The following is a 288,358-nucleotide window of genomic DNA, read 5'->3' as shown; positions in this document are numbered from 1 at the left end:
TTTTAAAATTCTGCATATTTTTATTTGTCAAAATAACACAATATAATCATGCTACTTTCCATTATTTTGGTAATTTATTTCAAAATACCTGTCAGCAAGTATGTCTGTAATGATACAGACCAAAAAAAAGATTCAGGAAATGGTTGGGTTTTTTTGACAAATACATTCCTTACTAGGCAAATTAATATAGAACTTTGAGTAATTCATTTAAACTACAATACAGAAATGAATTTCCCATACCCTTCAGAAGCAGTGCAAATGCTTGGGGGGAGTCAGGGGCAATGGAGGAGCTAAGGGAGAGGGAAGGAGCCTGGGAGTGAACCTGGAGGGTTGTTGCGTATCAGTGGAAGAAGTATGGAACAGGGTTTTTGGGGGGAGGGGATTGTTAATGAGTTGGGAAGCCTCCCCCATACAGACCCTGACTGACCCTTGAGCCTCTCCCATTCAGTCAGGCACATCAGCTCCTGTCCCTGTGTGTTCCTGCACCCCCCGACCTTACATGTCCCTGCATATCTCCATATGTCCCTGAAGCCCCCCTACCCTGTCCCCGTGTGGCCCTGCCCCTGGCTCAATGCTGTCACCTCACTAGCTCCTGAGCCCCCACCCCCATCTGTCTCCCCCACTAGCTCTTCTGAACTCCAGTCTATGACCCCCCCAGCAGCCTCATGTGCTCCACTCTGTTTATCCCCCTCCCATATCCCATGCTTCCTAACCTGGCTCCTCGGGCAGGGTGTTTTGATGACTGCAGCCAGCTGCTGTGTTTCTGCTGATCAACTGCTGCTCTCTGTTCTGGCACCACAGCAGCTTCTAGTGGGAGAAAGGCAGAACTGCACCACTTCTCATGTAAAATATTTTTTTCTGCACAGAAAAATAATTCTGAACCAGACATGAATTCTGCGCTTGCACAGTGGCGCAGCATTCCCCCAGGAGTAACATAAATATGGAGAGTTAATTCCACTGTTATTCATGGAGTTATATTGTTTGTGAGTGTTTGAATGACTAGTTTATTCATGATAAAGTTTGCAAATCCAAAAAGTTTCATGAATTTTAACCCATGTGGGAATTCATCTGAAAATTCATACCACATACAACATTTGTTGTTATTCTCTTGCTTAAAATGTTTCAATCATCCAGTCAAGAAAGAGGGGGGAAATTCACACCATAAATAATGAATAAAAAAGTGCAAAACTGAACAATTCTCAAACAACCCATAGGATGAAAAATATTCATCCAAGATATTTGGTGATTTTTATGAATACCAAATACAATTGTACAAATCAGGATGGGTTCACAAAGCATTGAAAAACAGGAAAGAGAGGTAAATTTAACAATGTAAATCTTCCTCTTTCTCCCACTCTCCCACTCCTACTCCTGACAGCTAAATTCCAGTGCTGGATTGTGCTTTGCCAGTTACTGTAGGTCCTGCCAGCTGGCACTGCTCAGAGGTTCTTTGTCACATGTATGACCATTGGCCAGGCAACACAGAAAGTGGTGTCTTTTTTTAAAAAGTACCATTCCTTGGCTGATGTCATCAAAGAGCATCTCAGTAGCATGAGCTTGCAAGGTGCTTCCTCATGTTCAGACATATCTTAAAAGCTGAAAAGGTAAATGTGACATTTATTTAAATTTATAAACATTAGTCTGGCAATCTGGGACAGTGAGCTCACTTATCCCAGACATGGCATTTGCTCTTCATTATGTCCCATTACTCACACAAATGTGACTCAGATGTTTTCAGAGGGAATCACAGAAGTGATACTGTATCCTTCAGCCTGCAAAAGAAACCTTTTCAAAGAGAAAAACTTGGATCCCTTTTAGGGATTCATTTATTTGGAAAGGAAGCAATGATGATTAATTCCTTATAATAAGGGGAAAATCTGGCAAAGCAAAATCATGAAAATCAATGCTGTAAACAGACAATGCAAGTCTGAGGTAAGAGATACCCCTTCAGAAAATCTGATTGCTCACACTGAATGAGTATCTTGAAATAAATTATACAATACCTCTAATGAACAACACTGCAGTCTCCACAACATGAGGCCATTTCCTCCTGGGAGAGCTCATAAAAGCCAGTTCCCCAGGGTATGGAATCCCAAGTGTATCCGGACTTCTCTGGAACCCAATCAAAACCAGCCAACAGAAAAAGGGTTTCCCACAGCCAGAGGTTTAAATGGAGAGTTCAACAAGGTTTTCCTTCAATCCTGTTGTATGATAAAAATCAAAAGCCAGAATAATGCAGCCAGAACTCAATTATATCTAAAACATTTGGAGTTGTGGGGGAGTTAGGGGCTTTTTCCAACTACTGTTTCCCTAGCACTGACTACAGCGGCCCAGAGGGCTGCTCTAATTTGCATCCAGTCCCACCACTGAAGACCAAAGGACAGCTCTGACCAAGCCTCTTCTTGCCCTTGGTAAGCACCCTCCCCCGATAGCCTTCCCCAAGACACTCCCAGCGCACCACAGAATCCACCCTGCACTGGGGCCTCTACAGAGACCACACAGAAGAGATGGAATCTGCTCTGCACCACCTGCCTTAGAGCTATTCACCTTGGGACCTTATGTCTCTCCTATGCCCCTCTGAACTGGTATCACCACTGAACTATGTTGAATGGAGCTCATAATGTCCTGGGGAAATACTGTTTGTCCCCAGCCCTGGGTCCTAGCACACCTCCCCCATGGACAATCCCTGCAAGAAACAAGGATTTGCAGCTAGCATTTTTTGTCTACACAAGGGCATTGTGCATTGGAAGACAATAGACTGGAGTCTTATACACCTGGTCACACAGGCATTCCACTTCAATTCAAGACCCAAAGAGGGCAAAAAGAGAGCAAGCAAAAAGGAGTGAAATGTTCGATGAAAAACTGTAAGCTGATTAAAAATTTACAGAGTAGGGGATCCAAGTGCAGAAATGATGCATTGCACTAAGGCAATAGAGTACTTAGTGCTAAAATCCATTCTACAAGCTATCTGGTTACCGCCCTTATCAACATGACACCCATTAGTGTCTGATAATAGTAACCAATCAGTTGTTCTCTCTTCCTTTATTTTCCTTCAAGAAATATCTCCCTTTGGTGCTCAATCCCTCCCCCACGACAATATAATACACTAAATAATGGATACAATATAAAGCCTTGTCAGTCTGAAGTGATGTCACTTCCTGTCAAAGTAATATGATGTATTAGGTGACATTTAAAGGACATATGCATGCATGTTGCTGCCATTACAGACCTCAACTGATGATCATAATCACTAGCGACAATTACCACTTTCCATTATAATGGAGCTGTTTAAGTTTTGGGCAATGTCTGCGTTACCGTTACAAGACGCTTTGCGGAGGCAATAATGAGCATGCTATCAAAGGAATACTGCACCCATTTTCTTCAGCCCCATGCTGTGAGAGTCGTCAGGGTAACAGGCAGTTCTCACTATGAATGAACTGCATAAGTATGCCATTCACATTGCAATTGGTGTTTCGAAGCCTTGTGCTAGCAAGGCTATCACTTTTGACACCAGTCGTGTGTGAACCCAAGCTAGTTCTTGACATACTGTAATGATGCTTCCTTACGCTCACCCCTGGTTTTGTCTACTTAGACTGTAAGCGCTTCAGGGCAGGGACCACCTCTTCCTATATTTATCTTCAAGCCCTACCACAAGGGGTGAGGGATTTCAATTGGGGCCTGTATTAACAACTTATTATTTCTCATTAATCAATGAAGCGTTTAATTTTAAAATAGTGAACAGTTGTTCTGGAATTTAAAGCAATATTAAAACAAGTTATGAGCTGGTTTGCATTCCCTTCTATTGGGCTTTGACATTGCCAGCATCCCAATTAAATCACTTTTTTCAGCATGTGAGGACAGACTTAGAAGTGCCAAATGTCATTTAACATCTTTTTTTTAAAAAAATACTTTGCACACTTATGCTCAGATGGGACTAGATTCTGCAAGGTGCCGAGCACTCCTGGGGGTGGTGAGAGCTCTCAATCCCCTTTGGCTCAACAGCAGTTCAGGATGATCAACATGCATCAGCAAAAAACCCACGCTCACTGACTAAACAATGACCTCTATGCATGGTCTCATTTCCTCCTGCGTAGCTAATTCCTAATTTTAATAGGAATAGGAATCTGGCCATGGTACTGGTCCCAGACAAAATTATATTGTATATTAATGCTGCTTTTGCAGCATACTTATGTTGCACACAAAGAGCTTCAGCCTGTGGGTCCCTGAACAGGCATTAACTCAGTGTTTGTTGCTGGATTCTTCCATTAAAATAATTTTATGGCAGTTATATACATGGGATACCCAGACGTAACATTATGTTATGTCTCAGGCACCAATGCAGTGGTATTATGGTATTATTATGGTATTATGATGTGGGTAACAGTATTGCGTTAAAACTGTTTTTCAAAAAATCATAAAAGGGAAATGAGAGATTATGTTAAAATTTAGGCACTTCCAGTTAATGGCATTGGGAAAGTCTGAGAATGTAGTTTTACTGCCTTCATCTCTTTTGAATGGAGAAGGGTGCATTTTATGCCAAGCCAAATATTGTCACAGAAAGACAGAGTGCCAAAATGACGTTGCAGCACCCAGAAACGTTACCCGATCAATTGAGATAGGAAGCACAGCCTTCCTCCAACTTCAAATGATTCTCTGCTTTACTTTCCCCCTCTCTAAACTGAATGTATAAACAGGGGTGTGTGAGGGTTAATTCATGTTTGTGCCATGCTCTGAACATATCAAGTGCTACAGAAGTGGTTCGTACAGTAGTATTCTTTAGATGGTACTTCCAGAAATGATGTCACACAATAAGGCTGTTAGGCATGCCCCAGGGCTACTGGAGGGTAGCAGAACTTCAACACAGACTCAAAAGATTCCTGTATTAACTATATAAAACTCAGAGCAAGAGAGAGTGGGACTCCAGGTGAGTGCAGAGTCCACACTGGTAGATCAAGATGCAGGATTGGAGCCTAAGTGAGTACAAGGAGAGTGACAAACTGAAAAAACCTTTACAAATAAAATCTAGGTATCATGTCTTGAGAATCCATCTTTTAGTTTTATAGCTTAGCCATTTTCACAATAGACAAATGTTCTGCAAAATAAATTATGGATACTACATAATAGGAATCAAATGTCAAAAATGCCACCTCGATTATGCAGTAATATCTATTATTATATTAAAGTGCAACTTGGTTTCAGAAGGAGAAAATAATAACCATGAATCAAAAGATATAGGTAAGCTGGTGTTTAAATCACAGTTAAGGGAAAAATGAATTTAAAATCAATTAGCAAGTCACATTTCCATCCTCTGATAATTTAGTCAGTAAAAAATAATGTCTGCATTTATACTGTACTCATGTATTTACAGATATAATTTTCTAGCACTTCAGTTCAGGCTTTTAAGATTTACCACATGAATTACTTCATAATAAAACTACTATATACTCTGTCAAGGAGGAAGGTTAGGAAATGTTGGGCTGTCAGTTCTGTAACTCGCATTTCTTTTGTGTAAATATACGTCTGATAATGAGAAAAACCAACAAGGCTAATCCAAGTTTCAGAAGCCATCAGCTGGGACCAGTGCATACACAATACATTCAAGTGGCCTTTACCCAATGAAATTTTAATTTAGCAATAAACTTTAATCTCCACTAGGAGATTTTGTTTTATTTAGCTAATCTGCTAAAGTGCTTTCCCAGCCTAATCCAACTAAAACTCTGTGAACTGAAACAGGCAACTTTATACCTTTCACATATCCTATTGTGTGTCATCCCAGCCAGAACCCCACAAAAATAGCAATGTGACACATATCAGCCATCAAGCCAAATCTAACACCTCAGATTTAAGAATAGCTTCTAGCCATAGGAATGCTGAGTACACCTTAATGGCAAGTAGCACAAAGTCACTTATTTTATTATCATTCCTATAATAGTTATAATGTAGACTAAATCCACAGATAGCCTATATTAATTTAGCAAAGTTGAATCTGAGAAAGACAGACTCTGCTTATAATTTCATGAATTAATCACATGTGCCTAAAAAGATTGCAGTTCTATGGATTTAAAGACTTTGGAAACATTTTCACAACACTTGATTTGTAAAACATTAATTTCCAAGAAGATGAAAATACTTTAGGAAACCTATAATCAGTTTAGCAAGATGGAAACACCCCTTCGGAAACTTTTACATGACATGGCCATTACTAATGTTTTATTTTAGTGACACTCCATTTTCATGCCAGTAAATTTCTTTTAAAAAAAAGAAAAACTCAGGCTGTTCTTATACTACAAAGATGAGTTAATAATTATTGACAATGGGCCAGATCCTCAGATGATGTAAATTGACATAACTTCACTGACTTCAATGGAGTTATGCTAATTTACACCAGCTAAGAATCTGACCCTCTTGTCCCTTGTGTGCTCCGGGTACTTATCAGGCACTCCTCATATTTGTCCATTTCACAGCCTCTTTCCCTGTTTTGGGAGTTGTCTGCAAACAGATCAGGATTTTCTTGAATTTATTTGTTGTTTGAAAGTATTTGCCAAACAATTTGTGCAAATATTTCTTGGCCTGTAGATTGTTCACAGGCCATTCGTTGCAAGTATTTGGTTGTCTAAACATGAACTGTTTTAATTGGACTTGAGGGCCACATGGTATTGTTCTCTTACCTGACTGGGTGAGCACAACTCTTAGAAGCATGTTTCTGGGGTGGGTATGAATATTAAATATGCTTTCTCAAAAAATTCTCTAATATTCACTTCAGATCACTCTTTTGACAAAGTTTCCTTCCAATAAACATGTCTGCTAGAATATTCATGGACAGGGAACCCAAAAGCAATGTGAATGCTGTCAAAGTTCAATTTGCATATAAATAGACATTTCCTTTGCTGATATTGGCCCTGTTCAACTCAATGCATCTCGACACATGTCCAGATAATCACATGACTGCTCAGCCATGATTCCTGATCATGACTTCAGTCATCTCAGGCCCCACTTCAGGAAAGCACTTAAAGTCATGGTTAACTCCATCCATGTTGCACAAAGCATGCGTTGAGTAGAGATACTTTCTTGTCCTGGGACCAGATAGAGCCCTCCACATGCAAATCTCCCCATACCAGAGCTAGTGTGTGTCTGTCAGCTTGCAGTGGGAAGCACGCTCCCAGCTGTCATGTAGTGTTCCCTTAGAGAAGAAAGGAGGGGTTGGTTGATGGTAGCCAGAGAAGGGGGGGTCAACCTTGAAAACCTGAGCAAGGAGAAGTTAGAAGTGGAGCTGAGACCTCAGAGACCTAGAAAGGGAATGAGAGATCCAGCCTTGAAAGAGAACAGGGACCCTGAGAGGAAAGAAAGCAATGCCAAGAAATCCCATCCATCCTCGGAGGATGTGTCCAGCCACGTAGGTATTAAGTCTGAGATTTTTTTCTGTCTTTATTTTGTGATGCCAAAAATTAAAACTATTTAGAAAACATTTTATAGCATTTTAAGTAATTTCCCTTGAAAAAGAGGAGTTGTTTTAAATCTAAAAGCTCTAAAGTGTTTTTTCCCTTTTTAAAGGTCTCATCACAGTTCTGTTGGTTGATGTATTTTGTAAACTTAAATATATATCAGGGCACAGACTGCTAATGTTAGTCAATCCAGTCCTTCCTATGCTACTTCATATTCGTGACAATGTTAATTAGGTGTGTGAATAAACTACCGACTGCCATACCAGAGGCATATGGAAAACATTACATATTTCTCATACATCTGTCACATGCCTAAATCTGTTCTAACACTTTTCTGCATGTAAGACTGTATAAGAAATTCCAGATTGTTTTTATTATAGACTCCATTTTTAAAAAGTCATTGTCATTTTAAAGTTAAGATTGCTGGAACATAGCTTTTACCAATGCAAACCATAAAAATTAAGGAAATAAGCAGTTAAGTAATTCAGAGCCCCACCTTCACATCCGGCCCCTCTTCTCAATCTCAACTACTTCCCACCCTCCCCCCACAGCCCACATTTCTCCATCTTCATCCTAGGCAGCCAATAGGCACCCTGGAACTCTAGTCATCTTTACAGGCTATAAGTCTGAGAGCGCTGGTTATTAATAATGGATGGGTGTGGATTTCCATAAGCTACACTGTATGTGGTGCTGCATCTGGTTTTGAATTGGTATGTGTAAGTGAGGTGTGGTATCAGACAGCAAACGGTGGGCATGAGATACATCTTCATAAAAAGTTTAAGCAGATGTACATGAAAGAGTGGTCTGTGATCTGTATTGTCCTAGATTGTTCTACATTTTCAAAAACACTTTCAGAATTTTTTTTTTTTAATTTACACCAAAAGCGCCTCGGCCAGGGAGTCTCTCTCAACATTTTTTACTGTCAGTTTCCACTGTTATCTTTACAAATGAGCTCAGGCCCCAACAGCACATATCCAAGAGACAACAGCCACAGATAGAAAATCAATTATTGATGAAATACTAGAAGAGTGAAGTATATGCAGTTATACTGATCTTCACCTCAGTGAAATGGTCCGAGCTTGGATGTGTGTACAGAGCTTAACTAACTGTGCAAAGATCAACCCAAGGGGAAATGGAGAATGACCTGGGAAGCAGGCTGGGGGGATAAGGGAACAAGGAGGACCAGAATGGAGGGAAACATGGGCTCAAAGGGAGCTCTATCCTCACCACAGGTTGTTTCCCTTTGAGTCCCTGCTCCTCTATCCTAGCCTCCTTATCTCCCTCCCTCCAAGCAAGGCTGTGACACCAGTAGGTGCTGCTGGTGGTGGTGGTCAGGTCCCCACTCTCTCTTCCCTCTAGAAGCTACATCCTGGCAGGGCACTGGCAGGAACAGCACTGAGAGCAGAGGACAGATAGACAGTCTCCTTTCTGTCTGTTCAGGCATCGCAGCAGCCCCCACTGGCCAGGAGAGAAACCCTGAGCGAGAAACCCTGCTCTATCCCTGCAAGACACATGAGAGAGATTTTCTGTGGAGCTGGACTAAGCACACAGGAAAGCCACAAGGAAATCCCAAGCAACAATTTGCAATTCCTTATTTTCAAGATTTTAATTAAAAATGACATCTGTTTTCGTACACACCCAGACACTGTCTAGGCTCCACTGAAGCTACATCTACACTGAGAATGCTACAGTGGCACAGCTGCACCACTATAGCACTTTAGTGTAGACACTCATTGCAGCGATAGGTGGGCTTCTCCCACCACTGTAGGTAATCAACCTCCCCAAAAGACGGTAGTTAGGTCGATGGAGTCTTCACCAGGGGTTAGATCAGCTTACCCACCTCTGTCACAGTGTGGATTTCGCATGCCCCTAAGAGACGGAGCTTTGCAGATGTAATTTTTCAGCATAGACCAGGCCTGAGAGAACCTGACCTAGTGTGTTGGAGAGGTGATTTTTTTATATATTTTTAGAAGTTGAAATAAATATGAGACAATGCTGCTGGGCCTTTTCCAGTGAAAGACTTCTCAGCTGCTAAGGTGCCACTAGACTAGCCTCACTAACAAAGGTTTTCCTGGTGCCACATGGGCACCCTTTGGAGAATGCTCTTTTCAGATTTATATAAATGGGGAGAGTAGATGATATTACCTTAAACATGACCACTTTTTGACAGGCTGATACCATGCGTCCGTTAATTATGGTAAGTGTAACCCAAAACGGTAATGGCAGTTGAAATTGATCTACCATGATTCCCACCAATTTGAATGGTTACGCTAAATGCTATTAAAAAGTATGGAATCTTTTTGTCTTCAATTATTAAATGGAGTAATTTATGTAACCTAATCTCAATAACCTCACTGTCCTACTGACCACCTCTCATGAAAGGAAGAGCAAATGTACAGAGCAGCGGTATTGATCGAGAATTATAAAGAACGAAAAGGCGAGGATCAGGCCTATTAACCCTTCATTACAGGAGAAAGTGGCTTGTTCATGGTTTCTTTTTCCCCCAGAGGTCATGTCCTTCTTTCATTTCTTGGGTCAGGTTTCAGTCTGACAAGTGGTAATTGATTCCGCTGCTGGTTAGGCTGGGGAAAGTGGGAGATGAAGTTTCAGTGAAAACAAATAGCACTTCGCAGGTCTGACCTTTCCTCTTAAAGCTTTTGTTGTGGTTTACTTGGGATGTGCAGTTTAAAGACTCTAAACCAGAGTGGTCTATCTGTGCAGTTTTGAATAATCTCCTTCACAAGCTTTAGACTTAACAGTTAAAAGAAAAGTTCTTTCTTCTGATGGCACCCTAGAAGTGTGTGTGTTTTCTTCATCTACTTTCCTTTGCATAAAATTTTACCATATGATCCAGCAGCCATTTTTACCAATGCAATGAGACTCAGAAATCAGTGTTTGAATGTTCTGTGATACCAATATTTTGCGGTTACGAACAATGCACTAAAATATAACAGCAGCTCTCTAAGCTCATAATTTCTCCTTTGAAGCCACCTTTCTAAGATAGGACACCTTTACCATCTGTTGGTGGTTGTTTTTCCTGCTACAGCCCTACCCTTCTTCCACCTCAGCAGTAATTTACACCATTTTACACTCACATTTACTTATGCCAATTTACAGATGTGTAATTTACATTATTTAAGTCAGTTCTGAATTTGCCCCAGATTTCTTAAACTATTCTGGTTCAGTATAAACAAATCTTTTTTCTGAGTCTCATTTTGATATCAGAAATTGATTGTAATATAGTTATTTCAACTGACAATGAAAAACATATGAATGCAAAAAACAAAAATATCATGATCTGCTTGTGACTCTTTATGCTGTAGATAGAGTAAAGGAAAATAGCCACAGGGGCTCTATGCAAATATTTTCAGTTAAGAACATCTCTCAAAAATATTTTATTTACAAGCATGTTGTTATTGCCAAAGTGAATCTTTATTTTAAGGTGTTCTCAGAAGAGTGCACAGTGCTAATATTTTAGCTAAAGCAACCAAAATGTTGCAACCTCTACATTTTGCCAACAACAATCTGTTTTTAAGTGGAAAGGTTTACTTCATTTTCTCTCATCCAGAGTCCTCAGACTCTGTCAGAGCCCTGGTGTTCCTCCTCCTCCACTTTCTCTTGTGTACTTTACAGACCCACAATTCCCGAAAGCCCAGGCACAGTCCCCTGGCAGAATACAGGCCTGGGTGGGACTCCATTTGGAGTTCATTGACACTTCTGCCAACCCTTGGGTTCTTGCTGAGTGACAACAAAGCCAATCCAAAAAAATCTGGGGCTACCTGCAATCTGAACTCCCCAGCCACAATGCCAAAGTGTACAGCCTTCTCCACCAACTCCATCTGCCACAAACCTGCTTGTTAGAGAGGGTCACGCCCATGAGGAAGGAGAAGTCAGGGAATGGGTCATGTGTACAGACCTGGAGGGTGTATGTGTGAAGAGATTTGGGGGAGAGAGCACTTTGAAGATTTTCTTTTAAACAGGAGCTGGGGGAACTGGTGAAATGCCACTGCCAGAGCTGTGATAAACAGGAAGGCACCCTGATTCACCAGGGAGTTCACGCTATCACCACAGAGCTCAGTCAACATGAATCAGCTCACACTCTGCACCAATACACCAGAGTAATATCACCATGCAGTGATTATCACACAGGTATTTCAAGCTGTCCTGGGTGGAGTGAGGCCCGAACTTCTAATCTGCCCCTCACCCCTGGTTAAAGAGATGGGTTTCCATCGCATTGTCTGAACCAGCCCTGCATGGCCCGAACCAGCCCTGCATGGCCCACTCTCGCTGTCCCAACACTGAGTTCTCAGTTCCTGCCCCCTAAGGAGAGAGGCCGCAGAAATAGCTAGATGTGACACTGACAAGTACTGTTCTGAGGCTATCGGGCCAGCACCACCCCCTTTTTCCTCCCTTGACTCCTCCCCCACAACTGCATTTTTGGGGAATTTTATTGATAACTGGCAGTTGGTTACATATGATAAATAGCCCTCTGGTTAGCCTCCCTTCTTTTGTTCCAAGTCTGGAAGGTTTCCAAAAGGACCCCCATATTTTGGATACATATTTTAGATTGTGTCAGTTAGGATTTCAACATTTTCTTAATTTTCCTATTACTTTATTGTCCAGTCACTGTGACGGGTTTGGTCACAGAGACCCCCTTGGTACTGTCACCTGACATGCTGAAACTACCTCTGAGCCTGTTTTCTCTGCCAGCTTGGGACTCCAGAACCCTGCCTTGTTGAGCCAGAAACACTACTCCACTGCAATACAGACCCAGGGTCTGAACCTCGTCCCCAAAGCTGCAGGCTTTAATGGAAAACCACTCAGCAGATACTCCAGTCTCCAGCACCCAGACACCCAGTTCCCAATGGGATCCAAACCCAAAATAAATCCATTTTACTCTGTATAAAGCTTATACAGGGTAAACTCATAAATTGTCCACCCTCTATAACGCTGAGAGAGAGAGAGATGCACAGCTGTTTGCTCCCCTAGGTATTAATCACTTACTCTGGGTTCAATAATAAACAAAAGTGATTTTATTAAGAATAAAAAGCAGGATTTAAGTGGCTCCAAGTAATAGCAGACAGAACAAAGTAAATCACCAAGTAAAATAAAGCAAAAACACACAAGTCTAAGCCTAATACATTAAGAAACTGAATACAGGAAAATCTCACCCTCAGAGATGTTCCAATAAGCTTCTTTCTCAGACTAGACTCCTTCTTCGTCTGGGCCCAATCCTTTCCCCGGTACAGTTCTTGATAGTTCCAGCTCAGGTGGTAACAAAGGGGATTTCTCATGACTACAGCCCCCTTTGTTCTGTTCTACCCCCTTTTATAGCTTTGACACAAGGCGGGAATCCTTTGTCTCCCTCTGGGTTCCCCACCCCCTTCTAAATGGAAAAGCACCAGGTTAAAGATGGATTCCTGTTCAGGTGACATGATCACATGTCATTACCCACTCGCTGGGACACACGTATACAAGAAGTCTTACAAGTAAACAAAGCCAACCAATTGTCCTGGTTGATGGGAGCCATCAAGATTCCAAACCACCATTAATGGTCAACACTTTGCAGAATTACATTAGGACCCCAGAGTTATATTTCATATTTCCAGTTTCAGATACAAGAATGATACATTCATACAAATAGGATGACCACGCTTAGTAGATTATAAGCTTTGTAATGATTCCTTACAAGAGACCTTTTTCATAAAGCATATTCCAGTTACAGCATATCCACACTTATAAACATATTTTTACAAAAATATGGAGTGCAACGTCACACCAGTCAAAAGAAAAATCTTTGTTTTCTTTTTTGATATTACCTTTCGATTAATTTAGATGATAGGATGCGAGTCATACAGACAGCATTTTCCTCTACCATCGTTTGGAAAACTCTGAACTATCTAAGTAAACAGCATGTTATATTTCTTAACCATGTCTCAAAGAAGGCCTGAGTATGCACCATTCTTGTCTCATCTACAACAGAACAAAAAACAAACAAAATGAAAGTGTCATTCAATTCTAGTATAATTCTCTGTCAGGAAGGCAGCATGCTGTGAGCCAGAGTACATCGTGAGCATGTTGACACTGCACCTGAGAGCAAGCCTCGCAACCCCGGTCCACAGACTTGTGCCCGTGAGGGTCACACCAACACTCTAAAAATAGTTGTGTAGGCATGGGGTTTGCATTGGCGCTTTTGGGCTTTGAAGTCGGGGGTGGGGCTTGAGAGCCTGAACTGCAAGATCTACACAGCTATTTTTAGAGCACTAGTACAAGCCCAACTAACACAAGTGTGGACCCAGGCTGGGAGACTCACTCCCAGATGCAATGTACACATACCCTAAGTGACAAATCTTGCATTCGCCTCCAAACTTAGCCCTGCAGCCATGGAAGGTCCTTTCAGTGACTGTTCTTCTGTCGGGGGAAACAGACCCTACAGCAGTCGTTCAGGGCTCTGCAGTCCCTGTGTTCCACTTCAGCTCCCTCTATACAAACCTAGGGATGTTGAGGGAAGGCAGAGGAATAGCCAGGAATGATGTGCTTCACCCCAGATCCATTGTGCAAAACTCCCACAAAGCTAAAGTGAAATGCCTATTCCTACAGACCATGAACCTCTAGCAGGAGCTGCACTGGTGCTCTGCACATAGACAGAAGCAAACCACCACTGCTAAGGCCCAAAGAACAAAGCATATTTACTGTGCTTTGCACTGCAGTCCTTGGTTTGGCCCAGAATGTTTATATTACAGTAGGGTTCAAATTGATTCGAAGGAGTGCACAGTGGTTAAAGAAGAAAAGATTAAAATCTTTACATGTTCAAATAACTCCTAAGCAATAAAATGAAAAGAACATAAATCTCTATCATTTAGCCTGGACTGGACTGTTTCATAAATACTGGAATATTTCTAAATTGTGAGATTAGTCCAATAATTTTGAAGGCTTATATTTAAAATGTTTCAGGGCAAATGTGCTGGCTCATGTATATACAGTAAAAACATTAAATGAAGGAAAATGACAAAGACCTTAAATCATAAACAGCACCAAACTGTGAATCCAGATGTGCTATGGATCTTCAATCTAATAAAATCTGTGATATTACACAACACATCTCATATAAAGCTTTTATAGTTGAAGAAAGAGGGAAGCAAAGAACATATGGAAAGGGACAGTCACATTTTTCAAGCTGAAACTTGACATACCTTAAAATTATAAGACAGTGGTAAGATTTAGAAGATTAGATATTTGCTACAGCACTCTGTATAGTATAAAATCTATTTTTTAAAAGCAGTAATACCAAATTTTCCATGTTGATGAAAGAGGAATTTAATTAGGTCACTAAAAAAAAGGAACAGTTGTAATATAAAACATTTCTGAAAAGGAAATTCACTCTGCAAAACCTTTGACTAATCATAAAGTGATGCAGATTTGAAAGGAAATACTCTGATTATATTTTTACCCATCTGGGAAGTCAGATGTTTGGAAATACCCAGAATTTTTCTAAATATTTCCTGCTGTTCATATAAAAACTCCTCATGTACTTAGAAACCATGGCCTGATTCTGATCTCTCACCAGTTTTACACAAGGATAAGCCCATTGACTTTGTTGGAGAGACTTTTAATTTCCCTCGTATAACTGATACCAAGATTGGGCTCAAAGTGCATATAATGAGCCTCATTATACACTGTGTTACTTCTTTGTTACCCAAGTGCAACTTCCGTTAAATCAATGCACTTACATAGGCGTAAAACTGGAGCAACACAGTGGTGCTAATTATGGCACCTATTTGCAGCTGCTGCACTAATTATTTTTAAAAATTTGCCCTTAAAAAAATCAAGATTGGAAAAGTTGAAAATTATGTGCTAAAATCTGCTCTCAGTGACATGAATAGAAATCCAAAGTAACATCAATTGTATGAAGGAGTAACCTTGGATTTACATCAATGTAACAGAACAAAATTTGTCCTTTCGTGTTAAGAGTAAGTACAAAAAATCAAGGAGGAAAAAAAATGAGGCATCAGTGTTTTCTATTTGTTTTCTCTTAACATTTGTGAGTGACTCTCATGAATGCATAGGCCAGGAAAATAGTACCATCACTTTGAGTCAGGTGTACTTAGGATCAAGCACATTGTAATTGCTTCAGAACAGGGGAAATGCAACATTATTTTCCAAGAATGAATGCCGTAGGTATACTTTGCCCCAGACATCAAATACATTAAAAAGAAACGTCTGGTCATCTTAACCCAATACCTTTTTGTGCAAAATGGCACATTCTATAAGTAAATTCACAACAAGCCATGTTTGCCACTCTCCTGGGTATGAAGAGAGGATTTACCAGGTCAGGCAAAGTGCTAGATCTGTCTTTTTGAAATAGTTGGATTTAGGTACTGCTTTTTTATTTTTAAGGTCCACTTTTAATGAAAATTTTAAACACAAATAAGCAGGAGCAGCAGCATTTGCCAAACAAATCTTTTAGGGCTTTTTTTCCTCTTTGGAAAAAAAAACCATAACAATAAAATATATGGAGTAAGCAATTATAGGGGACACCATTTGTGTTCTGCATCAGCACACCAGAGACATGAACAGTTTGATCAATGAACCACACCATAGAGTGTTACTTTGTTCAGTTTTAGAAAGAAATGGCTAGATTCTTAAATCTAGTCCAGGCTCTTTACTCCTCTCAAGTGGTACAAAATAGCTGGATTCTGAGTGTAACTGGCCAACTAGGAATTCCCCTGCCACTCAGGGCTACTGTCTTATTCCCCTTGGTCCCAGAAAGCAGAAAATAGCCACAGTGCTGTGCACTCTAACCATGCTTCTGACATGCCCCGGGTTTTACACTGTAGAACCCTGACATCAGTTCTGCATAGTCAGGATGCCATCTGCCTAGGGTGATGGTAGGGGAGGTAATTTTGCCCATTTAAAAGCCCTTATGCACCATGAAATTGGCGACAAGGGGTCAGAGTGTAACTGAGGCCTGGTTTATACCTAAACCTTACATCGGCAGCTACGTCGCTCAGGGGGGTGAAAAATTCATGCCACCTGAGAAATGTAGTTACGTCGACCTAAACCCCAGTATTGATGTCACTAGGTCAATGGGAGAATTCTGCCATCTACCTCGCCATTGCCTCTTGAGGGGGTGGATTACCTACAGCAACAGAAAAACCCTTGCAAGTGTCATTACAAGCAGGACAGCAGTGTAGTTACAGCTGGGCCAGCATAGCACTTGTAGAGTAGACACAGCCTGAGAATCACAGCTAATGGATTATTGCTCAAGGGAAAATGAAGGCCAAAAATATGCTAGGGTGGGGTTTTTTAGGGGGGGCGGGTGTTTGTTTGTTTTTTTAAATGAACTACTTGAGGGGATGTTCGCCTAAGTTCAAAACTCTAACAAAGTTCACCGGTCCTTCTCCCTCCCTCTCTCCGTGTTTCTTTTGTTCATTCCATGGGCTCACTCTTCCCTACAGCCTGCCCCTTTAAATTCTGGGATGAAAGCCTGTCCACCTTGAATAGCCAAAGGCAAACCCCACACTGACTGCAGTGGGGCCAGGATTCCACTTTCTGGTGTAAAGGGCAGACCTTCACAAAACCCCCATGAAAACATGTGCCAATGAGGTAGCTGGGAAATCGAAGTCTGTCAAATGCACAGGTCGATGAGGTGAATGAAAATGTTCAGAACGAGGGCTTCCTGCACCCGGGCCTCATTCTGCACATAAAACTGGCGTGTCAGAAAGAAAGGGAGGAAAACACCACGCATCCTGGGGAGGCTTTGGTGCAGAGGCCAGCCAACCCATGGCTAAATGAGATGTCCCCACTTCTAAACAGATATGTCCATCCCCTCTTCAAATAGCCACATGGCCAAGAGGCTGTGCAGATAACTGCTTGTGGCCAGGGAATGGGGATAAAAGCTGAAAAGAGCTCCTCTGGGCAGCATATACTCCCTTCTACTTTACACTTAGTCAAAGGTTCCCCATTGGCACAATGCTAGAGAGCAGGAGCTGGGGAGAAGACAGTGCAGCCAAGCTGAGAGCAGTGTGTGCTGACAAGACTAGAGCAGAGCAGTTTGGTGAAGGATGGAAGAAATTTCCTGAGGATCCATTATTTCAGGGGCTTTTTCTGTCCCTTTCCCCTTGAATATCCCTCAACACACTGTATCTTAACGTGTTCCCACAATGACTTGTGGGAACACAAGGTACACTGTATCTTAACGTGTTCCCACAATGACTTTCAGCAGTAAGTAACAAAGAAAGAAGTGCGCCATTAAACAATGTTTTAAAACAGGTGACATCTGAGGCAATTTGAGTCAAGAAAATCACCTGCTCATCCGACGCATTATGGGCCAGATTATCAAAATGTTCAGCTCTCAATCAGGCTTTAAAAGAAGGAGCCAGATTTTCAAAGGGGATCAGCACATCCAGTGATGAAAAACTCTGAAAATCTGGCCTTATTTGGGCTCCTATATGTGAACTGAGATCCTTTAAAAAACTGTGTCAGCCTACCCAGACAATATTATCTTTCCAACTAACAAAATCTCAGGGGTAGACGCCAGGGCTCCCTTTAAAGTTTGCGCAGCGCTGATAAAAACCTCAAAGACTTTTTATTTTTATTATTTTGTTCCCTTCTGTTCGTTTATAAACTAGAGGGGAATATAGGTCCCGAGATTAGTAGGACAGAAAGAAAAAGGAAAGAGAGAAAACATCAAAGGAGTCTGTAATGGGCAGGAGGAATCCAAGAGTCTGAAATGGAGCATCCCAAACAATCTGTTCCAACTGTCTTTCAAAGTGAACCTCCCATCTGCACCCTCTCCTTCTGTACTCCAAAGGGAGATAGTCTGAGATAAGGTACCTTAGAAAGAAATAAAGACATTCAGAACACAGGATAATGTTCAGTGACTTTAAAATTGGTAGATGTGTTTCATTTTTAAAGATATTTAGATCTGGTCAAAACCAATTCCGGGCGTTGGTGGACCACAATTATTTTCCCACATACAAATATCTTTGCCACTTAGAACAAATGGTAATGTCTGTGTATTACAACAATCCCTTTAGTGGAGAGATTGTCTTTTTTTCCTATCTTTATTAAGCACAATGGAGCATCAATCTCAACTGAGCCACTGATGCCACAACAACAATAGTAATCCTAGAAATGTAAGGCTGGAAGGGCCTCAAGAGGTCATCTTCTAGTCCAGCTCCCCATAACAAGGCAGGATCAAGTACAATAACAATAGAAGCCCTTATGTCCCATACAATAGCCTCTAGTGATTTTTTTTGTTTAGATACATGAGGCTTTTGAGAGAACTAAAGCAAAAAGTGAAACAGCACTTAGGTAATTTTATTTTTTGTTTGTGATGACTAATTATGTTTATTGTATCTGACACCAGTCAGGGGCACACAAGTCTTTTCTTTTCTTTTTTTTCTTTTGCCTACTACAATAGTAAAAAAGCAACACTTGCAAAAGATTTGTTTTGTTTTATTATATCTGACACAAGTCAAAGAGAAACAGCACTAAAAGCTCCATCTGTGCACATTAGCATTTTAAAAGCTCTGAAAAAAACGAGCTTTGTATTTGAACCACACAGATGTATATATACACATATAGTGAGTATGTAGCTGTATCACACAATAACATGACTTATCTGAAGGTTTCAGGGGACATAAAACACTTAGATACACAAGGAAAAAGAGGGAAGTTTGCCTTTCCAATTCTACTACGCTCCAGGTTCTCAGGTCTGCTTCTCATGACTTAATAAATTCTGAAGTTACAGGTGTGACGTTGCACTCCATATGATTTTATGAAAATATGCTAATGAGTGTGAATATCATGTAACTGGAATATGTTTCATGAAAAAGATCTCTTGTAAGGTATCATTACAAAGCTTATAATCTACTGAGTGTGGTCATCCTATTTGTATAAATGTATCATTCTTATATCTGAAACTAGAAATATGAAATAAACTCTGAGGTCCTATTGTAATTATGCAAAGTGCGGGCCATTAATGGGGGTTTGGAATCTTGATGGCTCCCATTAACCAGGACAATTGACTGTAGATGGCTCTGTTTACTTGCAAGCCTTCCTGTGAGTCAGGCCAGAACGAATGAAGGCTTGGGGTCTCACAGGACATGTAAACATGTCACCTGGTACTGGAATCCATCTTAAACCTGGGGCTTTTCCATTTAAAAGGAGGGGTGGGGACCCAGAGATACAAAAGATTCCTGCCTTGTGCCAAAGCTATATAAGGGAGTGGAACAGAACAAAGGGGGATGCAGTCATGAGAAATCCCCTTTGTTTCCACCTGAGCTGGAACAAGGACTGTACCAGGGGAAAGGATTGGACCCAGACTAGGAAGGATTCCAGTCTGTGAAAGAAGCTTATTAGAATATCTCTGAGGGTGAGATTTTATCTGTAATCAGTTTCTTAATGTATTAAGCTTAAACTTGCTTTATTTTTCTTGGTAACTTACTTTGTTCTGTTATTACTTAGAACCACTTAAATCCTACTTTTTATTCTCAATAAAATCACTTTTATTATTGAACCCAGACTAAGTGATTAATACCTAGGGGAACAAATAGCTGTGCATCTCTCTCTCTCAGTGTATAGAGGGAGGACAATTTATGAGTTTACCCTGTATAAGCTTTATACAGAGTAAAATGGATTTATTTAGGATTTGGACCGCATTGGGAACTGGGTATCTGGGTGCTAGAGACAGGAGCACTTTCTATGCTGTTTTCAGTTAAATCTGCAGTTTTGGGGGACGTGATTCAACATTGGTCTGTGTTTGCAGCAAGCTAGCGTGTCTGGCTTGACAAGACAGGATACTGGAGTCCCAAGCTGGCAGGGAAAACAGTCTCAGAGGTAATCTCAGCACATCAGGTGGCAGTCCCAAGGGGGTCCCTGTGACCCAACCCACCACAACTGGTGACTGACAGTTCATCATGTGTGTGTGTCCACCTGCGCAGGGGCATGTACAAGGGAGGGCAAACCAGGCACGGGGCCCCCCAATAATCGGCAGAGTCCCAGAGCTCCTCTGCCCTCACCGCAGGGAGAAAGAGAGAGAGCTCCTTGGGCCCTGGGGGCTGGGGCCAGAAGAGCTGCTCTTCCTCCCCCCTTTTATTAATACAAACCCCTCACTATAATGGCCAAATGGCTTGGAATGGAAGTGAAGAGGGAACAACAGGAAAAAGACTTACCGGTCCTTTTCCCCAGTCCAGGAAAAAGGGAAGGAGGAAAGAGAAGGAATATCTATCCCTTGACAGCAGGAGATCTTCCATCAGTGCTACTAAAACTGTTTCCATTCCACATCCTGGCCCAAATCCAGATACTGCCGGTCTAGACTATTAGCTTCAGTTAGATGAGCTCCTCTGAGCTTACTCAGAAGTGAAAGGTTGATACTGGGCAGTAGTTTGCTAGAACACATGCATAAGACATGCACAACTATGGGCTTGTCTATGCAGGGACACAAAATTGAATATGAATTAGCTAAAGGTGTGAATTTAAACTGCATTTAAAATCTCAGTGTGGATGCTTTTAGTCAGAATTAAAGTAGCCTTAATTTGATTTTATTGTAATTTAAAGTGAATTAATACTAAAATCAAATTAAGGCCACTTTAATTCTGACTAACAGCATCCACACAGAGATTTAATGCAGTTTGTTTAATCCTCTTTAAATTCACACCTTTAATTCATTCAGCCTGATTTTTCTGAGTGTGTCTACACAGCAACTAGACACACACGGCTGGCCCATGCCAGCCAACTGAGACTTGCAGGGCTCCAGCTTCAGAGCTGTTTCATTGGTGTGTAGACCTCAAAGGATCGCAGCCCAGGCTCTAGAACCCTGGGAGGGTCCCAGAGCTCAGGCTCCAACCTGATCCTGGAAGTCTACAGGATCTGTGAGCCTGAGTCGGCTGGTATGGGCCAGCCATGGGTTTTTCTTTGTTGTGTAGACATATCCCATGGGTCCCTGCATACAGGAGCCCCAAGGGTTCTACAGTGTAGAGCACAGGGTTACTTTATATATATGAGTGGGATTATTCACATGAATAAAGTTACTCTCCTGCTAAGTGTTTGGAGGATTAGGGCCTATAGTTGCAACAAATATGGGAGATCCCATCATAATGAAAATAATATTGGAAGGGCTACAAACAAGAGCCCTTAAATAATAAGAGACTAAAAAAAAGTTAATATATAGTAAGGGGCTGCCATAAATATAAAGGGAAGGATAACCACCTTTCTGTATACAGTGCGATAAAATCCCTCCTCACCAGAGGCAAAACCCTTCCACCTGTAAAGGGTTAAGAAGCTAAGATAACCTTGCTGACACCTGACCCAAAATGACCAATGAGGGGACAAGATACTTTCAAATCTGGAGTGGGGGGAACAAAGGGTTTGTCTGTCTGTGTGATGCTTTTGCTGGGAACAGAGATTTAATGCAGTTTGTTTAATCCTCTTTAAATTCACACCTTTAATTCATTCAGCCTGATTTTTCTGAGTGTGTCTACACAGCAACTAGACACACACGGCTGGCCCATGCCAGCCAACTGAGACTTGCAGGGCTCCAGCTTCAGAGCTGTTTCATTGGTGTGTAGACCTCAAAGGATCGCAGCCCAGGCTCTAGAACCCTGGGAGGGTCCCAGAGCTCAGGCTCCAACCTGATCCTGGAAGTCTACAGGATCTGTGAGCCTGAGTCGGCTGGTATGGGCCAGCCATGGGTTTTTCTTTGTTGTGTAGACATATCCCATGGGTCCCTGCATACAGGAGCCCCAAGGGTTCTACAGTGTAGAGCACAGGGTTACTTTATATATATGAGTGGGATTATTCACATGAATAAAGTTACTCTCCTGCTAAGTGTTTGGAGGATTAGGGCCTATAGTTGCAACAAATATGGGAGATCCCATCATAATGAAAATAATATTGGAAGGGCTACAAACAAGAGCCCTTAAATAATAAGAGACTAAAAAAAAGTTAATATATAGTAAGGGGCTGCCATAAATATAAAGGGAAGGATAACCACCTTTCTGTATACAGTGCGATAAAATCCCTCCTCACCAGAGGCAAAACCCTTCCACCTGTAAAGGGTTAAGAAGCTAAGATAACCTTGCTGACACCTGACCCAAAATGACCAATGAGGGGACAAGATACTTTCAAATCTGGAGTGGGGGGAACAAAGGGTTTGTCTGTCTGTGTGATGCTTTTGCTGGGAACAGATCAGGAATGCAGCCTTACAACTCCTGTTAAGTTAGTAAGTAATCTAGCTAGAAACGTATTCATTTCTTTTTGTTTAATGGCTGATAAAATTAAGCTGTGCTGGATGGAATGTATATTCCTGTTTTTATGTCTTTTTGTAACTTAAGGTTTTGCCTAGAGGGATTCTCTAGGTTTTGAATCTGATTACCCTGTAAGGTATTTACCATCCTGATTTTCCAGAGGTGATTCTTTTACCTTTTCTTTCATTAACATTCTTCTTCTAAGAACCTGATTGATTTTTCATTGTTCTTAAGATCCAAGGGTTTGGGTCTGTGTTCACCTGTACAAATTGGTGAGGATTCTTATGAAGCCTTCCCCAGGAAAGGGGCTTGGAGGTTTGGGGGGATATTTTGGGGGGAAGACATCTCCAAGTGGGCTCTTTCCCTGTTCTTTGTTTAAAACACTTGGTGGTGGCAGCATACAGTTCAAGGACAAGGCAAAGTTTGTACCTTGGGGAAGTTTTAACCTAAGCTGGTAAGAATAAGTTTAGGGGTCTTTCATGAATGTCCCCACATCTGTACCGTAGAGTTCAGAATGGGGAAGGAACCTTGACAGGGGCAAACCTCTAAATGTTTAGATACGCCTATCTTAATCCCTTGCATGTACAGGGATGGACTGAAGATCTGATGAGAACACTCCTTGTGAGATTTCCAGTACCTCTTTGTCACAGATGGTCCAGAAACACCATGAGAGATGACTTTCTTTCAGTATTACATTTGTTTCTAGTCACAGACAGAAGCCAAGGGTGCAAGAAAATGGGGAAAAATGGGAAGGGGAGAGGGAATTAAGTGAACTGCAAAAAAGATATAGGGTTTATTTGAAGTTTTGGGAGAAATAGGACAGGCTCATTGTATTGGGGAGAATATATGAAAAGTTCATTTTATATGAACTGGTTTATCCATACAGGAAAAACAAGTCACTTTGCCCTGTGCTGTTTCACATACTTTTCTCTGAATGACAAACAACTTTCAATGGCAAAAACTTATTTTCTCTCACACAAAAAATTAAGCTTGTGCACCATGATCAGAAGGATGAAATTCACGTTTAGAATTGGCTAATCTAGCTATTAGACAGGCCTGGCATTTATTTATACTAAGAACATTTAAAGAGTCTTCAGTCCTTACTTAGGTAATACTATCAATAATGAGAGTTTTGTTTAAATAAGGACTGCAAGTTCAGGTCTCACCAATACTTGGAACTCTTTGTCAGAGGATGTTGTGAAGGCCAAGACTATAACAGGGTTCAAAAAAGAACTAGATAAATTCATGGAGGACAGGTCCATCAATGGCCATTAGCCAGGATGTGCAGGGATAGTGTCCCTAGTCCGTTTGCCAGAAGCTGGGAATGGGTGACATGGGATGGATCACTTGATGATGACCTGTTCTGTTCATTCCCTCTGAAGCACCTGGTATTAACTGCTGTCCGAAGACAGGATACTGGGCTAGATGGACCTTTGCTCTGACCCAGTATGGCCGTTCTTCTTATGTTCTTATACTTCATTAATCCCTAGATAAATTTAAAAGGCCAAATTCATGCCTGATGTAACTTTCTTGAAGTCAGTGGAGTTACAACAATAGAGTGAGTTGACTTCAGTGGAAGGGCTGAGTTTAGCCCAGGGTAACAAATTGTTTGTTTTATCCCTGTTTTCCCCCACAAAGACTGATACTTCTACTGACACTCAAGCTATTCCTTTAAAAAGGTTCAATCTGTGTGCAATATAGTGCCTGTAAATAGGTTCCTTTTGTCATGTGCCTAAGATCAAGAATGTGAAAGAGAGGGTTCTCCTGCTAGCTGTGCTTTCTAACTACGAAGGAAAACTGCTGAGCATAGGGACCATTTCAGCTGAGAGGTTTCAGCTTTAATTGGCTCCTTGCTATCATACCTCTGCCAAGATTGTGGCTATCATCTCATGTAGCAACATTATCTCCAAAAAGGAATTTTCCACCTTCACTGTAGGCAAAGCACAGCAAGCACGATTAGCAAAAAAATAAAACAAAATAATAATAATAAATAATAATAATAATGAGGGTTATTATTACAAAGTGCTTATTTAGAAAGTAGGAGTCCCAGTAAATATCCCACTGTTTTCACATGGGCACAAGGGACTAGAGAACACTCGGGCATTATGCCATCATTCTGCAGGAGTAAGGCTGATGCCAACAGAACACAAAACTAATATTGCTTTGTGTGTGTTTATGGCATTGAAGTCAATCTGAAAAGTTAGTACCAAGTATAGATGGAAGATATTTGTAGATATTTGTGCTAAGGAAGGTAAGTAAATCCCTCTACTTCCTTTGAAAAAAAGCCTCCAAGGTCCATTTATGCCCTTCTGGGTGCTCACAGATTTTTCCACTTTACAGTCTGTCCTATTCCACACTAAATCCCATTACCATCCTATCCCATTCCTGATTAATGTTTCTCCTTTGTCTTTTTTAGATGTGCTGGAAGTGCTCAAAACTCTTAGACTGCCAACAAAATCATTCAAAATACAACAGATGTAGCAGGTCACTTTGAAATAAATGTAGTAATTGTCACCCCTTAAAAAACAAACATACATATCTTCAGCTGCTCAGATGATGTGCAAATGTTCAAGACAGCAACGCATTGGGTTGCAATATGTTACACTCCCAGCTTCTGTCTTTGTTCTCAGATTTGAGCTCAATGTGCAAGAGCTAGACCACCAGAAAGGAGGCAGCCTGAGTAACACTGAACTCTGTCCATTTCTAGAGTGGATCAGCAGAGGATGATTTATTCCATGCATAATATTTAACATGCAGAGGACTCTGTTTTCCAAGAGATATTAGCTCAAGCTGTAGGATGCTGGTGTGCCAATTAAAGCTGCTGTACATTCATTTGCTGCACAGCAGACTCCTCCACAAGACACTGGCTGATGAGCAAGAAATTAGCATGGTTTCTTTACTCCCCTTCCTGTCTGCCGATGGCATGTCTCAGAGCTGGAGTAGGTCATCCAGCTCTGTGCTCCAACTCTCCCCTTCAGATGGTTGCAACTGCATAATGTTGCTGGCAGCATTTCCCTAGCATCCTCCACAGTTCTGGGTATTCCTTTCTTTTCCCTCCCCCCAACAGAAAAGGTTAATTCAGCTCTGACACACATTCTCTTCAACTGGTTGTGGTCTCCTTTGGCTCTTTCCCTGCTCTGCTGACACCGCACAGTATCTTGCAAAGTTCCTTCCTTTCAGTGCTTCAGAACATTCAAATATTCTATATTAGCATGAAAATGCTATAAGGGAGATAGAGTAGAAGGAGTTGTGCTCCCCTACAGATGCCAGCAGAGCAGAAGGTCTCCTCTTCTTCCCCCTAGAGTGGGGAAACACTGCTTCCTTACTTCTCCCCCTCTTCCCAGGCTAGTGAGGGAAGGACTCACTGGGTATAAGTGAAAGCATTAGGACCATCAGATGCCTAGCTGAGCGGTTTCTGGGTTTCCCAGCCTTTCCTCCAGCAGCAGCAACCCCTAGCAGGAGATGGAAGAGGTGTCCCAGATTCATCCTCTTCAAGAAAGGTCCATAGAAATTAAAATTGGACATACACACGCAAGCGCAGAAAAGCACTTTTTGAGGCCACCTATGACAGAGCCTGAGACACACAAGAAAATACTGTCCTGAAGACCATCTTTTACATGCTTCTCTTGATCACCTGCATCATCTCTTCTGTTTTGGGATGGGCTTGTTGCCCCTACAGAACTGATTCATTCCATTTCATGCCAATTCAGTGAGAAGGTCTTCAGTGTTGTCTCTTAACATCAAGTGTAGCATCGTGGTGCTAAAGGACAAGATTCTGTTCATTGACAGGGATTAGAATTTTAGCCAAACTAAGGTGAGTAGAACACATTTAAAATTTTGACATGTGTTTTACTAGTCCAGCAATATCACTTCTGGTTTTGGCAGAAAACTCATTCAATGCCATTTGTAGGCCTTCCAGGTTCTTGGCAAATAATAAATAATAATAAATAATAAGGCACACAATCAATACATACAGCCCACCACATACCAGACATTGAATGGGGGTGAATCAGGAATGTTTTCCTTCAAATTTTCCTATTTCTGTGGATCTGAGCTGAAGATATTGCACAATGACTGAAGACATCCAAAGAACATAGTACAATTGACTACTCAGCTGAATCAATAACAACCCAAGTTCAGTGTATGCGATGCACATGTGGGAAAAAGTGCCTGAGGATTCTGTCAGAGAAGCACCACCTGAGCTCCATGATACTCTCCATCCATATTGCCATCATCATCATAAGTTTGTCCACAGCAGAATCTGAGATTTAACTTATGTTTCGCTAGGATATTGCATATTATTTCAGCTATTTCCTTGCCAGGCTTCTTGGTAAAGCACAAAACACATTCTGAATCAAAGTTACCAGCTGATATTTGATTCACATATCTGATCAACAGGGTTTGTTCCTGTGAGCTGTCTGATGTTGCATCAAATTATTGAAAAGGAGTTGGCCTCTTTAACTTAACCTGGGATTGTTTTCATGACTTTCCCTGCACATTCTTGAATAAATTCATTTTAGCTCTCAGGTGATAAGGAGTGTACTTAAACTCTGAGATTGCACTTGTGCCTTTTTCACCTGGTCAACATGGTTACCCAAAATCTAATCGTACTTGGCCAATAAATCAATAATACCCAAAAACTGCCATTGGATTTATCACCCAGCTTGCAACTTGTGCCATGGAAGGCTAATCCTCATTCTCCAAGAAACAAAAGAAAATATTGTTCAGAATTCCATATCACTTCTTTTTCATTTCCAAAATTTATCTCCAATATTGAGTGGATGATTTTACCACCTTTCATTTATCTTCTTGCATCCATCCATTTTATATAGCATGTTCTCTGTGTGTTGCTTTTTTCATGGTCAGGGATTTGCTTATACAGCCAGTGCCAGCTGTGATGTTCAGTCCATCCAGTGAGTATGGCTAAGGTTGGAAGAACACCTTGACTTGTTGCATCCTGAGGGAAAAGTTGACGTGGACTGCAACAAGCAGTATGCTGTGTCACTGCTTTCAAGTTCAACTTTTACACATTTAGGAAGAGTGTAGGTCAGAAGTGCATAAGGAAACAGCTTTCCTTTGGTATCCCATTCTGGATGGATTTTTATCTTACCAGTTAAGAAGCACAAATTTATTTATGTTAACCTGTGTTACAGGTCCTGCACTTAAAAGAATGTTCTCAACAGAAAAATTAGGTGTTCATCCTTATCCTCTAGATGTTCTTCCTCCGCCTCCTCCAAATGTGCTTCTGCTACAGCAGAACTCAGAGGTTTAACATCAACTTTCTCTCTTTCCCCAGTCCTTGGTTTCCATCCAAAATATTCTAGAGCTCTTTTCCCTGCTCCTTGTACTGAAAATTTTCTCTGCCTTTCCTTTCTTTTTTTGGGCACCTGGCTTGTATACACACTTCACATCTGACTGTCTGAGGATAAGTGGAGTTCACGGCAGCATTGCCAGTATCGTGGAAGTTTCCCTAGCTCTAAGGCCATGCTTCCCAATCAGAGCTGCTGCAGGAAGCAGCCAAACAACCTCCTCCCACCCACCTCCACCCAATTCTGACAGGAGGGGAGTGGGAGTAGGGAGCAGAAGAAGCCCAGCAGCTCAGAGCAGCTCCACTCCCTCCTCCCCATTTCCCTCCAGTGGGTGGGGACAGCTCCTCTGCTCTTTACCCTCTCCCGCCCCCAGCAGCACATGGCCCTGGAAGGGAGAAGGAAGGGGGACCCCTGGATCTGTCCCTCTCCACCTGGAAGGGGGACAGGAGACTGGGGACCCTGCAGCAGGCCCCTCCCCAGTCTAGGAGGGGTTGAAGAACCTCAGGAACAGCTGAATTGATGGAAATAAACCAATTTATTAGGGAGAAAGAGAAATTGTCTGAGACTGAGTCTCACACTTTTCCTAACCTGTTGGAACTGACAATTAATTATGCCATCCATTAGCTTTTGACAACTGAGTTTATTTCAATAATATCTTTTCGTTAAAGTTTCTGTCTTAGATAATAATGTTATTGAACTCATCAGCAGTAAAGCTGGATATATACTGTGGGAGAAGCAGGATGGAGTGTGGCCCCAGGAAACACGATGTAGTGGGGCCCCAAATTTCTCTTGACAGGCCTGCATGTGTAGGAAGCAACATATATACCAGATCTCTCATCACCTGACTTCTCTCTTCCAATTACATCCTTTCCACATCTCTAGTACATTTTATGTAGAAAGGAAATGCTTGTCTGTAAATTACAGTTCCCACACCAGTGTGCGTGTCTAGCTCTCAGGCCCTCCGGATACAAGTTTCTTTTCATTTTTAGCTGACTGAAGCTCTGCCTAAAATCTCAACCCCAGATTGCCAAAGCCCATAAAAGTCAAACAAATGGGTTCCATGCAAATAGGCTCTTTGGTTTTATTATTCATCTGGTTGTTACCACAGCCCATGGCACCCTCATTCCTTAGCTGCATTGGAAAACTGTCTTTTGCAGCAACCTTTGGGCTCATTTTTATTCATTTGGCTCCTAGACAGTATAAATATCTAGAGAGATAAATAAATTAAGTATCTGCTTATTGTCACATGACTTCAATAACTCTTTACGTTTGCCATTTACACAAGAACAAAGCATCTGTTTTCAATAAAGATTTAATTTTCCAATTAAAGTAACTAAACAAGAACAAATATAAAATCTACATAACAGAGAAAGCAGAATGACTTTTACATTAAGATCCTCCATCTTGAATCCCCTAACAATCCTGCCCCCCATCACTCAGGCAGGACTAGAATATTTGAAGTTCCAAACAAGAAATTATAGAATCATTGCTACATATGTCAATCTGCCATATAGACCCAAACTGCAGGTTTCACTCTTCCTATTTTTTTCGCACAGAATCTCACTATTCTCTCACCCTCTATTATCCTCTCTCCCAGCATATATGAAAGGAAAGAAATAGAGAAGGATGGTGTGTAGTTTGTACCAAACACTTGTTTTTTTTCAATGATTTTAGAACATAATATTCCTTTGTCTCTTTTCTACCCACTTTCTCACCAGCATCCCAGCTTAATTTGTTTAGTCACTTTTAATGGGTTTCATTCTCTCCCACACTGCTTTTTCTGCATCCTGCTTCTCAGCCTCCACTAATGAGAGCAGAAGCAGGCCCATAAATTCAGCAGCAAAACTTCTGTTGACCTCAATGGGAGCAGGATTGGGCCCTTTGTGAACCAATACTTTTCTTGTCTACACTTCCTATCAGAGGGCATAAGCCACTGCTTCTACAAGTGTTGATTTATCTTAGAGGTGATCTACCGTGGGCCTATTTCTGCTCTGCCTTCCCTGATGTTTAAGACACACCTGTGGAAAGTGAGTGTGAAACTGTATCAAATGCAAACAATAGTTTCATACCCTTTTTGCACAGGTGTAGTGTCTGTACTGTGCAGGGCCCAGTTGGAGAATCAGACCCAATTTCTGCAGTGAAAAACAGAAACTGAAAGTAGGAGGAGGGAAACATATTACAGCATCATCTAGAGGCATCAAACTGAGGTCAGGTGCTGTGTTATACAACACATAAGAGGCAATCCCTACCCTGAGGGGGTTATAATCACAGCAGCAAGACGACAGACAAAGGGTGAGAGATCAAGCATAGAACTCACCCAAGGTAACAAGGCCGGTCAACAGCAGAGAGGGAAATAGAATGTGGGTTTCTTACCTCCTACGCAGTGCCCTGCTACCTAGGCCATATTGCTAGTTTATATACCATATAAAAGGACCTCTGCTTATGCCTCCTTAGCTTTTGGGGTGTTTTAGGTCTAGTAGAGAACAAGAACCTTAAATCTTCCTTGGGAGAAGAGTGTTTCCCTGAGTGATTTTAGCCTGCCAAAACAGTTGAGGTTTACAAACCAAAACTATGAGATTCATCTATCCCTATTCTCAAGCAATTAACTTGTCTTGAAGTATTTTAGTTATTCTAAATTAACTTTTAGGTTAAAGGTCAAGGCCTGGATTTAGAGTAAGGAATATTAAACAATTATAAGCCTATGTACATGTATTTGAGCAGGTATATTCTCAATGAAAAAAGCAGTTGTCTTTAACACTAGGAGGCCATTAGGCAAAGAAAGTTTCCTGATGGGAATACAAATTAAAAAGTTCTGAATCATGGCACTGTCTTATGAAGGATGAGTGCATATATATTTTTTAAAAACACTTTCCCTTTTCATATAAAAGGACTGTTTATTTCATCAATGCTTTATTTATGAATGCCCACACTTAGCTTTACAAAACATCTATTCAAACATCAGTGACTCAGAATTTTGGGACTTTCCTGCTTGTCTGGGAATAATGTTTATAATACAAACGTCTAGCTAATGAAATGCTATTTTCCATGCGTCAGAGATCTGTGTGTCTGTTGTAAGCAAACAAGAAAGTAGAATCATTCCTTTCCCTTTGTTCTTGGAAACAAAGAATGAAAGTTGCAGTACTTCATTTTTAGACGATAGTGACAGATCCTGTTTTGAGTAGGCAGAAGTATTTTCCCACATGCTTTTGCAGAACCAGGGAAGTTAGCATAGCATTTTCAAAGTTAGCACAGCACTTGCCCTCAAGTCCCTAGACATTCTAGGCTTCTTAAATTGATTTTAAAACTGTGCTCTTTGATGCAGGGTGGCACCATCTTTTTGGTCTGTGTTTGTCCTGGTTAAATTTTTACTTTAATTACAAACAGTATCAGTCATCTGGATTAGGAAGGGTACTTCACAGCTGGAGCCCAAATGGTTTTACTGAGATATACAAAGAGAAATGTTCAACTTAGCAGAGTGCATCTCCTGACTTGGACTTAAGAAGCTCATTTTGGAGAGCTTCTGCATAGGGATCATAAGTATTTCATTTCCAACCATAGAGTCATAGGACTGGAAGGGACCTCGAGAGGTCATCTAGTCAGGTCTCCTGCAGAACCAGAAATGTTGCAGGATGTGCAAGACTCCAAGTCCCATCGCTAAGGGGGAAACCCCATTGATTGGCTACGCCCTCTCTGTGTTTGGCCATCAGAGAGCATTTGTTACATGGCACGAGTAGGAAAGGTAGATCACTTGGAGAAGGCTTCACCATTCCTGCTGTGGCCCAAGGGTATGAAATAGTGAGTATAAGTTTTATGATTTAGCGAGTTAATGAGGAAAAGCTGATGTGCCCAAGTAGAGAGGTGGCAAAACTTTTTGAGTGCAAACACCAAAAATAAGGTGGGCGCTTGTTGAGTGAGTTACTTAGCGAGGCTTCTTTTGTCCCTGCCTTCTCTTTCATGCTTTTTTCTGTCCTCACTGCTAATTTCAAATCCCCGAGATGCAAAGCTCTACTCTGGGCACATACCAATGGAGGCTCCATTTTTAAAAGGAGCCTAAAGCAATGAGATGCCCAACTCCTATTTTGAGGCTCAGACACCGAATCCTCTTTGGCTACCTTTGAAAATCACAACCGTAAGTGGCATTGCATGCTATGGGTTCACTGCTCTTGCTTCACAGCATAGCCCTGCTCATTCTCATGCTACAGCAGACCGTGATATGGGTAAATGAGGAGTATGGCAGCAAGGTGGAAGACAAATCCTCCTTCATAAACAGGACTAGGAGCAACCCAGAAACAAGAGGGCACACCCTCCAATACCTCTCCTATTGCCCCAGGTTACGTTTCACACCCCTTATTCCTGACTGCAGGAGCAGTGCTAGTCCCACCACTTTGGCATCATCACAAACAACTGTCTTGCCCCTGGAGGGGTAGAATTTGGATGACATTCAGTGTCAGGAATCCCTTCTTTAAAAAAAGAAATCTCTACAACAGAGGCTAATACAAAGGATGCAACAGGTGCATCAGAGAGACAGTATATTAGCATCCACTTTATTCCTTGGAGATTCCTTTTGTTTGATTTACATCTCGGACCCTTCAGGGAAACTGGAGTTATTTTCAGCAACAGAAAATGAGTGGAAAAGAAAAAAAAACACAAAAGAAAGACTCAGCCACCCATTTAAGCCTTAAATCCGTACAGGTTCATTAGCATCAGTCTACCCTGAGGTAGAGGGACACATCACCACCTCTGCTGCTTTATAAAACATTTTTCAATAAACCCTAAACGTGAAGGCTACATTATTTTATAGTACTCCAGTGTCCAGCCTAAGAGTCTAACTTACTTGGAGAAGTTATTTTATTCATCATCAGCCAAAGCAGATTTTTACTTTGTTTTCATTTATTTAAAAACGAAAGGAAATGGTGTATTGACCACAGATTCCGTTCTCTTGGCTGAGTTAGCATACTGAAGACCCAAGGAAGTTAAAGCACCCTATAAGGTTCTATTAAAAAATCATTGGCCCTATCCTGAAGGTGTCTACTTTCAACTCCCACTGATTTCATTTGGAGCTGATGCACATAGCAGTTCTCAAAGTGCTAGACACCTTTCAGCATCAACTTTAGCCAATAGATATTTGAATTTTGCTTTCACTTGCTCTCATGAGTATTAACACTCATACCTCTCACACACTCCTCATCTCAGCAACTACATTCATCTTCTTTCCAGGACTTCATCCTCTTTGAAACAATTATATCAATTTCACTTTCTTTATTCATTTCTAGTTATTTCCCCTACTTAAATTCTCACTTGTTTTGATCTCTCAACTACATCCCGCATTCTGTACCTGAGGCAGAGCCTCCATGGTGGAGCCACAAACACAGAAGGTAACATTCGATTTTCTGGAGGACAATGGCTCAAAAAAGGTTTTTCTGAAGACCCAAGGAAAGTGATCTTAAAATTCCAGTGTAAAAGGACACTGTCTCCAGAAGACAAAGGACTGATTTGAACGTAACTTGTCACATTCAAGATCCAGTTTGATCCATTGCTACAATAGACAGATATGTTAGTGCCCTGTATCCTGGGGCTCATCCAACATGCAGTAAAAATCAGAAGTGGTTTGGCCATTGAATTTGTGGGGATCCGAATCTGGCCCTCTAAATTGAGAAGCTGGGAGGGAAACGTGATTTGTTGTAAATGCCACAAGGAATCAAATTAAAGGAATTATAATAATTGATTTAGTGTCAGACAATACCTTGAATGTGAAGCCAATAAATTCTGATGAACTGCAGTAGATACCTTACCGAGAAGGCTTAATAGCATACCCTCATAGCTTCCATTAACCATTTCAATGCTAAGTGGCCATGTGTCCTGAAGATGGTTTAATCGGCTGTTGGGGGAAGAGGGGTTTCATTTCCTAGGCATCCTATAGTAGTTTAGTAGTGCAGCAGCTTTCAAGACCTAAATCTACTGCCTAAATAGAATCAGTCATAAAATATATCAAGTATTCACTGTGGGAGAGACATTATGGTCTAGTAGTCTAAGGACATGACAAGGAAGCAGGATTCTTGAGCTCTAATCCTGGATCTGCTGCTAGGTTATTTTGTGACCTTGGGCATGTCCCTTCTCTTCTCTGCTTCTATTTCTCCTTTTGTAAAAGGGGGGGAAACACTATTTACCAGACTACCTCATGGAGTGTTCTTAGGATTAGTTAAAAAGACCTTACCTTTTTTTTTTTAAACTGATGTCAGATAGATAAGTTAAAAGTAGATACTACTCCTGCTTCTAAACCTCCTGCCAAATTTTGTGGGTTTACAATCATATTTTTAAAAAAACATATTTCTCTCTGCTATTGTCTTTTGAAAGACTCCCAGACAAGGGGGGAAACTAATTGCCTTCTTAGCTCGATATGAAGGGGTTATCACACCACAAGAGTGCCTCCTTATGGCCAGGCATGGTGTAACAGCTGCCTTTCACTCTGGTGCCCCCTACTGATAGTCACTGTAGTGGTCTCTCATGTAACTTGGCCCTCCGGCCAGGTCACAGTATTTCTTACCCCAAAAGGGGCAGACAAAGATCAACAAGCAAGAGTCCAAATAATAATTCAAAGACCTCATGTCAGGTCTCTGGCCCCCAATTCTAGGCTCATGCCACATTGCGAGTGGCTGCTAAAGAACTCAGGCACCCCCTCTACACTGGATTCTGTAGCTGACAGCCAAGGTTCACACAATCCCACTCCTTGCTGCTGTTTCCCTAGGCTTCTTCCTACCCAGCCTCCCTCAAGCTCTCTTTCCCACAACTTCTCTGGGTTGACCCTTCTTTCAGAACTAGGATCTCAGCCACTCTTCTCCCACTGGGTTTCCTCCTCACCTCTTCTCCGTTCCCAGAGAATGACTGCAGACTCCCTCCCTGCATCCCCTTTCTGCTACAAACTTATGCTAACCATAAGTCCTGCCCACCTGGGTTTCATGATCAATTGAGCCCGGCTCTCCTTCCACGTGGACTCAGGCCCACATTAACCCATGCAGTGCCCGTGTGGGGTACACACCCAATCACACCCGGGCAAAAAGTAAAACAGATGATGCACAAATTACTGTTGACTACACAATGCAAACAAACTGAAAAAAGAAACTCGTTTTGTTTCTAATCTCTCAGTTAAAAGTAACACTAAACACTACTATAACAAAAGGAAAATAAATTAATTCAGAAATGTAATTAAGTGGATGGTCCTTTTAACATTTTACAGTGCCTTGAAAACATTGTTATATTTTGCTCATGTTCCTTGAGTGAACGGGACATGGTACTAAAACTTTTGCTGAGACATGTCTATAGGTCTATAGCAGTGAAGAGGTTAAAGAAGATGTGCTTCACCAAACCCTTACGCTATTGGTGCATGGGATCTTTGGGGATATGGTCCCAGACAGTATGCTTAGTTTAATTAGAGTGGTTTAGTTTTACAGTTCTTCCAATGTATTATAAAATTCATAATTTGCTGTCAAGCCTTCTGTAACATATGGAATAAAAATAGACATTAAAACCATTAATAAGTGAGGGCTCATCTCTGTAACTCGTTTGGACAGCCAGTTTACCATGGACAGTATGGTATATGCATTCTTTTTATTGGGCAGAAGAATACTTGCTAGTGCTTAAACAAGGTGATAAATATTTAACATAAATGTAATAGATGAACTGCTGGATATAATCATTGCTTCATTATCTGTTAGGGCCCATGTAGTGCTAAAATCTGTAATGTCATCTAAGATACAAATCTACTGTGTGGAACATTATTGGAATTGGAGTCATCATAAGAAACTCCTGGTCCTGGAAGACTCTCTGAAATTGTTTAGGGAGCAGTAGGAGAACAACGTGCACTCATGTCTGCCAACATTCCTTGTTTCCATCGGTTTGTCTTCTGTTGTTTATTATCCAATACCATTCAGCCTTATAAAAATCTGAACAAAAAGTGCATTGGGCACAGCAGTTGTTACAATTGGTGATTAATGGCTGACCTGTCTGGCACCTCCAACTAAGTGGGAGAAGGAACTCAGGTGAATTTCTCTGATTCGTTTGAACTTTATGGGTTTGAAATATACAACTGCTGCCGTAACTTCCAAGTACAGCTCCGCAAGCAAGGTTCTTTGTAATGACTCTGGGCTGATGTGGACTCAGGTGGTGTTGCAAGGCTTTGTTGAAGCCTTCCCATATTTTTCTATTAAAAAGGATTTCTGAACGCTTTTTTGATATTCGTTTGGATGCCTCCAGCTCCATCAAGGTCAAGTTCACCCTTGTAAATGGTGCCTCAGCCTCGTGCTGGCTCTGTTTAAGCACCTAAGCAGTGCACAGGATTTGGCCAGGCTCTCTCCTCCTGGAGTGTGAAATTCCTTCCTACACATACTCCCATTAGCATTAATTAGGGGTGGGATTCATGCTCATGCACCAGAGCAAGACTATACTTAATGGTATTTCAAAATGAGTGATTTTTTTCAAAGATGACAATCCATTCTAAATAAAAAGTTAACCGCTAAATGAAGTTAGTCATTTCTTCCCTATAAGAAAGCCCTTTCATACCTGAAGTTTGTGTTGTCCATCTCCTACGGAGCTAAAATCTTGGCCGATAATGGTCATTCTGTATCGCCTGCAGAAAGAGATAACTTCTAAAGAGACAAGTGGCAACGAGAGAGAGAGAACTTCACAGAACAGCACAAGACTTAAGTGTTTCCTTTCCTGTTGGGACCATAGCCATTTTCAGAATGAAATGGACACCTTAATCCAAATCCTTGTCTAATAAAATTTTGCCATTGATTTTAATGAATTCTGGATTTGGTCCCTTTTAATACTCAGTACAGGTTTTTTTGTATCTCAGGAACAGGACTATGAGATAAATATCTAATACTGAGACAGTCAGCTTCAGAAAGATGGATAATGTTTGTTACATCTGTAAATTTTAAGGAGTTCCATAAGTTTGTGTTTAATGTTGAAGAAATTGTCATTTCAGGCCAGCGCAAAAGTTACAAACTAGATTGAAATATAGATTTTTAATTAATGAGATGGCTTTTTTGAAGCTGCAGCACTTCCATATAATACAGTGTAAAATTCCTTGTAAAAAAAAAATGATTCATAGAGAACATGGTCTAAGATAGATTATCTTTTTAAATGGAGTCAGAATGGCTGGGCATTGGCCTAACATTGTAGTTATTTGGTGCCAACACTTAGATCCATACACGTGAACTGGATATAGACATAAGAGCTTACTAAACAAACTGGACAGAGTCCCAGTGGGAACACTCAAAAGTGTATTAATCAAAGTCAAACGGCACAGCAAATTGAACCGGTTCATTAATTATGAAAATTCTCTCACAAAGTGACATGTTGTTAACTGTGTGGAGGCTTAACACATTTTCATCACTAAAGCTTTTTTACTCTGCTCTGAAATACAGTATTTAGTTATGAATGGAGGTTCTCTTTTTTCTGCCTCTTCTTTGGAATTCAAAGACATACATGCTATATTAATATCTTATGTACATGGTTATCCACAACATATTTACACAAGAAAAGTTTATTTGCAAAGATAATATAAGTATACACACACACAATGAGAGAAACAAAAAAAGTTCAACTCAGCAACTTGGAAGAGTGAACTTTGGAAAGGAAAATTCTATATGTGAAGCCAGTTACAATATATGAAAACCCTGTTAACCTGAAAATGTAGGAGAAAGACGTGTTCCTGTCCCAGAAAAATCCATTTTATCAGGATTATTCAACTCACCCAGGTACATAGTGTTCCAGCCAAGATCTTTTGTGCTACTTAAGCTGTGCAGTGCAGTTATATAGTAGATGGGCTGCAGATAGAACACCCACCGAAAGGCCTCCACATCCCTTGCGTACTACAGAGTAGTCCCCACACCAGTTCCTCATAGGTCACTGTAGACAGGTACCATCCCAGGATGCCCCCACATGGCCTGGGGTATCCTTGCAGGCATCTTTCCTCGGTTTCCCTCTGAGCTCCCACAAGAATCCAGTCATGGTCATGGTCTTTGAAACAATATTCTGCCTCTTCTGGGGTCTATATTGTTAAATATAATTTATCTCCCAAAAGGCCCTTTTCCACTCTCCCCTCAGGTTTAGAGTTCCCAGTCCTTTTCCTTGGGACTGTGGCTTCAAGTCCTGGCCTTTCCATCCCATAGCTCACCCTTCAAGTTTAGGGTCATAGCCCTTATGGGGACTGAGTTTCCAGTCCTAGCCTCCCTGGCCCATAGACTCTCCCCTTGGGTTCAGAGGTTGCATAGCCATCTTTCCTGGGGCTGAGTCCTGGTTGAGTTCCTTCTCTTCAGCAGCTCCTCTCACAACTATCCACCTCATTGGACTTGTAGCATCCTTTTGAGCCACCTGCCCCAGAGGCGCCAACTTCCCCAGGTCCCATGGGGGGTGCTTGGCCCCCCGCTCTGTCCCAGACCCTACCCCCACTCCACCTCTTCCCTTCCCCGCTCCATTCTGCCCCCTCCCCTGCCTCTTCCTGCCACCGCTCCTCCCCCACCCCCAGCGTCTCCTGCCCACCACTGAAGAGCTGATTGCGGCAGACAGGAGGCACTGATCGGTGGGGCTGGCCAGTGGGTGGGACAGCTGGCCGCGAAGAGCTGATCTTTGGGGCTGCCAATGGGTGCTGAGCTGGAGCACCCATGGAGCACCTGCCCAGTCAACAAGTCAGTCTTTTGATCCTTCTAATAACCCTAAACGCTTGTCTGTGCTGGGAGAGAGATGGAAGCCTTGCCCCCACCCATTCTACAAGGCTCCTCATCCCAGACCCTTAAAGAAACAGTGGGCTGGGATAGCCCCATACCTTTCCTCTTCTACCTGACACCAACTGCTCCTCGGAGCCATCTTTCTCTCTTCCAAGAATGACTTCATTTGCTTCCCCAGACACATGGAACAGGTAACTCCTCTGGCTTTAAATGGCCAGTATGCCATTAAGTCATAATGAGGGGTGAACAATACTGGGGACAGGTGAAGATAGAGAACCACAGGAATTGCAATTACTCAGTTCCTGTAGCTGCACTCCCCTGTGGAAGTGGTGCAAGGGGCTGCACCACCTTATAGTAGGTTGGAGCAGCAGCCACAGTAAGAAACATGTTCTGTGCCTATGCCTGGACCCAAGTATGGGAGGTGGACTTTGCCTCACAAACCTAACCTTGTATTCACATAACACCTGATACAGGTGAAGTGAATCTCACCCATGGCGAACAGACCATATAAAGCTTCTCACGCAGAAGCATTTTCAAGTTGTGAAGTGGATGGCAAGGGCCTGGACTGCATTTGTTTGTGAGACTCTGAAAATTTGGTGGACAGAATAATGGTGATGACTTTGTCATCCCAAAACCAAACCTTTTTTTGTTCACACACACGCCTCCTACCTATGAGAATTGCCACTGAATTCTTGTTTATCTCAAGTAGTTTATGTTAATTTAATATTGATAGAAATGCCAGAGCATTCTGGAAACTGAATTCTTCAATGTATCCATAGAACAGATCAGGTTTTCAGCTGTCAGGATCAGCAGTGCCCAGCTACTTGATAGCACTGGGACTAGCTCCTTAACAACGTGCAGCTGACATAGCTCTTCCACTAAGCAATGAGTGTGACCTCTGACCACAATAGTACGAGAGGTCAATAGCATAAAAGGTAGCATGATCGAGTGAACTCAGAGACTAATCCTAGCTCTCACAGTCACTCCATCTGTGGCCTTTGTTGAGTCACAGATGCCAAAACTTGGGTGCCTAATTGATTTTCAGATCTGGATGCCTAAATTTATAAATCCAGAGATGGAGTTTGAGGTGCCTAATTTTATACATCCAGAGCTGAACATTTTGGCTTTAACTAAGGCCAGTCAAAAGTTTTGCACCAAAGTAGTTTTCTGAAGGAAAATTGAGTTTTAGACTAAATGAAAATGTGTAGAAAGTGCCTGCTTTCCACAGCAAAATTTCACTTTTGATTTAAATTTCCTGTAGGAAAAAAAATTGTTTTCCTAGCTCTAGCTTTAACATTTCTGTGCCTCTGTTGCCACATCTGTAAAATGGGGATCATACTTTTTATCTTGCTGATGTGGGGTTGGGATAAAGAAGTAGTTAGTGTTTATAAAGTTCTATGTACATGTAACCCTTCTACCTGTCAGAGTTGGCAGCCACAAGGGCTGGGTTCAGGATCTAGGGGTTCCATTCCAATAACACAATGCAAAACTGGCTAGAGCCCCCACCCAGTGACCTGGGACAAAATATGGACCATCCCCCGTGGGCACCTCTAAGAGGCAATGCTTCCCCTCTCGCAAGCACAGAGTCTGAGTGTAGCAAAAGCCTTTTAATAACAGAGAGAAACAAGGACAGGTTTCAGAGTAGCAGCCGTGTTAGGGGGGAGGAAAGGAGGGGAACCTTTTGTAGTGATAATCAAGGCGGGCCATTTCCAGCACTTTACAAGAACAGTAGGAGGGGAAATAAAAAAGAGGAAATAGTTTTACTTTGTGTAATGACACATCCACTCCCAGTCTTTATTCAAGCCTAAGTTAATTGTATCCAGTTTGCAAATTAATTCCAATTCAGCAATCTCTTGTTGGAGTCTGTTTCTGAAGGTTGGTTTTTTTGAAGAATTGCCACTTTTAGGTCTGTAATCGAGTGACCAAAGAGACTGAAGTGTTCTCCGACTGGTTTTTGAATGTCATTTCACATTTGGGGACAATGTATACCTTCAAATCAGTGGCACTGCTATGGGTACCTGCATGGCCCCACAGTATGCCAACATTTTTATGGCTGACTTAGAACAACGCTTCCTCAGCTCTCGTCCCCTCATGCCCCTACTCTACTTGTGCTACATTGATGACATCATCATCTGGACCCATGGAAAAGAAGCCCTTGAGGAATTCCACCATGATTTCAACAATTTCCATGCCACCATCAACCTCAGCCTGGACCAGTCCACACAAGAGATCCACTTCCTGGACACTGCGGTGCTAATAAGTGATGGTCACATAAACACCACCCTAGACCGGAAACCTACTGACCGCTATACTTACCTACATGCCTCCAGTTTCATCCAGACCACACCACACGATCCATCGTCTACAGCCAAGCTCTACGATACATATGCATTTGCTCCAACCCCTCAGACAGAGACAAACACCTACAAGATCTCTATCAAGTGTTCTTACAACTACAATACCCACCAATATCCATCACTCACAGATCTTGGGAGACAGGCCAGTCCTTGCTTACAGACAGCCCCCCAACCTGAAGCAAATACTCACCAGCAACCACACACCACACAACAAAAACACTAACCCAGGAACCTATCCTTGCAACAAAGCCTGTTGCCAACTTTGTCCACGTATCTATTCAGGGGACACATCATAGGGCCTAATCACATCAGCCACACTATCAGAGGCTCGTTCACCTGCGCATCTACCAATGTGATATATGCCATCATGTGCCAGCAATGCCCCTCTGCCATGTACATTGGCCAAACTGGACAGTCTCTACGTAAAAGAATAAATGGACACAAATCAGACATCAAGAATTATAACATTCAAAAACCAGTTGGAGAACACTTCAATCTCTTTGGTCACTCGATTACAGACCTAGAAGTGGCAATTCTTCAAAAAAAAAAAAAAAACTTCAAAAACAGACTCTAACGAGAGACTGCTGAATTGGAATTAATTTGCGAACTGGATACAATTAACTTAGGCTTGAATAAAGACTGGGAGTGGATGTGTAATTACACAAAGTAAAACTATTTCCCCTTGTTTATTTCCCCTTCTACTGTTCTTGTAAAGTGCTGGAAATGGCCCACCTTGATCATCACTACAAAAGGTCCCCCCGCCCCCTCCGCTCTCCTTCTGGTAATAGCTCACCTTTCCTGATCACTGTTGTTACAGTCTGTATGGTAACACCCGTTGTTTCATGTTCTCTGTGTATATAAAATCTCCCCACTATATTTTCCACTGTATGCATCCGATGAAGTGAGCTGTAGCTCACAAAAGCTTATGCTCAAATAAATTTGTTAGTCTCTAAAGTGCCACAAGTACTCCTCTCCTTTTTTTTTAGAGAGAGAAACAATGTGGCATTATGTTGGGGAAACACCACCAACAGGACTCATAACACAACCCATGAACAAAAACCCACCCCAAGCAAATTGGGCCATGTCCTTTCCCTTTGGTTCTTGAGTCCAGCAACCCAAAAGTCAATCAAAGTCCCAAAAGTCCAACAACCCAAAAGTCTTTGTCCCTGATCAGTGCAGCCCCAGAGTTCAACAGTTTATCTGCAGAGTTTTACCTCCCAGCCTGGGTGGAAATGAAAGGGTTAAGGGGCACCTTACGTGGTCCAAAGCTGACTGTCCTGCCTCTCCGTGGGGCTCCAGTCCACTCTGTTCCACCAGCCATCCCACGAATCACTCTGCTCCACCAGCCACTCCGCTCCACTCCATCAGCCATCCCGTGAGCCGCTCCAGCCATCCTGCAAACTGCTCCGCTCTGCCAGCTGCTCTGCTCTGCCAGCCGTCCCAAGAACTGCTCCACAATATATCTTCAGGGCCCCTCCCCACACTACTTAACACAGCACTCAGTGATTTCAGCCTTTAGTAGAGGAGCATCAGTGCTGGTGCACCATTGACCCAAAGTGAATTCAGCTCAGCAGCCTGTAACTAGACTCCTAATGGAACAGGAACTAGCTCTGATAGTAGACAAGACACCCATACCACCAGATATTAATACCTGTCCCCAACCTCTCTCAATTCACTGGGTTTTGGAACCCATGACCCTTGAGTGCTGCTTAGTTGATGGCGAGTCCCTCCATCATAACAAAAGGCCAAGTACAGTTCCACTGTCCTTGATTCACATATTCAGGATAATAACAGTTTATTCTTCCTGTCCCAGTAACAGAGAAACTGGGGCTCCTTCAGCAGCCAAAGTGACCACTTAGGCAGGATGGGTGTACATATGCAAATGAGATCATTTCCACACCAAGTTCTTTTCCACAACCCGCCACAGCTCGCCACCAGATGTCAGGGTAGAGCTCATCCTGACTCTGCTTACATACGTGGTTTTAGTAGGTGTCAGAAAGGGGTACATACACAGGAGGTGTTGGCAGCTAGGAAGAGAGAGCAAGAGAAAAAAAAGCTGTTCATTCTTCCCTCATTTTTTATGCTTTTGTCTTTCCTTTGGCCTTTGCTTCACTTTCTCCTCTGATCCTTTTTCTCTTTCCCTTTGCATCCAGGTTCTCACCCTTTCTTTATACTTATATTGTTCTCCCCCTCTTTCTCAGCTTCATTTATTCAATATCTATAACATTATTCTTGGCCTTTGTCTCCCCCGTTGGTCCCTTTGATTGCCTCATCACCACCCCAATACCCTACCCAGTGCTTGCCGGTAGTATGAGAAGGGTAGCAGAAACATGGGCTCTGGCATCACCCCTTCCCCAAACCCCCACACCCCAGTTGGCAGCTTCCTCCATATAGTGATAAGACAACTGCAGTGCCTGTATGGCCCTCATTCATAGCAACAACCAGAGCACTGCAGTCACCATATTGGGGAAAAGCCTTGCCATTCAACACGAGGGCTCTGAGTTTTAATTCTCTTCTCTGGAGTTGTGTGTTCTGCGCACATTAGTGCTCTTGCCCTGCCTTTCGCTTGGTGATCCTCTGCATGGCTCTGTTTTTATGTTGGGGAGGGCTGACTTGAGGACTCCTCGGAGGGCAAGGTAATAACATTATTGTTTAACAGACCCATGAGTAGCCTCAGGAGCATATACATTCTCACCCAGCCTGCTGTCAGTTTCTCCAGTTCAGTTGGCTGACAGCTCCTTCAGGTGACCAGACTGCCAGGGCTTACCAAAACCAGCACAATAGAAAGTGGCCATGACTGTTAGAGCATTTCCCTAGTTTTTAGGGACCCTAGAGTTGCCCTGTTTGTTTATAATACCTGCTATTGTGTGGATCATTTACATTCAAGCAGAGTGTGGTGGACAAGAGCCAGTTAATTTATTGTTGAATGTGACAAACTTTTTTGGAAGCTTAGAACACAAGGTTAAGGCCAGTCCTGGCTGAGACTGCAAATAAGTAGGCCAGTTAGTACTAACTGTGCTGTTGGGTTTTGTCACACAGAGGTCTTTTACTATGGTCTAGACTGAAACTATTACTTAACATAAGCTGCTCTACAACTGTCACACCTGATTAGGACTTATGGTCACTACTGAACTGGGTCAGATTCTCAGACAATCCTAAAGCAGGTGGTGTGACTTAATAGAAAAAACACTAAACTAGGACTCAGGAAACCTGGGTTCTATTCCCAGCTCTGCCATCCTTCTGGGTGACCTTGGGTAAGTCACTGCACTACTGTGGCTCAGTTTCCCCATATGGAAGTATGGCCCTCCTTTGCCAAACAATTTGAAATATACTCCTATATGGGAGTTAGGTATTATTAATAAATACATTTAAGTGTCCCTTAAAGATCTGGGAAGGATGAAATAAGAGAAAAATCTCTTTATTTTAGTCTATAAAACACTAATTTAGTAGGCATTATCACTTCCCCTTAAACCAATATCAGGACAAGAAGGATTACCCTAAGATAAACTATATGAGCAAAATGGACATTTTTCAGAGGTATGTTTGAGTATGATCTCATAACCCATAAAACTATTCTGGAATTTCTGGGAGGGATACAAAGCTTAGTTATTACAGACTGCAACCCCACTGATGAAGATACTATACTTTCCGTTCTCTTTAAAAAGGCCTAATGAAGGATGATATAACTCCATATAAGCTAGTGATTGATACTGCCTTCATCTTACCATATTTTGTAAAAGAAGTGATAGCCTTTGGCAGCTGCGATGACCCATCCCACAAAAACCTTGAACCTAGGCTAGTGTGTGTAACTGATTTATTATAATATTTTTTAGCAACTAGAGAACATGGCTCCAGATTTCATCTGCATTCCAAGGTGATTGGTGCATGTGTGTGAAATTGTTTTACTAAGGCAGTTCCAGAAAGAACAAAACAAGAATCAAGAATTGTAATCGGTTAAAATATATAGATGGCCTGATTCTGCAGACCCTTTCTAATGTGAATAGTCCTTGCTCACGCAAGCACTCCCATTGATTTCAGAGTTTGACAGCAGGGGAAGTGTTCTGGTCTCAGAGTAGAAGATAATTCAACAGTTGGAAATGTATAATTTGTAGCGAGTCCAATGGATTTTAGGTTAATAAGCCTCAACAACATTTTCAGAATTCTAAACCCGGCACTGGCTTCTTGTGACAGGATGTATTACCTGTCTGGCACCAACAGGACTCCAAACCCAGAGACTGGGGTCACCAAAGCAGAGGTAAACTATAGAATCCCTCTCATTCAGGCTAGGCATCTGAAAGAGAGCTATATAGTTCATATCTTCTTAGATAATTCCAACTCCTGAGTCTGGAGTCCTCCGACACCTAGACACATAATACGGCTGGTCACAGTTCCCATCATAAAATGCTAATGTGTAGGAAATAAGAGAAGTTACATATTTTGCCTGTCTAATTTGTGTGGAGTGTGTTTGGTTTAAAACACACACACACACACATCACCAAACCTACTGTAAATTCACTTCCAGCTTTAAACTCCACTAGAGAAACTGCAGAAGACAAGTTGAACATAATGACCAGGAAGGTCCCTTCCAATCCTGAGTCCAGTCCCCTGATATTGCAGGAATCCCATTCATAAATTTATCATAAGCTCATTTAAAGCTAGAGATGAGTAGAGAAAGTTGACTTATCTTCATCAATGTGCTGCACTAACAAGGTATCAAGCAGCAGCTGGATTTTCCTTTCCCCACATACATAATAAAGTAGGAAGAATCATAAATTGATTAAAATGGAAAACACTTGCCTGGTCAAATAGCATAAAACATGGATATCCCATTTTCAGTTAACCAATAGGCCTGGGAGGAATAAAAAAAAAGTTTAGTGACACACAAGTTAGGGTAGCATGAAAAGAGTCATTCATGGGCATAAAATTACAAGGTTCATTGATCAGGCTCAGGGTTTATTATAAACTGAAATTCATCCCTTTATCTAAGACTTGCACTCTGTATGAGGCAAATCCTGCCACCTCCACCCTGCCCCCTAGAGCAGATAGCTCTGAGGTCAGTAGACCCAATACAGTTCTTCTACAAAGATAAGGCAGGGTTTCAGGACCCCACACAGAGGTGTAGTCTGAATGCTATGGAACAGACTCTTCCGAGGTTCCTACCATGCTGTGGTGAGAAAGGGAGGAACAGGATTATGCAGATCCACCAGCCATCCCACTGTGGAGGGAATTGCAGCAGGATTCGAGGCTAGGCGCTAATGATACCATGACAGGCATGGAGCTGCCTGATACTACTCCAAGTCCTTAGTCCTGGTGCTCTCCTGCCATCCCCTCCTTCCATCCCTGCAAAGAACCCCAGCACAGACCCTGTATATTCCAGTGGTGAAACAGAGTTATAGGTACCATACAGCTCCAATTTCTGCTTTACTTCTGTAGGACACCATAGATTTTTCAACATGTGTAACCTGTCATTCATGGCCCATATCATGCAAACAAACACTTAGGCATATGTGTAACTTTAGATCTGGTCTCCGCTAAAAAGTTAGGTCGACGTAAGCCACCTTCCTCCACCTAGTTGTGCATGTGTCTACACTTAAATTTGTCTCCCACTGATGTAAGCACCCCATTACAGCGATGCAGTAACACCACCTCCCTGAGCAGCATTGAGCTAGTCAATGTACTGAGGTTGACACAGCATGAGTATCAACACTGAGTTACTTAGGTCTACCCTACCAGTTCTCCAGCAGCCGTCCCCCAATGCCCAGACACTGAGCACTCTAGTCACAATTGTGAACTCCCCTGCCCAGGAGCACAGAAATCTGAATCCCCACCCCCTCCGCCTCTTTAAAGCTCCACGAATTTTTGTAATGCCATTTCCTGATTGCCCAGCTTGGCGAGCACACCTAGCAACTCTCCATCGTTGTGTGCACCTGCCCAGCTGAGCATGCTGGCTACGCACTCCAGACACACTGCTGCCGGGAGTGGGCAGGAGATATATTGGATCTCCTCAGCCTGTGGGGAGAAGAGGCTGTGCGGGCACAGCTACAGACCAGCCATAGAAACGTCAGCATCAACAAGCAGATGGCTCGGGTGATGCAAGCGAGGAGTATGACAGGGATCAGCAGCAGTGGCACAAGAAACCAAAGGAACTGCATCGGGCATACCCGAAGGCCAGGGAGGCTAACAGTCGATCCAGTGCTGAGCTGCAGACCTGCTATTTTTACAAAGAGGCTCATGCCAGACTTGACAGAGACCTACCATCACCCCCAGTACTTCTGAGGAGTCCAGACCACAGGGTCCTGGTGTGAACAGTGAGGACAGGAGGAAGAAAAGGTGCAGGATGGAGGACATGTGACTGAGGGGACGGACCCAGGTTTGCCATGATCCAGGACCTGTTTGAGACTCCACAGTCGTCCAGTCAGTTCCAACAGTTGAGCACAGGCAAGCCCAATGCAGGGAAAGGATTCTAGGGTAAGTGTGTAAATGTATTTCCCATTACAATGATATACCAATGGCACCCCCAACTTAACAGGGCACAGCTATTGACTTTTCATAAATTTACTCATACCAGAAGAGGTAGTGGTACAACCACAAGGAGGTAGCATTATCATCTGCTTTCATTTCCCCCGTAGAGTTAAGCAAAGGGGCCCACGCGGAGTACTTTGATTATGTACACAGGGATGTCCCTTGAATCCGCCTCAGAGATTGCAATGAAATTTCTGCAAAGCTCTCCTCTCTAGAAACCTTCCAGCTTGCCTTATTTCTTCCTTCACAGCCAGACACATTCCCGCTCCAGTCAGTAAGAACTTCAACAGGCACCATTGCAGTGCACAGGCGATCAGCATTCGGACCCGGGCAACTTTGGAACACTAACAAATCACCACTGCCTCTGGAAAATGGTGTCACCAGTGGGTGCCGTTATCGTAGGCCAGTGGTTCCCAGACTTGTTCCGCCGCTTGTGCAGGGAAAGCCCCTGGCGGGCCGGTTTGTTTACCTGCCGTGTCCGCAGGTTCGGCCGATCATGCGGGCCGAGGGACGTACTGGCCGCCGCTTCCAGCAGCTCCCATTGGCCTGGAGCAGCGAACCCTGCGGCCAGTGGGAGCCGCGATCGGACGAACCTGCGGAGGCGGCAGGTAAACAAACCAGCCTGGCCTGCCAGGGGCTTTCTCTGCACAAGCGGAGGAACAAGTTTGGGAACCACTGGTCTAGACTCATAATTTCCTGTAACTGAGCAATTCCCTCCTTATTTCCCTCACCCCTGGTGGGCCATACTCACTATGGCTGGTACTGTGAGTGGCCCTGTGAAAGCCATGGTTGCTATACGTGTAGGTAAAATGGAGATGAATGCTCTTGCCCCTTGTTAAGTTCTGCTGCCAGGAATTCATTAAGCTTTTAATATATTTGCTTTTAGATTGCACCTTTTTGTGTGCTGGTTTTGTTACTGAATAAAATTCTATTATTTGGAAAATAATTCATCTTCATTAGTTCACAACATATGCTGCAAAGTGCAGTTCTGAAAACACCCGCTTGTTATTGTAGAGTGTGAAAATTCATAGGATCACAATAATTATCATAAATGCACAGCAAAATTAATAGGTGCATTGACAGTGTTATGTTCACAGATGTGCACCACGCACCACACAATTCCTAACAGGCCCTACCAGCCCATGCTCATTTCTCAGGCCCAGAAGCAGCGCCCCACCATCTGCAGCTGCTCAGCGAATGCCAACAAGTTTGAATTGGTTCTCACTGTGTCCCACAGCAACCTGTCCTCCATGAAATCATCACATTGCCTGCTAATTCAGTTCTTCTTCCGGCTCTGCAAATACCGGAGGATCGTGTGTCCTGTGCTTGCAACACTTACAACAATAGTGCAGAGTTATGCAGGCTCCATGCTTCTGTCAGAGATGGAGGACAGCAAAGGGGGGTCACGCAGCCACATGGGATTTTTAAAAGAGGCATGAAATTTATGGGATAGAGATGACATTATGGGATGGAGACGGTTGTACACTGGGAGGTTGACCCCTTGCTCCCTGTCACCCCAGCACAACTCGTTTCTGCCTCACCTTGCATTGCCAAAATTTCCCAGAAGTCAGTGTGCTGGACAGTGGTGAGTTGCACACTGGGATGCCTACCCACGGTGCACCACACTGAGCATCGACAAGCACTCCTGGTGAGTGTACACAATGTGGATGCAAGGAGCTAAGTATGCACGCACAAGCAATATACTAAGGTCATGTCTACACTAGAGACCTTACAACGGCCCAGCTGTACTGATGCAGCTGCACCACTGTAAGATCTCCCGTGTAGCTGCTCTATGCAGAGGGAAGAGAGCTCTCCCGTTGACATAATTACACCACGCCCAACGATCGGCGATAGCTATGTCGGCAGGAGAGCGTCTCCCACCAACATAGTGCTGTCCACACTGGCACTTCTGTCGGCGTAACTTATGTCGCTCAGGGGGATGTTTTTTTCACACCCCTGAGCACCATAAATTATACCGACAAATGCTAGTGTAGACATAGCCTAACTGCAGCAGCTTTTTGCCACTGTAACTCCGGTCAACCAAAGGTTGTAGTGTAGACATGGCCTTACTCAAGTGAGAAGTCCCATTGAAACTAGAAGGAAAACTTATGCGAGTAAAGCTGTTCACATGCTTAAGTGTTTGCAGGATAAAGGCCACAGTAACTAAAGCTTGATTTCATATACCATTACACTTATGACACAAATCAATAAACAGCAACAAAATTTAAAACTAAGGATGACACCGATCAACTCCCTGATTTGTGAGGCGAGAAAAGAGATTTGACGCATTTTCATTCAGAATTTCTGGTTTTGAGTTGATTTAATCCCAAATTCCACCATATTTAGATTTCCTGGGCCAAATTTTGCTCTTACTGATCCCGTTATAGGAATGTGTCTTTCTGACCCACCAGGATCTGTAATCTAAGTTCATATTGTATCCAGCTGATCTCTAGGTCAGTTTGAGGTTAATGCATGTCAAAGCTCTTCAGAAAAAAATGCATACATACTCATTGATTTTAGAGGTTAGTAGTTCAGCTTTTCTCAATATGTCAAATTAGTCTTTTTTTTTTTTTTTTTTAAGGAATTTGCACTGGAGCTGGTCAAAAATCTTCCATCTGAACACTTTTTGACAGAAAATGGCTTTTCAACTAAACAGATATTCATGGGGAAAATGCATTTTGGTAAAAAAGATTGGGTTGTGTTGAAAAACAAAAACCAGAAAGCTGTTCTTTTGGAGAGGCAGAGGGGATTCAGCAACCTTCGGTATAGCTGCTCTTCTCCCAGTTTTCCCCACTTCTCCAAAGCCTTATAGTTCAACTACAAGTATTGGCCTAAAACGAGGTCAAGACAATATTAAGTTTCTCCTTGTATTTTCAGCTGTGGGACGTACAAGGCTGTGGAAATGTCTTCCACGGGAAGTAGTAGAGGCCCCATTACTTGGGACATTTAAATCTAGACTGGACAAAACATTAAATGCAATACAAGGAATAATCCTGCAGTGACCCCAGGAGATTGCTCAAATGGCCTAACAGTATCCCAGCTCACTTTGAGCCACATTAATGACATACAACTGATCCCTGATGGGACATGCAGGTAAAAATTCAGTGGAGCTTAGCTCCTCTCATTGGTGATAAGAGCTATGGGCCTAATCTCCTACATATGCAGTGCAAGTGAACCCCAGTGTTGGGGGCATTGGTTCCAGGACACCTAAAGGGTTAAACTAATTCAAGATTTCTGGGGTGGTATAGCCTACAATGCACAACTGGATTCATTGTGAAACATGAGGTTCCTTCTTACGAAAGGCTTTCAGCATGGGGATAAAGGGAGCTTTCTACTTGTTAAACATACAGCCTATTTCTGAATTGTATACTTAAATCACATGTATAAAATCAGAGAATAGATTTAAACTTGCTACTGATATTAATTCTCTCTCACACACACAAATATCATACAGCCCAGTCACTTGAAACAACTGTTAGCGCAGATAACTGGTGACATCTAGCGACCAGTTCACTTAATGCAGGAAAACATTATAGTCCAAATTCTGGACTCAGTAACACCTGTGCAGCCTAACTCATGAAAACCCATTCATCTCAACAGGGTCCCAACCATGTAACTGAAGGCAAAATATGGTCCCCTGGCTTTAGTCCAGGGATTTATAACAGTATAATTTTCTCCCAGCTAGAAATCATACTGCCCTCATGCTAAACGTATTAGTTCTAAAATAGAATGCTATTTGCTTAAATAAAAATCACCATTCTAAATCATTAGGGAAGAGCCATGGTATTCACTTTCCTATTTAAAAATTTACCAAATTCAGTTCTAAACATCTCCTCAAAACAAAGATCATATGCAAAATTATTTTTGCTACATTTGTCAAAATGCTACAAATCCAGATTTTAAACAACAGTGTGGTCAAACATCAAGTTAATAATGGTCATGGATCATGCTTCATCTCTAATTAAGTATTCAGAGCATGAAATGTAATTTATGCAAATACATTAATAAAACACCTTTTCAAAAAAAACATTTTAACATGTGATCAGTGGAACTCATCACCAGAGCACCCTTGAGCCAAGACACTGCATTGCAGGGGGGTTTTCTATGCCAGCACCTTTAATTTTTGCCATGGTGGTTCTACAGAAGTCTGCAGCTTCCATGGCCCAGCCCATAGGTGCTGGAACTATGGTGCTGCCGCACCCCCTGGCTTGAAGGGGTTTCCATCAGATGCAGTTTACAGTTTAGTTCAATGGCTTTTACCATGCCAACTATACAAATTGTCCCATCACCCCAGCCCAGCCTTCCAGCCAGTCACCTTTCAAGTTCGGTCTCCATCCAGGATAACAGAAGTCTGACTCAAATTCCAAACAAACACAAACATTGATCTGTCCACCTTCTAGGCTCAGTTCTCAGCCCCTCCTGGACTACCTTTAAATCTTTCCCAGTTTGGTTGTAGAGAAGAGCACTGACTACCAAGTTTCTTTCCCAGAAGTCCCTCTCACACTCTACCACTCACTGAAGTTCCCTGCTTTTCACCTCTAGTCCCAGGCCCTGCAGAGTTCTTCCCTGTTCTTTTAGCTGAGCACGACCTCCCAGGTGGCCCCTTTTCAATGGCAGGTCCCTACTATTTTCCCTCCTAAAAGACTCTCTACTAACCCTCCTACAGCACCTCAGCCCTTTCTCTGAGGCCCTGATGTTCATCAGGCTAACATCTGACCCCAGTAGTTCCTCCCCCTCAGGCTGGTAGGCAGTTAATTATGGCCCAGCTGGGGCTATCACCATTTCCGCTAACAGGGGCCAGTCACTCTGTGACATATATTGTGACAAATTGGTAAATGCATTCTGGCATCTAACTCCCATTGAAATCAAATTCCATTAAAAATCTGGCCCATTGTGGCTACAACGAGTTTGTATTTGGGGCATCAAAGTTAAATCTGAACAGCAGATCTAGACGCATTTTTTTAATTTTTAAAATGTTTACGTTTTGTGGACATTTTTTTTTTAAATTATGAAAATTTATTTTTAAAAATCAGATCCTATGAGTAGTTGTTTTCAGTATTAACATTACAAAAGCTTGCAGAGGCGGCAGGGGGAGGTGCATGCGACTCTTCATCCAACAAAATTACGAGTAAAGTAAGGGCAAATCTGCAATCTCAGTAGTTTCAGATGTTATTCTCTGGGGCCTAGCCCTTCATTCCTCACACACTCAAAATGCTAAGGGGCAGAACTACGGGAAGGCGCTCCGGGGAGTAAAACTATAAGCTTCCCCTTGCACAATTTCTGCCTGATTCTTCCTTTAAGGGGTGCTCCTTTGCACACATAGAAGCTGGAGGTTTGACAACACATACCGTGGATCCCCCAAGATCTGTAGGAAGCCAATGAAGCTGTGTTGCCATGGCTCTTTCCACCACCAGCTATCCCTGGAAATCCCCCTGAAGTGGGTCTCTACTGGGCAGAGCAGGCTACATTTCAGCTGATTTCCTTTGGGTGGCAGAACAGACAATGAATGTTTCAACCTCCAACTCCCCCTGCCAGGCTCAGCCCCTCCAGAGAATATGGCTTCAACACTGGTCTTTCAACATTTTAATTACAAGAATACAGGCTTGTGTGCAGTGCCTGATTGCTACTTCTTTTCTGATTGAAGCCCACATTGAAGGGATGGGGGGAGAACCTATACAGCTGTATTACTAACCAAACAAACCATAGTGCTGGCATGCCAGTGAGGGATTTGCTTCTTTGGGATAAAATAGATGAAAAAATGGGGGGGTTATTTAAACACATTGAGCAGAGGAGCTTCATAGAACAAACAACTGACCATCAGTGAGCAGTAGAGCAAGTAAGTTGTACATACGGTATCTGCCCACACTATTCTCATTACTAGGGTGACCAGATAGAAAGTGTAAAAAGTGGGACAGAAGGTGAGGGGTAATAGGCACTTATATAAGAAAAAGCCCCAAATATCAGGACTGTCCTTATAAAATCGGGACATCTGGTCACCCTACACATCACCCTCTTTGGTTAGGTCTTCTGTAGAGGTGCACTTACTTGCTACCCATGTAATTTCACTTTCAGCCTATTCTACCATTTGTTGTTTTACCTGTGCCTTTGGTGTTAGAAGTGTTGCCTTTGGTGATATGCAAGGATGGTTATAGACAAAAACAGTACCACTGGCTTTTCCACAGTAGAAACACAGTTGGGGACTGCCAGAGAGTGGACTCACCCCTGCCACATCCCCTCATGGTCAGGCATGGGATAGCAGGTACTCCTCTTCCAGTACCCTCTCTTGAGAACCACTCCAACCCTGTGGTGGTCTGCCGCTTCTCATGACTCAGCCCCAAGCCAGGACACTTATAGCCCCTCCCACTCTTTCCAGAGTATCAATGCCCCCAACAGATAGAATCCTTCACACTAGTCATCAGTCAGGCATCTTCTGCCTCTCTAGAGCTCCTCTTCCATTCTACTCTTCTATCAGAGTAGTTACTGCAGGGCTTTGCCCTCGACTCGCTCACCCAAACTCAAAAGAAAAGCAAAACTTCCCCCCATCCACCTAGTTAGAACTTTTAATGCATCCTCAGCCCTCCCCAGTTCTTCATTCTTCTTCAGGACAGTGACCATCAGGGGTTATCTCCCTGCAGTCTTGCCCCTTAATCTGGATCCTCAACTCCAGTCTACCCCTACAGCCTTCTGCTTGTGGGTTAGCCTTTTCTCAAGCCCACTTCTGGAGTCTCTTCCTGTCCTATCCCATAAGAACCACTCCCCAGGACATAAAACCTCTTCTGAGCCTCCTCTCACCAACTGATTCAGCCTTTTGTACAAACCCTCCCACTCTTTCAGCAGAGTCCAGTCACTACCCAAGGCCACCACATTCTAAGCCAATTCCAATCAGCAGGCAGGCTACCATTAAAGGGCTGGCCAGCCTGTAACAGGGCCACAAGTAGCTGCCTATTCTAAATAAGTTTTTCCTTTAATTTAGGAATCGAGGTGATGAAGAGGACACTCTTATATTCAAGTTTAAAAAGTGACTCAGCCTTTGAGTAGTTCATTAATGTTATTTAATGGTTAGGTAGCACCTGTACATGAGGAAGCAGGGCAAAGCTGCATCACCCATGAAGTACATTGGGGAAATTCTGCCCTGGCATCATCCTTATGCCCTGTTGCCAACTCTCCCAATTTTATCACAAGTCTGGCAAGTGTTTAGTGTTTTTGTTAGAGGCCCAGCTGCTGGAATCAGGTTATTACCTGAGAATATCAGCTTCTTTTTTTAAAAGGAAGTTTCTGGCCCTCATGGCTGAAGAGAAAGCTTGAAGATGTGAACCTTAAACAGTCTAGCACTGGCAAATAAAAAGAACTCAACATTTTTTAAAACTCATGACATTTCAGCCAGTCATGATTTTGGGTGCCTGACTCATGACTCTGGAATGCCTAGGGTTGGTGGTACTGCAATGGATGGAATCGGTTGCTCACTACTAGGGCGCGAGCCCTATTGGGTGAGCCAGTGCATGGGTAGACATGATTTCCTTACCCATCCCTAACCCCTCTTGGGAGTTTTGCTCCCTGATGAGAACAGGAACAAGCAGTTCTTGCACTCCCCAGAGCACAGTGACTGCCATTGTGAGTGGCACCAGGGATGGAGAGAGGTTTCCTGTCCACCCTCTAACCCTACCTAGCCAAACCAGGGCTATCCACAATCCAATCTGAGGCTTCCAAAACCATTAGGAACTTCCAGTTCATTCACAGAAATGATCCACACACACAAACAGACCACACATGAAGCAAACCGATATATGGCTACCCAGCATAGCTTCTGCTAGCTGACCAACAGCCTGTCTTTGCTACTGGAAATGTATCCTGTAATCATTCATGTCACCTTTTCTTTATCTATGTTTATAAAATGACTACCTAGGAGAAAAATACAGTTGTAAAAAGCTAGGGTCAAATTACTGACGTTCTATGTGAGAATAGATGTCAAAGTTACCTTATTACAGAGCATCACTAGTACGAAAGAATTGTTACATATATTCCAGCATCATTGTGACAATATTAAGATAGTAAAAGAGCATAGGGCCTGATCCAAAGCCTACAGTAACTCACATTGCCTTCAGTTTTCTTTGAATCAGATCCTGTGTTTTCAAAACTGTGTGTCTCTTGTATACTTATAAAAGCAAAGGCAAAGTTTGATTATTACCATACGTCTAAATTTTAAAGAGATATGGCGTGGGCAGATTTTATTCTTCCTGGGAAAATATAGGCAATGACTACATAATTCCTGATCATTTATTTCCTCCTGAGCTGGATGAATACTGTAGAAAATTTCTCATGAAAATTTGTTGGAATGTTTAAATGAGTTTCCGTTGACTGTTCACGCTGATATTCTGGCAAGTGATTTTACTGGCAGGAATGTTCACTGAAATAATAAATCTTTAGTAAATACTGAAGAATATACCAGAAAGCAAAATTTTAATTTGTAATCATGAGTATCTTGGAGGAGAAACCTGATTCTAAGCAGTACCCTTATCCAGCCAGGGAACAGAATTACCCTCAGTGCCCTATGCACTCAGTCAAAACAGCTTACATTTCATATCCTCACAACAAACTGTTCATGGGCAAGTTACAAACCATGAATTATTTGTGCCCTCTGAAACATTTCAGAGCCCATTCCTACATAATCAGCTGCAGTTGGGGATTTGATGTGCCCCAGCTCTACCATATAGCAAAGTATGTAAAGATTCAAAGACATCATACAGGGACCCTAGCCCAGCAGAGGCAGCTAGGAGTACATGGAGCTAAACACAGAAGTCTGGGAGGGCTCTATAGGACTAGAGAAGGCTGGAGGCCTGGCATAGGACTGGTGGGGGAGTGGTCACTCTAGTCTACATGAATTTGAAGGTATGTTGATTAGGCATCCCAGTGATTACCTCCACCAGTAATAGCTGCTCAACTCATCCTGTGTAAAGCCTCTCTCCACCCTTGCCCTGACCTGAACCAACCTGTCTTCCCATCAACAAATGCTCCAACCCTGTCCCAGCTTGACACTCAGTGATGACAAAAGGCCTTACAGTTCCTTCTGCCGAAATTCTCACACAACCCTCTCCAGTAACAAGTGTCTCAGCCCAACGAGGTATCAAAGCCCATCCACACTTCCAGATTGTTCTGTGTGCATGTGAGGGAAGTCTGCCTGAGGTCATCCTATAATACTTTGGCGGAGCTCCCAGAAAACCGAAGCCTGGCTCTTTCCACAGAGAGGACAAAAGTCCAAAGTAAAACAATTTTTGCAGGGTGGGAGAGCCCAATTATACAGTTCATCCAAAAAAATACTTCAGTTAGCTGAGCCCTGTACAATCTGGCCACAGAATGGCACAATCTAAAAGAAAAGAAGTGAAGTGAGGCTATTAAATCATCATAATTCTGAGAGTAGGAAGGTTGACACATCTCATCAGACAGTCCCAGACAGATATGCAGGCACACTACAGAAAAGTCTCATGAATTCTGAGCTCTTCTGGTTCCTGACACACCCTGTAATGTGAGGCTACTCAAACTTGCTTGCAAACACTGCACAGTACCTACATGCACTAACTTCCCATTCCTTTAAAGGCTTCAAAAGTCAAGCTTAGCGGATGTGAATGCAGATGATGCCTTTGATTGAGGATATTGTTATTACTGAATGCACTTCTGTCACATTTTCTCATCTGAATGCAACTCTAAGGAGTTATCTGTAGACAAACTGCTTTGGAGAGCAGTACAGACACTTTCTTTTTGATATTACATGTGTTTGTTCTCTTGAAAGGCTTTTAGCCCTGAGGTAAGGATTAGACAACAATTTAGCAGCCTGAAAAGACATAGTAAAAAAATCTGTCAGCTGTAGAAGAAAGAGGCCTGATTTGTTCTTCAAAGGTGTAGCATTGTTTTCCACACTAGCTTTGTTGCTGCCAACAGCAAATGTAAAGCAGAGACATTTTTGCAAATGAAGTAAAACTATTTATTACTGTAACATCTGTGTAATAGTTACTCTCTTCTTTTCACTACTACTGCCCAAGAAAAAACCACCAAATATTTTAATATGTAGTTTACCAGAAGAAACAACACAAACCAGCTTCCAACAGAAATATGCTGAAGTTAATTCCATCAGCAACCACTGAATGGAACCTATTTTGTCACCACTCTAGAAGTTGTTATATTTGCGTCAACAACAATTTGAAGAAAATTCCCCTCTCATTGATCTGGATACAATTCCCACTTTTGCAGAAATCCAGTGTGCCAACAGCCAGTGCTGTTCAGTGTCAGCATTTCCTTTGTGGGGTGTTCACTCAGTCCTAGGGCACAGAGAACAGCTCAAGTCAGAGGGCTGTGCGTCTGTCAATTCCAGGGAAAATGGAGGACAGAATCCTAAGCCGCAAAATGATTGGAAAGACCAGGGCTCACACAGAGCCAGGTTGTTTCCAACTACTCTCCTACGCCCAGCAGAATTATGGACGGGACCCACTATGCTACTCCTGTTCCAGTGTGGATCTTTGTCAGTTAATGTTGTATTGATCTCAAGAGCCAAAAGAGTTAAAAGTGTTTATCTCATGTGGCAACACTCCATCCTGAATTATAGTACCCAGTCCTACAGCAAGATTGATTCCACCAGTCCATATAGCAGCTTTGGTTCTAGCATGTGCAACATGACCAACTACAGATCAGATCCATCGTCTGAATAAAGTAATTTCCTCCCCTCTAGCTTTTGAATCTAAACAAACTTCTAGTTGGGTGACAATCTCATGAAGTTTAATAGTTGTTTCATTGGCATAACCTAGACACCATTTCTGAAAATTGTCATATCTGATTTTGCTTAAATCTTTTGCCAGTAAAGTCTACGTATCAATGGAGATGTAAATCACTGAATCAGTATTCTGGTGTGAGTAATCAAAGTTTCTGGTTTTTCCATCCGAGTAAGTCTGGAAACTGGTCCTGGAATCACAGCTTCTTCATCTTTGCAGATAATGTGGTGCAGGCATAAGTAAAGGAGAAAAAATTTCTAGAATTAAATTAAAATTAGTTTATTTGAACATGAATAAAAATTGAGCATTTACAACTCATTTCACTCACAAACCAAGAAAAGAATTCTTTGCCAATGGGTGTTACCGTTCATTTGCAAACATAGAAGTTCTTATCTTTGCCTTGGCAGAACACCCAGAATTAATTATCACATTCCCTTTTTACAAAAGCAAAACGATGAAAGAAAGAAAAAACAAGTTTTTTCTTGCGTTAACTTCTGGTTCCCCAAGGGAACTGATCCACTACTGTGGGTGCTCATACCCATATTTCCCCCACTGCAGTGTATTGTGGGGACCTACCATGGAGGTCTCCTCAGCAGCATAGAAGTGTATGCAGCAGTACCCTTTTAAAAGTTCTCTATGGCTTCAGCCACCAACATTGTGGAAACAGCATTTTTAGCATTCTTAGCCCTACTGCATCTTCAAAAATGGACTCAGGATTTGGTCTATGTGAAATACTGATACAAATGACTTACCCAACAGTATATACTATAAATAGTAACTAATACAAGAGAACCTTCAGCATCTCTTAAATCAGTGATGTGCCAATGTATGAGAACAATATATTCTCACAAGCATGAGGTGCCTTCTTCAGAGCAGGATTTTTCAGAGCCACATGGTTTTGGAGGTTACACCAGTCTAAGAGTGATCATATGAAGTTTAAGGTAGTAACCAGGTGCAACTGCCCTTTATCTAATACAATATTGTAACATGGAAAGTTGAATTAAGCTTGAAAATCAGAAAATGCATTGTTTCTGCACCAGAATCAAAGTGTATGTCAATTACAGGCATGAAAATAGGTTGCTATTTCCAACATTATCTATGGAAGCAATAAACTTTAGGAACCAGATACTTGGCTCCACTAGGTCTGCTCCTTGCTGCTCAGGTGGAGCAAAGAAGCACTAAAGTCAGCTTATCTGGCCAGTGGAGGATTGTTCCTATGTGGGGAAACCAGAGGTAGTGTAGAACCTCTGTAGCAGTTCATAGGAAGGCCACTTCTGTCCCATACAATCACACCACAGCCTGTTTAGATATAGCCCAGGATCAGGACCTAAATATGAAAAGTACATGGTTTCAAACTTCTAGCAAGGTTGCATTTTATCAGAAAGGTACCCCCTATCTCCTTATAGCCACGGGTAACCTTAACCTTGTACCTCTTATGTTGGAGAATTCACTCAGTGCCATCCTGGACCTTCATTCACTGGCTGCGACTCCTTTATGTGTAGAGACTACTGATCCTCCCATGTCCTTTTTTACTGACCTTAGGTGTTTGCAAACCATTTACCCCACCAGATTCCTCGTCCTCTCCCAAAGGTGCATGACCCTTTATTTGCAATATTTTGCTGTAAGGGTGTATTATCTCAGGCTTTGTTTTGACTAGGAAAAATGGTTGTATTTGGTTAGCTTAACAAGAGCCAACTAAGCCCAACCTAAACTTGACCTCTTTCCTGGTGTAGTCACAGGGGAGCACCTCAGCTGCTGGCTACAGCTCAGTCAGCTAAATCAAACTACAAAGTATCACCCTGGTTCTAGAGTCAGAATAGATAACATTTTATTCATGAGTAAATAGTGGTGAGTTTCACCCATTTGCACCAGCAAAGAATTTAGTCCAGAATGTTCACGTTACTATACCAAAAATGTTTACAGTTTTACTTGTTATTTGAGCCTATTGATAATAAAAGGCATTTGTAATTTCATTCTTTTCTTGCTAAAGAGTGAGTGGAGCTACAGTGCAAAAGTTGTCCGTGTTTCCTAATAGTCAGCATTTAAAATTTGTGAGCAATTGACTATGCAAACAATATTGCCACCCACATATGTAACTCTGAGACCTACAGTAAGATAATGATGTGTTTGGTGATGCTGCACAATTCTATAGTTAACAATGCTATAAAATACGTTCTGGGGTAACAATGTGGGGGATATCACTCCCTTGATCTGATGATTTTATCAATCTGTGATTTTAAAATTGGTGATTTTATAAATACCATCATTTTCTTCCCTGACCTACACCCAGACTGACCATAGTCATGAAGTAGCTCTATGTACAAAAGATGGGAGTGGATCAAATCATCAAAGTTCAGCACCAGAATGTGACGATATTAGGGGACATAATACTTAAAGAAAATAGAATCATTCCCCCACACTGTGTCAAATTACAAAGACACTTTCTGTACAAAGTTTGTTATTAAATTTTAAAAACTTGCAACCAGTGAACAAGAAGAAAAGATCAACAGCCTAATCCCAGACCACCGAACTCAATACGAGTCTTTCCTCCCTAGTCAGTGGACTTTGGATCAGGCCCTAAATGCTTGGCCCTTACAAATCCAAATGTAATATAAAACATGAGGGCAGATTAACAGCTAAACCTTCCCAGAGAGAACCAGGATAGTAAAGAGGACTTTGTTGTTTACATGTCTGTAGTACAGCATGAGAAAACAAACTTGGAACTGCGTGGTTGAGAGAAGCCACGGCAAATTCAGGTTGAATAGAGGGTGGAGAATGATTCAGTAAAACTCCATCTTACTGAAAGATAAGGCATGTGATTGTGAAAAGTGCTAAATAAAATGGATTATCTAGTAATGCATTTTGGCATGAGCTAATGTGGCATTAATATAAATACAGACATTCATGCCAATAGCTGTATGTAGTGATGCTAATAATTTTGTAGCTATGGAAAGTACCCTGGATTTCCTGAACAGTAAAGAATCAGTGCAATACCATTTTCCAAGAGGAAGGCTTCAGGTCATTTTAATCTTTAGTTGTGACATCACTAGTAGACAAATGATATTATTTACAAGGTATTAGAAAATTGATCCCATCATGAAAGAGCAACATTGAAAGGACATGACAGTGACTTTGGACCTGACCTACAGCCCACTGAAGTCATAGGCTAACTACCAAAATCCATCAGGCCCCTTTATAATGTCATGGGCCTGACCTAGTATTAGTGAAGTCACAGGAGTTTTGCCACTGATTCAGTAGGTGCAAGATCATGCCCTACATGATCCGTTTATTCAGACACAGTATGTAATGTATAACACTTGTAAAATGCACCAAAGTAAAATTATTGTTATGGCATTATAGGTTTGGGAACTTGGTTTTGTTTGAGGGGGGTTGTTTGATTGTCTTTTGTTTTCATTTTAAAGCCCACAATATGCTTGTTTAAATGATTCATTTACCATTACATCCCCAAAAGATCTTTCAACCAAAATAAAACAGAGTCAGCCCCTGACACCCGATTGTGTCTGGTAATAAATAGAAATAGAAACAGAAATATTTTTTTTTAATGAAGTTGGTTAGAGACCTCCACCACCTTCACATGGGCTATTGATGTAGGAGTTTACACTGCTGGGGTCAGCAGGGAAGAATACCATACTTAAAAATTAAGGAACTTTTTCCATACCACCTCTGAGGCCCACAGCACCTGTTTAAAAGACATTAACAAATGCTAATATGTAATGTGAACCTCAATGTTTCGCTAGAGGGAGTTTTAGGAGTCAATTGTGTTACAATAGCTTTATATAATGGCCTTCTGGCTCTCATTTCATGAGGCTAGCATAGCCCTTCTCACGACACTCAAAGGAATTACTTCACCTAGGGATGGAATAAATTACATACTGAGGTAATCTTACATGCTGTGTGTGGCCATACCACCACTTACTTAGAAGTCTATTGAAAGGCTCCCATTGACTTCAGTGAGCTTTGAATCAGTCCCAGTCTGCTGTGGGTGAGAGTTTGAGCTGTGGCATATGCCTGAATCATATATTTGATGATTCACATGCTTTCACAACAGGAAGCCAGAATTTGGCCCATAAAGTACGTTTATCTGATAAAACAGTGGTCTGTTTTCTTTTTGTGGTAGTAGTTTGTTTTCACTTCTGACCCCAAATCAGCAAACAAACTCAAGTATCCAGAGGATAAAGGCCAGCGTATGAGCTCACTGTGCCATCTAGCACCAGGTCACTGTCTATTAATATTTTAGAGCCAAATTCCATGATCCTTAAATGAGCAAAATTACCATCTAAATCAATGGGAATTTTGCTCAGTTAAGGACTCGGAATTTTGGCCCTCAATCGATTATTTGATCCTTGATAGGGCACTGAGCTCAGAGTCAGGAAGCCTGGGTTCTGTTCCTGATTCTGCAACGGACCTGCTGCATGACCGTGGGCAAATACTGCACCTTTCTGTGCCTCTTTTTCACCTGCTACCCTTTGTCTGTCTTCTCTGTTCAAACTGTAAACTCATCAGGGCAAGTACTGTCTCTCTCAATGTGTCTGCATAACACCTAGCACAATGGGGACCCAATCTCAGCTGAGACCACTGAGCACCACTGTAGTACAGATTACAATAATAATGCCCAGGTGTGAGCATGGCATTGTCTTTTCTATGATGCAGGAGGGCTCAGGACATAGTTTGTAGAGGTACGGTGTCTGAATCTGGTAAATGTTTCGGTCAAAATGTGTTAATATTTATTTACATTTTAAAACACAGTAAATATTATAAGTAATCTGTATTTAAAGTGTACCAGCACAGTTTGGAAAACCTGCTTGAAACTAAGAGGAAACAATTCAGCCTTCAAACAAGGTGACCTGAACCCCATAATAATTATTGTAGTTCAGGGTATGAGGTTTTTTATTTGCCCATTCATTTGACAGCTCAAGTCAATACACACACAATACTTCGTATAGAACATTTAATTTGCACACCTGCGCTGTTCATTCTGTCCTAAGCAAAAAATATCCATTCAGCCATACAATAAATGGACATAAATCTTCATTGAAATCTAGGAGTTAGCGCAAAGAGGCAAAGCCACTGGTATCAGACACATCAATACCAAAATGGAAAATGCATTTACATTTTGATTTTAACTAGTATTACGGTGAATTTTCTGTGATTATAAAGCTTCCCTGATACAAAGTGTCCCAGACAGTGTCATATTATCATACTTGTTCTTCTGTCTTTCATTCAGTACACTATACATCTAAGTGGGGTTTCATCTTAATACACGTTCAGGGCAGATATTACATTATGATGGCACTTAGGTAATGGCCTTTGTTTAGTTATAATCTCATGAGATTTACCATATGTTCCAGCTGTCTTTAGACAGCATGACTTGCTGTGCCTTGTTTATTTTAACCTTTCAGGATTTCAAAAGCATATCAAAGGTAAGATTTACAGTACTGAAAGAAAAACACACAGAATAGTTCCAAGGAGCACAATGAAAGTCCCTGTATACTCTGCTGCTACTACATCAACCCTAATCTGGAAATATGTCAAACATTTATTTCAGCCATTAGGTGACTCTTCAAATTAATTTGACAAGAACCACTGATCGGATACAGTTCATCTGGTAGCCAGCTAATTTAGACCTGCAGTAAAGTCTGAATCCTATGAATGAACTCAGTGATTCCCCCCCTCAATGGCTTGTAAACAATGACAAAATACAAGGTCTTACATCTAGCAATAAAACATATAGGTCCTGCTTACAGGATTGGGGACTGTGATGGGGTGTTTACCCGACACATGCCCTGAAAGGATCAATATTAGCCAGAGAGGACAATTAACCCCCCTGAGCACACTTGGAGGTGGGCCAGGCCTATTTAGAGATAAAGCCCAGCTGGGGCAGAGCTGGGGATTTTGTTTTTTTCCCCACTCCTTCCAATGGGCTGCATGAGCCCAGTTGGAAAGAGGAAACAAGGAGTGCGCTTTCTCTGGAAAGCAGTTTAAAGGAAGGCTGAGAAGCAGAAAGAGAAAATCACATAGGTTACTCCCAGGGTGAGCTGGAGGCTGGAAACTTGAGGAGCTGAAGCCTGTGAACATCTGAGTGGGAGGAGGCGTGTGACAGCCCCTAGACAGAAGGGAAGCTGGAGGCACTAGAATCTGGGGTGAGGTCTGAGTAAGGTGACCATATTTCCCTATGCTGAATACGGGACACCTGGTAAAATTATTCGTATTCAAGCGACTTTAACGGCAATCAATCGGAACTCTGCATTACAAACAAACATCAGGTTGACTGAGCCCCCATTAAAAAGAAATACTCCATAGTTGGATTATTTTTATTTACCTTCTTATCTTTAAGGCTTTGGGGGTCACACGGGGAGGGGTGACTCACATACCCCTACCCCCCACACACACACACGAGGACAGGTGACACACACATTACCATACACCTCTCTCACACAGGAAGGGTGACCAACCAACACAACCCTCCCTGCCCAGCGCTCTCAGCCCTCCATGCTTGGCTGGGCCCCCGGGACGGACCTGCCTCTCCTGGTACCTGGCGCCATGTCTTCCCACAGCAACACGTGGGAGGGGCACACAGGATCTCATGCCCTTCCTCCCCAGACTTCTGCCAGGGTTCACACCACAATGTGGCCAGCAGCAGCCTTTCGACACTGTGTGGGAGGGAAGGGATGGGAGCTGCTTCTAGCCACAGGGCGTGTAGCAGGGGGGAGGGATGATCTGTCCCATGTATTTGCAGAGCTCATCTCTTCTTCTCCCCATCTCCTCCCCTGTGGCTGGAAGCAGCTTGTCCCTTCCTGCCTGCATAGTGCTGAAAGGCAGCTAACACCTTCAGGCTGCTGCTGGCCACCAACATAACACAGATGCCTCCTCTCCCCCAGCTACAGCATGGGAAGGAAGGAGTTCAGCCCTAAGGATGCATTGTGCACCAGGACCCAGGGAACCTGACTGCAGGGGCTTCAGTGAACCCAGCCAGAGAGGTAGCTCAGCAGGGGAGGGTGCCTAGAGGATGGAGCAGCAGCACGCTCCCTGGGGGCAGGGCCCAGGGTGGGTGCAGGGGTGAAGATGGTGCTAACCCCCTGCCCTGGGGGCTGCTGTGGAGCTTGCAGATTTGGGGCGTGAACAGGCGGGAAATCACTTGCCCCCCACACACACTCCAGAACTTAGCTGAGGGGCAGAGAGGCTTCCCCATGCCAGCACTGTGTGGGGATTTGGTACATGCAGGGCTCAGCTCCTTCTGGCCAGCACCCTGGGCCAGAGTGTCTTGGGCTTTCCCGGGACACTGGCCCAGTCAGAGGCAGTGGGGGAAGGAAGGAGCCTGCTGGCCAGGCTGTTGGTGAGCTGAGTGCTACAACCAGGGGCTGCTTCTCCACATAGCGCTGGGAGTGGGTTGCACCTTGCCGGGGGGATATGGAGGAGCAGCAGGGCTGGGGGGGAAGGTGAAGGGGCAAAGCAGGGAGAGGACAGAGGAGGACATAAAGGGCCGATGGGTGGGCAAGAGAGGCGACACGTAACCAGCCACTGCCTGGCACCTACCAGCACTCACCAGCCACGGCAGCACGAAGCCAAAGCCAACCAGACATGGACAGGGGACGGGGCCCTGCTGGCCGAGAGCCGGTATGCAGTACGGGTTGCGCTGACGGACCAGCAGGGGGAGCGGCCAGCCCCATGCACTGCATCTTCACCCCGCCACCAGCCTTGCATAACCCCCCCATCATCAGCTCCTGGACCTCCCCCCCACTCACTGCTGGTGGACGGGCAGCTGGCGAGCAGGGATCTGGCCACCAGTACTGATGGGGGGGAGACAGAAAATATGGGACAATTTGCCCATTTTTAAGAAAAAGTCAGGACACCTGACAGGAGGGCTTAAATATGGGACAGTCCCTTTAAAAACAGGACATTTGGTCACCCTAAGTCTGAGGAAAAGACTTCAGAAGTTGAGGTGTGCCTGTGAGGAAAAGACAGCCTGCTAAGCCTGGCTGGGCTGATGGTTTGGTTGTGTTCGTGTTTTTGTTAAACATTGTTAAAAGTCCTTCCAGGGCCTCAGAGACAGACTATGTAAAGTGGTCTGGCTGAAAGACCAGATCACTCCTGTGGCCAGAGCAGGCCAAAAGAAGATGGGCGGCGAGGGGACTGAGGCAAAAGGTTGCTGCAAGGCCAATCCAACTAGGAAGGGGCATGCTGGTGTGGCAGCTCTGCTACAGGGACTGTATTCTGAAAAGCGGTGGCTTAGAACAGGGTTTGAGGGTCATGGTGGATAACCAACTGAACGTGAGTCACCAGTGTGATGCTGTGGCCAAAAAGGGCTACTACAATACTTGGAAATAGAGATATATGAAATAGAAGTAGGGAGGTGATAGTAAGCCTGTAAATTGCACTAGTGAGAGCATTACTGAACCATGTTTCCAGTTCCAGTGTCCACACTTCAAAAGGGATATTAAAAAATTGGAGAGGGTTCAGGGAAGTGCCACAAGAATTATTTGAGATCTGGAAAACCTGCCTTATACTGAGGGATTTAAGGAGCTCAATTTATTTTACTTCTCAAAGAGAAGGTTAAGAGGCATCTTGATCCCAGTTAAGTACCTACACAGGGAGGAGGTCTCTGATAGCAGAGGACTCTCTAATGTAGCAGACAAAGGCATAACAAGATTCCTGGCTGGAAGCTGAAACTAAAATTCAAACTAGAAATCAGTCATTACAAATCATTCTTATGGTTCTCCTGTTTATGTGCACTACGTGTCAGGATGTTTAATCCATGTACATGTGCACACCCTTCCTGATGAGCCGGCAGCCTGTAGTACTGTCTCCCTTGAATCAGATATCCAAGTCAACATTGACCACAATTTGGAAAGAAGGCCCCTTTATACAGTTTACTCCCACATTAAGGCCCCTTTGTTCTGTCAAAGTGCTGGAAAGGGGCATTAGTATACAAGAAAATTGTTTATAGTATTTTCGGGGAGGGGGAACAATACTGATAGGTCTGCTCACCTATTACTAAGCCTCTGAGCATGGACTTCAAATCATTTGAGAGGAGAAAATACACAAAGGGCCTCTTGGCCACAGCTAACCCCTAAAAGTTGACTTTGGCACTTGTGGTGATACAATGCCCAACCATTTACTTGGCTGCAGCTAATCCAAATAGGGCTGTGTTTAAATCATTAAAGAATTATTGAATTTTCCTCCCTTTTTGATGAAGGCAGCCTGCTTTTAAAATACTTTGCCATTATCACTGGTGTTCTCTGTACAGACACACACATCTCCCCTTCCACTCTAGAGCCCAATGTGGTTCTCTTCATGTGCTGCCCTTTCACACACACACATACACACATACACATTATTTTCAGATCTTTCAATTTTCTCTTGCTCCCTTTCTACCAGAGAGGCTGAAGAGAAGGATGAGGCAAGGGGTGAGAATACAGTCAAGGGAGGTTATGAGGCAGAAGAGGATTGAAGTATGAGGAGTAGAGCTGGACTGGAAGAGGGTCAGGCTTCAGGAGGGCCTTAGTTTGGCTTGAGAGAAGAGAGAGAGCCAGGAAAAGAGGAACTGTGAAGCTATGGGCAATGATAGACTGAAGATCATGAAAGGGTCAAGTGGAGGGACAATACAAAAGGGGCAGGTGGGTGATGCTGAAGGAAATGAAGTTGTGATCAGAGTGGAACATCCCAGTTACAGAAAATTAAGGAGAGAAAAGGAGCCAGCAGCACTGAGTAAGACAAGGTCAAATAAGTGGCCATTTTAGTGAGTGGGCATATTGATCCAGGGTAGAAAATTAAAGTGTATCTGTAGCAATACAGGCAAAAAATGGTTTTGTTAGGAGTTCATATTTATGCCATTTCTGACCAAGTAATTTAGCTGTTATAATTATTATTTATGTATTTATTATGGATCTAGTTATTAATCAGCTTTCAACTTTACAGGCTTCCAAAATAAAGAAAGGTAAGTGAGCATCCCCAGCATGGAATATGAGTCTCTTTTATAATCCAGTTAAACAAATATCACAGATCCCCTGAATATCTGTTCAAATGAAATGGACAATACATCTGCATGTGGTATGTTATGAGTATCCAAAGTTATAATCATAAATGCTACCAAATTTGGGAAAAGATATAGAACCTCATGCTTAAGAGTTTTTAAACCAATCTCTGACTAGCGTGAGACCTACATGGGGGGAAGATTATCACCCATCTACCTGCTATGAAGACTTTTCCTATGGCGATATGTCCTGGAGGGGCCTCTTGGAGATTCTGGAAACAATTCTCTCCTACCCCCTATAAGATCTGATGTTATTTTATATTGTGCACAGAACCGATTTTGAATCTCAACTAATAGGAATAAGTAATGGCAAAACACCCTCTCTTTTTGTTCTCTCCAAAAAAATTTTAAAATGTATTGGTGGATATAACATTTACATGCTAAGCAGGTCATTAAATACTTCATTTAGAAACTGACAGGTCTCATATCATGCTTTATAGTGTTTTTCAAACTGTCACACCCACACTCTGCCTAAAAGCTGTTGAATATAAACTTCATCATTTATAATGCAAAAAGGGTATAATTGATTATGTTCTGATTATTCATCATAATACTTTCTTTCATGTGTACTTAATCATTGTGGTTTCTTGGAATATGCAAACCTTTCAGGCAAATCTTTCTATAGAGCAATCTAAATAGCATTCTGAACTGACAACAGCTGGGTAAATAGTTCCAGTGAATTTCTGAAAGATGCAGTGTCACAGACCACACCTACAGACCCAGTAAATCAGTTTCACCGAGGAGTGCCTGGAAAAGAAATATAGAGGGTCCTTAGAAGTTTATATTTTCATTTCTGAAAAGAAGCATGGAGTGTACTCGATCTAGAAGCTACATGGAGTCTGCTGTGGTGCCTGTATTATTCTGTGTAATGTCTGTTTCATCTCTATTTCAACATATGTTTGACAAAATTCACTCTGGACCCAACAGTGACTGCCGATAGTTGAGCAGATAGGCACAACAATAGTGTCAAGCAATGATTTATAGTGAAACAGATTACTTTGTCATGAGTTTTAATCTAAGATTCCCTAATCCCTGTACTACCTTAGAGCTGCAATTGGTTTAAAATATTATAATACTAATTTATCCTGTCATCCTTACTTGAATCCTTACATCTTCAGATTGGAAGCTCTTTGAGACATCTTTTTTCTTCTGTGTTTGTACAGCATCTAGCACAATGGGGTCCTGGTCCCTGAGTGGGGCTCTAAGGTGCTATTGCAATATAAATAATACTGATCCATCCCAAAGTATTTTACAGCTTTAAACCATACACAGGGATCACCTGCATTCACTGCAGAAATGCAGCTGCCTGTGGAATACAGTACAACAAAGCCTATCTTAAAACAGGAAGTAAACATTCCCATATCCAAATGCTGCTGCTGTGAATTGTAGGTATTGTTGTATGGGGAATGTGATTACCCAGGTTACAATTTAGACAGGACACTAGGGTTAATATCACTTGCCAAAAAAAAAAAAAAAGTCATGGGATCATTAATGAACATGGGGGCACCTTATTTGTGTCTCCTTTGAACAACAACTCCATCCTGGGACACTGGTTTATTATTAACTTAGAGCAAAGAATACCACCCACTGTATTACTAACACCACTTCCTGAAGTGCCCAAGTCTAGAATTCTCCAGTCCAAGTACTGATCAGGCCCAAAGCAGTTTGGCATCTGAAATGCACAAGATGGTAGAAGTCAATAAGCCCCTTGTGACTAGTGCACATACCAAAAAAAGATTTATAAAGAAAATCCCTCAATAAACCACTATTGTGGCTGCAGTGATGAATAGATGCATGTTTTTCAGGTAAAAGCTAAAGAAAGAAGCAAAATCTGTAATAGTTCTATGCCTATACTTGGCATCTGAAGAAGATAGACTTGGGACCATTCACTAGTGGCAGTTACAAATTCACCTCAGAACTTGTGTGGAATTCCCTTTTCTGATAGAACCTCATGTCCCCATCATCTCCAGGACTCAACATTGTCAAAGATAAAATAGGTAAGTGCTCATGGTCACTGTGTCTGTACACAGCAATATTAACACTAATGATACATGTATACATCTGATCACCAAGACAGCAATAACTAATAACTAAAGGCTACAAAGGATATTTAACTATGGAGTAAAAAAAATTATAAACTCTTCAGAGAAGGGACTATCTCTTGCTGTGTGTTTGTTCAGCCGCCAGTACAATGGTGATCAAATCTTGATTGAGACCTCTGGGAGCTACTGTAATAATAATACATAGTGGACTTATGTGATGCGAGAATGAAAAGCGAGTAGAAAAAGGCAGAAAATAGCACAGAAGCTGTTGAGGCATCAGAATTCCATTAGATTGTATGCGGAAATCCTCATTGCCAAGGATATTGGGCCTTATCTTGAAAGGAGCTTCAACCCAGACTCATTTAAAATATTTATCAGCTGGACTTGAAGACCCCCTACAGTCCTGCGGGCTTTCAGCCTGGACTGCCTAGAAGAAGTAGACTTTTGCAGTCTAAAAAAGAGAGAGAGAGAAATTTTGAATATTAGTTCTCCAAGTTCTCCAACCCTGGGGGTCCACAAAAGACTTAGATTGAAAACTGACTGAACAGAATTCAATTATATATACAGACAATAGATTTCCAAAGGGGTTCACACCTGCATCTGAAATGTTTTAGGGGTCTGCAAAGAAAAAAAGGTTGAGAACCACTGCTCCAACCAACATACAGATGAAGTTATCTTCATAAGATATATATTTCTCTAATTCAAAAATCTGCTTTTCACATGTATTAGCATGAAGTTCTGGCTACTAGTCAGATATATAACAGAGAGACAAGATGGGTGAGTTAATATCTTTTATTGGACCAACTTCTGTTGCTGGAGGTGACAAACTTTTGAATTTAACAGAGTTCTTCCTCAGATCTGGAGGAGGTAAACAGAGCTAAATACAAGCTGGGACAGATTGTTAATCATAAGGGGTTTGTACAGGTTGTAGGAGACTACTTAAAATGAAGCGGCACTTAACATCTCTGCAGTATTAGGGACAAAGGAGGGATAGCAGGCAGCAGAGTGGGTTACAAATTGTTGTAATAAAATAATAATAATAATAATAATGACTGTCACTTGGATTCGAGTAGGACTATGACTGGAAATCAGTTTCCACATGTAGGGCTCAGGAAATGTGCCAAGGCAAGTTGGTGTCCACATTCCCTCCTACTCCTGGCCAAGGCGGCGCGACAATATTCTGTTGCATGTTCTGCTTCCTTCATAGCAGAGTGCCATGCTCACCTGTCATGGGCCGTATCCTCCCAGATCACTAAGTCCAGCCCGGCCAACTGTATGTGCCACTTGATAAATCCTTGTAGCAGAGTTTGGGGTTGGCTAACCTTGTTACTGCCTTTTTCGAATTCGCTGTACAGAACTCTCTTAGGCAGTCAATTATTATCCATATGTACAACGTGGCCAACCCAAGTCATATGCCTCCATCCTAGCAAAGCTTCCACACTTAGCATGGCTACCAGCCCTTGTACATTGTAATAAGCCATAAAACCAGTACCTCTGTTAAGTCCACGATTTTTAGTGTCCAGCAGAATTATGAATTTAAGTTCCTGGTCTTGTCTTTTGCATATATTGTGCAAAGACAAAGGACCTGTTGCATTATCGTGGATCAGAATCTTTATAAGCCTCTGTAAATGGTTATTCCTTTCTCTCTAGGTGAGCACAGAGAAGCAATTGTTTTTAATCACTCTGACATGTTTTGGGATATCATTAGGAAGGCAGTTATTGGGAATTTACAGCCTATTATGTGATTCATTCATTCCTTTCTATAACTGAAGTGAATGAGAGTTTTGCCATTGACTTTACTGAGAGCACAGTTGGACCCTGTAAATCAATTGGACTACTCACATGTTTAAAGTTTAAGATTAGCTGGATGAAGGACAGATTTCTCAGCACTTTCTCATCTACCTAGGCAATTAGCCCTGTATCTGAGCACCTCACAAGTATTAATAGATTTTATCCTCACTAGACCCCTGTGAGGTAGACTAGTGCTATTATCCCTTGTAATAGTCCGGCTGCCTCCCATGCACCGCCTCGTGGCCTAGGGTCTGATACAAGCCACCTGCCTCAGCTTTCCCTCTTAGAGTGTTCAAATAAAACTTCAGTCTCGCTTTTTCTTGGTCAAAAATACCTCTCCTTGGGATTGGGTTTATTCATATAAAATAAACTCAAAATCCCAAACAAAGTCCATTCAGAAGTTCACACAACATAAGGTTTCTCTTTCTTCTCCCAGACCTTCTTGCCTGGGGAGCTTTGCAATCTTTCCCAGACCTCCCTGCCTGGGCTCTTTGCAGTCTCTCCCCTGCTTGGTCAGGGCCTATCCCAGGCTTCCCTGCCTGGAGCAAATCCACTGAGCTCAGGGTCTTCCCAGCATGAGCCTTCCCTCACTCTCTGCAGTCTCTGTGGCCGTTTCCTGAGCTTTGCCCCTTCCTATGGCTCTTTTTAGGGCAATCACCTTCATCTATCCTGGGTCTGGCTCATTCTGTACTCAGGATTGGCTAACCCCAACCCTAGGGGGTAAGCCACCCTGTGACAGCCCCATTTTTGAAAATCAATTCTGTAGCGTTCAGGACTCAAAAGTTGCTTGACTCACCAAGCATTTTGTCGTGCCAAGGCATTTCAAGTTGCTTCACAGACTATGAACAGTAATGTAATCACCCCATGGAAAATGAGGCACAGAGAGACTACGGCCTGGTCTACACTTAATATTTAGATCAACACAGCTCCTTCTCTCAGAAGGTATGGAAAATTCACATCCCTGAAGACCATAATTAAGCTGACCACACCCCCTGGTGTAGACATGGCTAGGTCAATGGAAGAAAGCTTCTGTCAGTGGAAAACCCCTTCTATCGCTGTTGAAAGCATCTATACTACAGTGGCTACAATGTCATAGGCACGGTGCCATAGCTGTGCTGCTGTAATGCCAGTAGCGTAGTCGTGGCCTGTGAGACTTGCCTATGGTCACACAGGAAGGCTGTGGCTGAGACAGGAATTGAAGCCAAGTCTCCTTAGTCCTCAATCATTGCCTTATAGATTACCCTTCCTACCTTGCCGAATTGGGCCTAGAGTGTATAATTTGAAATATTTGATATTGGTTGGCCACAAAAGGACAATAAATTGAGGTCACTAAGGAGTCTTCAAAACATGCAGACAAAATTCAACACCTTCAAACGCCAACATTACTCAGAAAGAATCTTATTTGAGGTTGAAGCTGTAGAACAAACATTAATAGTTCATAACAGTTGAAACAGTAATACTGATAATACTATCTGTAAGGTTAACTAATGCATAATCATTCCTTGCAAGCCTCTGTTTTTTTTTCTGTTTGTTCTGAATCAAGCTGTTTTCTTGGAAAAAACCAATAGACGTGTGAACCGCCAACAGCAAATGTTGATACAATGAAAGTTTCATAAGTGACTGGTGATATTTGTTCAGGTATTATTTTCAGCCACCTGCACTGAGTTTACAAAGCGGGTGTGCAGTTCTCCTCTCTTTTATGTTTCCAGCTTTCGTTGCTGAGATACCACGACTCATGCTTAACAGTGAAAATAAATCTAATTGTTTTCTTCCTTTCCTTTAAGCACTGGGGTTTCCAATCAGATCATGTAGCTGAAACGTGCTAATGAACTCTGCCCATTTGAACTCTTTTGTGTGGCTTGTCAGAACAGCCTTTTGAAACCCAAGTAATGTATTGTGGTCTGAAGGATGTTTTGCAGAAGAACCAGATAAATGTTAGAAGTGGACCAGACACAAAACTGTACCTGTGGTCAGTTGTTCTCGCACTTGCTCTGGTAGTATTAAGGGTCTGATCTCCAATAAGTCAGTTGGATGCATAGAATAACTATGCCATTTCTATGTGTGACATTTATTTTGGAATACCCTATTGTATTTCAATCTCCATTTTGAAGATGACATTCAGTGTGGCTTAAAGCATCCATTTTCTAGCAAGGACTTGACACCAAGTAGACAGACAATGTCTGGGAAGTTGTGACAGAACCATCAGCATTGAATGGCTCTACCTTATTGGTACAATGGGTTTTCTACCAGCAGGTAGACTTTGAATGACTCTGTATACAGAAGCCAGGGATGGAGGGGCTGAAGCCTAGAAATTCCCCCAAGGAAGCAATGGGCAGAAAAGGTGACAGTCTAGTTTTAAAAGAGGAATGCTTTCTGAGAAGGAGAGCCATTCCAACACCACATGTAGAAGACCACCCAAGCAGGCAGGAGCAAACCTAGGACTCTCACAGGTGGTGATTTCAGACTGAGAGGGATTGCGTTCAGGAGTTTGTTGTTTTCCTAAGATTTGTTAACTGTAGTGGTGTTTAAAAGTGTCTGTGTTTCTTGCTTTATTGCCATGTTGTCTCTGAATGGTGTTACTCAGAAACCAAAGCTCCCACAGCCAGGTGTGCTCTGGGAGAACATGTCTAAGCATTTGGGACTCAGGAAAGCTGAGGCACTGGTTCTGAGATCCAGGCAGTTGGACTTGGGGTCCCACTGCCCACGAAAAGGGTGTCAGACATGGGTTGTGCCCATGGGGGAGAGCACCTGAGTTGTAGAGCTAGGAGCATTGCCCTGTCACTGTGTGCACCAGGGGGCTTACAAGCATGTGGGATCCAATGGCTGGATCCAATCACAACAGACTGGGGTTTGTCCCATGAGTGGGACAGAGACAGGTTGTGATGCTATGCACAAAATTTGCTCATGTAGTCACCTACTTTGCAAAGAACTGTGATCCCTGCTGTTAATAACTCTCTGCGAGGTGCAGCATCCTAGAGTTACAGAGGGAACTAGCACTGGCTGAACTGGTAACAGAGGACCCTTGAAGCTTCAAAAACAAAGAAACCTGATTAGGATGGATGGCACATATGCACACATCCTGGGGTCTCTTGCAGCAGCAGGTTTAGCCCCCACTGCAAACACACCCACAGAAGAGCGGGTTTATTATTATTTCATGTTATGGTCTTTCAAATCAGGGAGTTTGGCATGTATTCCCTTGTTACGTCTCAAGTATCTAGCAATGCCCTATTACTATCTTCTATATGGGCAGTCCTGCCCAGCATCACTTCTAAGAGCAAAACTTGGAAGGAAACTTTTTTTTTTAAATGACCAAAACAATGTGGCTGATAACTTTGCTACCAGTCCTGGATATGGGGCTGCAAATTGGTTCCTTCCCATGCTACAACACTCTAAGTTTACAAACCATTTCATAGACATTAGTTAATCCTCACTACAGACCTGTGAAGTAGGCAATTGTAAGTATTATCCCCACTTTACAGGGTGGGGAGACTGAGGCAGATTCAAAATATAATGCATGCAAGGAGAGTGCCAATCTATCCCTTGCAGTTGTATAAATTAGGGGGAACAGGAGATGATCAGAGAATCACAGATGAAGTTCTGTGGGGTTTGAAATGATGTAGTTATTAATACACAATCAAAATGTCCTTAGAACCAACAAGATAAACTGTATCTTCTATACCTTTCTATGGGATTCACCCTACATGCAATAGAAATCCCTCCCCCCCCCCCCACCCAAATGTTGTATTTGTAATTCCACACACAGAAATTCCCTTTAATGGATAACTACTTCTGAATAGCAGACCTTTTCTCTCCAATTTGTCCTGTAAAAAACATGAATTGCTTACTGTTGTCAGAGTGCAACTGATCATTGTTCTGTCATTTATATACAAGCTTTTGCTGTCCTGTTTTGGATGGATTGTTCATATCACTGAGAGAGAAGTGGCTAAAGAATAACGAATCCAACGGATCCTGCATATAAGCAGGGCTTGGCCTAAAGACAAAGAGTCCCATGGTGCTGCCTTTCCTATCAACTAATTACTTAAAGTGCCTCCTGTTTATATTGAAACCCTCTCCCACCATTCTGCAATAAGTCACTTACACAAAAAACCTATAGTGTTATTAGCTACGCTACTAAAAATTTCACACCCAGAAATATGAAAGAAAATTAAAAGAGAGTTGATTTTTCACTGTGATGACTTCCCACAGCAGGGGATGGTAGGCAGACAAACAAGTGTCGTGAGAGACAAAAATCAAGGAAAATTTTGCATCCATGTCAATTCTTTCATTCCCATCACAGACTAAGGTAGAAACTATCCTCACCAGTTTTGTTGCTTGTGTAGTCAAGTAGTCCTGTGCAAAGTGAGTGGAAAACACTCCCATCCTCATTAAGTAGTTCTACACCTGCCTCTTTGCAGAGATGTAAGTGGTAATAGAAGGTGCAGAATCATGCCCAGAGTCTCTCAGTAGTGCAGCACAGAGTGCCTTGTTTCCCTGAGGTACAGTAGTCTGTCCATCATAAAACTTACAAACAATTATTACACTCAGAAACACTGTAAAGTTGTAGCCCTTAACTCTTGTTGCCCCAACATGTATGTTAAAAGAATAAACCCTAGTGTTTGCCTTTGGCTAGGACTTTTAAAGGAGCCTAAAGGAGTAATGACCTTCCTATTGACCGTCCATGAGACCTTAGGCTCCTTTGAAAATTCCAGCCTTCATGCTTTGCTGAGCATTACATTTGCCAGAGGGTAAACTTGCTGGGAAATACGCTAGCATAGAACAGGGACTTATACCTGTTTCACTTTGCATTTACACACTCACACACTTACAGATGCATTTAATACATTCAGTTATAGTCAATATTGATGATGCATTCAATTATTTTCTACGTATTACTGCCCTTTTGCAGTGTATACACATCACTATATCACTACTGAGGTTTTCGTGGTAAGCCAGGAGAGGCATTCCTTGAATTATACTAGCACTATCTAACCTCAGTTGTTTTATCACAACATGGCTGTGGTTTGGTCTTCAAACAAGCCCAAAGATAAGCAAATACCCTCCTATCTTATTTGACCCCCTTGCATCATGTATATGTTATAAAAGCAAATAAAATAAGGAGGAATAAAAGAGCTACAATACCAGTTCTAAATAAGGGATTCTTCAGCTCAGCATTCTATGGTTAGATGAAAATCACAGCTTTACACAGCACTGTACAAGTGCTGTGTAAAGCTGTGATTTTCATCTAACCATAGAATGCTGAGCTGAAGAATCCCTTATTTAGAACAGGTATTGTAGCTCTTTTATTCCTCCCCAAAATGAATAATAATAAGTAGGACTGAAAGTGAAAGAACAACACACAAATATTCCAAATCTCCCTCTTTGTCAGCTGAGATAGTTTTATGGAGGATGAAAGCTAAAACAAATGAAAGGGGAAAAAATCTTGAGTCTCAGAAGTGTTTTATGTTAAAGGAAAAAGTGTGCAAAGATACACAAACCAGCCAAAAAACAAAACAAAAATGTTGTTCCCCTGCCATTCGCATTCAATTTTTTCCACTTTTTTCCCTTGTTCTCTCCTTTGCTACCCTTGAAAGGATGAAAAACTTGTTTAACTGGCCAGCTGGGATTACTTGTGCAGAAGGGAATCCCTGGGCATGAGACCTTCGAGCAGCGGGGTATTGGCATCATGGAGATCTGCTCCATCATGTTCCCAGTGCACACATGACGTGCCCTCACCAAACCAGGGTGAGGAGGGCAACTGGTGTAGGAGATGCCTCTGCTGCGCAGGACAGAGCCCCCACAGGGTTGGAGAATCTTGCCCCGTGGGTTATCAGTAAACTCTTTTACTTTACTGTTGTCAATTCGATAAACAAAACGCTATCTACCTTCACTCAGAAAGTAGTTTTATGCTGAGATCAACAACAAAAGTTTCTCCATTGAATAATTCTCCCTATTTTACATTAATATAAATAATACCTGCCATTCATATAGCGTTAGTTTGGTACATAAATCTCAAAATGTGGATAATCATCATCTTTTCGGATTTTCACAAATGGCAAAACTGGGACACATAGAAGTTAAGTGACTTACCCCAGGGCAAACAGTGAGTCAGTGGCAGAACTGGGAGTAGACGCCAACTCCACTGATTCCCTGTCTAATGGATCGCGCTACCTGCCCTATACACATACAGTATTTGTCAGATTTGGTTCCTTGCCTTATGTTTCCTGGGCCCATTTTCATTTTCATTGTCAGTGCAGAGTTACCAATGCACAATTTTGGAAATGTATTTCTTTATTTAAAATTATGCAAACAGGAAGATCTTATTTTGATGAAGAATTTCATTTGCAAAGGCATCCTGCGCAGAAAAGAAAAAGAAGCAAGATATGTTCATATCATTATAACAATCATGCAAGTCAAATACTAAAAACAGTTACACGTAGCTTTCAACTCTAGAACACAGTCATTTAAATCCTGCATAACTAGTAGCCAGTGTTACAGTTAGTAGGAGAGGCTCTCAAAATGATGACTGCAGCTAAATGAGAAAATACCAAACCTAAACATACGCCTGGGGAATCTTAAAAACAATTATTAATATTTACTATTCTAAATAATTCTATCTGGAGAGATGAAAATAAGAGCAAGGAATGCACTGAGTCAATGTTATTGACCTGAACTCTGAAAGAAATGCCAGGACTATTATTTAGATGTCAAAATATCTCCAAGAAGACTATGAGGTTGAAACTAAATGCCTGTCTATTTTAAGATGGGCTTTCAGGCATACAGGCTGCTCAAATGCCACTGGAATACACTAAAACAGGTCATATTTCTACTTTAAAGGTTACACTATGTTAAATTATATGCAATTTAAGAAAGAAGATGATGTTATATAGCTAATCCTTTTCCCTTAAAAGCATGTCCTGACTAAAATGAATGTATCATTCAGGGAGGATTCAGTAAAGGATGGCTCTTTAAGATTTAAAGTAATAAACATGTCAAATATTTCTTAAATCTATTCTTAAATCACAAAATTCAGTATCGTTTGCACAAAGGAACGAGACGTGTACATCTCAACAAGTACAATGGGCTATTTAAAGAAGAATCTGGTAGGTACTGCAAGATTCCATAATACACTTGTGTCACATGCTAATGTATGTAGAGACTACATTGTGAACTGGGTCTTCTAAAAGCTTTTGCAGTCCTATGTCAGATCCTTCTTTTGTTTTAATGGCCTTTTTATGCAGCACTACTATTTAATAGATTTTGGACAAGTTAAAATGTTATGACTTCCTTGTCATTAAGAGCTTGTTCATGGATTTTGGTTTTGTTAGGTTTCCTGAGCAAATGCCAGCACACTCTCTGTCCTTAATAATCCAACCCATAGGCTGCTTCTAAGGCTTTTCTCTAGAGCTGATCCTTTGTAGGATCAGAAACGATCTTGCTAATACACTCCTCTTGGTCAATATGCTCCCCACCCCCAGCATTCTGCTTGTCCAATTCACTGAACATCTTTTAGCAACTCATCTAGGTGAATCAAGTGATTGGCTGGTGAAATATAGTCACATGCAGCTGCACACTTAGATTTTTATCTGTTTTGAGTATGATTTGAGCACTTAAATATTTGTGTAGAAGTTAGAAAGCAGCTTGTGGACCCAATTGGTAGTCCAGAGGCATGTCACACTCACCTACTACTTTTCAATTTATGGACTTGGAAGAGAGATGGCAACAGAACATCTACTGGTGCTGATTAGTGAAGCTGCTGCCTGTCAATTGTTGGAGGATCTGCAACTCATCAGTTACAAACTGGTACCAGTACAATGAAGAGAATCAAATCCTACAGTCTGTATTCAGGTTAAATACAGCATAGACTTTGAAGTGAAATAGATTTTTACATGCACACTGACCACCAAATAGACCCCTAAATATACAAGGGGTGAAATTCCCTCCCATGCACAAGGCCAGCACGAGTCTTATGCACCACTTAAGTCCCACGTAAATCCCTTTAAATAAATTGTAGGTGGGACTGAAGTGGTAGATAGGCACTGTGCAAACCCTCCACAGAGGGATGAACTTCACCCAAGATGGTTAGAATTGCGGAACACCTATTTGGCATCACTTTAGGGTTGCCAATTTCAGTTGGACATATTCCATCATATAACACATCTTTAATTAAAGATTGAGCTTTAATTCCTGGAGACTCCAGAATAATCCTGGAGGGTTGGCAACCATAACAGTGAGAGAGGCTCTCTTTCTTCTATTTTTGGTTAAAAGGTGAGAAACACAATGCACACATGACAGATTTAAGTGCTTTTTTGTTTATTCTGACAATAAACAAACACTTTTAGGTGGGGAGGGAATACTGTACATTTTCAATGCTGTTGTTTCTCCTGCTGACTTTGTAGATCTTAAGAGATTCTTGACTAGAGAAATGACCCTGAACCATATCACAGAACCATAAAAGATAATTTCCAGTAAGCACGCTAGGTGGAATTAATGATTTCTTTTTCTTATTCAGCAGAGATTTACATGCATTATGTTAGGATGATTAACATTTGAGATTTGACCTTGAAACAATCTTTACATTGTAAATTCTTAATGATGAAAACAATATTCTCAGTGATTAAAACATGTTGGTAATTAATTATTAAAGCAGAATAATTGCAAATACATATTCCTAGAATTTCTAGGCTTAGAAACCATTTGTGTAAGTTTCATTTTCAATCAAAAAATGCAATACTGTTTCTGGACATTAATCTTTCCACCAATTCCACTGACAAAAACATGGAATTAACATGACATTTGCCATCCACCACTCTGATTCTATACTGTATGTCTTTCGCCCACCGTTTATCTATCTTGTCTATTTAGAATGTAACCTCTTCAGAACAGGGACATCTCTTACTATGTGATTGTTTATGTCCTAGCACAATGGAGCCCTGATCCTGATTGGAGCCTTTATGCATTGTTGTAATGTGAATAATAAGAAATAACAGATCCCATCTATGCTGTAGGTATGTAAGCTAGCCTTCTGTATAAAAACATATTCAAGGCATTATACTGGATGCCAAACACTTATAGTAAATTGCGCCATAGCATCCTATCACATCTGCCCCAAAAAGTTTGTCCAAAAAACAGTGGGTATACTCAAAAAGGATCATATTCTCCAGAAATCCAACACAGCAGTCAAAAGTAACTCCTGTGACTATAAAATGCACCTTCCTGTATGTCTTCTGGTCACATATGCCTCTTTTGTGGTCTTATTATAGAGCAGGGGTAGGCAACCTATGGTACACGTGCCAAAGGCGGCACACAAGCTGATTTTCAGCGGCACTCACACTGCCTGGGTCCTGGCCACCAGTCCCGGGGGCTCTGCTGCCGGCCTGGGGTACCATCTGCCAGCCCTCTGCCATCCAGGGTTCCATCCACTGGCCCCGCTCAGTCCGCTGCCGGGTCCAGGTCCTGGCCACCTGTCTGGGGGGCTCTGCTGCTGGCCTGGACTTCCGGCCGCTGGCCCCGCTCAGCCCGCTGCAGCCCCAGGTCCCAGCCACCGGTCTGGGGGGCTCTGCTGCCGGCCCGGGGTCCTGGCCCCCGGCCCGGGTCTCTGCAGTCGTCCCCAGCCTGGGGCAGTGAGGGGTGCAGACAGGGCCAAAAGGGGGCTCAGCTCAGCATGGATCGCATGGATTATTATAACTGGCACACGAAACCTTAAATTAGAGTGAATAAATGAAGACGCGGCACACCACTTCTGAAAGGTTGCCAACCCCTGTTAACAGAGAGACTGTCAGTGCAATTGTCCCATAGTTCTTTTTCCTCTATTGCTACTTCCTGTAACATACCAGAAGTGTCTCAACATTTCTGGGCTCATTGGTGGGGCCATCTAATATGTGTGTTGCCATTTCAAGTTTTGTCTACTTACATCAATCTAAACATGCAAACTTGCCTCCTCTTCTAGAGATGGCCCGGAACCACAAAATTCTGATCCAGCCTGACTTGAAGCTTCCCAAGATTTGAAAGATTTTAGATCCAGTGTTCTCGTATGGATCCAGCCCTACTATTTTCAACTGTTTTAAAGGATATTCTAAAATACTTGTGTTTTTTCATTTGATTCCTCTCATCTTTCCACAAATCACACCCCCATGTGCATATTGGGCGTGAAAACAGACGATGTTGTACATTAAGCACCGAAATAAATTGCCCAGGGAGGCTGTGGAATCTCCATCATTGGAGATTTTAAGAGCAGGTTAGACAAACACCTGTCAAGGATGGTCTAGATAATACTTAGTCCTGCCATGAGTGCAGGGGACTGAACTAGATGACCTCTTGAGGTCCCTTCCAGTCCTATAACTCAAAATTTGTGCAATGCAGTTCTTTTTCACTGGGTCTGGCGTCATGCCATTTAGGACTATCTTTATGATGGAAAACCTTGCTTGGTACTCTTTGTAAAAGATTATGGTAATTTTCTTTGTGCCACATCACACAGCACATGGGAGCATATGACCTGGCTAAGAAAAAGAGTAAATGGTTCTTTCTGCATTTATTGATCTGTTGATTGGTGACATGAGTAACATACAAAACACAGCTGAAAATGCTCATACACTGAGAATAACTACTAAATAAGGCTTCCAAAAATTTTAGTGACATAAGGACATCAAAGATCGGGTTTAGTTTTGCCCAAGATGTTCTGCAATTTGTATTAACTCAAAATTGATAGCCCGCAATGGGAATAGTAATGGTGTAACAATCATAACTCCACTATTAAACACAGTAAATGTAGCTGAATAGTTAAAGACACAAGCCTCAAATCAAGTTTCCTATTGAACTTGACAAAACAAGTGTGGGAATATTTTAGTGATCCCTGCTCAGAAACATACAGGATTTTTCCATGGGAGAATGCTTTCAAGAATTAGATCTCACAGGTGAATTATAAAAAATGCCAAGTCTTGTGTGTTTAAAGACACAGAGCAACAATTAATACAGGTGTCCATGTTCCAGCAAAACTCCACATAGTAGGCTGAGACTTCCATTTGGGACTTAAACTGTTTTTGCTTTTTTGTTTGTTTAAGTTAAGTGCTGTTCTCCCCAGAGCTATTGCTTTGAACACTAAACAAGGGAACAGAGCTAGCCTTCTATAACAGCATCCATAAAAATGACTAAAAACACGTGCAAAAGACCCTGTGAACAAGAAAAGGGGCAATGCAGTTGCAAAATAAATAAAATCAAGCAAGACCAGTTTGAATTTGCTACTGGACAGTCTCTGCTCTGGAGTTAGAGCAGTGGTCCCCAAACTGTGGGGCACATCCCCCTAAAGGGGCATGGAGAAAAGTTTGGGGGAGTGTGTGGCGGGGCCTAGGCCAGCCCCCACGGGGGCACTGAGGGAACACCACCCAGCTCCCTCCACTCCATCCCCTGCTCTGCCCCCAGCCCAGCTCCATCCCGAGCTGCAACTCCACTCTGCAGCCTAGGGTGACCAGGTGTCTGGTTTTCAACTGGAACACCCGGTTGAAAAGGGAACCACAACCAATGGAAGCTGCAGGGGCGGTGCCTGCAGGCAACAGCAGTGCCCAGAGCCGCCTGCACACCTCCACCTAAGAACTGGACCTGCTGGCTTCTTCCAGGGCACAGTGTGGAATCAGGACAGGCAGGATGCCTGCCTTAGCCACCGGCCCCCACCCACTGTGCCTCTGACCAGGAGCCACCTAAGGTAAGACCCAACCCCCTGTCCCAGTCCTGAACCCCCCCCAAACCTGGAGCCCCCGCCTGCATCCCAAACCCCGCATCCCTGACCCCACCCCAGAGCCTGCACCCCCAGATAGTGCCCTGACCCCACCTGCCCCAGCCCAGAGCCCTCTCCCACACTCTGAACCCCTCTGCCCCACCTCCCAACCTGGAGCCTGCTCCTGCACCCCAAGCCCCTCATCCCTGGCCCCACCCCAGAGCCTGCATCCCCAGCCGAAGCCCTCACTCCTTCCCACACCCCAACCCTCTGCCCCAGCCTGGCACCCCCTCCCACACCATGAACCCCTCATTTCTGGCCCCACCCTGGAGCCTGCACCTCCCGTTAGAGCCCTCACCCCCTCCCCACCCCAACCCCCCATCCAAGCCCAGTGAAAGCAAGTGAGGGTGGGGGAGAGCGAGCCACAGAGGGAGGGGGACCATAGTGAGCGGGGGCCAGGGCCTCGGGGAAGGGGTGGGACTAGGGTGTTCAGTTTTGTGGGATTACGAAGTTGGCAACCCTAACTCTGCCCTCTGCCCTGCCCCCAGCCCAGCTCTGTCCTCATTCCCTTTCTGCCCCCAGGCCAGCTCTACTTCTAGCCCCAGTTCCTCCCCCATCCCCAGCTCTGCCCCCAGCTCTGCCATCAGCCCGAGCTCCTCTGCTGAGTCAACTGTGCTGTAGTGGAGGGAGGGGCGCAGACAGATTCCGTTATTGGTAAGAAGGGGGGCGTGACAGAAAAAGTTTGGGCACCACTGGTTAGAAGTGCACTGACAGCTAGAAGCTTTGCTGAGACTTAATGTAGATCTTAGCAAACTGTCACTTAAAAGCAAACGTTCAATTATTCTGATAGCTTCTAACTTTTTATTTATTTAGAGCTTTTACTTGCTTGTGATACTCGCCGTACCCTCTCAGAAGTTTGAAAATATTTTCCCTTTAGAGTGTTAGTAGTCATCTAATCGGTGTGTGATGGGGTCTGTGGGCAGGGTAGCCACAGATGCATCTCCAGAATGCTGGCCATTCGGGTATTTCTGGGAACAGCGTGGGCCCATCCCCGCCTGTATCGCCCCACTCCCACTGGCATGAGATTGCACCACATAGTGCACGTAAGGTTATGCCACATGATGATATTTTAGCGAGTGCCCCCCCCCCCGGTGTGACCTCGCATGCCCGGTGCACATAAGGTCACCCAGCGCAGATGGAGTGGCACACTCTTGATATTGGACAAAACCACATCCAGTTTTGTCTCAGTACTGGATGCAAAAGTCTCAAGCTTAAGTTAAGTGGGTGCTTTAAGAGCTCAAGCTACACAACCTGGCAGGAGGAGGGGTGGTGGCTGGAGCTCACGTGATGCTGATGCTCAAACTAATAATGCAGTGGTGATATACAACGGTTAATCAACGGCTAATCCAATCATTCTGTGTAACTCCAGAGTTGTTTTGCATGGTGGTAGCTCTCACTCAAGTTAGGCTAGCTTGAGTAATTTCAGTGTGCTAACTCAAGCTAGCTGTTGCAGTGAAGACAGGCCCTAGCCCCCTTTCTGGAAATGCTGTGCGCGCACCCAGGAGCAACGCAAACACCTTTTGAACTGCCATTTGTAAGCCTGCAGGCTTTTTTAGACATTTTTGATGTACACGACGTGGCTCCTGGTCACACAGTGAGTCAGTGGCAAAACCTTCAACCCTTTAGAAAGGTGTAAAATTACTCATGTCAAGCAATTTTCTATAAAGAACAAAACAAACACAGCATTGTTTCCAGATAACCTCACCCTTCCCTCCCTAGGGATTACACATTGCTTGTGAGTGTGTGTTGAAGAAAGAACAAACAAACAATCATTAGCAATATTGTTTCTCAGTGTATTTTTCAACTGAATGGAGGGATTTAGTATAATTATGGCAAATGTACTGACACAATTGGCAATTTTCTCTCAGGAGACCAGCAACATTTTAATATTTGATGTGTCATAATAACTGAGGTAAGTCTGCAGAACTGTCTCAGTGATGCCAACTCCCACTATTGTATTGCAAGTCTCACAATATGTTTCTTAAAGCCCCAGCTCTGGAGTTAAGCGATTACATGAGAATCTCATTTTCATTTATTTTTTTAGAAGTAAGTTTCTGGTACTGATGCTTGCAGAGATAATGTGAACTGAGTGAAGCCCAGTGACTCAGAAACAAGAAATCTCATTATTTTCAAGCCAACTTCAAGACTTGTGACTCCTGGGTGTTGGCAATATTGCTCTTTAGAGAACTTTGCAGAAAGCTTGTCTTTGTTATGGCTGGCTGAAATCGGTGCTATATTCCCCTAGCCCATGAGCTTCCAATCAGTAGCGGAGGAGGAGACTGTGACAGGAGAGAGACCTAGCTGAAGCCTTACCTGACCACACAGACCCAAATCTCAGCACTTGAGGTTTTTCCCTAAAATAGGAAGATCCACTAACCTCCAGACCCCTTCTTTTGGCCAATGCCAACAGTGGGGTTATCAGGCTCTGTAGGAAGTTAGGACCCCATCCCCACATCCTCAGCTACAGAAGTTGGCAGAAAGAAGGAAATGGAGAAGATCCCCAGCCAAAATGAAAATAAACATCAAAAAGGTAATTGGTATTTCATGGTGCATAACACCCAGCTCACAATGATTACTGAAACTTGTCTAACACTGGACAGTAAGCAGAGTTACCACACATTTTAATATTATGATGATTTAAAATGGCTGAGAACATTAGTGGAACTCCATTCATATTTCAACACTGATAAATCATTTTGGACCAGGTCCACAAGTTGGGCTTACAGCCCCTTTGTGCCACTTGAGTGACTCAAAGGAGCCACAACCCAGGCACAAATGCCCAGCTGAGAACACCCCTGTTGGGCCCTGCCCTTTTATGCCTCCTCCCCTGGTGTAGGGGACAGGGAGAGGGGGCACCATTGGCACAACTTAAAGCAGCTTTAAATTGCATTCAGACTGGGCCTTGCTCTGAGAATCAGAGATCTAGAACCTAAACTCCCACCATCCCTCCCTGCACTGATCTGCTGTCAGCCCGAAAGAGGATCTAGCCTTCAGAATTCATACTGTGGTGTTAATCTACCATGCTATCTACCCTTTGTCATTATCATTGGAAAGCACTGAGGCAGAATTGAGAAAAGCAATAATATATCTATATGACTCCACTAAGGAAAAGGTGATTTACTGCAAGACAATCTTTAAGTGAGACTCATTACTCAGAGGAAACACATTGGAAGAAATATTTTTCCAAATACAAGTGTAGATGAAATGTAGTCAGAGTCGTCATTCAAAGTATTACAACTTGCCAACAAGCAAAACCACAGTAAATGGCTAATAAAAATGAATCTTTGTAAAGAGTAAAAAAAAAATTACATTATTGTATAGAGTAGTTATTTCTCAGACAATACTGTCAATTAATAGTGAAGTTTTACTTCCTGTCAGTTAAAAAGAACAAGAATTCTTCAAGCTAAAGAATGCAGACATACATCGTCTGTGAGAATCATAAAAAGATCAAATGTAATATTTTCTTTCAACCCAGACAACTGCCTTGAGATTTTCCATTCAGACAGCCTTGAAAACTGCCTCCAGCATTTGACAATTACTTCTGACAAATACCATTTGGCACTGAGTGATGTTTTAAGTGAAATAAAACAGTGAAGAAAACTTTACATGATGAAAGGATTTTTTTTTATTCTTAAGAAGTGACTGTAAGTTATATATTCACAAGATAAAGTTTATACTTCCTGTCAGTGACAAATTCCATGTGATATTCAGGGCTGAGGTAAAGTTTGTTTGACAGTAATAGGAAAGGAAGACAAAACTCATTCTCATGTCTTTTAAAGCAGCCAGAGTTTTCTTTTTTAGTTATAAACAAAGGGAGATCTGCAAATACCTCTGTTCTACATCATTCTTTACAATGTAAGTGGTCTAATGGAGAAAATTATTCCTTAAAATTAAAATGGTCAAAATGCATGTAGCGTGTACAGAGGATCTCTCTCTCACAGACTCTTGATGGTCATCCAAGTTGTAACCTGTAACAACTATAGAATATCGGCATTTGTTTTAAAATGTTTGTCACTCATGGGGACCCTTAAGGATAGGTTAAAAGTATTCAAGGAGCATAAACTGATGGGAAGTGGGTGTCACACTGTCTGGATTGGCTCACGACCATGAGTGCCTGCCTCAGGACAGACTGACTGTGTTCTACAATTAGGTTTCACCAACCCAGTAACAAATGTGAACTCCTGGATCACTGTAACAGTCTTACAATGGAGTCATAGACAGTACCCTTAGACTCTCCAGTATATCTTGCCACCCAGGCAAGCTGGCCTTAATGATAAATGGTCACTTACACCAAAAAATCACAAAATATTCAGGTTGTTTCCAGTCCCAAGAGACTAGTTACTAACCCCAGATCAGTTGGTACCCTCAATCTTACACCACAGACAATGCCTGTAGCCAATCCTGTAATAAACTATGTATTAACTAGGAAAAAGAAACAAGAGAGTTAAATACAGGTTAAAGCAAGCAAATATATACACACAAATGAGTTACCCTTTATGGTTCCTAAAGATGACAGAGATGTGATGATCTGTCAATTCAAGAGGTCTTTCAGGGCAGTCCCAGAGGATAAACCCTGGGGATCTTGGCCTCAGTTTAGCATTTCTGTCCCTGTGAGATGTTCAAACAGCAGAGATGGAAAATTTGTTTGTATCTTTGTTTTATTTCCTAGATTCAGCCTCCAAGTCCATAGGACAAGCTTCCTTGCACGTATCATTTCCAAGATGCAACAGGGCCATTCGCCAATCCTTTGTATTGCGACATTCCTTGATGGTCCATCTGATTTTGATAGTTTTTCTGGATGGCTGGGGAGAAACACTCTTCCCATCTGAGTTCACAAGTTTAGAGCAAACATTTTCAAAGTTATAAATCAAAAGTTACATATTTCTTTATAGCATGGAATACAAGCATTACAAATACGATTAATGCATGCAGCACAAATAGACACTCTATAAATAGAGTCTGATCACTAAATACATTCTTGTAAGACTAATACCTATTTTGAGCAAAACTAACACAAAAATAAACAGGTCTGGTCTCCAGCTATGAGTTTGTCAGTTCTTAGCTAATGCCTGCAGCCTTGGCGAGAGCTGGCACCTGGCCTGCTAGTGTCACAGTGGGTTTTCAGCATTTTGATTTTAACAATGATTAAAACAGCCAGGTATTAGAACTTTCTTTGGCATTTTGCAGACCAAAAGTTGCAGTGTTTGTGGCACTGCACTTCTCTCTATATCTAATGATATGGCTACACTTTGAGCTGGAGGTATAATTCCCAATTTGAGGAGACATACTTGTGCTAGCTCTGATTGAGGTAATGCACTAAAAATGGAATGTAGCTGCAGGTGACATGAGGCTGGCAGCCCCAAGTATGTACATGTCCAATCAGTGACAATGGAGCTACATCAGTGTAAATAAGAGGAGAATTCAGGACCCGAATCTGTGAAAAAGAAGAGTGGACAGTACTCAATTACACCAGGGCAACCTCATTAAGGGCATGTCTATACTACAAAATTATGGCAACCTCAGTCAGGTCGGCATACAGCCACTGCAATAATTAAATCACTTTCACGTGTCTACACTACACTTCTTGTGTCAGCAGTGCACATCCTAACTAGGAGTGCTTGTCCCAATTATATTGTCAGTGTAGGGCATTCTGGGATGCCTTCTGAAAGTCAATGTAAGCAACAGAGTCTACACTGACATTGTGTTGACCTAACTACATCGACATTGACTCTATGCCTCTCATGGAGGTGGAGTTATTATCATAGCAGGGCAGTTATGTTGGCAGGAGTGTAATGTTAGTATAGACACAGAATTAGGTCAACTTTTGCTGCACTGTGTTGAGCGAATTCTGTAGCATAGACTAGACCTCAGTCAATGGGATTGAACCAGAATAGCATCAGACCAGAATTCACCCAAGGTCTGTGTCCATGTCTTGGACTGGAGTTTCAGACATGCTCTAAATTTGGGGAGGCTACTACAAAAAAGATAGATAAAACATAAAAAGATGGAAGCATGACGAATAAGAGATAATGTTCCTTCAAAACATTTTGCTTCTGTTGTGTCCTAAATGCAGAGGACTAAAATGACAAGGTGGTTGAGGTGACAACTTCTATTGGTGGAAGAGACAAGCTTCTTCTGTGTACCTCGCACCCATGTTTCTTAGTATCCTGGAACCAAAATTGAAGCAGACTAGAATATAAGCTTTGTAACTTGATCCTAACAGCAACTAAACAAATGGATATTTTTCTTGACTATGGAAATCAAGTAACAGCCCACTGAAAAAATGATACTCTCCCCCTAATATTAAAATATAAAATACAGCAAATATAATTATTTCTTGATAGAATGTAGTTTCCTCTCTTTCTGCAGTACATTTGCATCATCTAGTGGACATCTACAGAAATTACACTAATTTCATGCAGTTTGATCAGTATTGTGTTTTTGAACACCTTTGTGTTTGTTCTGAACTTAGCACATTGTGTGGTTAGCAGAAACAATAAATGAGAAATTGTTTCACATTAATTCTTTGCTTACTGGTATATTATGACTAATGGCAAAGTAGAAACCTCTGGGCATTCCAGTCAAAATGAGAATGTTCTCTAATTCTGTGTCCTGTGCTGATTGGCTGTTCACTCTAACCCTCCCCTTCCCCTCTGCAGGTCTCTCCACCTCAGCCTCTCAACACCTGCCCCTTCTACTCTCTCCTTCCCTTCTTTCCATTTAGCTGATCCCCTCCAAACTAAATCCACCAACCTGTCTCCCTCCAAAAACTTATGGAAATAACTAACATATGCCATTTGCTGCCATCACACTGTTCACTCTGCTTGTGTGTTCTACCTCTTCCCCCACCATGACTATGTTGTCTATTTGCACAGTATTGCCTCAGTTTCCTTGTATTACCTCATCTGCTTGTATCTAGCTGTCAGCTCATGTTCTATATGCAGATTGTAAGGTCCTTGGGGTAGGGATGTCTCTTTGTTCTGTGTGTGCAGCATCTAGCACAATGGGGTCCTGGTCTGTGACTGGGGCTCCTAGGCGTTATGGCAATATATAATATAAATGAATAATAATAATACAGAACTTCATTGCAGTGTTTTAGACATCCTAAAGAATATTAAAATATAAAACTCAAGAGAATTATGTGATTTCTTTCCATTTCAGTGTGTGAATTAACATTGTATGAGTTTGGGTTTTAGATATAACTAAAACCAGTCACGAATGCCAAGATTCTCTTGGTTTCATGTTGAAATGATGAAACACTATGAATTCCACATGATTTTGCTGCAAAAATGAACACAAGGGTAGGTTTGCAAAGTGTTCAGCAAACTTAGTCTAGGTGTACTGTATAATTAAACAAACCAGGCAGCTGGTGCAGCAAACCTTTCCCAGCATTCTGTTTATCATCTTCATCTATAATTATAGATGCACTAAGTGCCTGCAACCACTTCAGATTAATTCCCAAGGACCGTCTTCAAAAAGATTTTATATTTGCAGGGAGCGTTCAACCTCAGAGGGGCAATGTATCCTTCATTTAAAGATTTCTTCCTTAGGGAGTGTCATTTTTTAAACATTTTCATCGTGTACGTAAAGTTTTAATTAACAGGGCTTGAGAGCTGATGCTATCTTATCTTGTTCTGAACAGTTAGATCTAAAAACATTAAGAAATTATGAATGATCTCTACCCTATCGCTAAAGAAATGTGAAAACCAGAAGCCACTCGCCAGAAGAGATCAAAGAAAATCCACAGGATGTTCACTTTAGAGTGAGTTTCTATTCTAAGTGACTCAGGGAAGATAGCATTGTAGGGTGCCATGTTTATAATTTTTCAGTGAATCCAGATTTCATTTGTTCAGCTCTCATATACACACGCACACACACACACAAACAAAAAAACCCACTTTTCCCCTGCTAAATGCCAGCAGCACACCTTAGGATCTGAGAGTCAAGCTGAGTTATTTCTTGCCTCAAGTATTGTCACCAGCCATGAAAATTTTGCTCCTGCTGCTGTTACACCTATGTAGTCCTATTGTCTTCTCTGTAGTTGCACAAGTATAACTGAAGGCAGAATGTAGCTCTGTATTTGGGACTCTAAGCCCTGGTCTACACTAGGACGTTAGGTCGAATTTAGCAGCGTTAAATCGATGTAAACCTGCACCCGTACACACAATGAAGCCCTTTATTTCGACTTAAAGGGCTCTTAAAATCGATTTCCTTACTCCACCCCTGACAAGTGGATTAGCGCTTAAATCGACGTTGCCGGCTCAAATTTGGGGTACTGTGGACACAATTCGATGGTATTGGCCTCCGGGAGCTATCCCAGAGTGCTCCATTATGACCGCTCTGGACAGCACTCTCAACTCAGATGCACTGGCCAGGTAGACAGGAAAAGAACCGCGAACTTTTGAATCTCATTTCCTGTTTGGCCAGCGTGGCAAGCTGCAGGTGACCATGCAGAGCTCATCAGCACAGGTGACCATGATGGAGTCCCAGAATCGCAAAAGAGCCCCAGCATGGACCGAACGGGAGGTACAGGATCTGATCGCTGTTTGGGGAGAGGAATCCGTGCTATCAGAACTCCGTTCCAGTTTTCGAAATGCCAAAACCTTTGTGAAAATCTCCCAGGGCATGAAGGACAGAGGCCATAACAGGGACCCGAAGCAGTGCCGCGTGAAACTGAAGGAGCTGAGGCAAGCCTACCAGAAAACCAGAGAGGCGAACAGCCGCTCTGGGTCAGAGCCCCAAACATGCCGCTTTTATGATGAGCTGCATGCCATTTTAGGGGGTTCAGCCACCACTACCCCAGCCGTGTTGTTTGACTCCTTCAATGGAGATGGAGGCAATACGGAAGCAGGTTTTGGGGACGAAGAAGATGATGATGACGAGGAGGTTGTAGATAGCTCACAGCAAGCAAGCGGAGAAACCGGTTTTCCCGACAGCCAGGAACTGTTTCTCACCCTAGACCTGGAGCCAGTACCCCCCGAACCCACCCAAGGCTGCCTCCTGGACCCAGCAGGCGGAGAAGGGACCTCTGGTGAGTGTACCTTTTAAAATACTATACATGGTTTAAAAGCAAGCATGTGAAAGGATTACTTTGCCCTGGCATTTGCGGTTCTCCTAGATGTAGTCCTAAAGCCTTTGCAAAAGGTTTCTGGGGAGGGCAGCCTTATTTCGTCCTTCATGGTAGGACACTTTACCACTCCAGGCCAGTAACACGTACTCGGGAATCATTGTAGAACAAAGCATTGCAGTGTATGTTTGCTGGCATTCAAACAACATCCGTTCTTTATCTCTCTGTGTTATCCTCAGGAGAGTGAGATATAATTCATGGTCACCTGGTTGAAATAGAGTGCTTTTCTTCAGGGGACACTCAGAGGAGCCCATTCCTGCTGGGCTGTTTGCCTGTGGCTAAACAGAAATGTTCCCCGCTGTTAGCCACAGGGAGGGGGGAAGGTTGAGGGGGTAGTCACGCGGTGGGAGGAGGCAAAATGCGACCTTGTAACGAAAGCACATGTGCTATGTATGTAATGTTAACAGCAAGATTTACAAGATTTAAATACCGCTGTCCCTTTTTTTTTCTCCACCAGCTGCATGTGTTTCAATGATCACAGGATCTTCTCCTTCCCAGAGGCTAGTGAAGCTTAGAAAGAAAAAAAAAACGCACTCGCGATGAAATGTTCTCCGAGCTCATGCTGTCCTCCCACACTGACAGAGCACAGACGAATGCGTGGAGGCAAATAATGTCAGAGTGCAGGAAAGCACAAAATGACCGGGAGGAGAGGTGGCGGGCTGAAGAGAGTAAGTGGCGGGCTGAAGACAGGGCTGAAGCTCAAATGTGGCGGCAGCGTGATGAGAGGAGGCAGGATTCAATGCTGAGGCTGCTGCAGGACCAAACCAGTATGCTCCAGTGTATGGTTGAGCTGCAGCAAAGGCAGCTGGAGCACAGACTGCCACTGCTGCCCCTCTGTAACCGACCGCCCTCCTCCCCAAGTTCCATAGCCTCCACACCCAGACGCCCAAGAACGCGGTGGGGGGGCCTCCGGCCAACCAGCCACTCCACCACAGAGGATTGCCCAAAAAAAAGAAGGCTGTCATTCAATAAATTTTAAAGTTGTAAACTTTTAAAGTGCTGTGCTTAAAGTGCTGTGTGGCATTTTCCTTCCCTCCTCCACCACCCCTCCTGGGCTACCTTGGTAGTCATCCCCCTATTTGTGTGATGAATGAATAAAGAATGCATGAATGTGAAGCAACAATGACTTTATTGCCTCTGCAAGCGGTGATTGAAGGGAGGAGGGGCGGGTGGTTAGCTTACAGGGAAGTAGAGTGAACCAAGGGGCGGGGGGTTTCATCAAGGAGAAACAAACAGAACTTTCACACCGTAGCCTGGCCAGTCATGAAACTGGTTTTCAAAGCTTCTCTGATGCGTACCGCACCCTCCTGTGCTCTTCTAACCGCCCTGGTGTCTGGCTGCACGTAACCAGCAGCCAGGCGATTTGCCTCAACCTCCCACCCCGCCATAAACGTCTCCCCCTTACTCTCACAGGTATTGTGGAGCACACAGCAAGCAGTAATAACAGTAAGAATATTGGTTTTGCTGAGGTCTAAGCGAGTCAGTAAACTGCGCCAGCGCGCCTTTAAACGTCCAAATGCACATTCTACCACCATTCTGCACTTGCTCAGCCTGTAGTTGAACAGCTCCTGACTACTGTCCAGGCTGCCTGTGTACGGCTTCATGAGCCATGGCATTAAGGGGTAGGCTGGGTCCCCAAGGATACATATAGGCATTTCAACATCCCCAACAGTTATTTTCTGCTCTGGGAATAAAGTCCCTTCCTGCAGCTTTTGAAACAGACCAGAGTTCCTGAAGATGCGAGCATCATGCACCTTTCCCGGCCATCCCACGTGGATGTTGGTGAAACGTCCCTTGTGATCCACCAGAGCTTGCAGCACTATCAAAAAGTACCCCTTGCGGTTTATGTACTCGGCGGCTTGGTGCTCCGGTGCCAAGATAGGGATATGGGGTCCGTCTATAGCCCCACCACAGTTAGGGAATCCCATTGCAGCAAAGCCATCCACTATGACCTGCACATTTCCCAGGGTCACTACCCTTGATATCAGCAGATCTTTGATTGCGTGGGCTACTTGCATCACAGCAGCCCCCACAGTAGATTTGCCCACTCCAAATTGATTCCCAACTGACCGGTAGCTGTCTGGCGTTGCAAGCTTCCACAGGGCTATCGCCACTCGCTTCTCAACTGTGAGGGCTGCTCTCATCTTGGTATTCATGCGCCTCAGGGCAGGGGAAAGCAAGTCACAAAGTTCCATGAAAGTGCCCTTACGCATGCGAAAGTTTCGCAGCCACTGGGAATCGTCCCAGACCTGCAACACTATGCGGTCCCACCAGTCTGTGCTTGTTTCCCGAGCCCAGAATCGGCGTTCCACAGCATGAACCAGCCCCATTAGCACCATGATGCATGCATTGGCAGGGCCCATGCTTTCAGAGAAATCTGTGTCCATGTCCTGATCACTCACGTGACCGCGCTGACGTCGCCTCCTCGCCCGGTATCGCTTTGCCAGGTTCTGGTGCTGCATATACTGCTGGATAATGCGTGTGGTGTTTAATGTGCTCCTAATTGCCAAAGTGAGCTGAGCGGCCTCCATGCTTGCCTTGGTATGGCGTCTGCACAGAAAAAAGGCGCGGAACGATTGTCTGCCGTTGCTCTGACAGAGGGAGGGGCGACTGACGACACGGCTTTCAGGGTTGGCTTCAGGGAGCTAAAATCAACAAAGTGGGTGTCTTTACATCAAGGAGTTCACGGAAGGAACTCAGGCAGGACTTCACGGAGGGTTCCAATAAGAAATGGTGCACCTAAGTTATCGTTCTTATTGGAACAAGGAAGTTAGCCTGGCCTCTGATTGATACATGGCTAGATTTACCTCGCTGCACCTTCTCTGTGAGTGACTGCAGTGTGACCTAGAGGAATGAGTCCCCTAGACAGGGGAGGAGGCAAATGAGTACAAAACAAATCTGGTCTATTTCTTGTTTTGACCTACTCCATCTATCTTTTACATCTTTGGCTGGCAGCAGACGGTGCAGAAGGACTGCATGCCATCCACATCTCATGGCTGCTCGGCAGAAGATGGTACAATACGACTACTAGCAATCCTCATCTCTTGCCTGCCTGGCAGAAGATGGTACAGTACGACTGCTAGCAGTCCGTATCGCCTGCCCGCTCACCATAAGACGGTTCAATAGGATTGACTGCAGGACTAAAGAGAATGACCTGGTCAAGTCACTCCAAATTTAGTCCCTGCGCCCATGTCTGCCCAGGCGCTCCTGATCGACCTCACAGAGGCGACCAGGAGCACCTCGGACATGACGATGACGGCTACCAGTCGTACTGTACCGTCTGCTGCCACAAGGCAAGGGGTTGCTGCTACTGTGTAGCAGTGCCGTACCGCGTCTGCCAGCACCCAGGAGACATAGGGTGACGGTTACCTGAGCGGGCTCCATGCTTGCAGTGGTATGGCGTCTGCACAGGTAACTCAGGAAAAAAGGCGAAAAATGATTGTCTGCCCTTGCTTTCACGGAGGGAGGGAGGGAACGGGGGCCTGATGATATGTACCCAGAACCACCCGCGACAATGTTTTAGCCCCATCAGGCATTGGGATCTCAACCCAGAATTCCAATGGGCAGCGGAGACTGCGGGAACTGTGGGATAGCTACCCACAGTGCAACGCTCCGGAAGTCGACTCTAGCCTCGGTACTGTGGAAGCGCTCCGCCGAGTTAATGCACTTAATGCATTTAGAGCATTTTCTGTGGGGACACACACACTCGAATATATAAAACCGATTTCTAAAAAACCGACTTCTATAAATTCGACCTTATTCCGTAGTGTAGACATACCCTAACAGTTCTGCTGCTGATGTGCAAGTCAGATCTGAATATAGCTTGCTTCCCCCATATCTATAGTGGTGCTGCATCACTGACAGGAGTAAAATGTAGTAAAAACCATAGTGGTGGTACTGAAGTTTGCAGATCTGCCTTGGACACCCACAGGGAGTAGATCTGTGGAATGAATGAGAATGGGCTATTTTTACAGTGTCTCTTTTCATAATAGAGCTACGTTTAAATGACAGACTGATTAAACTCTTTGAGCCAAATGTTAACTAACAGCAAGTTACTAAAACTAAGCTACTAAGATAACAAGAGTCCTTTTGAGCTTCTAGAATGAGAGCTAGAGAAGCTAAGAATGTACAAAAGTGGTTAGGTAAACCATCTTAGGATGCCTTAGCTCAGATGTATTTTACACCCTGATTCAGCAAACCACTTAAGCCCCATTGAAGTCTTACACATGTGCCTAAGACTGCAATTCAGCAAAGCTGATGTTGAAGCATACTACACAGGCACTGGTTGTGACTTCATACTTAAGGGTGGGGCAGGATTTTGCCTTTGACGTTAGTCTACTAATGTCAAACGGTAGTGTATTCCTGCAAGTCCAAGGCCACCTAGCATACCTAGAGAAATGGAAATAGCTCTAAGCAATCTCCCCCCCCCAAAAAAAATCTTAATTATAGCCCCATATCACCTCAAACTAATTTCTAAACCCCTCTCTTTCTAACTCTGTAAAACACTGCTATTAACTATTCAACATACACAAGGCCAGATCTTCAGCTGGTATACATTGGCCTAGTTCCATTAACTACACAGAAATATGCAGATTGATAGCAACTCAGGGTCACACCTACGTTCTCTAGGGATAATTTTATTAAATGAAACTAAGCGGAAAATCAGTTCCTGGCATTAGTCACAGCTAACGGCCTGAAGTCCTCAGGCCAGCTCCTCAGCACCGAAGTTCTCTTTGAACCGCCTCAGTGCTACAAAAAGGATCCACATGAGCTACTGAGAATTCCCCTGACCTAGGAGAATTTTCAGCTGGAGCAGAGTTAGCATAGCCAGCTTCACACCACCCCTTCTCAACACTCCGGGGACAGCGGTCACGTCAGAGCAGGCAAAAGCATGGCTGGAACTCGCAACACTCTGGCCCTTCCCCAGCTGCTGCAAGGGCCCCTAGGACATGTTACACGATGGTACAACCGAGAGTGTAAAATGCTGGGAGTGATTTGTAGAGACTCTTGCCACCACTTCAAAGAGATTAAGTTATTTTAGAAGTGTTTAATAGATGGGCTTTGCGGATGTAACTAAAAATGTATGTATGTATGTTCGTTCAGTTTTTTATTACCTTATTATTTGTATTACCGTAACATATATGAGCCCTAGTCATGGCCCAGGCTCCTATTAGGTATGCTAGGAGCTGTTCAAACACACAATAAAAATACAGCCTTATGTTATTTTTGTATAGTTCATTTTACGTATGACTAACATTATAGTAAGACTTCCTTACAAGATGCAGTGTGAGGCCATGAGCTGCTGTAACATAGCAAGCAAAGAGCAATTGGGTACCGTAAAAAGAGCAATAAAGTAGCAATCAGCCCCTTCCCAGAGTAGTCGTCTCTTCTATTCACATCATCTAGGCTTTTCATCCCATTTCAGTAATTATCTGACAAAAATAAAATTCTCTCTCCACCCATCTTTCCAAATGCCCAAGCGAACAGAAGAGTCTTGCAGCATGATGGAAAAGTTAATAAATTCAGGCATTGGTAGACCAAGGGTGGGTAGGGGGAAATTACAGAGGAGAGAGACCTGCTATGAGAAAGTCCTCCTGCTTAAAATGAAAGAACTCTAGCTCCGGTACCTCCGCTGATCTGAACTGTGGCAGTGTAACACTTAAGGTATGTCTACATGCTGCCATAAAAGTAGAGACACCGCACGCCCAGCTAGCACACATATAAACAGCAGTGTAAATGAGGAGGAACTGCTTAGGTGAGCAGAGTATCCTACACACTTGAACCACGTGGTATATACACCCAGCACAGGCTCTCTACACACCCACATCTATGCTTCTATTATTAACAGTTTCACGTCCCACTGCCCGAGCCTTTTCCCTCCACAGTGAGAGGCTCCGGCACCAAGGAGTCAATGATCTGGAAGTAAATAAATATAAAAAAAAAATCACTGCTGATAAAATTTGCACATGACACAAAAAGATTGGCATAATAATGAGGACAGGGCAGTCATTCAAAGTGATCTGGATTGCTTGGTAAAGCTGGCCCCATTCAGACAAAATGCATTTTAATCCAGACAAATACAAAGTTACTAGTAGGAATAGGGGGAGGATAGTACCTCTGTACACAGCATTAGTGAAACCGATACTAGAATTCTGCCCCTACAGTCCTGGTATCCAAAATTTAAAAACAATGTAGAAAATTTGGAGAGGGTGCAGAAAAGAGCTCCCTAAAATGATTCAAGGGCTGGAGAAAATGCCTCACAATGAGATACTTATAGAGCTCAATATCAAAAACATTGAGAGGTGACTTGATTACAGCGCACAAGTTCTTTCCTGGGGAGAAAAGACTGGGTACTAAAAGGGTCTTTAAACTAGAAGAGAAAGGCAGAGCAAGAACCAATGGCTTGAAGCAGAAGCCAGACAAATTCAAACTGGAAATAAGGCACAAATCTCTAGCAGTGACGGTGGTTAACCACTGGAACCATGAAAAGTGGTGGATTCTCCATCTTTACTGATTTCAAGTCAAGACTGGATGCCAAAGTGGAAGATAGGCTTTAGTCAAACAAGTTATTAGGCTCAATACAGGGGTAACTGGGTGAAATGTAGTGGCTCATGATATACAGTAGGTCAGACTAGATACTCTAAGTGTCCCTTTTTGCCTCTAACTCTGTAAGTCAGCCAGCTCCCCAGCTGTACAGGCCCTGTGCACATGACAGTTTTCAACCGACTTTGTAGCCATTTATCTATGTCCTTATACCAAGCCCATAGCCATGGAACCTAAGATATCCCCTTTCCTTCCCTCTTCAAGCTTTGCCCATCACCTGCACATATCTCCCTTGACCAAGACTTTATCCCACATTAGCTTTTCCAAAGCTACCAGGGTATTAGTAAATGGATGACATGCAGCAGATCCATACTAGAAAACACAAAAGTCAGAGACCAAGGGCCTGCAGGAAAGCACACAAAAAAGTAGTAAGATGCAAGATCATTCACACAGGTATGGTCCTAATGTCAATACTTACCCTAACCCTCCAACAATTATGATGTCCAGCCAGATTGATCAGGAAAGGCAAAAAGGGGACAGGCGAAGGAAGTTTCTCCATGTGACAATCAGGACTGACAGGCGAAGGAAGTTTCTCCATGTGACAATCAGGACTGGTGGAAAGTATCAGAGTGGATTTCCTGAATAGCCAACATGCAAACTGTTACAACATCACAGCTCAAAATAACTCAAGCACATCTGTTTGTTGTTCAGAAGAGGAGCAATAATCACATAGATTAGCAACAATCTGGAGGAGATTTTTAAAATGGAGGAGGGAAATCCAAACTTCTGCATGATGGCCACCACCCGAGCCTCCAGCATCAGTGTACTATACATGCATTTGGGTGGGCACTGGATGATTGTTTTTCAGTCATTCTGGGGCTGACTTGGCGGGGATGATTATATAAGGTCTGGAGCATAGGCCAAGTCCAGGGACCATAAATGAGATAGAAAAGGGTCAGCAGAGGATGACGCTGGCACACAAATAACATAGGGTGAGGCAAGTAGCTCTGCACTGCCCTCCCTTGTAAGCCACAAAAGTAGGGACATACCAGGGAGTAGCTGCTTGGCACTGTGGAGATTATGGACTGCAGCCCCTGGGACTGCTCTGATTATGCCAGAACCTGTTTTGGTCCCCACAGCAGCCCAGAATCCAGATGACACAAAGGTGACAAAGCTACTCTTGCCCCCTGCATTTTCTAGGCTGCGCCTCTCAGGAGAGGAGGCACAGAATATGGCCCTATGGCTGATGCCAACACCCATAAATGAAACTGGACAGCTTTTCCACCATAATTTTACATTATTCCTTGATGCTACTGGTCATCAAAAATGTTTGGGTCAAGCAGGCCTCTAGCTCCTGGTAAGTAAACGCCACTGTGTTGTGACAGTCATGGTCTGCTTTCTGAACAGGTCAAGTTATTGCAGTGTGCAAGTTGTACAGAATCGCTGCTGATGTTTGCAGGATTGTCAGATCTTCCAGGCGCAGTACTTCTACCAAAGCCAGCTGGTTTTCAAGGTTCACCTTGTCCTTTTTCATTTGGGAAATCTGAAGTGAATAAAAACCAAGAGGATATTTAAACTCAGTAATAAAAATAGATGTAGCCCATAAACAGACATTTACGACTAGTTAATTTGTGCCAGAGGTAAGTGACATCAAAATGCGTACTAGTTACATTTTATGACTTATCAAGAAAACAGAATTAGTGGCAAAATGAAAAAGCGTTCATTCAAAATCCACAACACAGACAGAAAACACAGACTAAACCCAACGTTAAGAAAATATCAGGTTCCTCATTAAGTAGCCCAGTGTTCATAGGAACATAGGAGTTGCCAGACTGGATGAGACCTAAGGTCCATCTAGTCCAGTATTCTGTTCGCACCGGTGGCCAGCACCGCAAGGTTCAGAAGAACCTTACAGACGGTAAGCAGATGTTCAGCAATCTGCCTCCTACAGTAGGTCAGAGATGGTAAGCCTAGTTATATTGTAGTCACCAATACTACTCAAGCTACTCATAATTTCCACCACAACTTCCATAACCACCCCGCATCCACTCAACGCTCTCTAGAACACTGCCACACCAGCATCTACTTTCTGGACACCACAATCAACTTCAATAATGGACTCGGCTAGTTACTTCATGAATTAGCTCCCTTGCTTGAGTTAAGACAAAGTCAAGAATAGCCTCTAGAACTAGCTTTTGTTAGAAGCAAACTCTTAACGGGTCAAAGTTTTGACACAAGTACTCAACACTGTCCCATTGTGCCTTTTGAACAGTTTATATCTGAACTTATAGAACTGAAATCTCCACTGTCATCATTTCATTATACTTGTCTGCCTCGGATTTCTCTCAACATTGTGTATTCAGTTTCCTTTTCCTGATCCAGAGGACAATAGCATAGCCCTACTAATACATTTACATTCTTACAATTTGGAATTTGTATCCATATAGATTCAACTATGTAGTCCTCTCCTCTCTTAATTTTTTCTAGCTATGTTCAATGGAATCCTTTATATACAGCGCTATTCCCCCACTTCTTCAGTCTAGTCTGTCTTTCCTGCATAGATTGTAACCATATCCGATTGGTTTTTAATCATTCCACCACATTTCTATAATGCCTACTACATCAAGGTCCTCTTCCACTGCCAGGCACTCTAGTTCACTCTTTTTGTTTTTAAAATTATTGCATCCCCTCTGTACAGGTTCCCACTTCCCAAAAATGTTCCCCAGAAACTAAGATGAAACCCCTCTTCTATGCACCATATTCTCAACCCCACACGGATACTGGAAGGACTTCAGGGAATGCTCCCCTCCCCCAGATCTGGACCTAAGCCTTCTACCTAGCAGTCTAAATTTAGCTTCCTGGACTTCTCTCCTACAGCTCCCAATGTCATTGGTATCAACATGTACCACCATCATAGGCTCCTCCCCAGCATTCACCAGAAGTCCATCTAGGGTCTTGTAATATCCACCACCTTTGCAACGGGCAGGCAAGTCACTACACTGTTCTCTCAGTAACGACATACCTAGCTGTCTATTCCTGATGATCTAATCCCATGCCGCTGCCTGTAATTCCATCCCCTGACACAACCTCTTTGGTGTCTGAGGAATTGTTCATCTCCATTATCGCAGTGGGAAGGAAATCCCATCTAAGAAGGTGTATCCTTCCATTTCAGCTAGGTGCACTTCCATCATAAGATTGGCTTCCTCAACTGGAAGACCAGGGAAGTCAGCTCTGAGGTGGGCTTGCTCTACAATGTCCCTATATGCCACATCTATAAACGATTCTGTCTCTGCTCCTCCAGTTCAGGCCTAAATAAGCTGTACCTAGGCTCTGAGGGCCATGAGCTGCTTGAACTGTGTGCATACATGTTTTCTTTGCTGAGGATGTATTTTTATAACATTCTTAACAGAGGTGCATTTTGTTCTCAGGGAAATAGTAATTTAATTTTACTGTAGGCAATTATATATGGCACATTGGTCTATAGTAGAGTCGACACTGAGTAGGTGTTTTGATCTGTTGTATTTTTAAATGACATTTATATTAACAAGAGCTCAAAAGCAGCTTTGTCCACAGGACATTGGTAGCGCAAGACGCCCTTTCATACATTTGCCCAGTCTAGCCACAGGGTGACAGTTCGGTCATTTCTTTCTGTGTGTTGTGAGGCCCTAAGCAACGCTGAGGAAGTGCGCACATGAGATGCATGAATGAGTCTGGGCACTGACAATGTTATCTGTCAAAGGGCAATGGGCTACCAGTCATATCCAGGGAAATGACTGGGCCTTAACTGCCTGAGAACCTCTGTGACCCACTGACTGTTAACCCAGATAAGGTTTTTGGGGGAAGTACGTGGACTCGCAGTTTAAGATAGATGTGGTGATAAAACTGCTTGCAGGAAGGAAGGCCCCAAAAGTGAACCAAAGGTTAAGCCTGACCACCCTCAACAAGGATTGGACAACGCACTAGTCGGGGTCACCAGTGTGGTTAAATGTTGGGCTGCATATGTGTGTGTTTTCTGTGTGTTGCCCCAGCTCTGTGCAGACAGCTGGCACAGCAGACCTCGAGCGAACTGCCCAATGACCACAAGATCTGTTAGGGTCCAAAAGCACCAGGCCAGATTTATTGTCTACAAAGCTCGGTACTAGTATCCCGCAGACTCTACCGGACCACGGATACACATATGCCCGTAACAATGGACCAGCTCAGTGAACGGTGGGACTTTCTGTTCCTCCCTAGGCCAAAGATATTCCCTCTGAGATACATCTTTATACCCTGATACAAACAAGTTATTACTGTCCCATAGTTAGTTACTGCCCCCTGACGTGGCTAGTTATCACCCATCACCTTGTATATGTTAATTCAATCAAAACATCTCTATTACGTACTGTCATCCTGACCTTATCTTTTAGGATGCGTTGCTGTTATTCTTAGGGGATGTTTTTGTACCATCCTTGATATGGGAATGTTCTGGTACCACTTAATATCGGGATGTGTTTGTGTGAGTAGTCTGGGCTTAGCACTTCTTAGAAACGTGTATTTTTTGCAATACTAGCCCTGTTCTTGCCAGATGCTGTAAGCAGGTCCCGCCCCATACCAGGCCTCTAATACAAGAGCTTTTTTGTCTCAAGCTCTCTTCCTACTACAAGAGATATGGAACCTGTGATCTCTCATTTGCTTGGAAAAATCTCTGGGCGGTACTGGGAGAATTACCAACTCTTATTACAACCTTAAAAAGCTAAGCGTGCTGCTTCATGTGTCACCACAAAGACAGCCAGATGGCTGATACCCTACTTTTCCTGGGCCAGTCCCCAGGAAAGAGGAGAGAGATTCTCTTAGACCAGCCAGCTGACCAGAGGATGACACATATTAGCATAAGATATCATAGAATCATAGAATATCAGGGTTGGAAGGGACCTTAGGAGGTCATCTAGTCCAACCCCCTGCTCAAAGCAGGACCAATCCCCAATCTGAGCCAAAAGACATCATCTGGTTCCCCAAACTGCAGTTCCCGACTGACTCTGAGGCTCCACGGGACTAAGCAAGCCGAAGAGTAGATCCTTTAAGTATTTTTCTCTTTTGAATTCTTTTCTAAGATAACTGCGGGGATGCCTGCAACTAATAGACTTTTCCTAACCATTTGTTTGGGAGGAGGTAGTAGTAACAGTAGAATCACATACTGGTTAATCCATATAAGAAAACAATAACTGGACTCAGACTAACCTAAATTCTTAGCAAATCCTACCCTAGATCGAAAGGGGTCATCCTGTGTCTGTAGAGGTGTTAGCACAAACCGCTCTGCTGGAGAGAGGAATCTTGAACTCCTGATTCCAGTGTACTGAAGGTAGAGAGGTGGGAATGGGGGTGGGAAGGGGCACAGACACGTCCCCGCGACAGTGGCACGGCACCGCAGCTGTACCACCATACCGTAGCCACTTCCTGCAGCAACAGGAGGGTTTTTTCTGCGGATTAGGTAACCATCCTCTCCAAGAAGCGGTAGCTAGCTCAACAGAATTCTTCCATTGGCCTAGCCACATGTATATCAGAGATTAGGTTGACCAAATTACGTGGCTCAAGATGCAAACATTTTTCACAGCCCTGAGTGACATCAATCTAAATTTTAAGTGTAGACCAGTCCTGAATAAGCCATTCAATGACAGGCTCTCCAAAAGGATGTATCAATACCTGTAGGGCTAAGGAGGAGCTGGGGAAAGGGGAACGGCGGGGGGGGGGGGGGTGAAAGGATTCACTCTGTTATATTGGTTTCATGATTTGACTACAGATCATGTTCCTACAATGATCTGATCAGTTAAACATAAGAACGGCCATACTGGGGGAGACCAATGGTCCTGCTAGCCTGCCATCCTGTCTTCAGAGGGAATGAACAGAACGGGGCAATCATCGAGTGATGCATCCCGTTGTTCAATCCCAGCTTCTGCCAGCCAGAGCATGGAGTTGCATCCCTGACTATCCTGACTAATAGCCATTGATGCACCTGTCCTCCATGAATTTATCTAGTTCTTTTTTTAATCCAGTTATAATTTTGGCCTCCACAACATCCCCGACAAAGAGTTCCACAGGTTGACAGTGCGTTGTGTGAAGAAATACTTCCTTATGTTTGTTTTAAACCTGCTGCCTGTTAATTTCATTGTGTGACCCTGGTTCTTGTGTTATGTGAAGGATTAAGTAACACTTCCTTATTCACTTTCTCCACACAACTCATAATTTTATAGAGCTCTCCCATATCCCCCCCTTAGTCATCTCTTTTCCAAGCTGAACAGTCCCTGTCTTTTTTTTCTTTTTTTGGGGGGGGGCTCTGATTCTCAATCTATTTTCTTGTCAAGTTATTGATGTCAATTTACGCTATTGTTAATCCCTTAATTAATTCATCTGATCTCCAGTGTAACCTCAATTTTATTATCGCATTGTTTTAGGGAAATGCACTACGTTAACTAGCTTTGTATTTGCTTATTTATTTTCTTACTTAATTCATAAAAAGTACACCTACTTGGTTTTCTCTCTTCACATCAGATGGCCGTGAGGTACACAACACCAGATAAAGGAATATGATGGCCACTACACTCCTCCTGAGTTAAAGCCTATCACCACTGCAAGAAGATTACTGCATGCATTTTTTAAAGAAAATCATTGTAACCCGTTGGACCATTTTCTGATCTCAGTTATACTGATGTAAATCCAGAATCACTTCAGTGCGGTCAATAGCAAGGGGCTTTTTTCATTTGCCACCTTTTTATGCTTTACCAAGTGTTCCTAATCAAAAACCCACTTGAATTAAATGGAAATAATCCCATTGATTTAAGGTCCATATGCATAATGTACACCAAGATATTCCAAAAAGAGTGACAGTCCCCTCCAACTCCCCCAAAGCAGGGTAAATCCTAAACTAAGGCACCCTTACTGTACCAGAAGCCAATCTCAGTTATATTGGTGTAAATCTGGAGTATATTATGCCTGAAGCACACTTTGAATAGAAAAACAAATAGGCACCTTGCCCACAAAAATAAGCACTTAGCTAACGCCGGAAATAAACTGATAATTGTAAGTCAAACCATTGCCTGTAAAACACACAGAGCCAGATGCTACCCTCATTTACATCACTGAAGTTAATGGTGTTACTACCAATTTATGCTGGGTTGTCTACACAATACTGTAGTCTGCACTAGAGGGGTGCAAATTTTAGTCCACACTAGCGTGTTGCAAACTAACTTATCTGTGCTGGTGCACACTAAAAGTTCCCTAACATGCATTAATGTAGTCCTGTTTCAAACAGCAGTATGTTAACATACAAAGGAACTTTTAGTGCACACCAGCAAAGTTCACATGGGCCTGTTAGTGCGCAACGTGCTAGTGGGGACTAAAATGTATACCCCTCTGTTCCAGACTACAGCACCACATAGGCAAGCCCCTTGGTGGCGTCTGCCCCATTGTATTCTTCTAGCCAAGTTACCTGGTGAAGGATGTGCTGTGTCTCCTCTATTAAAGAAAAGCATATTTTTGCTGCTATGTTCAAACTGCTCTCTTCATTTCTGGCTGAAATTTTATCACCAAGCAGCACTTTCTTCCAGTAGGTACTAAAGCAAAAAATATGTTTGATAAGTGATTATTTGTTGCATTCCTGAGCCAGAAGTTAAACTGAAGTTATACCCCAAAATAAATAAATAAAAACCCAGATAGATAACTAAGTCAAAGTTAGACCCACCGCACTCAGATACCACAATGATGTGCATGGTTTAAGCCGCTGAGTAGAACAGAACACATATTGCATGGTATGAAAGACAGATGGGTCTCAGTATCTTTCAGCTACTTTAACATGTTCTATCGAGGACTAAACCCTCACAGCGTAGAGGAGTGTAAATATTTTTCCTTTTAATTTTAAAACATATTTGATAACTGACAAAGCTCACCTACCCATCTGCAAACAATACCAAGATTTTGAAGGCCAAATTCACTGCTGAAATAAGCAAGATTAATTTTGTGACATTGGTGCTGAACCTTTGTACTTCAGTGATGAACTTGGCCCTGAAATTTCAAAAGTAGTCCCTGAAATATACTTTTCAGAGAAATCAGACTGATGTCTGAGTTCATGGGACCCATCAAAGTGACAAATGTAAGAAACAGAAACCTAACATTAAAGCAATATACAGTTCTTGGAGTAGGAAGGGAACAACAACAGAATGCTTGGTGTTTAACTGAATACAGTTGTCATAGATGCAACAAGCAGACAACAACTTTTAAATTATAGATTGTTCCAAATCCTTCTTGCACCTCAGTTAGTTAGTGTGAGAAGACACAGATTAGAAAATAATGCCTCTCCTAGCCCTCTAAATAAATGACCACATTTCTATAAGTGTATTTGAAACTTACAATTCATCTGCTCCAAGACATAACAACTTGAGAGCCGTGAGGAGTCTCCATGATGGCCCATCCCTTCCAAACGTCAAATTTCTAAAAGTGTCAAAAATTACCAAAAGGTAGAAAGCAGGAGTTCATTACACAGTTTGTGATCTTCACACTAACACTAACTGTGGCAACAAAACGTCTGCCTAGTGGCAGCCTCCTCCCACCCTAGAACATAGTTAAGGAGAAGCCGATCCACAGTCCATGTGGGAACTACACTGTAGCATCCAGGGCAAAAGGATTCTCCCCAGCTCCCTTTCCTCTGCTGCTTCCCACAGCCTTGAAACAGGATGGTATAGATTGTCTTGTGCTGACCCCTAACCTTGATCTTTAGCTTTCATATTGCCTTTTATCCACTTAAATTCTCTTCCACTATCAAGGAGTGAAACAGAAAACCTATATATTTTTATAAACCAATTTTTTTGCAAGTTTAAAAAAAAAAAACATCTGAACTTTTATTTCAGTTTTGTTGTAACTATTTTCTCAAATGGAAACCAGAGTTTTAAAGAGATACCTACTCTAACAAGTTATGATCCTTTAGAATGGAAAGCTTCATATTTCTCTGCTTGTCTGCCGAAAGGAGATGCTTAAGAAGGATATCTGCAAAATATATATTTAAAGATCCTTAAGCAACCAGTTAACATTGAAAACAAGCTAACTTGAACTGTAAAGTATTTTCTTATATTTTAACTATAATCAATCTTCCAACTGAACAGTACACAAAAACCAACTCAGATAATGTCAAAACTTTAATGAATTTTACCTTGAGTTGAAGAACCCCTCTGAAGAGCACTCAGAAACTTGCAGGATTGAACCCAGAGAGAGAGTTAATTCTGGCATTTCCTAACTTTTGAGTACTTGACCTGGCAACCTTAATAATGTTATTTTAACACAATTTTTGACATATAGTCAGTTCTAAAGCACCAAGAGCCAGATGCTCAGCTGGTAAATCCACATAACTCCACTGAAGTAAATGGAGCTAATTTATACAAGCTGCAAATCTTACTTTAAACAACCTCAATGCTTTATAATAAAAATGTAACTTGTCTACTGCATACTCATTTCCAAACAGCTGTCTCTCTCTCTTCACATGCCTGCATAAGCAACCAAGGCTCACTGACAAAAAACAAAAAAATTCACTTCCCAAGCTACTTTTTGGCTCTCCAATCAGCTTGTTGGCCAACTCATAACCAAGTCTTCACCACATAATTATTAATTTTCTATAACAATGACTTGGCTGCCTAATAGCATGGGTTTCTCTTATTGTGGTCTCAGTTCAGCAAAGCACTTAAGCACATGCTTAAAACCAACTTTTGCAGAACTGGGGCTTCTAAGACATGCGAGCATCCTATGAAAAGGCTCTATCAATATTTAATCTGATACAGATGCATGCACACACACACTTGAGGGTAGTTTGCAAAGATCTCCCAGCATTTCCAGTTCCATCCTTAAATTATTCTCTAAAGCCACAATCCTGCAAACACTTAAGCACATGCCTAACTTTTACTCGCACTAGCAGTCCCATTGAAGCTAGTGTTGCTACTCCTGCGCTTAAGGTTAACCAAACACGTAAGAGTTTTCAGAATAAAGCTAACTAAGTTTCACAGCGTAACAAATAAAACCTGAGCAAATCCACAAAAATGATAGCCACTTAACACAAACACACAGTCACACTCTTTTAGTTAAAAATTCCTATTGGGTGTAGTTCAAAAAGACAAAAATGGAACCAACCCAACCCTATATTTCACTTTAATGCTGCTAACAATCCCAAAATTGATCATACTGGCTACAGCCTAATGCAGAGTGAAACTATGTAAGCTTCCTCACTGCCCCTCAATTACCACATTTATCCAGATGAAGAGATAAAGCTGCCTGGCTCACTAGTACTTCACATTTTAATATCAAGATCAAGCTACCAACCTGCTGAGACATAAACTCCACTCTGTGGGTTGTTGATGGCAACGAACCCATATTCTAGCAGAAGTCGCTGGTTATCATGAGGGCCGTAAGAGATAAACAGTTCTTCATGTCTTCTGCAATGTGAATCTGTCCTGATTTCATAACATCTCGTCTGCTCATTAAATGCAGCTTTTACCTTTGAGAAATTTTAAAAAGACAATATTTCCTCTATAGCAGTGAGGGGGAAAAAAAACCCATCAGACCTAGACTGATAAAGACCAGTAATATTTTCTTACTGTGACAAAAGGCTATAAACGTCTAGAACTCAATGATGAAATATTTGAAGTGATTTTGAAGACTGGGGATTGTCTTTGTTGCACTTAGGATCTTATCTGAAGAAGAGGAAAAATTCTCTAAAATACTAAAACAGAACAAACATAAAATCCTTGGGTTCAAGGCTGTGCTGCCTCCAGGAGGCAGAGCATAGAAGGTCCAGCTCAGGGGAAGCGGGAACAAAGCTAGCTTTAAGCCACCTTTGTGCTACCCTGATTCTGCGCGGTCATGTGAGTCACTGTGGTCCCTGGCATAAATCAGAGTAACTTTATAGGCAGTCCTGATGAGGTTGCCATAGGCTGCTTTCAAGCCTAGTGCCAGGCACTATAGAAACCACATGCCCCCTGCACTGTGCCTTGTGAGGGGGATAATACAGAGCTGCTTACAGGGCCCCTCTGCTGGGGAAATTCTCCCCAAGCCATTTCTGGAGACATGGGCCAAAATAATGGCATTTGGCGCAGGCATAAACATGTGACTCATTGGTCGGCATACCACCTGGTGGCTGGGTGTAAAGACGTTCCTCATGGTGTAAAGACGTTCCTCCTTTAGCGCCCCCTGCTGACAGCCATTCCACCCCTACTGCGGTCTGATTCTTCATGCAACTCAGCCCCCCTCCTTCCAGCTCACGTAGAGTCCCACCCCTACCAGGGTAAACCAGCTAGTGGTCCTTCGACTCACGTTGGACAGTCAGTCTGAGTACGGACTCACCAGTCCTCCTCTCTAGTATCAGGGGAGTTCAGCAGTCCTTACTCCTCAGGGAGAGAGGGGGACACCCCCTCTTCCTTGGTGGGCTGGTAGAACTCAGGCCCTCCGACTCCACTGGGTCCAGACCAAGGACCCTCATTACGTAGTCAAGGCCCTTGCGGTCTCCTGGTCCACGTCTTACCTTATCCTGTCTTGGGCATTTATCTCAGCCTCTTCCCAGGCTCCCAGTATATCAGCTCCACTCTAAGCCGCTTTCCAAAGGGTCATTGCAGGCCTTCTTAGCATTTTCTGCTACCCAGCTGGGTCTGTTGCAGAGGGGTTTTCTTCCACTCCCCTGGCAGGGCAATCCCTGACTTGGCAGAAGTCTTCCTGCTCCTTGCAGGACCCTCCACCACTGGGGAGAAACCTGGGTGGATTCACCTCCTGCCACTTTCTTTCCTAATTGCCTGAGTGTCTCCATTGCAGAGGTACCTTCCTTCAGGGAGGCTTTGTCTGCCAGCAACCCTACCCAGCTCCCTGACTCCAGCCAGGCTTCTCTCACTGAGCGAGAGCCAGAAATCTGCTCTCCTTCCTGGTCAGCCCCTAACTGAGCCAGGGTCAGCCCTTTTAACTTCTCCTTCACGTCTGACACATACTGCAAGTGTAGTGGGGTGACGCTGATTGTGCCCACAGGCTTTCATTAATCCCTTCAGGTTGAGTGTGGGTTTGCTACACCTCATCACACCAGGGTACTGGGGGTGGGCAGAGGCGTGGAATCCTTTCCCCCATCTTTATTTTGCCACTTGATTCATAAAATCAATTCTATTTGTGAATTCACTCTGGGTTACATGATACGTTTTAGTGGTGTATCTACTGAGCCTACAGCTGTTCTACAAACACTACACTATACACACCAGTCATGACCCTTCAGTGGTATGCTGTGTTCCGAATTCATCAGAGACAAGAATGTGGGTTCTGCACAGAGTCAGTGAACTGTACATCACAAAAACTATGGTTCTGTTTTTCCAGCTTCTTACCTGAACATTTGGACTGTGGTTTAGCAGATCTAAATAAGGCGCTAGTGCATAAACATCTGGCTCTCTAGAGAAACATTCCCTCTGTAAATGCTTCATGTACACTGTTCTAGTATTAATGGTGCACCAAGCCCACCGCAGGGCATCGTAGTTAAAAACAGTTTCTACATTCTCAGTAAACAAAGACTGCAGAGAAAAGAAAAAAGTCTTGGAAGAGGTATACAGTTCCTGGACCACTGTTCTTTGCTCCTCAGCCTTTCTTCTTAAGGGCTCAGGAAGAAGTCTCACTACTTCTTGCTCCAGACAAACAGGGCACGTATAGGTCTTTGGTAAAACATCTAGATAAGGCTTCCACACAGATTGCTCACCAGCATATTTCTCTGCTATTAAAAATGTGCACAGTGCTATCAAAGGAGATATGGGAGGCTTCCACCTATCAAAAACATAACAGATACACAGAAGTGAGATGGATAAAATACAACCACACATATCCTTTTAATACTTTGAGATTTTAAATAAATATTTTAAACTTCTTTGTAGTTTACCTGCAAACGTTTTTTCATTATTTCAAAGTGATTTTAAATTTATTTTACTGACAAGCTCTTAAAATACTGTACCTAGTAAAACGTTGGATTTTGTTTAAACAAAAATATAAAATAGTCTTCTATACTCTATATCACCTTTTGTTATGAATTTGCTGAAAGGGTGCATTCATATAGCACTTCGTAGTCTCATATTTGAATTCCTTTCTTTTAGGACATGCACATTTAATAATTTGAAACAAATCATTTACAATTCCATTTAAGAAGGGCCCCATCCTGCAAAACCTTACTCATTGAGCAATCCGCATGTATGCAAGTAGTCTTGTTGAGACCAATGGGAATATGTTGTGATGCTTCTTGGGTCACCCAGAGCTATGAGTCACCTTGTTACCACCTGCCGCCAGTACGAAGGAGTCCTGCCTGTGCTCAACTGGATGTCAGCTTTCTAACACAACCAGCCCATCATAATAGCACTCTCCTCTGACTATATTAGCCCTTCATTTGCCCTGCAGGTTGACAATAGATGCACCCCAGGCCTTGCGTCCCTTCAAAGTGTCACCCTGTGCTAACCAGCCCCTGATCACTGGACACCCACAGAAATACCAAATCCTCTGTTCCCAAAGAAACAGTGTACCAGTGTTCTAAACAGTAATAAATCACCAGGACCAGATGATATTCACCCAAGAGTTCTGCAGGAACTCAAATATGAAACTGCAGAACTACTAATTGTAGTCTGTAACCTATCATTTAAATCAGCTTTTGTACCAAATGACTGGAGGATAGCTAATGTGACGCCAATTTTTTTTTAAAAGGGCTCCATACGTTACCCCAGCAATTACAAGCCCGTAAGCCTGACTTCAGTACCAGGCAAACTGGATGAAACTATAGAAAAGAACAAAATTGTCTGACACATAGATGAACATAATTTGTTGGGGAAGAGTCAACATGGTTTTTGTAAAGGGAAGTCATGCCTCATCAATCTACCAGAATTCTTTGAGGGGGTCAACAAGCATGTGGACAAGGAGGAACCAGTGGATATAGCGTACTTAGATTTTCAGAAAGCCTTTGACACTCACCAAAGGCTCTTAAGCAAAGTAAGCTATCATGGGATAAGAGGGAAGGTCCTCTCATGGATTCGTAACTGTTAAAAAGATAGGAAACAAAGGGTAGGACTAAATGGTTAGTTTTCAGAAAGGAGAAAGGTAAATAGTGGTGTCCCCCAAGGGTCTGTACTGGGACGAGTCCTATTCAAAGTATTCATAAATGATCTGGAAAAAGGGGTAAACAGTGAGGTGGCAAAAATTGCTGAGGATACAAAACTACTCAAGGTAATTTAGTCCCAGGCAGACTGTAAAGAGCAACAAAAGGATCTCACGAAACTGGGTGATTGGGCAACAAAATAGCAGATGAAATTCAAATGTTGATAAATGCGAAGTAATGTACTTTGGAAAACATAATCCCAACTATACATATAAAATGATGGGGTCTAAATTAGCTGTTACCACTCAAGAAACATCTTGGAGTCATTGTAGATAGTTCTCTGAGAACATCCACTCAATGTGCAGCAGGAGTCAAAAAAGCAAACAGAATGTTGGGAATCATTAAGAAAGGGATAGATAAGAAGACAGAAAATACCATATTGCCTTTATATAAATCCATGGTATGCCCACATCTTGAGTACTGCGTGCAGTATCTGAGTGGTCGCCCCATCTCAAAAAAGATAAATTGGAACTGGAAAAGGTTCAGAAAAGGGCAACAAAAATTATTAGGGGTATGGAACGGCTTCCGTATGAAGAGAGATTAATAAGACTGGGACTTTTCAGCTTGGAAAAGAGACGACAGAGAGGATATGATAGAGGTCTATAAAATCATGACTGGTGTGGAGAAAGTAAAGAAGGAAGTGTTATTTACTCCTTCTCAAAACACAAGAGCCAGAGGTCACCAAATGAAATTAATAGGCAGCAGGTTTAAAACAAATCAAAGGAAATATTTTTTCACACAACACAGTCAGTCTGTGAAACTCTTTGCCAGAGGATGTTGTGAAGGCCAAGACTATAACAGGGTTCAAAAAAGAACTAGATAAGTTCATGGAGGACAGGTCCATCAATTACTATTAGCCAGGATGGACAGGGATGGTGTCCCTAGCCTCTGTTTGCCAAAAGCTGGGAATGGGCGACAGGGATGGACCACTTGATGATTACCTGTTCTGTTCATTCTTTCTGAAGCACCTGGAATTGGCCACTGTCGGAAGAGGAGATACTGAGCTAGATGGACCTTTGGTCTGACCCAGTATGGCTGTTCTCATGTTCTTACCATGGTTTAGCAGTTTTACCTTAGACTATCGCTCCCCTCTATTATACACAGCACTTGAGGTCAATTATAAACAAAAGGAAAATTTATTTAAGAGGAGATTCAAATAAAAACCAGTGTGAGAAATGGGAATAAATGGTTACATTTACAACAAAATCATAACATGCATTCTAAACCCTAAACTTAACAAGTAATCCTTCTGTCTAAAGCAGGACATCTTACCCAAATTTATTTCAAGAGTTTTCAACCAACCCTGGCAGAAATCCCTTTTTCATGAAGCAAACCCTCTGTCAGTTTACTTCCTAGATGAAGGATGAGGGTGTACCTCCAAACCCCTTAGTTATACACCCAAACTAAGATCCTTCTAAGCTGTATGCTCACACAGCAGCTCATTAAGCTCAGGGCTCTGGCGGGGAGAGATACCTCTCCCCAGACCCAACCTAGCCACGGACCTGCCATGGCTGCGGGAGAGGCACCCCAGCCCCAACCCAGCCCAGCCGAGACTTGCCGTGGGAGAGGCGCCCCTCCTCTGGCCCTAACCCAGCCCAGGCCTGACCTGTTGCGGCCGTGGGAGAGGGAGAGGCGCCCCTCCCCCAATTCCAGCCCCGGCAGGGAAAGTCACCCCTCCTTCCCTGCAGCAGCACCTGGGCTGAGCGGGAGAGCTGGGCAGAGTCCTCTCTCCCCACCATAGCCCCAGGGCAGCCTGCACCTCAAACCCCTCATCCCCGGCCCCACCTCAGGGCCCGCACTCCAACCTCCTTCCCCAGCCCTGAGCCCCCCCCACACTCTGTCACACACTACCGCCATATTGGTGCACATAACAGAATTCATTCTGCACATGGGTGGGAAAAATTAGAGGGAACACTGCCCCAAAGTTCATTGTCCTTACTTAGGAAACAGAGCTCTCCTCTGCTCATATACTTCTTCCTGTAAATTTCCTGTCTTTGAAGATTCCACAATCCTTCATTAGCACTCAGCTCAGACTATAAATGGATACCCATTTTGAACCAAACATTTCTTGCCAGAAAGAAAACCTGCTTTTCACCTTTCCGGTTATCAGTCCCTGAATTTTCAGTGTATCTATACATCCATTTTGCAATTATTATGACACAAGTTTCCATTAGAGACCTTACATGACATTATTTGGTGATAGGGTGACCAGATGTCCCGATTTTATAGGGACAGTCCCTATATTTGGGGCTTTTTTAATATGGCTCCTATTACCTCCCACCCCCGTCCCGATTTTTCACACTTGCTGTCTGGTCACCCTATTTGGTGAACCCAGAGGATCCCTGTACCTGTTGCCATTTGGCATCCAGAGTTTCTTGGGTCACATACATGTGTAAATTAGGCTTTACAGATTGAGGCCCTAACACAAATGAATAATCTACCAGTGTGTGAGCACCCTATAAATACCAACAGAAATCTTAAGAGATTTTCTTTCCCTCCTCCACACTTACTTTGCAATGTTTTCCCCAAGGTAGCTACTTAGGACAGTACGAGTGGTGAGCAAGCATTTCTCCGGCAACGAAATAATCAGTTCCCCTGCCTTTGAGAAAAATCAAACAGACTAAAAGTCAGATCGAAAATGAGCCATGGATGCACAATTCATAAGTGTAGAGAAATGTCCCAGAGCACATCAGAGCCAGGAGGCAAACAGATATGACCACAACTTCAGCGGAGATCATTGTAGTTGTAAAATTCTGGTGGTCCAGCAATGTAGGAAGTTTGTGCAGTGTGTGGTAGGATGTCCTGACAGAGGATAAACAGTTTCTGTGTAGGCTGGTGACTGGCTGAGAAGCATCACCTTTCCCCTTGAACAGAATACACCATACTTGGAGCGAGACCCCTTTGATAGGGGAATTTTCTACTGAGCATTTACACCCAGGTTATGGCTCCTTTGTGTCCCTTTCAAACAGGACTACATTAACACAAACTAGGTACCTTTTAGTTCATGCCTGCAGTGTCCACACAGGATAGTTAAAGCACAACATTTTGGTGCCCTTTGCAATTCACACCCCCGTAGTCCACACTGCCGTGCAGAGTACATGTAGCCTTATATTAGCATGGGGGATTCCAGCTCCTGATTATAAACTATATCATCTTAGACTCCCCTCTAGACTTTTAGGCTCTCCCAGAAGCAATTTTGAGTAGGGCCCAGAAAGTCTCCAGCTGCTCCTGCAGTACATGTAATAAAAGCCATAACAAAGAAAATACTAACCTGAAAGGCTTTTGTGGTCATTAGGCCTCTTCCCGTATCTGAAATAGCAGGAACAAAAAGAATGATTACAATACAGTATACAATCTTCAGACTTTTCCATAAGACTACAACAAAACACTATGAATTAAAACTAGTCTGAAAAAGGAAACGTCATGAAAATGAACATATTTCTTATATAACATAAAAACCGTTTTTAAAAGTCCCCCATGGACTAGTTGAAGCTTATGTATGGATCTTGGTTCAGATTTACTCAAAGGTATTTAGACACTTAACACCTACTGATTTAAATGAGAGGCACCTAATTACCTTTGAAGATATGGGCTCTTATTTCTCTCTCTCTCCTTCTTCCTCTAGCTTCAATCTCTTCTCTGCTGTCTCCCACATTCTTATCACTTATGAAAGAAAGCCTTCGGCTCTGCAACTCCTGCCATCTGAACAATCTTCCTGTGTCCCTCAGCTTCACTCATTTTTTCCCAAAATCTTGGCTTAAAAACCACTTTTTTTTCTCCCCTGCTTCTAGCTTTTCTTGCTAGTTATTTTACACTCAGTGTTTTAGTTTCAGAGTAGCAGCCGTGTTAGTCTGTATTCGCAAAAAGAAAAGGAGTACTTGTGCCACCTTAGAGACTAACAGTCTCTAAGGTGCCACCTTAGAGACTAACAGTCTCTAAGGTGCCACCTTAGAGACTAACAGTCTCTAAGGTGCCACCTTAGAGACTAACAGTCTCTAAGGTGCCACCTTAGAGACTAACAGTCTCTAAGGTGCCACAAGTACTCCTTTTCTTTTAGTGTTTTAGTTGTCACCCTGCAATATCTCTGCAGTTGTTTCTCAATTTATACTACGTACTATCTGCTGCCTTCTAATTTAATTTTCTAAAGATTTTTGAAGATTATTATTATTAAAGACACACACAGTAAACAATCCACTCAAATTTGAACTATTTATTATTGTTGCTATCTGCATTCCATCTCTAAATGCTGATAGGTTTATTTAGTTAGTCTGCCAGAACAAATGAGGAAATGGTTACAAGCTTAGGCCCTCAACCGGTAAACACTTAAGCAACAGTATTTTTCAAATGTGACTAGCTTCTTTAATGCCTATGACAACAATCCTACAAGAAGTACTACCTGAGTGTACCCCGCTGCCCACGCAGAGCCCCTTTGGCTTCCGTAGCAATTTGCAATAGCATAAGAACCCCCTCATGAGGAACAGCGGGCAGTATGTGGGCCAGAGTCTACTTGTGTGCATGAAATTACTCATGCATGCATTTGAAGGATTTGGGTCTGTAATGTCTGTATGCTGAAGACTCATTCCTGAAGAAAACCAGCCAGATGGGGATAAAACCACAGTGAGAACCGGACAACCTAGGATCAATAAGCAATTAAAGTATTACCCGAAAACTGTGCTGGTCTTAAATTTCGGTCATCAAACCCCCTCTCTTTCAGCCACTTCCTAAGTTGTATATATTCCAGTTTGTGACTCTGGTTTACTAAATGAAGAGACGAGTGATTAACTTATAGCATATAGTTTAATTAAAAACACAGTGCACTTGTACCGTAGTACAGTGGCTCTCAACCTTTCCAGACTACTGCACCCCTTTCAGGAATCTGATTTGTCTAGCGTATCCCCAAGTTTCACCTCATTTAAAAACTACTTGCTTACAAAATCAGACATCAAAATACAAAAGTGGCACAGCACACTAAATTGTAAATGTAAATTCCTTACATTCTCATTTTTACCATATAATTCTAAAATAAATCAACTGGACTATAAATATTGTACTTACATTTCAGGGTATAGTATATAAAGCAGTACAAACAAGTCATTGTCTGTAGGAAATTTTAGTTTGTACAAACTTCACTAGTGCTTTTTACATAGCCTGTTGTAAAACTAGGCAAATATCTAGATTAGTTGATGTATCCCCTGGAAGACTTCTGAGTACCCCTGGTTGAGAAGTACTGCCGTAGTAGACTTTTACCTTATACATAGAATGGTATTTTATAACATGACACAACATAAGATAGTGAAAAAAAGGCATCAGTTCTGTTAGGTACTGAATACCCTTAATGTCACTGATTTCACTGGAAATTGAGGGTATTTAGCATGACCAGGAATCACTCAGCATGTTACTAGATAAAACTCAAGAGTAATACAGTATCATCCTTCAACCAGAGAACAGAACTCTCAAAGCTAAACATGGACAAAGAAAGACTGCAAGTTAAAGCATATTAAAACCAAAAAATAAAATGGTTGTTCACACATAACAACTGATATCCATGATTACTCTTGTAATAGCTCAGTGGTTTGAGCATTAGCCTGTTAAACCCAGGGTTAGGAGTTCAATCCTTGAGGGGGCCCATTTAGGGATCTGAAGCAAAAACTGGGGATTGGTCCTGCTTTGAGCAGGGGGTTGGACTAGATGACCTCCCTGAGGTCCCTTCCAACCCTAATATTCTATGAAGACATGTAGGAGTTCTAACATGCACAGACTGTAGAAAGATCCCTTGCCAAGTAGTTAATTATTCTGTTCCTTCCCTGAATGCAAGTGAAGACTAGATGAAAACATACAGTACCTCCATTTGAAGGCAAACTGCTGTATTGTTTTCTTCTTCTCTTTCTACCAGTCCGACCTTTATTTTTCCTCATGGTAAGAAAAGACTTCACCTTAGGTATACAACCTGAATGAAAAATGGGAAAACAGCCAAGTTCTTTTTTGATATTTCTTTCAGTTCCTGCATACATACAGAAGATGACTCACTCCAAACTTTTACAAATATGCACAAAAGAAATTAAAGCTCTTCATATTCAACATGCTTCAGCTTTTCATCTCAGAAAACATAGGACATATAAGCACTTGAATGAGCAATGCAAGGAGAGGAGTGGGAAGCAAAAAGCTTCCATCCCATGCTGCCCTCCTTACCTAAGGACTGGGCATAATCCCCTTGGGAAACAGATATGCTCCCATTTCTACATTTAAAAATAAAGTGTCCACTCAGAAACATTATTAATTTACAGTTATGTTGATACAGTGAATAATATAACCCACAGATAAAATTCACAGCAAGAACACTTAAAATAACTATCTTCAATTAAAAAGTATGAGAGAAATAAGGTGAGTGAGGAAGTACCCTTTTACTGGACCAACTTCTGTGGGTGAACCAGGCCTTCACGCTACAGTATCATCCTTCAACCAGAAAACAGAACTCTCAAAGCTAAACATGGACAAAGAAAGACTGCAAGTTAAAGCATATTAAAACCAGAAAATAAAATTTACTGGACCAACTTCTGTGGGTGAACCAGGCCTTCAAGCTACAACAGAAGTTGGTTCAATAAAAAAAAATATTACCTCACCCACGTGGTCTCTTTAATATCCAGGGACTGACACAGCTACACCACCACTGCATTTAAAAGTCTGAACATAACACACGTAATTTACATAAATATTCCACTACCTTTGCAGTCCATTTATTCAATGAATGACAATACTGGCATGGAAAAAATTAACATGTTATTCCAATAACAACCCTAACTCTAACCCACAACATACAAAATATTTCATAATATACCTACAGAGTTATGGAGTACTTGTGGCACCCTAGAGACTAACGAATTTATAAATTTCAAGTAGGCAAGTTACACATATTCCTTTGATATATTTGACTAAATTACTTGTAAGCACATCTTACAGGTGAGCGCGTGGTTGCTACTGCAATGTGGACCGTGCCACGTGACCCTCCTGTCATTCTCGGAACTGAACCATAGCTTAACTCGAAGGGAGAGAAACGCGGCGCCAATTCGGCGGCGCCTGCTGGGGGCGGCAAAATTGGTAGAGCCGCCCCTGAGCCCCGGTTGCATTATCAACTGCATGCCGAATGGAGTAACCATAATAAATACTACTGTGCCCTTGTACTCCTTCCGGCGCCTTGGATTTTCAGAGCCCTGCGCAAGAGATTCAATAACTCACGAACACGTCTCTAGCAGCCCGGGAGAGAGCTACACCAACCCACCGCGCTCCCAGCTCCGATCGCTGGCTGGAGCACCCCTGGCTGCATTTTCTGGCTCGTTCCCGAGCTGCAATCCGAAAAAGAGCTTTAAAAAAAAAAAAAAAAGCCAGCCCGCTAATGCCTGCCAATAATCCTATTTAAAATACGGCCTTTCGGTTCCAGCTTCAGGTCTCGCACAGCGAGCACATGGTAAAGCAAAAGCCTCACGTACACCCAAGCCAGGCCCCGGGGGCCAGACTGCTTGCGCCCACCCCGCCTCCGCCACCGCGCAGCCACGTGTTTCCTGCCGCCTCTCCCCCAGTGACCCTCCCAGCGCGGAGCTGCAGGCCGCCAGCAAAGCCATCCATCTAACACTCGCTCCGCCTCCAGCTCTCTGCTGTCTCGCTGTGCTCTGATCAGGCGGGAGCAGCGTCCCTATCTGCGGAAAGAGCTCCCCGCCCTCTCCGATCAACCCTTCCAGGCTGATGCATAAACACCATTGGCTCTTAGAGCAGGAGCCTGAAGCAGCTAAAGAGGCTGAGCTACGAATTGCCAGAGGCTAAGCTACGTATTGCTAGAGGTGAGTTTGCAAATTGCTTTCTTCCCCCCCTAGCAGCCCCTTCCCCAACCAACCCACCCACCCGCCTACGGGAGTGGGGGGCAGCTTGCATAAAGCGTTCCTTGCAGCCTGCCTTTACTTGTCACGGAGATCAGACCTCATTTCTTTTGCAGGACCTGCCTTAAGGAAAATGGTGGCCTGGGTGAATTTGTATTTTGGTGCCCCTGGTCCCCATGGGCATGGTGCCACCCCCCCCCAATTGCTCATGGCCCCGGTGGGCTCCCCACACCCTGTTCCCCCAAATCCCTGCCCCGTTCCCCCTCCTGCACCCCTAACCCCTGCACTGTGCCCTCTTTGCTCCTAACCCATGCACCACCCCCCTCCTGTGCCTACATGGGGAAATAACCTGGAGGTATGGAGCAACTGGCATTGCTACTCACACTCCCCCCTCCAATGCTGCTCCTCCACACACCCCTAAGGGGCCGGGAGGGTGGAGCAAGGAGTGACCTCTGGGCACTTTCCCTATCTGGGCTGCGTAAGGGAAGGGACAGCAGTAGCCCAGCCTCCCAGGGGGACAAGGAAGAACGGGGCAGAGTAGAGCAGTATCTGTGCATCACTTATATCCCCCATGTTCCTCTGGCGGTATGAAGCAGGGTCTGGGAGAAATCTGGGTGCCTCCCACGAGGCACTCCCCCGCCAGCTGGGAGCAGCTTCTGACTCAACACTGGTAGTGTATATCTCTCCACTGCCACACAGCGCCCCCTTAACCATGGCGCCCCTGGGCGATCGCAGGGTGGCTCACCCCTAAGGCCAGCCCTGTCCCTGCTTGCCCTACTCTGCTCTTTGCCTCTCATCCATTTGCAAAGCACTTTGAAGAAGGAAGCTCCTGGATGAGTGCCCTGGAAAAACTGGTTTCAGAATAGCAGCCGTGTTAGTCTGTATCTGCAAAAAGAAAAGGAGTACTTGTGGCACCTTAGAGACTAACGGATGAAGTGAGCTGTAGCGCATGAGAGCTTATGCTCAAATAAATTTGTTAGTCTCTAAGGTGCCACAAGTCCTCCTTTTCTTTTTTCTTGAAAAACTGGAGACCAACCTCATTTTGCCCAATTATTTCTTGGTTTGGCAACTGGAGAGAAATGTACCTTGGCAGAAAATTGCATAGAGAGTGAGCAGGAAGGTGTGCATAATCACAATAACCAAATATATACAGCTATATTCTTTTGCCTGTTGCAGTGAGCTTATTTTGCCATCCACTAGTCCAGGAGGATGTCCAGCACCCCAGTAGCTGTGGTGACCGGGGGCAACAAAGGGATTGGATTTGCTATTGTGCGGGCTCTGTGTAAGCAGTTCACTGGGGATGTGTACCTGACAGCCCGGGACCCAGGACGGGGTCAGACTGCAGTGACAAAACTGCAGGAGGAGGGACTGAGCCCGCTTTTCCACCAGCTGGACATTGATAATCTGCAGAGTATCCGGACTCTGCGGGACTTCCTGAAGGAGAAGTATGGTGGGCTGAATGTGCTGGTTAACAACGCAGGGATTGCTTTCAAAGGTACAGTGCTGACTTATTGGCAAGGCTTTGAGCTGTAAATTGAAGAATGATGAGTAGGTGTTGTTGTTTGTTTTTACAAGTATCATGCTTAGCTAGAGAGGCAACCAAGTATGATGATACCCAGCTCATCCCCGTGCCAGCAGAGAACTGTTCCCTACCTGACATTTTTCTGGTGTTTTATCAGATCACATTTTTGATCTTGTCTTCACTGCTGTGTTAGCTCAAGAAATAACTCAAATTATATAACCCAACTCCTGGCCCCACACTCAGATCTCTAGCTTGAGAGAAGTGGCTCTTTAAACTTGAGCTAGCTGGCCCATCTGGGATCATGGGTTCATGCTCAAGTGCTGCTGAAGTAATGCAGTGAGGATACTGCTACTCTGTTACTAAGCCAGTCACTCTGTGCAGCTGAAGGGTTGCTTTGCAGAGTGGCTGCTCTCTTTCTATCTAGGCATGAGAGGCCAGGGAGTGTAGATAATGCAATTTAACTCTGCAGGGAAGAAATACCCTTAGGGAGCCAATTACCATGGTGATGAGCACTATATAAATAAACAGACTGCTTAGAAGCTATTCCTGCCATTGTAGTTTCCTCTACTTACTTTGGGAGACTGAAATATTATAGGACTCTTTTTGTCGGGAGGTTTCTCTCGATGTTTAGCCTAAATTGTCCTTTCCTTAATTTAATCTTGTTACTCTGATTGCCTCTTGTACCATTTTAAAGAATTCCTCTGTGGCCTGAATATTGTTGCCCTTCAGATACCTGATTTGGCATTAAACTGATTTATTGTTCAATGTATTCATGCATAAATCACTGTCTCAACAGAAACATCTCTTTGTAAGATGTACGCATAGTGGGAAGTGCTTGCCATGTAATGACTGCACAGAACTCTTAATAGTGCTTGGGGATTCTAGCAAAGGTTATTTGTCACACAGAGTGGATAATACATATTTTTTGGCGACAACTCACAAACCGCAGCCATCTGCCCTGAGCTCTGGGGAAATCTGCTTAAAAGAGATTTTAAAATGTAGTAAATCTTGCAAATGTTGATAAAGAACAAAAACTCCTACACCCTAGTTACAGTTTACATTTCTTATTTGGGAGCTGTTATCTTGGCCCACCACTGCTTTACTGCTGTTTGATGCTGAAACCATTGAAATCAGTGGTGAATTGGGCCTCCTGTCTCAGTGTTAATATACTGCTCAGTGTTCTGCAAATAGTGGTGCCCTGGCACATTGCTCAAGAGAACAGTTAAGGTGGTTATTAACAAAGCCTTTAAGGAATATCTCCATTAGTTTAAGCAATAGGTGTTCAGTTACAGCTACACCTTAGAGTTGCCTGCAGGTATGTTGTATCTAGCAAGGGGACTACAACAATTGGTATCTATTTACACTACTTGAAGAGCCCTCACCCTTGTAGTACTTCTGTTGGACCATATGAACTGGACCCATAAACTCACTGAACCTTAAATCTCACCAAATGAGGGTCAATCCATCCTCATCATCATATCCACTCATTATACTCCACACCTGAACATAGCCATTATATGAACAACATACCCTCATATCTCGATGTCTGTACTTTGACCCATTAACCTTCTACCCCCAATCAGGGATTTTGCAGATTATGTATTCCTTACGCCACCCAATCTTAAACCGAATTTTGCACCCCTTGATAATCTCTCTGTTGTTCCCTGATAACCAGAAACTTCTATGCTTAAACTCTGTACCATTGATTTTTTTTTTTTAAATCGTCTTAATAAAATTTTTAAATCTGAGTACCTACTACAGATTGACAGTGCTCCCTGTTGCTTCCTTCCCTGCCACAAAGAAACAGGCTTCGTTGCCCCCATTTGCTGCAGTTCTTCAAAAGCTTGATGTTGCTGCATGGGAATCCTATCTCTGCACAGCACTCATCATCCTGGCTCACAAACTCATGCTGTAACTCGACAACACAACCAGCAACAACCCAGCCATTGCCTAATACGTAGGATTGAGCTCTAAATCTGTATAAAGAATGCAGCTCCCTGCTCTGTTTTGAGGCATCAGTTATGTCATCAGCTCTTGTGGGTTGGGGGGGGCACAGAACTCTAAACGAAGAGTTCTTAGCAGGGGAAAATCTTCTCAATCTTCTACTAATCTAATATTGCATATTTGGGCCTTTGCATTTTAAAATGTTAATCTTTGCAGCACCATGTACCTGTTGCTTTTCTGCACTTTCTCTGTTAAACATCTGCTTCCTAATTTAACCAGAAATGACTACTGTAGAAGGAATTAGGATTAACTCTAGTTTTCAGAGACCTGTTTTTTCCCATTAACCTGTAAGCATAACTTCAGTGTTATATATTTTTTCTTCTCCCTATGAACAGTTGCTGATACCACTCCATTTGCTACTCAAACGGAGGTTACAATGAGGACAAACTTTTTTGCAACAAGGGATGTCTGCATGGAGTTGCTACCTCTCATAAAGCCTCATGGTAAGTATAACCTAACAAATATCAAAGTATCATTTTAGAAAGACTCTCTTGCTTCTCACAAGGCAGCAAACCCTACCCTCTGTTACGAATTCGCTGCCCACAGGAGTACCAGTGCATTTCTGCTGCATCAAAGATAAAAAGACAAGAATAGCTTGCATGCACGTCTTGACACACAGAATGTCTCTGCTTTTTAAATCTAAAGTTGCTTCTATTCCAATCCTTTTCTTTACTAATGGTTATTCCGGAAGTGCTTATCTGTGCCGTTATGCAGAAATGAAGGCCTGTCAATATTTTTTCCACACTGCCTAGCTGCCTCATCTGTCCTTGCTTCAGACAGGAGAAAATGGAGATATTTCTATGTCCTACTTGCTCACAAAAATGGAGCACTGAGGCTGAGTTCAGTGTGCTGTACAGACTTGTACCCACAGTCACTGAAGAAACCCAGCTCCCTAGTCTTGTTGCTGTCTCCCTGCAGAGAAGTTTCACTCTATGTACATTATAGGCCCATTTTTGTTGTGTTTTTTTTTTTAATGAGATTATTCACGGAAGTAAGCACAGTGTTTGGCAGTGAGTATTTGCAGGATCAGATTTGTTTGTTTATTCAGAAATATCCCTATTTAAAATTGTAGCGGTGGGTCATGTCAAATATTTGCTTGGAATTCCATTACATCAAACAGTGTCTGTTGGTTTGGTTTTTAAACTGTGGTTCTTCAAAGCAATCACCATACATAGACCTTTGTGGAGCACTTTGCAGGATCAAGACCTAACATTGTGTATGGGCATGGTTTATATATTTACTTATAATTTTCTTTTAATAGGCAGAGTAGTGAATGTATCTAGCATGGTAAGCGTATCAGCTCTGGCAAGATGTAGCCAAGATCTGCAGCGGAAGTTTCGTAGTGACACAATCACTGACGAGGAGCTAGTGAAACTCATGACAAAGTTTGTGGAGGATACCAAGAACGGAGTGCATGAGAAGGAGGGCTGGCCAAATACTGCTTACGGTGTGTCCAAAATTGGAGTCACGGTCTTGTCCAGAATCCAGGCCCGGATGTTGAACGAAGAAAGGAAAGCTGATCAAATTCTTCTAAATGCCTGTTGCCCTGGATGGGTGAGAACCGACATGGCAGGTCCCAGTGCCACTAAAAGTCCAGATGAGGGAGCCGAGACTCCAGTTTACTTAGCCCTTTTGGCCCCTGGTGCTGATGGGCCTCATGGGCAGTTCGTTAGTGAAAAAAAGGTGCAAAAGCAGTAAACTTGCCTTGACAGTCCTTTTATTTATACAGTAACTCCTCACTTAAAGTTGTCCTAGATAACGTTGTTTCATTGTTACATTGATCAATTAGGGAATATGCTTGTTTAAAATTGTGCAGTGCTCCCTTACAGCATTGTTTGGCAGCTGCCTGTTTTGTCCACTGCTTGCAGGAAGAGCAGCCAGTTGCAGCTAGCTGGTGGGAGCTTGGAACCAGGGTGGACTGGTAGCCCCCCGATTAGCTCCCCACTCCCATAAGTTCCCTGTACAGAAGCCACCCAGCAGGCTACCAATTTCCAGCAGTTCAGCTGTCCCTCCCCCCACTGCCGTGTGCTGCTCCTTCCCTCTGCCTTGGAGCTGCTCCTGGGAGCCTCCTGCTTGCTGTGCAGGGGGGGCGGGAAGAGGGAGGCTAATGTCAGGGTGTCCCCCTCCCCCCTATTCCTGCCCCCCCTTACCCCTTCTCCATATGTAGCAGGGTGGGGACAGGACCACAGCGGCTGTCTCAACTTCCTGATCCTTTTTAAAGGCAGTGTACTTACTTAAAGGGGCAATATTCATCTCTCTCACACACACAGGGTGTGTGTCTGTCTCTGTCTGCCATGCTGTCTCCCCTCTCTCCATTCGTGCTGCCTTGTAGAGTGTGAGGCTACATTAACAACAATGAGGAGTCTTTGTAGCACCTTAGACTAACAAATTTATTATTTTATATATATATATATAAACTATAATATAGTTTTTTGTCTGGTGGAAAAAAAATTTCCCTGGAACCTAACCCCTCCCCCCCCTTTACATTAATTCTTCTTGGGAAATTGGATTCACTTAGCATTGTTTCGCTTAAAGTTGCATTTTTTGGGAACATAACTATGACATTAAGTGAGGAGTTCTGTATATGTGAGATGCAGTCCAGAAACAGTATCAGATATTACTGTTTTATTGTGGTACCAATAATAATTAAGCATCTGTAAATGTCTTTGCCATTTCTAGTATCTTATTAGGGTTTATAGAATACACACAAGGTTTCTGCTATTACAAAATAATTGCCGTTTGGAATAATGCATGAATTAAACTGTGCCTTAATTTAGTTCTTAAAACTATGAAAACTGTTTAAATAAAGTGTAGTTTAATAAGCTAAAATTGATTTGTTGAAATTTATATTCTTTTTAGCAGGTGGGGGGGCGAAGGTGTGTTCCTTTTTAGTGATTTCACATACTGTTCCTGGTGAGATTATAATGTCTAACTATTTGATCTTAAAAGTAACCAGATCAGTCTGGAATAGAACAGCGGTGGGCAAACTTTTTGGCCCAAGGGCCACATCGGGGTGCAAAACTGTATGGAGGGCCAGGTAGGGAAGGCTGTGCCTCCCCAAACAGCCTGGCCCCTGCCCCATTTGCCCCCTCCCACTTCCTGCCCCATGACTGTCCCCCTCAGAACCCCCACCTCATCCAACCCCCCCCTGCTCCTTGTCCCCTGACCACCCCCTCCTGGGACCCCCTGCCCTAAACCGCCCCCTCTGGGATCCCACCTGCTATCCAACCCCCCTGCTCCCATCCCCTGACTTCCCTGACCTATCCACACCCCCGCCCCCTGACAGGCCCCCCAGGACTCCCATGCCCTATCCAACCCCCCCTGTTCCCCAGCCCCTGACCGCCCCAGAACCTCCGTCCCATCCAACTGTCCCCTGACTGCCCCCCGGGACCCTCTACCCAACCCCCCCACTGCCGCGCTCCTATCGCCCCCTTAGCATGCCACTCAGAGCGGCAGGAGAGGGGCTCGCAGCCCCACTGCCTGCATGACTACATGAGAGGGGAAATAGTGGGGGAGGGGCCAGGGGCAAGCCTCCTGGTCCAGGTGCTCAGGGGCCGGGCAGTACAGTCTCGCAGGCCAGACGTGGCCCGTGGGCCGTATTTTGCCCACCTCTGGAATAGAAAGTCTTTTCATTTTAAGTGAGATGGGAAAGATGGATGGCTTGGCATTGATTAATGCTAAACCGTTCCTGCAAATCATTATATTCTCAGCCCAGAGGTCCCCAAGAAACTGTATATGCTGTTTGGTTGAATGCTTCCTCAAACTCTTCAGTAAATAGGGCCTCATTCTGCTCCCACTGAAGTCTGCAGCAAAATCCCATTGACTTCAATGAGAGTAGGACCCATCTGGGATACTCAATCTTCTGAAGCTAAAGAGCAGTTTGATAATTCAAAGTAAAAGCTTGGAGATATTAGATCTATACTCAGATTCACCCTGAGAGTAATTTTTAGCCCATTGTAAATTAATTCACATTTTGTGTTGTTCTCATGCCCACAGTGAATTAATAAATTCAGGTAGTCCTAGCCTTTTGTCCACAGCTTCAGAATAAATTAACCTATTTCCTCTGGTAACACAAAAAATAGGATAACATTTTATTGCTGATTTTCACCTCACTCTTCTAATACTACAAAACATGAACAGTTCAACTGCTTGATAAGTGCCATGTAAACAAATTATTTTAATTTATTCCAGCTCTGTGTTGAATGCCCTGACCAATACGCCCAAGAGAGGCAGTGAAACTTTTTTTTTGTTCTTTTTAAGTATTTTTATAATTCTTTCTCCCTAATCTTTCTTCCAAACTTTCATCCCCAGGCTTCTATGCACAGATTGAATTGTAAGGATAGCGGGTAAACCTGATTTATCAGGATTATTTTAGATTGTAACTTCATTAGGACAGGGACTGTCTTTTACTATGCATTCGTACAATGGGGCCTTAGGCATAAATGTAACACAGTGACACTTTGACTGGGGCTCACGAGCTGCAAGTGGCTCTTTAATGTGTCTCCTGCGGCTCTCTGCAGCACATATTAACACACTGTGGTTTAATCATTAGCCCATCAGGAGGCTTTTACTATGTTATCAGCCACTTAAGTTATCAACTTACTTGCTGTGAGAATATTTTAGATATATAAAACTAAATATTTCCCCTGTCATTCACACTACTGTGGCTCTTCTTGGTAATGTTGATCGCTAATTTGGCTCCTGAACCACTGAGATCTGAGTATCACTGCTGTAATAAATATAATTTAATAATAATACCAAATGAAAAACTAATTCAAACTGCCTCCCAGGCATACTCAGCAACACAGAAATACCACTCAATCTGGCCCTGTCCAATGTTTGCGATCTGAGCATAAACAAGTTATTGGAGCTCTACTACATTTCTGCATATTATAGCCACTTTCTATTTCACCAGGCACCAAAAAACGTGAGAACACAATTCTAGACAGTCAGTAACAATTTCACGTTATCCTGAATACAGGTCCATAAACATAAATGAAATAAATATTGTCAGGATACTATGATATGCCGTGTGTACTTGATATTTAGGATGTGTAGCTGCAATACTTGTATTTTTACTGGTCAAAGTTTCCAGAATGCTCTTTGCATACAAGCTGTCAGTTGTTGATTTACTCCCAAAGAAATCAACCTATTTTAATAATAAAAATAGTCATGAAGGAAAATGCAACCTGAACACAAGGGCCTGATGAGACCAACTTGATAGTGCTCACTGCTACACTGATTGTAAAACTAATAAAGGCCTGTCTACGCAGCAAGTTGCAGCAAGCCAGGATGTGAATCTACAGTGCACCAGCTTGCTGCACAATAGTGTCCCATGTGGACACTGCTCCAGCACAGTGAAAGACCACAAGTGTGGCTCTACGTTGTTGGGGTAGCTTCTGAGACCTTATCCAATGACCATATCCAAGGTATCAATGACATAGGGAAGGGTAGGAGAGACATCCTGGAGGCCAAATTTAGGCTGCTAGGAAAGAGACTGAAATCCAGGACCTCTATGGTGGCATTCTCAGAAATGCTTCCAGTTCCACATGCAGGGCCAGGTAGGTAGGCAGAGCTTCAGAGTCTCAATGCGTGGATGAGACGATGGTGTAGAGAGGAGGGGTTTAGATTTATTAGGAACTGGGGAAACTTTTGGGATGGAGGAGCCTATACAGGAAGGATGGGTTCCACCTAAACCGAAGTGGATCCAGACTGCTGGCACTTAACATTAAAAAGGTTGCAGAGCAGTTTTTAAACTAAGATGGGGGAAAGCCGATTGCTGCAGAGGAGCACGTGGATCGGACAGAGACTTCTCTTAGAGGAGAATCTATTGATAGAGATTCTCTAGGTTTTAGTCAGGAGGAGAGGATGGAAGAGGATAAAGTATGGGCCAGATCAGATGAGAAACATTTCCAAAAAGAATCTGAAACATAAGAAAAGGGCAGACAAATAAACAGTGACAAGTTTTTAAAGTGCTTGTACACAAATGCTAGAAGTCTAAATAATAAGATGGGTGAACTAAAGTGCCTCGTGTTAAAGGAGGATATTGATATAATAGGCATCACAGAAACCTGATGGAGTGAGGACAATCAATGGGACACAATCATTCCGGGGTACAAAATATATCGGAAGAACAGAACAGGTCGTGCGGGGTGAGGGAGTGGCACTATATGTGAGAGAAAATGTAGAATCAAATGAAATAAAAATCTTAAATGAATCCACATGTTCCATAGAATCTCTATGGATAGTAATTCCATGCTCTAATAAGAATATAACAGTAGGGATCTATTATCGACCACCTGACCAGGACAGTAATAGTGATGATGAAATATTAAGGGAGATTAGAGAGGCTATCAAAATAAAGAAATTAATAATAGCGGGGGATTTCAATTATCCCCATACTGACTGGGTACATGTCACCTCAGGATGAAATGCAGAGACAAAATTTCTCGATACTTTAAATGACTGCTTCTTGGTGCAGCTGGCACAGGAACCCACAAGGGGAGAGGCAACTCTCGATCTAGTCCTGAATGGAGCGCAGGATCTGGTCCAAGACGTAACTATAACAGGACCGCTTGGAAATAGTGACCATACTAGAATAACATTTAACATTCCTGTGGTGAGAAGAACACCTCAACAGCCCAACACTGTAGCATTTAATTTCAGAAAGGGGAACTCTGCAAAAATGAGGAGGTTAGTTAAACAGAAATTAAAAGGTACAGTGACTAGAGTGAAATCCCTGCAAGCTGCATGGACACTTTTCAAAGACACCATAATAGAGGCTCAAATGTATTTAAAAACACCCACGTTTAAAAACACAGTAAAAGAACTAAAAAAGAGCCATTGTGGCTTAACAACCATGTAAAGGAAGCAGTGAGAGATAAAAAGGCATCTTTTAAAAAGTGGAAGTCAAATCCTAGTGAGATAAATAGAAAGGAGCATAAACACTGCCAAATTAAATGTAAAAATGTAATAAGAAAAGCCAAAAAGGAGTTTGAAGAACAGCTAGCCAAAAACTCAGAAGGTAATAACAAAATGTTTTTTAAGTACATCAGAAGCAGGGAGCCTGCTAAACAACCAGCGGGGCCCCTGGATGATCGAGATACAAAAGGAGCACTTAAAGACGATAAAGTCATCGCAGAGAAACTAAATGAATTCTTTGCTTCAGTCTTAACGGCTGAGGATGTTAGGGAGATTCCCAAACCTGAGCTGTCTTTTGTAGGTGACAAATCCTGAGGAATTGTCACAGATTGAAGGGTCACTGGAGGAGGTTTTGGAATTAATTGAGAAACTTAACAGTAACAAGTCACCGGGACCGGATGGCATTCACCCAAGAGTTCTGAAAGAACTCAAATGAGAAATTGCGGAACTATTAACTATGGTTTGTAACCTGTCCTTTAAATCAGCTACTGTACCCAATGACTGGAAGATAGCTAATGTAACACCAATATTTAAGAAGGGCTCTAGAGGTGATCCTGGCAATTGCAGAGCGGTAAGTCTAATGTCAGTACAGGGCAAATTAGTTGAAACAATAGTAAAGAATAAAATTGTCAGACACGTAGGAGAAGATAAATTGTTGCGCAAAAGTCAACATGGTTTCTGTAAAGGGAGATCATGTCTTACTAATCTGTTAGAGTTCTTTGAGGGAGGCAAGAAGCATGTGGACAAGGGGGATCCAGTGAACATAGTGTACTTAGATTTCCAGAAAGCCTTTGACAAGGTCCCTCACCAAAGGCTCTTACGTAAATTAAGTTGTCATGGGATAAGAGAGAAGATCCTTTCATGGATTGAGAACTAGTTAAAAGATAGGGAACAAAGGGTAGGAATAAATGGTAAATTTTCAGAATGGAGAGGGGTAACTAGTGGTGTTCCCCAAGGATCAGTCCTAGGACCAATCCTAGTCAACTTATTCATAAATAATATGGAGAAAGGGGTAAACAGCGAGGTGACAAAGTTTGCAGATGATACTAAACTGCTCAGGATAGTTAAGACCAAAGCTGATTGTGAAGAACTTCAAAAAGATCTCACAAAACTAAGTGAATGGGCAACAAAATGGCAAATGAAATTTAATGTGGATAAATGTAAAGTGATGCACATTGGAAAAAATAACTCCAACTATACATACAATATGATGGGGGCTAATTTAGCTACAACTAATCAGGAGAAAGATCTTGGAGTCATCGTGGATAGTTCTCTGAAGACGTCCATGCAATGTGCAGCAGCAGTCAAAAAAGCAAACGGGATGTCAGGAATCATTAAAAAAGGGATAGAGAATAATATGGAGAATATCTTATTGCCATTATGTAAATCCATGGTACGCCCACATCTTGAATACTGCGTACAGATGTGGTCCCCTCATCTCAAAAAAGATATACTGGCATTAGAAAAGGTTCATAAAAGGGCAACTAAAATGATTAGGGGTTTGGAAAGGGTCCTATACAAGGAGAGATTAAAGAAGCTAGGACTTTTCAGCTTGGAAAAGAGGAGACTAAGGGGAGATATGCTAGAGGAATATAAAATCATGAGTGGTGTGGAGAAAGTGAATAAGGAAAAGTTATTTACTTGTTCCCATAATATAAGAACTAGGTGCCACCAAATGAAATTAATGGGTAGCAGGTTTAAAACAAATAAAGGGAAGTTCTTCATTCAGTGCACAGTCAACCTGTGGAACTCCTTGCCTAAGGAGGTTATGAAGGCTCAGTCTATAACAGAGTTTAAAAGAGAACTGGATAAATTCATGGAGGTTAAGTCCATTAATGGCTATTAGCCAGGGTGGGTAAGGAATGGTGTCCCTAGCCTTTGTTTGTCAGAGGGTGGAGATGGATGGCAGGAGAGAGATCAGTAGATCATTACCTGTTAGGTTCACTCCCTCTGGGGCACCTGGTATTGGCCACTGTCGGTAGACAGGATACTGGGCTGGATGGACCTTTGGTCTGACCCAGTGTGGCCATTCTTATGTTCTTATCCACTCAGGAGTATGTTGGGGTGGTTCCTGAGACCTCATCAGCTTGGTTCCCAGGAACTCTGTATGACGGGTTGGATCACAGAAACCCCCTGGGGGCTGCCAACTGATGTGTCAAGACTACTTCTGCCCCTGCTTCTCCTGCCAGCTTGGGACTCCAGAACCCTGCCTGGTTGTGCCAAACATGCTTGCCGGCCACAAACACAGACCCCGGTCTGAACCACGTCCCCCAAACTGCAAGCTTAACTGAAAGATTAAGAAGTGTTCCTGTCTCTAACACTCAGATGCCCAATTCCCAACGGGGTCCAAACCCCAAATAAATCTGTTTTACCCTGTATAAAGCTTATGCAGGGTAAACTCATAAATTGTTCGCCCTCTATAACACTGATAGAGAGATATGCACAGCTGTTTGTCCCCCAGGTATTAATACATACTCTGGGTTAATTAATAAGTAAAAAGTGATTTTATTAAATACAAAAAGTAGGATTTAAGTGGTTCCAAGTAGTAACAAACAGAACAAAGTGAATTACCAAGCAAAATAAAATAAAACATGCAAGCCTATGCCTAATACATAAGAAGACTGAATACATATAAAACCTCACCCTCAGAGGTGTTCCAGTAAGTTTCCTTTTACAGACTAGTCTCCTTCTAGTCTGGGTCCAGCAATCACTCACACCCCCTGTGGTTACTGTCCTTTGTTCCAGTTTCCTTCAGGTATCCTTTGGGGATGGAGAGGCTATCTCTTGAGCCAGCTGAAGACAAAATGGAGGGCTCTCCCAGGCGTTTAAATAGACTTTCTCTTGTGGTTGGACACCCCTCCCTCCCCCTCTGTAGAATCCCAGCTACAAGATGGAGTTTTGGAGTCACATGGGCAAGACACATGCCCAGCATGACTCAGAACTTACAGGTAGCAGCCATAGTTCACATGCTACCTTGTACATCCTCAAGTTGACTTCTTATGTGGATTGGAGCCTTCCAAGATCCATTGTTCGTTAAGTGTTTCTTGATTGGGCACTTAACTTGCAAATTCCTTTCTAAAGAAGCTGCCCAAATGCCTTACTAAGGCTACTTAAAATCAAACCAGTACACAGCCAATATTCATAACTTTGAATACAAAAATGATACATGCATACAACTAGGATGAATAGATTCAGTAGATCTTAACCTTTACAGAGATATGTTACATGATATATGTAGCATAAAACATATTTCACTTATGACATATATACATTCATAAGCATTTTTCCATAAAGCTTTATGGGGTGCAATGTCACACTCCGCTCTACTCCAAACTCATTACTGAGGTTTCTTTACTGGCACACAATCAAACTATATTTGAGTAGATCAGGATGAAGAATGGGAGTGGGTACAAGGGATACCACACATCCAAACCTCCTTCCTTAATGTAGATTTACTCTTCACATTTCATTCACTATACATTGCATCATATGTGGGATTGGCTTGGTTACTTTGCAGGAACCAATCTCTGTACAGCATGCTCTGTCCACATGCTATCCATGTTTGACTTTACTTTTTGCCTCATCTTTACACTCCCAATTTCTCTTGTCCATTGGTATCTTGTTCTTAGTAAATGGTTCCCTGGATGTTCCCCTGCTTATATTAGCAAGCTCAGACTTTCTGTTTTTTAGCTTACTGACCCATTTGCTTATTTTAGCAAAAACATTCCATTTTCAGTCTGCTGATCCAGTTACCTCCCTAATCCTGTCTTCCAAAAAATGAGGCTTCCCCTATGTTCAATTACTTATGTCAAGCCATTTTATATTCCACTGTTTTTCTTCTTTTTGTTTCTTTTCTTTTCTCCATAATTATTCATTTCATTTGCATCATATTCCTGTCCTTCTGTGCCTTCTTAAGTTTATTACCTTGCAACACATTCCCAATAGTTGGAATTATTTGAATCACCATAATACTAGGCTCAAAGTACGAACCAGGGGGTGTAAGATCACAACCTATGGAATAATCCACCAGGATGTAATCCCACATTTTAAGATTGCTACACCTGTAAAGAAGCCTTCTGTAATTTTAACTTTGCTTTTACTTTAATTGAATTGTAAAAAAAACTGGTACAAAATAGATTTTTTTCTCCATTTATCACCACAGGAAATTTAGGTGTAAAACAACACATAGGCCAGTTAAAATAACATTTCCTAGATCCATACCAGAAGTCCTTTTCAGCCACCATGCAAAACTTTTCAGAGTGGTAGCAGTGTTAGTCTGTATCAGCAAAAACAAAGAGAAGTCCTTATGGCACCTTGGAGACTAACAAATTTATTTGGGCATAAGCTTTCGTGGACTAGAACCTACTTCATCAGATGCATGGAGTAGAAAATACAAGAGCTGGTATAAATACATGAAAAGATGGGAGTTGCCTTACAAGTGTGAGGTCAGTCTAGTGAGACAATTCAATTAACAGTAGGATACCAAGGGAGGAAATTTGGGAAAACACCACAAGCATGATGTGAAAACATATGACCATGAACAAAACACCCACCCCAGAGTATGCTAGGCAGTGTCCTTTTCCTCAGTCTCTCACCTTGCAGTGTGAAAGTCTGACAAAGATGCTTTAACACACCACTCCCCTCTCCCTTCACCGCACCCCACTCACAATTGTCTTTAGTCAGCAAAGGTTCAGAGGTCCATTTGTGTGAGTTCCCCTCCTACCTGTGGAGGGTAGGAGGGAGGCACTGAGCAATGCTGCTCCTCCACCACTTGTTCTGACGTTGGCCACTCACTCTGCCAGCACTCGCGCTGCCATTGGCCACTCGCCCAGTCGCCACATGCTCCACGGCTACTCGCTCCACCACTGCCCTCTCTCCTGCAACCTCTGGAATGTCCTGAGATCCCACCACTCTATTCTTTCAGCTCTCAGGGATTTCAGCAGTTAGTGTGGGGGAGCCTCACTGCTACCGCGGGCTGGGCAGTCTCATTTTCTAGAGAGACTGTCACCTACCAGGTCTAACGCTTAGACCTGGTTATCAGTGATTTCAGCTTTAGTATCCATAACAAAAGACTTTCAATTGAGCCTTAATCAGCTCTGTCATTAAATGGGGGGGGGTGCGTTTCAAATAGTGTCTAGGACCCTTATGCAAGGACCAGACAGAAACATCTCTCCCCTCCCTCCCTCTCCTCCACTGGGCTTTGGCACCCCTATCCTCTGCTTAGCAAGTGCAGTTCAGCTGACTTTGAACTCCTCAGTCAGGGCATGTCAAGCACAGTGCTGTTGCCCTTTACTCACACAACAAGGGTAACAACACTTTATTACCCTTGCACCCAGTAACAAAGTGATAGGCGATCCAACAGCAGCCAAAAGAGGTCATGTGGGCAAACGGCTCCATCATGCTGCGCACCTAGGCAGAGTGAGTGCGTCAATGTACACAAGGTCAGTTCCTGATGTCTTCTTCCCCAGCTCAAAACTAGATGTCAGGGTGTGACATTATATGATTAAAATATGACCATGTAGATCATTGTTGCTAGCACTGTTTTACATTTGCAACAAAACTTGCACAGAGTATCAGACTGGTCCCCGTGTTAGTCTGTGTCAGGAAAAACAAGGAGGAGTCCTTGTGGCACCTTAGAGACTAACAAATTTATTTGGGCAAAAGCTTTCATGGGCTAAAACCCATTTCATCAGATGCATGGAGTGGAAAATACAGTATGCAGAATATATATACACAGTACTGTACATGAAAAGATGGGAGTTGCCTTACCAAGTGGGCAGTCAGTTCTAACAAGACAATTCAATTAAAGTGGAAGTGAGCTATTATCAACAGGAGGAAAAATCACTTTTGTAGTGCAATCACGGTGGCCCATTTCAAACAGTTGACAAGAAGGTACGAGTAACAGTAGGGGGATCCTGTCTTGCTGAGCCTGCCTGCCCATACCTGCCACACCTGGCATAGAGGGGCAGGACCCTGGGGTGTTTCTGGGCCATGCCCAGTCCTTGTGCTGTGTCAGGGTTGGGTGCAGCCTCACCGCTGAGTGTCTCCAGGGGGGGAGCTGCACAGTGATTGCCCACCTCTGTGCAGCCAGTGGCCTGTGCTCCCCACTGCCAGCACCTCCACATTTATTTGACAAATAAAATTTGCTGAATTTTAAAATATTGTGTGCAGAATTTTTAATTTTTTGGTGCAGAATGCCCTCAGGAGTAACTGCAGGCAAGTCGCTGGGGACAGGGCAATAACTGGAGCAGCGGGCATTAGGCTGAGAGCAGGGGCAACATCAGGCACTAGATCTGCTCTAACTCAGCTCTGCTCAATGCCTCAGCTACAAGTGAAGTAGCCCAGCACCAATAAGCATGTCTGACTGGTGCAGCCATGAGAGTACTAGTGCCACATTACCTCCTGATGGGCTACTTGCTTGATGATAGAAATTGGAGTGAAAAACCCTCTTCCCCAAATACCCATAGGCTCTATGTTATCAGCTAAATTACTTACTACAGGCATAGATATCCCCACTGCATGCTGAGTCTCCCTATTCCCTTCCCCCACAGGGTGCTAGAAGGAAGCCAGGAGGAGTGCCTGGGACTGTGTATTATGCATGGCAGGCTGCTAGGAGGGGGCTGGTTTCAGGCTGGGATGGGAGCAGAGGTGGAGCACAGGCTGTGCAGAGCAGGCATTGCTGTGTGACTGAGGTTTGCTAACCTTCAGAGTTTTCTGTTACTTTCAGATCCTGGCACCTGTGAGTGGAATTATACAGCATACTGGCAGAGAGGTAATAATGGTCTAATGTGCCAAGTCCATTGATGCAGACCTATTTTTGCCTTTTGCAGGAAGTAGTCCCCAGTGAGTTTTGCTTTGGAATTTACTAGCCCAGGAGGATGTCCAGCAGCACCCCAGTAGCTGTGGTGACTGAGGCCAACAAAGGGATTGGATTTGCTATTGTGCGGGCTCTGTGTAAGCAGTTCACTGGGGATGTGTACCTGACAGCCCGGGACCCAGGACGGGATCAAGCTGTGGTGGCAAAGCTGCAGGAGGAGGGACTGAGCCCGCTTTTCCACCAGCTGGACATCACCAACTTCCTGAAGGAGAAATACAGAGGGCTGAATGTGCTGGTTAACAACACAGGATTCTGGTTCAAAGATAGAATGCTGGCTGATTGACAAGACCTTGCTTTGGCCTGAGCAAGGTTTGAACGTGGTTCCATGGACAAAATTAGATTATGTCTACACTGTGTAGTGACTCGATTCGCTGACACAGCTATCATTTTAGTGCAGACAGGGCTTCAGTGTACATAAGATTAGGATAGTAGCAAAATATGTGGTGTAATGTGCATTGCTTTGTGCTTGGTGTTATAATTGTTAATAATTATTGTTGTATTAACACCAGGAGGCCATTATCTGGATCAGGGCTCTATTATGGTACCCAAATTTATGCACACATTTTATTAGTGGAATTTGGGTAGAGGAGTGGAGTGGTAACTTGGTTTGATTTCCTTAAATTTTCCATTTAAACTTCATTATTATTTTAAAGTTAAATCATCATAATAACAAATAATATCAAAGAGGAAGTTCACTGCCTCAATCCAGTTGACCATTTTAGAAGAAACTAGCTCTGCTGATAGTGCAAATCCAACAGAAGCACACTGTTATGGCTCTGGAAAACAGAGCTAACAAACAGACCGTGCTATGGTCCCTAAAAGACATAGCTGGAGATCCTCTTGATCCAAAATATGTCAGGGAATAAGAAAAACAGCCTTGTAGGTATTGTATGCAATTCAGTACTAACATTTAAAACATAGAAAAGCAAGTAATAAACTTATGTCAATGCAATATTACATTTTGAAAATTAAATATTCAGTTTCTGGTTGTTGTTTTTTACTTACATGAGGTAACAAAAATTAGCAAGAGTTACTTGTGTTTTTTTTTGACAAAGGGATATTTTTCTTCATTTATATATCTCCAAAAAGGTGGGGAGAATTTTCTTCCATTTTTGGAGTAAAAATAAGCATGAAAACTTCCAAACTATAGTCCTGATTCTGAAAGCATTCACACATATACTTAACTTTATTATTATAAATAGTCCCATTGATTACAATCATCAAATTAAGCATGTGAGCTGGTGTTTTGAGGACTGGGATGTGAGGAATTCTCCAGAAAGTTCTGAGCACATAGAAGCAGAGTGATACCATGAAAATTGTATTGCACACTTAATTATACTGTTCACCACACATAATACTTCCAGGTGTATTAACTAAGTATCACATTTCAAACTTCAATTTCTTGTGCAACCAATGTCTGAGCAATTTGAATCTGCCCTGGAAAGTTTACTGTTCTGTGACTGAGTTGGGGCCAAATCCCTCCTTTGATTGACTGTCACGCAGGTTGCAATCAATTTAAGCAGCTTTCCCATCCTCCAACAGGATTAAGGCCCCTTTTACAGGGGCCTGGTTACAGTGCAACTAGGTCCTGTTAACTGTACAACTTTTAACTGTTGTAACTGGGTCAGCATGCTATCTTGACTGATAGCTGAGTCACCAGGGGGGTGACTTGATTATAACTGAAGAATAAATAAATGGCAAATAAACTCCACCATTCTCCCAAAGACCAGTTTCACTTCCTTCTTCTAAGCCCTGGTCTACACTAGGACTTTAGGTCGAATTTAGCAGCCTTAAATCGATGTAAACCTGCACCCGTCCACACAATGAAGCCCTTTATTTCGACTTAAAGGGCTCTTAAAATCGATTTCCTTACTCCACCCCTGACAAGTGGATTAGCGCTTAAATCGACGTTGCCGGCTCGAATTTGGGGTACTGTGGACACAATTCGATGGTATTGGCCTCCGGGAGCTATCCCAGAGTGCTCCATTATGACCGCTCTGGACAGCACTCTCAACTCAGATGCACTGGCCAGGTAGACAGGAAAAGAACCGCGAACTTTTGAATCTCATTTCCTGTTTGGCCAGCGTGGCAAGCTGCAGGTGACCATGCAGAGCTCATCAGCACAGGTGACCATGATGGAGTCCCAGAATCGCAAAAGAGCTCCAGCATGGACCGAACGGGAGGTATGGGATCTGATCGCTGTTTGGGGAGAGGAATCCGTGCTATCAGAACTCCGTTCCAGTTTTCGAAATGCCAAAACCTGTGTGAAAATCTCCCAGGGCATGAAGGACAGAGGCCATAACAAGGACCCGAAGCAGTGCCGCGTGAAACTGAAGGAGCTGAGGCAAGCCTACCAGAAAACCAGAGAGGCGAACAGCCGCTCTGGGTCAGAGCCCCAAACATGCCGCTTCTATGATGAGCTGCATGCCATTTTAGGGGGTTCAGCCACCACTACCCCAGCCGTGTTGTTTGACTCCTTCAATGGAGATGGAGGCAATACGGAAGCAGGTTTTGGGGACGAAGAAGATAGCTCACAGCAAGCAAGTGGAGAAACCGGTTTTCCCGACAGCCAGGAACTGTTTCTCACCCTAGACCTGGAGCCAGTACCCCCCGAACCCACCCAAGGCTGCCTCCTGGACCCAGCAGGCGGAGAAGGGACCTCTGGTGAGTGTACCTTTTAAAATACTATACATGGTTTAAAAGCAAGCATGTGAAAGGATTACTTTGCCCTGGCATTTCCGGTTCTCCTAGATGTAGTCCTAAAGCCTTTGCAAAAGGTTTCTGGGGAGGGCAGCCTTATTGCGTCCTTCATGGTAGGACACTTTTATCACTCCAGGCCAGTAACACATACTCGGGAATCACTGTAGAACAAAGCATTGCAGTGTATGTTTGCTGGCATTCAAACAACATCCGTTCTTTATCTCTCTGTGTTATCCTCAGGAGAGTGAGATATAATTCATGGTCACCTGGTTGAAATAGAGTGCTTTTCTTCAGGGGACACTCAGAGGAGCCCATTCCTGCTGGGCTGTTTGCCTGTGGCTAAACAGAAATGTTCCCCGCTGTTAGCCACAGGGAGGGGGGAAGGTTGAGGGGGTAGTCACGCGGTGGGAGGAGGCAAAATGCGACCTTGTAACGAAAGCACATGTGCTATGTATGTAATGTTAACAGCAAGGTTTACCCTGAAAGACTGTAGCCACTGTTTTATAAAATGTGTCTTTTTAAATACCGCTGTCCCTTTTATTTTCTCCACCAGCTGCATGTGTTTCAATGATCACAGGATCTTCTCCTTCCCAGAGGCTAGTGAAGCTTAGAAAGAAAGAAAAAAAACGCACTCGCGATGAAATGTTCTCCGAGCTCATGCTGTCCTCCCACACTGACAGAGCACAGATGAATGCGTGGAGGCAAATAATATCAGAGTGCAGGAAAGCACAAAATGACCGGGAGGAGAGGTGGCGGGCTGAAGAGAGTAAGTGGCGGGCTGAAGACAGGGCTGAAGCTCAAATGTGGCGGCAGCGTGATGAGAGGAGGCAGGATTCAATGCTGAGGCTGCTGCAGGACCAAACCAGTATGCTCCAGTGTATGGTTGAGCTGCAGCAAAGGCAGCTGGAGCACAGACTGCCACTGCTGCCCCTCTGTAACCAACCGCCCTCCTCCCCAAGTTCCATAGCCTCCACACCCAGACGCCCAAGAACGCGGTGGGGGGGCCTCCGGCCAACCAGCCACTCCACCACAGAGGATTGCCCAAAAAAAAGAAGGCTGTCATTCAATAAATTTTAAAGTTGTAAACTTTTAAAGTGCTGTGCTTAAAGTGCTGTGTGGCATTTTCCTTCCCTCCTCCACCACCCCTCCTGGGCTACCTTGGTAGTCATCCCCCTATTTGTGTGATGAATGAATAAAGAATTCATGAATGTGAAGCAACAATGACTTTATTGCCTCTGCAAGCGGTGATTGAAGGGAGGAGGGGCGGGTGGTAAGCTTACAGGGAAGTAGAGTGAACCAAGGGGCGGGGGGTTTCATCAAGGAGAAACAAACAGAACTTTCACACCGTAGCCTGGCCAGTCATGAAACTGGTTTTCAAAGCTTCTCTGATGCGTACCGCGCCCTCCTGTGCTCTTCTAACCGCCCTGGTGTCTGGCTGCGCGTAACCAGCAGCCAGGCGATTTGCCTCAACCTCCCACCCCGCCATAAACGTCTCCCCCTTACTCTCACAGATATTGTGGAGCACACAGCAAGAAGTAATAACAGTGGGAATATTGGTTTCGCTGAGGTCTAAGCGAGTCAGTAAACTGCACCAGTGCGCCTTTAAACGTCCAAATGCACATTCTACCACCATTCTGCACTTGCTCAGCCTGTAGTTGAACAGCTCCTGACTACTGTCCAGGCTGCCTGTGTACGGCTTCATGAGCCATGGCATTAAGGGGTAGGCTGGGTCCCCAAGGATACATATAGGCATTTCAACATTCCCCAACAGTTATTTTCTGGTCTGGGAATAAAGTCCCTTCCTGCAGCTTTTGAAACAGACCAGAGTTCCTGAAGATGCGAGCATCATGCACCTTTCCCGGCCATCCCACGTTGATGTTGGTGAAACGTCCCTTGTGATCCACCAGAGCTTGCAGCACTATCGAAAAGTACCCCTTGCGGTTTATGTACTCGGCGGCTTGGTGCTCCGGTGCCAAGATAGGGATATGGGTTCCGTCTATAGCCCCACCACAGTTAGGGAATCCCATTGCAGCAAAGCCATCCACTATAACCTGCACATTTCCCAGGGTCACTACCCTTGATATCAGCAGATCTTTGATTGCGTGGACTACTTGCATCACAGCAGCCCCCACAGTAGATTTGCCCACTCCAAATTGATTCCCAACTGACCGGTAGCTGTCTGGCGTTGCAAGCTTCCACAGGGCTATCGCCACTCGCTTCTCAACTGTGAGGGCTGCTCTCATCTTGGTATTCATGTGCTTCAGGGCAGGGGAAAACAAGTCACAAAGTTCCATGAAAGTGCCCTTACGCATGCGAAAGTTTCGCAGCCACTGGGAATCATCCCAGACCTGCAACACTATGCGGTCCCACCAGTCTGTGCTTGTTTCCTGAGCCCAGAATCGGTGTTCCACAGTATGAACCTGCCCCATTAGCACCATGATGCATGCATTGGCAGGGCCCATGCTTTCAGAGAAATCTGTGTCCATGTCCTGATCACTCACGTGACCGCGCTGACGTCGCCTCCTCGCCGGGTATCGCTTTGCCAGGTTCTGGTGCTGCATATACTGCTGGATAATGTGTGTGGTGTTTAATGTGCTCCTAATTGCCAAAGTGAGCTGAGCGGCCTCCATGCTTGCCTTGGTATGGCGTCCGCACAGAAAAAAGGCGCGGAACGATTGTCTGCCGTTGCTCTGACGGAGGGAGGGGCGACTGACGACACGGCTTACAGGGTTGGCTTCAGGGAGCTAAAATCAACAAAGTGGGTGCCTGTACATCAAGGAGTATTTCAGGCAGGACTTCACGGAGGGTTCCAATAAGAAATGGTGCACCTAAGTTATTGTCCTTATTGGAACAAGGAGGTTAGCCTGGCCTCTGATTGACACATGGCTAGATTTACCTCGCTGCACCTTCTCTGTGAGTGACTGCAGTGTGATCTAGAGGAATGAGTCCCCTAGACAGGGGAGGAGGCAAATGAGTACAAAACAAATCTGGTCTATTTCTTGTTCTGACCCACTCCATCTATCTTTTACATCTTTGGCTGGCAGCAGACGGTGCAGAAGGACTGCATGCCATCCACATCTCATGGCTGCTCGGCAGAAGATGGTACAGTACGACTGCTAGCCATCTTCATCTCTTGCCTGCCTGGCAGAAGATGGTACAATACGACTGCTAGCAATCCTCATCTCTTGCCTGCCTGGCAGAAGATGGTACAGTACGACTGCTAGCAGTCCATATCGCCTGCCCGCTCACCATAAGACGGTTCAATAGGACTGACTGCAGGACTAAAGAGAATGACCTGGTCAAGCCACTCCAAATTTAGTCCCTGCGCCCATGTCTGCCCAGGCGCTCCTGATCGACCTCACAGAGGCGACCAGGAGCACCTCGGACATGACGATGACGGCTACCAGTCGTACTGTACCGTCTGCTGCCACAAGGCAAGGGGTTGCTGCTACTGTGTAGCAATGCCGTACCGCGTCTGCCAGCACCCAGGAGACATAGGGTGACGGTTACCTGAGCGGGCTCCATGCTTGCAGTGGTATGGCGTCTGCACAGGTAACTCAGGAAAAAAGGCGCGAAATGATTGTCTGCCCTTGCTTTCACGGAGGGAGGGAGGGAACGAGGGCCTGACGATATGTACCCAGAACCACCCGCGACAATGTTTTAGCCCCATCAGGCATTGGGATCTCAACCCAGAATTCCAATGGGCAGCGGAGACTGCGGGAACTGTGGGATAGCTACCCACAGTGCAACGCTCCGGAAGTCAACTCTAGCCTCCGTACTGTGGAAGCGCTCCGCCGAGTTAATGCACTTAATGCACTTAGAGCATTTTCTGTGGGGACACACACACTCGAATTTATAAAACCGATTTCTAAAAAACCGACTTCTATAAATTCGACCTTATTCCGTAGTGTAGACATACCCTAAATAAGTCAGATGACTCTTCTGAATTTTTGAATCTGAGTTTGCTCCACTGTAAGTGCTGTTTGAAATATTTGGGTTGAATACTCATCTACATCAAGCTCACAGTTGGGACAGCTGAGATGTGGAAGAGTGTCTCTATGCCACCTTTCTATCACCCCAAGCCTGGGGCTTGCAGGAGTTTAAGGCTGTTCTAAATGCTGCTGGCTACAGTGGTCCAAAGAACTCCATGCCCTGCCCTCTCATGCCGCAAAACGTTCCCTGCGTAGGTGTGGGAAAAGATAGTATGTGATATAATTAACGACAGCATATACACAAGAAACCTTAATTTTTGCATTTCTTAACTTTTGGGAGCGCTTGATTTTGCAACTTTAATAATGTTCTTTTAGCCCAGTTTATTTATTTTTTCTCTCTATGCAACCTACCAATCATAGTCAAAGTTGTAGTCCAAAATTCTCAACTAGCCTTTCCAGACAAAAGAAGAGGTGCTGATCCTGGTGGGAGAGAGTGTGGGGAGAATGCTTAGCTCCTGTTGGCTACTACCTGCATGTCTCTTAAGGAGAAAACTGTCAGACTGCACTAGGGGAACAGTCACACCCCAGCCCAAATAAATTCTCCTTTTCTAGATAGGGATTCAGGTGTGACGCATGTTCCTGTCTGTCAATTTTTACATAATTACGTAATTGTTCAGATTTGCAGTTTGACTCTCTCCTGTGTTGTTGCTGTTTTTTCTCTATAAAAAGTTGATGATCCCACACCCTTTCACATTCAAGCAGAGGAACACTGAAAACCAACTTTTTTGGAACCAGAGATGTCTGCAATATGTTATTACCGCTCATAAAACCACATGGTAAGCTCAACATACTCACAATATTGTCACAACTTCTTCCTCAATGAGGTGAAGTACTAGACCACCGCAGTGTATTTTGCCATACATTTTAAGTAGCCAATATTTAGTATTATGCTATTACTATTATACTGCTCATACTATTTAGTACTACAAATCTGTATACTAGATTTATTTTCCTACAATTTCCGACCATTGCTACAACTGATTCAGCTCCATCAGTGGTCCCAATGTGAGAGCACTAGAATAAACAGGGCAGAGTCACCTGGCAGCATTTAACTACCATGTCATTCATATATACACACTCTGACCAAAGTCCATTGGCGCAGTAGTGAAAACAGCAGTGGTCAGTCTTTATTAACTCTCCCAGTGAGAGACTCCCACCGTTGTTACCATAGGTGAAGTTGTATTGGTAGTAGGGTGGGTAATTTTAAGAAAAGGTTTAGTCTAGACACAGCCTTCGGCCTGGTCTACACTAGGATTTTACAGCAGTATAGCTACGTCTCTCGGGTCATGAAAAATCCACAACTCTGAGTAGGGTTGCCAGGTGTCTGGTTTTCGACTGGAAAGCCCAGTCAAAAAGGGACGCTGGCAGCTCCAGTCAGCACTACTGACCGGGCCGGTAAAAGTGCAGTCAGCGGCACAGCGGGGCTAAGGCAGGCTCCCTGCCTGCCTTGGCTCCACACAGCTCCCAGAAGCAGTGGCATGTCCCTCCTCCAGCTCCTACACATAGCGGCAGGCAAGGGGCTACGTATGCTGCAAGCGCCAGCTCTGCAGCTCCCATTGGCTGGGAACTGCGGCTAATGGGAGCTGTGGGGGCGGCGCCTGCAGACAGGGCAGTGCACAGAGCTGCTGGCCGAACCTCCCCTTGGAGCTGGAGCACAGAGCTTCTGGGAGCTGCTTGAGGTAAGCACCACCTGCACCCCTGACCCACTCCTGTGCCCTAGCCCCCTGCCCCAGCCCTGATCCCCCTCCCACCCTCCGAACCCATCAGTCCCAGCCTGGAGCCCCCTCCTGCAACCCCAAATCCCTCATCCCCAGCTCCACCCACAGCCCGCATCCCCATCTGGAGCACTCACACCCCCTGCACCCCAACCCCCTTCCCCAGCCCATAGCCTCCTCCCACACGTTGAACCCCTCAGCCCCAGCCCGGAGCCCCCTCCTGCAGCCCCATCATCCCCAGAGCCCGCATCCCCAGCCTGAGACCTTACTCCCCACAATCCCCAACCCCCTGCCCCAGCCCAGAGCCCCCTCCTGCATTCCAAACCCTTCAGCCTGGAGCTCCCTCCTGCACCCCAAATCCCTCATCCCCGGCCCCACACCAGAGCCTGCACCCACAGTCGGAGCCCTCACCCCCCCACACACCCCAACCCCCTGCCCCAACCTGGTGAAAATGAGCGAGGGAGTGAGGGTGGTGAGAGCGAGCAATGGGGAGGGGGGACAGAGTGAGCGGGGGGCGGGGCCTTGGAGGGGGGGCGAGGCAAGGGTGTTCAGTTTTTTCCGTGTAGAAAGTTGGCAACCCTACCCCTGAGAGATGTAGCTAAACAGATTTAACTCCTGGTATAGACAGCACTAGGTCAATGGAAGAATCCTTCCGTTGACCTAGCTACCACCTCTCAGGAAGGTGGATTAACTGCACCGAAAGGAGAACCCCTCTCATCAGCGTAGGTAGCGTCTACACTGAAGTGCTCCCATGGTGCAGCTGCAGCTGTGCAGATTTGCCGCTGTAGCATTTTAAGTGTAGACAGGCCCTTAGAAACAAAGAAGGAACCACATACAAATTTGGGAAGAAAAAAACTTCTGAGATATTTTGAGTGTAAAAACACTTACAAGTGGACATTTGACCTGGGCTGTTTGGCTATAAAAGTTGTTGGATGTGACTAATGTGGAAGCTGCACATCTACAACAATATAATAAAAACTGGACCAAAGCCTCAGCAGTTAGAAAGTGACCTCATTCCATTAACTGATTCATTCCGGCTGAGATCTGGCCCACTATATTTATTACACGCTCTCGGGCTGAGAAATACAGTTGGTTGAGAAAGGATCGTGTGGCCCAAAATAGTCTGAACTGCTCTCTTAGATGGAAAATAGCTTTTTTAAAGATTCTGGTCAGTAACTGGCTGAGGCAGGGTCACATAACATCCCAGAACCCAGTGAATCTGTCAAGCTGTGTGAGCACCCTGGGTGATCCACAGAAGAGCAAAGACAGCACCACAGAGACCTTGTGCTGAGTCTGCGATGGCTCTGGAGATTTCCAGCCCCATCCTCTTTTGCAGTATAATTCCAGCTATGCTACCAAGATGGAGGCTGCCCCCAGCACTTTCTTAAATGGGCATCCCCCAGGGTACAGGCACTGGTGGAGGGATGGTGCTTGCCTCTTCTGGCCCTGTAGCTGGCTTGCTGCATAACAACCACGGTCAGCATTCCTCATCATGTGGAGAGGCCCTCCCAGCCCAAAAAAGTTCTGGAGCGCTTGTCTCACTCAATCTGGCACACTGGTACTTTAAATAAGAAATGGAACCTGGTGAAAGTTGCACCATCATCCATTTCTCATTTAAAGTAACAAAAGGACAAAAGGTAATGCCTAAAATGTTGGGGCATGTCCCCTTCGTCGTCTCCTTGTGGTTAGACAGATAGTCCCTGGCTAATCCCCAGGTACTGCATCTACTCTATTGGGGCACTGGCAGCTGGAGTAAGTTGGAGGAGTCTGTAGACCTGTACGTTGCTCTAAATTACACTGGGGACCTGCTGAAACCCAGCGGGTACAGGATTGGGGAAAAGCAAAGACCATGTTTCCACACCTTCTGAACTGCATGCTCCTTGGTCTTAGCTGAGGATCTGTGGCTGTCTTTAGCATTCTTAAGCAACAATATATATACATTATAAATTACTTTTAGACTCTCATTTGGTTTATTCGTTTTTTAGCATTTGTATCAGCTGTTAGTCCAGAATTCTTTTGTTTAGTTTTTGGCAATGCTACTTGACCATTTATTTTTTAATAAATATTTGATCTATTTTAATAGACAAATTATTGTGGTATCAGTCACTTTCCATTCTTGTTTACTTTAATACTTCACAGTATTTTGATGATGATTGCACTGTGGTATTTTCCTTCTTATAGGCAGAGTGGTGAATGTATCCAGTTTCATAAGTGTTCGGACACTCAAGAGATGTAGCCAAGACCTGCAGCAGAAATTTCACAGTGACACAATCACTGAGGAGGAGCTAGTGAAGCTCATGACGAAGTTTGTGGAAGATACCAAGAACGGAGTGCATGAGAAGGAGGGCTGGCCAAATACTGCTTATGGTGTGTCTAAAATTGGAGTCACAGTCTTGTCCAGAATTCAAGCTCGGATGTTGAACGAGGAAAGGAAAGCTGATCAAATTCTTCTGAATGCCTGTTGCCCTGGATGGATGAGAACCGACATGGCAGGTCCCAATGCCCCTAAAAGTCCAGATGAGGGAGCCGAGACTCTAGTTTACTTAGTGCTTTTAGCCCCTGAGGCTGATGGGCCTCACGGGCAGTTTGTTAGTGAAAAAGCTGTACAGACTTGGTGAACAGCAATTTTTGGGTGTGTTTCTCTTCAAGTGATAATGAGATTCTGTCCCTCCGTAGATGTTCAAGGGTGAAGTTACAAAGAGTTCTCTTCCCATCCACCAGTAACAAATCACTGTGAAGCTTACAAGCATGGTACTAATCTAACTTCATGCTTGACACTAGACACCCTTCACCAAAACAGCCAGTGGAGCTGAACCATTGTGTAGTAGGTGGAGGGGGCACGTACTATATCTTTTCATGGGGTAGTAGAGATTCTCCATAAAACTATGATTGCTGCGTGGCTTTTTCTCTTATCTGCCTAACACAGGCCATGTTTTAAAGCCACAATCTGGGCCAATGTTTGTAAAATGCATTGCTATATGACAGAATTAGGCAACATATTTGCTATGATTTAACACTAATAACAGTACAAGTCACTAACTTGTTTTAATATTAATGTATATGTAACTCTAATATGTGATTACTTTTTGATTTAAAACCATAAATTCATCTTAAGGTTGAGGGCATGCACCCTAATATGCACAAATTATTATTACACACAGTTTATTACAAAATCATTTAAGTTACTGTTATGTATCAATATCCACCCCACTTTACAACAAGAAAATGTATGAAATTCAGAATGTGTACATGGATGAAAATAAAGTAAGCAAGTGCAAAGTTGTGATATACATCCTGGAAACTATGCGAATTTAGTGCTCATCAGAATGTAAGGCGAAGAGTTTTCCATATAATAGCAAAAGTGAACTATGCATTGTGCAAGCATTCCTTGTATGTTTATTGTAATGCAGGCAATGTAATGTTCCAAGACAGGAATGAGTTTCATGAGATACTCAATGAAGCAGATTTGCCTGTTTACATGGGCAAAATGGAAGTTGACAAACAGTGACAAGAATGGCACCAAACTTACTTTTACTTTTGAATTCAGCCAATATTATGGTTTAAACCGCTAGAGTTCAAGGCTAGTACAGTGGTAACTCAGACTGATACCTAGATCCTGATCCTGCCAGGAGCATCCTGAGGGCAGATCCTGGACTTGCATGGAGCTCTGTTGAAGACATTGGGGCTCCATGCAGGTATAAGGGTCCATCCATTCAGCTCTCTGCCTGAACAGAGTTATAGACTATCTTCCAAACCATCCTTTATCATATTCAGTTTGAACAAACTGAGAGGCAACACATATGTATGTACCCATGAACTAACTTAGCCCTGTGTTCTGAGTTGGTTGTTGGGCAAGCCAAGATAAATTTGGGTTATATTGACATGGGTTTTCAAACTGAGGACAGTTTAAAGGTGGTTAGAGCAAAACAGAGTTGTAAAATGGTGACTGGCTATTGAAGATTGGATCAAGCTAGTAGAAGAGTGTTCAAAATTAGTGTTCTAGCTTGTTACAGGTTGACTGGCCCTTTTAAGGAGATATGGGAGCCAGCTATGGTTGCCAACCCTCCCAGTTTCACCGGGAGTCTCCTGGAATCAGGCTCTATCTCCCAGAGGCTACTGAAGCCAAACTGGGAGATTTTACGCTGAAAAAAGTCTGGTGGCACAGCGGGGCTAAAGCAGGCTCCCTGCCTGCCCTAGCTCCATGCTGCTCCTGGAAGCAGCCGGCATGTCCCTGCGGCCTCTGGGGAGGACAGGGGGTCTGCGCGTGCTGCCCCCACCCCGAGTGCTGACTCCACAGCTCCTATTGGCCAGGAACTGCGGCCAATAGGAGCTGTGGGGACGGTGCCTGAAGGCAGGGGCAGCATGTGGAGTCCCCTTCCCCCAAGGGGCTGCAGGGATGTGCTGGCTGCTTCTGGGAGCAGCACGGAGCTAGGGCTGGCAGGGAGCCTGCCTTAGCCCCGCTGCGCCGCTGACAGAGAGCCACCCGAGGTAAGCGCCGCCTGGCCAGAGCTCACATGCCTCTCTCCCTCCTACACTCCAAATCCTTTCCCCAGCCCTGAGCCCCCTCCTGGAGCCAGCACCCCGAAACTCCTCCTGCACACTGCACCCCAACACCCTGCCCCAGCCCTGAGCCCCATCCTTCACCCAAACTCCCTGCCAGAGCCTGCACCCCCTCCTGTACCAGCCCCCTGCCCCAGCCCGGAGCCCCCTCCTGCACCCAAACTCCCTCTCAGAGCCTGCATCCCACACTCCCTCCCATACCCCAATCCCCTGTCCCAGCCCTGAGCCCACACCCCACACCCACTCCTGCACTGCAACCCCCTGCCCCAGCCCTGAGCCCCCTCCTGGAGCTAGCATCCCAAACCCCCTCCTGAACCTCAATCCCCTGCCCCATCTCTGAGCCCCCTCCTGCACCCAAACTCCCTCCCAGAGCCTGCACCCCCTCCTGCACCAGAGCCCCTTGCGCCAGCCCAGAGCCCCCTCCTGCACCCAAACTCTCTCCCAGAGCCTGCACCCCTCACCCCCTCCCGTACCCCAATCTCCTGCCCCAGCCCTGAGCCCCCTCCTGGGGCCCACTCCCCATACCCACTCCCGCACCGCAACCCCCTGCCCTAGCCCTGAGCCCTCTCCATCACCCAAACTCCCTCCCAGAGCTTGCACCCTACACCCCCTCCTGCACCCCAATCCCCTGTCCCAGCCTGGTGAAAGTGAGTGAGGGTGGGGGAGAGCAAGTGATGGAGAGAGGGGGGATGCAGTGAGCAGAGCAGGCCTCAGAGAAGGGGCAGGGCAGGGGTGGGGCAGAGGGCGGGGCAAGGGTGTTTGGGTTTGTGTGATTAGACAGTTGGCAACCCTAGGGCCAGCCCTACTTGTGCCATAATTAATCAGCTGATTCCCAGCCTGAGGGGGTAGAACTAAGAGGGTCAGTTCAAAGGCAACGCATAGCGAGGGTATGCAGGGTCAAGTGTCCCTCCCCAGATTGGCCTGCCTGGTAGGGAGAGGGGCTCTGTCCTTCTCTCCCTGGGTCTCCACCCCTACACATTCAGCTGCTCTCCCTGGCAGCCTGGTGAGGAGTGGGACAGAGCCGCTTATGTCTGAGAGAGCCTGGCTGGGAGGCAGTGGTGGTACATTCCCTGCCCAGGCTTAGCTGCCGGGGACAGGGGTCGAGCACACCTGGGGGAAGGAAAGGGGGACTCAAGCTTGCTTCGCTGAGGGCTTTGCACTTCACTGATGAGGCTGCTGCAGATTGACCTGGCAAACTCCGCATCTGGTAAGAAGAAGATGACCTGGGTGTGTGGAATTTATTAAGGAGCCCTGTTGAAGAGGGAAATTGAGGCAGGCTACTGGCCAACCTGACCATGTGGGAACATTTGGGAGGTGACCTACCCCGTTACGTAACCCTATACTCCTAGCTATGCTATTACTAACCCCAGCAGTTAAAAAATCATTAGATTTATTTTTAATCATAAATTTTGGTTCCTTTTAATCTGCCTTCTGGTTTCTGAGCTTGCAAGATACATGCAGATCCCATTTTCAAGCTTTTCTGCTCATCCGGGGCTAGGGGGCAGGGAAGCAAGAAACTTATTTTAAAAACCTAAAATTTTCACTTAATCACAGGACTCCAGGAGCTGAGGCTTCTGGAAAATCACTAAATAGCCTGAGGCTCATAATACAATCCTGGGAGTGGGAAACAGGGTAGCTGGGCTAGACTACGGCTCTTGGGACATTGCTGGGACCTAAGAGCGTAACTGCAGGAACAGAGTCGTAGGCACAAGCCTGTGGTACCCAGGCCTTCCCCCAGGCCAGCTTTAGGAAGCCACCCACAGTGCTCTGCAGTGCTCCCGCCTACCACTCACCTGATGCTGGAATGTACCATCTCACCCAAGCTGCAGGGAGCGAGGGAGGGTAAGTTCTCCCTTGGCTATAACAATAAAGAATCTGTTCCCCATAAGCAGGGAAGGTATATGGGATGTGGCTGAGTGGAGGCACCTGGCTCCCTCATTCCCTGTGGTGATGCCTCCTTCACTAACTGAGCCTGGCTGGGAAACCCACAAATGCTTATTTGTTTGAACAGAGACTGGATTGGAGAGGGCACCCGGGCACTCAGCCTGAAGAATGCCGACTCTCAATTGGACTGCCCCAGGGACCCAAACAAGAACTGTTATTGCACATTTTGAGCTGTCGCTGTGTAAGCACTTGAGGCCCAATCACCACACTGCTGCAGCCTGTGTGACATCCTCAGGGCCATACAAGCAGTATATATATTGTGTGGATGCAGCCCACATAACACACAGAGAGCTGCACATACAGCCCACAACAGTAAATAAGTTGAGAACCACTGACCTAGGGTATTTGCAACCTTTCCCCTTCCTGCCAGCCCTAGTAAAAACCTTTCCCTTAGCCATGTGTTTGAGCAGTTATTGGGACCCACTAGGGCTAGCACCTACAAGAGCTAGCTGCTGATGCACCAACAAAGCTTGCATTCAAGATGCAGTACATCAGACACGCGAGAGGCACCCTAGAGGGTTGAGGTAGAGAGTAACCCCGATAATTACCCCACAGAGATGGGGAAGATTCCAGGCTCCTCCCCCATAGCCACTGTCTGCCCAGGGCAAGGACCTGCCTAAAGAGCACAGCTGGAGTGGGAGCTGCACCCAGATATTTCTCCCCACCTGTGTGCTCAGGATGCTCCTGTGTGCAAGAGTAGGTGCTCTTGCTGCCCCTCTGGGGGTGAAGTCTGTCCCATAGCTCCAGCCCTGCAGGGATGGGGGGAGAAAAACAGGGTCAATAAATTCTCCTTTTCTAAACAGGAATTGGGATGTGATGCGTTATATAATGTGCATGTTGGAATTCTGTATTTGTACAGTATGGTAGCTTGATTCATTACTGTGGTTTTTATTTTTCTTGCCATATAAGGTGTTGCTGATCCCACACCATTTCACGTTCAAGCAGAGGTAACACTAAAAACTAACTTTTTTGCAGGCAGAGAGATGGTCTGCAATGAATTATTACCACTCACAAAACCACATGGTTAACTCAACTCATAATATTGTGACAATCTCTTCCACACTGAGGTGAGGTACTAGATCACTGCAGTGTATTTCACGATCTCATTTTGTAAACTGAGGAGATTTTATTACTGTAAATATAAGCTCATACACAGCTTCATCACCAGTAGACTCACTTTCCTAAAATTACTCACATTTTCTATCACTGGTTCAGTTCCACCAGTAGAAGCACTAGCATAATCAAGGTGCAGCACCCAGCAGCATTTTAAGCACCGTGTTGTCTAGACCTGTTTGCGGCCGGCATAAGCTATCATGGTGGAAACACCAATGAAGATGCACTGGTAGCAACAACTGTAGGAAACTAAGAAAAAAGTGTACTATAGACAGAGCCTTACAGAGAGGATAAGTAAAAATATGTAGATGGGGGACTGGGGAATCTGAACTTTTGATCTGAAAAAGGCTTGATGTAAAAATACTTAATAAGGACACATGGTAATGGTGTATTAATAAGGACACATGGTATTTAATTTTGCAATTAAACTGTTAGGCATCACGAGTGGATTGCCAACAATATAAAATGTTATGTTTATTACAACGTTGGTCTGAGTAACACAGATTAGTGAGTTAAGAAATGTGTTTTCTTTTCAGTGCACATGTATAACTCCAATTCAGGTTAATGGGAGTTAAATTCATGCAGTGACAAAATATACCCTGAAGCACTGAATAATTAATTTTATTGTGTTGAATAAATGTTTTTAAATGCATAAATAAATACAAATTAAGATCCCCTCCAGTAACATGAACTCCACAAACCATTAAACAGCTCTTCTCAGAAATTTTGCTATTTTGTATTATGATCTATGGATCATAAGGGAATCTCACATTTTTATTGGGATCATTTTCCACTGTAAGAAATTAAGCTATTGAAACTAACAAACTCTTAGGGTATGTCTACACTACGAAATTAGGTCGAATTTATAGAAGTCGGTTTTTTAGAAATCGGTTTTATATATTCGAGTGTGTGTGTCCCCACAGAAAATGCTCTAAGTGCATTAAGTGCATTAACTCGGCGGAGCGCTTCCACAGTACCGAGGCTAGAGTCGACTTCCGGAGCGTTGCACTGTGGGTAGCTATCCCACAGTTCCCGCAGTCTCCGCTGCCCATTGGAATTCTGGGTTGAGATCCCAATGCCTGATGGGGCTAAAACATTGTCGCGGGTGGTTCTGGGTACATATCGTCAGGCCCCCATTCCCTCCCTCCCTCCGTGAAAGCAAGGGCAGACAATCATTTCGCGCCTTTTTTCCTGAGTTACCTGTGCAGACGCCATACCACTGCAAGCATGGAGCCCGCTCAGGTAACCGTCACCCTATGTCTCCTGGGTGCTGGCAGACGCGGTACGGCATTGCTACACAGTAGCAGCAACCCCTTGCCTTGTGGCAGCAGACGGTACAGTACGACTGGTAGCCGTCATCGTCATGTCCGAGGTGCTCCTGGTCGCCTCTGTGAGGTCGATCAGGAGCGCCTGGGCAGACATGGGCGCAGGGACTAAATTTGGAGTGACTTGACCAGGTCATTCTCTTTAGTCCTGCAGTCAGTCCTATTGAACCGTCTTATGGTGAGCGGGCAGGCGATACGGACTGCTAGCAGTCGTACTGTACCATCTTCTGCCAGGCAGGCAAGAGATGAGGATTGCTAGTAGTCGTATTGTACCATCTTCTGCCGAGCAGCCATGAGATGTGGATGGCATGCAGTCCTTCTGCACCGTCTGCTGCCAGCCAAAGATGTAAAAGATAGATGGAGTGGGTCAAAACAAGAAATAGACCAGATTTGTTTTGTACTCATTTGCCTCCTCCCCTGTCTAGGGGACTCATTCCTCTAGGTCACACTGCAGTCACTCACAGAGAAGGTGCAGCGAGGTAAATCTAGCCATGTATCAATCAGAGGCCAGGCTAACCTCCTTGTTCCAATAAGAACGATAACTTAGGTGCACCATTTCTTATTGGAACCCTCCGTGAAGTCCTGCCTGAAATACTCCTTGATGTAAAGACACCCACTTTGTTGATTTTAGCTCCCTGAAGCCAACCCTGAAAGCCGTGTCGTCAGTCGCCCCTCCCTCTGTCAGAGCAACGGCAGACAATCGTTCCGCGCCTTTTTTCTGTGCGGACGCCATACCAAGGCAAGCATGGAGGCCGCTCAGCTCACTTTGGCAATTAGGAGCACATTAAACACCACACGCATTATCCAGCAGTATATGCAGCACCAGAACCTGGCAAAGCGATACCGGGCGAGGAGGCAACGTCAGCGCGGTCACGTGAGTGATCAGGACATGGACACAGATTTCTCTGAAAGCATGGGCCCTGACAATGCATGCATCATGGTGCTAATGGGGCAGGTTCATGCTGTGGAACGCCGATTCTGGGCTCGGGAAACAAGCACAGACTGGTGGGACCGCATAGTGTTGCAGGTCTGGGACGATTCCCAGTGGCTGCGAAACTTTCGCATGCGTAAGGGCACTTTCATGGAACTTTGTGACTTGCTTTCCCCTGCCCTGAGGCGCATGAATACCAAGATGAGAGCAGCCCTCACAGTTGAGAAGCGAGTGGCGATAGCCCTGTGGAAGCTTGCAACGCCAGACAGCTACCGGTCAGTTGGGAATCAATTTGGAGTGGGCAAATCTACTGTGGGGGCTGCTGTGATGCAAGTAGCCCACGCAATCAAAGATCTGCTGATATCAAGGGTAGTGACCCTGGGAAATGTGCAGGTCATAGTGGATGGCTTTGCTGCAATGGGATTCCCTAACTGTGGTGGGGCTATAGACGGACCCCATATCCCTATCTTGGCACCGGAGCACCAAGCCGCCGAGTACATAAACCGCAAGGGGTACTTTTCGATAGTGCTGCACGCTCTGGTGGATCACAAGGGACGTTTCACCAACATCAACGTGGGATGGCCGGGAAAGGTGCATGATGCTCACATCTTCAGGAACTCTGGTCTGTTTCAAAAGCTGCAGGAAGGGACTTTATTCCCAGACCAGAAAATAACTGTTGGGGATGTTGAAATGCCTATATGTATCCTTGGGGACCCAGCCTACCCCTTAATGCCATGGCTCATGAAGCCGTACACAGGCAGCCTGGACAGTAGTCAGGAGCTGTTCAACTACAGGCTGAGCAAGTGCAGAATGGTGGTAGAATGTGCATTTGGACGTTTAAAGGTGCGCTGGCGCAGTTTACTGACTCGCTTAGACCTCAGCGAAACCAATATTCCCACTGTTATTACTGCTTGCTGTGTGCTCCAAAATATCTGTGAGAGTAAGGGGGAGACGTTTATGGCGGGGTGGGAGGTTGAGGCAAATCGCCTGGCTGCTGGTTACGCGCAGCCAGACACCAGGGCGGTTAGAAGAGCACAGGAGGACGCGGTACACATCAGAGAAGCTTTGAAAACCAGTTTCATGACTGGCCAGGCTACGGTGTGAAAGTTCTGTTTGTTTCTCCTTGATGAAACCCCCTGCCCCTTGGTTCACTCTACTTCCCTGTAAGCTAATCACCCGCCCCTCCTCCCTTCAATCACCGCTTGCAGAGGCAATAAAGTCATTGTTGCTTCACATTCATGCATTCTTTATTCATTCATCACACAAATAGGGGGATGACTACCAAGGTAGTCCAAGAGGGGTGGTGGAGGAGGGAAGGAAAATGCCACACAGCACTTTAAGCACAGCACTTTAAAAGTTTACAACTTTAAAATTTATTGAATGACAGCCTTCTTTTTTTTGGGCAATCCTCTGTGGTGGAGTGGCTGGTTGGCCGGAGGCCCCCCCACCGCGTTCTTGGGCGTCTGAGTGTGGAGGCTATGGAACTTGGGGAAGAGGGCGGTTGGTTACAAAAGGGCAGCAGTGGCAGTCTGTGCTCCAGCTGCCTTTGCTGCAGCTCAACCATACACTGGAGCATACTGGTTTGGTCCTGCAGCAGCCTCAGCATTGAATCCTGCCTCCTCTCATCACGCTGCCGCCACATTTGAGCTTCAGCCCTGTCTTCAGCCCGCCACTTACTCTCTTCAGCCCGCCACTTACTCTCTTCAGCCCGCCACCTCTTCTCCCGGTCATTTTGTGCTTTCCTGCACTCTGACATTATTTGCCTCCACGCATTCGTCTGTGCTCTGTCAGTGTGGGAGGACAGCATGAGCTCGGAGAACATTTCATCGCGAGTGCGTTTTTTTTTCTTTCTAAGCTTCACTAGCCTCTGGGAAAGAGAAGATCCTGTGATCATTGAAACACATGCAGCTGGTGGAGAAAAAAAAAGGGACAGCGGTATTTAAAAAGACACATTTTATAAAACAGTGGCTACACTCTTTCAGGGTAAATCTTGCTGTTAACATTACATACATAGCACATGTGCTTTCGTTACAAGGTCGCATTTTGCCTCCTCCCACCGCGTGACTACCCCCTCAACCTTCCCCCCTCCCTGTGGCTAACAGCGGGGAACATTTCTGTTTAGCCACAGGCAAACAGCCCAGCAGGAATGGGCTCCTCTGAGTGTCCCCTGAAGAAAAGCACTCTATTTCAACCAGGTGACCATGAATTATATCTCACTCTCCTGAGGATAACACAGAGAGATAAAGAACGGATGTTGTTTGAATGCCAGCAAACATACACTGCAATGCTTTGTTCTACAATGATTCCCGAGTACGTGTTACTGGCCTGGAGTGGTAAAGTGTCCTACCATGAAGGATGCAATAAGGCTGCCCTCCCCAGAAACCTTTTGCAAAGGCTTTAGGACTACATCTAGGAGAACCACAAATGCCAGGGCAAAGTAATCCTTTCACATGCTTGCTTTTAAACCATGTATAGTATTTTAAAAGGTACACTCACCAGAAGTCCCTTCTCCGCCTGCTGGGTCCAGGAGGCAGCCTTGGGTGGGTTCGGGGGGTACTGGCTCCAGGTCTAGGGTGAGAAACAGTTCCTGGCTGTCGGGAAAACCGGTTTCTCCGCTTGCTTGCTGTGAGCTATCTACAACCTCCTCATCATCGTCATCTTCTTCGTCCCCAAAACCTGCTTCCGTATTGCCTCCATCTCCATTGAAGGAGTCAAACAACACGGCTGGGGTAGTGGTGGCTGAACCCCCTAAAATGGCATGCAGCTCATCATAAAAGCGGCATGTTTGGGGCTCTGACCCAGAGTGGCTGTTCGCCTCTCTGGTTTTCTGGTAGGCTTGCCTCAGCTCCTTCAGTTTCACGCGGCACTGCTTCGGGTCCCTGTTATGGCCTCTGTCCTTCATGCCCTGGGAGATTTTCACAAAGGTTTTGGCATTTCGAAAACTGGAACGGAGTTCTGATAGCACGGATTCCTCTCCCCAAACAGCGATCAGATCCCGTACCTCCGTTCGGTCCATGCTGGAGCTCTTTTGCGATTCTGGGACTCCATCGTGGTCACCTCTGCTGATGAGCTCTGCATGGTCACCTGCAGCTTGCCACGCTGGCCAAACAGGAAATGAGATTCAAAAGTTCCCGGTTCTTTTCCTGTCTACCTGGCCAGTGCATCTGAGTTGAGAGTGCTGTCCAGAGCGGTCATAATGGAGCACTCTGGGATAGCTCCCGGAGGCCAATACCATCGAATTGTGTCCACTGTACCCCAAATTCGAGCCGGCAACGTCGATTTAAGCACTAATCCACTTGTCAGGAGTGGAGTAAGGAAATCGATTTTAAGAGCCCTTTAAGTCGAAATAAAGGGCTTCATTGTGTGGACGGGTGCAGGTTTACATCGATTTAACGCTGCTAAATTCGACCTAACGTCCTAGTGTAGACCAGGGCTTAGAAATACAGGCCCAGATCCTCTGGTGTGGCTGGTTTTACAATTTGCTGACAACAGATTTTGGTGCTAAAGCTAGCATAGGGAGTCTTCTAGTGGTTTCATGCCAGTATTGCAGCTCTCACACCAAACTCCTCCTTTTCAGCCAGCAAGGTCCCTACTTCCTGCTGATCACTGGGGGTGTAACTTACAGGAATCCTGTAGGCTGCCCCAAGTTTCACCAGAGGGCTGGACCATTATCAGGTCAGGCTCATGTTCAGAAGAGATCAAAGTTCAGTTTTGTACTTCCCTCTTGAAATGTGCACTCCTTGGCTGTAGCTGAAGCTCTGGGCCATAGTCTTCATCGACTCTTAGAAATGTAAAGCCAGAAGGGAACTTGAGAGGTCATCTAGCCCGTCACCCCATGATAAGGCAGCACCTAGTATACCTAGCCCATCTCTGACAGGTGGTTGTCCAACCTGTTCTTAAAAACCCCCAGTGATGGGGATTTCACAACCTTCGTTGGAAGCCTGTTCCAATACTTAACTATCATTATAATTAGAAAGTTTTTCCTAATATCTAACCTAAGTCCCCCTTGCTGCAGATTAAGCTGATTACTTCTTGTTCTACCTTCTGTGAACATAGAGAACAATTGATTACCATCCTCTGTAACAGCCTTCAACATATTTGAAGATTATTATCAGGTTCCCCCAACTTCTGGTAGTAAGAGTGTTTGAGCCACAGAGATCTTCTTCAGATCCATCATGACCTGAGAAAGAGCTCTGTGTGGCTTGAAAACTTGTCTCTCTCACCAACATACATTGGTCCAATAAAAGATGTTACCTCACCCACCTTGTCTCTAATATCCTGGGACCAACACAGCTACAACTCCCTTGCATATATCAGGTTCCCTTTCAGTCTTCCTTTCTCAAGACTAAACATGCCTGGTGTTTTAACCTTTCTTCATAGGTCAGGATTTCTAAAGCTTTTATTATTTTTATTGCTCGCCTCTGGACCCTCTCCAATTTGTCCACCTCTTTTTAAAAGTGTGGTGCCCTAAACTGGACACAGTACTCCAGCTGAGGCCTCACCAGTCTCAACAGAGCAGAATATTTACCTACTGTGTCTTAGATATGACACTCCTATTAATACTCTCCAGAATTATATTAGCCTTTTTCACAGCTGCATCACTTTGTTGACTCATTCAATTTGTGATCCACTATAACTATCAGAATTTTTTTGGCAGTATTGCCTAGCCAGTTATTCCCCATTCTGTAGTTGTGCATTTGATTTTTCCTTTAAAATGTAGTTTTGTACTTTAGTGAATTTAATTTTGTTGATTTCAGATCAATTCTTCAATTTATCAAGGTCTTTTTGAATTCTAATCCTGTCCTCCAAAGTGATTGCAAACCCTCTCCATTTGGTGTCATCTGCAAATTTATTCTTTAGAATCTTATTTGGTTTTATTTTTTATAATTAGGACCATTGTCCAGAAACTCTTCTATTTAACTTTTTGCAATGCTATTTCACTCTTTCATTTTAATGACAGATATGTTATTTGAAATCAATCATTTTTCTTTCTCCATTATTCTAAAATTATACAGTATTTTGTCAATAATTGAAATATGGTATTTTCCCTGTTATAACCAAAGGTGTAAACATATCAAATGTCATGGGTGTTTGGGCATTTGCAAGTTGCAGCCAAGATCAGCAGCAGAAATTTCACAGTGATACAATCATTAAGAAGCAGCTAGTGAAGCTTATGGAAAACATTTGTGAAAGATACCAAGAATGGAGTACATGAGAAGGAGGGCTGACCACATAGAGCCTACAGTATGTCTGAAATAGGAATTGTAGTATTGTCCAAGACTCAAACCAGGATGATGAATGAGAAAAAGAAATTTGACAGAATTCTTAGTTCTGACTGCCCCAGATGACTGAAGACTGACTTGGTAGGTCTGAATGCTCCTAAAACTCCAGATGAGGGAGCTCAGAATGCAGTATATTTAGCTGTTTTACCCTCTGATATTGATAGGCTCCATGGGCAGTTGATTAGTGAAAAAACAGTTCACATGTGGTGACTTTTTGTGTGTCATATGCATAAAAAAGTTAGATTATGAACTGGATTGTGGCCTAGGGTGGGTATGGAAGGGAGAGAACAAGGAGCTTCTTTATATCCTTTCCCTTCAAATTGCTCAGGGGCCAGGCACGTTGACATTGGGGATTGCAAGTACTATGCTAATCTATTTCCAACCCCAGCATCAGAATCTCCAAAGGCATTGTGGACCAGAGACTTTCCCCTTTGCACCAGCTGGTGGAGCTGAGCTGTTGTGAGAGAGTGCCTTTTCAAAGTGTGCTTGGACTGCTGGCCCACATTTTCTCTGGGAATGCAGTTGCTGCATGTTTTTTTCTCACCCCCTTCACCTCAACACAGGCCCTGGCTTAAAGCCACAGTGTGGGTTAATGTTTGTAAAGAATTAAGTTTTGGACATGAATGTTGCTATATGAGAGGTAAATATTATTGGAGAATGCAACTAGACATTAATAGATTAACACTACAAGATATAAGTGATCACATATTATCAGTGTAACCAGGTGTCCATGAATTGGCTTGATACCAATGTGTATATAAATTTTACATGTGATTATTTATTTTTAAATCATAAATACTGCTTGAGACTTACAATGTTTTTTGTAAGATATATCTCAAATTGTTTGGATTAACTTCTACAAAAATGTACAGAAGGGAAGTACAAAATGTGCATATGAATGAAACAAAATTAAGTGGCAAAGCTGATGTACTGAGTTACTTGGGAGTTCAGTGCATCTATTATACAACGTTAGCTGTATCTGAAATAATATCTACCACAATTCAAGTCTCTAAAGTGTGTCCTTTTGCACCAGCTATTTTCCCTCCCAAAACCTGAGTGAACTTGGAGCTTATTAAAGTGTCATATTAAGATCTTTCAATACAATAGTTACAGTGAAATAGGCATAGTCTAAGTCTCCTTTAATTCATGGGATGTATGCAATGAAAATTCTTTCATGTAACATTTCTTGTCCACTCCTGTCTTTCTCTTGAGTCAAATGGATTTACCTAGTTGCATTGTGTTTTTGTTGTGTTGACAAATGGAGTCATTTATTTTTGCTTGAGAATTAAGCAAAGATTATTATATCTAAGCCTCTAGTGTTCAAAGGCTAATGCACTAACTCAGCTAGTCACTTAGCATATATATCAGACCTAAGCCATCCTTTTTCCTTTATAATTTCAGAGAAGACTGAAAGGAGAACAATGTCACAGGTATACCCATAACCTAACTCACCCCAGTGCTCTGAGTTGTTTGTCAAGTTGCCCAGCAGAGATCAATTTGGGCTCCACATGCACTGACTTTCAAGCCCTGCTTATGATCAGATTAGACATGTTTGTAGTCCAAAGAGATTCTAACAAGGCATGACCAGCGCTTGTGAATGGGATCTAGTTATAGTAGAAGAGTGTTGCACCCCTAGGCTCCCAGCTAGGCTAAACTATGGGTGTTCCAACACTCTTTTTAGTTCCATTTATACTAGTTACCAATCTGTGATATAACCTGGTTTGGCAACAGCTTGTTAAACATTGTCCCCTCTCCTCCTGGATTCTGCTGCACACACTTTATAGCACTTCTGCTGAACTGATGCCCAAGGAATACTCCCTGCATTAGGGGTTTCCCTGGCCATTGTTGTGCTGGCACTCTCTCATGTAGGGACCTTGTAGGCAGTTGAAAGGTTGGGGACATGCTGGAACAGGAGGTAATGTGGATCCATAAAGAGCTGTTGCAATACAAACAGCTTAAGTTAGAGTAGCCTTGGAGGCTGGTCTGACCTGTTATGGGATAGATATGTCCCTGACTGGATCCTGAATTCTGGAGGTGCAAAGGTGACAGAAAGGCCACTCTACCCGCTGCTCCTTCCTAGGCTTCACCACTTGCAAGGTGCTGCCTGTACTTGGCCTTTTTAGGCACTGTTGGCAAGCCAGTAGGCATCCAGCCTTATTGTAGAGTAGTGGTTCTACACTTTTCTGTCAGATACCCCATCTCATAAGAGAGGCAGAGCCTCTTCTAGACTTGCTCTCCTCCTCACACTTCATTGTTGGGTTCTCAGAAATGTTCCCTTCAGCAAACCAATAGAAATGGCATTGGACTATTACTTTTTGTAGGGCTAACAAGGCCAATTCAATCAGGGTGGATGTGGCCCATTCCCAACAGTTGACAAGAAGGTGTGAGTATCCCTCTGTTGATATTCACCTTTTCTTGTCAACTGTTGGGAATAGGCCACATCCACCCGGATTGAATTGGCCTCGTCAGCAGTGCACTGACTCCCCCCCACACGGTAAAGCAACTCCCACCTTTTCACCTGATGTAATATATATACCTGCCTATGTATTTTTCATTCCATGCATCTGATGAAGTGGCGTTTAGTCCACGAAATCTTAGGCCCAGATACATTTGTTATCTCTAAGGTGCCAGAAGGATGCCTCTTGTTTTCGCTGACACAGACTAACACAGCTACCCTTCTGAAACCTGACTCCCCAGTGACCGCTGTTTCTATTGTGCCGATTATGTCACTGCTGATCATTTCAGCAGGCGGCGTTGCCGTCGCTTGTGTTACAGGAACAACGCCCCTCTGCATAGGTGGCCTTGGCACCTGCTCCGCAAGATGCACTGCCCACCGCAGAGCGAGCGGGCGTGAGAGATCGGCGCTGGGAGCGGCTTGAAGGAGCGCAACCCCGCAGCAGCGTCCCGAGGGGCGACCCCGGCTTTGCCTGCAGCGGCAGGAGCGGGGGCGCTCGGGGCCGCTGCGCTTCCCCACCTTCGCCGACAGGTGGCGCCAGATACACAGGCAGGCTACCGGAATGTACCACTTACCCTGGCCCTACGGGGGGGGGAGGGTCATACATCTCAATGTAATCATCATGAATCCGAGCAGCTCCACATCCCTGACAGCGGGGAAGAGGGAGGGGGAAGGTGGACCGGACTTCCTCATTTCCGGCGGCTGAGGCTCCCCCCTCGCCAGTCCAGGATGGTATTGCCCGAGCTGGCCGCTGCGGAGCCGCCCGGGCTGGGCAGGCAGGCGGGTCCCCGAGCTCAGGCGCGAGACCCCGCCCGGTTACCGTAGAAACGGAGGGACTCCCCCCCTCGCCCTGGCCCCGCCCCGGACACGGACACGGACAAGTCGCTGGGAAGAGGCAGCGTCCGCGCCCGGCCGGAGCCGCCGCCGCCGCCTCGCCAGGTGGGTCCTTGGGGCCCCTGCGCCGCCCCACCCCGCTCTCCCTGCTACCCTGCCGCTTCCGCCCCCGCCGGGACCCACAGGGAGAGCGGTGTGTGCCCGCCCCCCCCCCGTGTGTGTGTGTGTGTGTGTGTAAAGACCAGGAGGACTTGTGGCACCTTAGAGACTAACAAATTGATTTGAGCATGAGCTTTCCTGAGCTACAGCTCACTTCATCAGATGCATACCGTGGAAAATACAGTGGGGAGATTTATATACACAATACGCAGCCCCATGCTCTGGGTCTCGCTGTGCCTCCAGTTGCTAGAACAGGGGCTGGATCATCCGGTAATTGCCCTGTTCCCTTTATTCCCTCTGAAGCACCAACCACTGGGCTCTGTGAGAAGACAGCCTATTGAGCTAGATGGACTATTGGTCTGATCCAGTATGGTCATTCTTGTGTGTGTGTGTGTGTATACCTATGTATGAGAAGCAGGGGATCTGTGTGTCTGTGTCCGGGAGGGAGGATGTATGTATGTACACGCCTATTCTAGTGCAGAAGTGCAGACTGTCTGAGATGCTGCAGCTCACACCCTCCCCTCCCTGCAGCACTGGCAAGCTGTTGTAACAGCTGTGGTCTTTGCCATAGTGCCTGGCTATTAGATGCTGCGGGGGAGGGCTGTGTGGGCCCTGTTTGCTGCATAGATGCTGCAGGGTTTCCTCCTCCAACGGTACCCACTGACTTAGGGTGAACTTCTGCCCAAAGCACGGTGTCTAGTCTGGCACCCAGGGAAAGGGAGCCCCTGATTCCTGGTGAGCAAAAGTGCCCTGCCGTCTGCACAGTGATGCATGGTTGGAACTTGGCGTATACACTGCATTGTCATTATTAATAGGGGAAATGGAAAGAGAACAGAGAAACTTAAACCAAGTTATGGTGTGTTTGGACAAAAACATTCTTGTTTATCAAGCAAGTGTTTATCTATAGGGATCAGCCACAAATATTAAAGGTACATCTCAGGTTAAAAGTAATATTTTAAAACCAAACGTATTTTCTTGTCTCTCTTTCATCAAAGATAGATAAAAATGGGAGGAAATGTCTCAATTACTTTACATAATTTATTCAGTCTATGTACTTTTTCATTGATCTTATCTTTAACTATGAAAACAGGCTGGTCAAATTTCACTTTTATTCATCAGTGCTGGGGTGTTTTAAAAGCAAGCTTTTGTCATTTAAAGAAATCACAGAGATTTTGATTTATAATATGATTTTTAAAACTTTTTTTTAGTGTAATCTACTGTGTTGACACAGTAGATTAAAGTAAAGAGCAATACAGTGAGGTAGCAAGAGATTAAAGTAAAAGAATAGAGAATTCATAAGGAAATAAAACTAAAGCCTTTACTCCAGTATATTAGATTCTAAGGTAAGATATTCTGAAAGTAGTAAATGATGCAAAACATGGATCATTTAATACTTTTTTTCAACAATAGTCTTATAATGAAACAATTGAATATGTCTGATACAAAACAAAAGCACAAAAAATGTCAGTTAAGGTGTTACTCCAATAGTGAGCACATCAGTATAGTAATAATCTCCACATCCTATTGTGCCTACAGGTTGAAGTATAGTCCTAAGATTGTCACATTAATCTTTAATATTTTAAGGTAGGATTTATAGAGTAAATTTTAATGTATTAGTTTACAAATTAAAATGGGGCTTTCTAGCAATGGAATGTGGGCTTTAGGGTCACCAATAAAAAGTATTATTTAATTACTTGTTGCTGTCAGAATATTTTCTTGTATAATACAATCTTGCCTTCATTCAAATATTATTTTGCAGTTATTAAAATTGAATGTAAATTTGTTGACATCTAGCTACACAACTCAAATTGACTTCAGACGTCAATAACAGGAGTAAATAACATTTCCCTATTTATTTTCTCCACAAGACACATTACTGTGCTTTTGGATAAATACCCTTATTATTTCTGAAATTGGCGTGCATTGTGGAGGTACTTTATATAGGATGAGAGTGTAACTACTAAACATTTAAGTACAAAAATGGATTCTTGATGGCAAATGGTCCATTGAGAGAAATAGGTACATCTTTATAATTTGAAAATGATTTGTGATTCCATGAAAATCAGTCACTGTTAAATGTGTTTATAATTTGATCATAAAGTGTTCGGCTGAATAAATTCCAATCTAAATATACTCAGACGCAGTTTTATACCAGGAAAATTGTGCAGTTCTGCTGGTATAGCTGTGTCCACACGAGGTGTGTTTTGCAAATATAGCTATTATTTGTAGTTTGTATTTTCTATATTACCTCAGAGTACAGTGACACTAGGATGCAGGACTAATCACAATTAGTATAGCAGTGCAAGTACCCTGATTCTAGTAGTTAAAGCTGGCATTGCTATGTTTAGCATCACTCTAGACAATTCTAACTTATAAAGCATGTAATACAATGAGAGAGAGAATTGGGCCTGAAAAAGGTAAACTCTCTTTTAAAAAAAAAAATGGCATTCTTTATTTTAAGTAATAATAAATAAAGTTGCTTGCATACTATAGATCAGTGGGGTTATCTACACTTAAAATGTTACAGCTGCCTCACTGTAGCATTTCAGTGTAAACACTAGCTACACTTATGGGAGGAATTCTCCTGTCCGTGTAAGTAATCCACCTCCCTGCTGTGTACATGGGGCTTTAGATTGGCTTAAATATGCTGTTCAGAGGTTTGGATTTTTCACACTCCTGAGCAATGTCATTTTGCCAACCTAATTTTCTAGTGTAGACCAAGCCCAAGTGTCATAGTCATAGAATTTAAAGCCAGAAGGGACTACCAGATCATCTAGTCAGACCTCTTGTATATCACAGGCTAGAAACATAACCCAGCAACTGAAATTAGACCAAGGTATTACAACTCTCAGACTAAACTGTTATGTGCCATAGGCAAAGGATGGGAGGGACCAAGTTGCACCAGTGCCCATGGCCCCTGCAGTGGCATGGACTTGATTAAGTGAGATATACCCAGATGAATCTAGCAAGCAACCCACATACATATGCTCTAGAGGAAGGTGGAAAAACCCTTATGGCACTGCCAGTCTGATCTGGGGGAGAATTCCTTCCTGACCCCCACATATGATGGGTGATCAGTTGGACTGTGAGCATATGAACAAGAACCAGCCAGCCAAGCACCTGAGAGAGTGAATACTCAGTACCTCCTCAGAGTACCAGCCTCCCCCATCCAGCATCCTGTCTCCAGCTGGCTATCTCCGATGCTTCAGAGGAAGGAGACCAAAAAACAGAATATGTTGAGGTGGAGTAGAGGGAAATTCCTTCCTGACCTCTGCAGGTGATTGGCTGAAGCCCTGAAGCATGAGATTTTTAGGAACATCTGACTTGATTCAGAAGAGACACTCAGAACTGCTGAGCCCTGTCTCCCCCTTCTTCCCCTCCCTCCCCCCCGTTATCACAAGCAACCCTATTGTACAAGCCCACTCACAAATTTTTCCAGTCATAAAGTACCACTGCTGAATAGATAGATTTGAAACAGCATATGTCAGAGATCACGAGGGAACTTTTAAGGTGTAAGAACGGGGTCCACATGGAGAGCTAGTACACAACACGCTGAAGTGTTGTAGATTTATATCCCAGCTTGCTGCGCAGTAGGTGTATGTTTAGACATAGCCTGAATGGATGTCAGATAATTTTGCTTTTTAACTTCTTAACTGATAGTGAGGTAGTAACCACATCTTTCTTCCTGTTTTCATGCATTTCTATTTGAAGATTAAAAAATGGGTTTGAAAGATGAAATATAAGTAAGTTGTGTTATAGTTTCAAGTGTTTGTTCATAATTTGCCACTTTCTAAGGCCATATATTCATTGGAGAGGGGAAAAAAGGGTGTATTCTTAACTCAACCTAGTTAATTCAACATAAAATCCTAGAGAAAAGCAGGTAGTTTTCATATGTGTTAAGAGGTTGGGTTACAGCTCCACCAGCCAACATGTGAAAATTACAGATTGCCTGGTCTTCTCTATCACCAATTAAGGAAAGACCTTTTTTGAAGTGAAGATGAAGCCTAATGTATTCACTGCCTAGAAACTTCATTAATGCAGAGCTAATATTGACTGGCGGTGCCATTACCTTTCCAGAATGTTGAATGCACTTGTACTTAAAGCTCTGCTGGTGGAGGGGGAAAGGCTTTATCTTTGATGGAGGGAAGAATAGAACTTGTCCCTTAACTACCAACATTTTAAAGAGTAAGTTGATTAGAATTGTTTTCAGATACAGACTTATTTTAATGACTAAAGTAGGAGCCTCTCACTGAACATTTTTTAGTGAGTTTGTCAGTATTGCCAATCCCAGCTGTTTGAAACTTGAATCAGGAGCCTCAGAACTATGAGATGGGTCTAAAAATCATGAGATTCTAAAAAAATATGTTTTATGTTCTTTCAACTTACTTCTGATTTTTGAGCCTTTGGTATGCACTCAGGTAATGTTTTAAGGCTTTGTTCTACAACCATGAAGACTCAAAACTTTTTTTAAAAAGTGAGAACTGATATTCTCACTTTGTACAACTCCAGGAGCTGGGATTTTAAGAGAAACACTAAATATTGTGAGACTTCAAATAAAATCATGCAAATTGGCACATAGTAGAAAATCATGCTTTAGTGTGAATTTTTAACTTTCTGTTGCTGCAGGTAATGCCATCGATTACTATAGCTGAAAAAATAGGAAAAATATCTTCCTCTCCTTCCCTTATTCATCCCCAGTTTATTTACTTTGTGTATAATGAGTTCTTCTGTGTAGTGACTCTCCCCTACTGGTACTGTATAAAAGAATCACTCAGACATAGGAGAGAGCATTTCTAAAAATAGGAAACTGTGACTGAAAAACCACGAAAGTTGGCAATGGGAAATTGGTGTCATGCCTTAAATTACTTTTAATTCAGTTTTTTAAATTAAATAAATTGTTTACAGTTCCCTTTCAAACATGTCTGCATACTTACTACACCCTTGCAATCTTTGCAGGTGTAGGCTTTGTCAATATTTAATTCTTGGTTAATTTTTCATAACAGTGTGTATTCATTTTAGTTTGCCAGGTAGTTTTGGCTTGCTATGAGAACCTAAGATGGATCCAGAAGAGCAGGAGCTGTTCAGGGACTACAGATACAGAAATTATTCTTCAGTGATTGAAAAAGCTTTGAGGAACTTTGAATCTTCAAGCGAATGGGCAGATCTCATATCTTCACTTGGCAAACTCAATAAGGTATTCTATCTTGGAAGTGTTTTTGTTTTGTTTTTTATTAGGGTTACCCTTTATTGCTGGCTTTGAGACTAGGACAGCTAAAGATCTCTTTAATAATGTGTCGAAGCCCAGAAAACAACTTAGGGAACAATTATAGGTTGACAAAATAGTGGGAAGTTTGTTTTTAAAAAACAAAAAATTCCAAGGGCTTTTTCAGTTAATGCAGCTATTACTCCTGGGGGGATTCTGCATCACTGCGTGTGTGCAGAATTCATGTCCATTGCAGAAATGACTTTCTGACAGGGAAGCTTCAAGAGTGGTTACGTGCCCCTTCCCAGGAGCAGGGCGTGTCATTTTGGGTGCCTGGAGCAGCCAGCGGAGAGGTAAATTGTGTGGCTGGGTACGCCCTGACTGGGGCCAGTTAAACCAATCTGCCCAATCCCTATGCATCCAGACCCTCTATTACCAGACACACACCCGCCAAGCCTCACCCAGAGTCTCCCTGCACCGGAGCCCCACTCTCCTGGCCCTCCCCAGCCCCACCTGGGGCTCCTACCTTGCACTGAGCTCAGCTGATAGTTCTGACTCAGGGTGGGTGAGGAGTTCACTTCCCCTGCATGGAATGGCCAGGACCGGGTACACTTACCCCCAGAAACCTCTCCTGGCTCCGCAACCCTCCCCCCTTGCTTCCTGCCCCCATCGCTCCTCAGCCATGCTGGGGGAGAGGAAATTGTATGGGGAGCTGCTCCCTTGTCTGCCCAATCCTTGTGCATCTGGACCCCTAGCACCCGAACCCCCACCCCACCTAGCCCCACCTTCTCTGCACCAGCCCTCCCTGCCAAGACCCACTCCCCCTGCACCCAGACCACCGCCTGCTGAGTTCCCCACACTCAAACCCCTATCGTGACGAGCTCCAGCCCCAGCTGCCTGGACCCCCAGTCCACTGACCCCAACCAGGTGCACCTGGACCCCCACCTCACCAAGTCCCACTCCCCCAGCATCTGCACCCCCCCAGTGACCTCCCTCACCGAGCCCTATCCCCCCCTACACCCACACTCACCCTGCTGAGCCTTAACCACCTTCACTTAGACCTCCATGCAGAGTCCCATTGCCTCAGAACCCCGCAACAAGCCCTGTGCATCCAGATTTCACCCGGACTCCTGACCGAGCCGCCTGCACCCAGATTGCCCCACACAGAACCCTCTCACCCCACACCAAGCCCCTCCACACTTGGATCTTGCCAGGCTGCACCTGTCTGCCCACATCTGGTGCGCCTGGTATGGAGGGGCAGGGCCTCAGGGTGTTTCTGGGGCAGGCCCGGCCCTTGCGCTGTGTCAGGGTCAGGTGCAGCCTCACCACCAAGTCTGTGTCTTGGGAGGGGGCTGCAGGGTGATCTCCCACCTCCATGCAGCCAGTGGACTGTGCTCCCCACTGCCATGCTGGAGCCTCCACATTTATTTATTGACAAATAAAATTTGCAGATTTTTAAAATATTGTGCTCAATTTGTAGTTTTTTGGTGCAGAATTCCCTCAGGAGTAAACTGTTGTAGTAATTTTTATATACACAGGAGGAAGAAGATTATCTGTATATATAGGAGGAGAAAATGAGAAATCTGTGTATCTCATTGCAAGGGATACAGTTGAAGCAGGTGTGGAAACTGCAGATCTCCAAGTTCAGATGTGTCCGCAAAAGCCTCCAATGTAGATGCAGTTATACTAGCAAAACTGCACATTTACTAGTATAATCTTCTTTGGCTACATTGTGTAAACCTTACTAACAGATCTCCACAGCTGTGCAAAAAGTGGAGTTAGTAGGTTTACTAACTGCCTTCAGTGTGTGCTGTCTTCAGAAGAGAGAAGTTGGATGGTGCTACCTGGGCTGCACGAGTTATCAGTTATACCCTCGCATCCTCAGCAAACCTTCATCGTTTTTTTGGACTGATAGGCTAGTCCCTGCAAGAGAGAGAGGTTGAATGGAATGGCCAGGAGAACTTGGGACCTTCAGAGAGTTCCACTGATCATTTCCAGATGTCACTGGGCACTTGCACGTGGAGGAAGATGAGCTCTGATCTTTTACCTTGGCTAGTCTTGCTCACTGGGGCCAGCTGACATCTACTAGCTGAAAACTCTTGCTCAGATGTGTAACTGACAAAACATGCAGCAGTATAGTGCAAACCAAACAAAAAGCTTTTATCTGTTACGTCAGTCCATCTGCCCTGGTATTTTTTAGACTTAATCTTCTTAGGGTTATAAAAATTACCGGATCATACCAGTGGTTCCTCTAGTCTTGTATCTTGTCTGAGGCTATAGACTATACCAGATGCTTCAGAGGAAGGTCCAAAACACCTATTGATGGAAAATTACAAAATAATCTGCTTGTAAGGAAAGTTTCCTCTTGCCTAAGCAGTTACTAGCTGTCTTATGCCTGAAGATAATTATTAATTACTGTTTAGTTCCAGGAGTGCCCATGGAGTGTCTGGTGTTTTCCTTATATAGGCAGTGCAGTCCCCTGGGCAGGGATTTTATAACCTAAAGTTACAGTGCGGAGGGAAGCAACAAATATTGCTGTGTTAATAGATGTATTTTAAAAATACATGAAAATTTATACTCCGTTATACTCTATGAGCATGACAGTGTTGCTTAACAGCAAGTTTCTTGGCATCGTGACAGGTGGGCCTTCAGGAGGAACTCGAATGTGAAAAGAATGGGGAGCTTTGCTGACAAGCTCAGGGAGATCCTTCCTGCATACTGGGTAGCATGAGTGATGGCAAGGAGATGTTTGGGAGAAGCATCAGAATTAATCTCTCTTAACTTTTTAATCTTCTCTTATTTCATGTAGTTATCAACGTTCTTATATTTTGATTGATTTAGATTCTGTTAAGCTCTTGGCTTCACGGATTTTTGCAGTAGTGAATTCCACAAGATAATTGTGGGGGTGGGTGTATAAACTTGTTGCCATTCAACTTCATTGTAATCTCCATTTCTTCCTGTATTAAGAAGGTAAACTGGTGCCTGTGGGGATGAGGGGTAAAGGGAAGAAGAAGTAGCTCTCCACTACCCCTCCTCCAGCTTCGTGGCTGTGGTGAAGCAAGGGGAGAAAAGAGCTCTGCAACTCTAGCACTCTTTTCCACCCCCTGCTGTGTGTGGGTTTTTTTTGTGCTTCTCCTCTGTGAATATCTCCAATGTCTCGCTCTGCTGCTGCTTAGTCTTATCAAGCAGTAGCAGCATGAAGCTGATGTGGTTCTTTGCAATTTCATTGTTGCCCCCAGGGTTCTGAATAGCAGCAGTGAAGCCGACTGGACTTCTGTTCGTTTTAGTCCGTTGCTGCTTGACAAAACTGCAACAGTGGCACTAGAGTAGTCCGTAGACTGAGAAATACAGCACTACCTCATTTAATGTTCTTAATACGCTTATTGCAACCGTAAGGATTAGAGATCCCTGTGATAATACTGCAACCACGTGCAGTATTTTTGGGCACCATGTTGTATTTTGTTTTAATGCGTGAATGTGAAATAGCCATTATATTGAGACGGGCTAGACATTATTAGCTGTAGAATATTCATAGCCCTTGGTATCAGTGTGAGTGATACGTATTTGTGTGTTTTTAAGGGGGGGAGGAGCTTTGAAGCTTGGCCTGGGGAGTTATGGGAAGGACTGATTTTATCTGTTTTCAGGAGACTGGGGGACAAAACAAGTTGTTGTTGTTTGTTTGTTTTTTTTTAATAAAAAGATGACTTTAAACAGACACTTTGATTTTGATTCAACAAATGGACAAAACTTTCTGTCCAAGAGGTAAGACTTCAATCCTTGCTGAAGGGTTAGAAGTAGGGTGACCAGATAGAAAGTGTGAAAAATCAGGACGGGGTGGGGGGTAATAGGCATCTATATTTTAAAAAAAAAAAAAAAAAAAAAAAAAGCCCTGAATATCGGGACTGTCCCTATAAAATGGGGACATCTGGTCACCCTAGTTAGAGGGAATGTTGGTCTACCAGATGCCCCAAGTGAAAGATGGGCGATTCCTGGTGTGTTTAGTGAGCATTAAAATCCTTTTATTGTTTGTTTTTTTTCCTTGTGATGCTTTTGCCCTAAGAATAAGTGTGCTTGTTTAGAAAGAGCTTTACCGGTAAATCACACCTTTCATAGTCCTTGGAGAGAAAGCTCATCCTAGATGCTGGCTTTAAGGCAGACTGGGTAGTTGTGGATATCACAGAGTATGTCAGGCAGCTGTGCAGCCTTAAAATCCCCTGTCAGAAGGGAGTAGGACACAGGACCCTGCGCAGAGACAGGTGACAACTGGAGGTCTGAGACCTGACTAGGTGCTCCTGGAGTGGACCCTGGAGACCTTATTTCTGTGCAGTTCCCCTGAAACGGTGAGAATTCATTTTTTATAATGAAAGCTTAAAGTCTGTGGAAATTGGTGATTTATGACCCCGTGATTGCCAGGGAAGACTTTCCATTTGTCACTTACAAGTGGATTTTTCAAGCACTACTGTAGAAAATAATGTACTATGTTTATAAAAGGTCTATTCCAAATACATGGAAGTGGACTGTGTTAATTACCAAAAATTAAATAATGACACCTTCGTCAGTGTTTTAAAGACTTGCTTTGTTTCGTGGGAAAACTATGAAAAACATTTCAATTATAGATAAGTCTCCATATTTCTCTTTAGCATGAAAATGGGATCTTTGTTGCTTAGAATTTTATGTGTTCTTTGTCCTTATGTATCACTTCAAAACATAATCCTTGTTTGATGTAAGTGCATTTCATGGGATTTAAACAGCTTATTTCCTATACTGTGGATGCACAGTATGACCAGACTTAAGAGTCCAATTAAATTTGAGTGTTATAAAAATAAATCCTGTATCCTTATTCCCTTAATCTATTTTGTATAATTGAAATATACAAGGTCTTGTGGAAAGATTATTTCACAGCAGTGATTTTGACAAACTGTTCATGAGGCTTTTATACCTTTTTAGTTCACTATGTATTTTTAGAAATAAGGTTATTCTTTTCTCATTCCTATTCTCGAGTAGTGCTTTCACCAGCATTTTTATTGTCTATATACACGTGTGTGTTAACTTCTAGGAAAATATTGTTTTGTTGCTAAATAACAAAATGAATGCCGGTATTTAGAATGTTCAGTACAGATTGCAGTGTACAGGGTTTGGTAATCCTTTTTTTTTTTTTTTTTTTTTAATAGTCCTGGTGCCAAAATGTAATTGTGCTATTGCAGATTTTGCCTTTGTGTGCTAACAGAATGGGGTGAGGTTCTGTAAAGTTACTGCTGATAGAAGCTAACAGCAGTTTTTGTCTGGAAACTGGTGCTGGTTCATTGTGTGTAGGCATATCGGTAAAGTTAGTGCTTTTAACATACATGTTCATAGCCAAAATATCTTTAATTAAATGATCTAAAATTGTGTTATGCAGAGTTAGGGTTGCCCAATGATAGTTTGTGCCCTTCGAAAATGTAAAGTTCAGCAAAATTCAGACTTCTGAAAACCAGGAAATACGAGGTATTTTACAATATAAAATATCCATCCAGTCTTACCTCTGTCCCCTGGAACTGGCAAGAGCCACTGGGATCTATCTGCATGCATTCCAGCTGCAGTCCCCGTGTTAGGTGTAGCTGTGCTGGTTGGTGCAGATGTGTTTGTGATATGAGGAGATCTGGGATTTAGTTTGAGGAGCATCACAGAGCTGTCATTGAGATGATGTGAGGAGATGTGTGATCAAAGAAAAGAGGTGCATGTGTACCTTGAGGTTCCAGTCTGGCATCATTTCAATATGGAATTGTGTAGGCTGTGTCAGGAGAAGGGCACTGGGGTGGTCTTGCTATGGGTATTGTCAGTAGTGATGAGATAGGAGAGCAGTCTATGGATTTAATGGTGGGTAGGGGAAAGCATAGGTTTAGGTGGTATCCTGTGTGCATGTGTGAAGGGGGTTGTAAATTGTTAAATTTAACAAGTTTGGTATTCTTTCAGGGGAGTAAAAAGAAAAGGAGTACTTGTGGCACCTTAGAGACTAACCAATTTATTTGAGCATGAGCTTTCGTGAACTACAGCTCACTTCATCGGATGCATACCGTGGAAACTGCAGCAGACTTTATATACTCTGTATGTATATAAAGTCTGCTGCAGTTTCCATGGTATGCATCCGATGAAGTGAGCTGTAGTTCACGAAAGCTCATGCTCAAATAAATTGGTTAGTCTCTAAGGTGCCACAAGTACTCCTTTTCTTTTTGCGAATACAGACTAACACGGCTGTTACTCTGAAACCTTTCAGGGGAGTAGGCACAGTGTAGAGAGCAGCCGTCCAGTACAGTAAAAAGGCAGAGTATGTGTATGTGTGTTATGGTATTTTGTGGCATCTCTCAAAGAGGGCATACTTCAGGTTACGTGTGTGTTTTCTTTAAGTCTGTATTTCCTGGTTTTCAGAAGTTTGAGTTTTGATAAACTCCTTGTTTTAAAAGGCCACAAACTATCAGAAAAGGCAACCTTAACTCTGTGTTAATTAAGCTTTTTGCAATTTAGTTTTCTAGGGTTGGGGAGGGGGGATTGTTTTTTTTTGTTTGTTTTTGTTTTTTTGGATAAACGTATATTCATAGAAGTTAGTGGCCATTTAGGCAGTTGTAGTTCTCACCTCAGTATGCAGTTGATATACTACTGTGGCTGGATAGTATTCAAAAGACATAGCTTTTATACAGTGCTTTTCAGCAATAGATCTCAAAGAACTTTATTTCACCTGTTTCCCATATATAAATTGGGAATAAGGAAGTGACTTGACCAAGGTCACCCAGCAGGCCAGTGGCAGAGACGGCAGTAGTCATCTCCATGTGATGGTCTCAGCTAAATGAGAACCTCCCAGGGAGATGAATACAACCTGAAATAGCCACTCTGAGATGTGTGATCTGCTTGATTGGAGAGACTCTGATGTGTCAAGCATGCCCATTCTCAATTCCTCATCCCAGTGTTAACAGTGTGTTCTTGGTACATGCTCCTAGCACGTCTGTTCTCACCTCCTCGCCCACAAGGACATTACTTCTCCAGATCCTGGCTCACATGGGGACAGAGACCCCCAGATCACATAGATGTAAGGTGTGGGGTTCAGACCCCCTCCCAAAAAGGCAGGTCCCCACAGAACCTGGCTCACATGATGGGGGTCAGACCACCATAGATGGGCAGGGCCCCTTGGCTCCTGGCACACACAAGAGGGCAGGGACTGAGGTTCAAACACTCCCAGAGGGGCAGGGACCCCCAATCCTATGGAGGGATAGGAAGAGGGACTCCCTAGAAAGTTAACACCCCCGAGAACCTGGCTTACATAAGGAGGGGCATAGAAGGGGGTCAAACTGCTATACATGGGTCCCCAGATTCTGGTGTGCACAAAAGGGGAGAGTGTAGGGCTCACAGGCACTCCTGCTCCTATTCCCTGCCCCCTTCCCCTTGTCACTCACCTTCATGTCTCTTTCCCAATGTCCCTCCCTCTCACCTGAGGCCCCACCCCCTCACGCCATTCCTCCTCCACCCTCTACAATGGCCCTCCCCTGTCAGCAAGCACATTTAATTTTGTTTTACAAAAATACTTTGTTCTCCAAAAAAATAAAAAACAAAACCCCCACAATTCTGATGGAGATGGATTTTTAGCAGTAGGTCTTCTGACCTTTTCCAGATTTTTGCATGAGGTGGGACTCAGGCTCACACTGGCTGGGTAGGTCAAGTTCAAAGGACTACTGGTTGTTCTCTTAAGCCATCCAAGCCGCTTAAAACTTTCAAGGCTAAAAACCCTGTTAACTCTTCTGTCCACACATGCTCATTTGTTTGGTGCAACATCAAGAACTTCAGAGGCTGATGATCCAAACTAAAGAGCTAAAGTCTTTGGTTAATAGCATTGTATCTGATTTTCTCCAGAGGGCTAATGAGTGGCATGAACCCTGTTGGGGTAACTCTCAGGTGTCTGAGATCCTGGTGTGATGATCTCAGCCCTTGTTTGATCTCTCTCTGGGCAGCAAAATTCATTGCCAGAACATGTCAGCTTTAAGAAAAGCTATATCTCAGGAACCTTCTGCTCAAATGGCCTCCAGTTTGGATCACTGACCAAACCCCGAGGTTCATCTGATAAGCCACACAAGAAACACGAAAGTGGTGTGGGTTTTTTAAAGAGGCTTTCTGCTTTTGGAGTGTCATATCAAAACTCAAAATATATATATTTTGATTTTATTTGGAGTGTCATATCAAAACTCAAAATATATATATTAAAATTTGTATCAAGTTATCCTCAGGGAGAGGCAGGGATAGCTGGTGGTGGTAGTTGTTTTTAGTAGTAAATACTCTCAAAGGCTCCATTTCAGGTTGCAACCCATTATGCTAGGTTCTGTACAAGCATAAAAAGAGAGAATCCTTGTGCTGAATGGCTTATGGTTGTGGAATATGCCAAACTGTTCTCACTGTTTCTTATTCACCCTGCTCTTTGATTCAATAACTTTTGATAGATCCATTGGGAAAACCATTTTGGCTCTGGTTGACCAGACTACCAATGAGTGCAGTTGGTAAGCTAGCAACAGAAGCTTCACAGCGGAGGTGGATGATGGTGATTGTTGTTCATGTGCACATTTCTGATTGTGATCTGGCAGCAGCAGAATCTTCAATTACTGATGAGAGATAGGGTGGAGAACTTGGCTAGCATTTCCCCCCATCCACCCTATAGCAATGGTGCTTACCTCTGTATTGGTAAAGTATATTGGAACAATAACAGAACCTATAATGTTTGAGCTCCATGACTAATACCTCTACCAATTGTGCAATACTAGGGTGACCTCGGATTTAGAATATGCTACCATACATAAAGCTGAATAAGTTTGGAAGGAAGGGGAATTTTTGTGGCCACTGGTGATATTTTTACTTGAGCCGTGGGGGGGCAGAAAGGCTGGCGCAAAATGAGGCAGAACTTCGGAGAGACAGAAGGCAAACTCTTCAGAAACAAGCTCCTTTTCCGTGGCCTTGTAGGATCCCCTCCAACAAGCCTTTCAGTTAGTAATACCTCAGGAAAGGAACAGGGAGTGGCAGAACTTATGCCCCACGCTTCCCTGCTACCCTCCATTTATTTTCTTGCAGGAGTAACACTGACTGCAGGCGCAAATCTTCCACCATCCCTAGTTGGATATAATCTTTTTGATATGGTAGCATAGACAAAGTCATCTTTCTCACTTGCTCCCCAGCAGGTATAAGTTTTTCAGTGCCAGAACATGTGCCTCACCTCTTCCTGGTCACAGTGTACACATTTAAGTTCTGCCATCAGAACTAGTTAGCTCACAAACACGCAAACCTACTCCAACTAAACTGACAACGGTTAAAGCTTACAGAAAATCATATTACACTGATTGCACTCAGACCACGGTGATGGCTAGACATTAAGCATCTAGATAGAAGATTCCATGTTTCACTGTTTTTTAAAATGGTTTCTAAAGAGAAGAAATTCCAAAACACACAATCATATGTATTTTATAGTTCAAGAAATAATATAAATACTTTAATACAAGCATTTCTAATCAGTTTTGAAGCAAGTTTAAAAAAAGTTGGAGGTGGGACGAATCAGTTTTCCTGGGAAGATTTCTGAAAGCCCCAAATATGAAGGTACTGGGACAGGTTGTAAATACATACTCTGAGAACATTGTAGTAAATAGTGCCATCCTGAACTCTGTAAAAAGGATCTTGTAGAGACCATTTAGGCTATACTCCTGGCTCCTGTGAGATCCTCATGAGGAGGCTGTGATGAGCAAGCCCACATTCTTCAGGTTATAGCAATATTATGGCTCCCTCTGAGAGATGAGGGAATCATAGACAAAGACATAAATACTGTAGCTTGAAGACGAGATTAATTCTATATAGGAAGCATTCCACTGTTGCCTTTTTTACAGCTCAGGGCAGCAGCACCTGTTTCCCAGTAGTGGTCCAGCCCCCTTGCCCTTGCCTTACTTGGGTGGAGGCCACTGCTGCTTTCCTTTGTGACGTGTATTTCCAGGGTAAACAGTTCCCTGCCTTTGCTGTTTTGTTCTCTGCGAAAGACAGTCTGCCTAAGCAGGTCCCTTCAGAGATAATTAACTGTGTAATTGCCACAGTTATAAGTTACCGCTATTCTTTCAAAGCAAGCATATTTTATTCGTAAGGTAAAAGCAATACACAGAAAACATTTAAAATAATAAAAGAACCTACACCGTGCTAATAAGCTTACTAGAGATCACCCTAACTCTAGCATGGGCTCTGGCAGGAGCAGTCCTTCAGAACCCCACCCAGGGGTTTTCTTGTGGTTTCAGGTTCATCGTAGCTTCAGCTCAGAACAAGAATCCAGTCTTATGGGGCCTTGGTCGGACAAAGTATTTCCAAACCTTCCCTAAGGATTGGGGGCCCTCTGGGGACCAGTCTGTCTGCTTGCTGAATCAGAACAAAAACCCGGAGTCAGTTTAAACTTAAATTACTTATCCCAATGTCCTTTCTTTGTCAGTTGATCTCTAGTCTAGAGAATCCGGTTTGAAGCTTCGAAAGGTAATCCAGCCAGATAATGGGTTCCCTCCCCAGGGTGAAGCTTCAAAGGGCTGATAACCAGAGGCATTCCATTAGCATACCCCACCTCCCTTAAAAAAAGTTGCCACAATAACACAAAAAGAAAAGGAGTACTTGTGGCACCTTAGAGACTAACCAATTTATTTGAGCATAAGCTTTCGTGAGCTACAGCTCACTTCGTCGGATGAAGTGAGCTGTAGCTCACGAAAGCTTGTGCTCAAATAAATTGGTTAGTCTCTAAGGTGCCACAAGTACTCCTTTTCTTTTTGTGAATACAGACTAACACGGCTGTTACTCTGAAACCTGTCACAATAACACAGAGACAATTGCATTTTTAGTACAATGAAGTTAAATGATACAATGATGTTAAACTTAATTCAGCAAGGGTTTATCCACGATAATACAAGACCTTGTCATAGCTATAAAACGTTAACACTGAGGCTCCAGTCCTCTATTGTCTGTAATTTAACCTGCTAACTCACATGAAAACTACAAACCCTGTCTTATGCTCCCCAGATTTTTAACGCTAGGTAAGTACACGTCCCCTCCAGTGAAGAAAAGTCTTTAAGAAAACTAGGAACAGTCAGATTTTTTTCCTTTTAATCAGATCATGAAACATGGTTTATTTAAATAGAACATCAGTATTCCCAATACATGAAGGCAGCGGGCAGGGCTATGGAATGTTAGCTTTAGGTGTTTGTTCTGCGCAGCAATCACAAGTAAACAGCTTATGGAAGTGTTTTTAAACTCGTGTTCCTTGTTTACTCTATCCTCACCACTATCTGTGAAAACCATAAAAACTCTTGTCCCCTGTTTTTATAGCAAATGTCTTCAGTGCCTGTTTTCTGAGACCCTGTGCGCGTATAGGTGCTACAGCAGCACAGCTGCAGCACCACTGTAGACACTTCCTACATCGACAGGGTTTGTTCTATGGATTTTAGATAATCCACCTCCCCAAGAATTATTCCATTGATTTTACTCACGTCAACATCAAGGGTTAGGTGGCTCAACTGTGGCACGCAGTGTGACTTTTTCACTCCCCCGAGCACCATAACTATGTTGACGTAACTTTTTAAGGGTAGACTGGGCCTTAACAGTTGATGAATCATAAGTTTTCAGTTTATTGCCTCTGTCTCAGACAAGTACGTTGTTAATTCTTAATTAGAGCTAATGCTATAAATTAAGAAGTGTGTTCTGTATTATAACCACGATCCACATACTTCTTAATTTATAGCATTAGCTCTAATTAAGAATTAACAACGTACTTGTCTGAGACAGAGGCAATAAACTGAAAACTTATGATTCATCAACTGTTAAGGCCCAGTCTACTCTTAAAAAGTAAGTGTGTGTGTGTAAATATATATATAATCTGATCTCCTACTTGGTTGTTAAATTTCAGCAAAAATTGGTCAGACTGACCTGTGGTGCTATTGTTTAACAATAGCACGCTTTATCACATTGTTCAGTTCAGTACTGTACATGAACATTATTTGTCCTTCAGAAAAAACATTCTGTTTTGAAGTCCTAGGGAATAAGAACGTTTTATGTGTATGACCTTCACCTATCAGCTATAAAGGGAAGATGTTGATATGGTGGGGATTTGCATTTAAGAAGATGAACAGTATATTAGCTAAGTTTCAGAGTAGCAGCAGTGTTAGTCTGTATTCGCAAAAAGAAAAGGAGTACTTGTGGCACCTTAGAGACTAACCAATTTATTTGAGCATAAGCTTTTGTGAGCTATAGCTCACTTCATCAGATGCATTCAATATATTAGCTAAGTAAATTGGCTTTTGGAAGCAAACTGTTGTCCAAATTAAATGTATTAAATAAGTTTCTAAATGTATGTGTTACTGAAAACTATTTCATTATTTACTTGTTGAAGTAAAGAGAGCCCTGAATACTAATAAAGTATACATTTTTATCTGGGCTGATTTTACATTCGTAACACTGATGGGGAAGCACGTAGTTGTGGTAGTTGTATGTGTTGCATTACAGAAGGAATACTGAAGAATAGGGAGAGATGCAAAAGACTCCAATTTAAATATTCTCATGGGTTTGTAGTGCTGGGAAGGTTAAGAAAATGAAGTTAGATGTGATTAATAGTACCTGATTGAGATGTATGAAATCTGAGGTAGAGAACGAGTTGCTGCCATGAAATCATTTGAGATTTCATACCATCAGGCTTAAAAATAGGAATGTTTCAGTCCTTTCCCTCTGCTTTGCTTGTCATTAAAAAGGGGTTTTGTTCATTGCTGCTGTGTGATGTATGTACTGTTGCAGTTTCTTTACCTTTATAAATATTGGGAATATCCTCTTGTCTGGAGATCTTGGAGGAGAAGGGAGCAGGAATGGGAATCTTCTAAGCTCTTAATTGAAAGTTTGGGATGATGATTCTTTAGCAAATATTTTTCCCGTAACTGCATTACAAGCATTTGCTTTAAATACATGTTTACAAAAACACAAGCAAACCCATGTTCCCTTTCTGCTGTTTGGGTTTTCTTTTCTTGATGATTCAGTCATAATTGTACTAGTTCTCCAGTTGTCTATAGTCTTTCTAGGGCAGAGGTGGGCAAACTATGGCCTGCGGGACCATCCTGTCCGGCCATTGAGCTCCCGGCTGGGGAGACGAGCCCACGGCCCCTCCCCTGCTGTGTCCGCCTGGTTAAGGGCAGGGAGTCCCAGGAGGGGGCGGTTAGGGGACAAGGAGCAGGGGGGTTGGATGGGTCAGGGGTTCTGAGGGTGGCAGTCAGGGGCGGGAAATGGGAGGGGGCGTATAAGGGGTGGGGGCCAGGCTGTTTAGGGAGGCACAGCCTTCCCTACCGAGCCCTCCATACCGTTTTGCAACCCCAGTGTGGCCCTCAGGTCAAAAAGTTTGCCCACCCTTGTCCTAGGGAATCAGTATAGATAAGACCTGAATGTAAATTGATGAGGATTGGACTGTCTCTTAAATAAATAAAAATAAATTTAAAAAATATTATATTTATATTCCAGGCCTCCTTTACCTATTGCCAAAAAAGGGCGAATAGTTTTCAGGTAATCTTCAAAGAAATCGAGGAAAATTTATTTACACTGAGGGCATTTTAATATGTAGAACACACTGTTACAAGCAGCCGTAAATGTTTTTTGAGCACGGGGGGGGACTTTGAAGAAAAACACAACAAAAAATTGTGCTAAATAACATTTTGGGCCTCTCAGCTTAAACTTTATTTGTCATGGGTTTTTTTTATGGCTTGGAGGTGGGGAAAGAACAAAATTCTTAAGACTATATGACTAGTTCAAATGTTTTATAGATTTGTAGAATCAGTAGTTTCTCAATGAACTGTAAGAACAAAACTCTATAGAATTATTATGAATGTTAGGAAACTTGTTGCCAGTAAAATATTTGATTTGAGAAGCTGAACTACATGGACATTTTGTGATGTGTAGCACTTTTCCTCTTCCTCCCCCCAGTTACTTGGAAAGCAGTTGGAAAAAAATGTATCCTAAGTGAGCATAAGCAACTATGTATCTGAAGAAACTGAAGTCAGATTTCACTGACTCATGAGAATCAGAAATATATTTGGCAAATTATCATAAATTCCTAAACCTATGGTAGTCTATTGCAAGTGTTGCACTAGGAACCAGGTGGAAGTTGTTCAGAGCAGGTATAGGTATTTGCTAGGTAAGGTATTATTGCCTTAATTTATGCAGTAAGCCTACAAGGCTCAAGGCCTGTAAGATAATAACTTGGCCAAACTAATTAAGGCATGAGGCCCAAAAAAATTAGCAAAAGTAGCTAACCAAGACTAATCCTAGATAAAAGATATCAAAACATAGAATGCTGTGATGACTAAACTGCTGGTAGGTAATCACTGAGGTGGTAGTTTATAACAGCTTGGGCTATTTTTAGTTCGGGACAGCTGACCACAAGGATGCCATGGTAACTAAGTGATGTATATGTTAATAAGCTTAAGGTAAAAGGAGTAATAACCTGTGGGGGAAGGGCATGCCAACATTAGCAATGTGAGGAACTACAAATAAGGAAAAAAGGCTGAAACCCCTACTGAATATGCGTTAGGCATGGTGGCATCAGTGTAACACATAAAAGTTATATCCCAGCCTGTGTGCGAGGGAAGAGAGAGATGTAGCTCTTGAGAAAGGCCAGGATGACTACCAGTGGTGACGGTGAGGGAGAAGATGAGGAAGATAACTAACACTTCAGGTTGTTTTGCAAGGGATGGTGTAAATATCGGGATGCTCTGCTCATTCTGTTATTACCTCTACCTGCCTTGCTGGATTGGGAGTGAGTGAGTGTGTGTGTGTGTGTGAATTTGCTAAGTGTGTTGTTAAGACTATTATAACTATAGTGTGATGTGCTAAGTGAGAGAGCATTGCAAACAATGCACATTGGGGATCATAGCTGAACGGTAATTCTGATAATGCTGGGCCTGATCTTGGGACAAGAACCAACCAAATTTCAGTGTGCTAAATGGGGAAACTAAATCAGTAATTTAATCAATATACAATCAGTAGATCAGGCAATGCTCATTTTACAGCATCTGGTGTGGGTGCTATCATAATTTTAGTTCATCGTTAATTCAGTTTTAAACCCCGATCTATGGCTTTTAGATTCAACAGTGCTGAGCACCCACAGCTTTTATTGAATTCACAGGGAGTTGTGAGCGCTAATCCGGCCTTTAACTGCTCTGCTTAGCTTCTCCATCTGCCTCATGAAGTTAATTTACATACCTTATTTGACAGTTGTAAGGATGTAGTAGGTAATGTTTGTAAAGCACTTTTCATGTTCAAAGTCCCAAGTAGTATTAGATAGTTACCGTGAGCCATGTTTTGCGACATTAAAATTCCCAAACGTCACAATTAAGTGTACTGAAATAAGTTAACCGAGTACTTAACTATGGTGTAGTATATTTGTTCCAGTTATACACTTTCTTCCTTTTCATGCCTGCCCCCAAAATTGAGTATTATAATGAAGATGACTATGCTTTGAGCCTGGGACCCCACTGTGCTAGCTACTGTAGAAACATAACAGAAGCACACCTCTGCCCCAAAGAGGTTATGACCTAAGTGTAATGCTGTAAGTAATGGTAGATTAAAAACAACCAGATGGGGGATCACAGGGAAACAATTTAAATGACAGTGTTCAGCATGAAGAACAGTGGCCACATAGCAAACCATCTACCTAACAGTCACTTTTTTTGGTAGGCATCATGGCAGAAAAGAGGTTTAAGGTCTGAAAATAAATATAATTGTTCTTATGAAATTGTAACCTTTTACTAAAAATGTCCCTTGGATCTTGTTCAAGACTGCACATCCTAATGACATACATAATATGACTAACCTTTACTGGCCATACTGTTCAATCCCACACAATGCAACTAATGAACTCAAATGCATAATATATCGTTAAGCAAAGTAAAATATAGGTTACAACATAAATGTAGATTTGGATCTTTGCTGTAATATTTTCTATTTTGTTGAACTTGGAAAGTTACTGAATTAGAACAAGTTAATGTATATGTTTAAGACAATTGTGGGAGGGAAACTGGGAAAATGACTAGGAATTTTCTATTGTACTCTTAACAAGGTCTTTGTTACTTATGTTTGTATTCTACAAATTAACAGTTATTTGTATGCAATCCAAATTAGGAATAATGTCAAATTTGGTGAATATTGGCTAAGCACTTGAGTTGGAAAATGTTCACTCAGCTTCTGGTTCTCTGTCACTTCTGACATGTCAGCTGATCTCCAGTATAGTTGGACATATTTTAGAGTCCAATTAATAACATTGGCTTCCTTTTGGCATCCTATCTTTAAAGTAAAGTTTATAATTCTATAAAATAAACCAACATTCTTCGAATTCGTTGCCATGGCTACAGTAGCTATACATGTAATAAGTAAAGCATAAATGATTCATGCTCCACCTACTCTTTCCATTTTCCTGGCTAATTCTGCCTCTTCCTCACACATTTACCTTCCACAAAACAGCCGTCCATCATTTCTAGCTCAGTAAGACTCCAAAAACAACTGAAAAGAAATAAAAGGACAGATTTTTTTTTTCAAATCTTCCAGATATGCCTATTATTTCTCCTAACTCAGTGAGCTACTCCATACTGAGGGATAAACTTTCAGTTAAGAAAAATAACAAAACAAACTACCATTGATCCTATCTTTCAAATAAAACCTACCTGTTTTACCAAATCTACTTAAAATTAACTTCTGCCAATTTTTGTGTAAATAAATCCTGAGTTGTTGACCTGACCCTGTCTATAACCTCTAATTGTAACAGATAAAATATTTAGTAATTTAGCTTAATTAAAACATAATTCCTTCAAATGTTGCTTATGCAGGAGGTTTCAAGGAGCTTTAACAATACGGAAAATGTGAAGAGCCTGCCATATTCCACTTGTTCAGGACAAAAAGGCTCTGACAAAGACTGCTAAATTTCTTATCTGTAATCAAAGAATAATTTCTGCAATTTTGGGGGAAGTGGTTGAATCCAAGATTTAAGTTTAAAACAATTCCGCCTTTTTTAATGGAACTGTGACTGGTGCTTCCATAATATTCTAATGTATTCTGCAGTCTGACGTAAAGGCATTTTGTATCTGCTGGAAAACCAGTGGTAGTCTTAACCTGTAATACATGTATTTTCGTCTAATGTTGCTTACTAGTGTCCATCTTGAGTAGAGTATTAGAATGCAACTTGCTAATGAGGAAAAGATTTAAAAACAATCTTCACCCACTACCCCAGAAAAATCCTGAAGGCATGAGATCATTTTCAAAAAAATAATTTAATTAATCTCCGAATTCTTCCAGTTTGGTGAAAGGAAGTCTGGATGAAGTAAGCCTTGATGATTGCACATAATTTTATGCATTCATAAAATGTGGGAAAGGCTAAGGAAATGCGAGGGAAATGTGATCTTGATGAAATTACCATAAGGTAGATGTATGACTAGTTGAAAGACCATACTCAAAGTAGTTATCCATGGCTGGCTGGCTGTCCAACTGGGAGGATGCATTTAGTGGAGTCCCACAAAGGTCAGTCCTGGGTCTGGTACTATGCAGTATTTTCGTTTAATGACATGGATAATAGAGTGGACTTATAAAATTTACAGGTGGCATCAAGCTGAGAGGAGGTTGCAAGCTCTTTGAAGGACAGGATTAGAACTTAAAACAACTTTAGCAAATTGGAGAATTGGTCTGAAATTACCAAGATGAAATTTAGTAAAGAAAAGTGTAAAGTACTATACTTGGAAGGAAAAGTCAAATGCACAATTATAAAATAGAGAATAACTGGCTTGGCGATAGTACTGCTGAAAAGGATCTGGAAGTTATAGTGAATCATAAATTGAATGAATCAACAATGTGACGTAATTGCAAAAAAGTCTGTTACCATTCTGGGGTGTATTAACAGATGTCTTATATAAAACATTGGGGACAGGGAGGTAACTCTCCCGTTGTACTCAGCCTTGGGGAGGCCTCAGCTGGAGTACTGTGTCCACTTCTGGATGCCACACTTCAGAAAGGATGTGGCCAAATTGGAGAGTCCAGAGAAGAGCAACAAAAATTATAAAAGGTGTAGACTATCTGGCCTGTGAGGAAAAGTTTTAAAATAAACTGGGCATGTTTAGTCTTGAGAAAAGAAGACAAAGTGGGGACCTGGTAAGTCTTCAGATATATTAAGGATTGTTGTGACTAGGACTGGTCAATTGTTCTCCATGTCCACAGAAGTCAGGACAAGAAGTAATGGGCTTAATGTGCATCAGGGGAGTTTTAGATTAGATATTGGAAAAACTTTCTAACTATAAGGATAGTTTAAGCTCTGGAATAGGCTTCCAAGGGAGGTTGTGGAATCCCCATCATTGGAGGTTTTTAAGAACAGGTTAGACAGCCTCCTGTCAGGGATGGTCTAGGTTTACTTGGTTCTTCTCAGCACAGAAGTCTGGACTTGATGACCTCTTGTAGTCCCTTCCAGCCATACATTTCTATGATTCTATGCTTAGTGTAGGATTATTCATTAAGAAGCGGTGAATTAAGCAGCCTGCATGTGAAGCTGTGATTCAAATGGAAAAGCCCTTCTTACGAGAGCTCACTCACTGAGCAAAATTCTCACACAGGTGCTCTGTGATTGAGGAATGGCAGGCAGCATAGCTCATGGATTTAGGAGAATGTAGACTAGTTCATGTTTGTCCAAATTTCAGAAGACACACAAACATTACAGACTTGCTGTTGTGCAGGAGAATTAGTTACACACCTTCCTCCACCCAGCTTTTGCTGATGCCAGGAGTATTTTTTCTTTTGTTATTCCCAGGGCTTTAAGTGTCCTATTCTGCTAGGGAAGATTACTTGCAGTCATTAGAAAGTAAATTTGTACAAGGGACACGTACTATATAATATGATATTTTTGCAATACCTCAAGTTGTTCCATGATTTTACTGAATAGTGTCATTCATGACTAGTCAATAAGTAACTTAATTGTTAATTTACTGATAGAATATTATGGTATTTGTCTTGATTTGAATAAGTCAGAACAAGAAGAAAAAGTATTTACAGCCTAGATATTTTCTTTTTACGGATGAGTTAGAACTTTTAGAGTAAACAATTTAAGTATATATTTAGGGGGTGTGAGCCATTTGTTAAGATTGTGAAAGTATACCAACCAAAGTCCAGCATTCAGGCAGTCTTTGTACCTTGCTGCTGTAGGCATTACTAACATTATGTAGAGGAATCTTTCATGAACATTCTAAAATTTGAAGGGGCGCTCCATAAATGTGTTCTACCTTAATTTTATATGTAAAGTTTTATTATGTCATGAATAGAAGAGATAATACTTGGATTTAGATTTGTAATGAGTCCTCTACATAGCAAATGTTACATTTGTGTGTATTTTGTCCAGCTAAATTGTTTTTTAAGTGATGATCAGTTTTTCAGTATGTTGTAACATACCAGTCCTTTACATGGAGCCGCTCTAAGAATCTTCACTTTTACTGTAGTTTCAGTCTAAGGCCTAGAGCTAGTAATGATTGTTGTAGTCATGTTCTTTAAACATTGCCACACTTCTTACACTTTATTGTCCAATATGAGATAACAAAATCAGCCATCCTTATATGTGAAACAAAAACAAAAAAACGCTTACAGGTTGTGTGCAACAAGGAAAGAGTCTGTTACTACTGAACTCTTTCCTCCTTTCCCAGACCCTGAATGCTGAGAAAAATTCTTCCTTCTGTTCCTCAATTCCTATCCGATTTACTGTCAGCCTTTGACTGCTGTCTTCCATCCTCCAAAGAAAAGAATTTCCACACCAATTCTTCAACTCTAGTGATCTCTGCTCTGTTAATGTAATATTATGCATTTATGGAAGAAAACTCTTGAATGCCTTATTTAATTCTACAAAGTAAATTTTCTATCACAAAACCTTTTTTCAGTTAAAATGTTGGTTGATTAATGTTGGATGTTGTGCATGTACAATAACTTTTTGTTCCTTCCTTCCTTCCTTCTCCCCCATCCCCACTGTTTGTACAGGCTCTTCAAAGTAACTTGAAGTACTCCCTCTTGCCAAGACGTCTGATTATCAGTAAGAGATTATCTCAGTGTTTACATCCAGCTTTACCTAGTGGAGTGCATTTAAAAGCACTAGAGACCTATGAAATCATCTTTAAAATTATTGGGACAAAATGGCTTGCCAAAGACTTATTCCTCTACAGGTAACTTGCTCTTTGAAAACTCAGACTTAAAATTTCATAATAGATTATTTTATAAAATGACAAAATCTTTCTTTTTCTTTTTTTAAAGCTCTGGTTTGTTTCCCCTGCTTGCAAATGCAGCAATGTCAGTGAGGCCTATTCTCCTTGGTCTGTATGAGAAATATTTTCTTCCTCTGCAAAAGTCCCTCTTGCCAAGTCTTCAAGCCTTTGTAATTGGACTGCTGCCTGGATTGGAGGAGGGGTCGGAAATTTATGACAGGTGGATTGCTTATGTTACTTGAGAAACGTAAAATGCAATACTCAATCACTTCCCTATTTATTGAATTTTATTTATTTATTTATTTTTGAAGGAACCCATATCTAGAAATCCTCATCCAGACGGAGGATGTCTAATGCAGGGCTACTGAGGGATGGGATGGGAAGGGAAAAATACTAGAAGTTGGAAGAGAATGGAGGAAAGACAGATGCATGAAATGCAAGGGGAAGTGGGGCAGGAGTAAGGGAGAAAAGAAATAAAAGGATAAAAAGAAATTGTGTAGTTAAACTTTGGGGGGAAAGTTGCATTAAATCAAGTTGAGTCGTCCACTATATTTAGAAAGCAACACAGCTCTCCTTTCAAAATTTCTGAATACTTATCTTTACATTTCAAATCTGTAATGGGGCATTGAGGAGATCTTTTGACAGACTAAACTAAGCCTGTGTTTTTTGCACTCTTTAAATCTTTTGTTAAAGGGGAATTCCTGTTTTCTGTACATATCTAGATTGCAAGCATTCTATATTAGAAGACCACCTTGTGTTCCTGGCTGCACTAGTAAATGTACCACTTCTAAAACTCACTATCAAAAATGTCTTTTTCACCCAAAGCCTCTTAATGCAGTGTTGAAAATGATGACCAGCTGGTGTGGTCTGGTTCAACAAAGTTCAACTCACTTTGTATCAATGCATCTAGATACCTGGTTGAAGAGGTACTGTTGCAGTACACTTAGTCACTAGACTTTTGGTTATGTAATGATTGTACTTCCATCAAGTAATAGCTGTAACAAAACTATTTTGCAATAACCTGTTGCAGGAATTGCGCCACTAGATAACTTTCATTATATTTCACTGAATACTCTCTCTACTTAGACAGTGACTAAATACGTTTGTCGTATACAGTACATATGTGTTTTCCAGATTGATGCATTCTGTTCTCCTTCCCAAGAAATGGTGGAATTGAGTTTAGTTGTAATTGTCTGTTTTGACAAAAGATGTTTTGTTTAGCTTCACGTAATGTTTCTTTGTAAAAGTGTCAAGTCATGAAGGTGTAGAAAAAGCTTTATTTACATTGACAGTTAGCATCTATTGTTATGAGTGAACAAGAATAAGCTGTGTTTGTTTAGTTTCTGGTAAATAGCTTTCAATTGCTGAATTACTGGCTGTTAGGCAGATGGATAAATATAAGTGTTGCCTCTTCTACAACTGCTGCATGAAAAAGTGAGTTGAAAGTGTGTGTGTGTGTGTGTGTGTGTGTGGTTTATACATTCTGTCATGTTACCTTAACGTGGCTGAAATTTAACCATTAAGTGCAGCAATACTGTGAAAAGCGACTTTGCAAAAAGATATCATGTGATCCCATATTTGTGTCCATTTTATGATTTAAAACTCAGTCTGCTCAATTAACATGTACAAATATTTTCCAACTGCACCCCCAGTAAGCTGACGCTAGAATCTGAAAGTCAATTTAGGTTCTTTTTGGCTCAGACATTAGCAGTAATACATCTGCTACGATCAGAATGTAGTTAATAATTCTGTGTATAAACTAGACTAGCAGCTCACATACTCATAGCTATATTGGTTGTGCAAGATTAGCAATTTTTGTGAGTGAAAATTCTGGTCATTAAAGTAAATAAGCTAACTGAATGTACACTGGAATCGGGTTTCTTAAGGGAAGGTGCTTCTCTTTTACATGGTTGCTTGTTAGAGTAGAGCCAAGCTTTATATTCTACATGCAATTTTATTGCAGACAATTGGAAATAAAAGATGGAAGAAGCTTGACACAGTGCAGGTCAACTGCATCTGTATTTCCCCTCTATGGTCCCCTTAAGCTTTCAGCTCCCCAGCCATTGCCTCTCTTGGGTAGAGACACACACATACCTTTCTTTCTGAGTAAGGGATTTCCACACTTCAGTCCCCTGACTATACTGTGAAATCCTCCACAAAAGACTCCCTAAGCAGGCTTCTTTTGTCTTCTCTTCAGAGACGATACACTGTAGTTGCGACAGATATAAGGTTCCACACGGCTCTTTCTAAGCAAGAATGTTTTAGTCTTAAGGTAAAAGCATTACAGAGAGAGAACTAATTTAAAACTATTTAAAAAATTTTAAAAAACCTACACGAATGCTAGTAAACTTTCTAGAGATCCCTCATCCCAACTCCAACATATGCCCCTGCAGTCCTTCAAAATCCCACATTGGGTGTTCCTGTGGTTTCAAGATCATAACATCCTTTTGCCCAGAACAAGAACCCTCATGAGATTGTGAGGCACTCATTTGCCCAGTCTGGGCCTTTTGAAGAGACTACGAATAGGTTGTCAGCCAGACAATGGATTTCTGGTCAAGGCAAAGCTTCAAAAGGATGGACTCAGAGGCGGGTCACTTGCATTCCCCTCACCTCCAGTATTTGCTAGGAAATCTACTTCATGCTTACTGTCCCAAAAGTTGAAGCTCTTACTACTATTCAAAGATTTCATTAGTCAAGACTCTGAGAGAAGTGGCATACAATTCCACAATAACATATAAACAATTGCCTTTTTAATACAATGGATCCCCAAAGGCATTAAACTTAATTCAGAAAGGGTTAATTTAATTCAGTAAAGTTTCTTTATTCTATAAGGTTTGTCCAGGATATTGTCCTATCTGTGAAAAGGCTTTCACATGCTACTTTTTGCTTCCTCAGGCAAGGGGATGTGATGATCCTGCGATCCTTTGGGCTAAACTCTGCATAATTATCACTAAGTTTTTAGATGTTTAAAATAATAAATTTAGCTACTATAGGTATTGAGCCTGATCACCCAATATGTTGTATTAAAGTGTACACTGTACAAATTTCATAACTGAAGAAAAGTTAAAGTATTTATATTGCATTAGTGCGGAGAGGAGCTACTGAGAAAACACTGAAATGCATGGATGTTTCACTGAAACAGAGTGACTTAACAAACAGCTAAAAATAATCATTCTGTGCAAGTCCTTTCAGTCCAACTGGTTCAGGAATTAGCTACCAAAAACTACTGCATTATTTACTGTCAAGTTACAGTTTGTGTGACATTTATGCAAAACGTGTAGTTACTGGAGAAGTTGCCAAAGTGGGCAGACAAACGTTCCATTGAGTGTGCATGATGATAAAAGATTTGTTACAGCACTTGCCATTATGGCAAAATCATCTCGGAAAGGGTAACACTGAAAATGTAAATAAAGGGAGGAAATTGGAAATGGACATTAAAAAAGCTACGGGGTATTAACAAACTGAAAGTATTGCACTTGAATTCAGTGACAGACTTCAATGGAATTAACGTATTTTACATGGAAAGGTAAATCTTTATAATATTATTTCCTCTTTTTTATTTTACACACAGAACAGATGCTTTGCTTGTGAAGCTGTCTGTACTAACAGGCCAAGAAGTGTTCTATGCTGCTATCTGGGGGAGTGTTCTGGTCAGCCCTTCTATAAGACTTCCTGCTTCTCTGTTTGTTGTTAGTCATATCAACAGAGAGTTGTCTGGAAAACAGCAGAAGTACATGCTGGGAACTGATTATAAGCTCACAGTAAGTTCATTACGTTGCTAGTGGGATATTCTCAACTACGATAATGCTGACACAGTCGAAAACAGTATCCTTCTCAGTACAAATTAAAGTCCCAAGCTCTTTAAAGAGCATCAGTAAGAGAATGAAATGTCTAATTCAAAATTTGCTCAATGAGTGGAGAATCTCAACTGAAGTGGTAATAATGAAAAATAATTCTTGCAAATTTTGATCAATATGTAGAATGGCAAACAGGTAATTTAAAAAGATGGTCAATGATACAAAAAAGGAATGGATGGTGTTGCCTTGTTACAGTAAAACTAATTTAACCCTGTTTATTTGTATTGCAGCAGTGCACAAAGACTTCAGTCAGAATTGAGGCCCTATTGTGTTAGGCATTGTATACAAACAGTTCAAAATCAGTATCCATTTTATACTCTATAAAAAACTAAAAAGGGGAGGTGGAGTGAGATCCAATGTATTCTTTCAATTAATGAAAAGACTATCCTCTGCAACCACTAATATTAGCTGCCTACCCTATTGCAGTCATCCAGAAGTGCTTGAGAGAAGAAGATTTGGAGAGTCTCATCATTCTTGGCTCCAGAAAGTAGGACAAAATGTGAAAAATAGGAAATGAGCAGAGAAGCAGTGCGTGGGGGAGTGAACTACCTAAGGGTGGCATGTCCTTGATAATTATTAACCAAACTCCTTTACAACACCAGCATTTCTGCGCTCACCTTGGGCTGCAATTTCTTTGGTTACAGGAATATTAAATACAGCATTAAGGATTTGGTGTGGTCTAAATCAGAAAAGACAAGAAATGAAAAATAAAGCTGATATGACCATCTTTGCTTACTCCATTTTGCCTTTAGGAATGGAATGTCAAACTCTGTCATTGTACATCAGACACAGCGTTTAAGATTTTCTTGTTTTTTTTTTTAACTTTAACACCCTGCACCTTTGCACATTATTTAAAATAACGTGCAACTAAACCAAACAGCAGTAAACCAACAGAAGAACTCCAGTATCTATTGTCTTGTATTTAATTTCCTTTCTTGAAATTGAAAAATGTTTCATAGGTTTTAAATCACCTATCTTTTTACCAGAAATACTGGAATAACCATAACTAATTATCAGACAGGATGTGTTGTCTCAAGATGCAGATATTAAACAAATTAGTTATCATTGGCAGGCAGCAGATATTCAAAATGTGGCCTACCCAGATATGTAGAAATGCTAATCATGATATATGAAACAGTATGAAGCTCAATGCAATTTTATGTTCTCCTATTTGTGGAAAGAAAGTTCTTTTTAAATATGTAGATTTCAATGCTTTTCAAGTGTCACCGTGCCTCGGTGGGTCACGGCTGAAGATGCCAGATGCAGGGCAAACTGCTGTGAAATTACTCAATAATCATACTGTTGCCAATCCTTTGGAATCTAATATCTAAAGGTTTATTTATAAGAGAAAAGAAAGAGGAGAGAGTTCAAATGGTCAAAGGAATCAAATACGTACACTCATTGCAAAGTTCTTGGATCGGGTTTGAAGCAGTGATGGAATGAACTGCTGGTTTATGTCTCTGGTAACATCCGAAAGATTGGAAGGTCCTTAGTCCATTGATCAGAATGCTCCTTTTAACGTAAGTCTATAGTCCAGAGATCAGAGCAGGAGAGAGGCAAAACAGAGATGCTTCCAGGGCCTTTTATACTTTCTCCCATGTGGAGGGAAAACTCTCAGTGTTAGGCTATGTCTACACTACGGACCTTACGCGGCTCAGGTGTAGCAGTACACCTGTGCTGCTGTAAGGTCTCCTGTGTAGTAGCTCTTCTGCTGGCATAATTAAACCACCCCCAACGAGTGGCATTGGCCATGTTAACAGGAGAGCCTCTCCTGCCGACATAGCGCTGTCCACCCCAGCACTTTTGTCACAGAAACTTCTGTCTGTCAGGGCGGTGCTTTTTTCACATCCCTGGCCGACAAAAGTGGTGGTCTAGACAAACCCTTAGTTTGTGGAAAAGTACAGGAACAAGATGGAGTCCAGAGTCACTTGAGCAAGTTCATGCCGTTGCATGCTGTGATGAGTCATACCAGGAGCATTACCCATATGCCTATGAAGGCCCATTGTGCAGGGATAAGCTGCTTCCATGGCCCATTATGTTCGTTGATGGGCCATCAACTTGAATGGTCCATTCACACTGTGCTAGCTAGATTAGGTGTAAACTAACTAAGTAAGTTATCACAAGAGCAAACCCATTTGAAATACAGGTATGTAGTCAATACTCATAACTTCAGATGATCTATGCATACAAACATAATCATATTCAGCAAATCATAACTTTTCCATTGACACTTTACATCAGGGGTGGCCAACCTGTGGCTCCGGAGCCACATGCGGCTCTTCAGAGGTTAATATGCGGCTCCTTGTACAGGCACCGACCCTGGGCTGGAGCTACAGGCGCCAACTTTCCAACGTGCCGGGGGTGCTCACTGCTCAACCCCTGGCTCTACCACAGGCCCTGCCCCCACCCACCCCCTCCACTGAACCTGCCGTGCTCTCGCTCCTCTTCCCCCCCCCCCCGCCCTCCGAGCCTCCTGCACGTCACAAAACAGCTGATCGGGAGGAAGGGGGAAGGTGTTGATCGGTGTGGCTGCTGGTGGGTGGGAGGCGCTCGGCGTGGGGGGTAGGGAGAGCTGATGGGGGGGCTGCTGATGTATTACTGTGGCTCTTTGCCAATGTATGTTGGTAAATTCGGGCTCCTTCTCAGGCTCAGGTTGGCCACCCCTGCTTTACATGATATACTTTGTACAAGATTTGTTGCAATTGGATAACCGTGGTAGCAACAATGATGTACATGCTCACATTTTAATGATATAATGTCACACCAAGTAAAGGTACTGATGTTGGTATTCCTATAAGAAGATAAAGTATTTAGTAGCTATCAACAGTATTTATAACCATTTGTTTATATTTATTTCTCACATTACAGGTAAAATCTTTGCGTGTGTCAGTATTGGATTCAAACGTTCTTGTGCAACGAAACACTTTGGAAGTGCTTCTCTTCTTTTTCCCATTTTATACATCTTTGGTAAGAGCATTATTTGAATGTCATTATGATTACTTTATTGGAGGAAGAATAAGATCTTACTGAGGAAAGATTCTTGTAGGATCCTATATAATCTAGATACTCCTGTGAATACACACCAGTTATTTTCTCTTTCTAAAGATATTTCTGCATGGCCAAAAGAAACCAAAACAGCCCTGCAGAAGCAAGTCTCAGAGCTCAGTTCTACAGACTTGATCTCATGGAACTTTACGCTGTGGCCCTAAAAACAGCCACATAGACATTTCGGCTTGGGCTGGACTTTGGGTTCTGAAGCCTCGGGAGGGGAGTGGGTTTCAGATCCTGAGCTCCAGCCCAGGCTGGAACATCTATGTGGTTATTTTTGGTGCCACAGCATGGGGTCCGCAAGCACAAATCTGTAGACCCGGGCTCTGAGACTTGCTGATGCAGGCTTGTGAGGGGGTTTTGTTTTTAAATTCCCTTTCTTCCCCACCCTATGTAGATAGAGCCTTGAGTCTAATCCTGCAACATTTGCAGTCAGTAGTTTGGCCATGGACTTCAGCAGGGTCAGGCATCCACTTTGTTTCCCCAAAAGTCCCACATGGTGGTTACCAAGGCTTGATGTCTTAATTGTGGTTATGCAATAAAAATTTGAAAATGACCACACAATTTTAAAGGAAGACTTCAGTGGATCAATTCTACTGAGATTTTAAATTGTAGATTGTTGATGGTTTGTCCCTGTTCTCCTTTAGTAGGCTAGATCTATTAACATATCTTTGTCAGTATTATATCTGATACTGGTAGCCATTAGAAATTATTTAATTGTGAATTTTACAGTTCACCTACAGCTAAGTTGTCTTTATTCTTTGTCTAGGACTACAATGAAAGCACTGTTCCACTGCTCAGGTCTGATGTAGTCCATATTCTCTCAGCAGCTACACAGACACTCTTGAGGAGAGACATGTCACTAAATAGAAGACTATATGCGTGGTTGCTAGGTACTGTGCAATATGTGGTGACATTCAGTTTAAATATCTAATTTGTATTTTGTCCACTACATTTGAATATACTTTTCCAGAGATGATTAACATAAGTCTCTTCATTCTGTTCATAAATGACAACTCTTTTGCAATTGAGAATTCTATTAAGCAAATATTATTTCAGATGATAAATTAAATAAATTCTGCCTTCTTAAATCTTAGTGTCTAACAAATGCTTGATATCCCTCATCACAGTTCAGTCTTGGAATGTCTATAACAAGTTTGAGGGATAACTTTAGTCAGAGAGCAAACATCCCTGAATTTGAAGCAGAAATGATTGTTCTTTGTAATCTGTAAATCTTGATTTACATTCCATAGCATTTAAGAGTATCTACAACAATTCTGTACAGATGCAATTCTTAAACTGTAGTATGTGAGCTCCAGTCAAGTAGAACAAGGGTTGCTTTAAAGTAGTGAATCAGAATCAAAATCTTATCTCAATTAAAATTACAAAAGTGATAACATAGTTTGAGTATAACATAGTTTGAGTAACAAACTGATGACAATAGTTACCAAGTTAGTCTTCCATTTATAAGACATCTTAATACCAGGCTGGCTTGGTTGTCTGTTCTCTCCATATGAGGAGAGATTAATAAAATAGGGACTTTTCATCTTGGAAAAAAGAAAACTAAGGGGGGATATGATAGAGGTCCACTATATCATCACTGGTGTGGAGAAAGTAAATAAAGTGTTGTTTTACTCCTTCTCATAACACAAGAACTAGAGGTCACCAAATGAAATTAATAGGCAGCAGGTTTAAAACAAACAAGAGGAAGTATTTCTTCACACAATGCACAGTCAACCTGTGGGACTCCTTGCCGGAGGATGTTGTGAAGGCCAAGACTATAGCAGGGTTCAAAAAAGAGCTGGATAAATTCATGATGGATAAGTCCATCAATGGCTATTAGCAAGGATGGGCAGGAATGGTGACCCTAGTGTCTGTTTGCCAGAAGCTGGGAATGGGCAACAGTGGATAGATCACTTCATGATTATTTGTTCTATTTATCTCCTCTGGGGCACCTGGAATTGGCCACTGTTGGAAGACAGATACTGGGCTAGATGGACCTTTGGTCTGATCCAGTATGGCTGTTCGTATGTTCTTATTGCTAGTGCAATGCTCTGTTCTGCAGAGAACTGATGTTGGATCTAGAGTTTCAGTCATAACTCACAGGGCTGTCAGGGTTTTGGGAGAGGCACAGAAAATAGCATGATGAAATCTTGGCCCTGGTGCAGTCAGTTGCAATACTCCCATTGATATCATGGAGCCAGAATTCCATCCAGTTGCTTACTCTCTGTGGGGAGAGAGGAGGCGACAACTTTGATAGATAGGCTCTGAAGTGGGGATCTCTATCTTTCACTTCCAGAAGGGTGCGTCAGGCTGACACCATTTCAAGGGTTGGGAGAGATTTGATTATCTGTCGATGATGGTGATACATGTATTACCATAATGCCTAGGAATTCTAGTCCTTGATTAGCACTGGACAAAGACAGCTAAAAGATGGTGCGCGCTCCAAGCAGCTTACAATCTAAGTTTAAGGCAAGAGACAGATGGATGTAGACAGGGAGAGGGTGGGAGAACCAGGAAACAATGAGACAATATTGATCAGCATGATAGGCATCGATCTCAGCACTCCAGCATCACAGCCATTATCAAGTTTTTTGTGTAGGTATCACAGAAAAGGGGAGTTTTAAGAGTTTTTTTTTAAAGGATATCAGTGAGACAGTTTTGCAGATGTTTATGGGGACTTCCTCCCGAGTATCTCAGGAATGTGGGAGAAGGCATAAAGGTGCTTGTTTGAAAATTTTAACTAATGGGCAATGGAGTCTGGCATCACTGACCAATTGGAGGCAGGAGCTGACATGTTAGTAGTGAATGTCGGGGGCAGGCCATGAAGGGCCTTGAAAATGAGGACAAATGGCTTATGTTTGATGCACTAGAGGAGAGGGAGCCTAGTGAAGGGATGCAAAAAGAGAGGTCATGTGGTCAAAACAACCAGCAGGGAAAATGATCTTTGCAGCAACTTTCTAAGTGAATCCGAGTGGGGCAAGATTGCAACATTCTTCTCTTTGGCCTGGACAAATGCAGTAATAGACATGAGAGCCTGCACAAGAGTTTTAGCTGTGTGGATGGATAGGAAAGTATTTCAGATGTTATGCAGAAAAATTTGCATGATTCAGTCATAGCCTGTATTAAAGGACCTAGATAGAGGCCCAAGCTGCAGATGACACACAGGTTACTTGGTGGTTGTTCTCCACATAAGCACACTTTTTTTTGCAGGCATTCAGCCTAGACTGGAACATAAACTACATCTTGAACAAATTCAAGTTAAAATGAATATAATTGCTTCTACTGCTTGTTTTATGGTATGTATGTTACATCAGTATTTTCTGTACTCATTATTTTTATTTAATTTGTAGGCTCTGATATTAAAGGCGGTACTTTTGCTCCAGATTCTGCAGCTTTTGAAGATCATGCCCTCTATTTTTTTGGAAAATATTCCAAAGATCTTTTAGTTGAGGTTGGTATTTATTCTACATAACTTTTATATGCTATGTTTAACCTCAGAACAAACTGCCTTTCAACTTGTTCACTGTATGTCCTTCATGGCCTCTCTTCCTGAAGCATAACAGATGGGAGGAGATCGTTATTTTGTATTCATTTGACAGGAAGTCTGAACTCATGTTGTGCTGTTTTGTTCCATTTTATGGGCCTGTGATGTAAATGGAATCTAATGAAAACTGCCAGTTCCATCTTCGCTAGCCTACCTGAATTACTAAAAATAAATCCTGTTTATTCCAAATTTTCTTGTGTATGTATTAAATAAACTGAAAATTTCCTTGATTATCTGAATTAATTTATTCTCCCCCATTCTGTTTCAATAATCAAAGTTTGACTACGTTTGGCACCTAGTGCAAGAATCAAGACCTAACATTATTAATAAAATGACAGTATCTCTCCTTAGTAGTTGTCACATTTTGGTGTTTTCTTTTCTTTTAACAGGCTTTGATTGAAATATTGCATCAGAAGTTCTCAGAGTCTTCCTTAGAAGATCATGCATATCTGAAACCTTTCCGTATCCTAATTAGTCTCCTTGACAAACCTGAAATAGGTAATATTAAATATTACTACTGACACAGACTGCTAAGACCTGTTATACTATAGTGATGACATGATGTCTAGAAGGCTTTCTGCTAATCACCTCCAAATGGTGCAGTGCCACCTGCCTTCTCTCGTTTATCTTTGTTTTTTGGGCAACTCTCCTCTTTGTGTACAGTGTCTTTCCCAACCTTTGGCTGTCCCTGGCAAGCCTCCTCCCTAGGCCCGTATAAAGAGACTCCCAGGCGCATCTTGCTCCTCCAGAGTCTCCCCTGACTGATCTGCATATCCTGTTTCCTGCAGCAGTCAGGTCCTCAGTCTGTCATGTGCTTAAAAGATCCACAGTCCTATAATGCAAACTGGCTGTGCCTCACACATAAAAGGGCCAGCACATCCTCCTACACTATGCAGATGCCAAGATTACATACCTGATTTTCTGTATGTACCAATATTTTGTAAAACCTACTCAGAAGTATTTACTGTACTTGAATGTGTGACAGACATAAGAAGCTTATGAGTAACTTGTGGTTATTTGAAACTTGTGTACTCTTTGGCAACTTGTTGCTTATGAGATTTGTTTTCTCTGTGAAGGAATCCCATGTCTGTAAATCATCTCCTGTAGTAAATGACGTTTTTTAATGCTGTGCAGGAAACTGGGCATGGTAACCCCGCTTTTGAAGATTTTATCACAGTATCTGTATAGATGATACCATGAACGAATAATTCACATTCTGAACTTATAAATATTTAGCTGACAGTGGCTTAAATTATTTAGTATTTGTCTGGAGGATTCTCCTATTTCATGGATGGAGGAAAATACCTTTGTTTGCCTCTCTCAATGCATTTGCCCCATTGTTTTTTACAAATTCATCAAAACATCAGACAGCATTTATGTGAAAAACCAGGATGCACGTGTACTGTCCTTTACAGAGTGAAAAGTTTCTTGTACAGATTTTGTTCAAGGCACTCGGCTCAGTGTTCATTTGTCTACAGAGGAAGCAAACTTCTTGAGTGAAAGTAACAATTCCTTCAGATGCTTAGTTATATGTGACAGGATACGTGTTTTTCTTGTCCAGGCATGACTTTCTTTTAGACACATTGTAACACAGATTTCTTTTTAAAGGGTGCTTTCTTGCTTAAGAAATATTTGTATGATATAAGTTGTTACACTTAGAGCCTTTTGTTATGTATAAGCACTGTTTGGTGTATGGATTTTATTTTATTTTTTAAAATTTCTGAGCAGGAAAACACTGTTAAACAAAACTATTGGATTAATCAAACAGTTTATATCCTAGTGTAGAAAATAGGTATTAAGCTATAATCCAGGAGCAAAAGCAGTGAAATAAAACCTGTCCTGCATTCATCTAAACCACAAAATTAGAAATATTCCTATTTCTGTAGTACACAAAAAAGTACTAAAAAGCTTCTGGAGCCTTATAAGTCAATAAGAAAAGGAGTACTTGTGGCACCTTAGACTAACCAATTTGAGCATAAGCTTTCGTGAGCTACAGCTCACTTCATCGGATGCATACTGTGGAAAGTTTAGAAGATCTTATTATATACACACAAAGCATGAAAAAATACTTCCTCCCACCCCACTCTCCTGCTGGTAATAGCTTATCTAAAGTGATCACTCTCCTTACAATGTGTATGATAATCAGGGTGGGCCATTTCCAGCACAAATCCAGGGTTTAACAAGAACGTCTGGGGGGGGGGGGGAGATAGGAAAAAACAAGGCGAAATAGGCTACCTTGCATAATGACTAAGCCACTCCCAGTCTCTATTCAAGCCTAAGTTAATTGTATCCAATTTGCAAATGAATTCCAATTCAGCAGTTTCTCGCTGGAGTCTGGATTTGAAGTTTTTTTGTTGTAAAATAGCGACTTTCATGTCTGTAATCGTGTGACCAGAGAGATTGAAGTGTTCTCCGACTGGTTTATGAATGTTATAATTCTTGACATCTGATTTGTGTCAATTTACTCTTTTACGTAGAGACTGTCCAGTTTGACCAATGTACATGGCAGAAGGGCATTGCTGGCACATGATGGCATATATCACATTGGTGGCTGTGCAGGTGAATGAGCCTCTGATAGTGTGGCTGATGTTATTAGGCCCTGTGATGGTGTCCCCCGAATAGATATGTGGGCACAGTTGGCAACGGGCTTTGTTGCAAGGATAGGTTCCTGGGTTAGTGGTTCTGTTGTGTGGTATGTGGTTGCTGGTGAGTATTTGCTTCAGGTTGGGGGGCTGTCTGTAGGCGAGGACTGGCCTGTCTCCCAAGATTTGAGAGTGTGTTGGGTCATCCTTCAGGATAGGTTGTAGATCCTTAATAATGCGTTGGAGGAGTTTTAGTTGGGGGCTGAAGGTGACGGCTAGTGGCGTTCTGTTATTTTCTTTGTTAGGCCTGTCCTGTAGTAGGTGACTTCTGGAAACTCTTCTGGCTCTATCAATCTGTTTCTTCACTTCCGCAGGTGGGTATTGTAGTTGTAAGAATGCTTGATAGAGATCTTGTAGGTGTCTGTCTCTGTCTGAGGGGTTGGAGCAAATGCGGTTGTATCGCAGAGGTTGGCTGTAGACGATGGATCGTGTGGTGTGGTCAGGGTGAAAGCTGGAGGCATGTAGATAGGAATAGCGGTCAGTAGGTTTCCGGTATAGGGTGGTGTTTATGTGACCATCGTTTATTAGCACTGTAGTGTCCAGGAAGTGGATCTCTTGTGTGGACTGGACCAGGCTGAGGTTGATGGTGGGATGGAAATTGTTGAAATCATGGTGGAATTCCTCAAGGGCTTCTTTTCCCTGGGTCCAGATGGTCATGTCATCAATATAGCGCAAGTAGAGTAGGGGCATTAGGGGACGAGAGCTGAGGAAGCGTTGTTCTAAATCAGCCATAAAAATGTTGACATACTGTGGGGCCATGTGGGTACCCATAGCAGTGCCATTGATCTGAAGGTATACATTGTCCCCAAATGTATTTTTTCATGCTTTGTGTGTATATAATAAGATCTTCTAAACTTTCCACAGTATGCATCCGATGAAGTGAGCTGTAGCTCACGAAAGCTTATGCTCCAAATAAATTGGTTAGTCTCTAAGGTGCCACAAGTACTCCTTTTCTTTTTGCGAATACAGACTAATACGGCTGTTACTCTGAAACTTATAAGTCAATGTGAATTAAACACTTAATTTCAAAATCAATATATTCCAAGGGTACTTACTATGCAACAAAACGTAACTTAGAGAATATTTTTCTTCAAGGCAGTGTGGCCTAGCGGATAGAGCACTAGACTGCGACTCAGGAGATGTGGGTTATATTCCTGGCTCACGCACTGGCCTGTTGGGTACTATGGGCAAGTCACTTCATCTATCTGTGCCTCATTTTCTCCATCTATACAGTGGAAATAATGATGCTGAACTCCCTTGTGAAGTGCCTTGAGATTTATGAACAAAAAGCACTATATAAGCTCTGACCAGGGTCCCAGTGCAGGCCAGCTGAGGTCACTCAATTAGGGTGAACTGCAGAGAATGGGACAGACAATCCCCCAAAAGCTGGTGGATATTCCAATACTTAAATTTACCTAACCAGCATAAAACAGCTGCTTTATTACCTTACTGGTTACTCAGAAGTCCAAAACAACACAGTTCCCTTAAAGTGATCCAGCCTCAGGCCTCCATCCAGGTACCTAATTCAAATACGATGATTTCTGAAAATCTTCTTTGATCATATAAAAGAAAAGGTTCTACCAATCCCAAAGGATCGGACACATTACCTCCCAAGCTATTGAATATTCCAGATCTTACCCAAATACACACTACAGCTAATTCTTATTAAACTAAAATTATTAAACAATGAGAGTATGGTTAAAAGGTCAATATACATACAGACATAAGTTCAGTTCACTGAGGTGCAGAGATGGTGAGCTGTTTTAGTTGCAAAGAGTTTTCAAAAATAGTCCATAGGTTATAGACCAGTGTCCAAATATCATATTCAGGGTGTACCAGCATAACTGGGACCTCAGTCTTGCGACTCAAACTTTCCCAGTTGAAGCCTAAGCAGATCTGAGATGAACAGGATCAGGACCCAAGGATTTTTTATACAATTTCATGTCCTTTTTAACAAGTTGGAGTTCCTCTGGGAACAAAAGGTAATTAGCAGGACTTTGAAGGAGGTCCATCCCTGGTACTTTGCCTTATGTTAATTCATATAGCTATTTGCTTGTTCCTCCACCATTCACAGATGACTTGCTGTACATTTAAGAGAGATGAATACAGAGATATCCCATGTTTACAATTCATTTAAATGCCAGGATGTTCTTTTGATCTCTGTATTAAGAGTACAACATTAATAGGGACTGTTGATTACATTGTTGACCCTATTCATATATATGTAAATACACAAAACTTCAAATATCTCCCCACATGCCTTTTGAGGGTTATTTATTTTGCAGGTTGTTTAACCCTTTCTAGCCATGCGTCACATAAGCGTGAAGTAGTACTCCTATGCAGTCTCTTTAGGTTCATGGCTGGGCCTCAGATGTGCTGTTAGCACTATGGACTTGCTTTTCAAAACCACAGAGCACCCACAATTCCAGTTAAAGTCAATGGGAACTACAGTTGCCAACCGTTCTGAAAATCAGGCCCTCTTAGTGTATTTCTGATCCTTTTTTCCTTGATAGGCTTTTTCTTTCTCTTCTCCATGTATTAACCTGTGTGATCCTACCAACTGTTCTAATTTCCATGAATGGAGTTGAAGACTTCATTGTAATGCCAGCATATTAAACTGGCAGTGGGAACCCCCTGAATCTGGACTCTGGAATTTGATTGCACAATTGTCATTTGAGACATGCACACTGTATATTAAATAGGTCATTAGCACACATTTATATAAATGTCTGAAGTGATTTAAAAACAGTGCAGGCATTCATTAAGTAACTACCATGTGATCTTTTGAAGTCAAATATGGAATAAATAGCCCAACCTTTCAAGCAACTTCACAAAAAATTGTAAAATTCTGGCTCTCACATTCTATTAAGTAGTACAGAACTAAGTTATTTAATACACACACCTTTGATCTCACAAGTGGAATCTGGATAGTAGTTTAAAATGTCATAGAAAATTTTCTCATCCCCTTATTTCCCGTAAGTAACCATGGGATAGTACATTTTCTTTATAATCAGAACTTCAGTTTTAGACTAAAAGCTTGTAATTGATTAATACTGTAATCAGTTTGCAGTAATTACTGGATTTATTTTTCCTTTGATTGCAGGGCCACAAGTTGTTGGGGATTTGTTCCTTGAAGTGATTCGAGCCTTTTATTCTTATTGCCAGGATGCCCTGGGTTCTGATCTTAAACTTAGCTACAGTCAAAGTGGCAATGTACTTACAAGGTATACCGTAACCATTTTCACCTAATAGTTGAAATTGTATCTTTCATAAGAGAGCTTACTAAAGTAAACTATTCAGTAATCACATTGGGTAAATCTTACCTGTTTATTAATAACATAAGTTCTAACAGTGTCTTTTTGATGTAAACAGGCTGAAAATCATTGATTTTTTTTTTCCAATCTCTCTCTTTTATTTTCCTTTATATTTCCTACCTTGAGTCTCCTTTGGCATCACAGGGTTTTTCTCTTCCAACCAAGAGAATTTGAGATCATTGATTTAGATTCTTGGCTGATAACATCAGATTTATGTGTGCAGTGTTACATACATAAATACATACACCCACTGTGCCTCTCTAACATCAGATTTACTACATAAAATGTATTGATAGAACTCAACTTTTTAGTCCACAAAATCAAATTAAAGGTTTAAAGATTTTTCTTGGCTTCAGAAACACTTGCAAAATTTAGCTATTCCAAAATGGTTGGTTTTAATTTTTGAATTAAGGAACTTCATGTCTCTTCTTCAGGCCAACTTTCTAAGAACAGATCAAATAATACAAAAATGTGTATGCTTGTTGTTTAGTCTTCACTGATCATTTGTTTGTTCTTCTTACAGTGCGATCAAAGAGAATAGAAGTGCCTCAGAAATTGTTAAAACAGTCAACTTGTTGATCACATCCCTAAGTACAGATTTTCTATGGGATTATATGACCAGATGTTTTGAGGACTGCTTCAGGTAGTTATGCTGTCTGGCGTTAATGCAAAGATAAATTAAGAATTACATAGATAGGACAACAGCTAGGACAACAGAAGTGTCAATGAAAGATTCAAATGCCAGTGTCATGATCCTAACCAAAGGGGCAGAGAGATGCATGGTTAGATACTGAACTAACCATCTAATGTAAATAGTTAAATCTGAGGCAGTTGTTTATCTGTCTAAATACAAAATAAACTGCCATGGTTTGGTCACTCTTTCCAAAAAGCAACATGGTTGTTTTCTGGAGAAAAAAACTGCATGTTCATAAGTAGAAAGCAAGGAGATCACATGGGATAAGATCATACTTATCCCCTAGGATGAGCTTTCCTGGCCACTTGTTTTTTTTCAGTTAACGTACATAAAATACAGCATGCAGCAGCCTCCCCATATAGAAAAATCTGGACTAGTGTCTTCTCACATGCTATGTAGAAATAAATTAATATTCTTTAAGAGGCACACAAGGTGGCCAATATTTTGTTTTTTATAATAGGTGAACCTATTTTACTGTAATCAAAATTTTAACGTGAAAGTGCTTCCTCCAAAGTGTGCAATTAAGTATGAGTGTGTTTTCATTCTAAACCTAATTAGGTAATTGAAAGGAGGTGTCATTTCAGTAAGCATAGTATTTAAGCACCATAACTAGTGCTTGAAATGAGCCAATATTTATTGGAATGGCATAATAGCACTCTTCCTTTACTCTACTCCTGTCTCTGTGAGTTTTATAAATTTGTCTTCAGAAGATGAAATTCCCAGAAAATATCCCTTTATATGCTAGGCTACTAATAGTTGGGGGTTTCCTCAGCACAGCAGAGAGGAATTAGACTAACAGGTAACGTTGCTGAGTATCTAATATGAGCCTTAAAGAAGAGAAGAATCTCGTGCTTATCTTGATTAAGATAATACAATGTGTTCTTGTACTTCTCAACTACCATATGGTAGGATTCTAAACTGTATACAACTTTGTGATCACAATAAAATGTTGATAAGAACTTGACTTAAATAGCCAAGCTGATGGTGGATACAAATCGGCCTTCTTGGCTTGTGTAGTTAGCACGGATGCCAATATAAAGTACGTTTAGGTTTTTTTAAAAACAAAAAAACCCACATCCTGCAGTAAATCGTGTATTTTGAAAGAACACACATTCTCTTTCAATACCAGGAATAAATCCATGCAGACAAGATACCTTACTGAAAATGTCAACACTCCTACGATTTCAGAGCTCTGCACACTACTGTTGTTCCTTCTTGATGTGATTCCTTTGGTAAGGCAAGTTTGACCTAAAGTTAATCATTCAGATCCTGACTCATTTTCTTTCCTTTTATCAGATAAGTTTCAGTTTCACAGAAGCATTGCTTTTATTTTGGTGGATACATTTTTATTTATTTATTTATTTATATAATGGGGGAAACTATATTTTCATTTGAAAAGAATACCAATGAATAAATACACAATGCTTTGAGCCAAATCCTGCCCACTCTACTCGTGTGAGGAGTTCCATTCAAGACCACTTCATGCCATGTAAACCAAGAGTAGAACTTTGTTCCTAATCTTCTCAGCATGTATAAGAGTGAGGTGTTAATGGGGGGTTTACTATCAGCATTGTATGCAACACATCCTCCTAATAAGAATGGTTTTGAGCTTCTCAGCTAATAGGCAAATATCTTCGTAAGTTATCTGACAAACATATAAACTCCAGTCTCAGAATACCAGCACTTCTTGGAAAATCAATTGTGACAAAGCTCTGTCCTTGCCTCCGTGGGTCCTGCGTTTCCTGGCGGATTTCGCTAGCCTCAGAGGCTCACTGTAACCCTCCACGTAACCCTTCTTTCTCTAGAGACAAGGGTCACAGTCTACTGAGCCATTTTCATCATAAGCCAGCAAGGGAGGTGAGGAGAAATTATCCTTCCTTGCACAGTCTCTGTCTCCCAGTCTCAGTGATTAATCAGGGGGCAAAGGTGGCGGGGGGGAGAGCCCGGGCCCACCCTCTACTCTGGGCTCCAGCCCAGGGACCCTAATAGCATCAGTTATGATAGCTGATCTTTCAGAAACATGACATGTACAATTCCCTGGGCTACTTCCCCCACAGCAGCCCTCACTTCCTCAAGCTCCACTTCACCCTTACCTCAGGGCCTCCTTCCTTGTGCCTGATATGGTGTGTACTACTCACTCTCCAACAGCACAACTTCCTCCCACAGCTCCTGACATGCACACCCACCTGACTAACTGGGAGGCTTTTAACTAGTTTCAGCCAGCCCCTGATTGGCTTCAGGTGTCCCAATCAACCTAGCATTCTCCCTGCCTTCTGGAAAGTTCTTAATTGGCCCCAGGTGTCTTAATTGACCTGGAGCAGCTTCCATTTCACTTAACCTGGTACCAGGGATTTGTTGAGCCTGGAGCTAATATATCTATCTCCCACTACTTTTCTGTAGCCATCTGGCCTTGCCCCATCACACAATATATTGATTAGATGACTTACATACAAATAATGAACTTGTGAAAAGAGAAAATTACTGAAATTTTCTAATTATAACTGGATCCTTATAATAAAACAGTAATTTATTGAAATAGAAATTAGAACGGTCATGCATGAGTTATCAGTCTTGCAAAGTTCTGTATGCCCACTTGCTTGTGGGCGATTACTTTTCATTTTACTTGCCCATCAAAAAAAATTTCTTTAACTGTATCCTATTTTAAAGGATATAAAAGTCATGTGTTGTCAGGTTTTTTTTCCACTTTGCTGCTTGGGTGGATCTGTTATTTGGGCTGTTTTGCAAGGCTATTATCAGTAGTCAAATTCCATTCAACACTAGGATCTGGTTCTACGTTCAGCACTGGGTGGAGTAATAGCACTATTTAAAGCAACCATATGCAACTTAACTCAATGTGCATCATATATTAGTCACATCTGTGCTCACTGAAGTTAGACTTTATATTAGGCAGCTTGACAATGGTAAAATCCATTTCTGTCTGCTAAGCTATTTAGCATTTAATTATTTTAAATCCCTGCTTATTTTAGGAACTTTACTCTGAAGTGCAGACTCAGTATCTCCCACAGATGCTCAGTTACATGGTACAGTCTCTTCTGGAGAATGTGGAGATTCTAAGTTTACCAGAACTCACTCATGCTTTAAAGACCTGCTTCAAAGTGCTTAGCAAAGTACAAATGCCTCCTGCCTACTTGGATAATGAGACTGGAAGTGGAAACTCGGTAGGTATTGCTGCAAGGCCTGTTGCATATTATTATAAATAACTATTCACAAATCAAGAGTGGTGTACTCACCTTATTTTAATAATGCAAATTCTTTTATGGAATGCTACTAACTTTTCTACTCTAACTGAAATTTAGGTTACTCATTGCGGCAGTATATCTATGTAGGCCCCTTTCATACACTCTGAGTCACTTTGTGCTATGTGTCTGAGCTGTTCTCATTTTGAGAACCCACTCCAACCTTAGCTGACTTGTTGTCCAAGCCATGCAAAGGCATAGTGTTGTCTAAAACTAGGATGTGGTGCAAACCCCTTTCCTGCTCCATCCCATCTGCCGAAAAGAGCCTGGTCTTCTGTGGACGCTACTCAATGCAGTGGTAAGATGCCCTGGGGCATTTGAAATAAAGAGTGCAAGTGGCCAGATCAAGCCCAGCCTTTTTGTTATCACGATTACCTGACCTGCTACAAGATGCACTTTAATACTACAAATGGTTAAACAAGCTCACAAGAACAGGGCAAATAATTTATGTGTGATAAGGTAGAAAACAAACTTCACAGTTTGCTAATGATGAGCAATAATACAAGCATAGAAATAAGTTAGAAACAATCAGACTTGGCAGTTGCTGCGTTATTGACGTTATAATCAATGGCATAACAAGGAAACCCTTTCCTTCCACACTTTATCACTTCTTAAATTTCCTGTTGGGCTGCTATTGCGCAACATTAGATCATGAAGGTGCTGAACATGGCCCAGAGCCTCAGAGAGGAGGAGGTGTGAGGAATAGTTTTAAAACAAGTATAATTTTGTCTTAAAGGCAACAGAGCCGCTCATCAGTAGCCGCATCTATTTCATGTAAATATCTCTTTGGCTCCAACAATTGCCAGATAAGGAGGTTTATTCATAAATTCAGGAGATTCATAGATTCCAAGGCCAGAAGGGATCATTGTGGCCATGTAATCTGGCCTTCTGTATAATACAGGCCATAGAATGTTCCTCCCCCAAAAAGAGAATATTAGCTAAACAGCAATCATCAGCAGGACCATAACTCTTACAAGTCTATTGATACCACTTTCACAAAGCCACAGCACAAGTTATCAAGGCAGAAGGGAAGGGATTCCTGTCCTACACTCTTTTCCCCCTGCTGCCCCAAGTGTGATTTCAATTATTTAAAGTAACTCCAAAAATACAGTGTAATAAAATAGACACCCACTGCTTCCATTTCAGAGCCCATTGAAACAAGAAAATGGTGATATAACTTTAGAAACCAAGCCTGCAGTACAGAATGAAGATGACGCTGCTTTCGCTCCCCTCAAGTCTGAAGACAGTGGCATAGGTCTAAGTGCCTCATCCCCAGAGCTCTCTCAACACTTAGGATTGCCAAGAGTGACTCCTGAGAAGGATGATGTTTGGAAAAATGGAGGGAGTATTCAGAGGACTTTGCACTGTATCCAAGAGTTAGTTGATAAGTTTGCTAGTAAATACATTTTTGGGGTGCATTTACAAGACCCAGGAAATGGCAGAATTTCGATAGCAAACATGAGCGTAGGAGAGAAGAAAGAAAATAATTACAGAGTTGCTGAAAATGCTAGCAAGAAAAAGAACCCCTGGGAAGGAAAGCAAATTACCGTACCTCAGTTTAAACAAATGCTTTCAGACTTGTTCACAGTTCGAGGGTCACCATTTAAACAGAAAAGTCTGGAGCCTCTCTCCCCTGCAAACCATGACCTTGGTAGCAAAAAGGGAAAAGAAGAAGAATGGGACATTGACCAGGTAATGCTTGACTTGCGGGACATGAAAGAAGACTGCAGAGAGGCCTTTGCTGCTGCTTGTCACCTTCTACTGGATTGTACTACCTTCCCAGTCTACCTTTCTGAGAAAGAAACAGAACAATTGTATTTATCTCTGTTTCAAGTTCCTGGTAAGAATTGTCTTTAGACAAATAACTTCAGTGTCCCAAAATGTAAATTGTACTGCAAACTAAGTGCACTATGTACTAGGCACAACCAAGAATGTGTACACAATATAATGTGACAGGGTGTGTATTATGAATGCAGTTATAGTGCATTTTGGGTATTTGGAGGGACATGGGAAGAGACTAAAGGCAAATTGCTTACTATGGCCAAGACATGCCAATATTAGAGTGCATCTTATGTTTTAGAATTGAGCTTGTGTTGCAGTTTTTAAATCCACTTTGTTCTCCTTTGAAATACGTTGGTGTTCCGGTCCTGGATAAAACAATTCGCCCTACCCCCTCAGGGTTCCCTGCGGAAAGAGTCAACACAGGCTAACATTGTAATATCAGAACAATTTGCATAGTTAGGGCTGGTTCCCATTGACAGTTCAGATATCCTCTTCCAGGGGAGTAAGAGTGGGCCTTTAGGAAGGACAGGCTTGTGGTGGACACAGGAGTGAGGAAATGGGAGACCTGGGTTCTGCTTCTGGCTTTGCGACAGATTTCTCATCCCAGTAAAATGAGGATAATACTTACCTGCACCCTGGGCAGTTGAGTCTTCAACGTTAGAGTTCTTTGAGATGCTCAGAGGGAAGACACTTCAGTTATGTAAAGTGTTATAATTAAAGGGTTTAGAGTCATACAGCGTCTGAGTTCCCAGAATATCATGTTGGAGTCAATATAGGCATTCTTGGTTCCAATCTGACTTTTAGGGCTTTTTACTCTCTATAGTCCATACAAAGTAAACAGTTTCCAGGGAAACAAAAAGAACCTCACTCCCAAATCAGAGAATTTGTAGTAAGGAAGGGAGGGGTGAGTAACTTTCTATAAGAGAGTTCATACAGAAGCTACACGAATAGGAGAAAGAATAACGTTAATTTGAAAAAAATTACATCTTCATGCACATTCTTAATTTTCAGATTGGTTGGTCTTTTTTCATTTGATTGTGAGAGGAATGTCTGGGCTCAGAGTAGATCATGAGGAACTAGCATTCTTCTACAAGTATGGATTTGTCAGGGGGGTTTTGTTACTAAAAATCCAAAGCCTTATATTTGTAATTATTACCAAATCTTGTCAGTGGCTTTCCTGTTACAATTTTTGAGGTGCTTGTGTTTTAGGACTTTTATATTTAGTTAGTTCTAATTGTACCCCAACATATCTCTCTCTCAAACAAATTAGTCTAGCTGTTAATGGACGTATCATGAATGTAACAGAATATAAAATGAAAATGTGTGCATTTGGTGGGGAGGTGCTGAGAGGATGACGCTCTTGGTAGAATGTTGAGATTTGCTATGTTGTTTAGCTGTTTTAATGTTTTTTCCTAGTCTTTTGGGCTGCTTCATGATAACGTAGTGGATAATAAAATTTAACTGGTGTTAGAAGTGCCTAAAATATATGTATAAATGTTTTTTAATTTAAAAGAATAAAAGTGTAGTACATAACATATTTTAGTAGGTCAAGCTATTGCTACACATTGAAATATAAGAGTCGTTATAAAGCTCATGATTTTGTGCAGCCTAGAAGGGAAGGTAAATTCCATGGCATCTTCAGATTTGACAAATGTCTGATAAAGTAATCTAACGTTTAAATGTTATAAAGGCATTTTTTCCCTCTGTCTTCTCTGAGGAGGTTGTGATACCAGCTTCCCTCTGTGGCTTAAATCCCTAATGACGATATGCTGCTGCGTAAATGACTGCTATGTTCAGAATGTGTCCATCTCCACACTGCTTGAAGTTATCAACCATTCTCAGTCACTGGCACTTGTGATTGAAGATCGAATGAAGCGGTATAAAATCTCTGGACACAACCCCTTCTTTGGGAGACTGCAGATGGTCACAGTTCCTCCCATTGCTCCTGGCGTTCTAAAGCTAATATCGGAGAAAACAGACTTCTATCAGGTGTCAAACTCTTTACTGTACAAATATACTTTAGCTAAAATATATGTTAGTCATAATTAAATGGATTTTCTGGGATAATTCTAACACAACATTGAAGGTAGTGCCTTCATGTCTACTGGAGAGTCTCATGTATGGCATAGTTATACACACTCTGACATAACTTATGTCTCTTGTAATGGATCATGGCTGATATTTTCAAAAGTCAGTGGAGATTTTTAGAAAATTTCTTGTGCACAGATTTAAAGATCTCTGAGTTTGAGGGTGGATGCTCAGCACTTTTGGAAAATAAAGACCCAGGTGTCCCAAGTGGGGCATCAAACATCACTAGTCACTTTTTGAAAATCTTGATCCCTAACTCTAAATGTCTTCAGTTGATTTTGTTTTTTGAACTTGAAAACTACAATTTGAAAGGATTTTATGCTCTTTTGAGCTCCCAGTATGAAAAATTAGTGGTGGTGGATAAAATGGGGGGAAAAAATCAAAGTACTCTCCTTTTTTTTTTTTTTTTTCCCCCTTATGTGGAATAAAAATATTTCTGAAGGGTACCCTATCAGTAGCTGTTTGTGGTCCAATAGCCACTGTCAACTACTACTGTAAAAGAGCTTCACTGAGAGTTTTTAAACAGCTTCCATTTTATCTATTGATAATAGAAAGTAAGAATTTCACCTGGCTGGTGGGCCCCAAAATGCTGTTTAAAAGGCAAAACATAGTGGGCAGGAAAAGAAGTTTAAAATGGTTGCTTTTTTTTTTTTTTTTAACCTCATCAGTTTCTCTTACCTTTCCTGCAAAGCTAATGAACTGGGATAGGGGAAGCAGGAATAACAAAACAAGAACAAAACCGTATGGTAGAAATAGATGGGATGGAGGATAGTGGAAAAGAGACTGGATACCATTATCTAAAATTATATACTCTGGTAATAAGGTGGAAATGTTACACCTCTGCGTCACTGGATATTTAATCATAGATAGGATGTCTTCATTTGGATTATGGCTTTGGACAATCAGCATCCATATTATTCATAGACGAAATATTGAATCTAAATCCAATGGGTGTCTCTTTGATCAAATACCATAGTCATTTTTTTTATTCTGCAATATGTTATGATCTATCCCATGTTATTTATAGGAAATATTTCTAAGGACAACTGTAAAGTTATCTTAATATTTCTTTCTGCTTCAGCCCAACGTCAATTCTCAACTCTTTGTAAAAGCTAATGTGAAGGGCAGTTGAGAGGCGTAGCTGGAAGGAGAGGTAATTTGAGAAGGGCATGTCTAAGCAGCTAGTTAGTTCTTAAAACGAAGTGCGGTGTGGGGGATATTCTAAATTCAATTCTTAAACTTTAATTGGGAGCTACTGTTTAGTCATGTGAGGCAAAGATGGCTCTATCACATTACCACTTCTTTCAACTTTGTTCCTCTTTGTATGCCAAAGTGGTAAAACCATCCCAGTGTTCCATTTCTTACGTGTGTGCCACTTTTGTGTTGCAATTTTTGGTATTGTTTATATCATCTGAATTATGAATGTTTAGGGTTGGGATTAAAGTTAGAAATGGAAGCAGAACTCTGCTTTCCTCACCCGTTAGTGCACAAACATGAGTTGATTGCAGCTCCAGGACAGTGCTATTGTGTTCCCCTAGTTCCGGATTTGTGAATCAGCCTCTTGCTCTTCCCTAAACTGAGAATATGTAGGATAGGAAAATATGAACTACCCTTTTCACAAATACAAAACACTTTAGTGTTTATACCAAGCTTTTAAATCAGTGGGGGGTGGTACAATGTATTTTATCTGTTCCCCCAGAGAGTCGCTCAAGTGCTTTGGAATCAGCTGAACAAAGAGACAAGGGAGCACCACATCACCTGTGTGGAACTGTTTTATAGGCTGCACTGCTTGGCTCCATCAGCTAATATTTGTGAAGATATTATTTGTCATACGCTATTGGATCACGATAAAGTAAGTCCTGTATTTCCTAGGCTGCCTCATTATTGTAGTGTCTTACCTCTGGTTCCAGCCAACCTTCAGCTCCCTAGCCATATAGCTTCAGGGCTTCTCAACCCCTGCTTCTCTGGAGACCACAGCTGAGAATCTCTATCACTCCTCCCTGTGGTGAATTCCCTCAGGGTCTCTGGATGAATCAACATAGGACCCATCTTAGTCATTGGATGCTATACACTTTCCCTAAAATCACAGATTCTCCAAAGTTAGCAATCCTTCACAGCATTTCTAAATATTTTCCAGATCCATCGGTAAGTCTGAAAACACTTTGAGCTGGACGTTGACTTATTCTTCCCAACCTTATGTTCTGATAAGTCATTTGACCCTGTGTCTGAGACAGCACTGAACAGCTCCTAGACCAGGCAATAGTCAAACTGTATTTAAAATGAGCCAATTCCCTTTAGCAATTTCATTTCCCTATTTTCAAGATCGATCAGTTCTTTCTTAGTTTTTCTGACAGCTAACATGTAAATTAAGTAAAAGGTCACAACCTGATGCTAATCTATAACCGCAGTCTTAAACATTCTACGATAGATTTTTATATATAGCTATATCTATCTAATCTGCTTTCACAATTCTGAAACTTCTTATATATTAAGATCTATATAGGGGTTGTGGGTATCTGAATAGTCAAGAGTTTGAAATCCTATATTTTAGACTCTTATACACATTCAGGGATGATAATCCTCAGTAAGGTCTGCCTACTAATAACAGTCCCTTCGTATCACCCTTCTTTGTCATCCAACCCCCAATAACTCAAGAGATTAAAATACTGTAAATGGGAATTCCAAACATGTCTTTTCTTTGAAATCATCAGCTTTATTGTGCATTAGGTGCTTTTTTGTTTTGATTGCCTTGGGTTGTGAGTGCATGGCAGGAAAATGACATTGTATGTTAATCCTATCTAGAAATGGAAAAACAGGTGCAGAATTCTTAAGATTTTAGAAGTAATCTATGCAATAAGCATTTTTTTTACTAGAGCCTTTTAAATTCACTAAACTTACTACATGTACCTCAGAATCAAAAAGTTTCTGTCTTCTTCTGTAAAGGGGACAAGGCTGGAGGCACTGTTCAGATTCTCTGTTATATGGCATTTGACCAGAGAAATCCAAGGCAGCAGAGTCACTTCCCACAATCGATCCTTTGACAGGTATTGCTGTACTTTGATTTGCCTGGCTTAATGTTTATATAAATATATTTAGGGAAATTATACTTTTTTTGCTAGAAAAAAAAAATCTCCTGGACAGTCATGAACCAAAGTAAGGCCGTCAAATATTTATTTATTTTTAACTTAAAAATAAAACCCCCTATTTGTGTTGGTAACACACTCTCACCCAAAGTAATAAAGTACTTGTGCTGTGGGGGTTTTTTGTTTGGTTGGTTTTGTTTTGTTTGGTGCTTCAAGGGGAGGAGTTTGGAGTTGCTTTCCGTGTTGTCAGCAAAGAGTGAACAGCTGAGGCCCATCTTCTAATAGGAGTGGCTTCCTACATCAAGAAGATGGGGCCTTTCCCTAGGAAAGGATAAAAGGGCCCGGCAAAAGCAACTACATTCAAAATATTGTTAAAGTAATGCAAGGGTGGCATGTTACTCATTGTGCTCCTCAGTCTTATACAATATGAGCCAAAAATTTCAAGCCTTATGAAGTAGGAGAGGATATTATAAAAACGTTCTCTAATTGGAGATAGCGTGTGTGCAATATACACACACATAGTATGTTTTGCCTTGCTCCTGCAAACATGTGCTCGACTTTGAACTCAGTGGCACTACTTCTGGGTATTGGAATTACTATCAGGAGTAAAGCTGAAACATGGGCAAGTATTTGCAGGAGTGGAGTCTAAAAATGTGTTGTGAAAGAGGGCTTGTAATTTTACTTCTCCTTTGCAATTTCTCCATTCAGATCTCTGTTTGTGGTGTTGGACAGTCTAAATTGTTCAGATGGTGCAATTGGTGCCGCAGCACAGGGCTGGTTGATACGTGCTCTCTCACTTAATGATGTTGCACGAATTCTTGAGCCAGTACTATTGCTGCTTCTTCATCCAAAGACACAGCGCACATCCATCCATTGCATCAAACAGAAGAATTCAGCAGGTAAAGCTGCTCTCAGGCTGAAAATGTAACTGTTTGAGTTAAGTCAATTAACAGTTAGTCACTGTCATAAATATAAAGGGAAGGGTAAACCAGTTTAAAATCCCTCCTGGCCAGAGGAAAAATCCTCTCACCTGTAAAGGGTTAAGAAGCTAAAGGTAACCTCGCTGGCACCTGACCCAAATCACCAATGAGGAGACAAGATACTTTCAAAAGCTGGGAGGATTGAGAGAAACAAAGGGTCTGTGTCTGTCTGTCTGTATGCTGCTTTTGCCGGGGATAGACCAGGAATGGAGTCTTAAAACTTTAGTAAGTAATTTAGCTAGGTATGTGTTAGATTATGATTTCTTTAAATGGCTGAGAAAAGAACTGTGCTGAATAGAATGACTCTTCCTGTCTGTGTGTCTTTTTTGTAACTTAAGGTTTTGCCTACAGGGATTCTCTATGTTTTGAGTCTAATTACCCTGTAAGGTATCTACCATCGTGATTTTACAGAGGTGATTTCTTTACTTCTATTAAAAGTCGTCTTGTAAGAAAACTGAATGCTTTTTCATTGTTCTCAGATCCAAGGGTTTGGGTGTGTGGTCACCTATGCAAATTGGTGAGGATTTTTCCCAAACCTTTCCCAGGAAGTGGAGTGCAAGGGTTGGGAGGATTTTGCGGGGAAAGACGTGTCCAAACTACGTTTCCCAGTAAACCCAGTTAGAGTTTAGTAGTGGCAGTGGAGATCCAGGGACAAAGGATAAAATTAATTTGTACCTTGGGGAAGTTTTAACCTAAGCTGGTGAAAGTAAGCTTAGGAGGTTTTCATGCAGGTCCCCACATCTGTACCCTAGAGTTCAGAGTGGGGGAGGAACCTTGACAGTCACCTTACTCCATTTTAAGCCAGTCTTTGACGTTAGGTGTCATACTCTTCAGTTTGAGGTGTTTCCTTATAAGCAGCGATGCCAGCTGCATATATCACTCTTCTCAGTTACACCTCTAATAATGCTTAAACGCAGTTATAGAGTAGGTCATACCTTTTTAAAGGTATAAGGCCCATCAGTATCTTCTTTTGGGTTAGCATTTCTGCAAAAGAAGCTTCTAGACCTCCTAATAGTTGAATTGCTTTTTTTAATCCAGCTATCTGTTTGCATAACAGTTTTTCTACCTTGTTTCCTATCTAATTGACTTGCGAAACATCATCGTTCTCACTATTTACATTATAGTAGCACCCAAAGGGAGTCTCTTGTGCCAGCTGCTGTGCAATCATAGAAGTAGACATGGTCATTGTCCCAAAGAGTTTACAGTCTGAGAAGGTTTATGGTATCTCTGACTTGTACAATTCCATCATAAAACATAACTGCTCAATGAAATTATTTCCTTGGCATAAATAAGATTTTTAACTTTTAATGTAAAGTCAGTTACTTGATCACCATTACATTTTCTCTTACAGTTTGTCTTTCAGCATAAAGGCTATTGAATGTTTTAACTGTAATAATAAACACTAATTTTTGAAATCTTCATATTTTTTTCAGAAGACTTGCATCATTGGTTTAGCAAGAAAAGTGCCTCTTTCAAAGAGTCATTTGGAGCCTCTGTGCTACATGAAAGCAGTTCTGAAGAAAACATACCAGTGAGCCAATTTACAACTGTGGACAGGGAAGCTATTTGGGCTGAAGTGGAAATAGATCCAGAGACATCTCAGCTAAAAAATGGACTGCCTGAAAACGAACTCTCTCACTGTACAGAAACTCCACAGGATACCAGTGGTGATCATGATAACAGTGAACACACAGAATCAGCAGATACCAGCACAGGACATATTGATAGTGAAAATACATCATCTTTTTCTCCTTCTCTGGATCCACAGGAAATGAGCAATGAGGAGAACTCCAGAGCTACAATCGACTGCAGAGAAAACATGAAGAATGTTAGTTCATCTAATGCTTTCCCTCTTCATGGCTCCAAACCCAGTACTACATTAAATCTTGTGCGTGCAGACTCTGAGAAAACTCAAGCGTCGGAATCACTATCAAGTGATGAGGAGGTGGATTTGGAACTCCAAGCGATTACAACTTCTAGGCTGCTCAAGCAGCAGAAAGAAAAACAAGAGATGATAGAGGCTCTGTTTAAACACATTCTCTTGTATTTTCAGCCTTATGATTCCAAGAGGGTTTTGTATGCTTTTTCTGTGCTAGAGGCAGTACTCAAAACAAACCCTAAAGAATTCATTGAAGCTGTGGCCAGTACTAGCATGGATACGAGCTCTACAGCTCATTTAAATCTCATCTATAATCTTCTAGCTCGGCACCAGGAAACTCTTGTGGGACAGAGCTTTTATGGTAAGCTTCAGACTCAGTCACCAACCATGTGTCCCCATTCTTTATTAATAGAATTGCTGGCTTACCTCTGTTTGAGTTTTCTGCGCTCTTACTATCCATGTTACTTGAAGGTAACCCACAAAGATGTGCTTGGCAACAGAGATGTCCAAGTCAAAAGTGTAGAAGTCTTGATTAGAATGATGGTGCAGCTGGCCACAATGCTAAAGTCAGCAGAAAACAAGAATATCGAGTTTATACACAACTTGCTTGGAAGATGCAAAATTCAAGAGTTTGTTCTTCTTTCTTTGTCTGCTTCTATGTATACAAGTCAAAAACGGTATGAACTGATGACATCTGATAAAATTAATAGTGTCATCGAAGAGAGCCTCTTTGAAGAAAGCCTTATCAATTTTGGGCAAGATCAGATATGGAGTGAACACCCCCTTCAGATTGAGCTGCTGAAGCTTTTGCAAATATTGATTGCCTTGGAGCACCATCTTGGACAGACACATGAGGAACAGGAGAACCAGCCAGACCTATCGAAGGAATGGCAACGAGCTCTTAATTTCCAGCAGGCTATTAGTGCAGTGCAGTATGTGCATCCACACCCAATAACTTCACAAGGATTATTTGTCTCTGCTGTAGTTAGAGGTTTGCAGCCAGAGTATGGCTATGGGATGCATCCATCTTGGGTAGGTTTAGTCACGCATTCTTTGCCATACTTTGGGAAATCTTTAGGCTGGACTGTGGCACCATTTATCATACAGATATGTAAAAACCTGGATGAACTTGTTAAACAATATGAAAATGAAACTGTGAAGATGTCTGTGAGGTAAGATTCTTAAATGCAGAGTTTTGATATTTTAACTATTCAGTACAAAGTACTGATAAGCTTATTTTCTCAAACCTCATACTATTGTCTAAAGTATTCTAAAATTACTTTTTTTTGTCTGACAAGTTATTTTAAAAGCTTTGCTTTCTGATACCTCAGCAGTTAGAACATAGAACCAAATACTCTTTTGACCATAGTAGTCATGTAAAGAATGAAAATATCCAATTGTACTATTAATAACTTTTGTGTTCTTCTCCAAAGTGTAACTTCTAAAAGGGAGAACATTACGCCAGATTATCCTCTGACACTTTTGGAAGGCTTAACAACCATTGGTCATTTTTGCCTTTTGGATCATCCTAATCAAGCCAAAAAGGTAGTAGACTGCTTCTTATTACTTCAGTAGATATCTGTCTCCAAATGCCAACCATACGTTTGACAGTTTGGCCTCAATTCAGCAAAGTACTTACGTTCTTGGCTGAATCATGACCATTAATGTCTATTATTGTGGGCCCAAAAATGAGAGGCGGTTACCATAGGGATAGCAGAATCTCCTTCCATGTAGGAAGAGGAACATGCTTGTGTAGAGGAGAACCCTCTGCTTGCAGATGATAAGGTAACTATTCTCTCACCCCAACTCAGTGTGTGCTGACAATAAATATATTTGGATTATTGGACACTACTCGTTTATGGAAAAAGTACAATATTCTCAAATTATTCTGAAGTAATTTGTATGTGTGAAGAAAGAAATGTGAATGTCATGCTGTCAAAAAAGCTATAAAGGCATTTTTTCTAAAAATTTCTCTAGAACAATATGAATTTTACATTTATAAATATAAATATATTCAGTATGCTGTTAAATGAAAGTGAGTGAACAAAATTTGTACATCTGAAAAACCGCACTGCAGACAACTCTATATGCATCCTTTTTTCTCACTTTTTTTTCCTTATATTGCAAAACCAGAACAAGTTTAATTTGATCTTCCCCACCCAAATACTCATGCATTTTGTGGCTCTATTCCCAAGTTACTTTACTTCATTTGTTTAACTGGAAAGTTGCCACAGAATAAATAATCAGAAGTATATTTAGTGGCATGTATTCTAAATGAGAATGCATTTCACGCTCTTTTTTTTTTTGTTACAAATTATGTGGAAAATGGAGATATGTAGTTTGCACCATGTATTGGAAGAGGATATGGTCTCAAACAGAGAAATGAACTCTTCAATCAAAAGCAAAATCAGTAGAATGTTATACTCTAGTTACACATACTTACCCATTCTGTAAGTGATAATAAAGTTTATAAACACAACAGCTGAATGATCTAATGTTTTGCAAAATTATTATTACAAAAGACTTCTTGGATGGAAAGCAGATGTCCGCACTAAAGATTGTGTAACAATATTAAGAATAATGAATCTGCATACACTTGAGTGTTTGTCCACAGAATATGTTGTTTAATATAGATATTTGTTTTCCTAGGTGTCCCCTATATCTGACCCCACAAACCTGAGAAATGCCAGGAATGCCATTTTGGAAGAATTGCCTCGTATTGTTAACACAATGGCCCTTCTTTGGAGCGTTATAAAAAGGGAAGACTCTCAAAAAAGACCAGTTGACTTTCTTGGAGCAACCAAAGGCTCTTCTTCAGTTTACTTTAAGGCAACCAAAGTAGGAATCCTTTCCAAGCACTCTTTCTCCCCTGCCCCCCATTATCTTTTGTGTAAAGTTCTTGTATATGGTTTTGCCATTCTCAAAATAGCAAAGTAGTTTTACAGTTTCTGAAATTTATAGGCTGCAGAGAATGTTCCTGGTCAAAGGTGCAGAATTCCTACTATAAAAGGCTTGTCACCTTTTGTGCAAGTCAGTTGCAAAGTGTCAGATTTCCAAACCTAAATTGATGCACAATTTGTATAAAATTAATTTGCCTTTTGGTGATTTTTTTTTCTGCCCCCTTTTTCCCATACATGTGCTTTTCGCCCCGCTATTAAATCCTCTTCCTTTCCTTGTATTTTTTTCTCCATTCTCTCTTTCAAAAACAAAACAAAAACACTGCAACCCAGAAACAAGGTGTCTGTCCAAATGAGTGTGAGAGAGGACCTCATGCAAGTTAACAGTTTCTGGCTTGTCTGGAGTGAACTTGAGCTATGCGTGCTCTTTCATTTACTTAAGTATTTAGAATTCGTTCTGCTTTTGTTATGAATTGTAATAAGATTTTGCCATATCGATCAACATTTGAGTTTTAAAGCTGATGACATCATAAACATGACACAGCACACTGCATATTTTCCCCTTAACTACTGTTACACTCAGTTTTTGAATAACTGATACTGGTAAGATAAGTAGTATGTATGAGAGATAGGGTTTGTATAAATTTATCTTAATTTTTGATGATTGTATTGAAGTTAATCTTTATTTTCTTGAATAAGCTGTGAACTTTGCCCAGTGAAGCCATTCTAAATTTTCACCTAGTCAGCCTGTAACTGCCAGCTTCCCAATTCTTTTGTGGGCAGAAGAATGATGTGACAGTTTGTCATAGGTGTGATTTAAATTTTATTTTAAGAAATATTGGAGGGTGAATAAGAAGATTGGGTGAGAAGCTGTATTTTTGTTGAGCAATTACTTATTTTTTGTGGGCCTGTTGAGGCCCTCCATTACACATTGATGTGGTTGTCTACTCCATTGGGGGGGGGGCGCGGGGGCATGGGCAACTTGCTTGAAAACAATTTTGTGTTTCTTCCTTTTTGAGTATATTTCCATGGGTGAAAGTTGTGGGGGCGATGGTTTTTTTTTGTTTTTAGTGGGGGATATGACCAAACAGACAGCTGCCTCCTTGGATGTTGGTTTCGGATTTGTACAGATTGTTTGTTTACTGTATTCATTCAATGAGCTAACTTCCAAGTTTGTTAGAGATGGAAGGTAGGAGCAGGAGGACCCAGAGGCAGATTGAGTAAACGGGCTTCTTTATTACGGTACTTGTTCCCCTCGACCCAATTGTTGAGTAACCCCCAAATTAATTACATCACACTCTTTTTTATTTAAGTTAATATGTAAATACCCACATTTACTGCAATGCTGGCAAAACCTTTATTTAATAATAATGAATATTAATAGCTATATACTGAATATAATTAAACCCGCCCCTGTTTACAGCTTTAAGCATATTATACAGACATTTTACCTTGAAGATACATTTCATTGCAGTAATTGTAGCATAAGTTTCCTTAATCAGTAGTTCACAGGGGAGGGAGGAAGGGGCCATGACCCTGAGCTCCTTTATGTACCTGGGAGAAGAAGGAAGGGGGGAGATCACACTTTTTCCACACAAAGGGTATCCTTCAGACAACCATATTCCTTATGCAGCTGCAACGCTTATCTATTCTTAACAAGCAGAAGGGAAGGGAAGAGGATGGCAATTTTATCAAGCAAAGAAATAGTGCTTGCCTGTGCCTTATTCCCTATTACCATGATAGCAGTTACCCAGGTCTTTACTGAACCCTTACATACCCCAACAGAGTATGTAAGGGTTTTATTTTTAGACAGTTGTGGTAGTTGATCATTCGTTTACATTGAAGTATAATCCTTTGTTTTCTTTACTTTGTTTTTGCTTATCTGTTGCTTTGGTAACATTTATACAAAGAATATTGAATCATTTTTTCTTTCAAGAAGCCACTCAGGTCAGAACAATTGGGAATCTGAGACACATATCTGGTTTACTGAAGAGCTCCTATACTCTTATAACCTTTTGATTCTTACAGGAAGAAGGCAGCAAAGAGTCCATTGAAGCAAATGAGAAAATGTAAAATTAGTGTTCCAGTTGTCCTCTAAACATAGTACTTACAGTTTCCTAAAAAATACTACTTAAAATGTATATTCTCTCTCTTCTTGGAATAGCCTTTCATTTCTCTGCCAAGCTGGCCCTGCCACTCTTCTCATGTCCTTCAAATCCTTTCTTCCCTCCTTGAAAACTCACTTTTCCATTAATTCTTACATTGCCCTCTTCACTAACTTCCTCATCCCATCCTCCTTTACTAAATTGTCATCCAATTCTCTACTCTTTCTAAAATATTTTATATATTTGTCATTCTATGTATACTACTAGTTTCCTCCTCCTCCTCCTCCCCCCATTTTACAGACATTGATTAATAATGAGGAAGTACTGTGTATGAAAAATGATTGGGCAGAGAATATGCATGATGAAAAATAGATTTTTGTTTTTGTTAGCTTTCCAGGATTTGAGATCACACCTTTTTAATAACGGAGGAGAATGAATCCATGAGAAATAATCTAAATTAACCTGAATCAAAAGTGTACAGTACTATTCTTTAATGATAGTATAACTTCTGAATCCCACATAAAAAAGCCACAGAATCTCCAAATGAACAATGAAGATCAGTCTTGAACGTTTTTGACAATGTTTAGCAATAACATATTAATCTCTTTTTTTTATAGACAATAAAAAATAAAATTTTAGATTTCTTGAATCCGCTGACGCCACACCTTGGAGTCCAGTTAATATCAGCAGTAGCAGCAGTGTGGAACAACAAAAAAGCTCATAAGAATCAAAGTAAAATAAAGGTGAAGTTAAAGAAATGTTAATTCATATGATAGTTTCTTTTCTAATGAAAAGACAGAGGTTTTGTTCCTAGGTTCACTGCAAAGACCCACGTTTTGTTTTATTTTGGTTTTGTTGTACAAGTGACAAAAACAATCCATTAGATAAGAATTTGAATTCAATATAATGGTTAAAATTTAAAACGTGAAGACTCTAAGTAAATGGAACAAATATAAACAAATAGGAAAAATAAAGATTTTAATTTGCGTGTTGAAGAAAAATACTGAAAGAAGAAAGTATTTTACTTAAAGAATCAAGAGACCATTTGTCTGGGGCATGACTTCTGTAACACAACCTGAAGACTTCTGTAACACAACCTGAAGAATTTCTTTCCCATGACAAAAATAATCTTACTGGCTTCCCCTTTTCTGGAAAAAGATATTTTATTTTTTATAAAATAGTAGAACTTATTTACTTTGGTCAATACTTGGTGTTGGAAATGAAAATAGAAAAGTGAGTTAAATACCATTTTTTTTTTAATTTATGTGCAAACTGAAACAGGACTCTCATTCTGCACATTATTACAATTTATTTTAAAATCTTATCTCAGATTTAAATAGCTGTCCGGAGAGTGACCTTTCTCTTTTGTGACTACTTTCAAGGTTTAAAAATTTGCATTCATTCCACGCTGCAACAAAAACACAACGTCGCAAACATTTTTGCAAAATGGAATTTGCAAAATAGCTGTATTCAGATTGAAAAGCTCAGCTTTTCAGTTTGTTCTGTCTCTCTGGTCAGACTTGAACAAAGGAATCGCAAAATCCTTTCCAGGAGACATGTAATTGAAAATATAAATCTCCATGAAATGTTTTGGCTTTGAAACAGCATGTTTTGACTAAATTTCATTTAGATGAAAATGTTCTGACCAGCTTTAGAAACAACTGCAAAGGAAAAGTTCTTGGATACCAAGGTGGTGATCTCCACTTTCATGCATAGATGCAAAGAACAATTATCAGTAAGCACTATGTGCTGTGCCAAGCCAAGTCCAGCACTTTAATACCAAGCTATTTTGAGTTGTTGAAGCCCAGACAACTCCAGTTTTCCTCCATTGCTGTCCAAGGCTCCAGGTTAGAAACCTTTCCAGAGGAGGAAAGTTAGAGGTAGCTCCTTCTGGAGCCAAACATGGTTACTAAGTACAAGCCCTCTTCCTAATCTGCCTTAGTCGGAATGCATTGTCTCATTATGCACCCAGCCTACCAGGGCAGGTCAGAAAGAGAGAGAGAATGAGACCCAAACTCTGATCCCCTTGGGGGTCCTTTTATGATAACTTGTTGCGTAGTTCCTAAATCACCTATTTGAGTTTCATATGCATGTTTGCATGTGGTTAGTAGTGTGAAATGCTGTTTTCCTCCATCGTTCCCTGGTACATTGAACTTAATTATGTTTGTGTCATTTAGATTCTTCCAGTGGCAAGTGCATCTCAGCTTATTCTTGTGGACTTAGTGTGTGCACTTAACACTCTGAAGACTGACACTATATTACAGCTGGTAAAAGAAGTTGTCAAGAAACCATCCCAAATCAAAGGCGAAGAGGTAACTGCTAAAATAATACTCAGCTTTACTAGGTCTTCATTCTTCCAAGGTGTCCCTGAAAAACATCTCTGCTAACCTTATTAGATGGGAAAGAGGTTTTCAACATTCATTATTTTTTTGTTACTGGTAATTATTATTAGAATTTGTTTCCTCATCATATTCTGTACCTGATTAAAGGTGTACTCAATGTGTATACAGTTTCTGATTTTCATTTTACAAGAGTAGTCGTTAGTTGTTTTTGTGTTACTTTGGCAGCACAAAGCTGAGGTAAAGCCAGCGTAACAGACTTCTTGTGCATTCTCCCAGCATAGAGGAATCTCCAGATTTCATAAGGCGAGTATAGTGGTTCTAGCCCCCTTGCTTTCAGCAAAGGGGGCATGGGCAGAGACCCATTCTGTTTGTCTGATCACTAGCTGCTGTAACAGCCTGGGGGTGGGGGGATTGTTTCCTGTCATTGCAACTTACAGCAGTCCTGACGCTGCACTAAGGCCTTTCCAGTGTAAAAAACACCTTGACCCCACTCCATCCTGGGGTACAGACGGGCAACTCACAGGGATCTGGCTCCATCTATTTTAAATTCATAGTTCAGATTATGAAAAATGAAATAACTCTTAAGTATCTAACTTATTTTTTTCCATTTTATCCTATTGTATTTCTTGCATTTCACTCTGCTTGGATAATTTAAATATTAAGTTTCCCTTCAAGATTATCAGACATTTGCCAAGCACTTTGAGAAAGAAAAGAGCTATATCAGAACTAAGTATTTTGGTTAGTAGCTTCACTTTCTGGTTCTCATGGACTACAATGCTGATCTATCTAGGCTCCAAACACTTCTGGAGAATGTTTAAATCTAAATAAAATCTAACTTTTCATTGAAATCTTAACAAACATGAAAATATTTCTCTTCATATTAGGTTTGGTCAATCCTCTCTAATTTGGGGCCTAACCTATGTCCCAGTACTCTTGAGCCATTGAAACATTGGAGCAAGCATTAGAAACAGCATTTACAAAGCAGACACCAAAATTCCTCAGGTTTTTATGATGAGCCAATGTTTCCCTTCAAATTGAGTAACTTGCATAAAATAAACACCTAGAAACTGTAAATATGTGTGTATTAAGGTACAGTTGTGTGTATATGTCTGTAATTCAGCATAACAGAAATGGATAGTTAACATTGGTACAATCATCCTGCCTATCAAACAGAAAACAAGCTTTAAACAAAATCTAATCCTAGTGAGTGTTTTAAAACTCATTATGTAGTAATTTCATTAGTAAAACTTTTTGAGGGCCTTCCTTTTTATTAAATAAGACTGTTAAAATTGTAAGTGGAACTTAAGAGACCTTTGTCATCTGGTCTGGTTATCCAGGAAATGTAGGTTTCAGAGCTTTTTACAAAACTTCACTTCCCAGGTTCATGATAGCAGTTTGGCATAACAATGACTTCCAATGATTCTAGTTAGTGAGGTTGCTTCTGTGGTGATTCTGCTGTTTAACAAAGCCTGCCTTGTTACCATGCAGAGAGGTACATTTATAAGTATTTCTAGAGCTTTGGAAAAACGTATCTGGTGGACAGAAAGGATGTGTCTTTTTTTATTCCAGACTTCCCTAGCAAAAGTTCTGAACTACCTACTATATCTACACAGACAAGGCACAGCCTATCAGTCTAAGACTGGGAGACAGATTGCTCTCAGGGGGAAAAAAAAAACAAGTCTCCCATTAAACATTGAGTCCTCTAACAGCTTAAATTTCATTTTGTTATAAAGCAAGAACATAATTCCTTGTTTTATTTTCAGAAATCTTCTCTAGTGGATATCCCAGTGCTGAGATTCAGCTACGCTTTCATTCAAAGGTAAGTAGGTTGTTACATAAAGTGATTTGCATTTAGCTACAAATGCTATTCCAGCAACTAACAGCTAGCATTATTACTTTAGCTTTACTTTGACTTTCATATCTGCTTGCCACAGGAAACCTCTACATCATCAGTGCTTACTGAAGCAGAACTGGACAACCACTACATTGTCAAATGACAGACATACGATTACTGTGTGGTGTGGTGTTCTGTGATTGCATTGATGTATTGGTGTTTGTGTCATTGTGACAGTGTCGTTGTGTACTGACACAACAGCATGCTGTAACCTTCTCAAACGGTTGTCAGGACATTATGCTGAAATGTTTGTATTACCTTTCTCCAGCTCTGACACTGTTCCCAGCTGCTGGAAGAGTGTATGAAGGATACTTCTCCTTAATCTCCCTTCCAGGCTTTCTTAGGGAGGGCTCCTTGTGTTTCCAATTTATACTCTGCATTCATCATATTAGACAGCATGGGGGTGATCAAAACTCTTCTTAGCATACATTGCTGTGTATGCATGGAATACCTTAGGATATTTGTCTGCAAAGCCTTCTCCTCATTATATCATTCCTGGAGACCCTCCTCTTTCACAGCACTGGCATATTCCATATGCTCCAAGCCTAGCTTTAGTTTGCAGGACAACCTGAGTTAATTCCGCGTACTGTTTTGACTTTGATATCCAATCACAGTAGTGTGTTGATGCAATATAAGTGTCATCATGTATTGACAGGATGGTATGGTACGTAGACAAATACTGTGGATAGTAGTTAATTAGACTTGGGGAGAACTAGAAGACTAAAGTTGGTGGGAAGCTCCCAGAGCCAGCACTATCTGCATCTGTGGCTGGTGTATTGTTTGACATCAGACTTGCATGTTGTTTTTGGCAGACTTCCTGTGTCAGCCCTGCAGGAGAACTTTCAGTCATTGTTAGGAGTGCTGAAGGAATCTGTGCAACTGAACTTGGCTCCACCTGGATATTTCCTGCTTCTGAGGTATAGCACAAACAAGGTGGTTTGGTTTGATTTGATAGATTGAGTAGTACTGTCCATATTACTAATTTGGGATGAATTATTTTTCCTACAGTACTCTAAATGACTGTGTGACCAGAACTCCTAACCTGGAAAATAAAAAAGACCAAAAAGACCTGCAGGTACTGTATATGCACACTTTTAGTTCACAGATCTGGCACTGCACTCTTCATTATAAACAGAGATTAGCCCAAACCAAACTCCATGTCTGAACATCCACATACTCTGAGAAAGTTTAGGTATGGTGCAAGCCGGTAAGTAAATGTGTGAGAATTCATAAAACATAATCTTCTAGCTAACAAAACAATATTGTATATTTTTGATAAAGTTCTAACATGGCTCAGGATACTGATTGGCCAGTGCTGTATTCAGATTGGGTGTCTTTTGTGATGTCATCCTCTAGATTTAAATTCATAACACAAATATGATGTCATCAGATCCCTTCATTTGCATTATCATTGAAATTTTCAAAACCAACTAGGAGAATTAGGTGCACTATTCCCATTGAAGTCAATGGGAGCTGTATAGCTATGTCCCCTAGTTGGCTTTGGCAATCTCAACAACTGTTTATCCATTCACCTATTATGGAAATGAGATGAGGATTAGAGATGGATTCTTTTCTCCAACTGTTTCTGCTTTTGCCAAGCTAGCTCAAGCACCACAGACTTGTCACGATCATCTTTGGCTCTGAATTTAAGATGAAGTGTTGAAAAGTGAATCTTCTAATAGCTGTGATTGTGGTGCTTGTGCTCCCCAGCAGATATGGTAGAGATGTGAGTGACTTCCTCCACTTCTACTCCATAAACTGGCCAGCAAGATAATTGTGTAGCGAATGCCTAGCTTCTTACAGCATTACCAAGGAGTGATCTGATTTCTCTGGCAACCTTGGAAGGGAAACCTGAAGTTTCCGAACCAGAGTCTCCATCCTACAGTGAATAACTCCGTTGCTCAAACATGAGTCTGGAAGTAGGGTTTGGCCCAACCCTACAATGGGAAGACTTAAATATGGCCAGATGAATTCCCAAAAAATAAAACGACACTGTTAAATCACTCAATTAAAAGTAACCAACACCCCATCTAATTTAATAACACATGGAAGCCCTGTAGCTGAAGGGAAAGGAAAAAAGCAGACAGGTTTTCAGACCATACAGTTCAGAGCCTAAAGAACAATAGAGGGTACTGGTACAATTTTTTTTGAAAATCTGAAGAATAAATTCAGAATGTACAAGTCTTTGAGAGAGGACTGCTTATTAATGCAGTATAATGAAAACTTTGCAATCTTCATTTGAACCCACTGGATGACTGCTCCACTAGAACTGAAAAATATCTTGATCAGATAAATTCTGTGGCCCTCCAAGGGGACAAAGTTAAGAAACCTCAGGGGACAAAAACTTTTCCTTTAAAATATAGTAACTTGGCAGGTAAAAGACTGGAAATCTGGAGAATCAGGTAAGAGTCCATACTGTGAACAATTAGGGAAATACGCAGTGAGTTGAAACCTTTGAATTTATCAGTTATCGTAAGAATGAATCCCAAATATGTTTCAAATTTGTGACCTAAAAAAGTATATGAGGGAAAATGTTGTGAGAGACATTTTGGGATTCTTTGGGGTTCAACCCTCCTGCTCACCAATGGGGTGTGTGGACCCTGATTATCTCATTAACAACAGTACTATTGTATTCCTATTGGATGCTCCGGTTGTGCACTCTTATCCTGATGGCCAGAGAAGCAGTGGGAGATAAGATCCATAAAGAATAAACTAATCATCTAGCCTGGCTCAAGCTAGAAAAAAGAAACTTGTCAGGGGGCGTAATGGTAACAATAGGTGTCCCAATCAAACTGAAAATACAACAGAGTCTGCAACAAGACCCATGGCTTCTGTGACACAGATTCTACTAAACTGCTGATGTAAATTATTACAATTTAAAATGCCCAGAAGGCAAATGAGGAAGTGGAAAGAATGAAGACATTCTAAACAGACTTGTTCTGGTGTGTGCTCAGTGTATGCCAATCTACACAGGAAGTGAAAAACTGAAATGGGTTGCTTGTTTCTCCATTTTTTAATCTTTGATTCTGCTATTCTCTTGCCAGTGCTTAACTTTTATACCACAGTTGAAGAGCATGTTTGTCAAAAGGGAAAAATTCCCCCTTCCCGTTATGATTATAAGGATAGTCATCAAGAGTAGATTAATTATAGTGTGACATATTTTTTGCTATCATAGATTAATTTTCTTGTATATTAATGTTTAGCCCAGATATGAGCATACGTGCATACACATGTGCATAATGACCTTTACATGGAAAGGTAAGATTAAGACCTGTACGTGAATCTACTCTAATCCAAAGCTTTTCATTCTTTTTCATTGTTCATGCCTATTACCAAATGAAATGAGTGACACTTTACTACCTGCAGAGTGCTGATAAATGTTTCTCTGCTCTGTTTGTTGTTACTCACCTCCATATACTTATAGATATGGTACCAGGTACAAAACACTGCCAGTTTCCAAATAAAACAAAAGCTTCCTTGTCTGGCCAGGTCGCAATAGCTTTCATCTGATACAGTGTTGTATTGATTACTTTTCAGGAGGTGACCCAAAAAATCTTGGAAGCTGTGGGGAATGTTGCTGGTTCCTCCCTGGAACAGACTAGCTGGCTGAGCAGGAACCTGGAGGTGAAAGCCCAGCCTCAGATCTCTTTAGTTGAATCCAGTGCTGAAGATGACTTGTATGGTAAGGTTCTTTCTTAAGGATCCAGTGTCACTTCTGACCTTCTTGCCACTTTTCTCTACCATTTACAAATGAGCTATTTGGTGTAGAGATTAATAGGGTATAACTGTAATATTTCTGGCAAATTCCTTTTTAAAGAACTATACAGTTTTAGTTTTTTCTTAAATGAAAGCTAAACTTTAGAAATCCAGGAAATTCTACATTCTTCTTCAAATGCTGGTCCCTATGGGTACTCACTGTGGTTGCACGCCCACTTGAGGCTGGAAAACTCTTCCATAGTAGTGTTCATTGGTCCGTGCCGGCACCCTACTCCTCCTCATACTCCGAACCAAAGGCATAAAGGGTGTCACAGAGCCACCGCCTTTCCAGTTCCTTTTTGCTCTTCATGGTCTGGAACAGAACCTTTCTGTGTCAGTAGCCTTTGTAGCACTCCCACTTGAACTTTGTAAATAGTGTGTAAACAGTTTTATCTTTAGCTAGTTAGCTGTTAGTTAATTTAGTTAGCTAGTTCAGGGGTTCAAGGGGTCCCCCCTTGTTCCCTATTGTTCAGGGCACGCAGTATGCCCAAGATTCCAGGCTTCAGGTCTTGTCTGCCTGTTCCTGGGTCTTCCCAGTTAACAACTCCCACGAGAGCTGGTACTTACCTTGGGGAATCCCCTGTTCCCTCAAAATGTGACATCCGCCATTCCTTTCTCCCTTCTATCAGACAGTCGCTGGAGTTTAGGCTCCATAAGCATGTAATGAAGCTGTCATGGGGCCCCAATATGGTCCTGGGCTCTCCCGCTCCCCATCTCACTGACTTGAACCTCTGTGTAGTGCCTCTCTGGCACTGGTGCCCTCTAGATCGGAATCCTCCAGCAAGTTGGTAGAGCGAGTGAGTTTGTTTGTTACAGTATACCACCACAACACAATTTAAGCATAAATTCCTTTATTAAATCCAGAGGTCAAATGATATTTATATAGCTGTTCCAAATGGGTCTTGAATGCCTAAGCAGTTATCACATTTATACAATAACATGTAGTTATATGTATTGATCAGATACTTACAACAGAGCTAGCCCCAGGATGCTCAATCCCATGTTGGCTGGCTCCAACTGGACAGGCAGGTGTTATGCATATAAGAAGCACACAGGATCTTTTTCAGAGGAGAAGGCAATATGCCGCATTTAGTGGAAATACAACAATTAGCATATGCATTCGATCTCTCTCTCACTCACACACTCACTCACACACAATCGCACCAGTTGATGTTATAGTTACCAGTCTAGAGTCTGGATCAATCTAGTGGCCAGCTAGGTTGATCATGGGTATGGAGGAGCTGGGTTCCGTCAGTCGCAACACGATGCTCTGGGGAAGTCTTGGCAGGACGAACCCAAAGTTTCATGGTAAGGCCCCCCATTTATATAGTGATTTTCCTTCTTTGGGACCAATGGGTTTTGCACCATCATGCTGTACTCAATTGTCGTTTGAGTGCTTGTTTTCTTAAATTGTCTTTCTCATTCTTTATCTTGTTCTTTCATTAAGTCTCTCAGGGAGTTATCCCATGCTGGTTTTGATCACAGCTATCTTGTCCCTTTTGGTAGATGCCTGTCTCATCTTTAGAGTGGTCAATCTGTCCTCCTCTGACATTTCAATAGGGATGTGTTGCAATCTCCTGGCGCCCTTACGTCTGTCCTCGATTCCTCCCTAGACCATCTGGTCCAGTGATGGCCTTCACACTTATCTTCTAACACACACATTCCTCATTCACACACAAAACAGGATTGATTTATACAGAGCATTTGAACTCAAACTGCAAATAGCAAATTACCAGGAATTAATGTCCAAATATGACATTATTAATTACAATATACTGTCGTAATTTGCTAATAAGATACTACAGGAACATAGGCCCCAATTCCAGGCCATCCTGGACAAAGGGCAACTGGTTGCCAGATTGTCCATTCAAGCATCACTCGATGCAGAGGATGTGGCTTCCCGTTCCATGGTAACCTTGGTAGTTATGAGCCAGGCTTCTTGGTTGCAATCCTTGGGTTTCCCCATGGTGATTCGGGTAACAACCTGCTTAGCAAGAAAACAGACAAGTCACTTCACTCTCACATAACCCTTCGCTCCTGGCACTCCACAGGAAATATTCTAAGCCCCCTCTTCATAAGGTATCACCCTGCCCTTCAGCCTTTCTGTCATCAAAGGGCCTATGAGCCCCCTCAGAAGTGCCAGAGGATACAGCAAAGCAGACATGCCACACTACTGCCACCCCCTCTTCAGACTAACCTGCATACCAAGAAGGCATTTTGATGGGATGCTCGAGCACCACCAGCCAGTGTCCGCATAGCCAGTTCATCCCACCTATTTCAGTGGCTGCCTGGCCCATTTCCTCCTGATGCATGAGCATATCACACTGGACAAATGGGTCTTGGCCATAAGCTCAACTGGCTACATGATAGAATTCCTTTCTGCCCCTTCTCCAAAACCCCTCTCCCTGTCTCTCTTCAGGGACTTCTCTCATGAGAGGATTCTCATACAGGGGGTGAACTTCTTAATCCAGGTAAGGGTAATAGATCCCATACCCTCTTAACATAGGGGGAAGGGCTTTTACTTCAGATACTTTCTCATCCCCCTCCCAACCCCACCCATCCTGGACCTCAGACAGTTAAATGTCATCATATGATGTTCAAGATTCAGTTCACCTTGGTCTCCATAATCCCTTCCCTGAACAAAGGCAAGTGGTTTGCGGCCCTCTGTTTTGAAGGATGCCTGTTTTCATATAGACATACACCCTGCACTTTGTGGTGGGCCTCTAGAACATTTCCAATACAAAGTGCTACTCTGCAACACCGAGAGTTTTCACAAAGGTACTGTCATGGTGGCAGCATACCTGCATCAACAAGATACCCCAGTAGGTTCCTACCTAGAGCATTGGCTGCTCATGGGATGGTCCTATCAGGAAGTGCAGGCTGCAGTCACCACTTTCACTCTTTGGGACTTCAAGTAAAATCCAGAAAAGTCCCTTTTAACCCCCACACATGCTATATAATTATTGGATTGAATCTGAATTCATCTCCGTTGCCAAGAGGTATGAAGGAAGAAGCAGTCTTCCCAAAGGCTCTATAAATGGATTTCAGGCTGCATCCCTCCTTCAGACTGTCACGGCTCGCTCACCTGGAGCTCAGGCTACCTTGGTGGCTTCCTTTCTGGAATTCCCCTCTCGGTGATTTGTAGAGCAGCAGATTAGGCATTCACTTCTTCTTTTTTTCCCCTTTTACTAGGCATTATGCCCTGGTTCAAGCTTCTTTCAAGGAAACTTCTTTTGGTTCAGTGATCTCACAATCTGTGGTGCAGAACACTTCTTGCATCCTCCGCCTTGATGAGCATTGCTTTGGAATCACCCACTGTGAATACCCATAGGGACCAGCACTTGAAGAAAGGAGCATTACTTACCTTATAATCACTGAAGTTCTTTGAGATGTGTGGTCCCTGTGGGTAGTCCACAGTCTGCCCTCCTTTCCTTGTGCTTGGACCTTCACCTGATTCGCAGTAGGGTAGGAAATGGAGAGATACAGGTCAGTACATGTTGCCTTTTATACCCTTGATTCATAAATCCATTCAAATCATCTGTGAAAAATATGCCCCGTTTTGACTAAGGAACGTTGCTGAATAAGTGTTTTCTAGTAAATTTTTCATTTTTCCTAAGGTCTTTGCTAAATGTAAAGCATTCAGATAGAGGCTGCAGAATTTTCAAATCATCAATACTTGTATAATGCACATGTGTAATGTGACCAGTAGTGCATTGGCTGTCTCCAATAATCATTTACTCTTCTTTTTCAAATCCTGTAACTTAAAGATCTGAGGATAGAAGCTTGTATCCACAGACATGCTAGCTCTGTTAACACCTGTTTATTGGAAACTGGCCTATGTTTATGGCTTTAAGGAAGTTTAAAATGATATAATGTATAATCCCTGTAAGATCAAGGGTGGGCATGTATATAAGGAGCTGGCAGGGTTCCCAGCAATACTTCACTGCAACTCACTATGCAAGTTATAACCCAGATGGAAACCAAACAAATCCTGAAACTTATAGGTTTGCCACAATAAGTTCTGCTTCAAAATGCAAATCAAACATTTTTGTCTTTTTCAGATGCTTCACTCATACCATCTTCAATGGTGTCCGCCTCTGCTCCCTCAATATACAGTGTTCAAGCTCTCTCTCTCCTTGCAGAAGTAAGATATAAAGTTCCTACACATCTCTTTAAGTAGGACAAAATTGTAAGAGGAATTAGATTTGTATCACTGATCAACAAGACTCAAATCAAGCTCAATCAATTTATTAATCAAAGACTACATCTAAGATTAATCAGGACTATACAGAACACAAGCAAAGATTGATACTTTACCCTTCCTGGGGACAGCTTTGCAGATTTGGTCCCAGTTTGTTGCAATTCAGTGGGGTTTTTATACCCTGGCTGTTTATGTACTTATACAGTTTATGGTTTCCTATGTAACACTTTCTAAACAGTTACTTCACTTTGCCCTTTGCAGTTCGTTACATACATACATTATCTAATCATAACCACAAATTTGACAGTAAGGTAACATTTCCTGTACACAAGCAAGATGATTCATGTCCCCTATATGTTCTGTTCTATACTCAATACAGAGCTCACTTATGAGTAATTTTCCATTATTTTTCACGATAATGTATGCAAAGGTTCATGCTTAGTACTGAATTCATTTCCTCCAGTTATGTTTGTTTACCCATTTATCCTTTTCTCTTGGTCTTGGTTACAGTTTCATAACCTGTTATTCAAGCACTGAAACCAAGCATATTTGCTGCATTTGCTAGCACATATGCAGTTAAAAGTGCCTTCTGCAGCTGTAAAAATAGATACATTTCCATTGCTTTTAGAGCACACCTTATGTACTTTTAATACGCTCAAAGTTAGGTTTACCTTTTAGTTCCCTGAACAGAGCTGGGAGTCCTAGGCCTATATGACAACCGTCCCATAGCATTACTTCGTAAAGCTTTATGGGAGTCAGGCATATGAGCTAACAAGATAGATGCTTGCCATTCTTCTTTATATAGTGGTTAACAATTGATACAGCTAAACTAAGGTGTGGGGTTTATTCTGGGGTATGATAGTGAAGGTGAGACCGTTTTCCTTTTTGACTTTTTCTGAAGTTTAACCTTCCTCCCTCTCCAAAAGTCTCTATTGCAGCTTAATATGATAGGACATTCCAGGATACAATCCAGACCAGTGAGGTGCTGTCATCCCTTCTCCGCAAACTTGGGTGCCTCACAATGCTTTTGCTGCTATAGCTCCCACCTGGGCTACTCACAAACAGCCTTGCAACATGCAGACAACACCCGGAGTATCTGTGTCTCGCCGCAGCCTGTCAGCCACACATCAGTCACACTCTGGCTTCCACAAGCCTTGGTTACCACTTGCAGGATGACCCAACCACACTTCCAGTCCTGTATTTTCCACAAAAAATTGTGTTCTGCAGAGCCCACTGCTGGTAGTGCATATATATTAGGTCCATTGTCCCTTGAAGGGAATTAATATGTAACAGTCTGCTACCCTAAATGGAGTTACCTGCACAATCAACAATCCTGGATTAGTTTTAATTAAAGAATAAAACAAGTTTATTTACCTACAAAGAGAGAGGTTTTAAGTGAGTACAAGTATAATGCATTAAAGTCAGAAATAGTTAAACAGAAATAAAGATAACTCTTCCTAGTCTTAAAACTTAGCAGACTAGACTTGGTTCAAGATAAAATTCTTACCACGTGCTCCCAGTAACATTGCTGACCAAGTTCCCAGTTGAGGATCCGGCCCCAAAGTCCAAAGACTGTTTCTTTTGTCATCTTAGGTGAAAGAAAGACAGGTGGATAGCAAGAGAACTTGGGGTGTTTTTGCCCCCTCACTTTTGTAGTCCAGTCACCCTTTGAAATGCATTTTCCTGAGAGTTATACCCAGATAACGTTCCTTCAGGCTGTGTGGACAAAGACCAGGAGTCTGGTGGTGAAAGAGACATACTGTTGTTTGCTAAGACGCAAATCTGTCTGTTCCTGCCCCCTTCCTTGCCCATGAGTACCCACTTGATAGGTGATTGCCCAGGAGCTTTGGTTACACCTGTCTAGAGGTGTCAGCTTTTCCTGTGTCTTTGAGAAACAGGTTTACTCACTCCCCAGACTTGTCTGATAAACACACTTCAGTCATGATTTCATCTTACATTCATAACTTTATATATAATGTTAGTACATTCATTTCACCCTGATGTTACTGACCATATAATTATTAGTTTTTAAATAATACCTCACAAGGCATATTTTGTACAAAATTATTGTAAGGGTGTGTAGGATGTGAATACAGGGGTGCATTTGGTCACATGTGGGATTTGGGTTTTCTGAAGGTTCTTGCTTCTCTCCTGGACATGGTTTACCGTAGTGATGAAAAAGAGAAAGCTGTGCCATTAATTTCACGCCTGCTGTATTATGTATTTCCATATCTACGCAATCACAGGTAATAGCGCTTGCTGTACATATTTATATTTTCTTTAAATCATGCTAAATGTTAATCTGATCTTCAAGGCATGTTGTAAGGCTCAACTTTATTTCCCATGCATTTATGAGATGGGGGCATAAGGGAAACTATAATGGGTGGGGACTTGTTTGGGGTGAAAGCGGATTTGATGTGGGTTGCCTTAAATTAAGGATGTATCTTTAACATATGTGAAGGGTACTTGCAGTATATAAATAAGGTGTGTGCCCTTTTTAGCATTTTTAGGACTCTGAATAAATAAAGGTAACTTTTTTAACATAAAGTATAACACAGTTTAATCATGATTATCACAAAACACAGGCGATCGGGTAAACGTTCATAACAATTTTTGCAAGGCTACTCAGTTGGTAGTCTTAGTGGATCTATGCCCTTGCCCATGCAGGAATCCCTTCTGTAGTTTAGTTGTTGGTCATCAGCCAATAGCAGGATGGCACACACCTTCTGTTTTGTTTAGGCGTGCACTTTCCTAATGATTAGATCTTTTCTAACTGCTAATAATACCAAACCCCTTCTCTGAGTAGAATCTGTAGGCATGGCCTAAGTGCCCTGCGCAACTGTCACAGTGACTCTGTTGTAACCAGGGCAGTAGTGGGGTACTAATGCTATTGTTTAAGTCTGTAAACTCTGTCCTTCAGTTTAGAGTAAGGACTAGAAACTTCAGTAATCTTAAATTTTGCAGAAGATGGCAGGCCATCTGAAAAGAGCTGAGATAGCATTTTGCCATGTAATGGTTAATTCCAATTCATCTGTATAATTGAAGAGACATTCATTTCCTCAGTCCTCAGGGAAAATAAACCCTCTTCTATATCTAGCAAACAGAATTTGGAGTAAATTATTACTGTCAGGACTAGGCTTGGAGTTCTGGGGAGAAAGGCACTCATTTGGTGGGCATGTCTGTCATGAATATTAATATTTGAAGTTTATTTGCAGTGCCTACAACACCCCTAGCTTCCGTGCTGGTGCTCGGTTGCTCAGCTCCCTAAGTGGATATGCCTACACTAAACGAGCCTGGAAAAAAGAAGTTCTGGAGTTATTTGTGGACCCCGCTTTCTTCCAAATGGACACTTCATGCATTCAGTAAGAAATGGAATTGTGGTCATCTGTAATTCAGTTGGAAATTTCCAAAAATATTAAGGGGAAGCCTACTATTATTGAAAAGAAGCTTTATCTTGAACTTCCCGACAGAATATATTAACACTGAAATAAGTGCCAAATTTCTAGTCCTAGCAAATTGTTTTATAAAAAGATTAGGTTTTCAGCAGTGTGTAGAGGCAGGATAACTTCTCTTCACATCGTGTAAATGCATATTCTCCACGTTAACTTTGGGATCCTCACATAATCGGGTTCAAGAGCATAAAATAACCATGTCTGGCATTTCAAACACAAATCAAAAATGAAATGGTAAAATGTGCTTCTTTTGTATGAAATGTTATCCTAGGGTCTCTTTTGTATGATGGTGTGTCTACACTGACAAGTTGTGTTTATCTTTAATTCTTTGTATATTTTATTCAGTTGGAGGTCCATTATAGATCATCTTCTAACACATGAGAAAACTATGTTTAAAGATTTCATGAGTAAGTATTCGTTGCTGGTAATTTATTGCTACAATAATTTGGATTTTATATTCTGGTGAGCTCTCAAACGTATATTTTGTCTTACATTAGATTAAGGAGGTAATATGTTATCTTCAGTGCATTTTCACAGCTCATAATGTTACCAACCTTGATTAGCTATAGTTAAATAATTTACTCATGGAAATCCTTCTCTATTAACATGCTCAAAATGGTAGAGAGTAATAGCCATGTTCAGGAAGATATTCTAAAATTTCTCTTTTCAGAAATGGTGATAAATGTATGATAAACTTGGATTTCTGCAAACAGACTTCATCAGAATTATTGCCACTTGTACACGTCACTTACCGATGCTCATCTTGCTGGGGAGTTTAAACCCCCTACTGTAGCACCTCCTGCATATAGCTCAGATAAGGGATTCCTGCTATCGTATTTTTGCATGAGTCTGTCTGTAGGATAGAAAAGAGCTCCATGCAGGGGGGAGCACCATCATAAGAGCAGAAGGCTTTGGCATTCTTTTGACCCCTCACACTCTAAAACATCATTCACCAGGCTCGACCAAATTATGGGAAGTCTCCAACTCTCAAGGCCTAAGGGAGGACAAGACAAGTTGCAGTGGGGGAGGTTTAGATTGGATATTAGGAAAAACTTTTTCACTAAGAGGGTGGTGAAACACTGGAATGCGTTACCTAGGGAGGTGGTAGAATCTCCTTCCTTAGAGGTTTTTAAGGTCAGGCTTGACAAAGCCCTGGCTGGGATGATTTAACTGGGAATTGGTCCTGCTTTGAGCAGGGGGTTGGACTAGATGACCTTCTGGGGTCCCTTCCAACCCTGATATTCTATGATTCTATGAGAAGACCCCTAAAACACACATGAGAGTTGAGGGGAGGATACTTTGGTCTCTGTCCTCCATATACCCCTTAAGCCATTTTAAATTTTTTAAAAAAAAACGAAGATACAAACTCTTTTAAAAAGAAACCCTTAATTTATTTTGGACCCATCGATTTTAAATCCGTGGCAGGTATTTCAGTGTCACAGAGCTCTTTCTGAGAGATCCAAAATCATACGTATAAGAACTCAAAGTAGAGGAGAGATGGGCACACAGGGGTGGAGGTGGGAGTTGGAATTGCTGGGCAACCTCCTAGCAGCTGAAGTGCTTCTCTTGCAACCAGAATTCCCCACCCATACATGCAGTCCTACACTGTGCCAATTGTCCCCCCTTTCAATGGGTTTTAACGGCCTAAGAAATAGCTAGGGCTGTCAATTAATTACAGTTAACGCCTGCAATTAATTGACAGCAAAATTAATGCATTTTTAGTGCGTTAATCGCATACCTATGGGTAGGGCAGGAAGCATCAGTGGCCAGGAGGGGAGGGGGCTGAAGCAGCCTCAATCCGCAGCTTCTGGGGGTGGGGGGGGGAAGTGCGGAGGGTTTGGAGCCCCAAGAGTAGCTGAAGCTCTGCAGCCCTACCCTGTACCCTGAGAGGGGCTGAAACCCCATGCCCTCAGGGGGGCTGAAGCCCAGAGCCCCTACCTTGACCCTATATTTGAAAATATAGAACCCCCCCTAAAAATATTTCAATAAATGGTATTCTAATATTGTTTAACAGTGCGATTAAAACTGTGATTAATCACAATTAATTCTTTTAATCTCGCAATTAATCATGATTCATTTTTTTAATTGCTTGATAGCCCTAAAAATAACTTGTGTTTTTGAAGTAAAGATGTATCTCTTAAACTGTGTACATATGGTCTTTTTTGTAGGTATGCAGAGCAGTTCTTTAAAAATGTTTCCAAGTTTTGAGCAAAAAGCAATGTTGTTAAAGCGTCAGGCTTTTGCTGTCTTTAGTGGAGAAATCGATCAGTATCACCTTTACCTTCCATTAATACAAGGTAAGAGTATATGTTTTAAATGTGCCTTGTTTCCATAGATACAGTCTTCTTATAGGTTACATATTTTTGTTGTATTACCTATTTCCCTACCACCTCTGAATGTTTACTAGGTTCGGGGGCGGGGGGAAGAAACCTTTAAAATCTCTGATCTCTAACATAGTTAGTTTTTGACAAAAAAAAACCCAAACAAAAGTTAATCTATCTCCAAATCATTGTCGTGTTTTGAGAAAATGTTTAGAAAAACTGACAATTTCTTTGATGGAGTGAAAAAAACGGCCAATCAAAACTGGATGACATAATCAAAGCAAACAACATTTTTTTCCCTGCATTTCTAATTTACCAAAACTAGTTTTATGTACATGGAAAAATTATAACTTTTTTTTTGAAAATGTGTTTCAGAACGACTGACAGAGAACCTCCGTGTTGGACAGACTTCTATAGTTGCTGCCCAGATGTTTCTCTTTTTCAGAGTTCTGTTGCTAAGAATTTCTCCTCAGCATCTAACCTCACTGTGGCCAATCATGGTGACTGAATTGGTAAGCAATAATGCCTTTACGTTTACCAATGTAGAAAATATTCCATTTGCTTTCCATACCCACCTTTCCCTTCCTTCCAAACACACTCCATCTTGTGCAACTGGTTTATGATTTTACATCTTCATTTTCAATTAGATAATTTGGGGGTACTGTTGTGGTTTGAAAATATATTTTACTTTTCATTTATAAATTTTGTTGTTCAAAGAACTAATTCTTGTGATAGGCTGACGGTGTTTTATAAATGACAAAGTTAAAATAAAACTTATCCTGCGTTTCCTAATCTCTTATGAAGCAGTCTTTTCCATGATTGAGTTGTGTATACACTTTAACAGTTTACAACTTTCCAAAAAAAAAAGTGCCTTTTATTTTTTTTATTTTTGGTTAAGATTCAGACGTTTATACAGCTGGAAGAAGACTTAGCTGAGGAGGATGAACCATCAAAGTAAGAACTGTTTATCTCCCAAAAAACAGAAACAAATTAACAAAACATGTCTAAGAAACTCAGAATCTTGTACGAGGCTCAGAATCTTGTACGAGGAGTTGTGGTTGCTTTCTGGCTGGAATTTCTGAAAATCACAATAGCATTTGCAGCTTGCAAGCAATGTTGCATATTGAAGTCTGGCATTGACATACAGTAAATGTTGTCATTGGACAGCTGATGTGGCAATTATGTTTTAGAAATGGGCTACTTACAGGAAAAAATGGGTGAAGAGATTAATCAGTTTTTGACTATTTTACCATGTAGTTGTTTTTTTAATAAATGTCTGAAGATAAAATAGATAGTACAAATGAACCCTTATAGATGACTGTAATCCTTTGGCAGATTTAGTGGGTTTTTTAAATATTTAGTGGGTTTTTTTTAATAGTGCTTTCCTTCCTGGTTAATCACACAGGAGCAACAGCAAAGTAAGCAGACAGAAAACTTCAGTTGATGGCAGTGGCCCCTTACTTTCAGACATACAACAGAATGAACTGTCCTTGTATTTATCAGCTTGTAAGTTCCTGGACACAGCACTTTCTTTTCCACCTGACAAGATGCAGTTATTTCAAATGTAAGTCCTCAAGTTCCTTTTTTTAATTTATAGCTATACAGTATATAGTACTGTAGGTAACATACTATTTGTGCACCATTTAAAAATATGTAAATGTACTCTTAAGACTCTTATTTTCTCCTCCATAGTTAATAAAACGTGTGTGTCTCTCATCAATCTTTTCCTCATCCACAAGTTTTTATATAGGTATGGTGTGACTGGATTCCCAGGGGAGCCAGCTGAGGTCACTCAATTAGGGTGAAGTGCAAAGAATGGGGCAGACAATCCCCTGAGCTGGTGGATATTCCAATACTTAGAGTTACCAGGCCAGCACAAAATAGCTTCTTTATTACCTCACTGGTTGCCCAGAAGCCAACACCACAGTTCCCTTAAAGTAACCCAGCCTCAGGCCTCCATCCAGGTACCCAAGTCAGATATGATGAGGATTAATGAAAATCTTATTCATCATATAAAAAAGTTCTTCCAGTTCCAAAGGATTGGACACATTACCTCCCAGGTTAATGAATATTCCAGATCAGACCCAAGCACACGCTTACAGCCAATTCTTATTAACTAAACTAAAATTTATTAAAAAAGGAGAGAGAGAGTGTGGTTAAAAGATCAATATACATACAGGCAGGAGTTCAGTTCTTTAGGTTCAGATTCATAGCAGAGATGGTAGGCTTAAGCGTTTTTAGAATTTAGTTCATAGGTTAAAGTCCAATATTATATTCAGAGTGTTCCATCTTAGGACTGGGATCTCAATCCTTATGGCGTAGGCTTCCCTGCATGAAACCTCAAGCAGATCTGAGATGACAGGATCACGACCCAAAGGTCTTTTACACAGTGTGCTCGCATCCACTTGACCATACAGTCCTGGGTAAACAATGGGCAATCAGGGCGACTTTGAAGTAGGTCTATTTCCTAAGCATTGCCGGTAATTATCTACATGGATTAACATAAAATAATTTATCTATTAAGCAATCTATCACAAACTTCAAAGAGACATATAGACAGTGACATTATTTCACCCAAGATTCATCTAAATGTTAATATTCCCTTTTGATCTCTGAATCAATAGCTATAGTGAAAGACAAAAACTGTTTGTTTACATGGCTAGTATCTATAAGTAAACATACAATTCGTCTCACCGAACATTAAATCCCACCAAATGAGGGTAAATCCATCCTCATCATCGTATCCACTCATTATACTCCACACCTGAACGTAGCCATTATATGAACAACATACCCCCATATCTCAATGTCTGTACTTTGACCTGTTAAACTTTTACCCCCAATCGGGGAGATTGCAGATTACGTATTCCTTACGTATCCGTTCCTAAACCAAATTTTGTATCCCTTGATAATCTGTACCTTATTCCCTGATAACCAGAAACTTCTATGCTTAAACTCTGTACCGTTTTCTTTTTACTTCAACATCATCTTAATAAAATTATTAAATCATTTTGAACTTTTAACAATGTAGGCTAGAACTTTGAAATGCAAACCTATCTAGCACTGAATGGCCTTAATTACCATTTCTAACATGTCTCTACAGCTGGCTCTGGGTTAGTTAGCCTGCAAGCTGCTTAACCCTTTCTGGCCATACGTTACACTTTGTACAAGATTCGTTGCAATTATCTGACAGTGGTTTGCATAATTATATTTTAATCCGACAGTGTCCCATATGGACATAACCTGCTGGATATCTGACAATTATTTAGATATCAGACTTGGAGAAGATTTTGCTGTTTCCAACACTGAGAGAATTGTTGGGAAAGAGCAAGGGTCTGTTTCATTTTCACTCTTATCTATCCTTTCAATACTTAAACAGACTGACCACAAAATACAGCTCTTATAACAGAGCATGGTCAGCACAGCTATTAAAACAGTGGGATAAGAAAGCTTAGTGTTGTAATTTTCAGCATTTTTTATTTATTTCTAGGGAAGGGACTCTCATGAATGATTTCTGACTTGTACAATTCATTTGTTTCAGGTACAGATGGGCCTTTGTTCCAGAAGTGGACACAGAGGCTTGTACCATGACCTCTCATCTAATGGAAAATCACCAGGAATGTAAACCACATATCATTAGAATCATGGACTCGTTAAAGATGAAATATGGGGTAAAGATAATGCTTCATTAGATACATATTTTCTATTTAACATTAAATCTGATAACTTTAAAGAACCATTTTTATTCATTCAGAAAAGTCAGCTGGGCGGTAGATTTCAGTTTCCATATTAAAAGGCTCTTTGGCTTTAAAATTGATCTATCTTGACAATATTCCTATTATATTACATTTACCTGGAGGATTCCAGATAGCCATTTATTTCAGGTGATTCACTATAGACACATCTACCAATTATGCAGGTAATATCTTCTGACCAGGGTCAGACTGGAAACTCCCTCCATTCATGACCCCAAAATGAGAAACTAATCACAGGAGATTTGGCATGTCTTCATAGTGTTACGTGTTCAGATTTAATAAGATTTGATGTCAAATAACAACTCAGTTGAAGTTTTATTTAAGTACTGATTGATTTGTCTTACTTAATACAACACTATACAGAAATGAAGAAAACATACATATCAGTCTGTGACTGGAGAAGTTTGGCAGCTCATTTCACTTCTAACTCAGTCCCCCAAATTCATCCCTTGTATTCTGGTTTAGATCAAAGAAAATCCTTCAAAATTTTTCTTTTCCAGGGCTAGCCCTGCTGAAATATCCTTTCTCATGTGTTGTTTTGAATATTCTGAACTTACCTAATCAAAAAGTAAATTACATCTATAACTAATTTATTACTACTGAGACCATTTGTAACCATTTGTAACCATAATTAGCTCTTAATCATTTAGACATTAATCAATACGTTACTCAGTGGCTTGCTGTTACATTGATTGTAGAACACATCTGTTATAACAAATGTTCCTTGTGCAGCTTGTCTATTACTAATATCTTCTCGATTACAGTGCGCATTTATAAGCATCCTTTGTTAATTATTAGAAGTCCTTCCAGGGCATCTGTACTAGGTTAGCAAGATCAGGGTAAAAAGCAGAGCGGATAATTAAATACAGTGCTACTATTGATTTACAGACATTCATTAGTCTAAAACAAAGCACTCTTTAGCATGAGAGTTTAGACAGCTCTTTGGCTAATACAGAAATGTTTCTGGGAAGTTTAGCCAAAGAATCATGATTTTAATATTCCAAAGAATAATAAAAGATTAACATTTACTAACAATATTATGATCTTACATGCTTTGATCAAAAATGAAGTAGTTGATAAGAATATTGGTATTTTAAATTTTTAGGCTTCAGCATCAAAAATCCCATTAAGATGAATGGGGGTGTTCATGATTCTCAGGGCTATTGTTTCTGGTTGTCTGTAGAATCACGCATACACTGCCATCACTTTCCATCCAGTCTCATTTGCAAGCTGATCTAGCTTTGCAAGCATAAGGGCTAATATTTTCATGGAAGCTGAAATTCTGGAGTATGAAATGAATTCCAGGGGAAAGTACCAACTTGCTAAACTACTGCAACCCTGCTCATTTCACTCCTGGGCATAATAGATACTGCAGCTATTTAGGTCTTCTGGTTGGATATTGAAGGATGGGATCTCCATGTATATCTTGCACTGTGAATTGATAACTTAAGAAAAATTGGAATTCTTTTAATACAGGAAATCTTTCAAATATATTAAAAAATGACCATCTCAAATGAGACTAGAATATAGCCTCAAATACACAGTTATCATATGTGTATTTTAAACTAAACTAATTTATCACTTTAGATACTGCAACATAGCCTCGCAAAATGGGGAGGGTTATAAAGGAAGACAAAGCAGATTGTGGCTAGGAAGTATGATTTAAAAGTGCATTTGCGCACTCAAAGAACTCTGTTGTTCACAAAAGAAAATTTAATGTGTGGCTCTACTCAGAAAAGTGACTTTTTTAGAAATGCATCTTCTAACTTCAGATCTGCTTCCTGTGTTTATTCAGAGGAATATGTGCTTGTCTTAGCGTCACAATGTTTTACTAAGAGAAGGAGGACTTGTGGCACCTTAGAGACTAACCAATTTATCTGAGCATAAGCTTTCGTGAGCTACAGCTCACTTTGTCGGATGAAGTGAGCAGTAGCTCACGAAAGCTTATGCTCAGATAAATTGGTTAGTCTCTAAGGTGCCACAAGTCCTCCTTTGCTTTTTGCGGATACAGACTAACACGGCTGCTACTCTGAAACCTGTCAGTGTTTTTACTAATTCTGCTATTTCAGTACAAGCAGTGCAGCTCAGTGAACGAGCTATATTTTCTTTCTGCGTGTGCATCAACAGAGTCAGTATCAAAGTTTTAAGTGCTCCCTAATTTACACCTTTGCAACCCCCTTGAAGTCAGAGTTGTGAGGAATAAATAGGGTAGAATTGGACTTCAGAATCTTACTACATACACAGAACCTTATTGTGGCAGGGCATCTCACACACAGTTAATTATTCTAACCTCCATTATCCACTTGTCATCCTTCTCCACTTGTCATCCTTCTCCCATACTACTCCATGTCTGCCTTCCAGTATGTATGCAACACCTTCCAAGAAGTAAAGATGTAAAGCTGCTACCCAGTCCTTTTGGTTCTTTTTCAAGATCTATTGCTAATATGTCTACAGAACAGCACTCACTGACCGTTCCTAAGCAGGTGACCAACAGGGATTACTTGTGGGGGAGAGAGAATATAGAACCACATACCATTGATAGAAACTCACTTTTTAAAGTAAAACTCCATTTTAAGGCAACAGCTGTACAAATCCTCTTGTGATGCAAGAAATGCCTGGTGTAGCAGGCTGCAGATCTCACATTGATTGACAAATAGTATCTAGTGCAAATTTCAACCAAGTTATGTCATAGAAGAATAAACTAGCTTTCTGCATAATACTCAGTGAATCTTCTGGTTTGTATGCTTGTTTGCAGGAAACAAACACTAATGAGAGAACTTCAGAGAAATGTGAATATCCTCTTTTGAACCTTCGTTCTATATCCAGCATCACACAGTTAATGCCCTTCTTTAGGACCCTGAGCTGTGCTTTCAAAGCACAAAGTAACAGGTCCCAAAATGCACAGAGTTCAGCATCTCTGTCAGTGGAATATCCTGTTGGCAACAGCACAAGGATCTTGAAACAACTAGAAGAAAGTGTTGAATGTGACTTTTTGGAAAATCTGGAAAGTTAAGGCAATTACAGGAGAATTGATTTATGTTGGTATAAATTGTGAAACCAAGCTACAACCTCATTGTTAGAGATTTGTTTCTGATTTTTTATTTTGTGTTTTCTGCCACACACTCCCAGTTTTGAAACTGCAGTTCATCTTTTTTTTGTACTGGTATAAAGTACACCTCCCTGTGTCTTGTTTCTTGCTTTGTGTTGAACTGTGAGGATTTTTGCTCAGCTTCTGTGGAAAAGAAAGGTAACATAATTTAGTACCAGTGATAAGCTATCATTATAGTCTTCTTCACAATAGAAACATGAATAGGATTGAAGAAAACTTTTTGAAATTAAAGTAGAAATATTTTGACTAATGAAGGAAAGCGACAAATTTACTATTTATCTAACAAATTAGGAAGATATTTTAATCTGACTCTGAGAACCTTTCTTCTAAAGGTAAAAAGAAACTAATGTAACTTTCCAAAAATTGCACGTCCGTGTACAGTCAGTTTGCATATATAAATATTTTCCAGAAGCTGTTTAAATTTTGATTATGGTGCTCTTTCTTTAACAATTGCCCAAACATATTTATCTACTAAACTTCTACAGAAGTAAATTTAAATTACCAACAGGTGTATTTTATCAGCTTTAAGATGATGTAAGTAATGTGCAGATGTACTGCATTTGTAATCTCAAATCTGTATTATAGTAATATATTCTGTAAGATCAGTGATTATTTAATTTAGAAGACAGACCTATTCAGTAACATTTATTGCAATTTATATCGCTGAATTAAATTATTCCCATAATTCAAAAATGGTCACTTTCCTAAAATGAAAACTTTGTTCAGGAATTGTTCTTTCAGAGTCTAAAATCACTTTACAGCTTTTGAATGGCAATTTAAGTAAGGTAGTCCTGTAAAAATGTAAACGATTGTATATAAGAAACTTACACATCTTGAAATGTATGTGCATTATGTCCTTCGTAGAGACTTCTTTCATAGGTGATCAAAAGCAAAACCTTTTACAGTTTTTAAAGACTCTTTGTACAGGTAAATGTCTTTGCTGCTTTAGGTGGCACAAAAGATAGGAGGAGACAGTTCATGGGGCTGTGACTGAAAGGCTCAGGAGCAACCTCTGAATTCTGGTGGCAAAGCACTTCTGATGGATTTAGAGGAAAGGGATTGACTGGCTTATTCTCCCTCCACACAGTAAGGCTATATGTCTTAACTGCCTAGGATGCCATGTGTTTGATCGTGGCCTCATGGTGAGCATCCTGGCAGTTACCTGCAGAAGAAGGATTACAAGTTTTTGGGTTTTTTTAATTGAGAAAGCAAATGTTGCTGAATTTTCAAACTGCCTATTAATCCAATGAAGTATAAAATCATTAAGATCAACAGATAAGATAATAAATTGTGTAGGTTGAATTATTTGGGGGCTTTTTACATTTTTCATGTTTGTCAGGGAGAAGATCTTTACTTGTTCTGTTTTAGTACCGTCATCTCTAAAGACTTGTTTTTGTGCAATATTGTTGAGCAGTTGGCCACTGCTACTAGTGGTAATTGGAACCCTCAATGCCAAGCTAGACATGCCAAGACTTTTGATTTCAAACACACTATCACACTTTTCTATTTAAAAAAGTCTCCGTAAACAGTAAAGGCATTGGACGGTGCAGACAGATTTTTTTTTTTCAAGATTTATAGAGAAACACGGGAGGCTACTCTGCAATTCTTGTTGGCCTCCAGATAAACTTAGGTTTTTCATCTGTTTTGATACAAAATAAAATGGTGAAACGTACAAAACATGCTTTGCTGTAATTGTGCTATACCATTGACTAAAGAATAGTTATTTACTTATAGTCCTATGTTGAACTTTAATAATTTGTAAACGTTGGTACAATTAAGTCACTCGTAAAAATAAAATTAAGGGTAGTATTGTTTACTCATTATGAATGTGAATTATCAGACTTCTTTCCGAATGTAACTTATTGACAAATTAGATCTGTGAAAGCTGTTGGCCTAATCACGGGTACAAAGATGTAGTATCTCTTCTCAATCATAAATCACTATCAAACTGAAGCAGAACATTTATTAAAGTTAAGTACGTATGTTACTTCTAGAATTTTTTCATTCAGTGTAATCGGCAAATCAGGCTACACTCAGGGTATTTTGATGGTTTTATTTGTAAACTAATTTTTGTGGCGAGAGGCACCCTTTGTTTTCAGTGAGGGATTCTCCTCCTGCCTAACCCAGATGAAGTGCTTATGTCAAGAGGGCTGTCCGGGGTGGTTCACCACCAAATCTTTCATTCTAGGTCCACAGTTCAGTTGTAGATCTATTCAGCTGCCTGAACAGATTCCTTTTGCACTGACAGTACCAGCATTACTTATGTGGTGGACCGGTCTCCCTGGGTTTTTCATCTTTCTGTTGCTCTCCTTTCCACATCCCGTGAGACAGGGGGTATCACCTTTGACTCCCCAAGCTTCAGCTGTCACAAGTACTAGAGTTCTGTCACTTTCAAACACATTTCCCCACATAGCAGCCAAATAGCATTAACCACTCCACCACAGGTTCTCTCTCGTACTTGATTTTTGCAGGCCACTTTGTAAAGACAAGGTCCCCTTGAGTATCACTTAGCTCTAAATCCCCCCAACTTCCATATGGCATTCTGCTTGTTTTCATGGTCCTTAAGGACCTCTAGAGAAGTGTCTGGGGGCCACCGACCCATAGTTGTAGAATGATTTAATTGCACTACAGCGCCAGCTGACTTTGAAGAAGAAAACATGTTTATATTTTTAAGTGACTAAGGCCTGGTTGTGACATTTACCCAGACAATCTGGGCTGATGAACAGCTATGTCCCCTTCAACCTGGGGTACCTTTTACACTGCTTTGCTGTGAGAGCCACCACTCCTGGTCTGCCCACACAGCCTCCAGCAAGTAAATCAGTCCCAGCTATACTGTATGAGTGCTATAGTCAGCCACCCGTGAATTATGCTGCAGACAACAGCAGTAAACTCTCAGTCCCAGACTTTCCCTCAGAAATGTGCGTCTTGTAATGCCCAGCAGTCTCCTGGACGATGCAAGCTCATATAAAGTCCATCATTTCGTTAATAGAAGATATGTGCAAATCTTGTGTTAACCAATAGAGTTTCCCAAACACTTCAATTCAAATACACTGGTTTAGATAAAACAATAAAACAAGTTTATTAACTACAGAAAGGTATTTTAAGAGATTACAAGTAATGCGGCATAAAAGTCAGAATTGGTTACAAAGAAATAACGGCAAAATGCAAACTAATACCTAACTTAACAAGCTAAGTAAATACAAGCAAAGGTTTCTCTCACCACATGCTTTAGCAGTCTTATGGCTGAAATCCTTTCAGCCAGGATCTTTCCCTCAGTTCAGTGTTAATTTCCTTGTCCTTCAGGTGCTGTTGATGTTGAGAGTAGACATGAAGGGAGAGAGATTGGGGGCCTCTGTTTCCCATTCTTACAGCTCTATTTCTTTGAAAATCATCTCCAGCTAGGGTTTAGGAGACAAGAAGTCTGGGGAGATGGGAACCTCCAGCTGTTTTGTTGCCAAGATGTATATTTTTTACTCTCACCCTTTCTTTGGCTGCTTAACCAGGTGATAGTCCATTTGACTTCACTGACACCTGGCTGAGGCAGAGACAGTTTGCCTTTTGTCTCCGAGGAACCTGTTGGTGCCTGCTTTTCTAAACATGAAATATGTCTTAGTACTGTTATACAGAGGAATCTTAACTTTACATACAATGCTGCCACACACATTGTACCAGGACAATAATGATCAGCACATTGTGAGTTTTCAAATGATACCTCACAAGGCACACTTTGTACAAAATCCATTATAGTTTTGTAAAAGGGGGTGAACAGAGGGATATAGACTGTCTCATTGGTCGTCTATGTGCTAGTTTGGTTATGGGTGGTGTTGGGTTTTTTACTGAAATAGTTATACCAGTACAACCACATTAGTGTGGACGCAGATAAACACTTTTATACCAGCATAACTTATTCCTCTTTTTGTATGGGAATAGTTGTATCCATTTAAAGCACTCTAAGGGCTTGCCTACGTGGTGCAGCAATATGTACTAGGTGTGTGACTTCTTGAGCACACTAATGTGTTGCATGCTAACTGGACTGTGTAGACCCGGCTGGTGCACACTAAAAGTTCCCTAATGTGCTGTTGCACTATGTTAACGTGCACTTAGAGAACTTTTAGTGTGTGCCAACAGGGTCTGTACGAGTCAGTTAGTACACCAAGCCCTGGTCTACACTAGGACTTTAGGTCGAATTTAGCAACGTTAAATCGATTTAAACCTGCACCCGTCCACACAGTGAAGCCCTTTATTTCGACTTAAAGGGCTCTTAAAATCGATTTCCTTACTCCACCCGACAAGTGGATTAGCGCTTAAATCGACGTTCCCGGCTCGAATTTGGGGTACTGTGGACACAATTCGATGGTATTGGCCTCCGGGAGCTATCCCAGAGTGCTCCATTATGACCGCTCTGGACAGCACTCTCAACTCAGATGCACTGGCCAGGTAGACAGGAAAAGAACCGGGAACTTTTGAATCTCATTTCCTGTTTGGCCAGCGTGGCAAGCTGCAGGTGTCCATGCAGAGCTCATCAGCACAGGTGACCATGATGGAGTCCCAGAATCGCAAAAGAGCTCCAGCATGGACCGAACGGGAGGTACGGGATCTGATCGCTGTTTGGGGAGAGGAATCCGTGCTATCAGAACTCCGTTCCAGTTTTCGAAATGCCAAAACCTTTGTGAAAATCTCCCAGGGCATGAAGGACAGAGGCCATAACAGGGACCCGAAGCAGTGCCGTGTGAAACTGAAGGAGCTGAGGCAAGCCTACCAGAAAACCAGAGAGGCGAACAGCCGCTCTGGGTCAGAGCCCAAACATGCCGCTTCTATGATGAGCTGCATGCCATTTTAGGGGGTTCAGCCACCACTACCCCAGCCGTGTTGTTTGACTCCTTCAATGGAGATGGAGGCAATACGGAAGCAGGTTTTGGGGACGAAGAAGATGAGGAGGAGGAGGAGGTTGTAGATAGCTCACAGCAAGCAAGCGGAGAAACCGGTTTTCCCGACAGCCAGGAACTGTTTCTCACCCTAGACCTGGAGCCTGTACCCCCCGAACCCACCCAAGGCTGCCTCCTGGACCCAGCAGGCGGAGAAGGGACCTCTGGTGAGTGTACCTTTTAAAATGCTATACATGGTTTAAAAGCAAGCATGTGAAAGGATTACTTTGCCCTGGCATTTGCGGTTCTCCTAGATGTAGTCCTAAAGCCTTTGCAAAAGGTTTCTGGGGAGGGCAGCCTTATTTCGTCCTTCATGGTAGGACACTTTACCACTCCAGGCCAGTAACACGTACTCGGGAATCACTGTAGAACAAAGCATTGCAGTGTATGTTTGCTGGCATTCAACCAAAATCCGTTCTTTATCTCTCTGTGTTATCCTCAGGAGAGTGAGATATAATTCATGGTCACCTGGTTGAAATAGAGTGCTTTTCTTCAGGGACACTCAGAGGTGCCCGTTCCTGCTGGGCTGTTTGCCTGTGGCTGAACAGAAATGTTCCCCGCTGTTAGCCACAGGGAGGGGGGAAGGTTGAGGGGGTAGTCACGCGGTGGGAGGAGGCAAAATGCGACCTTGTAACGAAAGCACATGTGCTATGTATGTAATGTTAACAGCAAGGTTTACCCTGAAAGAGTGTAGCGACTGTTTTATAAAATGTGTCTTTTTAAATACCGCTGTCCCTTTTTTTTTCTCCACCAGCTGCATGTGCTTCAATGATCACAGGATCTTCTCCTTCCCAGAGGCTAGTGAAGCTTAGAAAGAAAAAAAAACGCACTCGCGATGAAATGTTCTCCGAGCTCATGCTGTCCTCCCACACTGACAGAGCACAGACGAATGCGTGGAGGCAAATAATGTCAGAGTGCAGGAAAGCACAAAATGACCGGAAGGAGAGGTGGCGGGCTGAAGAGAGTAAGTGGCGGGCTGAAGACAGGGCTGAAGCTCAAATGTGGCGGCAGCGTGATGAGAGGAGGCAGGATTCAATGCTGAGGCTGCTGCAGGACCAAACCAGAATGCTCCAGTGTATGGTTGAGCTGCAGCAAAGGCAGCTGGAGCACAGACTGCCACTGCTGCCCCTCTGTAACCAACCGCCCTCCTCCCCAAGTTCCATAGCCTCCACACCCAGACGCCCAAGAACGCGGTGGGGGGGCCTCCGGCCAACCAGCCACTCCACCACAGAGGATTGCCCAAAAAAAAGAAGGCTGTCATTCAATAAATTTTAAAGTTGTAAACTTTTAAAGTGCTGTGCTTAAAGTGCTGTGTGGCATTTTCCTTCCCTCCTCCACCACCCCTCCTGGGATACCTTGGTAGTCATCTCCCTATTTGTGTGATGAATGAATAACGAATGCATGACTGTGAAGCAGCAATGACTTTATTGCCTCTGCAAGCGGTGATTAAAGGGAGGAGGGGAGGGTGGTTAGCTTACAGGGAAGTAGAGTGAACCAAGGGGCGGGGGGTTTCATCAAGGAGAAACAAACAGAACTTTCACACCGTAGCCTGGCCAGTCATGAAACTGGTTTTCAAAGCTTCTCTGATGCGTACCGCGCCCTCCTGTGCTCTTCGAACCGCCCTGGTGTCTGGCTGCGCGTAACCAGCAGCCAGGCGATTTGCCTCAGCCTCCCACCCCGCCATAAACGTCTCCCCCTTACTCTCACAGATATTGTGGAGCACACAGCAAGCAGTAATAACAGTGGGAATATTGGTTTCACTGAGGTCTAAGCGAGTCAGTAAACTGCGCCAGCGCGCCTTTAAACGTCCAAATGCACATTCTTCCACCATTCTGCACTTGCTCAGCCTGTAGTTGAACAGCTCCTGACTACTGTCCAGGCTGCCTGTGTACGGCTTCATGAGCCATGGCATTAAGGGGTAGGCTGGGTCCCCAAGGATACATATAGGCATTTCAACATCCCCAACAGTTATTTTCTGGTCTGGGAATAAAGTCCCTTCCTGCAGCTTTTGAAACAGACCAGAGTTCCTGAAGATGCGAGCATCATGCACCTTTCCCGGCCATCCCACGATGATGTTGGTGAAACGTCCCTTGTGATCCACCAGAGCTTGCAGCACTATCGAAAAGTACCCCTTGCGGTTTATGTACTCGGCGGCTTGGTGCTCCGGTGCCAAGATAGGGATATGGGTTCCGTCTATAGCCCCACCACAGTTAGGGAATCCCATTGCAGCAAAGCCATCCACTATGACCTGCACATTTCCCAGGGTCACTACCCTTGATATCAGCAGATCTTTGATTGCGTGAGCTACTTGCATCACAGCAGCCCCCACAGTAGATTTGCCCACTCCAAATTGATTCCCAACTGACCGGTAGCTGTCTGGCGTTGCAAGCTTCCACAGGGCTATCGCCACTCGCTTCTCAACTGTGAGGGCTGCTCTCATCCTGGTATTCATGCGTTTCAGGGCAGGGGAAAGCAAGTCACAAAGTTCCATGAAAGTGCCCTTACGCATGCGAAAGTTTCGCAGCCACTGGGAATCGTCCCAGACCTGCAACACTATGCGGTCCCACCAGTCTGTGCTTGTTTCCCGAGCCCAGAATCGGCGTTCCACAGCATGAACCTGCCCCATTAGCACCATGATGCATGCATTGTCAGGGCCCATGCTTTCAGAGAAATCTGTGTCCATGTCCTGATCACTCACGGGACCGCGCTGACGTCGCCTCCTCGCCCGGTATCGCGTTGCCATGTTCTGGTGCTGCATATACTGCTGGATAATGCGTGTGGTGGTTGATGTGCTCCTAATTGCCAAAATGAGCTCAGCGGCCTCCATGCTTGCCTTGGTATGGCGTCCGCACAGAAAAAAGGCGCGGAACTATTGTCTGCCGTTGCTCTGACGGAGGGAGGGGCGACTGACGACATGGCTTACAGGGTTGGCTTCAGGGAGCTAAAATCAACAAAGGGTGTGCCTGTACATCAAGGAGTATTTCAGGCAGGACTGCACGGAGGGTTCCAATAAGAAATGGTGCACCTAAGTTATCGTTGTTATTGGAACAAGGAGGTTAGCCTGGCCTCTGATTGATACATGGCTAGATTTACCTCGCTGCACCTTCTCTGTGAGTGACTGCAGTGTGATCTAGACAGGGGAGGAGGAAAATGAGTACAAAACAAATCTGGTCTATTTCTTGTTCTGACCCACTCCATCTATCCTTTACATCTTTGGCTGGCAGCAGACGGTGCAGAAGGACTGCATGCCATCCACATCTCATGGCTGCTTGGCAGAAGATGGTACAGTACGACTGCTAGCCATCTTCATCTCTTGCCTGCCTGGCATAAGATGGTACAATACGACTGCTAGCAATCCTCATCTCTTGCCTGCCTGGCAGAAGATGGTACAGTACGACTGCTAGCAGTCCGTATCGCCTGCCCGCTCACCATAAGACGGTTCAATAGGACTGACTGCAGGACTAAAGAGAATGACCTGGTCAAGTCACTCCAAATTTAGTCCCTGCGCCCATGTCTGCCCAGGCGCTCCTGATCGACCTCACAGAGGCGACCAGGAGCACCTCAGACATGACGATGACGGCTACCAGTCGTACTGTACCGTCTGCTGCCACAAGGCAAGGGGTTGCTGCTACTGTGTAGCAATGCCGTACCGCGTCTGCCAGCACCCAGGAGACATAGGGTGACGGTTACCTGAGCGGGCTCCATGCTTGCAGTGGTATGGCGTCTGCACAGGTAACTCAGGAAAAAAGGCGCGAAATGATTGTCTGCCCTTGCTTTCACGGGGGGAGGGAGGGAACGGGGGCCTGACGATATGTACCCAGAACCACCCGCGACAATGTTTTAGCCCCATCAGGCATTGGGATATCAACCCAGAATTCCAATGGGCAGCGGAGACTGCGGGAACTGTGGGATAGCTACCCACAGTGCAACGCTCCGGAAGTTGACGCTTGCCTCGGTACTGTGGAAGCGCTCCGCCGAGTTAATGCACTTAATGCACTTAGAGCATTTTCTGTGGGGACACACACACTCGAATATATAAAACCGATTTCTAAAAAACCGACTTCTATAAATTCGACCTAATTTCGTAGTGTAGACATACCCCAAATGTTGGTACACTTTAGAAATCACATCTTCTAGTGCGTATTGCCATGCTGTGTTGATCTGATGCTGTGTAGATTAGACTGATGAATGCAGCCATACTAGGGAGATTATATACACGTTAGCCATATTGGTATGGATAATGCAGTATATAACTTGGGTGTAGACAAGCCCTAAGAAACTTGAGCATAAAGCCTGACGTTAGGAACAGTAAAAAATACTTTTGCTTAGTATGTGTCCAGTAAGGATACTTTCTTTGCAAAATTAATGAGGTAAAGCAGAAACACTAGTTCAGTTGGTTTTTATAGAAACTGCAACTTCAAAGTCACATAGGTTTAAAGCTTAATTTTCCAGAAGAAAAAGGTGATTACTGCGAAAGAACAGCAGAAGTTGAAACGTGGTATATGAAATAAAGGCCTTACGTGTATTCAGTGTTATCTTTTTGAATGTAATTCTTTTAACATTAAATGTTATTTTGAAATACCTCTTCAAATGGAACTTTAATTGTCTTACTACTCATTTCTGACAGGCTGTCCTCACAGATCATTTTATTTTCTTTGACTCAAAAGTCTCTTCAGAATTTCATTTCAACTTGGCAAGCTCTAATGCACAGCTCTGTATGACAGGGTCTGTCTTAAGCAACTGCTCCATATGGTGTAAGCACCAAAAGCTCTATGCCCCACCTTGTCTATTGTATCTTTGGATTTTAAAACTAAGTTCAATGATTCTGCTACTGCTCAGAACTGAAAGTCACTGTATTAAAATTTCTATCCTTTCTTTCTCTGCCTTCCTAGCACACCTTTGCAGTACTGTGAAACAAATAATTTCAATTGTCCTCTCGAAGTTGCTAGGGTTCAGCTGTGCTGCATAGTATTTGGAAAATTCTACTGAATAATAGGTGCTGTATACATTTGAAGAAATTTTACAGCATACTAAAGTCATCATGCAAGTCATCAATTCCAATTGGGTAAGATGTTTGAGTGAAAACTGATTTACGCTAATGAAGAATGTTGTTTTAAGTGGATAATATCAGCATACATGAGTGTTGACAACAGGTGGTGCTACTACCCCTGAAATGGATCTTTACTGGCTCCTGGTAGAGCAGATTACTGTCCTATCAGTGAAAAAGGACCACAGTAATTATCTTCAGTACACAGCATCTTATTGAGAAGGAATGACACAAGCAGTAAAGGGTTATATTAAGCACACAACTCCAATGTTAGACATTAAGAGCTATGCATTCCTCTTAGCGAGTCTCTCACAAACACACACAAACAGGCCCTGCGCTAGCCTCACGCAGTTCCTTCCTGCTTGGCAAACAGAGAAGGTGGTTACCAATTTTATAGATGGCTTCTTCCCTCCTGCTCTGTTCTTCTCAGCCCTCTGGTCTGTCTTGGATTCCCTTGAGGCAAGGCCTTGGTGGCCTTGAGACCCCTCTGGTTCACAGTCCTACTCGAGCCCATGGAGCAGAGTTTTGGCTACTTTGTCTTGCAGCGTTGCTTCTTCAAGCATCCATTAAGGAATCCCAAGCACGGTAATTTACTTTGCTAGATTCTTGTACTCTTTCCTCAAAGGAGTCACATGTCTCAAAAGCATGCCCTGTGGACATGTGGTTACTAATTTTTACCAGATTAGTATTTGAGAAGGGGCTGGGTGGTGGTGGTCCCGAATGCAGATCACCCACGTTTACTCACGCATCAATCATTCACTCTGGCTCTCTGCGTGGTGTCCTTGCTGTAAGGTCACTATAACCAGGTCGACCTGTGCTCCATGTTGGAATTTTATACATGTGATATTTACTTTTGCATGGGCCCATATTTGCCGACCAATAGGTTCAATATCGATCACACATGCAGACTTTGCCAGTCCTTTATCAAATTTGCTTCTGCTTAAAGGGAACCCGCTCCCAGGATCCTCTGTAGCCATTCAGCCATGTTTAAGTCATGTCAAGTTATGCTCACACCATTCATTCAGTATGGTCACACCAATTTGGCACCATCCCAACAGTCCCCCATTTGATATTCAATTACCAAAGATGTAATATTGCATCAATCATACCCACAATTTGAACGCTGTTAGATCATGTCTCCTTTTCTGGTTTCTATAAAACTTAAAGGATTATTTTAAGATTATTAGTAGCATAATCCAACAACTCTATCTTGTAAGTTTTCTGCAAAGCTTGTTTTTTCTTATAGTGCTTACACATCTGATATCCACAACAGAAACATACAATATGGCAGTTCCAGAAATCCAAAACGACATTGCCCATTCAACTCCATTCAATGTTGTTACTTGACATACAACAGTGTACCAAGCACACATTTGAGATCTTATTTTTTCCTACAGCTTTTTCAACAATTTTATCCTTTTGAGCAAGCATAACCTTTACAGATATTACCAGTCTAATTGATCGTTCTATTTTATCTATTGTGCCTTTATTAGTTTGTATCTCCATATTCCAATCTGTATCATTTCACTCTATTTCCCTCAAATTTGGCCATGTTAATCTAGGGTGAGTCATAAAGCTTTTAGTCATCTGACAGTGCCATTGATATTGATCATACTGGAAATAAGTTATATTTCCACAAGTACATCACATCCCTTGGTTCATGAACCAGGTTTGGTTGTTTATTGTTACATTACCCTTTTTTATTTTGATGCCAACATCTATCTGTGTTTGTTTCATATAATTCCCACCAACCATTTTTCCACTGTAAATTCGTGGTGAGATTACCTCCTTTCCATTCCAAATTCCAGTTTCCTTCTTTAACCAAGGTACCCCATTCCCATTGGGCTCCTAATATTTGCTTTCCTCCTAATCCAGATATCCACCATAATCCATTTCCTTCTGGTACTATTTCATAGTACCCTGTTTCATTTTCCCAGGTGCTGGCAAATATTACTGGATACACTTCCTGTGCCTTTCCATTGGCTATACCGGAAAGGACAAGAATGCACTGGCGTATGGTACATGTATGCACTTGCACCTTCCAGGTATCCTGGAATGATTGATTAATATAAGAGTATTAACTCAATGCCCAGTTAAGAGTCTGGGGCCAAGTTCCTTTTTGGCTCTGTTCCAAAATATCTTTCCATTGTTCTCCCAAGGTTCTCTGGGCTTCTATACAAACTTCTCCCCAGGATAATCCTGAGCGGATATCCCTTATTTGTTTAACGATATCCAGAATACTTTCCCCCAATAATTCACTCAATTCCATCACAGAATATCCCATCTTTTGTTTCCCCTTGTTTCCCGGTGTGTACTGACTGCATCAGTTGCTTTAAAGTCTCTCTCTTTCTTTCCATTAGGGTAGAGAGGCTCCATGTGTTTCCCAATCCCATTCCGGTGTTTAGTGTTTCCCATATGGTATCTCTCAGCCATTCCTCTTCTTTCCACATCCCAGATCCAATATGTTTTATATTGTGCAATCCATTTAGAACAGTTAGGATAATTAGTGTCAATCATCCAATCTTCAGGAAATAAGTTTATAAACTTTAAATCTGGACCCATTATATATGTATCTGTGCCTGTGGTCACGGTCTGGAATTAACCATTCCATGCATTCAGAGGAACAATTGGTTACATTAGGATGTTCCTGGGTCACTTTGGTGATATTAACCCATGTTTTACCTTCCCTATGTTGTATATTCCCTGTATATGAGGTATGGCATCTTAAAGCACGTTGATGTTCTTCAGGACATTTACATCTAGATACTACCCATCCCTCAACTTGGGTGTTATGGCAATGTCCCTTTACCATTTTCCATTCATTTCCTAATTCCCATTCAAACACAGATTCAGCACAATGCCCTAATGAACACATGGTCTGGGTACACTAATTACATTCCCATTGACATATGTCCATATTTTCAGTGATGTTATAGTTTCACAGTTGTTCCTATATCTATGGCGGGAACCTCAGTCCCATTTTCAAACCAAGCTCCTTGAGTTATACATTCTTGGGGTGCTTCGGTTAGAAGGACCTTTTCTTGGGCTACATCTGGTTTCCATAGTTCCCCAGTTCTAGTATCAATAATTTGGGATTAGTGAATTCCTGATTTATGTATACAATTAGTTACACTCTAGGTCCATACACATCATTTACTATCTGGATCATATGCTCATGCAACTACCAAAGTGTGTTTTTTTTCCAAAGGTTCCTTGCCAGCCTTTTGTCAATATTTTAGAGTTTAACCCCTGCGTCCACACAGAAACACATGCTCTTTTTCTTTCATGAAAGGTCCATATTCCTTGGGTGTCTTTTTTGGCCCCGAAAGGATGAACAGATTCTGTTACCACACAGTGCCAAACTTCTCCATCTCCCACGTCCCGGTCTTCCTCATCCTAATCTTTACCAGGTCTGACCACTCTTTCCAATCTCTGAACTAAGGAATCAGCTGCTTGGATAAAAAGTTCTGTGTCCTCATTTTTCCCAGCTCCTTTTCCTTTAATTCTGGGGAGATAAGAGTTGTTGAAACATAATCTTTGGACAGTACTACAGAGGATGGCTCTGAACCGTTATTCATCGTAAGGTTCATGCCAGTTGGAACTGGGCCTAAATCTATATTATCCTCAGCAGTTAGGGACTGTTTCCAAATTTCCCCTCCTGCTTTTTCAATTGGCGGAGATGCTGTTATAGGTCTGCATCCTATAAAAAATGGAAATAAGGTGAATGGACTCTCATATCGAAATCCCCGTTCTATCCTCCTGTACAGGTACTCCACTGGTTCTACAAATACTGCTTCAAATTTTTCCATGCATCTCTAAATAAGTTGGAGACCATCTTCACAAGAACTTCTTCCTGGTCGGGGGTAGGTCCATCATACAGGACCTCTACTCCATAGTTTTGTGACATTCCAGTCCCAAGCCATACATCTTTCCTTTGCTTTAAATCACCTTTATTTCTCATTCCTTTACCCATTCAAAATTAGTACCCCCTATTCAAAAGAGGAAATCAGTGCATATCCTTAGTATAAGCCCTCATTGCTGTTGGAATTGTTTGATCACAATCTTTGGTTGCCTCTCCTGTGGGACAGATGGATGGTGATCCAGTAACCACATGACAGATGAGCCCACAGATGACAAAGCAAAACAGGTTCCACAGGATATTCCTTGCTTCCATGGATCAGTCTGTGCAAAAACAAAAACAGAACACTGGCCTCTAACCATGCCTTATAGGTTAGTACATCTTATATGATTATATACTATTTTGTCTACCTTATAGGTTTATGAACTATTATACTTGATGGATACAGTTTGACTTGATCAAAATGTCTCCATACATCCCCATTTGGAGTGGCCACCAGAACCACTATAGGACTGGTCACATATTTCACAGGGAAAGGTCCCTTCCATGTGGGTTTTAGCTTACCTTTACTTACCAATTCTTTGAGAATCACTTTGTCCCCTATCTTCCATTGATACCCAGATGGTCCTTTGTTCTTCCCTTTGTCTTTGCTGATTTTCTTGTGCCCAAATTTCTTCAATTGTTTGTACCAAATCTGCTATCCAAACTTCCTTCTGTACCCGTTCAGTTATCTGTTTTCTAGGTGGGAGTAGGAATTCAGGAGTCCTCATAGTTCGACCTGTCATTAACTCAAAAGGTGATTACGTACTTCCAGCTTGTCCCAAAGCTCTCATGGTTATCAGGAGTGCAGGTTAAAGCAGGTTTCAGAGGAACAGCCGTGTTAGTCTGTATTCGCAAAAAGAAAAGGAGTACTTGTGGCACCTTAGAGACTAACCAATTTATTTGAGCATGAGCTTTCGTGAGCTACAGCTCACTTCATCAGATGTTTACCGTGGAAACTGCAGCAGACTTTATATACACACAGAAATCATGAAACAATACCTCCTCCCACCCCACTGTCCTGCTGGTAATAGCTTATCTAAAGTGATCAACAGGTGGGACATTTCCAGCACAAATCCAGGTTTTCTCACCCTCCACCCCCCCACACAAATTCACTCTCCTGCTGGTGCTAGCCCATCCAAAGTGACAACTCTTTACATAATCAAGTCGGGCTATTTCCTGCATAGATCAAGGTTTTCTCACATTCCCCCCCACCCCCATACACACACAAACTCACTCTCCTGCTGGTAATAGCTCATCTAAACTGACCATTCTCCAGGTTTAAATCCAAGTTTCCCAATCTCAACCTTGTGTTTGAATTTGCTTGGTCAAGGTGGCTTTTATTTCTCTATTCCTTTCCATTTTTCCTGCACTCTGTGGGTGGTAGACTATATGCCATTTCTGTTTGATGCCCATCATTAATCATAATGCTTTTACCACTGCTCCCACGAATTAAGGTTCTTGGTCACTATTCATGACCAAGGGTATACCCCATCTGCTTAGTATTTGGGTCCATAAAGCCTGAGGTGTAGTTTGAGTTGTGTTATCTGTTGTGGGGGTTACTTCCACCCATCCTGAAAAATCATCTATGACCATCAAGCAAAAGGTTTTCCTTGTAGGAGTTCTTTGCAAAGCTCCAATGTAATCCATTTGTAATCTTTGCCACAAGCCCCTAGTGTCAGGTTGGTGTCTCAGTATTTTTGCTTTCCTGCTTTTAGGGTTAACTTGGGCACACACCAAGCATTGTTGACAAAATGTGGTCATATGCTTGTCCATTCCTGGTCACCACATTACCTTTTTTTACTTGCGCTAATGTTCTTTTAGCCCTTGTTTATGTCCTCGTTCATGGACAAATCGGATTATTTCTTCTTTATATTGTTCTGGAGGTACCCATCTTTCTTGATCTCCTTGTTTTGCTATGATCACCTATTCTTTTGTTATTTCCCATTCTCCTTCTACTCCTGTTATCCTTTGTCCCACTAGTTTCCATTCCTGTTCTTCATACCGAATGAATGCTTTGTGGTGTTCTAGAAGTTTTTGATCAGCTGTATCAGTGTTTGTTTGCAGTTTTCCTGGATTTGCTTCGTTTTTCATTTGAGATTGAATTACCACTTTGATGTCACTGTGAACCACAGATGTTGCAGCTGCTGCTTTAGCCATTTTATCCACTTTAGCACTGTAATATCCTTCCAGAGTATGTTGTTTAGCATGAGCCTTAACATGCTTGATTTCTGTGGAACCAATCCTTTTCCGAATAATATCAATAATAGTTTTCCAGTAATCCCAGTATGCAACTTCTTTGCCTTCCCGCTGTTCCAGATGGGTACCCATATGCTTACTTCTTGCACAGTCCATTGAGAATCAGAGCATATGACCATATCACAGTCCAAGGGAGTTGCTTCAAATGCTAGCTTGACTGCTGCCACTTCACATCCCTGGACTGACATCCTTTCACATGGGATTTCCAGTTCGTGTTCTGGAAACAAACAAACAGTTGCTACTACACAAACAAGTTGACTCTCCCTGTAAGAACTAGATCCATCGGTGAACCATACCCACTTGTGATCCAATATTGCCTGTAGTAGATCCCCAGCTTCTTGCACAGGCCACTTGTACTGGGGGGATGAGGCTTTCTTCCAGCAGCTCGCAGAAACTACTAGATCGCACACCCTGGTCCTCATGGGTGACTTTAATTTTCCTGATATCTGCTGGGAGAGCAATACAGTGGTGCATAGACAATCCAGGAAGTTTTTGGAAAGCGTAGGGGACAATTTCCTGGTGCAAGTGCTAGAGGAGTCAACTGGGGGGGAGCTTTTCTTGACCTGCTGCTCACAAACCGGGAAGAATTAGTAGGGGATGCAAAAGTGGAAGGGAATCCGGGAGGCAGTGACCATGAGTTGGTTGAGTTCAGGATCCTGACACAGGGAAGAAAGGTAAGCAGCAGGATACAGACCCTGGACTTCAGGAAAGCAGACTTCGACTCCCTCAGGGAACGGATGGGTAGGATCCCCTGGGGGACTAACATGAAGGGGAAAGGAGTCCAGGAGAGCTGGCTGTATTTCAAGGAATCCCTGTGGAGGTTACAGGGACAAACCATCCCGATGTGTCGAAAGCATAGTAAATATGGCAGGCGACCAGCTTGGCTTAACGGTGAAATCCTAGCGGATCTTAAACATAAAAAAGAAGCTTACAAGAAGTGGAAGGTTGGACATATGACATGGGAAGAGTATAAAAATATTGCTCGGGCATGTAGGAATGAAATCAGGAGGGCCAAATCGCACCTGGAGCTGCAGCTAGCGAGAGATGTTAAGAGTAACAAGAAGGGTTTCTTCAGGTATGTTGGCAATGTTAGGGGGCTTATTCCTTCACCCACTTACTTCCCTGGTCCTTCTCGCATGAACAGAGAGCAACAATACCCGAAGTCCAAAGGTGCAAACAATTAGATGTTTATTGGGGTGAACTTCCAGCAAGCATGATTCCAGTTTCCTTCCTTAGTATCCTCCTTCCCAGCTCTGACACCACAGAGCCTTACACCTGTGTCCTTGTTCCCATTCCTACCCTTAGCCAAACATGATTCCAACTTCCTTACTCCCATTCCCTGTTCCCATTTCCCCCTTTAGCAAAACATGATTCCAATTTTCTTACCCCCATTCCCTGTTCCCATCTCCCCCACCCACCCACACACCCACCCCCTCCCACCCCTCTTCCTCATTGACTACAGATTATATAGTAAAACTTGAGTTCTGCTTAGCTATACCTTAACCAATCATTTTCCTGAAATTTAACTAACCAATCCTAACATATTGTAACATGATTATGTAACCAATTATATCCCACCACCTTAATTAGTTTACACCCAGCAAAATTAATTATACAGCAGACAGGAACAATCACAGAACCAGAGAGATTATACAGACAAACAATAGCAAAGTGGGAACTATAATGACAAAACAATACAGAAGTGAGGATTTCACATCCCAGCTATTGATAAGTGAGTTCTTGCCAGACAGGATGCTATCAAACTAAGTTTCCTTTTACGTTTTCTAGGCACTTCCCTTTCTCTGGAAGTGATAGGAATACAATTCTGTCCTGATAGTGCCTAACAGCCCAATAGCACCTTATTTCAATATGACTAGTTTGGAATGTGAGGATGTGACCGTTCGCTTCCCAGCTTATGGCTGCCTCTGCTGCTTAGCCAAAGGCCTGAGCCTAAGCACAGGGCCACAAACTGTCACAGTAAGAGAAGACCCTTACACCAGCAGATAATGATTTTGATTCTTTCTTTTATACCTCTATAATTAGCCAAGTGATAAGAATACACCTAAATTCTTAGAGTATGGGCCTTTACAGACAGGCCTGAATATCTATATCCTAACAGGCAACAAGAAGAAAGCCAAGGAAAGTGTGGGCCCCTTAATGAATGAGGGAGGCAACCTAGTGACAGAGGATGTGGAAAAAGCTAATGTACTCAATGCTTTTTTTGCCTCTGTCTTCACTAACAAGGTCAGCTCCCAGACTGCTGCGCTGGGCATCACAACATGGGGAATAGAATGCCAGCCCTCTGTGGAAAAAGAGGTGGTTAGGGACTATTTAGAAAAGCTGGACGTGCACAAGTCCATGGGGCCGGACGAGCTGCATCCGAGAGTGCTAAAGCAACTGGCGGCTGTGATTGCAGAGCCATTGGCCATTATCTTTGAAAACTCATGGCGAATGGGGGAAGTCCCGGATGACTGGAAAAAGGCTAATGTAGTGCCAATCTTTAAAAAAGGGAAGAAGGAGGATCCTGGGAACTACAGGCCAGTCAGCCTCACTTCAGTCCCCGGAAAAATCATAGAGCAGGTCCTCAAAGAATCAATCCTGAAGCACTTACATGAGAGGAAAGTGATCAGGAACAGTCAGCATGGATTCACCAAGGGAAGGTCATGCCTGACTAATCTAATCGCCTTCTATGATGAGATTACTGGTTCTGTGGATGAAGGGAAAGCAGTGGATGTATTGTTTCTTGACTTTAGCAAAGCTTTTGACACGGTCTCCCAAAGCATTCTTGTCAGCAAGTTAAAGAAGTACGGGCTGGATGAATGCACTATAAGGTGGGTAGAAAGTTGGCTAGATTGTCGGGCTCAACGGGTAGTGATCAATGGCTCCATGTCTAGTTGGCAGCCGGTGTCAAGTGGAGTGCCCCAGGGGTCGGTCCTGGGGCCGCTTTTGTTCAATATCTTCATAAATGATCTGGAGGATGGTGTGGATTGCACTCTCAGCAAATTTGCGGGTGATACTAAACTGGGAGGAGTGGTAGATACGCTGGAGGGCAGGGATAGGATACAGAGGGACCTAGACAAATTGGAGGATTGGGCCAAAAGAAATCTGATGAGGTTCAATAAGGATAAGTGCAGGGTCCTGCACTTAGGATGGAAGAACCCAATGCACAGCTACAGACTAGGGACCGAATGGCTAGGCAGCAGTTCTGCGGAAAAGGACCTAGGGGTGACAGTGGACGAGAAGCTGGATATGAGTCAGCAGTGTGCCCTTGTTGCCAAGAAGGCCAATGGCATTTTGGGATGTATAAGTAGGGGCATAGCGAGCAGATCGAGGGACATGATCGTCCCCCTCTATTCGACATTGGTGAGGCCTCATCTGGAGTACTGTATCCAGTTTTGGGCCCCACACTACAAGAAGGATGTGGATAAATTGGAGAGAGTCCAGCGAAGGGCAACAAAAATGATTAGGGGTCTGGAACACATGACTTATGAGGAGAGGCTGAGGGAACTGGGATTGTTTAGTCTGCAGAAGAGAAGAAAGAGGGGGGATTTGATAGCTGCTTTCAACTACCTGAGAGGTGGTTCCAGAGAAGATGGTTCTAGACTATTCTCAGTGGTAGAAGAGGACAGGACAAGGAGTAATGGTCTCAAGTTGCAGTGGGGGAGGTTTAGGTTGGATATTAGGAAAAACTTTTTCACTAGGAGGGTGGTGAAACACTGGAATGCGTTGCCTAGGGAGGTGGTGGAATCTCCTTCCTTAGAAGTTTTTAAGATCAGGCTTGACAAAGCCCTGGCAGGATGATTTAATTGGGGATTGGTCCTGCTTTTGAGCAGGGGGTTGGACTAGATGACCTCCTGAGGTCCCTTCCAACCCTGATATTCTATGATTCTATGAATCTATACTGTGTCTGTATGGTATGACAAAGCTCTGTCCTTGTCTCAGTGGGTCCCACGTTTCCTGGCGGATTTCGCTAGCCTCAGAGGCTCACTGTGACCCTCCACATAGTCCTTCTCTCTCTAGAGGCAAGGGTCACAGCCTACTGAGCCATTTTCATCATAAGCCAGCGAGGGAGGTGAGGAGAAGCTATCCTCCCTTGCACAGTCTCTGTTGTCTCCCAGTCTCAGTGATTAATCGGGGGGCTAAGGAGAGAGCCCGGGCCCACTCTACTCCAGGCTCCAGCCCAGGGACCCTAATAGTATCAGCTATGGTAGCTGACCTTTTAGAAACATGACACATACAATTCCCTGGGCTACTTCACCACAGCAGCCCTCACTTCCTCAAGCTCCATTTCACCCTTACCTCAGGGCCTCCTTCCTTGTGCCTGATAATGGCTTGTATGCTGCTCAGTCTCTCCAACAACGCAACTTCCTCCCACAGCTCCTGACATCCGCACCCACCTGACTGGCTGGGAGGCTTTTAACTAGTTTCAGCCAGTCTCTGATTGGCTTCAGGTGTCCCAATCAACCTAGCTATCTTCCCTGCCTTCTGGAAATATCTTAATTAGCTCCAGGTGACTTAATTGACCTAGAGCAGCTGCCATTTACTTATCCTAGTAACAGGAATTTGTTTAGCCTGGGGCTAATATATCTGTCTCCCACTACTTTTCTATAGTCATCTGGCCTTGCCCTGTCACAATGGGCACAGGACCTTCATGTTGTTCCCCTTCTATTATTAGATCATATGGAAGTAGTGGGGGTTCCTTTACTCTCTTCACCACAATTCTATTTACTCTCTGCAGTTCTGTGGAATCAGGGCCCACTTAGCCAAATGATGATCACTTACTCTCATATCAGAAGTCTTTCCTTGCAGAATCAGTTTCACAGGGGTGTGAGCTGTGGTTACAATAACAGGAGCTTGTCCTGTTATGTATTCCCATTTCTGTAAGGCCCATAGAACAGCCAAGCATTCCCCTTCACATGGAGAAAATGTGGACTCATGGGGTGTTAATCTGCGCCTTCCCTAAGCAACGGGGCCTTGCTTTCCACAGGTTTCCTGCAGTAGTACTGCAGCTGTAGCTCCCAAGCTGTGTGATGCCATGAAGTAAAAAGCTTCAGCTGGATCTGGATATGCTAATACTGGTGCAGCCATAACTGCTTTTTTTAACTTCCTGAATGCCTCATCATGTTCTGGGCCCCAGCCCCATTGTTGGTTTCTTTTTGTTAGGGACCACAGGGGTCTACATATTTTAGCAAAATTTGATATAAAATCCTGAACAAATCCAACAGCTCCTAACAATACCCTAACTGAATGCACATCCACTGGCTTAGGGAGGGTGCTTAAGATTTTCACTCTTTGTTTACTGATAGTACAACCCTCCTGTTCCAAGATAGTACCTAGGTACTCAACTTCTTGCTGTACCAGCTGTGCCTTGTGCCTTTAAATGTGCCTAATTTAAAGCCTGTTTTCTCCACTGTTCCCAGGATCAGTTTAGTTCGATGTTTACACTCCTCCTGGGAAATGGCTGTTATCAGTATGTCATCCACATAAGAAGTAACCCATGGCTTATCCAAATCCGGGAGTTGATCCCACACCCTTGTCACATGTGCTATACCTGGAGCATCGTGGCAACCCATGGGGAGACATTGAAATGTTAACTGTTTGTTCTGGAATGTAAAAGCAAATCAAGACAGACTCTCAGAGGTTAATGGAATGGCAATGAAACAGACAGCAATATCCAAGACAGAGAACCATTTAGCAGCTGCAGCTATTCCAGCCAGTATAGCTGGTGCCAGCGGGACTGTAGCCACAGATTTTTCTATAATCAATCATGAGGCACTACCATCCATCCGATTTCCGCACAGGCCAGATCAGAGAACTGTATGGACTTTATACTCCACCCCCACTTCTTGTTCTTTTTAAATCCTGTAGCAATTCGTCTATATGTGGAACAGCTTCTGTAAGATAGAAATATTGAAGAACTGGTTTTACAAATTTTCCTACTATTTCCACTGCTGCTTGTATGCCCCCACATTCGGATTTCTTCTTGGCCCACACCATAGGGAACTCCCAGTCCATTCATTATCTGGTAGCATCACCTCTGCTACGGCTTTGCAAGCTCCTTTCCTTAATCCTCCTGAAATCACCTGCTCACTCACAATCCCTGTCTCCCTTTTCCACAGCAAACCTCCTGCCAGATCAATTATCCATTTCTCTTGCCATTCCACATCTGCACCTTAGATGGCATTTTCAGTCATGCTGTTACAAACCACTGTATCTGTCCAAAACTTACTGTTACCCATGGCAGGTTTTTCAATAAAATCCCTTTCACTCCTTTGCCTTGAAATCCAAATAAAGGAATAGTTGTCCTTTCTGCACACCCTCCTGCACCGATTTAATCAGAATTGCCTCCGCTCCTGTATCAATTAATGCTAGCAACCATTGTATGTTTCCTCCCGCCCCCACCTGCCCCGCTTCCACGTAAGGTCTACCAGTTATGTGGGGCTGTAATTTAGCCACTGATGTCCAATCTTGGGGACAGAGGTTGCTAAGAGCCAGACAACCCTACTGAGATATGGAGCTACCCTGACGGGAAGCTGCCACATGCATCTTAGCCAATTCCTGGGACAACAAGCTGTAAGAGCCTACCAGATCTCCGGTAGCTGTTCCCACAATCTCAACAGCCCTAGCCCCAGATTGTGGCACAGGCTGTGACTTGTTCCCTGCCAAATCATTCACAGCATTTAATAAAACCTCTAAAGGTTGTCCATCTAAACGAACCATATCCGCTCCTTTCTCCTGGAGTAGAGCCCATATTTGTGCTTGCACCGATCCTCCACCGGACCCTCCATGTACTTTGTTGGGTTGTCCCACGCCAGCATGATTAGGACCATTGTAGCCTTCTTGGTTGCTGTAAGAAACCTTGCTGACCACCTTCCGGGAGGAGCCACTTATTCTGCTTACCACCTTCTCTGCCTCTCGGGCTATTTAATCAATCTAGCCTGATCCAACTCTCTCGGGATCCTATAAACACTTTAATAGGTTCCCTTAAACCATGATATAACAAATCTGTTACCGGCTGTTCCTCCATATCAGCTAGAGAACCTGCCTACAACAATAACTGACCCTCTCTCCTCCTGATGCACCAGTAAAACTGCCTTTCTTAACTCAGGTTTCAGAATAGCAGCCGAGTGTTAGTCTGTATCCGCAAAAAGAACAGGAGTACTTGTGGCACCTTAGAGACTAACAAATTTATTTGAGCATAAGCTTTCGTGGGCTACAGCTCACTTCATCGGATGCATAGAATGGAACATATAGTAAGAAGATAAATGTACATTTGCACATTGGCCAAACTGGACAGTCTCTATGCAAAAGAATAAATGGACACACATCTGACATCAGGAATCATAACATTCAAAAACCAGTAGGAGAACACTTCAACCTCTCTGGCCACTCAGTAAAAGATTTAAGGGTGGCAATTTTGCAACAGAAAAGCTTCAAAAACAGACTCCAACGAGAAACTGCTGAGCTTGAATTAATATGCAAACTAGATACCATTAACTTGGGTTTGAATAGAGACTGGGAGTGGCTGGGTCATTACACATATTGAATCTATTTCCCTAAGTTAAGTATCCTCACACCTTCTTGTCAACTGTCTAAATGGGCCATCTTGATTATCACCACAAAAGTTTTTTTTCTCCTGCTGATAATAGCTCATCTTAACTAATCAGCCTCTTACAGTTTGTATGGCAACTTCTGTGTGTGTGTGTGTGTATATGTGTATATATATATACTTACTATATGTTCCATTTTATGCATCTGATGAAGTAGGCTGTAGCCCACGAAAGCTTATGCTCAAATAAATTTGTTAGTCTCTAAGGTGCCACAAGTACTCCTGTTCTTAACTCAGAAGAGGTTAAGAAATATCGAGCTATCCTCTGTACTGCAGCCTCTCTGTCCTCTCAATTTGACTCCATTTCAAGCTCTGCTAACACCGCCATCCCTTCTGTAGGGCCAACACAAGTTATTGCCAGCTCCCTTAAGTCTCCCAAATCCAGATGTTTTCTAACAGTGTATCCCATTAACCAAGTCGGACATGTTTTTTTGAGTCAAGGGACCTAATTGCTTAGCTAATGCCTGCTTTTCAATTTGAGTTAACGGGCGAGTTGTTTCTTCTAATACATAGCCGGGGAATTTAGGTATTTGAACCACCACCGCTGGCTGTCTTTCCATTACTTCCCTTGATTCAACAGGCTTATCCTCCTCATCCAGAAGTTCAAATACCAAGCTCCCTTCTTGATCCTTCACCATTGTACCATCAGTATTGTATTTAGCTCTATATCTCTGTTTTCTAATCACTTGTGGATGCCTTATGGGTATATCAATGTTATGGTACGTAGGCTGACTTGCTGCTTCACTCCCATACTTTTTGCCAGACTGTAATGACACGCACACCCTTTTGCCATTCTTTTCCTCTTTCATACATTCATATGGAGGTGGAGGGGCACTTGGCGTTACATATTCTTCCTCCTTCTCTTGCGCTTTTCCCCCCGCCACACCTTCACAACATTTTCCCAATCCTTGTCATTCCAGGGATCATGATCAAAAGCCATGCTACAAATAGATGTCCTAGCCACCAAAGCAGACTCCAGCTTATTAATCACTTCGATGCATTTCATATGATTCTCTTTTCCAGGTGGCTTTGTAGCTTGTTCAGTTAAAACTGACACAGCCCCTTTATATCGTTTTGCCTCCAATTTATACTTTTGTTTTTCCTGCATTTGTGCATCCATATCACATTCCAATTCCTGAATGTTTGACAAGTTTGAGTTAAAGCAGCAATCTACTGGACATTAGTTACATTTTGCATCAGAGCACTTTGCAAATCTCTTTTTATCCCCTCATTTTGTAATCTCAGTTTCTCCAGCTCCTCTCGCAAACTTTCCTTCTCCTGTTTCCAAACCTCACGCTCCTCTGAAAATGTATTCACAGCCTGATACATAATCCAAAGAGAATCGTTTGTCATTTATTACTTTTTAGGAAAAGAAGTGCCACGTCTGATATTTTAACAGCATGTCATTCAAACACCCTTCCTTGTACAGGACAGGAACAGCATTTGGCAACCACAGATCAGAGCCAAGATCTTCATATGCCTTTCTCAGTAAGCACCTCTGTAGTAGCAGGATTATGTTTGTATTTTATATAATTTAGAATGAAGGATAAAGAATAATAATGTAGCATGTATTAGTGTATGATCTGATCATATCCTGCCAACCACCTTTTTTGAATAACAGAAAGGAATGGCGTAATGGGCCAATGGGTAGAGATACATCAGCCAGAATCTGTGTCTGTGTCGTACCAATAAAATAAAAAACCAGCAGGATCTTATTAAAGGGAAAAAGGCAAAATACCACATTTATTGTGAATACAGAAAGAATCATAGTAAGCAGTTAGTTATAGCTATAACATTCCATTCAATCTCATATTTATTCACACATTCATTCATACAAACACACACACATACACACCCACACACACAGGTTCTGCAAGGTTGTTATCATAGTTACCAGCCTTAGAGTTGCTCATGCCAAGCCACTGGCCAGGTGGCCTGGACATGAGGAGGGAGCAGGGCCTTGTCAGATGCTCATCTGATGCTCCTGGAAGTTGGTTTGCAGAATCAGACCCCAAAGTTCTCACTTTTTAGAGTCTATTTTTATAGGAATTTCTTCCTATGCCAGTCTATGGGAATTGCTTCATCATGCTGTTGCTGAATCAATCAGCAGATAGCACATTCCTGACGGCTCCAAGATGTTATCTTGTTCTTTGGTTCTCCCATTGTTGAGGCTGTTGGGTGGATTCCAGTCTGCCCTCCGGGTGGGGTCCTCTGGTTATTTCCACTTGACGCCTTCTTCAGCCGATGGACACTGGATTCTTAGGCTGGCACCTCCCTGATCATTCAGTTATTATCCACACCAGGCATCCATCCACATGCATCCTCTATCTCTATTTTAATCACAATTGTTAATACAACAAAAGGGCGGGGAGTCTCTGGGTGCTGTTTCTGTTGTTAGAGTATTGCTTTGAGTCTCTCTCTCTGTGAACTGCTTTGAGAACAGACTCTGTCTTAGAATGTACTAACACAGTTAGCAGCTTGCAAGTTTCACACATAGAGGGAGAGAAACAGTACCAAAAACCAAGAGACCTCTTAATTAGTAATACCCTGGAATTGAAACTCTGGGGAATCAAACTCATTTGTGATTTTAATACAGAACTTCTTTAATATGATCCAACATCTGGACTGATTTCAAAGCAGTAACAGACCTTTGAGGGTCACCAATTTGTTGTAGGTTTAGCATTTTGAAATAAGCAAAAGAGTGCCATGATTGTTTTCTTTTGCATTGCAATTTGATGTTCCTGTTCAAAGTGTTCTGTGTAAATTAATTCTGTTTTGTGTGTGAATGAGGAATGTATGTGTTAAGAGATAAGTGTGAAGGCCATTGCTGAACCAGATGTATGAGGGAGGAACCTGAGACAGGACTCAAGGGCGCCAGGAGGCTGCAACATGCCCCTATTGAAGCATCAGAGGAAGGTCGATTGATAACTCTAAAGATGAGACAGGCACCTTGTGATGGGTTGGATCACAGAAACCCCCTGGGAGGCTGCCACCTGATGTGCCAAGACTACTTCTGCTCCTGCTTTCCTGCCCTGTCAGCTTAGGACTTCAGTGCCCTGTCTGGTTTGAGCCAGACCCGCTAGCCTGCTGCAAACCCAGACCCAGGTCTGAACCACGTCCCCTAACAGCTGTAGACTTAACTGAAAGCAGCTTACAGAAGTGTTCCTGTCTTTGCTACTCAGATGCCCAACTCCCAGTGGGGTCCTGTCATAACCATACAGCTAAGGGTAGCCTAGAATTCCTCCTTACCTGTAAGGGGTTAAGAAGCTCAAATAACCTGGTTGGCACCTGACCAACAGGACCGATGGGGAAAGAAGATACACACAAACCTTCCCCGCAGATTTGAAAGTGTGTTTTCTTTTGGGAAGCAGAGAAGCATCAGGTCAGAAAACTCCTTCTGCTATAAACAATTCTAAAAGTCTCTCATATTACAAAAGTTGTAAGTGTAAGCAGTGTCAGGATGAGCTCCACCCTGACATCTGGTGGTGAGGTGTGGCAAGTTGTGGAAAAGAACTTCAGGGGCCGATCTCATTTGCATAGGCACACCCACCACGCCTAGAATGAGACCATAGCTGCCCAAATGGTCACTTTGGCTGCTGTGGGATCCCCAGTGTCTCTGTTATTGGGGCAGGAAGAATAAATTGTTATTACCCTGATTATGGGAACTGTGCTTGGAACTGTACGTGGCCTTTTGTTATGATGGAGGGATTCACCATCAACTAAGTAGCACTCGCTAGGCAAGGGTCATGGGTTCCAAAACTGTGTGAATGGAGAGAGGCTGGGGACAAGTAGTAGTACTTGGTGGCATGGGCCCCTTGGTGAGGGCCTTACATGCTGATTGCACTTCCTCCTCTCTCCACTGTGGAATATCAGAGCTAATTTTGATTTCATTAGAAGTCTAGTTATAGGCTGCTGAGCTCACTTTGGGCTGACAGTGCACCAGCACTGGGGCTCCCCTACTATAAGCTGAATTCACCTAAGAGCTGAAATCACTGAGTGTTGTGTTAAGTAGTGGGGGAGCCTGAAGATATATTGTGGAGCAGTTTGCAGGACGGCTGGTGAAGCAGTTCGACGCGGAGCAGTGTGTGGATGACAGGAGCTGCTTGTGGGCCGTGGAGCTGAGTGAAGGAGTTCGTGGGGCAGCTGAGCAAAGGAGTTCGTGGGGCGGCTGGCGGAGCGGAGCGCAGCTGAGCGAAGGAGTTCGTGGGGCGGCTGGCGGAGCGCCGCTATGGAGCTATGGGGCGGTCAGCTTCAGATCACGTAAGGTGCCTCTTACCCCCGTCCCATTTCCACCCAGGTTGGGAGGTAAAGCTCCGCCGATAAACTTTCGAACTCTGGGGCTGCCCTGACCAGGGACAGAGACTTTTGGGGCATTGGACTTTTGGGACTTTGGGTGATTTGGGGTTGCTGGACTCAAGAACCAAAGGGAAAAGGGCATGCCCCAATTTGCCTGGGGTGGGGTTGTTTTTGCTCATGGGTTGTGTTATGAATCCTGTTGGTGGTGTTTCCCCAACATAATGCCACATTGTTTCTCTCTGTTATTAAAAGACTTTTGCTACACTCAGACTATGTGCTTGCGAGAGGGGAAGTATTGCCTCTTGGAGGCGCCCAGCGGGGGTGGTATATATTTTTCCCAGGTCACTGGGTGGGGGCTCGAGCCGGTTTGCATTGTGTTATTGGAATGGATCCCCTAGATATTGAACCCGGCCCTTGTTGCTGCCAACTCTGACGGGCAGAAGGGTTACATAAGTAAAAGCCATGCAAGGCATGTTAAATTGTCTTTTGTTCTGCTTGTGAATTTTTCCTTTGCTGGAGGGAGGTTTATTCCTGTTTTTTTGTAACTTTGAAACTAAGCCTAGAGGAAGTTCTGCTGTGTTTTTGAATCTTTTGTTACTCTGTAAAGTTATTTTCCACCCTGATTTTACAGAGGTGATTTTTACCTTTTTTTAAAATAAGGTCCTTTTAAGAACCTGAATGATTTCTCTATTGTCCTAAGACCCAGGGGTTTGGGTCTGTGATCACTTTGTAACCAATTGGTTAGGATATTATTCTCAAGCCTCCCCAGGAAAGGGGGTGTAAGGGGTTGGGGGGATATTTTGGGGGAATAGGAACTCCAAGTGGTCCTTTTTCTGATTCTTTGTTAAATCACTCGGTGGTGGCAGCGTACCCTCCAAGAGCAAAGAATTTGTGCCTTGGGGAAGTTTTAACCTAAGCTGCTAGAAATAAGCTTGGGGGGGGGTCTTTCATGTGGGTTCCCACATCTGTACCCTAGACTTCAGAGTGGGGAGGGAACCCTGACAGGTCCAAACCCTAAATACATCCGTTTTACCCTGTATAAAGCTTATACAGGGTAAACTCATAAATTGTTTGCCCTCTATAATACTGATAGAGAGAGATGCACAGCTCTTCCCCCCCCCCCCCCGATTATTAATACATACTCTGGGTTAATTAATAAGTAAAAAGTGATTAACTACAGAAAGTAGGATTTAAGTGGTTCCAAGTAGTAACAGACAGAACAAAGTGAATTACCAAGCAAAATAAAATAAAACACTCAAGTCTAGCACAGTAATAAAAACTGAATACAGATTTAATCTCACCCTTAGAGATGTTTCAATAAGTTTCTTTCACAGACTGGACACCTTCCTAGTCTGGGCACAATCCTTTCCCTGGTATAGCCCTTGTTCCAGCTCCAGTGGTAGCTAGGGGATTCCTCATGATCAAGTTGATGATCACTTTAGATAAGCTATTACCAGCAGGACAGTGGGGTGGGAGGAGGTATTGTTTCATGGTCTCTGTGTGTATATAGAAAAGGAGTACTTGTGGCACCTTAGAGACTAACCAATTTATTAGAGCATAAGCTTTCGTGAGCTACAGCTCACTTCATCAGATGCATATCGTGGAAACTGCAGCAGACTTTATATATACACAGAGAATATGAACCAATACCTCCTCCCACCCCACTGTCCTGCTGGTAATAGCTTATCTAAAGCGATCATCAGGTGGGCCATTTCCAGCACAAATCCAGGTTTTCTCACCCTCCACCCCCACCACACAAATTCACTCTCCTGCTGGTGATAGCCCATCCAAAGTGACAACTCTTTACACAATGTGCATGACAATCAAGTTGGGCTATTTCCTGCACAAATCCAGGTTCTCACATCCCCCCCACCCCCATACACACACAAACTCACTCTCCTGCTGGTAATAGCTCGTCCAAACTGACCACTCTTCAAGTTTCAGCACTCTTCAGCAGGAGAGTGAATTTGTGTGGGGGGGTGTGGGGTGAGAAAACCTGGATTTGTGCTGGAAATGGCCCACCTGATGATCACTTTAGATAACCTATTACCAGCAGGACAGTGGGGTGGGAGGAGGTATTGGTTCATATTCTCTGTGTATATATAAAGTCTGCTGCAGTTTCCACGATATGCATCTGATGAAGTGAGCTGTAGCTCACGAAAGCTTATGCTCTAATAAATTGGTTAGTCTCTAAGGTGCCACAAGTACTCCTTTTCTTTTTGCGAATACAGACTAACACGGCTGTTACTCTGAAACCTGTGTGTATATAATGTCTTCTGCAGTTTCCACGGTATGCATCCGATGAAGTGAGCTGTAGCTCACGAAAGCTCATGCTCAAATAAATTGGTTAGTCTCTAAGGTGCCACAAGTACTCCTTTTCAGGTTAAAGATGGATTCCAGTTCAGGTGACATGATCACATGTTCTGTGAGACCCCAAGCCTTCATTCCTCCCAGCCTGACTCACAGGAAGGCCTGTCTGCAAACAGAGCCATCCACAGTCAATTGTCCTATCTGATGGGAGCCATCAAGATTCCCAACCACCATTAATGGCCCACACTTTGCAGAATTACAATAGGCCCTCAGAGTTATATTTCATATTTCTAGTTTCAGATACAAGAGTGATACATTTATACAAATAGGATGAACACACTCAAAAGATTATAAGCTTTGTAATGATACCTTACAAGAGACCTTTTGCATGAAGCATAGCCAAGTTACATTATATTCACACATTAGCATATTTTTATAAAATCATACAGAGTGTGTCACACACCTAACAATGGGGACAAGATAGCAGTGATCAAAACCAGCATGGGATAACCCCCTGAGGAACTTGATGTAAAGAATGAGAAGGACAATTTAACAAAATGAGCACTCAAACAACAATTGATTACAGCATGATGGTGCAAAACTCACTGGTCCCAATGAAGGAAAATCACTAGATAAACAGGGGCCCTTACCATGAAACTTTGGGTTCGTCCTGCCAAGACTTCCCCGGAACATCATGTTGTGGCCTACGGAACCTGGCTCCTCCCTACCAGTGATCAACCTAGCTGGCCACTAGGTTGATCCAGACTCTGGACTGGTAATTATAACATCGACTGGTGGGACAATGTGTGTGTGTGTGTGGGGGGGGGGGGTATGATTGAATGCATATGCTAATTGTTGTATCTTCAATAAATGTGGCTTACCCCCTGAAAAAGATCCTGTGTGCTTCTTATAAGCATAACACCTCTCAACCATACCTGGAGTCTTCAGGGCGTTCCCCTTGTCCCCCAGTATGATGACCCTTCCCTGTCTGCATTTGTGAAACACTGACTACAGGAACGACCAATATAACCCCGCTCACCGGTATATTTCCCTTTCTTCGTACTGTAACTAAATCTGGCCCCCAAGCTATAATTAATATATCAGAACTGATTCAGAACAATATTCAAATTAGTCGGTTAACACCAATGATTCAAGATACCAAGCTCTTAACAGGCAACCAGTTCAGACTCCATTCGATTCAGTTTAAAGACCTTTTCACATAGACACGACAGTAAACCATCTTCTGCTACCAAATGTTGACCACAGGGGGTGCTACTACCCTTGAAATGGATCTTTACTGGCTCCTAGGAGAGCAGATTACTGTCCTATCAGTGAAAAAGGACCACAGTAATTATCTTCAATACACAGCATCTTATTGAGAAGGAATGACACAAGCGGTAAAGGGTTATATTAAGCATATAACTCTAATGTTAGATATTAAGAGCTATGCATTCCTCTTAGCGAGTGTCTCACAAACATACACAAACAGGTCCTGCGCTAGCCTCACACAGTTCCTTCCTGCTTGGCAAACAGAGAAGGTGGTTACCAATTTTGTAGATGGCTTCTTCCCTCCTGCTCTGTTCTTCTCAGCCCTCTGGTCTGTCTTGGATTCCCTTGAGGCAAGGCCTTGGTGGCCTTGAGACCCCTCTGGTTCACAGTCCTACTCGAGCCCATGGAGCAGAGTTTTGGCTACTTTGTCTTGCAGCGTTGCTTCTTCAAGCATCCATTAAGGAATCCCAAGCACGGTAATTTACTTTGCTAGATTCTTGTACTCTTTCCTCAAAGGAGTCACATGTCTTAAAAGCATGCCCAGTGGACATGTGGTTACTAATTTTTACCAGATTAGTATTTGAGAAGGGGCTGGGTGGTGGTGGTCCCGAACGCAGATCACCCCACGTTTACTCACTCATCAATCATTCACTCTGGCTCTCTGCGTGGTGTCCTTGCTGTAAGGTCACTATAACCAGGTCGACCTGTGCTCCATGCTGGAATTTTATACATGTGATATTTACTTTTGCATGGGCCCATATTTGCCGACCAATAGGTTCAATATAGATCACACATGCACACTTTGCCAGTCCTTTATCAAATTTGCTTCTGCTTAAAGGGAACCTGCTCCCAGGATCCTCTGCAGCCATTCAGCCATGTTTAAGTCATGTCAAGTTATGCTCACACCATTCATTCAGTATGGCCACACCAATTTGGCACCATCCCAACAATTAATGCCTGACATTTTTTTCTCCTGAAGTGCTGAGCATCCAAAAGTCCATTTGAAGTCACTGGCAGTTGCAGATGCTTAGCAAATCTGAAATTCAGGTCCTAAGGCCTGAGTCCTGCAACTAGATCTGCATAGGGGCCCCTGGATGGAGACACATTTTTAACCAGGTTAGACAGATTAAATACTAAATTCTGGCCTTTTAATACAAACATTTCCAAATAGAGATTGTTTTCTGGGGTACTGCAGTGAGAAGTACCTGAAAGCAGATATGACTCCTTAGAACCCCCGAAACTCCCCAAAAAATTCCTTAGCCCCATCCCCCCAGACATACCCTTTGAAGTGCTGCCATATGTGCAGAGCAGCAGCACCTGGGCCCTTCAGAAGATCTACATGTCTTATCAGGGAGAGCCGGAAAAGTGGTGGTCCCACTGATCCCTGTCAACTTAGTTGCATGCTGAAGTCCTTGCCACATAGATCTAACAGAAACAACAAGGAGTCCTTTTGGCACCTTAGAGACTAACAAGTTTATTTGGCCATAAGCTTTCGTGGGCTAAAACCCACTTCATCAGATGCATGGAGCGGAAAATACACAAGGCAGGTAAATATACACAGTACATGAAAAGATGGGAGTTGTCTTACTAAGTGGGGGGTCAGTGCTAACGACAATTCAGTTAAAGTGGAAGTGGGCTATTCTCAACAGTATAATACCAAGGGAGGAAAAATCACTTTTGTAGTAATGAGGTTAATGTAATCAGGGTAGCACATTTCAAACAGTTGACAAGAACATGTGAGTAACAGTAGGGGGAAATCAGTATGGAGAAATTAGTTTTTGGGTGCTAGAAACAGGAGCACTTCTTAAGCTGTTTTCAGTTAAGCCTGCAGCTTTTGGGGGACATGGTTCAGACCTGGGTCTGTTTGCAGCAGGCTAGCATGTCTGGCTCAACAAGACAGGGTACTGAAGTCCCAAGCTGCCAGGAAAAATGGGCTCAGAGGTAGTCTCAGCACATCAGGTTTATATTCTGTGACCCAGCTGTGACGGTCAGTGGGGATCCTGGATGCAACACACTGGCATGGGTTCTGGCCATGTCGCAGCCAGACTAGGATTGGCTGCCCCTGGGCTACTTCCGGACTCCCCCTCTATCCAGCACCTTGGGTTCCTTGGGATAGCTGGCACAGGGCAGGCTCGGCCACTCCTCTAGGTAGCTGTCCTGGGGCAGGCCCAGCCAGCCCTTGGGTCTGCCACAGGTCACTGAAGTCTCCCAACCGGGAGATAGGCCAGAGACATCTGGCCTCCCTGGCAGCTGCTCTGCCAGTGAACTCTGGGGGGCAGGCTCAGAACTCCCTGGCTCTGCCCACTCTGGTGTCCAGAGGGGCTCATCTCTCTCTGGGGCGGTGGGAAACCACATCACTACACCTACACACCCACCCACCCACACACCCCTCCTGCTAGTCAGGGCCAGGCTCTTCCATACCTCCTAGGCAGGTCAGGAAGTCCACATTGGCGTGGTCTTTGCTGGCCCTATGCTGGATGGTGAAAGCATAGGACTGTAATGCCAGGTGCCAGTGCATTAGCCTAGCGTTGTTGTTTTTCATTTTGGTTAACCACTGAAGTGGGGCATGGTCTGTGACTAGCATAAATGGGGCCTCAAGGAGGTAGTACCGCAGGGCATCACAAGCCCATTTCACCATGAGTGCTTCTTTCTCTACTACCATGTAGTTCTTGCGGAGAAATAATTTCCGGCTGAGATATAAAACCAGGTGGTCTTCTCCGTCGATTTCCTGGGACAGGACGGCCTCGACCCCCACCTCCGAGGCGTCCGTGTGGAGGATGAATTCACAATCGAAGTCCGGGCTATACAGGACGTGTTCCCAGCAGAGGAGCTCTTTGAGTGTCCAGAAGGCATCTTTGCATTCTTGAGTCCATGATTCAGGCCGGGGCTGTCCCTAGTCAAAAGTTCCGTCAAGGGGGTGGAAATGGAAGCGAACTGGGGAATGAATCACCAATAGTATCCCGTGAGCCCCAGAAGTTGTCGCACTTGACGTTTCGTGGTGGGTGGCGGGCATGCCGCCAGTGCTTGAACCTTCCCAATGAGGGGCTTCACCCGTCCTCCCTCTATAGCGTATCCGAGGTACGTTGTCTCTTGCCATCCAATGCGACTTTTTTTTTCATTGGCCGTTAGTCCCGCCTTTTGCAGGGATCTCAGGACCACAGCTACCCGCTCCAGGTGGTCCTCTCACTGGCGGCTGTAGACTACAATGTCATCCAAGTACGCTGCTGCATAGTCTCGATGGGGCCATAGGAGACAGTCCATAAGTCATTGGAACGTCTCCAGGGCCCCATGGAGGCTGAAGGGCATCTGGGTAAATTGGTAAAGTCCCGTTGGGGTGGTGAACACTGTCTTCTCCTTAGAGATGGGGGGGGGTTGGGATCTGCCAGTGCCCCTTACTTATGTAACGGGTTGTGATGAAACAGGCCTCCCCTAGGCAACCGAGCAGTTCATCCATGCAGGGCATAGGATATGCATTGAACCTCAAGATGGCATTGACCCACTGGAAGTCTATACAGGAGCACCGTGTACCAATACCACCGGACTGCACCACACACTCTTTGATGGTTCAATCACTCCTAGGGCTAGCATGGCCTGTATTTCCTCCTTGACCTCCTGCCACATTTGGTGCGGCAGGGGCCTGGTCATCTCCTGGATTAACCCTTCCTGGCTTGGTCGGATGGCATGATGGACCAGGGTCGTGTAACCAGGTAGGACTGTAAAGGTTCCCCTGAAAGCCTGCAGGAGACATTGGGCCTGCTTTCACTGCTCCTCCGTGAGCTTGTCCCTGAGCTGGGATCCTGCAGGGTCCTCTGTTGGGGCATGCGGGGACCCAGCTATGGTTCTGGTGGGTAAGGGTTAATTAACAGGCCCTCCTGCTCCCGCCATGGTTTCAAGAGATTCATGTGATATCGCTGGATCTTCTTACGCTGGTCGGGCTGGTGGACCTCATAGGTGACGGGCCTGACCTTCCGGGCCACCTCATGGGGTCCCTGCCACCAGGCTAGCAGCTTTGATTTGCTTGACGGCAGGAGAAGCAGGACCCGATCACCTGGCTCAAACCACGCTTCCTGGTTATAGGTTCGCGCCTGGGCTTCCTGGGCGGCTTTTAAATTTTCGCGGGCTAGAGCTCCGGCCTGAGCAAGGTGCTCCTGGAGCTGGTGAACGTACTTCAGAAGGCCCTGGGTCGGAGATGGAGACTGCTCCCATGTCTCTCGCATTAAGTCTAATAGGCCCTGTGCGTGGCAGCCATATAGTAGCTCAAACGGGGAAAATTTTGTTGATGACTGGGGTACCTCGCGGATAGCCAGCAGTAAAGGTGGGAGTAGCTGGTCTCACTGGCGAAGCTCCTCTGTGTGGAACTTGCGCAGCATCTCCTTCAGGATCCAATTGAACGTTCCACCAACCCAACAGTCTGTGGGTGGTAGACGGAGGTGCGCAACTGTTTAACTCCCAGAAGCTCGCATACCTGTTGCAACAGCCAGGAGGTAAAATTGGTGCCTTGGTCCATTAGGATCTCCTGGGCCAGCCCCACTCAAGCGAAAACCTTCACTAGTTCACCAGTGATGGTTCGGGTGGTGATGCTCCACAATGGCATGGCCTCAGGAAAACGGATGGCATAATCAATGATGACCAACACATACTGGAATCCCGCGGCACTTCTCAGGAGCGGGCCCACCAGGTCCATAGCCACCTGCTCAAATGACATCTCCACTATGGGCATGGGAACCAAAGAGGCCTTGGGCACCCGTGGGAGAGCTGCGAATTGGCACTCTGCGCAGGAGCTACAATAGTTCCTCACCTCTTGGTGAATGCCAGAAGACCCGTGTCAAAATCCGGACGAGGGTCTTTTCATGGCCCAAGTTCCCTGTGGCAGAGATGTCTTATGAGAGCTTCATCACTGCTCATCAGTGGCACCAAGGCACCAGCAGCTGGGTCTGTGGTTCCTTCGTGTGGGGATCCTGTTCTACCCTGTAAAGACAGCCATGGTGTAGCTCAAAACGGGGCCACTGATTTGCATGACACGAGTCAATCACAGCCCCATCGACGGCAGCTAGTTGTCCTTAGGCCCAACTAAGGGTGGGACCTGTGCTCTTTGATTGTGTCAAAAGTTGGTGTTAAGTAGGGGTTCGACAGCTGGTCCAGGAAGGGGGTCCTCTGGTTCCTCGGTCCCTCACTCGGGGTCCGGGGCCTCCTCCTCCTCCTCTGGCTGGGCCTCGGGGC

The 288,358-nt window shown here is 42.6% G+C and overlaps 5 protein-coding genes, 1 long non-coding RNA gene and 2 pseudogenes across 26 annotated transcripts; 6 read left to right on the top strand and 2 right to left on the bottom strand.

Moving 5' to 3' along the window:
* Nucleotides 1-87,660: 87,660 nt before the first annotated feature.
* SETD4 (SET domain containing 4) lies at nt 87,661-165,804 on the bottom strand. 15 transcript variants are annotated; one of them, XR_012160979.1, is made up of 13 exons: nt 120,806-121,383; nt 119,693-119,797; nt 118,513-118,608; nt 117,122-117,159; nt 116,361-116,449; nt 112,052-112,481; nt 110,019-110,193; nt 108,617-108,698; nt 108,066-108,146; nt 107,149-107,272; nt 100,165-101,229; nt 96,922-97,083; nt 95,624-95,788 (listed from the first exon to the last, which is right to left on the bottom strand). XR_012160979.1 is itself a non-coding variant. In XM_073361265.1 (11 exons), the coding sequence occupies exons 1-11, from the start codon at nt 121,002-121,004 to the stop codon at nt 101,095-101,097; spliced, it is 1,554 nt and encodes a 517-aa protein (XP_073217366.1). In that variant the 5' UTR covers nt 121,005-121,383; the 3' UTR covers nt 97,122-101,094. The 15 variants fall into 15 exon arrangements, 2 of the variants coding, with proteins under 2 accessions (XP_073217366.1, XP_073217425.1); XR_012160983.1 differs by lacking the exons at nt 95,624-95,788; nt 96,922-97,083 and adding exons at nt 97,122-99,059; nt 120,248-120,331 and having other exon boundaries at nt 121,127-121,383; XR_012160986.1 differs by lacking the exons at nt 95,624-95,788; nt 96,922-97,083 and adding exons at nt 97,122-99,059; nt 120,248-120,331 and having other exon boundaries at nt 121,335-121,378.
* Nucleotides 92,465-94,140, top strand: LOC140905394 (myb/SANT-like DNA-binding domain-containing protein 7). The gene is made up of 2 exons (XM_073328691.1): nt 92,465-93,047; nt 93,601-94,140. Exons 1-2 carry the CDS (start codon nt 92,465-92,467, stop codon nt 93,684-93,686), a joined length of 669 nt encoding a protein of 222 aa, XP_073184792.1. The 3' UTR covers nt 93,687-94,140.
* LOC140917794 (carbonyl reductase [NADPH] 1-like) lies at nt 121,429-127,661 on the top strand. Its single transcript, XM_073361350.1, has 4 exons — nt 121,429-121,682; nt 122,895-123,213; nt 125,580-125,687; nt 126,506-127,661. Exons 2-4 carry the CDS (start codon nt 122,928-122,930, stop codon nt 126,940-126,942), a joined length of 831 nt encoding a protein of 276 aa, XP_073217451.1. The 5' UTR covers nt 121,429-121,682; nt 122,895-122,927; the 3' UTR covers nt 126,943-127,661.
* Nucleotides 125,601-150,458, top strand: LOC140917797 (carbonyl reductase [NADPH] 1-like; annotated as a pseudogene).
* Nucleotides 139,329-142,938, top strand: LOC140917787 (uncharacterized). The gene is made up of 2 exons (XM_073361337.1): nt 139,329-141,706; nt 142,296-142,938. The coding sequence occupies exons 1-2, from the start codon at nt 141,148-141,150 to the stop codon at nt 142,817-142,819; spliced, it is 1,083 nt and encodes a 360-aa protein (XP_073217438.1). The 5' UTR covers nt 139,329-141,147; the 3' UTR covers nt 142,820-142,938.
* LOC140905350 (carbonyl reductase [NADPH] 1-like) lies at nt 153,177-162,814 on the top strand (annotated as a pseudogene).
* Nucleotides 165,784-253,512, top strand: DOP1B (DOP1 leucine zipper like protein B). Of its 7 annotated transcripts, none has more exons than XM_073361204.1 (37): nt 165,784-165,998; nt 171,072-171,246; nt 191,302-191,483; nt 191,572-191,742; nt 195,094-195,283; nt 198,248-198,346; nt 199,197-199,320; nt 201,781-201,881; nt 202,364-202,472; nt 207,720-207,840; nt 208,454-208,573; nt 209,754-209,856; nt 211,612-211,803; nt 213,028-213,721; nt 215,384-215,652; nt 217,451-217,603; nt 218,695-218,795; nt 219,543-219,733; nt 221,248-222,865; nt 223,127-223,238; nt 224,343-224,531; nt 227,313-227,438; nt 228,873-229,007; nt 230,801-230,856; nt 231,744-231,848; nt 231,940-232,006; nt 234,469-234,613; nt 238,749-238,831; nt 241,025-241,134; nt 242,104-242,250; nt 242,686-242,747; nt 244,509-244,637; nt 245,037-245,173; nt 245,560-245,615; nt 246,067-246,225; nt 248,203-248,332; nt 251,172-253,512. In XM_073361204.1, exons 2-37 carry the CDS (start codon nt 171,109-171,111, stop codon nt 251,427-251,429), a joined length of 6,882 nt encoding a protein of 2,293 aa, XP_073217305.1. In that variant the 5' UTR covers nt 165,784-165,998; nt 171,072-171,108; the 3' UTR covers nt 251,430-253,512. The 7 variants fall into 7 exon arrangements, with proteins under 7 accessions (XP_073217305.1, XP_073217315.1, XP_073217296.1 ...); XM_073361214.1 differs by having other exon boundaries at nt 215,381-215,652; nt 221,251-222,865; XM_073361195.1 differs by having other exon boundaries at nt 215,381-215,652.
* Nucleotides 235,510-239,056, bottom strand: LOC140917809 (uncharacterized). The gene is made up of 3 exons (XR_012161006.1): nt 239,005-239,056; nt 238,052-238,137; nt 235,510-236,671 (listed from the first exon to the last, which is right to left on the bottom strand). It is a non-coding gene; the product is annotated as an uncharacterized lncRNA (long non-coding RNA).
* Nucleotides 253,513-288,358: the final 34,846 nt, after the last annotated feature.

Source organism: Lepidochelys kempii, chromosome 1, assembly GCF_965140265.1.
Source record: "Lepidochelys kempii isolate rLepKem1 chromosome 1, rLepKem1.hap2, whole genome shotgun sequence".
Classification (NCBI taxonomy): domain Eukaryota; kingdom Metazoa; phylum Chordata; order Testudines; family Cheloniidae; genus Lepidochelys; species Lepidochelys kempii.
Note: the sequence above shows the minus strand (reverse complement) of the source record. Positions and strands in the feature narration are given on the sequence as shown.

Bases quoted from the DNA above. Each gene is read 5' to 3' on its own strand.
- LOC140917787 (XM_073361337.1), top strand. From the start codon at position 141,148: ATGCAGAGCTCATCAGCACAGGTGACCATGATGGAGTCCCAGAATCGC. The intron at 141,707-142,295 runs GTGAGTGTACCT...TTTCTCCACCAG, and splicing joins AGGCGGAGAAGGGACCTCTG to CTGCATGTGTTTCAATGATC.
- SETD4 (XM_073361265.1), bottom strand. From the start codon at position 121,004: ATGGTTACTCCATTCGGCATGCAGTTGATAATGCAACCGGGGCTCAGG. The intron at 119,798-120,805 runs GTAAGATGTGCT...TTTTTCATTCAG, and splicing joins TAGCAACCACGCGCTCACCT to GTTGTATACCTAAGGTGAAG. The intron at 117,160-118,512 runs GTAATACTTTAA...CTGCTATTTCAG, and splicing joins AAGACCAGCACAGTTTTCGG to ATACGGGAAGAGGCCTAATG.
- LOC140905394 (XM_073328691.1), top strand. From the start codon at position 92,465: ATGCAGAGCTCATCAGCACAGGTGACCATGATGGAGTCCCAGAATCGC. The intron at 93,048-93,600 runs GTGAGTGTACCT...TTTCTCCACCAG, and splicing joins AGGCGGAGAAGGGACCTCTG to CTGCATGTGTTTCAATGATC.
- LOC140917794 (XM_073361350.1), top strand. From the start codon at position 122,928: ATGTCCAGCACCCCAGTAGCTGTGGTGACCGGGGGCAACAAAGGGATT. The intron at 123,214-125,579 runs GTACAGTGCTGA...CCCTATGAACAG, and splicing joins CGCAGGGATTGCTTTCAAAG to TTGCTGATACCACTCCATTT. The intron at 125,688-126,505 runs GTAAGTATAACC...TTCTTTTAATAG, and splicing joins ACCTCTCATAAAGCCTCATG to GCAGAGTAGTGAATGTATCT.
- DOP1B (XM_073361195.1), top strand. From the start codon at position 171,109: ATGGATCCAGAAGAGCAGGAGCTGTTCAGGGACTACAGATACAGAAAT. The intron at 191,484-191,571 runs GTAACTTGCTCT...CTTTTTTTAAAG, and splicing joins AAAGACTTATTCCTCTACAG to CTCTGGTTTGTTTCCCCTGC. The intron at 198,347-199,196 runs GTAAGAGCATTA...TTCTTTGTCTAG, and splicing joins TCCCATTTTATACATCTTTG to GACTACAATGAAAGCACTGT.